The sequence below is a fragment of the Zalophus californianus genome, chromosome 7 (genome assembly GCF_009762305.2).
Source record: "Zalophus californianus isolate mZalCal1 chromosome 7, mZalCal1.pri.v2, whole genome shotgun sequence".
NCBI lineage: Eukaryota > Metazoa > Chordata > Mammalia > Carnivora > Otariidae > Zalophus > Zalophus californianus.
This window is the reverse complement of record NC_045601.1, coordinates 60,616,608-60,831,507: the sequence shown is the minus strand read 5'-3', so window position 1 is coordinate 60,831,507 and position 214,900 is coordinate 60,616,608. Positions and strand designations below refer to the sequence as shown.

Genomic DNA, 214,900 nt, shown 5'->3' with positions numbered 1-214,900 from the left:
TAAAAAGAATGACCAAAAATGGGGCACCTGGTTGGCTCAGTCAGTAGAGCCTGTGACTCTTGATCTAGGGGTTATGAGTTCAAGCCCCACGTTGGGTGTAGAGCCTACCAAAAAAAAAAAAAAATTGACCTAAATGAGGCAATTTAAATATCCCAGTTTTTGCCTTTCACAACTTTGGACAGCCTTCATGTTCACTTTTACAAATTACAGGCAAAAATATAGAATGACCATATTTTTCTTTTCCTGACATACTCTGCCAAGTAAAGACTATATTTCCCATGGCAGTATTTTAGTAGAGTAATTTTTAACCTTTTTGTGTGGTCATAAATACTTTTGAGACTCTGATTAGAGCTATGAGATGTTCTTAGCAAAAAAGTACATGCACACACACACTTTTATTTCTTTTAAGGTAAAAGAAAAAAGGTTCCATGCCCAAATGGAGTTCAAACTCATGACCCCAAGATCAAGAGTTGCATGCTCTACCAACTAAGCCAGCCAGGCACCTCCCCCCAATAATTTTGTTCCCTATTTCAAGGGGTTTTTGGAACCTCAGAAACCTGTCTGGAGACCTGAGATACTGCAGGGACTGTTTTAGGGTAAGGAAAATGAATGGAGATCTCACCTGATGTCTGTGAGTTCTATGTCCATTAGGTTCCGTCTGTCAACAAGAAACGAAAATTCAAGAGGTGTCTGGCTGGCTCAGTTGATAAGAGTGTGGGACTCTTGATCTCCGGGTCATGAGTTCAAGCCCCATGTGGAGTGGAGCTTTAAAAAATTAAGAGAAATTAAAGAGAAAAAAGAAAGAAAAATTCAAAATGAGCAAAATGGAAACATCTGGTGTCCATATTTACCTTGTAACTGTCCTACCCCCACCCCATTCTCAGCTCTGCCACATCATCTTGAGAACATATTGTTTTCTTTGGGTCCAACTGGTGCCTTTCAGCTCCTGAACAGTGGCTCATTTATAAGGGCTCATCCTTTTCTTGCTGGAATACAAGAGGTTTATTGAACTCACAATAAATTATTTTGCTTGATTTCCAGGCAAACCTTCAGCATCAGGACTTTTTATTTATTTATTTTTCTTGATACAGAGAAGGCTAGCATGCCATTTGCATCTCATGGGTAATAATCAACGAAGAATCTCCCTCCTAATAAAGTCACACTGTAAGTTAATAAAAGCAATTATGTGTTGGTTATACTAACACTTTCTTGCATTTGGTCTCATTTCCATCTTTATTTCTTTTTTTTTTAAAGATTTTATTTATTTGTTTGAGAGAGAGAGAATGGAAGAGACAGAGCATGAGAGGGGGGAGGGTCAGAGGGTAAAGCAGACTCCCTGCTGAGCAGGGAGCCCGATACGGGACTCGATCCCGGGACTCCAGGATCATGACCTGAGCCGAAGGCAGTTGCTTAACCAACTGAGCCACCCAGGCGCCCTTCCATTTTTATTTCTACATCAGTATTTTCTTAGGAGTCTTAGATTTTCAGGCCTATTTCTGTAAGCCTATAATGATAAAAATATGTTTTATGGAATTGCAGGGACCTCGCCAGTCCAAGTTTGAAAAATATTTCCAGGAAGCATAACTTGCCCCCATGCCTAGTTACCAAGCAGTCTCTTTAAATCTCTATTTGATGTCTCTCAATGCTGTGTGGTGCAGGTCAACCATATACAGAAGCCCTGGTGAGTGTCCTTAGTACACATCATAAAGACATCTCAAATAGTGTCCAACATTTTGACTTTTTTTCTTGACTGAGATATTTCTGATGTGTAGTATTTTAATACTTTTCCTCAATTTATCATTAATAGAATAGCAAAACCTATGACTATACTATAGAAAGTAAGGATATCATTTTATTCTGGGTCTTTAAAGCATTTTATCAAATTAGAATTAGTAGCATGTAGTTGGCTCAGCCATAGAAAAGTAATGACACTCTAAGAGAATGGAGGCAAATAGCCCAGACTGTAAGCCTTGTGAAGCTCTGTTGGGTTTAAATGCTTTGAAGACGTTCCCTTGCATTCGGACAATTCAGAGATGTGATAAGCCCATGTGTGTGGTCAGGTACTACTCTGACCCTGTGATGGCACAGACACCAGGTACAAGTATACGAGTAGCGAAGTGCACAGGCTCACGAATCAGACTGCCTGGGTTCAGATCCTGGTTGAGTCTTAATAGTTGTGTGACACTGAACACATGTAGCAGCCCTGTGGGAGTGGAGTGGATGGTCGTCCCTACCTCCCGGGGCTGCTGGGAAGTTTAAATGAGATAATGCATGCAGAGCCCTTCGCACAGGGTCTGGCGTTCCATAAAAGCAAAAGATTACTTTAAGTGGCCAATATTACTTATGAAATCTTTTTAAAAAACAGTATGAGACAGAATTTACATTAATTGAAGCAGAACTTCTTTTCTAGGCAAATTCAATATCACAATATCACTAACATTTTCTCTTTTTATTCTGAGCCTTTCAAACTTACAGAAAAATTGATGGAATAGTACACCCTTCACCAAAATTCACCAGTTAGTAATGTTACTACATATACTTTCTCTGTTTATACACAAGCACACATACACTCCCAAAAACCTAAATAAATATAGTTTTTCCCAAAGTCCTGAAAAGTATTTAATCTGTCTTTATCTAACTGTTCTCATTTTCCCCTTATCCTTTTCTAACAATATGGCCTGTTTTCATTTTTTTTTAAAGATTTTATTTATTTATTTATTTGAGAGAGAGAGAATGAGAGATAGCGAGCACGAGAGGGAAGAGGGTCAGAGGGAGAAGCAGACTCCCTGCTGAGCAGGGAGCCCGATGTGGGACTCGATCCCGGGACTCCAGGATCATGACCTGAGCCGAAGGCAGTCACTTAACCAACTGAGCCACCCAGGCGCCCTGGCCTGTTTTCATTTTTAAACAAACCTGTTGAATGTGAGTTGCAGATACCTTGTTTTTCAGTACCTACATTCCCAACTCTATGCAGTTTCTAAGAATAAGGACATTGTCTTTCATAAACTCAATGTTATCACATATAAGAAAGTTCATAATAATTCCACAAAGTTATCTCAGATCTAGTCTATGTTCAAATTTATGCAATTGTCTCAAAAATATTTTATAGCTGTTTTATTGTTGCTGTTCTATCCAGAATCCAATCTAAGTTCTTGCATTGCACTGATCTACATCACAGTTTGGGTCAGTTAACTTGTATATGTCTCACATTTTAGATTTGTCTGACTTTCCCCTTGTAGAAAGTTTCTTTTAGCTTGTTCCCCTTCCCCCCACAGTTCTGACTTCCTGCACCTAAAGTGGGCCACTCTTATAAGGACCCCTAAATCACTGCTTTCCTTTGTGTGGGATCTTCCATTCAAGAAATGTTTGTTTAGGTTCTTTATCCCCATCCACTAAATGGTAATATGGACTCTAGGTCTGGATTTTATGGTTAGGCAAACTATAATAAGTTAAGATTTGATTTCGCTGTGATAGAAAACCCAAACAGCAGTAGCTTAAGCAAGCGGATAGTCATTCATTCTCTCTCTCTCTTTCCCTCCTTCCCTCCCTCATTATATATCCCTGATACAGTAATGTACATATCAGGCTCCCCTGTCTTGTTGCTCCAGCTCCAAGTCGGAGCTGACTGTTGCAACTCCAGCTACCATTTTACCCCTTTCAGCCAGCAGGAGGGAGGAAAGGGAAGGAAAAGGGCACGCTCCCTATGACACTTCCTGGAAGGTACACATACCATTTCCACTCACATCTCATTGGCCATAATTAAGTTATATGGCCACATCTAGCTTCAAGGAAGGTCAAGAAATGTAGCTAAAATAAGAAGTTCTGTTGCTACAGAAAGGAAGAAGAGATTTAGGGGCCATCCACCAGCCTTGGCCAAGTCTATTAACAGGCAGGTGGTCAAGAGGGTCACTGAGAAGTCATTATCGGGGAACAACAACAACAACTAAAGGCTTTTCAGGCATTGGAAATGGCAGGGCTTACTGTTCAAAAAGATGACCCTACTCTTGGAAAAAGGGGAATTGATGGGACACCTGGGTGGCTCAGTTGGTTAAGCGTCTGCCTTGGGCTCAAGTCGTGATCTCGGGGTCCTGGGATCGAGCCCCAAGTCAGGCTTCCTGCTCAGCGGGAAGGCTGCTTCTCTCTCAGCCTGCAGCTCCCTTTGCTTGCTTTCACTCTCTCTCTGGCAAATAAATAAATAAAATCTTAAAAAAGAAAAAGGGGAATTGAGAATAAAGACAAGCAGCTTAAATACTTTACAGAACCTCAAGAAAAACTGAATTTATTTCTTTGGGTTTTTATGAAGGTAGCAGTCGCATAATGAAGTAAATGTAGGCAGCTTATCATTTTAAAATAACCTGTAATAACCTGTTGGATTATCCAAATTACTTGACTTTATTGAAATGTCACTGAAATATATTACCAGCATTTCATTCACTCATTTTCCCATTCAACAAACAAATACCAAGTGCCAGACACTGAGCTGGGTCAGGGGATATAACAGTGAGTGAAACAGAACAATGGTCCAGCCCACATAGTGTCTGCATGAGACAAATTGTAATCAACTATTCCCACAAATAAATATAAACCTGTAATTGTGATAAGTGATAAGGGAAATACGGTAAAAAGTTAAAAGCGGTATTTGCACTAGGCAAGGCAAAGAAACGTTCCTAGAGGAGGTGATGCCTGGGCTGAGGTCTGAAGGAGAAGTACAGGGAACTAAGTGGGGGGAGGGAGGATGCTGGCTAATAGGGGCTTTGAATGTTCTCCAGCGAAGGGGAAACTGTGCAAACTCCAAGAGCAGAACTTAACAAGACTTGAGACAAAGCATGCAAGGGTGCTATGGTTGGCTACCTTTCTTGTAAGGAGACAGGAAGTAAACAAACTATGCATGTATCTGTTTAATTGTTGAAAACGCACGTGCACACACATATGTGAGAAACCAGAAGAATAATGAGATCGGTTACCTACAGTGAGTAAGGAGGAATGGAGGGGAAAGAATAGGATGTAGGGGATACAGGAGTGGAAGGGATGCGGGGGAGTGACAGGGGTAGAAGTATAACTTTTTCTAGAGTTCTGACCTTCAGAACCGCGTTAGTGGTACATACCCCAAAAGGAAATAAATTTAAATCAGCCAGGGTGTTGGGGAGGGAGAACCCAAAAAGAAATACAAACAGTAACATATGAACCAACTGAATACAAATGAATTACAAATTACAAACTAATCACAATGAACAACACAACCAGATTGAGGCGGAGGAGGAAGAAAAGAACTAAGTCAATATAACTTTGGAACACAGTATTTTAACTATATATGCTAAGGGTAAATTAAATTTGTTTAGCAGTTGCGAAACTATGAGTATCCTAGGATTGAGCAAATAAGTAAAATAAAGCAAGCAGGAATGGTGGGATAAACCTGGTGCTGTTGGACTGCAATCAGAGGTATCAGTATGCATTCATCACACACATGCGGTGGGGAGAAACAAGTATAGATGTGTGCAGGCGTGTGCATTCATATACCTCCTAGCTCTGTCTGCGGAGAGGGCCTAGAAGCACTGACGCCCCAGCAGTGGAGGATACTCAGTGCTCAGATCTTGGTTTCTAAATACTATTCTCCAATAAAAGGAATTGGGGTTCCTTGAATTCCTGGGCTGGATCAAGACAAATACAAGTTGAGCCTGGAGTCCCCTGTGATGCCAGAAAGCAAGGAAGTGTCTGAAAAAGTATAGGGTTGTGAAAGGACATGGGAAGGGTTCCCAATGGCCAAATCTGGGACAACTTGAGTAATGAAAATGATAGCAGTGGGTTATAACCCATAGAAGATAATGTCCGCGGGGCACCTGGGTGGCTCAGTTGGTTAAGAGACTGCCTTCAGCTCAGGTCATGATCCCGGAGTCCCGGGATCGAGTCCCGCATCGGGCTCCCTGCTCAGCGGGGAGTCTGCTTCTCCCTCTGACCCTACCCCCTCTTGGGCTCTCTCTCTCTCTCACTCTCTCTCTCTCAAATAAATAAATAAAATCTTTGAAAAAAAAAAAAGATAATGTCCGCAAGTCCATTCTAATAAAAATAAATGATTAAATAAATGAGCAAATGGGGGAGAAGGGACAGTTCTTCCTTTCAGAATTCCCTTAATAGTGTAGAAACAAAGATGAGAATGACCGCTAGACAAACACCACAGTTATAACTGTTTCAAGCAATAACCATCAACGGATGATAAAACTAGTGGGCAAAAGTACCAACAACCCAGCACTTACCTATTCTCACAGTATCTTACTATAAGGTAGTTATTCATTATAAAGGAAAAAATACAGTAACTTACAGTGAAGAAATCTGGTAGACACTACCTTAGCCATGTGATCAAACTTAGTATCCACAGTAACAAGCCATATTGACATCCTGACAGGATGCACTGAGGAGGGCACAATACCACTTCTGTGGTGTTCTTGCCAAAAATGCATTTACCTGGATTTAAGGATGACGAAAAATAAGAAAAAAAAATACAAGTTGAGGTACATTTAAAACAAATGTCTAGTGCTCTGTCACTGTCAAATTCATGAATGACAAAGACAGAATGAGAAACTGTCTCAAATTAAAGGAGACTAAGACATGACAATTTAATGCAATGGGGGATCTTGTTTCCTGCTAAATAAGACACTAGTGGGACAATTAATAAACTTAAATAAGGTTTGTAGATTAGATAATAGCGGCGTATCAAAGCTAATTTTCTGGGGTTTATCATTGTATTATGGTTAAAGATAACATTTGGGGGGCGCCTGGGTGGCTCAGTCGTTGGGCATCCACCTTTGGCTCAGGTCATGATCTCAGGGTCCTGGGATCTGTCGGGCTCCCTGCTCCACGGGAAGCCTGCTTCTCCCTCTCCCACTCCCCCTGCTTGTGTTCCCTCTCTCTCTGCGTCTCTCTTTGTCAAATAAATAAATAAAATCTTTAAGATAAATAAATAAATAAATAAATAAATAAATAAATAAATAAATAAATAAAGTTAACATTGGGGAAGCTGAATGAAGGGTATATGGGAACCTTTTGGGTTACTTTTGGCGCTTTTTTTCTAAGTCTGAAATTATTTTATATTTTATTTTTAAATGTAAAGTTTAAAATAATGCAAAAGAACAATAATGAACTCTGCTGTTATTAAAATCCAGCATACTTGGGACGCCTGGGTGGCTCAGTCAGTTAAGTGCCCAACTCTTGACTTCTGCTCAGGTCATGATCTCAGGGCCCTGGGATCAAGTCCCCCTTCAATCTCTGCACTCAGCGCTGAGTCTACTTGTCCCTCTCCCTCTGCTCCTCACCCCGCTTGCGCTCTCTCTCTCTCTCTAAAATAAATAAATAAAAATCTTGAAAAAATAATCCAGCATACTTGTCAAAAATAAATGATGAGGCTTGAGAAGTAGGCAGGACTTGGTAGCCATGTTAAGGGATTTAGGTCTTTTACCTTCAGAGCAATGAGAAACCATTGAAGGGTTTTAAGAAGAGGTTGGGAGTGGGTCAGTTTATCAGTGAGGGCCCCAATGGGAAGCAGATGGCCCCCTTGAAATAAGATAATTTGAGGAAGATTTATTTACAGGAGACTATGAAAGTATGGGTATAGGGAACCATCCGCTTAAAGCCAACAGGTGGGTAGGTAGAGCAAGAAAGGGGAACTCAGGCTGACAAGGAGTGGTTAGTCGAAGAGGGTAAAGTCACGGAAATAGAGGAGAACGTTTAAAGGAGGGAGGTCATTAACAATGTCAAGGAGCGAGATAAGAACTGAAAAATGGTCTTTGGGTAGAGTCACGTGGTCAATCTGTGACTTCAGTGAGAATGGTCTCAATGAAACAATAATGGAGGGGGGCCAACCAGAGTGAGAGAATGACAAAATGGAGACAACCCTTTTGATATGTTTGGCTGTGGTGCTGAGGGGAAACAGAGGACACACATCATTCTGTCAGCTTTCCAATTATCCATTGTGAAATCAACTGAACAGCGGGAAGGCCTTTAACAAATTCTCCAAAGCAACACAACTACAAAGAACGGCTCTTTGTGGAGTCTTAAGCTTACCTACAAAATGACTCTGTTAACAAATCATAATCAAACAAAATGTTCAAACTTAGTACACAAATGGCGCCCCTGTTTTCCAAATCCAAACATGTTCATCAAAAAATAGAAAGTTTCCTTAAGATCACAAGTTGCAATGATATTGACATTTTCATTTGAGAGCACTCAGGCATGATTTAGGGGAAAGACAATGTGATAGCATTTCTAGTGCCTCAAGTATACATCTAGACATAAAATAAAATATTTTTTTTAAAGATTTTATTTATTTGACACAGAGAGAGAGAGCACAAGCAGGGGGAGTGGCAGGCAGAGGGAGAGGGAGAAGCAGGTTCCCCGATGAGCAGGGAGCCTGATACGGGGCTCGATCCCAGGACCCTGGGACCATGACCTGAGCCGAAGGCAGATACTCAACTGACTGAGCCACCCAGGCGCCCCATAGAATAAAAGATTTAAAGACAATTCTTTTGTGATGTTTTGTCTTCAGGAAAAATATAGAACACACAAATACAGCAATGTTTTATACGCCTGCATGGCACTTATTTTCCCCAGAACATAGCAACTTTGGGAACAATCAGCGCTTTTGTAACAACTGCAGTTGCTTTTTATTCTAGTCTCTTAACCAGGCTAGTTTCTAGAACCCTGCTTCCAGAAGGCTCCTGCAGGTTCCCAGGGGGTTTTGCATATATGTGCTGGGTGCTGGATCCCACTGTTCCTTGCAGAAGTTTTGGGAAAAGCTACACCCCTTGATCTCTGTTACCACCTGCCTTGCCACGTGACCCTTGCTACCATCATTCATGGCTACTTCTAAGTGCCGAAAGTTTTGCTCTCCTAGTGCTTGTAGTCCTTTGAGCCAACCTCTCAGATGGTCTAGCAGTTTTTCTAATTACAGCCTGACTGAGCAAGGTGGTCAAGGTCATTGCCCAGCTTCCCATGGTTGTTCCCCTCACCCCAAATTAAGATTGCCTGCAAATTCAACTTCTTGCTCTCTGAGCCTTGTTCTTTTTCATTCTAAGTCAGGTTTACAGTCTCTTTTGCTGGACCATTAGTCATAAAGTCTCTATCATTATTTCTTGCAGGGCATTCTCATGAACCCAGAGTTCCTGAGGGAAGGTTTGCAGGTGAAACTCCCTAATCTAGCCCTAATTGCTAGATTACTGCTTTTCAAAAGTTGGTAGTTCTCAGAATTAATACTTTTCCCCAGCTGGGCAATCCTCACTCTACAAATATACACTTAAAAAAATTTGTAGTGTCTTTTTGAACCTATTTCTCCTGAAATTTGGTTGAAATTGGCCTGAAAGATCAAATTAGATTATACAGAGAGGCACAAAATTTTCATCTTTTCATCCCATTGGAAGTCAAGAGAAACACAGAAGTAGTTATTACTGAATCGCCCTGAACTTCCAGCACTTAAGAATGTATTTTTAATAACTGAAAGTTAGTGTTTTTTCTCTAAAATAAACACACTTGTTTGGGGGACTGCTTTTTAATCAGTTCCATTACACTGGTCTTAGATTACTCTTTTATACCAACACTTTTTTTTTTTCCTAACAGAACGAGGAAGCTTTGTTTTGGTAATAAAACTACTAGAATTCGGACTAAGAATCTAACTTTTAAAGGGAGGCCAATGGAAGCTCCTAATTTTTAGCACCTTAATTACGCAATAGCAACTGAAGTTAAAATTCCTCTTTTAATTCTTTAAATTTCAGTTTCCTCCCCTATAATGCCGCTGAGAACAAGCAAATGATAAGCTAAGGTGGCTGGGAAGTGTTTGCCTGAGGAGCTAATTCTAACAGACACCGACAAAGGAATACAGGAAACATGAGTGTAAAAGTGAAAAATGATAGGAAGTTAAAAAGCTGACCTTCCATCTGGGTCACACACATTCAATCCATGTTTGTCACACTGGGTCAACGGTGTCTATGAATGTCTTTATATAGAGCATCTGGACTTTCAGAAAAAGCCAGGGACTCACATACTTCAAGAAGCATAAAAATACATTTCAAGTCAGTCCCTTCAATTATAAAAATGTTAGCCAAAGAAGAAAATTTCCATAACTGAATTTTTAATTGAGTTTTAAAAAATACTTTCTACTTAAAAAAAAAGTCACAATAAAACATTTATGGAACTATATAGAAGTATGTCCAACATCATCCGAACTTCTTGATTTTAATGTTTGAATCCAAACGCGGCATAGATTTAACAATCCATTTGCTTTCCAACATACTAAAATTTAAAGGAAAAAATACATTTTGTCTTCCCAAATATAAGTGGCATAAAACTATATTTGGTTTTCATAAGTCAGAAGCATAACTGCCTTTAGCTAAAACCCGATAAAGAACATAGATAATGCAGATTCCTTTAAATTAAAACACATTTCGGCATATACGTATGTGCATACATGCTGGATGAATATATATAATCTGTAAAGTGAAGTCAAATATGCATACCCTATTTATAAAACAAAGGCTGAGGAATTTAAATGCCTAGATTACACAATACCTTGCCAAAACTTTTTATCCACAGAATAATCCCTTGAAAGTGGCTATTAGATGAAACAATCAAAACTTTTATCCAAGGTTTTAGCCCTTTTTGTTGATTTTCTTTTCTTCGTGATCCACTCACAAATGACAAAGTGTAGGTTTTTGACATATGTAAACATCAGACTTTCAAGCCATATTATACATAGTCCTTAGAAACAATTCACTTCTTCAGCTCTTCCTGCACACCTGGGTTGGTGGAGTCTTTATGTCTGAGCTCTTCTCTTTCCCCCTTGAAAACAAACTCAGGCACTGGGTGTTCCTGTTCTGTGGACTTCACAGCATGAGCTGCATAGTTCAGGCTGGTAATTTCACTCCAATGCCAATAACCTGAGAAGGGGTTGTAGACCATTCCTGCCACAGTTTGAACTGACAGACCGTCTGAAAAAAACAATCAGAAAGAGTAGATTTAATATGTAATTACTTTCCAAATGCCAAGATTCTAATGCGACTCTATATTAAAAAAGGATTCCTGGGATGCCTGGGTGGCTCAGTCGGTTAATCGTCTGCCTTCGGCTCAGGTCATGATCCCAGGGTCCTGGGATCGAGCCCGGCATTGGGCTCCTTGCTCAGCGGGAAGCCTGCTTCTCCCTCTGCCTCTCCCTGCCTCGCCCCCTGCTTGTGTGCTCTCTCTCTCTGACATAATAATAAATAAAATCTTAAAAAAATAAAAAAGGATTCCTGACTCAATAGGAAAAAATACTGTGTACCAAGTACAGATCATGCTTTACTAGATATAGCACAGAACAGAAACTCTAAAGCAGACTGCTTGGGTTCAAATCCCAGGCTGGCACTTACTAGATGGTGACCAACATCAAGTCACTTAACCCTTCTGAATCTCAATGTTCTCACATGTACAGAACATATAGTCCTAGAGTTGTTAGAATTAGATGATATATGCATATAAAGTAGCACAATGTTCAGAATGGTAAGTATTTAATAAACATAAGCTTTTATTAGAAAATATCTGCCAACAAGTGAATGTTCCTATAAAGCATCTTAAAATAATTTTTCCTACTCTGTTTTCAACAATGTTACTTGCAGAAATCCTTAGAACTTCCTCCATTGCCTTGGACTGATACTATTCCAATATTCCAAATCAAGTTTACTGATATACTGTTATGTGAACAAAAAGCCTGAGACATACATGAGTTAAGTACTCAGCAGGAAGTACCAAACACCAACTAAATGTTATTACTTGATAGGAATTCACCATATAAATCAAGAGCTCGCAATGTATAAAGCAGGGCTAGGCACTGCAGGGAGAACAAAAAGGAGACAGTCTTGCCTCCACAGAGCTGACAGGCCAGATAGGGGCTTAAAAGAACCACAATATAAGGCATGGTATAAGTAGCATAAAATACATAAAAAGTGACAAGGAAGTTCAAGTGTACCTGAGTATGGAGGAATCAGAAAAAATAACATGTAAAATAAGCTGATACACGCAGGACCTCAACAGGACCAAGTGAGGATGTGTAAGTAATAGATATTTGTACCTTATCCTTAAACAAATAAGGACTAAGCAGCCAAAAAGTATTCATTGATCATCTGTGATTTGCTTGGCCCTGGGTTAGGTGCCACAGGTGAGACAGAATGGTATCTAATACCTAATCCTAACTTCAAGGAGTTTATGATCTAGTTGAGAGATGAAACCAACATCCAAAGAATAGTGGCCCATTTAATTAAGTGCCAGGTTGTGTGATTAATAATTATAGATACATTAAAAGTTCAGTAAGGCTGTGAAAAATGGAAACATTCTTAATACTTACTTGATTCCAGAATGCTCTCTAGCTTTTCAGGTGAAACAAACTTCTCCCATGTGTGAGTGCCTTTTGGTACAATACCTGCAATTTGCTCTGAAAAGGCAATTCCCAAGGCATAAGACAGCTGTGTTTTGTTGATTGTAGTAATGAATAAAGAACCACCAGGCTAAAAAAAATATATAGAAGTACCATTTTAGATGTCAGGAGTATCAGTTGGGTAAAGCTTGGCTTCCCCCGTCCTCCTCCTTCCTTCCAAATAATTTATGTGTAATTAAGATACATGAATATAAATAAAGTATAATTTACCAAAATGTTTTTTTTCTTTTGGGAAACCCATTATTAAAGGCAGTCTACTACAGATGTACTCACTGGATTTATGCAATAGTGCTTACAATTTTTAAAATCATACTACTGTGACATATACTTGCTTTTGCACATATCAGATACTTTATAATAAAAATATAGAAATGAGATGTAGCTACTCTTCCTTGTTACATGTCCACATTTACAGTCTGACATGTGTCAACACTGTTTTCTCTTTGGGTGCGGAGTCTGTCTAACTTGTTTTGTGCGGCATACAGCGCCACATCTTGTGTAGGTGAGTAAAGCCAATAAGTGTTCTCTGACAAAAACATTAATGGTTGAGGCTTGAGTGTTTTTTTATATTGTTTTGATTTCATTAGTATAAAGAATATGAAGAGATCAAGATAAGAACTTAGATGAATACAAACCATTTATGGGTCTAGTTAGTCTGCCATTTCTTTTTTTTCAAGATTTATTTATTTATTTGAGACAAAGCATGCATGTACGAGGGCTAGCACAAATGGGGGGAAGGGAGAGGGAGAGATTTTCCAGCAGACTCACCACTGAGTGCGGAGCCAGTCGTGGAGCTCAATCTCATGACCCTGAGATCATGACCCAAGCCGAAACCAAGAGTCGGACACTCAACCGACTGAGCCACCCAGGTACCCCTAGTCTACCATTTTTTAGTGGCTGTATTTATGGTGTTTCCTATATTTACTCCCACAAATGGCAAAGATTAATGTCACTTCCCTCTTCTACATATTCTCATCAGACTAATGGGGATAAAATGCCAAAGATTCATTCTAATAATTACCTGTGTGTGTGTGTGTGTGTGTGTGTGTGTGTGTGTGTGTGTGTGCGCGCAGGGAGAGAGAGAATATATCTCCAGTACCACCCCAAAACCAAAAAGAAAGATGAGATCCTGAAATACTGCAATGTGCCCTTAAATTAAAAACTGAAATGTAAAGTATTATTTCATGACACGTTGTAACTTTTCTAAAACTCTAGTATTCCAAAATATCTTATTAAGAATCACTTACATGTCAATTATATCTCAATAGAGCTGGGGGAAAAAATCACTTATGAATATCTAATCTATGTCCTACAGAATCTTACTCTAAGGAAACAGTGGTGAGCAATGGTTACTTTCTTAATAGGCTTTCCATTAATGCAAAAAGTAGTTTTAATTCCACAATGCCAGCATTCCTAATATGTGTGAAAGAACTTCCATTCATACATACTGACTGACACACACAAAGAGTAATAAGTAAATTTTGCTTGGAAATTAGAAGGTAAGCCTAATAAAACTCATTTAAGAGGAAACACCAAGAAACTGTTACAGAATGAAGGAGACTAAGGAGACATGGCTACTAAATGCAATGTAGAATCCAGGGTTGGATCCTGAACAGAAACATGACATTAGTGGAAACACTAATGAAATTTAACAAGGTCTGTAGTATAGTTAATAGTATAATGTCAATGTTAATTTCTCAGTTTTGAGAAATGTACAATGGGTTACATACAGAGCTAGGACTATGGTAAGGCAAGTGAGATGCCTAAGGAACAAAACTGAAGAAAGCACTCACTTTCTGGAGTGTGCAAATGCAGGGTTGGCACCTAAGCCTGAGTGCCTCCTTCACCCTGCCCTGGCATTCCCCTGTGGATCAACCTGCCCTGGAAAGTGCCCCTCTAAAGTAACTCCCGCCCTGCCAAACCCAGCAGGCAGCCTTGGTCAGAATCAGCATTCCCCCAAAGCAACGACTGCCCCACCACACCTAGTGGCAGCCCCAGGCAGGACCAGGGCCTCTCCAAAGCAACTCCTTCCCTGCGGGGAGGATGGGCAGCCCTACACACCAGCATGTGGGCAGCAATTACAGCTGAGCCACTCTGACAGCATGGCTGGGAAGCAGTCCTGTATACCAGTATTCTCACAGAAGTCACAGCTGGTCACTGCACATAGCTGCGCTGAGGCTCAGCCCTGCCTACCACTGCTTGCACAGAGTTACAGCCCAGTCACCACAGGTGGACACACACAGCCCAGAATGTCTGGTTCTGGTGACTGGGAGGATGGCACTCTAGGGCCCCACATGATGCCTTCTAACACAAGGCCGCTACTTTCAAGACCAGGGTAGATAGTTGACATACCTAATACATGGAAACAAACACAGAAAATGAGGAGATAGAGGAATATGTTTCAAATGAAAGAACAAGCTAAAATTTCAGCAAAAACAAACAAACAAACAAAATGGAGATAAGAAATCTACCTGATAAGGAGCTCAAAGTAATGGTACTAAAGATGCTCACCAGATTGGAGAAGAGTGGATGAACTCAGTGAGAGTTCAAATCAAGAAAGAGATAGAAAATATAAAGAAGAACCCATCAGAGATGAAGAATACAATAACTGAAATGAAAAATACACAAGGGAATCGACAGCAGATTAGAAGATGCAGAAGAATAGGTCAGCAATCTGGAAGACAGGGTAGTAGAAAGCACCTAAGTTGAACGGCAAAAAAAAAAAAGAAAAAAAGAAAAAGAAAAGGAAAGAGAATAAAAAACTGAGGATAGGTTAAGGGACCTCTGGGACATCCTCAAGTCTACTAGCATTTGCATTAGATCTCAGAAGGAGAGGAAGGAGAGAAGGGCAGAAAATTTATTGGAAAAAATAATAGCTGAAAACTTCTCTAACCTAAGGAAGGAAACAAACATCCGGGTTCAGGAGGCACAGGCGGCCCCAGACAAGATAAATCCAAGGAAATCCACACCAAGATACACAATAAAAAGTAAAAAAATTAAGGATAGAGAATCTTAAAAAGCATCAAAAGAAAAGCAAATAGTTACATGCAAGGGAAACCCCATAAGGCTATCAACTAATTTTTCAACAGAAACTTTGCAGGCCAGATAGGAGTGGCATGATATATTCAAAGAGCTGAAAAGAATAAACCTACAACCAAGAATACTCTACCTGGGAGGTTAACATTCAGAACTGAAGGACAGATAAAGAGTTTCCCAGACAAACAAAAGTTAAAAATTCATCCTCACCAAACTAGTCCTACAAGAAATGTTAAGGGGACTTCTTTAAGCAGAAAAGAAAAGGCCGTAACTGAAAGTGAGAAAATTACAAAAGGAAAAAAAATTTCACTGGTAAAAGAAAACATATAGTAGAGGTAGTAGATCAAACATTTATAAAAGCTAATATGAAAGTTAAAAGACAAAAGTAGTAAAATCAATTATATCCACAAAAATGAGTTAAGAGATACAAAAAAAAAAAATATGTGAAATATGGTGTCAAATACATAAAAACGTAGAGGGGGTAGTAGAAATGTAGTGCTTTTACAATATGTTTGAACTTAAGTGACCATCAGCTTAAAATAGAGGGCTATACAAGTAGGATATTATATGTGAACCTCATGGTAACCACAAACCAAAAACCTATCACAGACACACAAAAAATAAAGAGAAAGGAATCCAAGCATAACACCAACGAAAGTCATCAATCACAAGGAAAGAGAGAGAAGAAAAGAATAGAGAACTACAAAGACAACCAGAAAACAATTGACAAAATTCTATACCTATTAGTAATTACTTCAAATGTAAATGAACTAAATGTTCCAATCAAAAGACAGAGAGTGACTGAATGGATTAAAAAAAGAAAACAAAAACCCATCTATATGCTGCCTATAAGAGACTGGCTTCAGACCTAAAGACACATACAGGCTGAAAGTGAAGGGGTAGAAAAAGATAGTCCATGCAAATGGAAACAAAGAAAAAAAAAGCTTTAAATAAAAGACTTCAGAACAGCCTATAACAAGAGACAAAGAAGGATATTAATAATGATAAAGGAATCAACACAACAAGAAAATATAACAATTGTAAATTTACATGCAACGAACATGAAAGCACCTAAACACATAAAGCAAATATTAACAAACATAAATGGAGAAATTGCCAGTAATACAATAATAGTAGGGGACTTTAACACTCATCCCACTTATCTATCTATCAATAGATAGATCATCCAGACAGAAAATCAGTAAGGAAACAGTTGCTTTGATTGACACATTAGACCAAATAGACTTAACAGGGAGATATAGAACATTTATATAAAAACAGCAGAGTACACATTCTTTTCAAGTGCACATGGAATATACTCCAGGATGGATCTCGTTATGCCACGAAACAAGAATCAATAATTTTTTTTAAGATTCTATTTATTCATTTGAGAGAGAGAGAGAGAGCACACAAGTGCACAAGCAGGAGAGAGGAAGGGGCAGAGGGTGAGGGAGAAGTAGACTCCCTGCTGAGCAGGGAGCCCCACATGGGGCTTGATCCCAGGACCCCAAGATCACGACCTTAGCTGAAGGCAGACACTTAACCGACTAAGCCCCCCAGGTGCCCCCAGAATCAATAAATTTAAGAATATTGAAATAGGGGCGCCTGGGTGGCTCAGTCGTTAAGCATCTGCCTTCAGCTCAGGTCATGATCCCAGGGTCCTGGGATCGAGCCCCACATTGGGCTCCCTGCTCCGCAGGAAGTCTGCTTCACCCTCTCCCACTCCTTCTGCTTGTGTTCCCTCTCTCACTGTTTCTCTCTCTGTCAAATAAATAAATAAAATCTTAAAAAAAAAAAGAATATTGAAATTATATCAAACATCTTTTCTGACCACAACAGAATGAAACTAAAAATCAATTACCCACAAAAAAAAAAAAAAAAAACTGGAAAAAATACAAACACATGGAGGCTAAACAACATGCAACTAAACAACCAATGGGTTAACAAAGAAATCAGAGCAAATTAAAAAATACCTGGAGACATATGAAAATGGAAACACAGTGGTTCAAAATCTTTGGGATGCAGCAAAAGCAGTTCTAAGAGAGAAGTTTATGACAGTGGCTTACTCCAAAGAAACAAGAAAAATTTCCAATAAGACAACCTAACCATACACCTGAAGGAAACAGGAAAAGAATAAACAAAGCCCAAAGTTAGTAGAAGGAAGAATAAAGATTAGACCAGAAATAAATTAAATAGAGACTAAAAAACAATAGAAAAGATCAATGAAACTTACAGCTGGTTTTTTGAAAAGACAAACATTGATAAAACCTTTACCCAGACTCATCATGAAAAAAAGAGAGGGCCCAAATAAACGAAAGAGGAAAAGTTATAACCAGCACTATAGAAATGCTAAGGATTGTAAGAGACCACTATGAAAAATTAAATGCCAACAAATTGGACAACCTAGTAGAAATGAATACCCCAAAACACACAATCTTCTAAGATTGAATCAAGAATAGAAAACCTGAACGCTACCAATTACTAGTAACAATTGAATCAGTAATCAAAAAACTCCCAACAATGGACTCTGAAAAACAAACTGAGGTTCTAGAGGGGAGGGGGGTGGGGGGATGGGTTAGCCTGGTGATGGGTATTAAAGAGGGCACATTCTGTGTGGAGCACTGGGTGTTATGCACAAACAATGAATCATGGAACACTACATCAAAAGCTAATGATGTAATGTATGGTGAATAACATAACAATAAAAAAATTTTAAAAAAAAAGGTCACACTTTTTATAACTTGGGCTCTAGAGTCAGACTACTTATATTTGAATCTTGGCTCTGACACTTATTAAAACTGTGTGACCATGGCAATTTAAAAACAAAAAAAAACCCAAAAAACTCCCAACAAACAAAAGTCCTGGATCAGATGGCTTCAAAGGTGAATTCTACCAAATATTTAAAAAAGTTAAAATCTATCCTGTTCAAGCTATTCTAAAAGTAGAAGAGTAATAAATGCTTCCAAATTCCTTGAAAAAGGGCAGCATTACCTTGATACCAAAACCAGACAAAAACACTGCAAGAAAAGAAAATTACAGACCAATATCCCAATAACTAAATTCAACAATACTTTAAAAGGATCATTCACCAGGATCAAGTGGCATTTATTTCAGGGATGCAAGAAAAGTTCAGTATCCGCAAATGAACAAACGTGATACAAGACATTAATGAAATGAAGGACGAAAATCATATGACCATCTCAATAGATGCAGGAAAAGCATTTGACAAAATTCAACATCTGTTCATGATAAAAACTCTCAACAAAGTGGGTATAGAGGCAGCATACCTCAACAGGATAAAGGCCATATATGAAAACCCACACAGTTAACATCACACTCAATGGTGAAAAGCTGAAAGCTTTTCCTTTAAGATCAGGAACAAAATAAAGTCAGTAAAAGTGCAGGATACAAAATTAATATCCAGAAATCTGTTGCACTTCTATACACTAATAATGAACTAGCAGAAAGAGAAATTAAGAAAATTGCCATTTACAATCACAACAAGAAGAATTAAATACCTAGGAATAAAATTAACCAAGGAGGTGAAAGACCTAAACTCTGAAAACTACAAGACACTGATGAAAGAAATTGAAGACGACACAAATAAATGGAAAGATATACCATGCTTATAGATGGGAAGAATATTGTTAAAATGTCTACACTAACCAAAGCAACCTACAGAGTCAATGCAATCTCTATCAAATTGCAATAGTATTTGTTAAGAACTAGAAGAAATAATTCTAAAATTTGTATGGAACCCCAAAAGACCCCAAATCTTGAAAAAGAACCAATTTGGAAGCATCACAATCCAAGATTTCAAACTGTACTACAAACTATAGTAACTAAAACAGTATGGTACTGGCACAAAAACAGATCAATAGAACAGAATGGAGAACCAAAAATAAACCCACACTTACTTGGTCAATTAATCTACAACAAAGGAGGCAAGAATATACAATGGAAAATGGTGTTGGGAAAACTAGACAGCTACATGTAAAAGAATGAAACTGGACCACTTTTTTACACCATACATAAAAATAAACTCAAAAGGGATTAAAGACCTAAATCTAAGACCTAAAACCATAAAAATCCTAAAAGAAAACATAGGCAGCAATCCCTTGGGCATCAACCTTAGCAGTATTTCTCTGGATCTGTTTCCTCAGACAAGAGAAATGAAAGCAAAAATAAACAACTGTGACTACATCAAACCAGAAACCTTTTGCACAGCAAAGGAAACCATCAACAAAACCAAAAGACAACATACTAAATGGGAAAAAAATTTGTAAGGAGTTAATCTGCAAAATATATATAAAGAACTCCTACAACTTACCAACACCAAAAACAACAACAACAACCTGATTAAAAAATGGACAGAGGACCTGGTAGACATTTTCTGAAGAAGACATACAGATGACCACCAGACACATGAAAAAATGCTCAACATCACTAATCATCAGAGAAATGCAAATCAAAACTATAATGAGATATCACCTCACACCTGTCAGAATGGCTAGTATCAAAAAGATAAGAAATAACAAGTGTTGGCGAGGATGTGGAGGAAAAGGAACCTGTGTGCACTGTTGGTGAGAATGTTAATTGGTGCAGCCACTATAGAAAACAATATGGAGGTTCCCCCCAAAATTAAAATAGATATACCATAGAATCCAGTAATTCCACTTCTGGATATTTACCTGAAGAAAACAAACATTAAATTGAAAAGATATATGCACCTTGCGGGGGGCTGTAAAAATAAAAAATAGGTATATATATATATCTATATCTATATAGATATAGATATAGATATCTATGTTTACTGCATCATTATCTACAATAGCCAAGACATGGAAGCAACCTAGGTGTCCATCTATACATGAATAGATAAAGATATGGTGTGTGTGTGTGTATATATATATATACACATATATATATACAATGGAATATTAGCTATAAAAAAAGAATGAGATCTTGACATTTGCAACAGCATGGATGGACCTACGGGGTATTATGCTAAGTGAAATAAGTCAGACAGAAAAAGACAAATACCATATGATTTCACTTCCATGTGAAATTTAAAAAATAAAACAAATCAACAAACAAAAACTAGAAACATACTCATAAATACAGAGAACAAACTGGGATTGCCAGAAGAGAGGGGGGTAGGAGATGGGCAAAATAGGTAAAGGGGACTAAAAGGTATAAATTTCCAGTTATAGAACAAGTAAGTCATGAAGATGAAAAATACAGCATAGGGAATGTAGTCAGTAATATTGTAATAACTTTTTATGGTGACAGGTGGTAAGTACACTTACTGTGGTGAGCATTTTATAATTCTGTAATTGTCAAAACACTATGTTGTACACCTGAAACTCATATAATATTATATGTCAACTAGACCTCAATTAAAAAAAAAAAACACAAAAAAGGGGTGCCTGCACAGCACAGTCAATTAAGAGTCTGACTCTTGGTTTTGGCTCAGATTGTGAGCTCAGGGTTTTAAGATCGAGCCCCGTGTGGGGCTCCCTGCTCAGCGAGGAGTCTGCTTAAGACCTTCTCTCCCTCTCCCTCTACAGCCCCCCTCTAAAATAAATACATAAATCTTAAAAAAAACCAAAAACACAACAACACTAAAAAACAAAAAGGCCAAGTGACCTCTGACCTCTCTCAAATTCTGATCTCCTTTGGTCCAAGTTGGTCACAACAGTACCTGCTTACCTTCCTCATCTGGTTGTAGGGAAAATCAGTGAGATCATATATATGAAATATTCCTTTATAAGCTGAAAACTGTTATATATATCACAAAGTTACTTAAAAAATGCTACCTAAGTCAGTTTACACAAATTAATAATGGTTTTATTGTTTTTAAGTATCAATCCAAATCAATTTCTTAGTGACTGCCATTCAGTATCTATTAGGTATTTAATCCAGAGTATACCAAAGAGAAAAAAACCAATTTAAATCTATTGTTTGTAATTTGTGTTCAGCACCAACACTTTTCAAGACTCTTGGATATCAAGATACTGTATCTGGAAAACCCTGGTACTGAGTGCAAGCTGAGAAGCAGAAATAATCCCCAGCAGAGATGCTATCCCCTAATCCTAGCTTCCTGGTTTCAAGTATTACGAAACACTTATTGCTATGGATACCTACACACACTCAAAAGAAAAAAACAAGTAAACCGGGTAAGTCTTACTTTTAACACTTGACAGCAGCACTGTATAAATGTTTCTAGATCAATCACATGTTCTACAACTTCAGAAGCTACAACAGCATCAAATGTTTCTGCCGTCTCTTCCACAATCTCTTCCAGGGAACATGCTCTGTACTCTATCCTCTTATCTAGGACTGGATCAAATGATTTATGGTGCTGTGCTATCTTAATGTTCTCAGCCACAGGATCGATTCCAATAACCGAAGCTCCAAGCCGCCCTAGAGGCTAATAGGATAAAAAAAACTGTTATCCTCAAGAAGAATACATGTTAGCAATAAAGAGCTTATCAAAAAGGAAACAAGATTAATCATGAGAGGATAATTATTGGAGATCGTTTATGGGTACATGGAAGTTCATTATATCATTTTCTCTAGTTTGTACACATTTGACAATTACCATAATAAAAAGCTTAAGAGGGAACAATAATCACAACAATAAAAAACTTACAAAGAACTATTTGAGAGGGGAGTTCTATATTTTATAGGTACATTTACACACATGAGTATTAACATATTTAAAGTGCACGAAAGTTATTGTGTTGATAGAAGACTACAAAAGAGAGCTGCAGGGCATAAATATACTACAAGTTGAGGCAAATATTTTTTACAGAGGGTGAATGAGTATTCTTCCAAGCACTCTAAAGCACCTAAGAAGGGGAGGGCACCATGAGCAGGCAGTACTCTGTTAGGTTTTGATATTGAAGCAAAGAATGGCTTATCATTGCATTTTAAACCAGTGGAAATTTCTCAATCTCTTAGAAGAGACAACAAAATTTTCAGAGCTATTTGGAAGGCCAGTGTCCAATTCTGTGCAAAACAAACAAAAAAACAAAAAACACCACAAAAATCCTCTCTATAATTTTCTGAAATTTTTATATATTTTTTAAGAAAGTGAAAAGCATATATTAGTTTTGTGATGGTAAAAATATTAAGAATATTATTCATTTTTTTTAAATAAACAATACTACTTGTTAAAAGGATAAATGAGTCACAGGCCTACTTTTTTCAATTTTTTTCCCAGTTAAAAATGGCAGGAAAGTTGTAAACCACTTACTTCTGTTAATAATCCACCACCACAGCCAACATCAAGAATCTTGATCCCAGACAAAGGTTTTCCTGGCTGGTGCTGAGCAACTGTTTTTAAAAGATTGTCTCTTTTTTAAAAATCCAAAACATAAAAAAAAAAAAATTGTTAATTTTGTCAGTAAAATCTTAAACATGTACAATTTTCAAGGATATGTTAACCTCTCATTTTAAATGGATTATTGATATTTGGGGGTAAACAGACCTTTTATTTTCAGCATTAAAGACTTTTTTTAATAATCAAAAGCAGGAAGGAGGTTTCAAGTAAAGCTCTTGAAATAAACTAGTAATAATTACGCATTAACTATTACTTCACTAATAATCTAAAGAAAAACTTTAAAAACAATCTAGTTTGGGGCGCCTGGGTGGCTCAGTCGTTGAGCGTCTGCCTTCGGATCAGGTCATGATCCTGGGGTCCTGGGGTCCTGGGATCGAGCCCCGCATCGGGCTCCCTGCTCGGCAGAAGCCTGCTTCTCCCTCTCCCACTCCCCCTGCTTGTGTTCCCTCTCTCGCGGTGTCTTTCTCTGTCAAATAAATAAAATCTTTAAAAACAAAAAAACAATCTAGTTTAGATTCACCTAATTTTATTTGCTTGAGATAGCATGTCAAAGGAGGAATCTATTAGCTACATTGTCAGTACTTGCTAGACCCATTTCAAGTCAGCAACAAATAGGTTATTTTACAGGGCTTAGAAGAAGCATACGGGAGATCTATATTTTGAGATTTTGCCTAGATTCCTTTCTAAATGGATTCTCTTGATCTTCTAAGTTAGTGGTGTTTTCATGATCATGTAAATAGGCATCCAAATCAAGTTAACTTAATTCTAAGATAATCATAGTAACACTTTACCACATAAACAAACATAAGTACAAACACATACGCCCAGATATATAGACCTAACAGTATTGTAAACTACACTTTTAAATTGGACTGTATATGAATTTTAATTATATTTATATTAAAATATATGTTATATTGGGGCACTTGGGTGGCTCAGTCAGTTAAGCATCTGCCTTCAGCTCAGGTCATGATCCCGCGGTCCTAGAATTGAGCCCTGCGTCAAGGAGCCTGCTTCTCCCTCTTCCCCTCCCCCTTGCTCATGCTCTCTCTCTCTCTCTCTCAAATAAAAAAATAAAATCTTAAAAAAAAAAATAAGTAAAATAAATGTTATATATAATAAGGATAGCTTAGGGTATCTTTTTTTTTTTTTTAAGTAGGCTCCATGCCCATCATGGGGCTTGAATTTATGACCCTGAGATTAAGAGCTAGATGCTCTGGTGACTGAACCAGCCAGGTGCCCCTTTATCAAGACTGCCTAAAGGTCAAAGTCAGTACAAAATGACCTCGATGCCATAGTATCCTAGTTCCTTCTCATAAGGATTTAATTCTAAATAACCCGAAATTGTCCAAAAATGCTTCAAGTTAGTTAATAAAGGCAGCCTAGATTTTGGGTAATGTTATTTAAAAATTAATGGCTCAAACAATGGACATTGAAAAGGATCTAATTTCTTTTCTTTCTTTTTTTTTTTTTATCTTAAGGACACTTCACACCCAATGTGGGGCTTGAACTCATGATCCTGAGATTAAGAGTCACATGCTCTACTGACTGAGCCAGCCAGCTGCCCCAGAATCTCTCTAATTTCTAAAGCAAATTTAAAATGCAGCATTTTGAACTTAGGTATAAACCAAGAGAAAAATAAACTCAAAAGAAGATAAATTATTGAAAAGAGTTGCATTTTAAAAGACTTAGAGTTTCTGGAATGTTACCTAATAAATGGCACCCTCAGGTCATTCATCGAATGAAGAGCTGCATATACTCCTTGTTCATCCCACCACCTGTGAGCCAGGGCCAGGAATGTTTTTATCTCACTGCTGTCTACAGTGCTTTGAGAAGTACCGTACAGCCTTGGCCAAGGGTACCTACAAGGTCAAAATGAAAAGCCAGGCAAACACAGACATTTAAAAAAATATAACGTAGGATCTATTCATGTAGAAAGATATTCTAGTTTACAATTTCTTAGATTCTAAAATACATGTATGGCTCATTTTTGATGCTTTAAAACCAGGTTTTCTCATAATCACACTGCAAATATATATATTTGTAGATGGAACAGAGTTGATTTGTTTTCAAAGTAAATTACAACAGAAATGGAAAGTTACAAGACTTGGCCTTCTGGGTCATGTCTAATGGTAATGATGATAATAACATAATAATAGGAATAGTAGTAGTAGAAGTAGAAATAGTAATAGTAACCATTTATTGTGCACTTACTAAATGCGGGTCCTATTTAAGAACTCTATATACGTCATATGTCATCTTATTTAATTATTCTGGCAACTCTGTAAGGTAGGTCATATCATAATTCCTATTACACAGGTAAGAAAAGTGAGGTTTAGAGAGATTAAGTAAATGGTACAGCCAGGATTTGCACCCAAGTGCCCCATCTTCTCTTCATTTCTACTACTATCATCCTAGTCTAAGCTACCATCATCTCTTGGTTGAACTATTTATTGCCCTAGCCTTCTAATTAGTCCACCAGCTTCCTACCACATCTCCCTTCAATCTGTTCCCTACAATGCATCCAGAGTGTTCCAAAATATAAATATGATTGTGCTATTTTCCCACTTAAAATACTTCCACGGTTTCCCAGTGATATTAGGAAAACAACTCAAAATCCTTAGCATGGCCTACAATGCTCTGAATTATTTGGTTCCCAGTTTCTTCCCTTCCCAAATGCACTCTCTGCTACTCTCCTCATCCTCCCCATTCCAGCCCCACGGGCCTTCCTTCATTTCCTTGCACTGACCCCACATACCCCTTTCTCAGATACTTTGTACAGGTTGCTCCCTCTACCTGGACCATTCTTCTCACATTCCCTTCCCTCCTCTGCATACCTAATTAACTCCTTCAGATCTTAGTTTATTTTTTTTAATTTTTATTTTTTTTAAAGATTTTATTTATTTGACAGAGAGAGACACAGCGAGAGAGGGATCTCAAGCAGGGGGGAGTGGGAGAGGGAGAAGCAGGCTCCCTATATGGGGCTCGATCCCAGGACTCTGGGATCATGACCTGAGCCGAAGGCAGACGTTTAACGACTGAGCCACCCAGGCGCCCCAGATCTTAGTTTAAATGGAATGCCATCTAAGAAGTCTTTCCTGACTCTCAAAACTGGGTTATATTCTCCTATTTTAACTCCCACATAATTTTGTATTTTCTTCATGGAGCTATGTGACAATTTGATCATGTCTCCCCACTAAACATCATGAGGGCAAGGTATGGACTGTCTCATTTACCATTTTATTCCTAGTGAGTAGCACAGTTCCTAGAACACAGTTGGTACTTGGGAAACATATGTCAAATGAATAATCTAATAAAGAAGACCCAGAAAAGTATATAATTCACCTATTTTTTTTTTTAAATCAAATGGGATCAAACAGGGACCAAAGAAATCAGACACTATACCAAATTCCATGTCAAAGTATATGATAGGAAAATCCTCCAGAAGTTCTGGGGTAAAAAAGAATAAGGTTGTTACATTAGAATAGGTAATACTATTCAAATTTTTACTGTGTTTTTCTTAGCTACATAGAGTACATTCTACATTGATGACTTACTATCCTCTTAAGAGTTAAATATCATGCCTCTTTAATATTACCTTATGAACATTACTGTCTTTTTCTGTGCTTCATGCAAAGCCTCAATAATCAATGACTAACATACAACAGGTAACAGTAGGTGGTTGCTCAGTTGACTACCAATGATTTCACATACACCCAATTTTAAGGAGCTAGCTTATTTACAAGAAGTAGAGCATGCACTGGGGAAACAGAGTTCATACCTTAACTCTATGCAATATTTTTCACAAGGTTAGAAATTGGTTTATAAAATACAACTACAGAGAGATATTACTTTGATTCAATCTTACCACCTAGAATTGTATAGCTATCTACCTTATCATATTTATGTTGTACCCAAATCATTTATGACTTTAAGCACCGTATTAGTTGTGTCTTGTCACAAGTGAGGAAGTAAAAAGTATTTCTCCAGGTAATACAGTCCTACATTAAAAATAAAAGCTACCTTTGAATACAGATGAAGGGTATGCACTACATGTATACTGTATTACAACTTTTCTGTAGGTTTGAAACTTTCCAAATGTAAAAGTTGTTGGAAGAATAAGAATATTTAGATAAATAAAAGATACCTTAATCAAACCACATAAGCTATTTCATACTAACTAGCAGTGTTTATTAAACATAATCAATACTAAACTATTACGGTACATAATTATGTAAATATTTGCCACAGTAATGAATAAACTTACCTGTAAATTTTCATTCTATTCAAGCAGGTAAAAGTCATTTTGTAGGATTTGAACCACATGATTCTGTAGTCACTGAAAACCCATGGTTTACTTTGTGGAGTCCAACTGAACTGATTCTCTGAATAAATTGAAAACAAAATTATTAAGTAATCTCCATGCCCACCGTGGGGCTCAGATTCACGACCCCAAGATCAAAAGTCACATGCTTTAACCAACTGAGCCAGCCAGATGCCTCTGAAAATAAAAATTAAATGTCTAGAGAAAGCTCTGCACACTATAAATCCCTAATATGCATATAATTGAAAAAACTATTTTACATGGCAATCTCTTACTACAATTGATAAACAAAAGGGTTTTCCCTTACTTTTGGATTTTATTCTAAAATATAAAATAAATATCTTGGGGCACCTGGGTGGCTCAGTCGTTAAGCGTCTGCCTTCAGTTCAGGTCATGATCCCAGGGTCCTGGGATCGAGCCCCACATCGGGTTCCCTGCTCAGTGGGAAGCCTGCTTCTCCCTCTCCTGCTCGCCCTGCTTGTGTTCTCTCTCTCGCTGTGTCTCTCTCTGTCAAATAAATAAATAAAATCTTTAAAAAATAAAAATAAAAATAAAATAAAAATCTTGCATTCTGCCATTTAACTCTAATCAGAAATTTCTGAAATTTTAATTGGCAAAAATATGTATATGTAAAAGTTTTTCATACCATTAGTTTCTGCACCAATATTATGCTGCATAATTATAAAAATGATATTTAAAATAAAACTATATATATAAAATAAATATATATATTTATATATAAAAATACTGAGAGTATTTTGTCAAAACTAGTTCAAATTCTGTCACATGTTAGCTACATGAAATGGATTTATACATAGGCTCTAAACCCTATCCAAAAGAAAAATCTGTATGTATATGTGTGTGTATACATATCATCCTAAAAGAATCACTCGTCCAGTCTATATGTACAAACTTACATAGAGACCTGCTTTATGAACTAGTTACTCTGCTGCAGAACATTCAATTGTCCAATAAATATTTAAACAAAGTAGACCTTAGAGCAAAGAAAATTCCTAGGGACATTATAAGGTTCACCCAACTGATTTTTTGACACTGGTGAAAAGCAGTTCAATGAAGGAGAAATAGTCTTTTCAATAAATGGTGTTCAAACAATTGGATACCATAGACCAAAAAAGAAAACTTAAACCTAAGTCTCAAATCTTATATAAAAATAAACTTAGAATAGATCATTGATCTAAATGCAAAACCATAATACTTTTAGAAGAAACTATCACAGATCTTCATGACTTAGGGTTAGGCACAGAGTTCTACTTACACCTGACACCAAAAGCATAATCCAAAATAGAAAATATTGATTAAATTGGACTTAGAATTGAAAACTTTTGCCCTGCAAAAGACCCTGTTAAGAAAAAGAAAAGACAAATCACAGACAGGGAGGAAATATTTACAAAACACATACCCCACATAGGACTTCCATCTGGAATATATGAGAATATTCTTTAAACTCAATAGTAAAACCCAACTCCCATAAAACAAACAACAACAAACCAAGCAACCCAATTATACAATGGGTCTGGTTATTATAAAATGGGTATAGAAAGACATGAACAGACAATTCATCAAAGAGGATATACGGATGCAAATACGCACATGAAGAGATGTGAAATATCAATAACCATTAGGGGAATGCAAATGAAAGCCTCTACATACCTATCAAGTTGGCTAAAATATAACCATCCTGGTATAACCAAGGGAGCACTGGGATATAAAAGCAACTAGATCTCCTATACATTGCTAGTGGAAATGTAAAGTGATACAGACACTATGGGAAGTGGTTTAGCAGTTTCTATAAAAGTTAAACATACACGTCATACAAAACAATTGCATTCTTGGACACTTATCCCGGAGAAGTGAAAACACTTCCACAAAAAAACCTGTATATAAATGTCAATAGTAGCTTTATTCGTAATAGCCCAAAACCAGAAATACCAAAATATCCCATAATAGGTGAATGGCTTAAACAAACTGCAAAATATACTAAACAGAAATCAAAAGGAATGACCTTTGATACAAGAACTTGGATAGATTTCAAGGGTATTTATGCTGGGGGGGGACAATTTTGATAGGTACATGTTGTACGATTCCATTTATATAACATTCTTGCAATGGTAAAATTATAGTAATGGAGAACAAATCAATGATTACCAAGGGTTTAGGTCAGGGTAGGGTCTGACTACAAAGGAGTAGTACCAGGAAATTTCTTTGTGATTATAAACAGTTCCATATCCTGATTGTAGTAGTTATTACACAAATCTGTATGTGTGGTAACATGCATATGCATGCACACACACACCCACAAATGAGTGCACGTAAAGGTGGTAAAATCCAAATAAGGTCTGTGCTTTAGTAATAGTACCATACTAATGTCAATTTTCTGACTTTTACAATGTATTATGGTTAGGTAAGATATTATCACTGAAGAATAGGATGAAAAGCACATGGAAATTTCTGTACTGTTTTTGCAACTTCTCATAAATCTTAAATTATTTCAAAATAAAAAAATTAATTTTTAAAAATTAAAAAACACAAAAGGTTATACTACAAAGTACCTCTCCTACCTTGCTTTTTCTACCTATCAAGGTATTGTAGAGATTTTTGCATAACCAAGCATAAAGAACTTCCTTTCTTTCTTTTTAGAGCTGCACAGTAATTCATTATATGGCTCTCTCATAGTTTATTTAAGCAGTCTCCTATTATTGGACATTTATTTAGGTTATTCACAAGTTTTTGCTATTCCAAAAACATAAGATTGAATTCCATAGGTAATTTCATATATTTTAGAGAGTACTTGTAGGTGAAATCCCAAGAATTACTGTGTTAAATGGCAAGTGCATTTATAAATTTGTAATTCCCACTCATAGATTTTGAACCAGTTCCCAACCCCATGGGTAAAACCAGTTTCTAGTGTTGGCTTACCCACACCAATAATACATTGATAGTCACTCATGCAATGTATTATCAAAATTTTTTATCTTTGATAATCCAATAGGTGAACATGGTATCTCAGTGTTATCTGAGTTTATCATAAATGAGGCTAAGTGTCCTTTCTTAACTTAATGGTGCTATGGTCTGAATGTCTGTGTCCTCCCCAAATTTATTCATTGAAATCCTAACCCCTAAAGTGATGATATTAGAAGGTGGGGCCTTTGGGAGGTGATGAGGTCATGAAGACAGAGCCCTCATGATTGGTTTAGTGTCTTTATAAAAGACCCCAGAGAGCAAGTTTGCCTCTTCTACCATGTGAGGACACAGCAAGAAGGCTCCATCGATAAACCAGGAAATGGGCTTTTACCAGACACCGAATCTTGGACTTCCCAGTCTCCAGAACTATGAGAAATAAATTTCTGTTGTTTATAAACCACCAGTCTGTGGTATTTTGTTATAGTATTCAAATGGACTAAGACAAACAGTCATTTATATTTCATGGCTTGTCTTTTCACCGTCTCTGAATATTTTTCTCTTGAGCTTTTTGTTTTTTAAATTTTGTTTTGTTTTTTAGTAGGATCTTCACAGTCTGGCGCAAGGCCATTTCAACATTATCACACATACAAAAATACAGTTCGTGCTTCTAGGCCTTTGCTCATGTTACTCTCTCTTCCACGATTTCTATCTATACCACCTCTAAGACCTACTTCAAATACTACCTTCTTTATGACTTTAGGCAGATAAATGAAATATTAGAGAATTATGTAAACTGTGATACACAGATAAAAATATATGTTGTTACTATTATGAAACTGCACATCAGAGATTTTAACACAGTCCCTGCTCTGTACTCAGTGATGACCCCTACCTTCCCTTCTCCTCCCCTATTTCTGTAAAATTAGCCCCTCAGTTATCAGTATTGCCAGAATTCTCAAGAGCTTTAACAACCACCACACCACAACTGACAGAAACTGAGTTTGTATTAATAAATAGAATACTACCAGTTCCTTCTCTACTTTGAATGTGTGATCATTTTGGTATTTGAGATTTTAAAAAAATGGAGGAAAACTTCATTTAATTCATTCAGAGCCTGTAATGTGCCATGCCAACAGTGAACAAAACCTCTACTCTGCCAATACCTTAGTTCCAGCAATCATCATTTATTGTCTGGATTACTCTTAAGGTCTCCCTGAGCCTAGTCTTGCCTGCCACCATCTAACTTTCTACACAGCTGCCAAGTGTTCTTTCTTAAATACAAGTCTGATTATATTGCTCATTCAGTAATTTCCCACCGTCCTCAAGGTAAAGTCAATCTCAGGAGGTATACGTAGCCTTTCATAGACTTGTCATGGCCTAAAAAGTCTGTCTCATCCCTTGCCAGTCTCTGCCCTCACCTCCAGCCTTCCTTTTCAAGGAACACTTTGCACTTTCCCAGAAATCTCACAGATACTCAAGTTAGTCCTTTGGCCACTCCAACGACTTCCAAAATTGCCCAACTCCCTCAAGACAGCTTCCTAAATACCTTGTTCCCTGATCCCAAATATGTATTAGATGCTCCTTCTATACTCAGTCCCCAAATCTGAAAATATTTAATATTTATATTGTATTTTTTCTACATTTCTAATTATAAAAGGCATGTTTGCTGAAAAAATAAATTCTGAAAATATATCATAAAATGATGGATAACCACCTCCACCACATATAATCACTGCTAAAATTTCGATGTATCTCTATTCTCTCCATATAGCTCCATTTATGAATCTAAGATCATAATACACACTGATTTGTAACTTTCTTAACGCTATATCCGAATTTTTCCATGCAGACACATATTGATTTAAATCATTTTTATTGGCTGCACTATTTTTCATTGTATTAGAGCACCAACTTCTTAACTCTATTCATGGGCCTATGACTTTCCCGTTTGACCCATTATATCCTAATTTCAGTTCTAACATTTTTTAGAGACCTCTGAGGTATCGTTCATTTAAAAAATACCCAGTGCCTGCTGCGCCTGGGTGGCTCAGCTGGTTGGGTGTCCAACTCTTGATTTAGACTCCGGTCATGATCTCCAGATCTAGGAATCAAGCTCTGCCCCTCAATGGGCTCAGAGGGGAGTCGGCTTGAGATTCTCTCTCCCTCTGCGCTCCCGCCCTTAGAGGCTGGCCCTCACTCTCTAAAAATAAATAAATCTTAAAAGCAAACAAACTCCCAGTGCGTGGCACACAGTATTTGTTAAATGAGTTTCAAATAAAGGGTAAACTTAACTTTCTGGTTAATATTGGGAGTTAAATAATCAAACTGTCTTCTACAAGCATCAGGTTCAGTGCGTTATTTTCTTGATCTTATTTGCCAACAGAGTTTGTTGAATTAACCAAAAAAAAGCGGTATGCCTGTCTTAAATTCTTTCTGAAAAAAGGCAAGATATGTGCAAACACAAATACAACGCTATCAAGAACTATGAGACAGTAGCTGGTGTCTTTTCTCGCTGCTGCAAAGGAAGAAAGCACACGACCTTGAGACTCCAGCAGGCATAGAGTGGTCGCCGGCTCCCGAGTCCAGGGCTCAACCAAAAAAAGGCACAGGTCGCTGGATACATGGCGGCGGCCGGGAGGCTGTGCCCTCCTCGGCCAGGACCAGTAGTCCTGTTATTTTTCCCAGTCTCCGGGAAGGGGAGGGCGAGAACCCGGGTCCGGTGTTCAGCCGACAGCGAGGGACCGGACCGAAAGTAGTCAAGTCTTGCGATGACCCTGCGCGGAGCTCAGCGAGAGCCCGCCGCCCTCTCCCGCGCCTGCGCAGAACAGCGGCCCGCACGGTGGGTTTGTGAGGGACCTTCACCGTGCCGACCTGGTTAAGCGACACTCACCTGCCGAACTGGTTAAGCGAGCACCCTCAGCCTGTGTTCCCCAACACCTAGATCTAAGCACTCCTAAAAACCGATTCCCGGAGGAGTTCAGCTTGCGGCCTCGCCACATCGTGAAAGGATCCACGTCCTTTCCGGTCCCTCCAGCAAAAGATCCCCAACAGAAAGGTTCCGAGATCCACTCTCGCACTGTCTGGAACCAGTCTAACCATGGTTGGCATCAATGGGTGTTACATACGTGGGACTATAATTACTCTTCACGCTCAACTTCCGTCAAATTGCACATGCAACTATGCTTTCATAAGAGAACTTTAAGTCTCTATTGTGCCTATTTTTCTATGACCACCTCAAACCTCACGGCCAAAGTAGTCATGAATCCTGCTACTTCGTACTATGTAAACTAGCTTTTGTTCTTGTGTAGTTCTAATTATTTCATATTTAACAGAGGTCTCCCAAAGACATTTATACTCCTTTAAGCCACTGACCCTTATAATCCCAAATGCATGGAAGCACTTCTTTCCTAAAGGTAGGATTTTTTTTTTCCCCTTTCAAGGCACTCAAATGGCAGAGGGCTAAAAGTCTAAACTGAAAATTTAGTTTCTCTAAGTGACCTGGTAATATTCTGGACAGGGCATACATTATGTAGTAGGACTCAAGCTAGGCAAGCCACGTTGAAAACTAAAACGGTGATCAGTTAACACTTTACTTCTAAATGTACAGAAGCCTTTCCTTGAGTAAGAGCAAGGGTATATTTCCAAGATTAAAGGCAAAAAATCATTGTGCATTTTCAACAGGCAGGGTCAAATTGGTAAAAGGTTCTTTGAATTAGTTAAATTTAATGCTAATTGTATTTCGTTTATGGCTTCTTAGTAAAATATTGACCTCCTCCTAAGAGTGGCTTAAGATTTTTTTATATCCTCTTCAGAGTTCCTCTCTCAGGACACATGACCATCTCTCCAAATGAAGGCACAAAGCTCTGGCACAAAAGAACATTTAGCATGTGTTATATTTGTTGGAATGACAAATCCAAGAAAAAAGAGTCCAGGTATGATTAAACAGTTTTAAAAGCTTTATTTAAATGTACGTTCTTTGAAGGTACCCCTTCACTGGGCTTCAGTCTTCCCACTACCTTTTCAATTCAGTAACAAAAGCAATCAGTGATTTGCCTTAATACTGACACGAAACAAAAGCCTCTTTAATATCCACTAGTTTGGCCCAGATAAGGGAAACTAGCTCATTATACTCTTCTCTACAAACAACAATGGCTCTTCCAATGATGCTTAAACCCAGAGTTGTGTCGGTAAGACTAGCAGCTGTAATGTGGCTTATGGCCACTGTTGGGAGAAGACCATTCCTATGGTCTCACCCATGCGTTGTAAATCAGCATCTACAATTTACTATAAAACTAAAAAAATTTAGTATTGTGAAATTCAGTATTTATAAAAACTTTTCTCATTCAAATTAAGGGTAAAGGGCTCCCTTACTGCCAACAGTTTTATCCCTTTGAAATGATATAAAACTACTCAGGGTTTAACTGGTAAATTTTCATATTTACAGAATTCCACGTAAATTGGTAACTTAGGGTAATTTCAATTCATACTACCATAATCAGATTGTGGCAGATTTAATCTTTTGTGTATTTAGAGGAAAACTCTATAGATAATACCTGATAAACCTTTGTGGTATATAATGTAACTCATCACACAAGTTATGTTAAGGGCTAAAAAAGCCTATTTTCTTTAGAGTGTTAAACATCACAACCAAATTCTACTTAAAACTGAAAAACTTAAGGGCTGCAAGTATTCAAGACCTTAGAAATAACCGAATTCCCCCCTTCCACAGTTGAAGAAATTGAGGCTTATAGTGTTTATGTGATTTGCCCAAAATATATTAAGCAGCAGAGTGAGGATAATCCAAGGGATCTAGTATTTCCATTAAACCATGATTAGTACATTTTAGAAACTTCAATAAATGAAAATAGACTTTAATGTATATAAGAGAAGAAAAACTCCATTTAAATGTAAAGGTTTCCATAAGACAGTATTACAGAACTTGAACCTTATACAATTCCTATGTAAAAATTCCCACATAAAATAAAAAAATCTCACCTACTAATTAATTATACTTAGTGTGTTTCTTTGAAGAAACAGTAACTTAGAAACTAAAAAAAAAATGGACTATGTTTGGGAAGTTCACCTATTGTGTATTATATCATTAGAAACAGATGCTAAAAAAAGACATTTTACAATGGCAGAAAACATATACACTGAGATTCCACACCAGTCTTTATTTATATTTTGGGGCCTTCATGAAACAAATCTTATAATTACCTCTTCCAAATTACATTTTCTCTTAATGGTGTGGTTTACCCCCATTGCACAAAAACAAGTATGATTAACACACTAGAAATATTTTAAAAGAGAACCCCAACAGTTTTATTAACCAATTCAGACTAATGATTGTCTCAAAAATCGAATCTACTGATTTTCTGGTGATGTCATTTTAGAAGATTTCATAACCAAATTATGTATCTATTTAACTTATGTGTTAGCATTCACATCCCAAATCATGGAAGCCCTATTTTATAAAATCTTACCACTAAGGTAAACATACTTCATTACATGTCAGTGAAATGATGAATTCTCTAAATTACCCATAAAACCTAAAAAACCCAAATATCTAATTATAACATTGATGTATCTACTAATAATCACATATATCATGACTGTATTTTAAAAAATACAGATTTGAATGATAAGAAGCTTGCATATTATGGCAGAGTAAATAAAACTGTCAAATATTATTTTTGGCTCTAGTCATTTGTCTTGCCCAAAAATGTGCATATCATAGCCAACAGAACTTTTCTGTAGAATTTTATTTTGAAAATATTGTTTCACCTGAAGATTGATCTAAAAAACATTTTAAGATATGAAAATGTTATACAACTTATCTATTACAAATTAATCTGATAATTCTGTAATTAGGTACATTGTGTTAGCTCACCTACATAAAAAATATTGCACATTTTCATTTTGTCTCCACATGTGACTGATGTCTAAACTATATAGAATTCCAAACTAAAGTTATTCTGTGAATATCAACTTTATAAATATCAGAACTAAATGCACTGTAAAACAACCATTTTGGTAAACATGCATTTATTCACAGTTGATTTATTTCCTCTAGATAAATGCATAACTGCTCAAAATTATTTAAGAACCTATGTAGAGGTACAAGAGCACACTTAACAAATCTATTTCTACCTTCATTTTGAAGAAACACTGATCTTGGCAAAAATCTGGCTTATTTTAAAATGAACTATTGCTGGTAAGAAGGCATACTTTAAAACTTTCCCGTGACCTGCACCTGCTCTTTTCAAATTAAAATTTAAAAGTATTTGTTTTCAGAGATGTATCTGACTATTGTGGCATAAGTGAATAATCACATAAAAACAGACCCTGAAAGCAGCTGAGCATTTAAATGCCTGCAGAGCCTCATTTTACTTGTAAGTTATAACTGCCTTAAATAGCTAGACCACTCATCATAATTCTAAGAAAGTGACAAAACCAGACCATTTTAATGTCATGAAATTGACACAAACCTGCATAATATGGCACTCCTCCACTGAGCTGAGGTCATATTATACTTTAAAAATATAAATAAATATATTGAATTCTGAGTCTTATTTTTGTAATACCCCCAGTGTTTGAAATATGCTTCTAAAACAGAAGTGGATAACTGCAGAATATAGTTCCAGACTTGACTATTAGTGTCAAACACAATTACTCCTTATAAATGACTCTAATGGTGCACTGGCTTGATTGATTCCAGCAATTTCATTGTACAGAAGTAAACCATACTTTATATACAGAGAATATATTACTTGAAAATCCTCAAAATAGGAAGAAAAGTTTAGAAAGCTGTCAAATGTTTCCAAATGAAAAGTAAAGGTCTATTTTTGGCTCTTTTCCACACCCTTAAAGTTGGAATTTGACAAAAATCCATGGGTACAATTTACAAACTTTGACAAACTATTAAGTTAAAACCATTTTCTTTGGGGAAGATGAGAGGAAGTACCTTTAAAACCTGTTATACAAAATTCCAGCTGCCTTTTTATAAAAGTACGTTCCTTAGATTAAAATCATAAAATTAAGGTGCAAGAGGTTAACAAAAATGAACTGAAGAGCTTTATTGACATCACAGTACATTCAAGAATAATTTTAAGAACATTACAGCTGAAAGAGAATGGCATGTTTATAGTCTTATTAAGCACTATTTTTTGAAAAAAATGTAATACAAAGAAATCCTATTAAGTAACTTGGAGCAGCATTTGGAAAAAGTACACCTATTTACAGATTAAAAAAAAAAAAGATTCTGGTTTCACCTACACAGCCACAATGTGCCTCTATAATGAGACAAGCCCTTAAAACTCATGGAATTTTTTTAAACATCATGGCATTCTTGCCACATCATTCCTCAGCGTTTACGACGGGGAGGGGTTGTTGATCTGAAAAAAAAAAGGGAAAAGACAAATTTAAAAATAAAAATGTATTTTACACTAAAGAATCTGCAATTTTTAAATAAATATTATTATATAGGATTTCTAAAATTATTTAAGACTATGATCATTTATCAAGTACCAAACTGAGTTTATTAAAGAGAGAGAGAGAAAGGACACTTTCAACTTTGAATAAATTCAGTCAAATTTTTTTTAAAAATCAGACAAAATACTTTAAAAAGTATACTACCTTGATCGGGACTTAGACTTGTGTTTGCGGCTTGCCTTCTTACCAGACCTTTGAGATTTCTCCATGGATCGCGATCGACTATGTTTAGGCTTCTTAGCCTTCTTTTCTTTGCTACTTCCTGGAGATTCAGAACTGCTCCTTCCACTAGAATCAGAGCCTGAATGTTTTTTGCTATCTTTGGTAGTACTTTTCTTACTATCCTGTCTAGAATCATGTCTGATAATTTTAACAGATATAGAACCACTCCTAGAGAATGTTCTTTCACTTTCTCGTTTCCTTTTTAACCTATCATCCTGACTACTGAACTTAAAATCTTTTTCTTCCCTTTTTTGTTTCTCTTTTCTTTTATCCTGTTCACGTTCCCTTTCTTTGTCTTTCTTTTTCCTATCTTTATCTATACTTCGGCTCCTCTCCTTTTTTCTCTCTTGTTCTTTAGCCTCACCTTTATGCTTATGACTGCTCCCACTAAGATTTCCACGTTGATCATCAATTTTACGCCTATCTCGACTCCTACTGCGACTGGACCGATTGGTTCGCCTATCTCTTGAGCGACTTCTACTTCTACGTCTCTCTCGAGAAGGACTCCGATTTCTTCGTCTTTCTCTTTCAATGCTATTTCTATTAGATCTCCTCCTATCTCTAATCTTTACTCTAGCCCTATTGCTCTCTATTTTAATTCTGCGAGAGTAACTTCTACTTCTACTCCGTCTAGCTTTAATTGTTGGAGATCTACTCCTACTATGTCTTTTTTTCCTTTTAGGAGAAGAAGATCGAGAAGAACTACGACTACTACCTGAGCTAGAACTGTATGAAGAGCTAGAGACAGTACTACTAGTACTACTAGTTCTGCTGTTGCTACTGGAACTACCACTACTAGAACTTCCTGATCTACTCCTTCCTTGTTTCTCTTTTTCTTTATGCTCTTTTTTTGGTTCTAAAACTGACGTAGTTTCATTTGGAGTTCTTTTCTTTTCATTAACCACATCACCGTCTGCTTCTCTTGCTTCTAGTAGTGATAAACTATTTTGCTCTTTATGGATAAATTCATTCATCTCTTTTGTAACCCTTTCTGTTTGTTGCTTTTCTTCTGAAACAGAAAAAGACAAAAATACTATTAAAAGTCAAATGTATAAAGAAAAAAACTCCCAAACTACCAAATTTCAAGCTATTAGATGGTGTGACAGTAAAACAGCATTCTTCAACAGAAACAGGATACAAGCCATAGAAGCAATTCAAAATTGTCTAGTGACTACCTTAAAAAAAGAGATGAACTTAATTTCAATAGTTTGTTAGCCCAATATATCAAAAATATTATCATTTCAACATGTAATAAATTTAAAAGAATACTAAGATATTCTGCCTCATAAAATCTTTCAAATCTATTATGTATTTTATACATACTTACAGCATATTTCAATTTAGGGTTAGCTACATTTCAAATGCTCAATAGCTACATGTAGTTAGCCATGCTCCTAGACAATACAGCAACAGAGTACCAGAGTGTAAAGGTACATTTGAAGCAATCTGAAAAGATTTCCCTTTTGCCCCATAAGGCAACTTAAAGGTAAGTAAGTAATTTATAGGGAATTTTCAACTGCTAACTCTTAATAATTAATTCTTAAATATTCTTAATTATGCTAATTCTTAATAATTACCTTCCCAACTGTCCAAGTATGATTTTTCCAAAAACTTCAAAATACTCTTTCAGTCAGTATTCCTAATATTCCTAATATCATTAAAGAACTACAGTCATATACAGTATTTTGCATAAAAAAGCTTCTATTAAGTCCTCTTTTTATTTCCTTAAATATACTAGCTACACATTAAATATCCTAGCAACAAATTACTTTTCAATAGTTTTACAAATATATTTCTGCCATTTCAAAAGCCTTTTTTCATTTTGAGAACTTTAGAAAGAAATAAAAATACACTGTATCTTAATTTACAGCTAATGAAATTAATGTCAAAGTTTACCTTTGTAAACTACACATTTTGAATACTACAACTAATTTTGATAAAAACTACAAATAAGCCAGAACTCTTAGTCTCAGTTACATCACATATTATCTATATTCTAACCTTAATTCTATCCTTGATATTGTTAGGTTGGTTAAAAAAATAAAAAGAAACACAATCAAAACTAGACAAAAATTAAGGGAGTCTAAAAGTTATACCTTCCATCTGTTTATCATGTAACAGCTGCTGTTCTTTTTCTTTTCTCCAAAAAGCTTCCTGTTTTTGCCGGATTCGGTGCCGTAATTCCTCATCATCAGTGTCAGATGACTCAGAGCCTCTGTCACTCCTCTCATCTTCACTGTCTCCTGATCCATAACCACCCAGTCCACCTGTGTGCATAAAGCCCAGTCTATCATATGGAAAAGTTATTCTATACACTAAAAAATTTTTAAGGTCCGAGAAGAAAGCTAATTTATTTTTTAATTGCCTTTTCTTGGAAGAATATACTTATTCGGGGTGGGGAGGAGTATAAATTTCAATTCTTAAGGCGTTCATAAATCCCTCCTGGAAATTAAAAGAATCTCATTCTTTCTGGAGTATTTCATATATTTCTCACCACAAAGGAACCGTGATAATGATTTTGTTTTACTGTTCACCCTAACCAATAAAACCATTTAACAGGGCAATAACAAAGCCTCACTAAAGCACAGTCAATTCAACTACCAATGATCCTAAAAGTATTTCTAAAATTAATTCTTTCATTGTTCAAAGCTCAGAAATCCCAGGTAGAATGCAAAGTATTTTTTCCCTAGAAAAATTAGAATACTGTAATTCTCACTGATCAGAAATGGTATGGTGCTAAAACTACTCCCCACCCTGAAGTGACCTAAATAGTAATCATCACAAAATCACATGGGCATTTGGTTCTACCCATTTCTATTGGTCCCCACAAAGATTAATTTGATATGATGTGGAAAAGGCACGTTCAAGCTTTTATATACCTGAGAATATACCATGCAAAGAGCAAATTATGAACACATCACTACTATTATACTATGATACTATAAGATAAACTCTTTTCCTCTGTGTTAAAACTCGACTTAACTGTAACACAATCTAAATAAAGGTGCTTAAAAGCATTAGTGGATAGGTTCCTCCCTAAAGCATGTATGCAATAGTTTTGAAAGTGAGCTTAAATATTATCACAGCTAAATTATGAACTATTACAACTTGCCCCAATAAACTATGAATTAGTCACATTTATAATGATTTATAATAATCCCTCTGTGAATGCTTTAGTCAAAAAAATAGGCAAACCTTTTAGAGACTGATATAACCCTAAGACCTAGGTTTTATAAACTGAGTAGGAATAGTACAGTTTCAAAACAGAACATGTAGAGAGACAAGGTAAGTGTGAGTTTCCCTTTAAGGCCCTCTCACAAATAAGGAAAACACTTACCGAGTCCAGTAAGGGAAGCCAGTGCACTGGACTGTGCCAGCTGTTTTGCAGGAGCTTTGTATCACATCAACAACAGGAACAACATGTTAACACAAATAGCCACGATTTCATAGTCATGAGAGTCTATGGTATTGTTAAATCTACTACTATTGCTGCTTTTTGGGGAGAGAAGAAACATTAAAAACATAACATTCACTTTAAACCAGTATCATGTCTGGCCTTGAAATTATAATTCTGAAGTGAGCTGAAATTGGTTTATAATGATGAAAATGTTGAACAGTACATCAAGTATTTTATTTTTGAGGTATGGTCCATAATTTAATTTTGCTTTCAATATATTTTGTAAGTGTTACTAAAAATGGGGAGGATGGGTGAATTTCTTGCTTCTGTAAGAACTACAAGTGGTAAACTGTGAAAACTGAAGCTTCATAATTCAATTCATTAGTGAAACTAAACTGTATTAGAAGTTATATACCAATACCATGGTATCTATAAAAAAACAAAATCAGGTGAAATAAATTGAACATCAAGAATTTTTCCACTATACATTTTACAGAACAACAGCATAACTGCTAATTTGTGCTCAGGCAAGTTGGGTAAAAGAATAATATTTGTATAGTTTTAATATGGTGTCTACAAACCTAACCTTTCCTGGAGAGTTAAAACATGCAAGAAGAAAATATTCAAATATCTGCTAGAATTCAGCAAGGACAACCAAAAAAAGTCCAAAATAGCCACCAAAACCAAAATACTCCCAGAAAAACAAAACCAAGAACACCCACAATATACCTTTCGTTGCTTTCCGGTGTGCATCTTTGGCTACATAATAAATTTCTTCATCTGTGACATCTAGTAGAATTTCGGTCAGAAGCATTTTTGTCAGCAACATCTATGAAAGGATATTTTATGTGTTTATATATATTTATGTATATTATTTCTAATTTAATTATTATAGTTACTAATACAGTTTGATATTCTCAAAAAATTTAATGGGCAAAGCCATTTTATAAAACATTTTTAAAGAAGAGATATCAACCATTCCAAGAAACTGAGTATCTTGAAAATTATTCTAAAATACCAAAACTGGGGTGCCTGGGTGGCTCAGTTGGTTAAGTGTCTGACTCTTGATTTCAGCTCAGGTCATGATCTCAGGGTTGTGAGATCAGGCCCCATGTCAGGCTTCATGCTGGGCATGGATGAACCCTGCTTAAGATTCTCTCTCCCCCTCAACACCCCTTTCCCTCTCTAAAAATAAATAAAAATAAAAAATTTTTTAAAATCCTGTACATATGTGGTAAGAAATTTAACATTCTACCATTTGATACTCTTTCTCTTCTTCAGTCATCTCTGGTTCGCTTTGCTCTTCTTGAGGAACTGGAGATGGACTTCTGGTGACCTTTCCACTACTAGCAGCCTCAACATTTTCAGTGTCTTCATCTTCCTCATCACTATCCTAAACACAAGTAATAGTATGGGTAGCCCAAATTCAGGCTTATAATGTAAAATCATTATTTTACACACTCTATTTTAAAATAACAAAATTAAAAAGACTATGAAACAGATATATAAAAATGAAATTTCTCTCTAAATTACACTTTTGTACTACACACTTCATTTAGTAGTATAAAGTGTTACCTGAAAGGATATATAAGATTACAAGATAGCTTATGAGAATCAATTATTTTAATTACTTCTCAAATTTTTTTCCTTAGTCAATTTTGACTTTACTTTATAAATAACCAGAAATATGTCATGCTAAGACTGACTGAATTAATATCCATTATATATGATGGTCCTGAAATGAGTGGCTTGTAAAACTTTGGATAAGTGGCCCACATTTATATAATTCAGTGTAACTTTTTAAAACTATAAGGTATTTACCTAAAATCATACGACTTAAAATTAAAAATCTGAAGTCAGTTTGCAGATCTTAGCTGGCCCTGAAACTCAGTGAAATTTGCTTCTTTTTTGCTATGAAATGCACAGATAAGAAATGAGATGTACTTCAGATGGATGAAATGCCAGCAGTTTGTCTGTTTCTGACTGTAGGCTTTCAGTCCTACTAAGTAAAAGACAAGGTGATCATTGAAATACTAGTTTGGAAAGACTATTTGAATCAGGGGAAGACTATATGGAACAGAAGGCCAAAGGCATTTGGAAGGAGAGGGAAGATAATCTCCAAACAATTTTTTGACACTTAAACCTATTAAATCTGGAAATCCACTATTTCACCTAAAGAGTTAAAAATTACAAAAAAAAAAAGAACTTTAATAGTGGCAGTCCTTTGGTTCTTCTTTGTCTTCAACAAAAACACATCTTTGGCATGGTTCTTTTGTCAAAAGATAAAAGTAACTTACGGCATTTGTGAAATTTAAGCTAAACCAATGTCTGCTTAAATCTAGTTACCCTGCTGTCTCCCTTAGATTTATTTCTGAAGCACAAAATGGCCTTAGGAGGCCAACCTATTTCCAGAGTTGCATACTTGCCAGTGCTGTGGCTATCATGTCATCTGAGAGCACATTCCTGCTAAATAAAAAAAATCCTAACCCACTCAATGCCATCTAAATGAAACTTTAATAAAGATTTAACTTTGTTACTTTTAGTGCTGTCAAAAACTATGAAATTTATTACATCCTCTGGTATAAACACACATTTCAATGTTCAAAAAAGGCAGATTTACTTCTCTTTTGCCATTTTAACTTAGTTTTGTCTAATAATCCGCCACTAGGGAATCATTTGTACTGCAACAAGAAAATAGATTCGTTTCTCAAGGTAAGACCTATCTAGCATCCCAGAGAATAATTTCTCTCTGGAAAGAAATGTTTTATAAACTTACTGCCTCTTTTCTCCTTACTCTACCCTCAATAACTACATAAAAACATAATCCTCAAAATACTTACTAAAAGTAATCTCAAGAATATTATACTAATACTTTTCTATAGGCTAAATTATTTATTTCAATAATTTTCACATATAAATCACATGGACTTTCATGTTAAGTGATTCTAACACTTACAAATTTACTTCTCTGAGGTAAACGAGGGCCATCTCCTCCTTCAGCATCTTCTGTGGCCTTCTTTTCTTTTTTGGACAATTGTGAACGTTGTTGCTCCATTCTTTCTTTCTCCAACTTCTTCTGCTTTTCCCGTTCCATTTTTTCAAGACCTTCTCGAATCCAAGCTGGAAGAGTCCTGCGTTTTACTGCATCTGTTTCACATGAAAAGAAGTATTTCTAAGTTAAGTAAAAATCACAAATGCATGAGTTCCTTATTCTTGAATTTCTATAAACTTTTTATGTAAATTAAATAAAAGAATGCTGGTGCCACTTGAGTACTTATAACTATTATTCTCTAGTAAGACAGTGATAAAGCAACCCATTAACCATTATGCTTCTCTTTAAGATCATTTTTAATGACAGCAGTGAATACTGTGTTAGTGCTTATAATAAGCCAGGCACTATGAAAGCACATTAAACCATCATCTCGATTTAAAAAAAAAAAAAAAATCACTAATACTCTAATACTCAATCTCTTTTACAAATAAGAAAACTGAGGCTCGTAAAGATTAAGTGACATGCTCAAAATTAAAGAGACAGTAGCAGTGATGTGGGCTAATTCCAAGCCAAACTCTTACACTACACTGCTTCTTAAAATACAAAAACAGAACAGAGTCAAACCAAAGCACAAGTCTATTTTCACATTGAGAATTCATCTGAACAAGTATGGTTCCATAAGTTAAAAAAGTTAGAATCTTCTTAAAATGTCTACTTTGTAATAAAAAGTTAAGACTTGAACATTCTGGTCTATTAAGTGATCGATTTGGATTTCTAGATATAAAGTAGTGTAAGTTTGTAACTTGTCACTAGGCCTAAGTTAGTTATGTTAAAAATTTAAATCTTCTGCCAAAATATTTCTGGAAATTTGAAATAATAAAAGGAAAATGAATCTGACACTAGTGTATCAGATGAATGGAGAGTGGAAAGAGACCAGAGACAGAGAACAACTAAGAGGTTTTAAAAGGGGGAACTGTTCATAAACTGTCCTAATATATCAAATTGTCAACATTGAAAAAATACCAAGATGCTATGGCCATGACAAATTTACAATTCATCACAAAATCTGGAGTGTAAAGTAACAGTATCTTTTAAAGAAAATTATTCAGAACTTTTTATATTTTATACCAGTATCCTTTTTGTAACTTAATATGTTATATAATAACAAAAGAAATTTTTTGTTGATTTTTTTCTATTTCTGTTCAATAAACAGATTTAAAGGGTTATGACTATAAAATGATAGGGTTTTAAACTATCAATTCCTAACATATCAGAAGCGTGAGAACAATTTAAGAAAACAAGACATTCTTTTTACATGATCAAGAAATCATGCCAATTGTGGTTCACTAAACTTAAATAGCTACCAATTTGTGGAGGCTCCTGCTTCACAGGAAGTGCAATAGGTGATCTCTGCCGATCCCTGAATGATGATGGCCTTTCTCTTCGATTCTGGGGAGGTGCTGGAGGTCCTGGAGGTCCTGGTTGCCAATAAGGAGGATGAAATCCACCTTGCGGTGGACCAAAAGCAGCCCCATGCTGAAAGAGTATTGCAGTTTATTTTTCTTCACATTAATACAAAATACTCTCTGGGACACACGTGTGTTATGAACTGGGACAGTAGAAATCCATGTGTGCAGCAAATCCAAGAATTCCATGGTTCTAATATCCACCGATATCTCTGTAGCCCCAAGAACCTAGGCTTACTATTCTTAAGAAAGATAAAGATTTTCTGCCTATGTAAATGCAAAGAGCCATCTAAAATTCAGCTAGTACACTATTTCCAAGAAGTATAGGAAAGTATATATATATATATATATATATATATATATATATATATATATGACCTTTTTCATTCTGAATCCATTTATAAACTAGTCCTTCCACTACCAAGAAATTAAGTGTCAATTTTTCTGTAACTAGAAAATACAAGAAAAAATTTTTTAAATCAATTCTAAGTTATTTCTTAGGGGAACTTGTTTCTATAATCTTGCAAGAAATATCTATTTTAAACAAAATAAAAGTTATTGAATCATTAAATATTTTTTGCAATTTTGCTATTTTCAGAGGCTTTTCTAAGCCCACTACCAACAGAGCTCTCTGGCTTGTTAGCATAGGCATCCATCAAGATAATAGGGTGTAAAGAGAAGCTCCCTGCCACTACATTTCTTCAAAACCAAACCAAACAAAAACTGTCGTATCTGTATACCAAGTATGAGTATACCACACTTATCTGAATATGTATGAATAAAGCTTACTCTCAAGGTGAATACTGGTTACATTTATGTCCATTATTAATCTAATTAGTGAAATAATGTATGAGTTTTTTCAAAATTTTGAATTATGATCGCTCAGTTTATAAGGTAAACAATGCAATCAGTTATTTCAAAATGATACCTAGCACTGCAGTTTAAAGGTGGACCCTTGGCAGAGTAGTTAGAGAAAATAAAGTCCCACATAATGTTACTATTCCCCATAGAGTTCTATGTCCCTAGGAATGAATTAGATGCTACAAAGGAAATTATGTACAATTCCATTAACATGTCATGTCAGAATGGAAAAAAAAAAGACAGCACTAGAAGTCGTAATTCTACATAGCAGAAGGAACTGCATTTAGGAAGATACTCTGTTCTTCATGTATTTTATTCATGTCTTATCCATAATCTATTATTGACAAATAATGTATTCAACTACTGTGCATTTTCTAAACTTTATTCAACATTTAAATATACCATTTTGAAATTATTAGAAAACAAAACATCATATAGCTATTGCACTTACACATTTTTCATTTTTTCCAAACTTTTCCCTAACAATCCTTTATATCATTCTCCTAAGCAAATCAAAAACCAGAAAATAAGAATCTAATGATTTTAATACCCAAAAATTGATAACTTTTCTAAGACATAATATACCCTTATCTGTACAAGACTGAAAAGTGAAACACAGATCTTAGGTACTCTTGATGAGACACTTCCAAAGAATGGATTACGTGCACATCTACAATATTAAAGCAACAAAATATCTTTCACCTGATAGTCAAACTGGTTCACTGGCCCCACTGCAAAATTATCGGGTGGTCCACCAAAGTTGTGATTGTTCTGGTTAAATATATGCCTGTTGTCAGGGGCAAATTCCCCACTGTCCTGACTGTTGCTGTCTTCGGAAGGAGGAACAATGTCCATTGGGCCTGGTGTTGGTGGCATCCATGGCTGATCTGGAGGGGGGTGTGGGGGCTGCTGATGCATTCCCCATTCTATTTAGGATTTAGGCATAAAAACATTCAACAGGGGGTTATAACAAAATCAACACAAATTTTTAAGATCTCAAGAAAGATTTTTCAGCAAAGAAACAGATTTAAAAATTTATGACTTCTTGGTCAAATTCCTCTTGTATATCTTAAAAATAAGCAATTAATTAAACTAATAAATAATTCAAAAGAGCTAACTCCACTTTAATTCATATCCTAAACATATAGAAATGCCTGAAATTATTTTTTTTAATAAATGTAACAAAATCCAAAGCAATTTTTTGATTTTTTTCTATTTCTGTTCAATAACAACACCATAAAAAATAACACCTTGAGATTTTATATATAATATTTTTCTTCCATGAACACATTTATCCTCACAACATCCCTGTGAGGTAGGGAGAAATCAGGTATTATTTTTGCCAATTTAAGGAAGGGAAACTGAGGCACACAGAGGTAAATCACTTGCCCAGGTCACAAAGAAAGTCAGTAGAATAAAGTTGGGGAGTGGGAATGCCAGGGTGAGTCATTTATGAATTTGAACTTGGGAACCAAAACATTTTCAAACTTGGGGAAATTTGGTGTAGCTTCAAGAAAACTAGATATAAACTACCTCAGCGTATCAAAGATTAGAATATTCATTATTCTTTTAAAAGTGATGTTAGAGGATTACCTCCTGAATTTTCCACTCTTACATTGAGAAACAATAATAAGTATCAACAGGGAAAGGGAGATTAAAACTTCACCATCAGCATACTCAAATGTAAGATTCCTCTATAAATGTTTTGAAGTGACTATTAAAAATAATAACACAAGACATGGAAAACTGAACTAGCATCAAGAAATCTAAATCATACTGTGAAGTAAAAAAGCAAACAAACAAAAAAGTAAAACAGATAAAAACTTATGGAAGATCTTCACTATCTGAAAAAAAAGGGAAGAAAAAGATGGGTGGATGGTAGGGGCAGAGTATATTTGACAGACTAATTTGTCACATAGTGACACAGTATTTCTTTAATTAGAGACTAGACATGTTTTGCTCTGCCAGTGCTGCTTCTGAAAAGGCCAGAGGTTGCAACAGAGAGACATAGAATGCTCTCTTCCCTAGATGCCAAGTGAGGTTTCCAGTGTTCCCAGCCCCTGTCAGCCTAGGAATGAAGAACCAAGAAAAGAATCAAACTGAGTGCCACAATGCTAGCAGATTGAGTACAGAATAACTTTAACCACAAAATTAATGAAACTGCCTATTCTTTAAGGAGCATTAATTTCAAGAAGTCATAAAACTAAGCAAATTAAACAGTTTAATTTAATCCACATTTTATTTTAAAAATAGTCCTAAAATCTGGATAACATGAAACAACAAACCTGGTTGCCACATTCTGTTAAAGTTTGAATCCCCTTGAAAATTCCCATGATTGTTTGGACCAGATTCCATTGTAGACATATCTTGTCCATTTGGCATCATTCCTGGCGGTTGTTCTACCATACTTTGCTGCCCTGAAGCTTCTCTTTGGGCAATCCAAGCTTGAGCCAATGCAGCCCAGTCAATCTGGCCTAACACAATTTAACATAGCAGAATTTAGCATTCAGAATTTAAGAGCTAAAAGGAATAGTGCCTCTATGTAAAACAACCATCTCAGTTATTCCTTACTAGAGATTTTAAATATTACAGAATGTTATGGCTGAAAGGATGCTTAGAAAATAACCCATATCCAGGCTACAAAATAATTTAACAACTCTACAAAGTAAACACTCTTAACTGAGTTTCTAATATTAACTAATAAGAAATTTATCCCTTGTACCTTAGTTTAGTTAGTCTTTTAAAAGTCTTTTCTTTTTTTTAACTACTGTAAAAACAAACGATCAAACTCACTTCTTCAAACAGGTCCTACCCAGGCCTACACTGGCTCTTAAGACAGGAGAAATACAGTTATCTACCCCTGTTCCTCCTCACCATCACCCTTCTTTACTATGGCTCCCTTCTCTAGTCAAAATACATCTCCTTAGTCATTCTTTACTCAAAATGTATTGCCTTGCTATCTTAAAGGTCCTCTTTCCTTCTCCAATATCTATACATAACATTTTAAGATCTAATATTATAAATAAAGGAAACAAAGTGAAATAAGATGTTTTTTCACATCTCATGAAGATTAAACAGGTATTCTCATACATTTTGGTGGAAACATAAACTGGCATAACCCAGGTGGAGCTGAACTTAAGCAATGTGTATCTAAAACTTTTCAAATGTGCAACAGTGATGTAACACACCTAGTTCTGGATTTTTTTTCCTCAGCAAATAACTGGACAAGTAACAATGGAATGACATGTATACAAAATTATGGTAATTATTTCAAAAAGTAAAAAGCTACACCCAATCATCCAAAAGTGATTTATTAAATTACAGTATAGTCCTATAAGAGAATGCTATCTATGTATTAAAAAAAGAAACAATCAGATTAACCCAATAAAAGCAGGGCAGTGGAAAGGGTCATATCAATGAAACAAAATTGGCCATGAGTTTATAACTATTAAAGCTAAATAATAAATGGAGGCTCCCTATATTCTTTTCTACCTCCATACATGCTTGAAATATTCCATAATACAAAGACATTTTTAAATGATATATATAGCATACCATCAGTTGACCATGAGCTACATAGAATTGTAAGATTTGGAATTAACAACAGAAGTATGTTTTACTTAAGCAACACATTTAAGGAAGATTTTTCTCTTTCTTTAGGAAAATAAGAACTAAATCAGTTTTGAAAATGTAAAATATTCATAAAGCTTTCTACTCTTTGGGGAAGTCCTCCAAAGAGAAATCCATTCCCTAATATGTATCCTATAGCTGTATTATTTATGAGAAAAGATAAAATTTTGTTCATAAAATGCTCCAATAAATCAATCCCAATTCCATTTCCCTTAATCCCATTGCCTATCTCCCACTCATCTCTATCTCCCCTTCCCCAACTTCCAAATTCAATTTGTTTCCTTACTTGGATCCTGCTGGTGCTGGAATGACTGCATCCACTGTTGCTGGTTCAAGGGCCATTGCTGCCAAGGCTGTCCTCCTTGATCCCACATCCTGCCTTTTAAAATATATTTGATTTTCTACCTTTAACAAAATGAACAGTTAAAAAATGAGAATGAGAGTTCTTTAATTTTAAAAGCTCACATATCAAAAATTATTATAGGATGATACAGTTATGTGATCAGAACTCTAAAATTCTGGTCAATAGGCTGCCAGAGGCAACTGGAATTTTTAGATTGGCAAGAGTATAAAATTTCATGTTAATGGTGGTGTCAGAGCTTGAGAGCAAGCATAGCTCTAATCAATTTAGCTCAAAAAGATGGGGAAAAATATCTATTTTTTTCCAATACAGATCTCTGGAAATATAGTTATCTTAAAGATTATAAGGAAAAAAGTGATTTAGTCTCTCCCCAACAAAGACTCCCTACCAAACAACAGCTCCAGCTGAGGAAGGAAAACTCATCCTTATAAATAATTACAGCTAACAAATGCAGAAGTAGAATAGAATTAGAAAATCATATATTACCAAACCTAATGAAACAATTGATTCAGGAAATCTTAAAAGTTGATAGGAAATCAAATTCAAAGGTTGCTGAAATATCACCCCTACAAGACTATCAGGAGTTTCCTCCTGGATATAGTATGTCCCCAGAATCACTATGAATATTTTCACCAAAAATGTCTAACTGAATCCATTTGAGCTTTTGGATCTCACTTCCAGGATAAGGATAAAGAAATTACAACAAACAAAAGAATGACATAAACTGTATCAAAAGAAACAATCAGACAAATCCAGAAGGTGACACAGTCTACAAGACCAAGTTTCTTAACACGTAAATAGCATGGAAAACAAAGGGAGAGAGAATATACGTTAGTAACTACTCAATCTAGGTGACAGGTGTGGAGGAGGGGTTTCATCACACTAGTCTACTTTTCCCTAAATTACTTAGAAAACTTTCATAATAAAAAGTTTAAAATTCCTACAAGTCTAGCATATTTGTACTTTATCCAACACTGATATACAACCCTGTTCAAGAACCAATGACACACAGGGTAAGTAGGGTATGTTTTTTCATTTTTGTACCCTAAGGCTTAGCATAGAGCAGGCATTAAATAAATTTTTACTAAATGAATCTTTTTAGACTGACCCTTTCCTCTATTCTAAAAACAAGACAAAAGCAAGCCTCAGCATTGCAGGATCACAAAAAATAAAAAAGCCAGATTAATAAGGAAGTAAGAAATACCCACTCAAATAGGACAACTGGCTGTTAAATTCAGTCTTAAGAGTTTGCAGCTCTAGTCTTTGCATTCACAGAATGTTACAGAGTTCTATCAATGGCAGATCCTGACCTTTCAACTGAAGAACACTAAATTAGGAAAGATGCATTCCTTTGTTACCTTGACTTTCTTACAGTCAAGTGCACTTGACTTCTAGTTACACTAATACAGTCTATTATAATGGCATCATTGGAATATGGCAAAATAGAAACTAAGCAACACCACACATAAGACCAATGACTGGACTGGGTATCAGTTCCAAGCTACATATGCTGCTTCTTCTAATCTCTCTACAGATTTTCTTTCTTCTCTCCTTTTTCCCCTCTCCTCTTTTTCAATTATGCCTTTAAACGCTTTAAAAGCTAAATGACTTACTAGAACCCTTCACAACTTTAATTAAAAGGTAACAATTAACAAAAGAGGAACACCCAGAAGAGATACCAACTGCTATTTTGACTGACCTCAGAGGTTCACCTTCTGTTTAAAATTTAGGTTGATTCAGACTACAGCTTGGAAGCATAGCAGCAAGATTACTTATGCCCTGAGGGGGGGAAAGAAAAATAGTATATGTTTACTCTTAGATTATGAAGAGTTACTAGAATAAAAATAAATTCTAGAGATGCAACATCAAAGTGTGATCATCTCCAAATTAATCTGGAGCTTTTTCTTCCATTAACTTTACATTGAGAAACTATTTACCATTATAAAGTTAAGGGAAATTGGTACATCACAAATGAGAAAGCAAAACAACATTTTTTTCCTCTCAAAATATCTTTTTATCTACTGGAACAACTCATTAATACAAAATAATGTCAAACAATTTAGGTACTGTCATACATGCTGAGAAAAAATGAACAACAAACATTTGGAAAAAGACGATCTCATCCACCTGGTATTAACTTAAATGGCACAAAGAAGTAATTAAATGCTTTAATTTAGATTTTTCTATAAAATTCTAATTTTAAAAATTAACACCAGCAAGGTGAAAACAAAACGTCCCTCGAACGTTTGCATTTTATTCCCATTAGATCAACAGCTTTTTAAAAGTTGACAGAAAGACAAATGTACTCTTTTTATCTTCCAGCTTCTTGCACACAGCAGTCACTAAATACCAACTGAGAAAATGAACTGTCTCTGGCTCCTTCTATTTACTTTTAAAGGTTATCGATAAGGAAACTGTTGTATTTATGAGAACCAAAAAGCTGGTGTAAGCATGGTTTGCTGTGTTTTCCAAAGCTCTAACGGTATATCAGAACTCAATGTATGGATTTTTCTGTCATAGGTTATAAACTCATACAATGTAGACATTATAACTAGCTCTATACAGTGCCTCCTAGAATTGCAAAGAGATGTGCATTCAGTAAAACCAGGTTAATGATGACAATGAGGTGTACTGGGGCACCTGGGTGGCTCAGTCGTTAAGCGTCTGCCTTCGGCTCAGGTCATGATCCCAGGGTCCTGGGATTGAGCCCCGCATCGGGCTCCCTGCTCCGCAGGAAGCCTGCTTCTCCCTCTCCCACTACCCCTGCTTGTGTTCCCTCTCTCACTGTGTCTCTGTGTCAAATAAATAAATAAAATCTTTAAAAAAAAAAAAAAAGAAAGAAAATTATGTGTACTTACTACCTACCATAATTTCCAATACAGATTTATTTCTCTAAAAAAACCACTCCAAAGTTACTTTCACTTACTCATTTTTAATGGTTGTCATGAACAACTTTTTCAGTTCTCCTTTTTAGTTTCTGACCATCACCGGTAACCTGGACTTCAGAGCACAAGCTCTGGTTCATAATGCCTACCTAAACCATTCACTAGCTATATTAACACGGGCAAATTAACCACTCTCTAATTTTCCATTTTCTCATCTGTAAAACAGAGGACATAGTGTCTACTTAGAGTTCTTGTGAGGATTAAATGAGAAACACATGAAAACTCAGCAAAAGAGCCTTCAAAAAGTAGTGCTTAATATCACCACAAAGACTTTCTTAGTATCATTTTTGATAGCACTCCTCAAGTTTACAAATGGGCTGGCGGAGGGGGGGGGGAGCATGGGGTTGGTAATCAAGCCAAGCCATTTTTACTCAACTCTTTTTTCTTCTTTAAAAGCAATTTGAGACTTAATCAGATTTCATTTTATCTTTGGAAAAATATCTTCCTGTCCCTACCTTTCACAAGATCATAAATTGAAGCTTTTATTATTAAAAAAAAAAAGAAGAAACTTCAAGTTTTCCTATGCTCAACAAGTTTTTACTTGCATATTTTCAACAGATTGATTTGTATTACTTGTAGCCATTTTTGTTTGTTGAAACCAGTCACTTCTACTTTTACTATGTTTTCCAAGGCTTCTTACCCCAAGTTTTTATGGAAGCTACTATTCATTTACAGTGTTTAATACACTTAGGCTGAGAAAAATACGAGAAGAGATCTGAAATTGTGAGAAGCAGAATGGAATAAAAACATAGCAAAGCAGGTGACAGTAAAAGTCAAAGAAGTTAGGAGGTATTTAATAAAATGCTTCAATTAAGTCTGCAGTTGAGAAACCTGACTTGGCTACAGAGGATGAGTGCTGAATGAGGGAGTAGGTAAAATACCCAATAGTCTTTTGTAGAGACAATTTAGCGTTACCGTATTTTAGCAAAATTGTAAATGCACATCCCTCTGACCTAGCAATTCCACTTAAAGAACTTGAACCATAGAGGAGTATACTCAGTATACTCACCATGTTACCCAAAAACCTACAGCATGTTTATAACTGGGAACATCTGCTTTTAAGATCACTTTTAAGGCCGAGATAAAAGTGAACCATACAGTCAATTGTTATTCGGCCATTACAATGAGTTAGATGGACTTTTATATGCTGACATATACTGATAAATAAACTGCCTTAAGAAGTGAAAAAAACTGGGGTGCCTGGGTGGTTCAGTCATTAAGCATCTGCCTTCAGCTCAGATCATGATCCCAGGGTCCTGGGATCAAGCCCTGCATCAGGCTCCCTGCTTGGCGGGAAGTCTGCTTCTCTCTCTCCCACTCCCCCCCTTGTGTTCCCTCTCTTCCTGTGTCTCAGCAAATAAATAAAATCTTAAAAAAAAAAAATGTGTGATACATTATGAATAATGACCCCACTTTCCCACTTGAGGTTTTTTCTTATTAAGAATGCAATTTAGGGGCACCTGGGTGGCTCAGTCAGTTGGGCATCTGCTTTTGGCTCAGGCCATGGTCCCAGGACCCTGGGATCCAGCCCCTCACTGGGCTCCCTGCTCAGCGGGGAGCCTGCTTCTCCCTCTTCCTCTGCCTCTCCCCCTGCTTGTGCTCTCTGTGTGAAATAAATAAAACCTTTTAAAAAAATGCAATTTAGGGGTGCTTGGGTGGCTCAGTCAGTTAAGCATCTGCCCAGCGTCAGGCTCCCTGCTCATCGGAGAGCCTCCCTCTCCCTCTACTGCTCCCCCTGATTGTTCTCTAATAAATAAAATCTTAAAAAAAAAAAAAAAGAATGCAATTTAGGGGCGCCTTGATGGCGCAGTCACTTCTGACTTTTGGTTTCTGTTCAGGTTATGATCTCAGGGTTCTGGGATCAAGACCCATGTGAGGCTCCATGTTCAGTGCAGTCTACTTAAGATTCTCTCTCCATCTGCCCCTCCCTGCCCCCCCAATAAATAAATCTTAAAAAAAAAAAGAATGCAATTTAGTATAGAAAATTCCTAAAATTACAAAAAAAGTTTAAAAACTGGTAAGCTCTAGGAAGTGAAAACAGAGATCAGGAAATGTTAATTATTTTATATCTTTGTATTCTTTGAATGATTTTACCATGAGTATTTTTATTTTTTTAAAAGATCTTTTTGAGAGAGCGAGTGAGAGCAAGCAGGAGAGGAACAGAGGGAGCGGGACAAGCAGACTGTGTTGAGGGCAGAGCCTGATGTGGGGCTCAATCCCATATGCCTGAGACAATGACCCAGCCAAAACCAAGAGTTGGATGCTTAATTGAACCACCCAGATGCCCCATGAGTGTGTATTTTTATTTTTTTTTTAAGATTTTTATTTGTCAGAGAGAGAGCACACAAGCAGGCGGAGAGGCAGGCAAAGGGAGAAGCAGGATCCCCAGTGAGCAAGGAGCCCAATGTGGGACTCAATCCCAGGACCATGGGATTATAACCTGAGCCAAAGGCAGATGCTTAATTGACTGAGCCACCCAGGTGTCCCAAGTGTGTATTTTTAAAAATAAGTCTATAGGTCTTTAAAGAATCAAAGGAAGCTGATCAGCACACTGATACAGGCAATAAACATCACACAAGTAATATAACCATGAGACTTTGGACAAATTAGCTGACCTCTGTCTCATTTTCTTATGAAGGATTTGGAATAAATTTCTATAATCTAGTCCAAAAAGGGTATCTCTGGTCATGAGAATAAAATATAGAGTTATACTGAATTTTGTAAAGGGACAGATTTTAAGAAAAGACTTAGTATACTCAAATATTTAATATAAACTTTTATATGTTTCAGCATTTAGCACAATGCTTAAGGATTTCATCAATTATTTCTTGATTAAAGAACATGACTGATTATAAGTGATTTGATAGCAAGGATTTAGAAACCCCACACTTTCTTCATCTTCACCATATAATCCTCTTTACTCACTAATAAACATAACAACTGCAAAATCTGGAAAACAGGAATATGAAGGCACATACGGCAATAATAAAAAAAATTATCTTGTAATTTCAGTATTTTTCAATGAAATAACAGCCCTATATCCTAACAGCCTTGTAGCCTTAAAACTGACATTTAAACATTGGTTTAATAATGACTTGGAAAATACTGATAACTGTGAGTGATAAGTACACTAGGGTTCACTACACTCTACTTTTGCACTGTTTGAAAATTTCCATAATAAGTTAAAGATGATGCAGTATACAGTTATAGAGACTTACAATGAATTTTCATTTTTTTTCTTTCTCCAAGCAAGATCTTCTTTAGCGCAGAGTCTTAAAATTATTTGAATTCTCCATGGTGCTTTGCCCATATTAAGAAGTGAAATACTTTACTCTTCACTAAAATTTATTAACAAGTAAGTACACCAATATTCAATGAAGAAAGTAACACTTATTACTGCTATTCTGATTTTATAACATCAAAAATCAACTCCAATTTATTTGTCCTTCCTTTAGCCTTAATTTTAAAGATCTCAGGCTCAACTTCTCAAATTTGGAAAATTTGATTATAGATCAGCCAGGCTGGAAGCCTTTCCCTTCATGGGATTAAATTAACTGCTATTTCCTTGGAAACAACTGGGATTTAGGAAAAACTGAAAGACCAATAACCATGGATTGCATCAGATGATCCAAGTTATCACATATGGCTGGAAAAATCTAGTTTCTGACTATGACCAGTGTTATGGCTTGAACTGTGTCCCCTTAAAAAAGATATGTTTAAGTCCTAGCCACACTCCCATAAACTATGAATGTGACCTTATCTGGAAACGGGTCTCTGCAGATGTATTCATGATGTGAGGTCACACTGGATTAATGTAGGTCCTAATCCAGTGATTGGTGTCTTTATTAGAGACACAGACATACACAGGGAGAACACCATTATGACCACAGAAGCAGAGACTGGAGTGATGTGTCTACAGCCAGGGAAAACCAAGGACTGCCGGGACCCACCAGACGCTAGGAGGAGACAACGGGGCAAGGAATGATCTTCCTCTAAAACAGGGGTGGGGAGTTGGGAGTGGAGCAAGCATGGCCCTGCAGAAACCTTTATTTCAGACTTCTAGCCCAGAGAACTGTGAAAGAATAAATTTCTGTTTGTTTATTACCACTCAGTTTGTGGTAATTTGTTATAGTATCCCTAAGAAACTAACACAATGAGAAATGATCATCATTTATCTTACCATTTCTGAGATGACTCTGTATTAAAATATTGCTCTGGGGTTCTTTTTTTAAGATTTTATTTATTTGAGAGACAGAATGAGAGAGAGAGCGAGCAAGAGAGAGGGGAGGGTCAGAGGGAGAGGAGCCCAATGCGGACTCGATCCTGGAACTCCAACACCTGAGCCAAAGGCAGTTGCTTAACCAACTGAGCCACCCAGGCGCCCTGCTCTGGGGGTTCTTAAAATTACTTGTTTAAATGACAATCATTAATATTTGCAAAAGTCCTCTCATAGACTGAGAAAGATGAACGAGGATGAAAATGTAGTGTTTTGTTTTAAAGCATTTAGCATCAAAAAAAAAGGGGCACCTGGGTGGCTCAGTCGGTTAAACATCAACTCTTGATCTCAGCTTAGGTCATGATCACAGGGTTGTGAGATGGAGCCCTGCATCAGGGTCCACACTGGAGCCTACCTTTACTTCTTTAAAGCCTACCTAAGATTCTCTCCCTCTTCCTCTGCCCCTCCTCTCCTTGTGTGTGTGTGGGGGGGGGGGGGGGGGCATGCGCGCATGTGCACGCACTCTCCCTCTCTCTAAAAATAAATAAATAAAGCACTTAAGCATCAACTGCAAAATCAGAGATACAGAAACACATCTATGCTTTGATCCATATGGTGAAATGTTTGTCACATCACATACACAGTTTAAAAAACCACAAAATGCAACAAACTTCTTCTCCCCTGCCATTTCAACCCTACATACCAGCTGACTGACCTCAAAGTCAAAAGGAATTAATTTGTTCAATTCAGGTTAGGTGGAAATGGCCCCAGTAAAGGCTAACCTTATAATCATGTGAAATGTAGTAAAAAAGAAAAAAAAAAACAACTTTTGCTACTTGATGGGACATACATTTTAGTATATATTTAAATACTTTGCAGCTTGTAGATCAGAAGAGGCACTCAAAAAACATTGGAGAATTGGACAGTTTGGATATAGACACACAAAAAAGTGATAATTGAAAAATACATGTACAGAGAGCAAGCGAGCCTAAAGGAAACAACACCCCAGTGGCAGAAAGCACACATATCTTGGTTCTAATACCATTCTCCAATAAAAGGAATCAGAATCCTTAGAGAAATAACTGATTCTTCAGACTGAGATAAAAAAATATACAGAAAGTCTGGAGCATCTTATAGTGCCAAGAAGTGCTAAAAAAATTTTTTTTTAATTAAAAAATTAAAAGGATGGGGGCATTTCACTGTAGACAACTGAAAAAGCTCCCAATGTCCAGAGCTGGAACAATCTGAGCAACAAGATAAAGTTAACATTGGCTTATAACACAAATTATACATAAATATCTCATGTATCCATACTGATATAAATAAATGATTAAGTAAATTGGCAGGGACAGACAAATCTCCCATGCAGAGGAATTCCAAATAAATTATGTAGATACTCCACCCTAAAGGAGGGAGAACATAACTCTCTAATCCTCAAATGTAGACTGTGCAAAAGGACTTCCTTCCAATGAGTACAGTATGGAAAGGAGGAGGTGGATAGAAGGGAGTAATTTTTACAGTGGAGAAATTTGACAAACACTACTTTAAGCAGGTGATCAAGGTCAGTATCAATGTGATAAATCACATTCCTATTATATACCCTTGATAGGATATTCTGAAAAAGGCACTGCTTCTCTGCAATCTTCCTCTCCAAAACCCCTACTGCCAGTCTTACCATAAGAAAAACATCAAATTCCAGTAGGAGGGCACCCTACAATATACCTGACCAGTAATCCTCAAAACTGTCAAGGTCACTGTATTAAGTTTGCTAGGGCTGCCATAACAAAGGACCACACACTGGGTAGCTTAAAGAACAGAAATTTATTTCCTCATAGTTCTAGAGGCTAGAAGTCCAAGATTGAACTTGGACAGCAGGGTTGGTTTCATTTGAAGGCCTCACTCTTTGGCTTATAGATTGCTGTCTTCTACATCTTTACATGGTCTCCCCTCTGTGTCCTAATCTCTTCTAATAAGGACACCAGTCATTAGGGATTAGGGCCTACCATAATGACTTCATTTTACTTCTTTAAAGACCCTATCTCCACATATGGCTACTTCTGAGGTACTGACTTCAACATATGAATTTTGGAGGGACACAATTCAGCCTGTAACAGTCATCAAAAACTAAGAAAGCATGAAAACTGTCATAACCAAAAGAAAGCTAAGGACACATGACAACTTAACATCTATCCTAAATGGAATCCTGGGACAGAAAAAAACAGTAGGTTACAACTCAGATTATATGAATAAACTACAGACTTTAGTTAATAATAATGTGCCAATATTAGTCATTAATTGTAACAGATACAGCATACTGACCTATACTAATAATAAACTGTGTGTGTGTAAGGCGGGGATGTTTATATGGGAACTCTGTACCAACTGCTCAATTTTTCTGTAAATCAAAAACGGCTTTTAAAAATAAAGTCTATTAATAATTTTTTTAAAAAAATACAGTCTCATGAATATCTTCAAAGAACCAGTTTACTGTTACTATCCCTATAGCCCCACAATAGTCCTGCAAGTGACTCTTTAGTGCTTAAGTTTGTTTTCACTTTTGCTTAGCTGCACTCAAGTCACAAATTACAAGTTTATTTCGCTCTTCTATGAATTACCCATCAACAATCAAAATCTGTCGAATGCCCATGATGTTCAGATAACAATATTCACCACAAGATAACTGAAATGTTGGATAGACTCTTTCCCTCGTAAACCTTAACACATAATGTCCATCACTGGATAAAAACACAACAAAATTACAAACTAGGGAACCTAACTGTAGTTAACAGGACGCATTTGCCCTTGGCTGCGCCTGCGTAGTCGAACAACACAGCGCAAAAGGTCCAGGTCCGGCCCCCGCCTCCTCGGCCCCCTAGCACCCCCTCCCCATTAGGGGGTTCCCACTGCGCACGCGCAGTGCTTAACGGCCGGTCAGGAGCCCAACAATTAGTCCCTTCTCACCCGAGAGAACTCATAGTTAAGAGGAAGGGGTCGTGAGCATTCTCTTTAATAACAACATTTCCTTTTCACTGAGAGCACAGCTCTGACTCACCAAGTCGGGCGGACCCCGCCGCTTTAAGGAGATGAGGTTCCAGCGGTCGCGCCAAGCAGCGTACGCAGCCTACGTGTTTAAGTTATGCTAGCTTCGCCACAGAAACCAAGAAGGCTGTAATGGCCTGCGAAGTCCCCACGCGTAACTGTTCTCCACCACTTACCCAGTCTGGTTCCGGAACACCGTTGTCGCCACCGTTCCTGCAATACCTCTCCAAACCTTTCGATGCTTCTACTTCTTCACGAACAAGACAAGATGGCGCCTGATTGGTTGCACCCGGAAGTGAATAATAATAACATCCGCTTGTCATCTGAAGCCATATTGTCCCCTAGCCTGGTCTTTGAGCACGTGACTATACCCAGTTAACTTGTCTCGATGCCATTTTTGTTTTGGGCAAAGCCCTCGGCCCTTCGTAATCAACACCGTGCAAGTGTCTGAACATTCCTGTAGGATACCTTTTGACTCATGCTGAACCCGTTTTCATCTTTACAATAGCCAGAAAGCCAGGAGCTTAAGTGTTCAGTACAAAACGCCCTCAATTTTTTTTTTTTACTTTAGTAACGTGATCCTCCTTCAAGGGGAAGTATGTTCCCCGCCAGGAACGTTTTCGCTTCGGAAAAGGGGGGCTGAATTCGCGGCGCTACTTTCAGACTACGGAGAGGCGTCAGGGTCAAACTGAACCAACTCCGGCGGCCTGCTCGGTACGCCCAGAGCGGCATTTCTCTCGTCGGAACTTGTGGAGGACTCCAGGCTTCGGTCTTACAGAGCGTCGCTGACGGCTACGCCTCAGGGAGACCGGACGTTAGTGAAATGGCCAAGCTAGATGGTAGCGACTGCAGAGACCTTAACTGAACCCGCGGCGATTGCTCTTTGTTAACCTCAAAACATCGCGCCCCCTTCCGGCGATATTTGCTCAGCTCTACGTCACCCAGTTAGACCCGATATTTCGTTCTTTACCCGTGACCCTTACGGAAAAGTGGGGAAATCAGTTTCTGTCCTGTTACTCCTGCCTCTCGACTACAAGATGGCCTCCCGAAAGGGTTTATGCAGTGCAATTCCTCGAATAGAATACTTCGATTGCGTGGTGTTTTAATATGAACATTAAAATATCAAAAGTATCTATTTCCAGGCCAGGAGCTACAAGTTACAAGGAAAACAAAATTTTTACGAAGATACGGTATTTATTTCTCAACTAAATCTTGGAAGGTGGCTTTCTAGAGAGTAACATGAAACTTTTGCGTGACTGAAGAGTGAAACAAGTTATTTCACTGGGAATTGTGTAAAAAAAAAAGGCAAAATACAATAGAAATAAAGTTAAGTGCTTCTATTTATTTTTTATTTATATATATATTTTTAAAGATTTTATTTATTTGACAGAGAGACACAGCTAGGGAGGGAACACAAGCAGGGGGAGTGGGAGAGGGAGAGGCAGGTTCCCGGCTGAGCAGGGAGCCGGATGCGGGGCTCGATCCCAGGAGCGTGGGATCGTGACCTGAGCTGAAGGCAGACGCATAAGGACTGAGCCACCCAGGCGCCCCAAGTTAAGTGCTTCTAGATGGATAAAGAAGATAAATATAGATGTGAGAATATAGATGCCATTTGCATGAAATTCAGTCTTCCTTAATAAAACACTTGAAACCTTGATACTCCTGGATGAGCATTAGAAGAAAGTCCTCAATCCCTAAAGGTGTGCTGGTCCTCAAATCCAAGTGGCCTTTGAAATAAAATTTTATCTTGGGAGAAACGCTTACAAATTACACCTGGCAACACCATGATGTGAGTGCATGAATATTAACTACAGGATGCAAAATTTCCATTCTTTTAGACCTTTTCCCTAATTTCCACGTAGCACAAAAAGACACACAACAGTCCAATAGATTTTTAAAATCACTTGTGGAAAAAAAAAAATAGCACACATACCACAATTTATCAGTGGTTATCTCTGATTTTGGTCTGTGATTTTATTTTCCAGATTTTTTTGCACAGGGACTGATTTTCCAATTTGTTTCTCTGAGAAATTCTTTTTTTTTTTTTTTTAGATTTTGTTTATTTATTTGACAGAGAGACACAGCAAGAGAGGGAACACAAGCAGGGCGGGTGGGAGAAGGAGAAGCAGGCTTCCCGCTGAGCAGGGAGCCCGATGTGGGACTCGATCCCAGGATCCCGGGATCATGACCTGGGCTGAAGGCAGACGCTTAAGGACTGAGCCACCCAGGCGCCCCGAGAAATTTTTTTTTTTAAGATTATTTATTTGGGAGAGAGCGTGTGTGTGCATGAGGCGGGGAGGGGCAGAGAGAATCTCAAGCCGACTATCCACGGAGCAGAGCACGACTAGGGGCTGATCCCTGGACCCCAAAATCATGACCTGCGCCAGAGTCGGACACTTCACTGACTGAGCTACCCAGGTACCCCTTTGAGAAAAAGTGCTCTGTGAAATCTGAATCCCCTACTGAAACTTTCCATATGTTCCTGTCTCCTTTAATCATATTGTAATTGTTTGCAGTTTCCCTAGTAGAGTTGAAGCAATTTTCTGGTACTGTTTATCCTCGCCCCATCTCTGTTCTCCAACCAGTCAGCATACTGCTTATCATACAAGAATTTTTACATTTGTCAAGTGAGTGAATATTTTGAACAACCAATATAGGCTAATCATTTTGGAAACCCACTGCCAAATAGAGATATTAAATAACTCATGTTTTGTTCCTTGTGCCAACTTAAGACATTCTCAGTGGTCACTGATGGCCAAATCAAGAAATGTTTTAATTTTTTAAAATATTTTATTTATTTGGCAGAGAGAGAGCATAAGCAGGGGGAGCAGCAGAGGGAGAGGGAGAAACAGGCTCTCCTCTGAGCAGCGAGCTCCGTGCGGAACTTGATCCCAGGACTCTGGGATCATGACCTGAGCCGAAGGGCAGACGCTTAACTGACTGAGCCACCCAGGCGCCCCAGGAAATGAGTTTTATAGTCCCATTTCCCTTTCCCTGACCACTATCATCTAGGATTTCCCTGTAATGTTAGGATCTGAAGGAAACATCACACACATAGGTATTTCAACACCAAACTTTCTCAGAATGTTTTTGTATTAAAATGTCTGTTTGAACAGCGATCATGTATGTTATCTGCTACAGTCTGGTCATTCTGCACCTTGATCAGAAAGTGTTGAAGCAGCCACCATCTTGCCAGTGTCTGCAATCTGCTCTTTATGATTTAACAAATTAGCGGACTTTGTAAATTAAATTTTTATTAACTTTCCCTGTTTGCAGTGTTTGAAGTAGAAAATCCAAAGGGAGGGTATGTTCAAGTTAGTACTTTGCATTATTGTGGAATCAAGTTAGCCTCAAGGTTAAATGGAAAAAAAAAAGTTAAATGAGATGTGCACCATACAGAATCAGGAAGTATTCCTACCATTCAAGATGGGAATCTTTACAGTGTCAATTCCATACAACATCCATCTTAACATTTAAAAATAAAATTATTTAAAGCTGTGGTATATACACAATAGATTATTTAGATTTAAAAAGGAATGAAATTGATATATGCTGCCACATGGATGAACTCTGGAAAGATTATGCTAATGAAACAAGACAGCCCATGGGAGACTTATTCTGTTTTATTCTTACTCATCCTACCCATCCCTCTTTGCAATTAGGCAGGGCCATGTGACTTCTTCTGGCCAATGGGTTGTGAGTGACACATCCAAGGTGAATTTAATTGCTGATGCAAGACTAGTGCTCTCTTCCCTTGCTACAGTGGGGAGACCTGGTGTTAAAATGATAGAAGCACAATATAAAAGCCTGGATTACAAAATCATCAATTGGAAAATAGTTGGCTATGCAGATTGCCCAGATTCACGAGGGGACTTTGGGTGAGGGAGAAATAAACTTTTGTTGTGTTAAACCAATGGGATGTGGAGTTATTTGTTACTGCAGCAAAAACTAGGCTGTCCTAAAACATAATGTAATGCAAACATTTTGGGTATTTCTACTTTAGTGCAGCTTTAAAAAGGTATGAATATGGTTTGGGGGTGGTCCATGAACCTCTGAAATTACATACAAAAATCTGGGTTATATATTTTTCTGAGACTATATAACTGTCAAGATGTCCCTTCCCAAACTCTACATTGTCATTAGCAAGAGTGAAGAGAGAGCCCCAGAATTAAAACCCTCCTCTTCCCCCAACTCACAGCTTCGATAAATACTTATTAAATTATTGAAATGAAAGATGGTAACTTTCATCATAATCTCAAAGAACTTCATGACCCAAAAGCTTAAATCCAAACAGGTAGACAAAATATTTCCTAATAAATTATCCTGTCCAAATAATCCAAATATTTTGAGAAACATCTGAAAGGATGAAGATTCACCCTTGATAAGATACTGAAATTTGAGTGAAAGTGACCTATAATAAGATATTTTGTTCTGAAATAATGAACTTCTAAAATGAGAAGGATATTTTTAATATAGCTAGGTAAGCAAATACAGTGTTGATAAAATATTATCAATAATGTGCATTTCAAAAACTCCAGGACCAATTGTGAAACAAAGAAAAATTTAACATTTATTATGCATTTTTATACAGTAACATCAAAATTATGCTCAATAAGTTACATAGCTGTTTTCTAAAAACACTGCAAAAAAAGTAAAGATAAAACAGGAATGCTATATTACCAGCACTACTCAAAATTAAAAATATAGTCCTCTTTTAAACAGATTTAAATTGATTTCTCCATGAACCAAAACATTTTAAATATCTAAAAATCATCTTTCTTAATGCACTGGATAATATATAAAGGTTCAATTTTATTGCACATAACATATTTGATTTAGGCTTATTTGATCAGGTAACATGCAGACAAATTATGAATATGAATTTAGGAAAAGGCAGAATGTTATTTTGTACTACAAAAATTGGGTGAAAGTGATACATTTAACAGCTTAATCTTCAGAAAATTTTATTCAGCTATTGTATAAAATCACTAAAATCATCACACATACGAGCTAAGAGCTATCATATATAGTAAAATAGCTCTGTTGGAGCATTTAAAATAAGAAAACAGGAATCCACTACTCTTAGAATTGACACCAACTACCACTTGCCTTGCCACCCAAAAAGGTGGTTTTCACATCTGTTTTAAAACACTAAATAACAAAATCTTAAATACAGACATATATTTGGTTATGACAAAAATATTCCTATAATTGACACATAATCACAATTTTATCATTTTAAATAGGAAAAACCAGAGGAAACTGGGATTAGACACCCTGTAAACCAGTTTCTAAATAGCTAGTGAAACTTCTGTTCTACTTCTTAAACTCATTTGGCCAAGCGCTATGGTAGTTGTTTTGAGAATCTGTAAACATTTCTCACTTATTTATATAGTTTCCTGAGGTCATCTGAAACTATTGTTATTATAGCAGCTTCACAATTTAGTACCCCTGCAAATATGCTTTTCAAAATGTTAATAAAAACAAAAAATTAAGTGTAGGCCCATGTGTAACTTAACATACTTTCCCTATTACAAGTCTATCTTTAGGAAATTCTTAGGTATCAAAATCAAATTTATTCCATTACCAGCAGACCCTGAAAAATATTCATAAACTGTAGGCCATAAAAAAATAGATTTCAGACTTTGCTCTTTTACCATGAAATGAAAATAAAGTATCTCTTTGTATGTTACTTCTGGAATAATGTCTAAAACATATATAGGCCTCTCCATTTTAAAACATGTTAAAAGAGTGTCAGCACAGTGCCTGACCCGTAACAGGTGTTCAAAAAATATATACTTACTGAATAAATGTTAAGCATAAAAACTAGTGCAGTACTTGAGTACAGAGGTAATGTTCTAAAGCTACAATGTATCACTCAATGAAAAATCAGTCCTAACTGGCACTCAAAATAAAGCTCAAAAGGTCTCTTTGGTAAATACAGCACTGGCGCGTTTCCTGACATCCTTTAATGAAAAGAGGACTAGGCACTTCCCTTGATTCCTGCCCTCACCTATCTCACCATCTCTCACTTTAGCTGTGTGGGATAAAGCCAAGGGGCAACAGAAAAGAATGCTCTTGTTTCTTTCCTATCTTTTCTTCCTTTCCCTTTCTTTCCTTCTTTCTCTCACTCTTTTTCTTGTTTTTCTTGTTCATCTATCAATGAAACAAGAAGCAAGTGACCACTCAATGAAAAATATGCACCTCATAATGGTATCTTTTTTAGGAGAAAAATGAGGTGACTTAATATTTACATTTGGGGAAAGGACGGTAATTGCCATTACCAATATGGCTAACATGAATAAAGAGATTTAACTAATACTTTCCAAAAAAAAAATTCACTGCTCTGGTACTGAAAACTTCAATGTTAATGGATTACAAATAAACATAAAACACTGTTTAAACAGTTTAAACTACTTTTCATAGGACACAACCTGAGTTTGCAGATTAATTTATAAAGATATATTTCTCCATCATTTCACATTAAAATCAAGAAAACACTATTATTTCAAATTTCAATAACTTAAAAATAGAATTTGTGCAATGACATTTTTAAGCTCTGAGTTTTAAATATTATTACCATCTTTAACACTGATAATTACAATTCCTCTCATCCACAGATCAAAAGGCAGCACTGGTAAACTTGACAATGTCATACAACCTTAAATGTTAAGAAGGGTTAGAGGCTTGGTTAAATACTTCCACACAATATCTACAGGCCCTATTCTTATCCTTCCTTCCCAAGAGGAAAATGAACGGGAACTAGGCACTTAGCCCATAGCTGCTCGTAGTATCATGTGTTGGCACTAATGATTAGGATGCTTGAACCATGCACGTATGTGTTTTGATTCAGTAATGTCAGACCCAAGTACCCATTATTTTTTTAAATTTTAAGCCTAAGTAATAGTAATATTTTCATGCCAAGTTTTGACAGCTTAATAATTTGTATTCTGGAAGGGGGGCTGTAAACTACCATATTTTTGCTATTATTTATTTAAAATCTGAAATGCCAACTTTACACCTCATTAAAATACAAGCTAAACCCACTTGAACTTATTAATGATGCTTGTTGATGACAAAAAAAAGTGATCTCAAACCCCAAAACCACGATTAATGTTTACTGACCTACAGAACTAGAAAATTATATTTCCCTGTCTAGTATAATAAGAATATAATTCTCTGTCGCTTACAAATATAATTTGGTAATTTATATTAAAAGTATCCAATGGTCCCATATGGATTAACAACTTCTATTTACCAATTCTGCATTTTACAATTATCAATAATTATATTTTGACCCTGGCTGATTACATGCAAATTATCCTCAACGCCACCATGAATAGGCTGCAAATAATGTTAATGATATATTTCATTATTTTTCTAGTTCTCAAAACCTCAAAGCAATAAGCTAATCAATAAATTATTTGTAGAACCCTATTACTGAAGCTACAGTGGTATCTTTTTATATGGTTGAATCACACAAAACATGATGAGGTCACTGTGTAAGTATATGTTAAACCAATGTTTCTTACACAGTGGTATAGGTACACCACTGGACAGCCCTGAGATGATTTTAAGTGGAGTGCTACATGGATGAACAATTTTTCTCTAATAGTTATAGATTTATTTTAATGTTTATTAGAAATAATATAACTAGTACATAAAATGTGGAATATGCTCAAAACAAGGCTACGTTTAAAAATGTAAGGCTGAAAACTAAGGTTAAAAATAATTAAACAATGGCACAGGATTATGTATATATATATAAAATCAGAAAGGTGGTATGCAACTCACATTTGGTAAACCCTGTTTTAAGAAACAATTTCATTAGCCAGCATCATTTCTGAATGCTCATGGTAATAAGCCACATTATAAGGGGGGGTTTCCTCTACTGCTGCAAATTCTTTTTTTCTAGGACAAATATTCCTTAAAAACATGTGTTTACATTTATTTTAAGAATATAAATTTGAAAGCATTGAGTAAATTTAATTTACTTTAAAAGGATTCACCAAAATGGTAAAAATCTTCAGGGGCATTTGAGGGACATGCTATTCCTACAGAAGAGAAAAGATTACAAAGGCACATTACATATTATGGTTTTTGTTGCAGCAGTTAAACAAAAGCGATCTAAATCATCATTATCACTAATTATTAACAGACAATTATAATATTCTTTCATAGAAAAGAAGGTAAGCTTGTGCACTAAGTGCTCTTGATTCTGGAACCACCTGCACGTAAGTGTCACTAACATGGACCCACTGGCCTGTCGATTCACTGTCAGGTTCTTTCAAACCTAACAAGACAAAAAGAAGTATAATTTTACAATAAGTATGTTCTTAGTCTACATTATAAATAACAACACATTCATCACAAACTATATTTATCTAATGCTAGATCTTATTGGTGTGTTTCTTCTTGTGTTAAACATCTTCCGAAATCAACTAACTCTTTCAAAGCAATATTGGCATCACTTCACTTTAAATATCTAGTGAAATATTAGATAGACTTGTAAATATTTATTTGCTCAAGGAAAAGAATCATTTTCACTGAAATAGAAAGAAAAAAAACAAAGTCAGCTTGTTCATCCATAGGCAGAGTCTGCAAATATTCAACCCCAAATCTATTCTGAGGACCTGATAGGTCTTCAAAATCTTTTGGTGTTGTTAAGTAAAATGCCACTCCACCGCAATACACAATGACCTAGCACCCTGAAAAACAGTGTGTCACTTCACATCATCTAGAAGGGTACAGTCTTATGATATTTAAGGTTCTTTAAGATTATCTAAGTACTCTTAAAAGTACTTCTCACTTAACTTTAACAAAGTGAATCCACTTGCAGTATCCATGAAACAGCTTACCTCTTCCAGAAAAGGAAGAACACAGTCATTTGTTTTTAGGAATAACAAAAACTCAGGATGCCATACCAGGTACATATGTCTTTCCAGTGATATGCTCCAATAATTTCCTGGAGGGTGTTCTCACTTTCACATAAGCCGTGTAGTGACCTCCCCTCATTGAGCCACTATGTTCCACTACGCCATAGAGACCATAGAGAACTTTATCTCCCACATTTACATTCTTTTAGACAAAGAAAAAACTGGAATTAGTAATTAGTGAAATATTATAATAGCGAAAATTAAGTCAAATATATGTGTCCTGCTTAAACTAAGAAAAAATGCATTGTTAAAACAACACTGAAATGTGTTTCCACATGTATTAGACTGGCAAAATGCAAAAGCCTGACAACATTCTCTGTTGGCTGGGCTGTGGGGAAAAGAGTATTCACACACATTGCCTGTGGGAACACAAAGGGGTACAATCCTATGCAGAGGTATTTCATGTTATCTAGCTGAATTACACAGGTATTACTCTTGGATTTATCAATCCTATTTGTAGGATTCTATCTTACAAGTACATGAGCAAAATGTAAAAAGACATACTATTAGTTATTATTTTGGCTCTTAACTGCAGGAATATTTGTAATATCAAAAAACTGGAGACATGGAGATATAATGTACAGTACATGGGATATAGGTAATAATACTGTAACAACTTTGTATGGTGACAGCTGGTAGCTAGATATATCATGATCACTTTGTAAGGTATATAAATGTGGAATCACTATACTGTATACCTGAAAATAATATTGTATGTCAACTATACTTTGACTAACAAGAAAATGGAATAAACCCAAAAAAATCGGTCCCCATTAAATTGGGGACTGGTTGAATAAATTATGATGCATTGAGTGTTATGTTGCTTGAAAAACAGAGTGCAGACTATCTCAAAATACTGCTATGAAATAATCTCCAGGATATAATGTTAAGAGTAAGGCAGAAAAAAGGATACATATTGTAAGCTGTGATTATTTAAGAGTGAAGATGAATATATCCATATCTATCTGCTTATATTTTTAAAAATTACAGAAGAATAATTTTTTTTTATTTTTTTAAAGATTTTATTTATTTGACAGAGAGAGACACAGCAAGAGAGGGAACACAAGCAGGGGGAGTGGGAGAGGGAGAAGCAGGCAGGGAGCCCGATGCGGGGCTCGATCCCAGGACCCTGGGATCATGACCTGAGCCGAAGGCAGCCGCTTAACCGACTGAGCCACCCAGGCGCCCCAAGAATAAACAATTTTTAAATGGCTTATATATAAAGGGAGGAAAGAAATAAGTGGAATGGACATGGAGAAGAAAAGCTATACTTATTTGAATTTATCTTGTTTTATACATTTGATACATGTGATTTTGGAAGTATATAAATATTTTATGTGTTTAGTAAAATTTTGAACACTTAAATTTAAAAAGCAATCCCTAAAATGACAACATAAAAACTAAACAGGTGAATAATATATTCCAGTTGGCAGTATAATCATTCCACTAAGGACATGTCAGAAGAACCCAGAAGCCTGCTTGAAGTGGCTTTCAGTAGCCAACTATGGACCCATTTATATTCCATTCCAGTATGGAAAGTATTAAGTTCAATAAGCATATTCCATTAATATATTAGACCACGAATAAAAAGAAAAGTGTAGTAAGCTGAAACATATTTAATGTGTTTCAATCCATAAATTAATAATCACAAATTAATTGATCATAGTTCAAGGATGCCACTGAATTAACTCATTATTCTGAACTGGTTTAGAAGAGGAGTAGGTAAAGAATCAAACATTTATCTAGCCTTTTCTATAAAAACTGTATAATAAGATAACGAAATAGATAAAGGAATTTCTCTCTGTATAGAAGAGCTCCAGTTGGGGCGCCTGGGTGGCCCAGTTGGTAAAGCATCTGCCTTCGGCTCAGGTCATGATCCCGGGGTCCTGGGATTGGGCCCCGCATCGGGCTCCCTGCTCTGCAAGGAGCCTGCTTCTCCCTCTCCCTCTACCTGCCACTCCCCCTGCTTGTGCTCTCTGTCTCTCTCAAATAAAATCTTTAAAAAAAAAAAAAAAAAGGGAAGTGCTCCAGCTAATCAATGAAGAAGGAATGACAAATTTAAAATATCACCATTCTGTAATTCTTAGTGAACTTCTGGATCTAGCATTTGAGCATTACTGCTTGCTAATATCACAGAAAGAAAGATAAGTGGCATTATGTGCCACCTAATAAAAAAACAAAACAAAACACGCCCTTTAAGAGAGCCTTAGCAGGGGGAACAAAAGAGCATCAAACCTGTATCTGTTCAAGCCTCTTAAGAGCCAATTATCTATCCACAGGAAATAAAGATGACAGGGGACGAATCATCAAACTCTAAACAGAAACCACCAGAAAGATGAACTCAGTTTCTTAAAAAAATAAATTGCAAGGGAGAGAAAGGGAAAGGGATGGGAGAGAGGAACTATACATTAAAAGAGACTAAAAGACATTATCCAATCATAATGTGTAGCCTTTACTTGGATACTAATTCATTTTTAAAATTTCATTTGTGAGACAACTGGAAATATATACATTAGATGATATAAAGGAATTAGAGCCGAATTTTTTTTTTTAGTATGAAAGTGGTATTGTGGTTATGTTCTTAAAAGGGGGAAGTGATTGTTATCTTTTATAGACGCACAGAAAAATATTTATGAACGAAATAATGCTTGATATTTGCTTCAAAATAATACGGGAAGTAGTAGGTAAGCATGTGGATATGGCAGGACTGGCCCTGTACCTAAGGTTTTAGAGCTAGGTGATGTGTGCTATATAGGTTCATTGTACTGTTCTGTCTACTTTTGTGTATGTTGGAAATTCTCCATAAAAAGTACCTTTTAAAGATGTGTTTTTATAAATTTAATACAAAACTTGTTAAATTTCATTTTGTTTACCACATTATCAAATTCTATGAATACAGAGTGTTAATAATTGATAGACAGTGCTGGTATTCTACAGCAGATAAATTGGACTCACCAAATAGTAGCTTTTAAGGTATTTTTGTTTTGATTCATCAATGTATGGAAAGTATTAGTTCAATAAGCATTCCATTACACACCACAAAACCTAGGCTGCTAACCAATAACCATGAAGAGAAAAATATGTTACCCCATAACATGTGTGGTTCCCTCAAGGAAGACAAAGTCATTGAATTCACCTACACAGTTCTCACATATAAATACAAGCAATTATAAACCAGTCTTCTTCTATATCTATTAAAGTATTATCAATTTTACAGTATCCTACTCAGCTAACAAGTACACTATTTTCAGTAGTGTACATGAAATAGCATGAAAAACAATGCACTAGTATATTGACTCACAAAAGAGAATGAACTCCATGACTGCTAAAACTATTGTCGATTAAGCACATCATTCACAATGAACAGGAGAGGGCACAAAATCTGCTTACTTCTCTCCTCAACTATCTGTTTCTAGTAGCACTGACAAGCAGCATTGATCTTCCTGACCACCATGCTAATGGTTCACACAGCTCTTCAACAGTCCCTTATTCTGTCTCCCAAAGGACAAAAGTCATATTCGGTGTGTTAAATGTTCCACGTTACGGATTTAACTTCACCAACTATAAAATTCCCTTTCAGAGAAGCTGAATGAATGAATGAATGACCTAATACTTTTAAGCATATTATTTACAAGTCAATTAAACATCTTAATAACATACTATACCTTACAAGTAGCAGAACAGAATGGTCCTAAATCAAGTATAAGTGGAAAATCTACATGTCTGTTTACTTTTCGAAGACTCAAGCCAGCCTTAAAAAGACCAAAAAATAATTTTTAATGCAACAAACAATTCATCTAAGTCATTGTTAATAAAACCAAAAGAGGAATCCTAGAAGTTAGTTTTTTAATAGCTATAAAAACATGACTAACGAATAGTCCAAAACTGACATATAAGTTTGAGACTATTGATTAGTCTGTAAATATTTCCTTTTAAGGGCATGAATTCTTTCTGTAAGTTCCTAAATTGAGATGCAGTACCAAATATAAAATAACTGTGGTACATCATGAAATCAGCTTCTCAGATCTGACATGACCCTATCTTGCTCAGAGTAACTGCACATATACACCCTTCACTAGGCATTCTCATGTAATGAGACACAAGACATCTGCTTCTGCTGTGCACAGCCATTTCACTTCCACTGAGTTTCTACATTCTTGGCTATCACAAATCAAGAATTTAGGGGTGCCTGGGTGGCTCAGTCGTTGGGTGTCTGCCTTCAGCTCAGGTCATGATCCCAGGGTTCTGGGATCGAGCCCCCGCATCGGGCTTCCTGCTCAGCGGGAAGCCTGCTTCTCCCTCTCCCACTCCCCCTGCTTGTGTTCCCTCTCTTGCTGTCTCTCTGTAAAAAAGATAAATAAAATCTTAAAAAAAAAAAAAAAATCAAGAACTTAGTCTAATTTTTCTGTGGATATGGAGGGGGTGTATAGAGAAAAATCTCTTCCTGCCTACCTATGGCCCACCTGAAATGTTCCAGATATATAATCAAAACTCCTGATCTTTTCCTTGAGATTTCTTTCATGAGTTTTATACTTAGAAAATCTTCCCCCAGGCAACACCCTCGGGTCCCCTCCCTCCTTGGGAGTTTTGTACTATCACTTTGCTATCACTCAATAAACCCTGCTTTGCTGCCCACCAAAAAAAAAAAAAATCTTCCTCCCAGAGGTCAGGTTAATATTCATTTAAGTTTTCTTCTAGTCTTTTGAAGATTTGTTTCATACAGTTAAAATATTTATCTGAAAATAGTAATGATACATGGTATAGAGGGAAGCTTTATATTTTTTATTTCAGCTCTTTTTCCTAAATCCTTTATCAAATCTACCTTTATCTACCCTGTGGGGTGTCTGGCTCAGGTGGAGGAGCAAGTGACTCTTGATCTTGGGGTTTATCTTGCAGTCATGAGTTTGAGCCCACGGGATTACTTAAAAATAAATAAACTTAAAAACAAAATAATCCACCTCTTTCCCAACTGATTTGAGATTATTCCTTTATCATAACAAGAGCTTTAAATAAGACTCATGTTTTATTTATTGACAATCTTGACCATACTGTTTTAATTATACAGTTTTATTTTTAAACTGGTGTCAAAAAAACCACCCATTCTAACTTTTTCCAAAATGTTTTAGTATTTGACTTATTTACTCTTTCAGAGAAACTTTAAAATCATTACATCAAATGCAAAAACAAAAAAAAAAAAACCCACATAAAACAAAAAACCAGACAAGGCATTGGATTAAAACTAAGCATAGAGGAAAACCTGACACATTAAAAACATTTAGGTTCCCTCTCACTGTACAGTCCCTACCTTTGCATTTTGTAGCCCTTTTTGCATTTAGTCCAAGCCAACCATGCCCAGCCCACTTACCCCTATCACTGGGATCCTGAGAGCTCAGAAAGCTATGTGCACTTTGCTATTTCCCTGCTTCTAAGGATTCTTAATAAACTTTATTTTTCATTCTCTCTCTCCCATACAGGTGCATACACGCATACACACACACACACACACACACACACACACACACACACACACACACACACACCCCTTAGGTTCCTAAACTTTATTTTTCATTCTCTCTCTCCCATACAGGTGCATACACGCATACATACACACACACACACACACACACACACACACACACACACACACACACACACACACACACACCCCTTAGGTTCCTAAACTTTATTTTTCATTCTCTCTCTCCCATACAGGTGCATACACGCATACACACACACACACACACACACACACACACACACACACACACACACACACACACACACACACACACACACACACACACACCCCTTAGGTTCCTAAACTTTATTTTTCATTCTCTCTCTCCCATACAGGTGCATACACGCATACACACACACACACACACACACACACACACACACACACACACCCCTTAGGTTCCTAAACTTTATTTTTCATTCTCTCTCTCCCATACAGGTGCATACACGCATACACACACACACACACACACACACACACACACACACACACACACACACACACACACACACCCCTTAGGTTCCTACCACCTAAATCATCAAATACAGTATCATGAATTAAACCATTTTATTTAGAAAAGTCTTGTAAGCTATTATGGATGAAAAAAGCAGTAAATCCTTTATGACAAATTTTTAAATTAAACAAGTTACTGTCTAATCCTTTGACAGCATTTTACAAGATGTAGGTTTCTGCAAAACATATGACAAAATTACTACAGTGCTACTAAAGGGACTTTTACCTGATGGAATCTTTTAAGATGGAGAATTAGGATAGCTGGAACAGCAGAAATGAGCAATTGCTTCCTGGCATTAGTATAAACCCCTTCTGCTTTCTTTTCTGCATAAAATATAATAATTTTTTTGTAAAATTCCATTTTATACATTATATACCACATAACAGAGTTAACATTTATAAAGAAGCATCATACCATATTTTTGAAAATGTTAAAAAAGAAATTAGACTCTGGTGACAAGGGTGCCTCTATACTACTTTCCAAAACTCCACTGAAATGAAAGGGATTTTTTTAAAAAGCACACACTTACAAGGACAAAGAATAGGGGACATGAAACTTGCAACAAAATTTTGGGAGCTGAGAAGCAGATGGACTATAGCGACTTATGTCAATGCCCTCCAAAGACCACCAGAAACAGACCTGTAGTTGAAAAAAATGGGTCATTCCTCATTGTAGTGAAAGAGATCACCACAGGGCATTTCAGAAGGAAGTTGTTAGAAAATAGTTGGGATGGGATTTGAATATGGCCAACAGCATATTTAACTTGGATTAATGTAAGGTGGTATTTCTTCCTTCTCCCATCTAGACATTTCTTTAATTACTATTAAACATGTCTTTATTCTGTCTTTATTCTGATACTTTGATACCTAGGGCCTTGCTGTCATTATAGGGAAGACTTCAGCCACAACTAGCAAATTCCTAGATATAATAAACAATATAAGTGTGCCTCTCATATGCAAACCAACCAATCGAAAGCCCATACTCAACCACCTCCTTTATTGGGCTCTGATACACTAGGCCACTATCTACCTGCCCTCATCACACTACGGCCAGGTACTATACAACTAGAGATAGCCCCGATGCCCCAGAGCCTACTGAAATTATTCAAAACTAGTCAATCCTAAACTTGTTGATTCTAATTCCTTCCCTGGAAACTACAACAAAGGCTCTTGTCCATGTCTTCTCCTCACTCCTTCTGCCTCCTGATCAACCCTAGTCCTTCCCCATGTGGCCCTGCATGGCATGGCTTAGTGTCCTCCCTCCTCTTCAGAACTGTATGTAACAAACTATCTTTTCAGTGGCAACCATCTCCTGATCTATGGGCATCACCACAACTGAATAATTATAAAGCCTGCGTTTTGAAACAACTAGTCACTAAGAATCAGAGTATTCTCTCCATATCAAGGCTACAGATGTACTAGTGAAATTTCTTCTGGAAAGATTTCAGACAGCTAGTCCCCCGAAACAAGATTCTGTGGATTTGCATTTCTCAAGGCAGAGATGGGTACTTCCTGTTCAATTTACCTCATCAAAAATCGATTTAGAAGTCCAGTCACTGTCTTCAGTGCTGAGGTACAACGATGAAAAAGATACCTGCTTCCAAGCAGCTTAAGTGTAGGGACAAGGTTCTCAGTTTCCTCTATTTGGGATCTATAACTCACTAGTCATTGACTATCAAATACCCTGTGAATACTAAGAAAAACAAAAACCTAAATGTTTACCTGGGGAACCGGTTTCCTTTTGGTACCTCTGCTTCTTTTCAGCACAATTCTCACACAGAAGCTTGTTATTCCCCATTAGTAATTCCATAGATGTAAACTGGTAGAGACAGGACTGAAGTGAGCATTCTTTAGAACTAGTTACATAGCTCTGAGAAAGTGTCTGAAAAGCATTTTGGGGGTGAGGAGACAGCATATGCTTCTCCTCTGAAGAACATAAACTATTTGGAACACTTGGTGGCTTATTTTCTCTATCAAAATGTCTATCTCCAGTTACAGGGCTGCTCAGATGAAGTTCAGAAATAGCTTCAGCCACTCCCTTGTCACCAGTGCCAGGCTCCCTGGTGGGTGGGCCAGCTGCTGGCACCCGGGGAGAGGGGGCATGCGGGCGCACACAGCATCCACGGCTAGACCTCAACAACACAGCCTGCTCAAAAGCACTTTCGGATTCTGAAGCCTCGCCATCTGCATCAGCACTACTTTCAGAACGGCCGGCCTCTTTCTCACTGCCATCGGTGGGGCTTTCAGTCAGAGCCGACTCAGTATTTGTGATGCTTGCAAATGCTGAAGAATCCCCGTTCATCTCAAGGTGCTCATTTTTCTGGCATATAATGACTGCTCTATCTTCTCCAGATGACAATTTTCTTACACATTTTCTGCCATGAACTAGTTGATTCTGTGTTTTCAGAGAAAGAATCTTGTGACCTTACTGAAAATAAATGCAAGTCTTATTTACATGTTCCACAATTATTAAATAAATACTTTTCCTAGACCCTCTGAAATCCATTTCCTAAATCTACCTAAACTGCAATCAATAGAAAATAGAGTAACAAATCGTTCTAATGTAAAATTAATCTTTGTACAAGAAACTCACAATAGCGGTTACTTATCTGTGGAAAAAGAAGCAGGTCTTTGTAGAACAGAGCTGAGGGAGGCTTTTTAATTATAGACCTTTGTATATACTCTCTGGAGTCCTGCCACTTCAAGAGCATTATAACAGAAAAAGTTAACTCTGATAATATATCAGTTTGCCAAGTTAGTACAAATCATATCACATAATTGAATTTAGATCCTAAATTCAAGCACACCTTAGAAAGCAAAAACAAAAAAGGTATTTATGAGACAACTACAGAAATTTAAATAATGACTGGATGTTGGCACTATTAAAAAGTTATTAATATTTTCAGGTATGATGATGCACTGTGGTTATGTCTTTAAAATTAGTATTTATTTTTTATATCAGAATTATTTCAAAATAATATGAGATGGACAGGGGGAGAATGTGGGGTAGCTATAGATAAAATATGATTAGCCATGATCTGATACCTGTGAATGTGAGAAATAGGTACATGGGGGTTTATATACTACCTCTCTACTTTTTAATAAGAAAAGTTTCAAAAATATACAAAAGTTTTTTAAAACAGATGTCTCACAAATGCATATAATCTTACCTTATCTTTAGATGAAGACTGACTCTTGGTGGCTCTGGGTTCAGAAGTATTTTCTATAGTAACAGTCTCACTGTACTGATCATTATCTGTCGCCTGCAAACTTCTATATTTACTCATTCTTCCCAAAAGTACTGGTTTTGAAACCTATATGGATGCCATGTACATAACACAAAACTTCTTTAGGAAATAAATTCTGGATATCACCTACTTTTTTAAAATTTCTAACTCATTTGAAATTAGATAATTACCTTAACATTAATTCTCAAACTGTAAAAACATAATGGTTTGAAATCCCTGAGAGTAAGAACTATATCATAATTTATGCATATATACACAAACCCCAGTATCAAATAACTCTATGAACTCCATTATTGTAGATAAAAAATGATTTTCAGATAATGTGATAACATGCTCAACAAATGTCTAAGTATATGAATGAATAAATTCTCTTCACAAAAGACTCATTATTAAGTTTTTTTCTCCTTACCCTTTCTTCTATTATAGGAAGTGAAATATCAATAAAGGGATCGTTCACTGAGGAGATCTTAAAAAGAAAACATATTGAGAAATTCAGTTAGAATTCTAATATAGACAATGTAGTTTTGTAAAGTCTTAAAGAAATCAAACTTCCCAGGCAACTTAGAATTTCAAGTTTAAAAACAGCCCTGGAACAAACAGTGATTTTAATTGGGTAGAGCAGCACATATTGTTAATCAAAACAAAATATCCCAAAGCCTCAATACATGCAACCCAGTTGAATTTTATAATATTGCCAATACAACTAACTGATAATATTCAAAGTCACTTCTAAATAAACTGTGTTTAATAAAACTGATCAACTAAAGATATAAACATATTTTTAGTGAAATTGTGCCAAACATAAATCAAATAGAAATATTAAAAAAAAAAAAAAAGCCAGAGTGCTTGACTGTGTTTTGTAGCTTCTTAGGTGAGCTCTGTTTAAAAAGATTCTCTCTAGCTTGTGAGACAGAAATCAACTTCTATGTTGAAAATACTAGAAATTTAAGTAATATGATGTTGGCAAATGCCGTGCTTCCACACGACAGGCTAGAAGAAGTAACATATAATCCTGACTTTATAAGATGAGAGAGAAAAGAAAGGTACTCAATACTCTGGACGGGAAAATGGACATAAAGACTCTCCATTTTATGATTAAAATCTAACAGAAGTTTACACCTATCATACTCCCATACACTTTCAGGAATATTCTTTACCAAATAATTGAAAATCTATAAAAAGGTTTGTGTTTTAAGTTGTTAAAGTACAGATGGCATTCAAAATAAAAATTATCATTACAAAGACGAGTCTACTTTAAACAAAACTTCAACAAGTTATATAAATGTAAACTTTAAATAAAATGTGGTAGATCACCCTAAGTTATTAGAATCATATTTTAGGGCAATGCATAGTTATATGACATAGTTACTCCCTTCCCAGAAGTTTCTCTTTCATTTCAATCCAAACAAGTAGCTAACACATTCCAGCACATTAAAGTAGGCTAAAAGAACTTCACGGGTTTGTTGAGAGGAAAAAACACTTTAAAAATTATAAATTATGTTTTTCCTCTGGGAGTGAAGGATATATCTAATGACTTTTAAAATCTATTACGTCGTCATCTGTCACTAATAAAAATAAATGTTGATGATTATATGTGAAAGAAAACAAAAATGATATGATTGTAATCTATTCCATGTTGAAGTGAATTCCAAAGCACCTACATTTGCACATTCTTCACACATGACTGTGCTAGTTAATTCACCAATAAAGATCCGATCTATGAAGTTCATTTTCACACCTTCTCTTCCATATGCTGTAAAAATAATACTTTTTAATGCAAAAAATATGTCAACCATCAACCTAACAATGTAACATGCTTTTTCTCTGTTGATTCAAAGGAAATCTGAATAAGACAGATGTCCAGTACATTTAATACATTTTATTGTATGATGTTATAATGTCTTTCTCCTTTACAATTCTGTAGAGAAAATTTGATTATCAACTACAGTAGCCTCCAAGAAATAATGAACAGTTCTTAAACTTGAGGCAAAATAAGTAGACCAGTAACCACTGTTCATACCATACCTCAACTGCTCCCATTAAACCCTTTAAAGCCTCTGTGCCTAACATAGAGGTAGACAAAGGGATGAAAAAGGTTATGCTTTTAGGGCGACAGATGCCTGGACCATAACTATGGAAACAACAGAGTAGTAAAAGACAAGTAAACATAGCAGAATGTAAAGAATTAATTTGAGCAATTAGTAACATTACATACACATACACACACACACACACACACACACACACACACACGTACATACATGTGTGTATGTGTGCGTTCAGTATAAAATGGTAAAATTATTGTGTTTTGGAAATATTTATAAATCAAAGAAATTTATGCCTGTGATTTGCTTCAAAATAATCAGGAGTTAGGAGAACACAGATAAAACATAATACACCATGAGTTCAATGTAGTTTAAGAGGGGTGAGGAGTACACGAGGTTCTATCATACTATTCTCTCCATTTCAATAGATGTTTAAAACTTTCCACAGTAAATTATGACAAAAAATATATATTAACAAACCTCACTCCTCTTTCAAACTTCTATCCTTTTTGGATCTCTAACTTCAAATTTTATACAAACATTTAAAATCATTTCAAAACATTATTTGAAGTATTAAATGTCACAGCCAACTTATAGACATATCAATAAACATCTTTTACTACAATGATAACTATTTAGCAGTTATGTAAACTAAGATGTTTCATTAAGAAAATTGTACAAGGGATTGAAAATAGAAAAGATTACACAAAACTGGAAGGAAAGAAAAACTGGGCAGTTATTCTAAACATACACTAGATGGCACTATCTCAAAACAAACAAACAAACAAACCCCAAAGCATACCTGAGAATCCACATTTTAAAAAATCTTGAACCCTTCACATGAAACCAATGTAACACTGTGTGTCAATTATACTTTAATTAAAAAAAAAATCTTGAAGCCTTCATTGCATTAGAGTTTGGGCATGTACAATCACAATGTGTATATTTGTTTATGAATTATAAACATGTAGTATGTATATATAATACCACAAATAAATAGAAGTTAGAAAAGAAAATAAATAAAATGCAAATAATATTTTAAACATTTAAAAATGATGACTTTGTACCAGCATCAGCTAATATATGAAGACAAAATATAGTTAGGACAAGGTAAATCACTTACATCATAAGCTATAAGCCCACACTTAAATACTGATAATTATAAATAATCAGCTTTGATTAGATAATCACTGGTTTTGCTTCATACTTTGGCTGATGAAGAGTCGACACTAGAAGTAAAGTAAACATGTATGTTTGATTTAGTACTCTCTCCAATAACTGGTTTCCTTGTAGGAATCTTTGGAACACTTAAGCATTTGACTAGTTAAAATTGTATAATATCCATAAATCCACTTATCCAAGCATAGGTCAACTGCAAAATGACACAATATGATGAAACGGAACTCCCAGCGAGGCTGCTGCTTTCCACAGCTTTCAAGTCTCCCTTAGGATACTTCACATTAGGGTTATCAGTGTCAGTCTGTATATCTGATACTAGTTTTAGTTTTTAAAGTTCACATGGACGCATTCTAACATTTTCTTTCTATGACCCAGTAGGCTATCTTGGCAGCCACTGGAGTAAATACACTCTCCTTTTAAGGCCACTACTTTACAGAATTAGTTCACATAATGCTCACTACTTTTTCCCCTGAAAAGAAACATAATCTTCTTCTGGGAGAAAGTTTTAACAGTGAATGAATCAACATACCTTTGACTTTTTTTCTAGTATCATCATCAGCAGTTTTAGTAGTCGGGTTGTTAAATGCTTTTAGAATGCTAGCTTGTATTCTCTATAAAACAAATAAGAATTTTGTAAGAATCCATATTTGAATGTATTCTTATAGGTTTAGAGTAAGTTCTCCCTCTTTTCCCTCCTCTCCCACACTCTACCACTCTGTCCCTAAAATGATGTGTCATTTTAATCAGGACAAAAAGTAACACAGAGACCATGTGGAATTTCTTATCTATTGAAGAAAAAATCTTACTATGTAAGAAGCTATTAAACTGGTCACTATGATCTTCATCTAGATTATTTATATTCCTATATGAGTAAAGTCCAGGACATCAAATAATTTCTACAGCAAGAAGAATACCCCAAATCTTGATCAGTTATCCTTTTATTTGAATTCAGTTGTCAATAATGATTATTAGTATTAAAGTCTCTAGCAGCTCTAAGGAAATGACAAGATTTGTATGTTTCCATAGCTCTTTATGTTTCAGGAAAAATCCAATATCACAGAAAACTTTCAGAATGAAATAAAATCAGATTCCAAGAATAAAGACATTTGAGCTAACAAATTATCATCTTCTATACTAATTATGTCCCTCCTTAGTGGATGAATTTAATCTTCTCAAATTCACATTTTTACAGTGCATTGAGAGAAAAGCTTGTTAAAAAAAAAACATCTGGAGGATAATTAAGTAAAGTCTTAATCACAGGTTTTCATATGTGAGACCACTGTTTGACCTGGACTTGCTGAAAATGATACCTAATTCTGTTATTAAAAAAATATTAAAGAAAAATGAAACTCAAACTGCAGACTTGCCAGAGAATCATAAAAGTACTACATATCAGAATCCAGATACTTTCCACTGTTCAGAAAATTCACAGCCTTAAATATTTAAATCAATTGAAAAGAATAAAAACAAATTAAGCAGCCACGTCATAAATTTAGAAAAAGGATATCAAAGCTGAACGAAAGTAAATAACAAAACTCAACAAAAGAGTTAATGAAGATAAAAGTATATAAATTGAAGAGACTAATAAATGAATCAAAAGCTGATTTTTGGGTGGGGGATAAATAGACTTACTAGTCAATCTCAAAGTAAGGATGAAAAGCATTAACATCACACCTAAGTAAAAGGAAACCACTAACAAAATTAAGGATATTTTAAGTAATCATGAGAGACTACTTTGCTCCACTCTCATGTAATTACATTTGAAAATTCAGAAAAAATTAGATAATTTTCCAGGAAATGAGTTCCAGAAGAGAGTACCTTCCAGCTTTCATGGGGTAGGTGAGTGGGCAGAGAAGAATGGTGTTACACAGTACTCCGTACAAAAAGTTCCAAGCCCTAACAATTTCATAGAGGAATGCCACTAAACATATATTCCAGAACATAAAAAAGGGAAGTCTCCAAATTATTTTCATGAAGCATAATACTGATATCAAAGCTGACAGAGAATATATACAACACACACCAACATCACGTATGAAAAAAAATTCTAAATAAAATACAGAAGCACATTAAAATAATACAGTATCATCAGGACTTTTGTCCTAGTAATGCAGGGATATTAGGAAATCTATTCATACAAGCCATCATATTAACAGATATAAGAAGCAAAACATTATTTAAGATTAAATCCCTTGATTTATTACTATTATTTAGGACTGTATTAATGTTTTAGTCAATGCATTGGATAGAAAAATAAATCTCAGAGTATAAAAATTATAAAGGAGATAAAATTATTTGCAGATGATATGACTTTTTACTTGGAAAAGCCAAAAGAACAAACTGAAAAGAAAAACTACTATAAATAATAAAATAATTTAATATGGGTTATATAAATATAATGAAGTCAACAGCCTTCACACACACAAACAAAAACCAGTTAGAAGCAATGGAAGAAAATGCCCCATTTTTAGTAACAACTAAAAAGATAAAATAACGAATAAACTTAAGGAATGTGTAAGATCTAAATGAGGAAAACTTAAAAACACCACTGAAAGACACAAAAGAAAACTTGATCAAATGGAAAGACACACCATGTTCCTCAACAGGTCCTAAATAAACATTTCAATCTTGCCCCCTAAATTTATGCATTTAACATAATTCCAGTAAAAATAGCAATAGGTTTTTTTTTTTAATGTGAGAGATTGAAGGGGGAGATTAGTCCTAAACTAGATATGGAGAAATAAATAAGAATAGCAATGAAGAATCAGGGGTGGGGGGAATAGGAGGGTAGTGATAGATGACTGGTCCCACTAGATTTATTAAAATGCATTAAAAAATGGGCAGAGGACCTGAAGAGACATTTTTCCAAAGAAGCCATACAGATGGTAGATAGACACATAAAAAGATGTTCAATATCAGTAGTCATAAGGGAAATACAAATCAAACCTGCCACGGGATATTACCTCACACCAGTCAGAATGGCTAGTATCAAAAAGACAAGAAATAACAAGTGTTGGTGAGGATGTGGGGAAAAAGGAACCCTTGTGCACTGTTGGTGGGAACATAAGTTTAGTGCAGCCACTATAGAAAACAGTATGGAGATTCCTCAAAAAATTAAAAATAGAAATACCATATGATCCAGTAGTTCCACTAGTGGGTATTTTTTTAAAGATTTATTTATTTACTTACTTACTTATTTGAGAGAGAGAGAGAGAGAGAGAGAGAGAGCAAAAGAGAGTACAAGCAGAGAGGAGAGAGAGAAGCAGGCTCCCCACGAGCAGGGAGCCCCATGTGGGGCTCGATCCCAGGACCCTGGGATCATGACCTGAACCGAAGGCAGATGCTTAACTGACTGAGCCACCCAGGTGCCCCTCACTAGTGGGTATTTACCCAAAGAAAACAAAAACACTAATTTGAAAAAATATATGCACCCCTATGTTTATTGTAGTGTATTCACAATAGACAAGATATGGAAGCAACCACGTGCCCATCAATAGATGAATGAATAAAGAAAATGTTCTAATGGAACACACAATGCAATAATTAGTTGGCCATAAAAAGGAATGAGATCTTGCCATTTGCAAAAACATGAAGGGACCTGAAGGGTATTATGATAAGTGAAATAAGTCAGACAGAGAATGATAAATACCATAAGATCTCACTTATATATGGAATCTGGTACAGCACTCTGGAAAACAGTACGGAGGTGCCTCAAGAAGTTAAAAATAGGGCGCCTGGGTGGCTCAGTTGGTTAAGTGACTGCCTTCGGCTCAGGTCATGATCCTGGAGTGCCTGGATCGAGTCCCACATCAGGCTCCCTGCTCAGCAGGGAGTCTGCTTCTCCCTCTGACCCTCTTCCCTCTCGTGCTCTCTATCTCTCACTCTCTCAAATAAATAAATAAAATCTTAAAAAAAAAAAAAAAAAGAAGTTAAAAATAGAGCTACCCTATGACCCAGCAATTGCACTACTGGGTATTCACCCCAAAGACACAGACATAGTGAAAAGAAGGGGCACATGCACCCCAATGTTCATAGCAGCAATGTCCGCAATAGCCAAACTGTGGAAAGAGCCGAGATGCCCTTCAACAGACGAATGGATAAAGAAGATGTGGTCCATATATACAATGGAATATTACTCAGCCCTCAGAAAGGATGAATACCCAACTTTTACATCAACATGGATGGGACTGGAGGAGATTATGCTAAGTGAAATAAGTCAAGCAGAGAAAGTCAACTATCATATGGTTTCACTTATTTGTGGAACATAAGGAACAGCATGGAGGACCATAGGGACAGGGATGGAAATCTGAATGGGAAGAAATCAGAGAGGGCGGGGCGCCTGGGTGGCTCAGTCGTTAAGCGTCTGCCTTTGGCTCAGGTCATGATCCCGGGATCCTGGGATCGAGCCCCTCATCGGGCTCCCTGCTCAGCGGGAAGCCTGCTTCTCCCTCTCCCACTCCCCGCTGCTTGTGTTCCCTCTCTCTCTCTCTCTCTCTCTGTCAAAATAAATAAAATCTTTAAAAAAAAAGAAAAGAAATCAGAGAGGGAGACAAACCATGAGAGACTCCTGACCCCGGAAACAAACTGAGGGTTACGGAAAGGGAGGTGGGTGGGGGGATGGGGTAACGAGACGATGGGCATTAGGGTGGGCACGTGATGTGATGGGCACTGGGTGTTGTGCACAACTAATGAATCACTGACCACTACATCAAAAACTAGTGATGTACTATATGTTGGCTAATTGAATTTAAATTAAAAAAATTCAGTGCCTTCATCATATTAATTTAAATAAAAGATTTCACTCATATGTGGAATCTAAAAAACAAAATGAACAAACAAACAGACTCTTAAATTCAGAGAACAAACTGGTGGTTGCCAGAGGGGAGGGAGTGAGAGGAAGGGCAAAACAGGTGGAGGAGATCAAGAGGTACGAACCTCCAGTTATAAGATAAATAAGTCATGGGATGGAAAGTTCAGCACAGGGAATATGGTCAATAATATTGTAATCATGTTGTATGGTGACAGATGGTGACCACACTTATTAGGGTGAGCAATGAGTAATGTATACAACTTGCCAAATCAATGTTGGACACCTGAAACTAATATGTCAATTATACTTCAAAATATTAAAAAATGAGGAAAAAACAATAAAATGAATAAATAGACTGCAGCATAAAAAAAGAAAGAGGGAAAGAGAAATGCAGTTCTGGAATGTGCTCTCTAGACTCTTTGCCCTTGGAAAGGATAGAGTGGAGTAAGATGATAAAGACAATGATTCTAGATTTTTTTTTTAGTCCTTTTCAAAGGGAAGAAAGTGTATCAAGAAGCAGGTCCCACCAGCCATTAATGAAGAGATTTCATATGTAGAGAAAGTCCGTGACTGATGCATGAAAGGAAGAGAAAATATGCCAAAGTTTCCTTTGCAAGTTACTATTCCAAAAGATCCTCATCCCATCAAGTACATGACTCTGGACATAACAGAGCTTAAGGCAAAATAGGCAATATGGAGATCTAGACTTTCATAAAGAAAAAATGCATTAAAACCTTCATAATTTAAAGTACGATCCTAATAATCAAAAAGATAAGCAAACAGAATCAAGGGGAAGTTGAGAAATAAGCCCAAATACATATGAAAAATTAGTATAATTAGGGTGTTAACCAATTTAGTGGGAAAAGCATACTATACAGTGTGGATAACTGTAGGACAGTCAAATGGGAAAAAAGGAAATATTCTGGGAACAGGATAAACCTCAATAGATCAAGATTTAAATCTAAAAATGAATTATAAAGTACTAGGAGAAAACATGGGGAAATTCTTTTATAACCTAGGAGTGGGAACGCCTTTTTTACCCATGACTCAATATCCAGAAGGTTTTTAAAATGAAAAAGACTTAAATTCAAAACCAAAAAATTTTTAAACTTTTTACCTAAAAAAAAATATATCTGCCAAATTATAAGCAAAATCAAGACACAAATGACAAACTTGGAAATATATTCTCTCCCTAGTACACAAAAAGCTTTCAGAAATCAGCAAAGGATCAGAACTCAGCAGAAAAAGGGGCAAAAAATAAGAACAGAGGAAAAGATATTTAGCTTCATTCAAGGAGAAATGTATACTAAAACCGCCTGAGATGCATTTTTCTACCCAGCAGATTGGTAAAAATTAGAAAGTTTGACAAAACCGTCTTTTGGTGGGGCTGTGGGGAAAGAGACTCCCTTTACATGGCATGTAGCTAACAGAAGTGAAAATTATATGCCTATGGAGGATATCAAAATTACAAATGGATAGATCATTTGATCCAGCAATCTCATTTCTGTATGTATACAGATATACTAACACATATGCAAAGTAACACAAATACCTTATTCATCACAGCATTACTCATAAAAACAAAAACACTGGAAACACGCATATAAGGATCACTAAGACACTGGTTTGATATGTTCAGGTAAAAAAAAAAAAAGAGAGAGAGAGAGAGAAGCTTCCTATCTTCTGATATGGAAGAACTGTTACAATTAAGTGAAAAAAGACAAAACTGCAAAACTGCGGAAAATGTTCATATAGTATATGCCACCTTTTGAATAAAGAAAGGAGAAAAATACACACACAGCAGCACCAGCACCAGCACCACAGGAGAGCATAAACAAGAGAGACAACAGTTTACAGGCAACAGCCAGTGCGTGAGAGAGGCGAGAGAATTCCCAGAAGCAGTTAGAGGGTACTCCAAAACGACGCCCGTACACCCAATGTGGGAGGCAACCCACCCAAACTGAAGCAGTGAGACCAGGAGACAGACACACTGTCAACACTAAGATCCCCCGTGCTACTGTACCATGGTTGAAATCTGAGAACAGAATATATGGGGAATGAGCTGCTACTGTCCTTACTCTCTCCATGCTCTGCGGTGGATCAGCACAGTATACACATTACCTAACCCAAAGTTGTTCTGTTCTGACCTATTCCTGAGAGCAAAGAGGTGGGTCATGATGAACTCAGAAGCAGAAAATACAGAGCAGCCTTTAACGTCTTTGGATCAGAGAGCTAGCACCTGGTCTCTCCTCTAACTCTGTCAGTTGCTTTGACAAGCATGGCTCAGAACACATTCGTGATCTTGCCCACTGACTTCCCCCAGAAAGAACTCTTAGAAATTCTGGGACCCCAAAGCCAAACTATGTTCCAGAGATTCTCTCAGTCCCTCTTCTTTTGGGAGCCTTCATCCAATAATGGCAATAGGTTTGTGCTTGCTAACCAGTTATGCAAAACTAAACAATCTATTGTTTAAGCATACATAGATCACTCTCAAAACTATAAGACAATGAAATGATCACTGTAAAAGTAAAAAAAAAGTCATTTCCTCTGATGAGGAAGACATGTTTGAAAAGAAAGAACAGGTGGCTTCTATGGCACTAAAAACATTCTATTTTTTTTTAACTCTGTGTGTGATGGTGAGGAAGGTTTCTAGGTGGCTTCTATGGCACTAAAAACATTCTATTTTTTTTTAACTCTGGGTGTGATGGTGAGGAAGGTTTCTAGTGGTAACCGACTTTTCTTTATATTATGCTTTAAACTGTATATATATCTGCATACATTCTTCTGTGTGTAGGATACATTTCATGGTAAGTGTCTGATACCTTCCCCCAATAATTGTGAAACTGAGTTTCATTTATTAACCGGCCTAAGATCAGCACATTATATTTCCTAGAACTGCTCACTATTCTCTTCAAGTATATTTTGAAAGTTGATACAAGATTCAAAAACTTAAATATATACAAAGTAGGGTATAAAAGTAAACATACAGCAATCTGTGCCATGTCATACTATCTTGAAATATATGTGAAGAAAATCAAAATCATAAAATATGTCCCAAAAGCTATTAAATAGTGAAATAATCTCCAATTCAGACACAATAAATTTGAAAACTGATATAATTCAGATACTGTCCGAGCTAAAGTTGACTTTTATACCTTCAAAAAAGAATTTATTGAATGAAAATAAATTAAATGGTATGAATTCCATGCAGGAGAATGGACTTAAATAAAGATTCCAATAAATACCATATTCACCTGTAAATAGTTAGTATAACTGTAAAAAGCCTCTCCAGCTAGCAAAGATAAAGAACTCTAAACCAAGTTATAAGTCTATAAATTCATTTTACAATTTGAATATTTTACTAATTCAAACATGACTTTCAATATGATTTAACGAGTCTTGGCCATTTTCTGAAATGTAAACTATAATGTCAAACTCTTAAAAAAGAATAAAAACAATGGAGTTGTTTAAATTATTAACTTTTAAACTATTAGACATTTGCTTTTTTATTGTATCTTAGCCACAAATTTATATTCTCTAAACTGTTAAAGGAGTTAATTAATAGGTAATTCATCAAGTTGAATAAAATAAATGAGTTTAGGTCTATCTACAGCCTCTCATTGTTGAGAGTCATGCTTTGAACCATTTAAATTAAAAAAAAAAGACACACACACACACACACACACACACACACACACACACACACACTTTGGCCAGGAAGCTGCTAACAACTGCAGCACATTAATCAATTAGCAGTGTCAAGGTTCAACTATTTCAAATCTCCACCATAAACTTCTTTCAAAAATAAGAATACATAACACTCATGGCTTAAAAGTTAGCTGAGACAGTCTGCCTTTAAAATAGTCCTAACCAGTAATGTATCAGTGATATATCTTTGGAAATAAAAATGTAGTATTGTTAATTTGGTGAGAGCTCAAATTAAAAGCAAAATAGTGAAGAAGCACATACCTTGTAAGCTGAAAAGACTACCTGTAAAAGAAGTTCTTACAGTAAATTTGATTTTTTTTTGTCCATGAAAAATGTACAATTTTTGCACAAATGATCCCTTTAGCACTCTATTTGGCAAGAGCATGGTATAGCCCTCAACTTTACAGTCATAAGAAAAAAACTTCAATGAAACATTATGGAAGGGGGTCAGTAGTTTGTAATCATTACCACAAGATTCTGGTGGCAGACATAACGCGGGAGCCTTTCTTCAATCAAAACACACATGGCAGTGACAAACTACAACGGCAGCACGATTACCAGCTGTGGGGTTCCCAGGCCCGACAATGCAGCTCCTGCGCGGGGACTCACTGTAACTGACTGCACCACTGTCCTTGCTTACGAGACTGAATAAATCCACGGACTTGACATTTTAATTTTGCCACACTATCTAAAGCCCCCAAATAGGGGAAGATAAGAGCTTTCAATAAGCCATGTTTCCCCCTGTACTGCCTGAGTTTTTAAGATACTGTGAATCTTAATGCACCATTATGACAAAACAATAATTGTAATAAAGAATGCCATCAAGTAAAATAGGGGAAAAATGATAGAAACAGATTTTATAGTTTTATCTTAATATCGACAGAGAAAAACAATGTAGAGAGGTAATTTTTAATTCCATTTACAATGATACAGGACCATGCAGTAAACATATTCTTACAAATCATACTGGAAAAACAATCATTCTGGAAACTGACAGTCTGAATTAATCTTTAACTCCTATATCATCTGTAGGCTCAGAAGCATCAATACACATTTATCATTTAAGATACAAGTTTTGTTATATCTCTCCCCAGCTTGCTGCCTTGTAAATCCCTTCACTGATTTTTAAAAACAAATTACAGGTAAAACATAATGTAGTATTATCCTGTCAATTTATCAGTTCATTCAAATTATAACATATTCAAAATAATTGCAAATCCCCAAGAAACTAGGTAGTATAACTTATTTAAGAACCTGCTTTTTTCCAATTCAAATTCTCAACAAAAATTGCCCATTTAAAGTACAGAAAACTTATTCAACAAACATTCACCAAGCACCTACTATGTGCAAGGCACATGGGATACAGAGAGTCATTCCGTGAGATTACAATCTAAGAAAGGTGATAAAAACATAATTTAAATAGAAGATGATAGGGTTCATAATTGAAATATATAGAGTATATCCAGGAGGGAAAGATCCAGGAGGGAAAATGGTGGTAGAGTAGGAGGATCATAGGCTCCCTTTGTCTCATGAATACAACTAGATAATTACCAATCATCCTAAATACCCCAGAAATCAACCGGAAGACTGGCAGAACAAACCCCACAACTAAAGTTAGAGAAAAGGACACACTGAAGAAGGTAGGAAGCGCAGAGACCTGGTTTGGGAGAGAAACAGCTCATGGCCACTAAAGTGGTGAGGTAACTGTGGTTCTGGAGAAGGGTGAGAGACTAGTGCACAGGGGAGTACGAAGAGAAAATGAATCCCCACAGCAACTGGCTTGGAAAGCAAGAGGGCCCAAATTTTGTAAGTTCTGGCAACCAATGGGGCTTAAAACCTGGAATTTTAAAGGTCCAGAGGGCTTGGGTGGGATAGAACCCAGAGGTTACTGCACTGCTGTTGGAGAAAAGGCAGGCAAACAGCACATGGGCATACAGTGTGGAAACAGTGATCTGAAGAGCACCTGGGGCACACAGTAGGGAGGTTCTTTGCTCATCTTGGAGTGCATCCCAGAAAGACAGCATTCATGGAGAGACCCCTCCGGGAACAAAGGAACTGGTAGGCCCCATTTTCCTCCCCGCCCCCCATAGCATAAGCACAAAGCCACCTGCAGGAGCCACTCCCTACCTAACTTTCTTACACCAACATCCACCGCCCCCCCGCCCCCCCACAGAACTGCCCTTCTAAATTCACATTTGCCTTTGTCCCAGGGCGGTGGGTCCCCTCCCCCAGACCAGCCCAACACCCTGCCCACACCCCATCTCCCCACATGGGAATTTTGCAGGGCCTTAATTCTGGCAGCAGTGGCAACAGGTTTCAGCACAAACAAACCAGAGCACATCTAATTAAAACTTGCCACATTTGAGAGGCAAATGGCTTTCCAAATGGCTGGCTCAGTTGTAAGGACATGTGACTCTTCATCTTGGAGTTGTGAGTTTGAGCTCCACACTGGATGTAGAGATTACTTAAAACAAAACAAAACAAAACAAATCTTGCCACACTCAGACCAGGGACCAGACACTGCCCACAACAGACACAGAGCGTATCTGCAGATGACTGGCCTCAGAGAGAAAATGGCCAGGACACAACAGTAGATGGCACACAGCACACGCTGGTGACACTCCTTGAAGTGCCAGGCCCTAGGTAATGGGACATTATATGATAAGCACTACAGGACCTCCTCATAAGGCTGTTACCCTCAAGAACGGGAGGACATAGAGCTGACTTTTTTTTTTTTAAGATTTTATTTATTTATTTGACAGAGGGGGGCACAGCGAGAGAGGGAACACAAGAACACAAGAAGTAGGGGGAGTGGGAGAGGGAGAAGCAGGCTTCCTGCAGAGCAGGGAGCCTGATGCGGGGCTCGATCCCAGGACCCTGGGATCATGACCTGAGCCGAAGGCAGGCGCTTAACAACTGAGCCACCCAGGCGCTCCCAGAGCTGACCTTCTTAACACACAGAAACAGGCACAGGGACTTAGATAAAATGAGAAGACAGAAGTTTGTCCCAAATGAAACAACAGGACAAGGCCATAGCCAGAGATCTAAGTGAAACAAATCAGAGTAACATCCCTGATGGAGTATTTAAAGCAATGATCATAAAGACATTCATAGGACTTGAGTAAGGAGTAGAAGACACCAGTAAGACCGTTAACACAGAGATTAAAAAGAGCCAATCAGAGATGAAGAGAGCAATAAATGAGATTAGAAACACACCTGATGCAACAAACAGCAGGCTGGAAGAATCAGAGGAACGAATTAATGACCTAGAAGATAAAATAATGGAAACTAATCAAGCTGAACAAAAGAGAGAATTACACAACACAAGAACAGACTTCGGGAACTCTGATTCCATCTAACATAATAACATTCATATTATAGGATCCCAGAAGAAGAAGAGAGAGAAAAGGAGGCAGAATATTTATTTGAAGAAATAATAGCTGAAAACTTCCCTACTCTGGAGATGGAAACAAATATCCAGATTCAAGAGGCACAGAGAAGGCCCAAGAAAATAAACAAAAGCAGATCCACACCAAGACATATTGTAATTAAATGGGCAAAATATAGTGATAAAAAAATTTAAAAGGACAAAAAAAAAAAAAAAGACAGTTACATACAAGGGAAACCCCATAAGGCTATTAGGGGATTTTTCAGCAGACATTTTCCAAGACATGATCCATTCAAAGTGCTGAATGGGAAAAATCTGCAGCCAAGAACACTGTATCCAGCAAGGCTATCATTCAAAACAGGAGAGGAAAAAAAAAGTTTCCTAGACAAACAAAAAAATAAAGGAGTTTCTGACCACTAAACCAGCCCTGTAAGAAATATTAAAGGGAACTCTTTGAATGGAAAGGAGAGACCAAAAGTGACAGTATGAAGGTAAGAAACAAAAAAGCAGTAAAAATTAGTATTTCTGTAAAAAAAAAAAATCAGTCAAAGAGCTCAGAAAATAAAAAGATATAAAATATGATATCACATGCCTAAAACATGGGAAGGAGAGGAGTAATGAATGGGTTCAACTTAAATGACCATCAACTTCATATAGACTGCTACACGCAGAAGATGTTATATACAAACCTAACGGTAACCGTAAGTAAAAAAACCACTAAAAATATGCAAAAAATAAGGAGAAAGAAATCATATCACTAAATATATCACTAGAGAAATAGATCACTACCAAAAACCAGCAAACCACGAAAAACAGAAAGACAAGAAAGGATCAGAGAAAATCTTCAGAAACAACTACAAAACAATACAATAGCAATAAATACATATCAATAATTACTTTGAATGTAAACAGACTTAATCACTTCAAAAGACACAGAGTGACAGAATGGATTAAAAAAAAAAAAAACAAGACCCATCCAAATGCTATCTATAGGAGACTCATTTCAGATCTAAAGACACCTGCAGATTGAGGGTGAGGGATGGAGAAACATTTATCACCCATATGGATGTCAAAAGAAAGCCAGGGTAGCAATACTTATATCGGACAAAATAGAATCCAAAACAGAGACTAGAACAAAAGACAAAAAAGGACACTATATAATCATAAAGGGGACAACCCAACAAAAAGATATAATAATTGTAAATATTTATGCACCCACATGGGAGCACCCACATACATAAGAGTGCATAACAAACATAAAGGAACTAATCAATAATAATACAATAATGGTAGGGGACTTTAACACCCACACTTACATCAATGGACAGATTATCTAAACAAAAAAATCAACAAGGAAACAATGGCTTTGGATGACACACTGGACCAGATGGAATTAACAGATATATGCAGAACATTCCATCCTAAATCAGCTGAATAGACATTCTTTTCAAGCGCATATGGAACATTCTCCAGAACAGATCATATATTAGGCCACAAAACAAGCTGAAACAAACTCAAGATCAAAGTCATACCATGCATCTTTTCTGACCACAATTCTATGAAACTAGAAATTAACCACAAGAAAAATATGGAAAGACCACAAATACATGGAGGTCAAATAACATGCTACTAAACAATGAATGGGTCAACCAGTAAATAAAAGAAGAAATTAAAAAAATAGATAGAAACAAATAAAAATAAAATCACCACAGTCCAAAACTTTTGGGATACAGCAAAAGCAGTTCTAAGAGGGAAGTTTATAGCAGTATTTGCCTACCTCAAGAAGCCAAAAAAAATCTCAAATAAAAACCTAACCTTACACCTAAGGAGCTAGAAAAAAGAACAACAAATAAAACCTAAAACCAGCAGAAGGAAGTAAATAATAAAGATTGGAGCATATATAAATGATAGAGAAACTAAAAAAACAATATAACAGCTCAGTGAAACTGGAGCTGGTTCTCTGAAAAAAAAAAATCAATAAAATTGATAAACCTCTAGCCAGACTTATCAAGAAAAAAAGATAAGGGACTCAAATAAAATTACAAAGGAGAGAGGAGAAATAACATCACCACAAAAATACAAACAATTATAGAAGACTAGTATGTAAAACTATATGCCAACAAACTGGACAACCTAGAAAAATAAATCCCTAGAAACATAAAAACTACCAAAACTGAAACAGGAAGAAATAGAAAATTTGAACAGATAACCAGCAAAGAAATTGAATCAGTAATCAAAAGACTCCCAACAAACAAAAGTCCAGGACCAGATTGGTTCACAGGTGAACTGAACCAAACATTTCAAGAGTTAGTATCTATTCTTTCCAAACTAACCCCCAAAAAAATAGAAAAGGAAGGAAAATTTCCAAATTCATTCTATGAGGCCAGCATTACCCTGATACCAAAACCAGATAAAGACACCACAAAAAAAGAGAACTACAGGCCAATACCTCTGATGAACATAGAAGCAAAAATCCTCAACAAAATACTAGCAAACCAAATCAACAACACGTTAAAAAAAAAAAAAATTCATTGTGATCAAATGGGATTTATTCCTGGATTGCAAGGGTGGTTCAATATTTGCAAATCAAGCAACATGATACATCACGTCAATAAGCAAAGGATAAGAACCATATGATTATTTCAATAGAGGCAGAAAAAGCATCTGACAAAATACAACATCCAATCATGATAAAAACTCTCAACAAAGTAGGTTTAGAGGGGATATACCTCAGCATAATGAAGGCCATAATATGAAAAACCCACAGCTAATATCATCCTTAATGGGGGAAAAACAGAGCTTTTCCCCAAGGTCAGGAACAAGACAAGGATGTCCACTCTCACCATTTTTATTCAACTGAAGTTCTAGCCACAGTAATCAGACAACAAAAAGAAATAAAAGGCATCCAAATTGGTAAGGAAGTGGTCAAACATTCACTATTTGCAGCCGACATGATACTATATATAGAAAATCTGAAAGACCCCACCAAAAAACTCCTAGAACTGATAAATGAATTGAGTAAAGTCGCAGGACACAAATCAATATACAGAAATCTGTTGCATTTCTATACACCAATAATGAAGCAGAATAAAGAAAATAATCCCGGGGCGCCTGGGTGGCTCAGTCACTTAAGCGACCAACTCAATTTTGGTCATGAAATCAGGGTCCTAGGATCAAGCCCCGTGTCAGGATCACCGCTCAGCAGGGAGTCTGCTTCTCTCCTTCTCCCTCTTCCTCTGCCCTTCCCCCACCTCGCACGTGCATGTGCGAGCTCCCTCTCAAATAAATAAATCTTAAAAAAAAATCCCATTTATAATTGCATCAAAAATAAGATACTGAGGAATAAACCTAACCGAAAAGGTGAAAGACCTGTATTCTGAAAATTTTAACACACTGATGGAAGAAATTGAAGATGACACAAAGAAATGGAAAGACATTCCATCCTCATGGATTGGAAGAATAAATATTGTTAAAATGTCTATACTACCCAAAGCAATCTACAGAACCCTAACTCTCTCTTCACTGAAAGCTAGACTACTACAACATTACAATTGAAGATTTAAAAAAAAAAAAAAAAGAGGAAGGTCCACATTGCCTAGTAACATGGTAACAGCTACCACAAGCATATGAGTACTTCATTTTCATATGGTTGCTTTACCACATACTAACACAGATTAAGAAGTATACTTACTTTGAATGGAAAACTGGATTTCACCTATTATGACAATTGTGATTGACAGGGCCTGCCTGCAGTGCTAAGTTGAGAATGATTCTGAGGCTGAATCCAGACTCAGTAGAACTGTTATGAAGGATTAATAATGTCCACTATGAGTGAAAAAGGGAGAATGAGGGTATGTACTATGTACTTGACATCTTTAATATCTTGCATTTTCTCTGAAAAATTGTATGCCATTTGCAGGACTTCAATAAAAAAAGATCAATTTCACTCACTTAATATTAAAGTCAACTACCACCCAATCGATTAAGGGATAGGATTACAATGAACACTAGGGAAATCTATCCAGACCCTGAGCCATTCCTTCCTTTCTCAGAAACATTCCCTGATCCAGGAGGCTGGGATCCTCCTTCCCTTGTTACAAGTGACTGATCCCTGAGTGGATCCTAATCCAACACGGGGTAACAAAGTTTCTCTCTTGGGAATTCAGAATTAGAATTCACAAACAGCCAGTTTTGTTTTTATATATGCAGAACTGCAACATATGCAAAATATGGAGATCATGTGCTACCATTCAGAGAAGCACAGAAACAATTCAGTCTGTGGGGAGATGAATAAAGAAAATCTACAGAGCCAGAGAAACCAGGGAAATTAGGAGAGTATTCTCTGGATTCCTGAGAATCTTCCTGTCCCTAGATTCTTAGATTCTCTTTTCTTTAAGCTAGCTTGAGTTGATTTATTTATAGACAAAGGGTATTAACTAATAAAGGATAATAGGGTTGCAAAGGCTAGGAGAAAATATTCTTTTAGAAGAAGAGGCCAAAAAATATATAAAGGAATAAACAGAAAAAAAATCAAATTACTTCTTAACCTACATTAAAATGATGGTAGAAATTAATTCCTTCAGTTTTGTACCGTCTTCTTAAAGAGTATATGTGATAAACTTAACAAAACCTGACCTTTGTTTCTTCTGTCCTCACTGCATCCAGCAGATAATGCAGAAGCTCCTGACTGTCCTGTTGCTGGAAACTTTTAAATCGGGGGGCCCTATGATTTAAAAACAAAACAGGAAAGAAAGAAAGATAATTTCATCAACAATATATTACTACCATCTAAAATCATTTTTAAATAGCATATAGTCAAAGATTCAATTTAGTCCTACTAAGTTTTTCTACTAAGTTGAAATACCAGATATGGTCACTATTCCAATTAGGATGAGATCTTAAGTACACAGAGAATAATATGGCTATCATTTATCAAGCAACTACTACATGCAAGCACAGTACATATGTTAAGCTTTACATATGTCAAGTCCTAAAATCCTTAAACAAGCTTGGGATGCCCTATTTTCTCCAGCTTATATACAAGGGCTTAGAGGGATTATTTATAGAATTTGCAAGGTCACATAGCAAGCAAAAAAACAGTATTCAAACCCAAGCCACCTTGATCTATTATCTTCCTACCTTGAATAACCAAAAGAAAAACAAGAGGTTATTTATATTAAAATAAAGAACTAAAAACTGATATCTCTGTGAATGTATTTATTTTAAGGATTTAACAATTAGATTTCCTTGTATTAATTAAAGGATCAGGTGCTATTCATGGAGACTTCAACAGAGCAAATATTTAGTTGATTTCAGTAACCTTAAAAAGTAGTATTTTCTGCAATAAACTCCAATACCAACATGAAAATAAGTACTAAATTTAGATAGTGCTCTAAGACAAAGAAAGAATTTTGTCTAAGTAATATAAAAGAGTAAGAATATGTTATGGTAGTACAAGTTCACAATGGTCTCATTAAGATATGTGCAACATATCTCATTTGATATGCACAGCAGTGCTGTTAAGAAATTCATAATTAATATGAACTGTTTTTCACTTGAGAAAACTGAAGAACAAGCTAAGTGCCACTGACATAAATCCAGGTCTTTTGATTCTTAAGTCCACTATTTTAAGCATTATTTCTCATCTCATAATAAACATTCACCCCAGTAAGGCACTACTGTGAGTCCCTGGTGCTAAAAAGCTATCTGAAATAGCCTATAACAGGAGTGATAATTTCAGTTACTCACTCTTGTTAAGAAGTAGCAAAAGCAATAGGATGTTGAGAAGACTCTTGATTTACTCCCCTTGTGGGCTTCCCTTTCTGCATGTGGTAGATATTGTTCACCTTCTAGATCAGAGTTGAGGACAGAAACCAAGATGGACACAAATCCCAACCCTATTTGGGCTTCCATGGCTGGAATCCACATAAGGCTGAAATTGGATGACATGACACTTGTGCTGTAGGCATCAAGGAAGGCCAATGAAATGGAAGAAGACTGCAAGGGGGAAACCAGGGAATCCTTCAGAGATCCTCATCTGCCAGGTGGCAGGTAGGAGGACCAGTCTATGGCTTTCAAAGCAGATGCACAGGATGGAAATTGTTCCTGAACAAAGGAGAAACTTTCTCTACCATGTCCCTGCCTATAGCTCCATCTTAACTATGCACAAAGCAGTACCGCCTTCTAAACCACTCAAGAAAATTTAATAAACCTAGATTTTTTTCTTTCTTCTTCTACCTAGGACTGGGTAAAAAATTCTATGATGACTTACAGAATCTCTAATGGAGCCTATCTGATCTACAAATACCAAAGAGACCTTCAAACTTAAAGAGAAAAATCAACAAACATATGAAGAGATTCATGTATTCAAAATGAGGAGAACATGAAAGATACACAGGAAATGTACCTTAGTAAAAGTGTTACTGTGGGAAAGAGGAGAAAACTTAAAAATCTCAAGTTGTAAGAGGAAAACATATGCATACTCATAAAACAGGAATAGATTATCAAGAAAAAGAAATTCAGAACAAGAGAGAATTCGTGGAGATGTCTTGTGGATGAAGATGAATCAGTCTGTTGATAATCCAAAAACTCTCTCTACTCCAGGCATATTGACAAAATATAAAAAGAGAAAACAAGCAAAAAAATATATATATATGTCAAAACTTACCCAATGGTATACTTTAAATATGTACAGCTTACTGCATGCCAAATATACTTTACTAGAGCTATTCAGAATATACATTAATACAATTCTTGTATCAACAGATTAAAAAAAAAAACATATGATATTTCAACAGATGCAGAAAAAGCATTTAATAAAATGCAATACCTGTTCTTTTTTCTTAAAAAAAAACAACAACTAACATTTATTATCTCATGGTTTCTCTGGGCCAGGAATCAATGTCTCCCAATGGTAATAAATAATGTTTATTTAAATAACAAATATTTGTTGGGTGCCTGGGTGGCTCAGTCGGTTAAGCGTCTGCTCTCAGCTCAGGTCATGATCCCGGAGTTCTGGGATCCAGCCCTGAGGCGGGCTCCCTGCTCAGTGGGGAGTCTCCTTCTCCCTCTGCACCTCACTTCGCTCATGCTCTCTCTCTCTCAAAAATAAATAACAAATTTGTTTTTTTAAGAAAAAAATGAGAACTGGAGTTTACTGAATGTTTTTATTCTTGATGAAAACTCTCAGAAAAAACTAGGAATGGGAATTTCCTCAACCTGATAAAAGGCATCTATGAAAAACCTACAGCTGTTATCATACTTATGTGTTAAAGACTGAATGTTCTGCTCCTAATATCAAAAAGAAAGCAAAAATGCCTACTTTTTACCACTCCAACATTGTCCTGGAGGTCCTTGCCAGTTATATAAGATAAGAAAAATGTATAAAAGGATACAATTGAAAAGGAAGAAATAAAATGGTCTTTATTTACCAATGGCATTATTGTCTACATAGGAAATCCTGAAGAATCTATATAAAACTACTATAACCCTTGAGCAAGGGAACAAGAAACAAGATCAATATACAAAAATCAAGTATATTTCCTTATATTTGGAATGTACAACTGGATATTGAATTTTTTCTAAAGTACCAATTTACAATAAATAGTGTTTAAAAATATGAAATTCTTAAGGTAAATCTAACAAGATAGTGCAGGATTTGTAAGCTGAAAACCACAAAAAATTGATGGGAACAATCAAATACCTAAATAACTGAAAAGATATTTCATAATCATACACTGGAAGACTCAACCTTGTTAAGATGTCCTCTCCAAACTGATCTCCAAATGCAACCCCAATTAACAAACTGATTCTAAAATTCATATAAAAAAGCAAAGGACCTGGAGTAGCTAAAAAAAAAAAAAAAAAAAGTCTGAGCACTCACACTATCCAATTCTAAGACTTACTATGAAGGTACAGTAATGAGACAGTGCAGAACTGGGGTAAGGGTAGACATATAGATCAATGGAACAGAGTCCAAAAATAGACTCAACATATATGGCTTAAATCTTCACCAGATTTTTTTAAAATTACTTCTCTTAATATAAATCTCTTTTTAAAGTAAACATAATAAAGCAAATGCAATTTTTAAAATGTTTTCAAATAATGTTTGATCCAGTAGGTCTATTTATCCTACAGATGTACTTTCACAAGTGCGATACACACACACATGTTAAATCAAATAAGTCATACCCACATGTACTAATATGGAAAAATGTAAAAAATATATTAAGCAAAACAAGCAAGTTGCAAACAATTTTATATATGTCTGTGCCTGCATAATCACTTTTGAAAAAAATAAATAAGATACAAATAGTATTTTGAACTTTTATCATGAGCACCTATTATTTTAACAATTTTAAAAATTTTATAAATCTTTAATAAAACCAGGAGCACCTGGGTGGCCCAGTCGGTTAAGCATCTGCCTTAGCCTCAGGTCATGATCCCAGGGTCCTGGGATCAAACCCCACATCAGGCTCCCTGCTCTGCGGGGAGCCTGCTTCTCCCTCTCCTCCCCTTTCATGCGTGCGTGCTCTCTCTCTCTATCTCTGTCTCTCTCTCTCTAATAAATAAATAAAATCTTTTAAAAGAATCTTTATAAAACCAAAAAAAAAAAAGGATACAAAACAGTTATTTTTGGCAGAGCCAAAAACAAATTTCGAAAGCACATAGAATCCTAAAAACTTTTCAACTCTGTGAGGCACCAATGTCACAAAAATCTGAGGATTTTTTGTTCTTTGGGCTTTGAAAAAAAACAGCATTTGCCACCAAATGAAACATAATAAACCCTCTTTATTTTGTACTACATTCAAAATACCATGGCACATTTTGCTAAGTGAAATAAGCCAGTCACAGAAAAACAAATAGCATGATTCCACTTATATAAGGAATCTAAAATAGGCAAATTCATTGAATCAGAGAGAGTGCAATGGTGTCTACCAAGGGCTGGAGTGAAGGAGAAATGAAAAGTACAGGCATAATCAATGGGCATAAAGTTTCACTCAAGCAAGATGGACAAGCTGTAGAGATCTGCTATTCAGCATTGTACCTTAATCAACAATAATCTATTGTACACTTAATTTTTAAGAAGGCAGAACTCATGGTAAGTGTCCTTTCCACAACTAAAATTTTTTTAAAAAATTAACATTGGTATAGTTCTAGAAGATAAAATGTAATACCATGGCACAAATAACTATTAAATTAAAATGAAATTTTAAAGTCTGGAGATATAAAAAAATGCAAGTTCCCATTTAAAGAATTTTGTTTCTATATATTTTAGAAATTGTGGACTGGGACTAGCTCATGAGCTCCATGACAGGGTCTATTTTTAATATCTTATACATTGTGTACCCTTATATTCTAGCAAGTACCTGATGCAAATAAGCTCTCAGTTTTTTAGATGAAAGAATAAATGAAAGAATTAAAGTTAAGTCAGGTCCTTTGTGGTATGTATGTATTTCTGGGCACACAAGGATTTTGTTTTTGAACATACAGTACTATCTTGAGAAATTCACTTAAATTCTATTTGCCTCGAAGGTCATCTTTAAAACTAAGGAAGGCACCTGGCTGGCTCAGTTGGTAGAGCATGCAACTCTTAATCTTGGGGTCATGAGTTTGAGCCCCACATTGGGAGCAAAGTATACTTAAAAAATAATAAAAGTAAAAATAAGAAAACTAGATTTAGATGATCTATTAATAGCACCTTTTAATTCTATAATGTTCTTACTTTTTGTTATTACATCATGGGCTTCTGAATCAGGACAGACCTCTATTTGAATGCTGGCTTTGTCACTATAAAACTAGGTAAGCTACTCAACTTTTGTGAGTCTCAGTCTCCTTATTTATAAAATGGGGATAAACAAGCACTTCTTCAGAGTACTATGAGATATAACAAACAAAAGCACAGAGCTGCAACTAAATAAGTATTAGTTTTTTCTCTTGAGAGTCTAGACAATAATAGCAATATTATAGTAAGAGTGAAATTACTCATATTAAGTGATATATTAGAATTTTATAACTCAATTACTTATATCAAGAATTTAGATGCACCCACTTCTGACAAAGCTGATTAAAAAGAACTTTAGGAGAAAGTGGTCCTTTTTCAGTCTCCTTCATGCTGTGAAGAAACACCAACAAGGCTGAGGTCAATGGTCCAGGGCTTGAAAGTTCCACTGTTAGTGGGTCCTTTAAAAACATGATCAACTCTATGTCAGAAATATGCAAATTTAAAATTAAATATTATTAAAAATCTAAGTTATACTTTGCTTAAATGATGATAACTAAATTGCCTTAAGTGTATTAAGAAACTTTATTCCTACATATATAAGATGAATATTAAAAAATGGAAAATGGAATTAAATGCCTTACCTTGAAAAACACAGGTATTCTCGTAACCTTTTGCCCCTTACTTAGTAAAACTATTAGCTTAAGAATAAAATCACCAATCTCTAGTTGCTTATAACCGTCCCTTAATGTGCTCTCCTAGGGGCGCTTGGCTGGCTCAGTCAGTCCAGCATGCAATTCCATCTCGGGGTTGTGAGTTTGAGCTCCACGTTAGTTGTAGAGATTACTTAAAAAAATAAGTCTTAAAAAATGTGCTCTCCTAAAAGCAGAATTACTTATCTACTTGACATGTATACATCTTAATATATGATCACAAATTACATTTGTTAGCAAAACTCCACACCCTTCTTTTCCCCAAATATTTTACTAATAAAATAAGGAATGGGAGATTATTTCACAAAATTGATACACCATTCTCCTTCTTTACAAGGGAGAGACATAAAGCTTGACAAGAGCAGCTAAAATTGTGTGAAGGAGAAACCCACTTTATTCTAGAATTTTTCCCCCACCAAGTTTTGTTTTCTAAAATGTTATCTTCACCAGTAACCCTCCTCCTTATAAACAATGAATAAAAAGCAGATCCCAAATATAATCTTAGGACATTACAGAACGTTATTTTCTAAGACAACTATCAAATATGGTTGTCTCATTCATGTATTCATGAAATACATGTTACATATATATTTCATACCAACTATCCTTAAAAGTCTACCATCTGACTAAAACCACAGAAAGGACAGGCTATAATTTTGCATAGCTTCTGAATATCAAAACGGCTCTTTGCCATGTTGAAGACATGAACAGACATTTCTCCAAAGAAGACATACAGATGGCCAACAGACACATGAAAAGATGCTCAACATCACTCATCATCAGGGAAATGCAAATCAAAACTACAATGAGATATCACTTCACGTGTCAGAATAGCTAAAATAAAAAACATAAGAAACAACAAGTGTTGGTGAGGATGTGGAATAAAAGGAACCCTCCTGCACTGTTAGTGGAAATGCAAACTGGTGCAGCCACTGTGGAAGACAGTTTGAAGGCTCCTCAAAAAATTTAAAACAGAACTATAATATGATCCAGTAATCACTCTGCTGTGTATTTACTTAAAGAATACAAAAACACTAATTCAAAGGGATACATGCACCCCTATGTTTATTACAGCATTATTTACAATAGCCAAATTAGAGAAGCGCCCCAAGTGTCCATCAGTTGATGAATGGATAAAGAAGATGTGGTATACATATACAATGGAATATTATTCGGCCATAAAAAAGAATGAAATCTTACCATTTGCAACAACGTGGATGGACCTTGTAGGCATTATGCCAAGTGAAATAAGTCAAAGACAAATACCATATGATTTCACACGTGGAATTTAAAACAAAACAAAACAAAAAACCCAAAAACCAGCTCACAGATATAGAGAACAGGGGGTGAGGGGGTGGGTAAATTGGTGAATGAGGTCAAAACAAATTTCCAGACATTAAAAAAAAAAAAAAAAAAAAACACCTATGAAAAACCTATAGTTAACTTCATTCTTGATGTTAATGAAAGACTGAATATTTTTCTCCTACTCTGGGGATTTTAGGCAAGGATGTCTGCTCTCTCATCATTTCTATTCAGTATGTTACTAGAGGTTCAAGCCAGTACAATAAGGTAAGGAAAAGAAACAAAAGGCATATAGATTGCAAAGGACAAAGTAAAACTGGTGATTCAAAGAGTAATGATCTACACTGGTAGTCCTCCAGCTCAGGTCAACTCTATGTCCCAAAGACCGAAGATCTAAGATTGAAACTCTCCTCTTAGAAGAACACAAATCTAAAGTGATCAGCTATAATATCTAATTGCCATATAGTCCTCTCAAGATATAATTCCACATGTAAAGTACCTAACATTCAATCACATTTAATAGGAAATCTTTTCAAATGACTAAGCATTAACTCCAATTTAGTAGTTTTCACTACCTCACTACATTTTAGAAGAGGGCACTGGGCTCTGCTCTAAAAATTTTAAAGGGCTGAACAGGCAGTAAGTTTACAGGTTGCCTTTTCAACAAAGAAATACAACAATACTGTCTTTCAAAACTGTCTCCTTGGAAGAAAAACCTAAGATTACTACATTGGGCTAAGAATTTTTAGAACCCCCCCTTTCTTCTTTTCAAAAGCCATGAACTATACATACATACATCTCTTCCTCCAAAACACACACACACACACACACACACACACACACACACACACACACACACACACACAGATCAATTTCTAACTAAAAACGTTATTACTACTGTCAGGGCCCTTCAGCCAAAGACTACCAGGAATACACTGGTAGTTGAACAAGAAAGGTTTATTACTTGTTGCATTTAGGAAGAACACACACCATGGGAAACCACGGGGTATCTCAATCAGAAAGAACTGATACAGGATTTGGGCTTTGGCTGAGTAATCTGGGGGAGAGTCTAAGGAAGCAAAAGTCTGCTCTCAATTGAATGCTGTCAGAAAGTGGAGGCAATTCTTAGCCTGGGTATCCTGATAAATCTTATCTTTGAGTTAGGATAACCCAAATTCTAGTCTCTGGGAGATAAGAATGACGCTAAAGCTGTAACTAGTAAAGAGTAGCAGTCTCTCACTTTGGTCAAGAGAGGGTGCTTGAAATTTTTCTAAGTGGTAGACTAACTTTGTTTTTGTCTGAGTTCAGATAAAAGTATGAAGTGGCCTTGCTTTGTCTTATTTTTATCAGTCTCAGAGCAACCTGGCCTGAGGTTGGCATTCTGTGAGATTGTTTGAACAATATGGCCTAACTGTGGGTGCCAAGCCAGCTTCTGAATGTTAAGGGCTGCTCTTTTTCCTTATTTCTTTTCTCACTAGCTTAAAAACCTATTTTTTGACTAGGCTCCAAAAAATCTTTAGATGCTCACTATTAAAATTAAATCTACTTTTAAAGAACTAAAATGCTATATTAAAGCAAATGTTACCGGTCACTACAAAACAGGAGTCCTAGACATTTTGTTCAACTAAATACAAACCCCTTTTGTTTGAAAATTGCCTTAATATCTTTGTATTGTTTGACCCATGATATGTTTGAACCATAACAGATCTTGAAGGTATAATGTTAGAATTTTAAAATCGGATTATTTTCACAAAATGCTTTTGAATTATTTTTTTCAAAATATTTTTTCAAAACACCATCTCAGTTAACAGTGCTGAGAAATACAAAAGATCAATTTTGGCACCATCAGTGGCTCATCGAAAAAGAGCTATTATCCCAGTAGTCATTCTTCTTACCAGCCGAGTGTCTGGGGAAGGAAAAATCTTGAGTTTTGTCCCATTTTCTTTGTTCTCATTCATCAGTTCCATAAGAATGTAAGATTGTGCCAAGTTCTAAAAGAAAGCAAATATAAAGTCTTCTGATTCGGTTGTAATATCCTCTGATTCTATGGGAAAAATGGTCTCTTCAACTCTCAAATGTCATCTAGCGGAGCAAAAAAATTTTTTGAGTTTTAAAAAACTTGACTGAGCACATTTCACATTTAATAAACGTCAGTATTATGGACAGAACCATGGTAAAACACAGAGAAGTCCTTTTGGAAGCACTGTGCGAAAAGGTGGTATATATATGAATGTATGTACATAGCAAAGGCTACAGATAGCCTAAAACAAAAAGAAAACAGATCTTTCTAGGGGAATGTTTAGCAGTCAATTGCTAGTTTACAGGTGTGTCAATAAATATAAAGTTATTTTTTACATTTTACAAAGATTCCTGATGGCTCTTACCTGCATGACTGCATTAAAGAAGCAAGTATTTCCTAAATTTGAAATTCCTTTCACAGACGGTACACTGCTGCCTTTTCTTCCTTTCTTTTTTTCACCTGTTTCACATTTTTCCTCACAAAGTTTAAGGATTCTAGAAAATGCACCTAAGTTAGAGAAAACGTAACTGACATTAAGATGTAAAATCAAATATATATATATAATTTGAAATAAATACATTAATTAAGACTGTCCCCTGAATTGGTGTCCCTGAAGGGCAAGAATACAAACACAAATAAATGTCTCCAGTTTGTATCTTACTGCTACGTATTTATACCACGTATGGCACTGAGGGATAAATTCCAGATGAATTACATAGTTAAGTATAAAAGAATGAAGTAAAAAAACAAGAAGAAAACATCCAGATCTCAGTTCCTAAATACTATTCCCCGCTAAAAGAAATGAAGACTCCTTGAAGAAAATGCTGATTCTAAACCTAGGACAGCAAAGAAACAAAGCAAGCCTATATAACATTTTTATTGTGCCAGAAAATAAGGAAGTGCTCAAAAAAAGTGATGAGTAGGTCAAAATACACATGCACCATCTTGAATAGGTTCCCACTGGTCCACTCTGGGACAATCTGAATATCAAAACAAAGAAGGGTCGTAACAGTTTTCTATTCACTGAACAAAATGAGAATGGGTCAGAATCAATAACAGGTTTTTTAAATTGGAGGAAAAGGGAGAAACTCTTCCTTACAAGAAAATGCCAACTAATACACTGAAGAAATAATGGAACTGTAAAATCACCACATAATGGCAATTTTTTTGTATTGCTCTTGCAACTTTTCTGTAAGTTTGAAACTTCAAAATAAAAAGCTTAAAAAATTAGAACTACATTATAATATAAAAAATTATATTATACTATAAAAAGGAACTATATTATAATATAAAAAACTATATATATAATGAGTTTTGGGCTCACTGGTTTATATAATTAATGAAGATTTAAAAATTATATCAATTCATCATTTTTCAAAACAATCTGAAAATGAACAATTTCTAACATTTACAAACTGACATCATATTTATTCAACAGCACATTACTTTCTGAATCAAAATATAATTTGAGGGGCGCCTGGGTGGCTCAGTCCATTAAGCAGCCAACTCCTGATTTCAGCTCAGGTCATGATCTCAGGATCATGAGATCAAGCCCCACGATGGGCTCTGTGCTCAGTGTGAGTATGCTTGAGATTCTCTGCCTCTCCCTCTGCCCGTCCCCCCACTCATGTTTTCTCACTCTCTCAAATAAATAAAATCTATTAAAAATATATATATAATTTGAAGTTTGACAGGAAATTCCCAAGTTCTCAATTTATTGAGAATTTATTTTAACCAAAATATTCTTTCAAATTTCTTTCAACCCTCAGATTTTGTAGTTCTTTGCAATTATGTTTTATTCATCTAATACTGACATACTGCCTTGCATTGCTAATTAATTTTTAAATATTTGGCTGTCTCCCCAGTCAGACTGATGGAGATCAGAAAATGTCTTACTACTGCTCTTTCTTCTACAGGGGTGTAATGTTGGGGAGAACATATATAATAAAAATTCAATATAAATGAAAACATACCGGATTAAACAGCAGATTCAGTAGTACCTTAGCCCTCCATGCTTCTGATGTGTTCTTAAGAGTAAATAAGACATCCCCTCCCAACCTGCCCTTCTTCGCAACAACATTAAGGGAGATGAACAGGGCTGGAGGTAGCCCTGCTTTCAGGGACAGGAGCAGAGAGAAGACACCATAAAGAGAAACTGTAATCTCAAGTATGGGCAGACTGATGTCATACACATCTTGTTGGTTCAAATAAGGAGTGACTTGGCAACTGTGACTTTTGCCAAAGAAAAAGCATCAATCAAGGGGGGTTGACACATTTCCTTATAAGATTTTCATAAGGATTAAATGCAAAGCGACTATCTGCAAAGCACCTGGCAAGGTAAGCACCATGTAAGTGGGTGAAAACAGTCCATTGAGCCTCCCCAGAATTGTTATTTGTGCCAAAATCCATACCTTCACAAGTGATCCTTCATGCCCATTGTTTATCTGCCCTCACTTTTTTCTTCTCTTTAATCACTTCCTGTAACATCCTGGGTTTTTGCCCTCAAGCTTAGCTCTTATTTCTAATTGATTTTCGGAATTGCTAATATGAGTTTTGCCTTTTATATTGACTTTGTGGTTTTCATATCTTCTTGGCTTTTCTTTCCAACATGTGGCAACATCTTACCTCATTGAGAAAAATGAACTAGTGGTTTCTAAGGTTTTTTTTCATTAAGTAAATCTATTGCATGGAAAATATTTTTCTTTCAAGTCTTAGCAACTTTTATCCATGATGTAATATTTTCCCATAAACCCTATTGCCTGTTTTTTTTCCCCCTTTATTCCTGTTGGCTTATTCTTTTCTCTTTTTTTAAGACTTATTTGAGAGAGAGACAGACAGAGAGAGAACGCACACACAAGCAGGCGCAGGGGCAGACAAAGAGAGAATCCTCAAGCAGACTCCCTGCTGAGCATGGAGCCCAACATGGGGCTTGATTCCAGGGCCTGAGATCATGACCTAAGATGAAATCAAGAGTCAGATTGCTTAACTGACTGAGCCACCCAAGTGCCCCTGTTGGCTTATTCTTTAAACATTATTGGTTGTTACTGGATGTGTGTTGTCCAGATACTGAGGAGTTGTTTTTTACTCCCAACCCTAGAGTTCTGAGTTAACACAGAAAAGAATGAGCAAGATAGATCTCTTCTCCTGTCTTCCATATATTAAAACAAGTAATAAGAATTAAACCCCATACTAGAGCTTGGGGGCAAAGGCTGGTACAATCAATGGAAAGGTCACTCAAGGGCAGAGAACAGGCATGGAGAAAAGGAAAAGCAGGAAAAAGCAAGACAGTATTCAAACCTGCAAGTGGATGTAAAAGCAAATGAAATAAGCCAGTCAGTGGTCAAGAAGCATTTCACAAACAAGAGGAGGCCCCATATGGATCCTGGCTGGGTTTGCAAATGAGAGCAGTCCACCTCTTAATTATATCTGAGATTCCAACTAGAGCCTAGAATAGGCAGGTTCAGCTCTCATTGTTGCTGTTGCCACTAGATGGCTTCATAGTGACTTTTAAGAGATTGCAGACGCTAGAGTGATTAAATTCAAGCATTAGTCCATCTTTTTGGGTAAAGTTGTTACTCTGATTTTATATTTACAAAACTCAATCTCCAACAGGTTAAGTGATTTGCCCAAAGTCATAATGACAATCTGTTGATTATAAATCTATTGCCATTTTACCACCTAATTTCTCTTCAGTGATTTAAGTACAATAAGAAGAATTATAAAAGATAGGAAGGCAAGAGTCTTACATATCTAGGTATATGCAACCCTGATCAAATGACTCCTCAAAAGTATTTCCTTCAGTTAACATTGCCAGAATATTTTTTTGCTTATTAACATGAAAAAATGTTGGGGAAAATAAACTGCAGATTATACTAACCATACATACATACACACACACACACACACACACACACACATTTATAAAACATATTTTATATTATATATATATATTATATATAAATATACATATTGTGTATATAAAACATATTTTTCATATTTTTGTATTTTAATACATTTATCATTCACTTACAAAATATTTCCAGAAATAAATTACATTTTATTCTTACAAGAATAACATTTTTTAAAACTGTAACATGCAAATGATTATGTATCTGTGTACCACATTTACCCATCAGTTTTTCAAAACATCTGGGATAACATCCTAAAGTAAACAATGTTCATAAGGCCATCTGGACAAAACTGCGGGCAAAAAAAAAAAGCATAAACATATGGAAAAACAGATTTTACCCTTCCCTTAAGCAGTAAGGGATGACAAATGTTGAACCTAGATATATCCACGCTTCACTGTGCGATGCTTTTCAGCACCACCTGGCTCTCCATGCAGAGCCACCAAATATGGACAGCACTGCCAGAAAGAACATATCCACAGGGCAATGGCAATAAAAATAGTTTATTTCATGGTTAAATAGCCACTTCACACAAGTGGCAAGGGTCTGTTTATTGACTTTTACATGTAAGTCTGTGAGAACATAGTCACAATTAATTATGCTATTAGACTTAAATATTAAATAGATCAGATAATCTAACTAGAAAATAAAATGACATTTTCTAAGAACTATTTAAATGTGCTTAATTTTTTTAAAGATTTATTTGAGAGAAAGAGTGTGAGTACTGAGCAGCGGGGTGGGCAGAGGGAGAGGGAGAATCTCAATCAGACTCCCAGCTGAGCGCAGAGCAGGACACAGGGCTCGATCCCACGACCTTGAGATCATGACCTGAGCAGAAATCAAGAGTCGGACACTTAAATGACTGAGCCACCCAAGCACCCCTAAGCGTGTTTTGAGAAGTGCAAGTTTTTTGTTTTACTAAGTAGAATATTTGTAAAATGTAACAATTCAAATTCAATTGATTTATTAAATTTCCATTTTATCAGGTACTATATGAAATACTGTCTGTAAATGTTTATATTTAATTGCTTATGATTTATGAGTATAAAGATTGATATACAGTGAACAGCATAGAGATATTAAACCTCACATTCATAATAACATCTTAGCAAAACTTTTAGAAACTAAGTATACATGTACATTTGCTCACTAAGAAACTATCAGCTGAGAATTTAAGATTCTAGTTTAAAACAAGAGTATCTGGGGCTTCTGGGTGGCTCAGTCGTTAAGCATCTGACTCTGCCCCTCCCCCTCTCAAATAAATAGATCTTAAAAAAATAAAAAATAAAACAAGGGTATCTGAATCAGTTTCTCAATAATCTGACATACTAACAGGTGTGTGTGTCTTAATAAAGAGTAATGTATTATTAATGAGGAATGATTACTGATCATTTTGCTTAGAGATAACGCTTCTCAATCTGGCAGTGATTTTAGATCATATTCACTTTATGAACTCTTCCTTTATAAACACAGAACCAAATGCACTAAGGACTGAACTTCAAGATGTTTTGAAGGATGGTATAATTAGAAGGATAAGGCTGCTACAGCAATAACAAAAAAGACAAACTATATAAAATTGGATTACCAATTATTTATTTTGTTTTCAACTTTTACCTGATCCCATGAAATGCCCATAATTAGAAAGATTCATCAGATTTTCAGGGCTACAAGGTTATTATATCAAAAGGGATTTACCCTATCTCACCTTCCTTATCTCTTTATATTACCAACACCGTCATCAGATATTGTACTTTTGTAATAAAATAAACACAGACCCAGAAATCAAAGAACATTGAGAGAAAACTTCAGGCATTCCAGATAAAATTTTTAAAGCTCTTTTAGATCTCTGTCGTTTCCCTTTAAGCCTAGAATCTGAGTACTCAAAGAGTTGCTGGTTAACTAAATAGACCTGATAAGTTCTATACATACCTCAGGTCTTGCAAGACAGAAAACTGGGTGATCACGGCACCAGAAAAGAAAAAAAAAATTTTTTTCCAACAACTTGGCTAAGACCAAGACTATCTAAAAAGTAATCTTAAGTAGCTCAAATTTTCCTACCATAAAAATGATTGCAATACAAAGATCCTATGATCTTCTTTTTAAACCAAAATTTAAAATATCATATCAGACATATATTAAAAAGTATATACAAGAAATTGTAGGTGAGGGGCGCCTGGGTGGCTCAGTCATTAGGCGTCTGCCTTTGGCTCAGGTCATGATCCCAGGGTTCTGGGATCGAGCCCTGCGTCAGGCCCCCCGCTCAGTGGGAAGCCTGCTTCTCCCTCTCCCATTCCCCCTGCTTGTGTTCCTTCTCTCGCTGTGTTTCTCTCTGTCAAATAAATAAAATCTTAAAAAAAAAAAAGAAAGGAAAGAAAGAAATTGTAGGTGACTATCTTTATAATAGCAGAGTACAAAAGTTTTCAAAGCATGGCCCAAAAGACTAAAAAATCTTTACAGAAAAGATTGATGGATCTGGTAATGATGACATTAAAAACCTCATTATTGCCAAAAAATAAAACCCCTAAAAACTATAAACAAAGCTAAATATGGAAAAATAGGTATTCTTGTCAATTATACCCTGTGTATAATCTTTCTGGAAGGCAGCTTAACAACAGTAATCAAAATTTAAGGTGTGTTTCTAAACTGTCCAAAAATTCAAAAAAAGAATAATAACCTACAGAAATAAAGAGCAAGTCCAAAGAGATGCAGCTTTCATGGGAGAAAACTGAAAGCAGTGACTAGTAAATTTGTTGCCAAGCAATATTAAATGTCTACCTTTTCTTAAAGTTATAAATATTTGTAAATTACCTTGGTTAAACCAAAAGGGGAACACTGGTGATTCTTGAGTTTCCCATGGGCACAGGGAAAGTAAACTTATTTTGCAGTTTGCTTATTTAAAGAAAGAGTTTGAAAGAATTATTTTCTCTGATAATTGTCCCCACTGTAGAGATGACGATGAAATTAAGGCACACAGTTTTTAGTGACAGGAGATTCAAACCGAGGCCGTCTGGCTTCATACTCCACAAACTTAACCATTTTGATCTACTATCTGTCTGGATAACAATGGATTATAAGGTTAGTAAGTGTGATAACTTAAGACACTAATGAAATGTTAGTGGTGATATGAAAGAAAAGGCCACACTACTCTTTAGCAAAAGCTGGATGTAATCAATTGCTGGATGTCTTCGGTGTGAATTTACACCTTTATTAAAGTTTATAGCAGCTCTTCTCAAAGGGTTCCTGAAAAGAATTAAAGACCTAATGCCCTAGGCACTCACTGTATGCACTTAACTTCTCCCTATATATTTGCAAAGGTACTAGTTAGTGCCATTTTTGAGAGAACTGAGAAAATAGTCACTCAGATAATTTCCTGTGTTCTGTAGTTTCAATGGAGAACTCTGGATTTATATCCCTATGGGTAACAATAAATTGTTTTTTAAATGCCCAACATCTTTTTGTCTCTAACCCCTTTTACACATGGAAATAACTATTTTTAGTGCTTATTTTTGAAAATGCAAATAAATTTATTAGGTGTGTGACTGTCACTTTATAGCAAAACAAAATGTATTCCTTTTTTAAAAAGTTATAAAGTATTACTTTATATTCAAATTGTTGCTATAAGAGGGCACAATATTATTTGTCCTCAGATACATTATTTCAGATCCCAAACATGCCATTTACTTTTTTTTTTTATGATTTTATTTATTTATTTGACAGAGAGAGACATAGCAACAGAGGGAACACAAGCAGGGGGAGTGAGAGAGGGAGAAGCAGGTTTCCCACAGAGCAGGGAGCCCGATGCGGGGCTTGATCCCAGGACCCTGGGAGCATGACCTGAGCCGAAGGCGGATGCTTAACGACGGAGCCACCCAGGTGCCCCGCCATTTACTTTCTTATTTCAAAAAAAAGATACAGCAAACTTATTCCTAATAAAACCAAAAGAACCAACATACCTAGTGTCTTTTTACACCAAAAGCATAAGCCTAATGAATTTAACAGAATATATTTTATGCCCTCTTTAAGCTCTTTGAAAGTGGCATTCCACCAGTATTAAAAATTATGGGCCAAAATTATTCAGAAAACAATGTAGGACTGTCAATCATCCATCTAGTTCACAAAAAGTAAACCAATATTCAATGATTATTTCACCAGGAATACCTATATTCAGTAAGTATTTGTAGAATATTTACATGACATTTACAACACTATGACATATCTCATAAGCGTTCAGAAAACAGTGGCCCACTTTCTAATAATAAATATTTCTCGGTTTTCACAATAAAGTTTTCTTACTTTTTTTAAATCTTGTGTTATATGTGACCTTATTATACGGGGATTTTACTTGTTTTTAGTTTTCTGGTATGTGTTTGAGGGGAAGGTGTGGATTTTTTGTGTTTTTTTGTTTTGTTTTTTTGTTTTTTTGTAAGCAAATCCTAGCATCAGATGTGAAATCTACACAGCTGTAAGCATTCTTCTGGGAACCTGCACTGGGGTTTCCTCAACTGCCTAATGCAATTACTTAAGTCAGTCATGTAGCATTAATGTAATTTGCCCATTTCTACAGCTGAAAAGTTTAGTCTTTAAAGAGTAAAAAGAAAAAAACTTGCCTGCCCTGCAACTCCTGTACATTAGAACCAAATATTACCTTACCTGACTATTCTCCAAATTCCACTAACTCTTAGTTAACCATTAGCCTTAAAAAATCTTCAGTCATATAATAAATTGATACTGCCACATGAATGAGTAGGTATATATACAAAGGCATTTCTATCTATCGCCATGTTACAGTTAAGTGATCTTCCTAAAATACAAAACTGATTGTCTACTTCTCCACTTAAAATCCATTAGTGGTTCCTAACTGCCTACAGGATAAACTCTAAACTTACAAGGCCCTTCAATATCTATTCCTACTTACCTCTAGTCTCACCCTCTCACCACCCCCCAACATCACAAAACTTAACCTACAGCTCTATAAAATTCCCTGATCAAGCTCCTTCATCAATGAGCTATTTCCTCCACCTGAACATACTCCCCTTTCCTCTTTGCCTACCTAATTTCTACATATCCTTCAGCTCTTGGCTTAGCAGGCTCTTGCTCTAGGGGCACCTGTGTGGCTCAGTCTGTTAAGTGTCTGACTTCAGCTCAGGTCCTGGGATCAAGCCCCCGCTCAATGGGGAGTCTTCTTCTCCCTCTCCCTCTGCCCTTCCCCCTGCTCATGCACCCGCGAATACGCTCTCTCAAAAAAAAAAAAAAAAAGCAAGCTCTGGCTCTAAATAAAAATAGCCAGTCTACATTCGATACTACTCAAGTATCCTCATAGTCCCCTGCACTTGCACCATCACAGCACTACCTAAGCAATTATTAAGCAATTAATTGTGATTTGTCAATTATCCCTCGCTTGACCAGAAGATCGATAATGGCAGAAATAGAAATAGATCTGTTTCATTCACTACTGTATCTCCAATATCTAACACAGCATCTGGCACAAGGTAGAAGCTCAAGTACGTTAAAAGCTGAATGAATAAATAATTTTGAGATTAACATTCAAGGCTTTTTTGGTGAAAATGCAACGCTTTTCCTCATCACATGCTAGCTCAGTTCAATTCAGCAAGTATTTACTGCTTAGCCACATTGAGAATCAAAGAGACTATGAGCCAGGGTATAATCCTCAAGGAACGTGCAGTTTCATAAAAAGACATATACTGACTGGGTGATGAACATTAAGGAGGGCACCTGATGTAAGGAGTACTGGGTGTTATCTAAGACTGATGAATCACTGACTTCTACCTCTGAAACCAATAATACATTATATGTTAATTAATTGAATTTAAATTTAAAAAATATTTTTAAAAAGACACATATATTCAGGAAAACCAAACACCACAAAACCATGTGTTCTTAGATTCTAAGGTATGCTGCACACAAGTAGAAAAGATAAGGTAAAAGACTGGGAAAGTGTCCTTGAAATAGGATGTGCTTAGGGCAAATAAGGTTGAAGACAGAAAATACAGAAATGTGCTAGTTCAGCAGTTCTAAAAGTGGATCTGAAGACACCCTCCTCCTTTTCCCAGGTCCTTAGGGTCAAACGTATTTTCATAGTAAGCCTAGGATATTATTTGCTTTTTTTTTTACTTTCATTCTCAGTTATATAATGCATTTTCCAGAGACTATACACCAAGGTCCTTAGGGTCAAACGTATTTTCATAGTAAGCCTAGGATATTATTTGCTTTTTTTTTTACTTTCATTCTCAGTTATATAATGCATTTTCCAGAGACTATATACCATATCACAGATGAATACAGAAGTAGATAGAATACAATTATTGTTTTTATTAAGTTAGACACTAAAGAGATTTATAAAAATGTAAAACAATGCCACTTATTAAGTTTGTGTTGTTTTACAAAATTGTTATCTTTCCTAAAAACATTATGTGTGTTAACATGTCATGGAAATTATTGCTATTTTTCAGTGATTTAATATTGTAATTTTTTATTTTAATTTTTTTAAAGATTTTATTTATTTGAGAGAGTGAGAATGAGAGAGAGAGAGAGAGACCACACGAGAGGGGGGAGGGTCAGAGGGAGAAGCAGACTCCCTGCCGAGCAGGGAGCCCGATGCGGGACTCGATCCCGGAACTCCAGGATCATGACCTGAGCCGAGGGCAGTCGCCCAAGCAACTGAGCCACCCAGGTGCCCTTTATTTTAATTTCTAACATGATAAATATTGATAGATATAACCTACCTAAGCAAAATTCTTTACACATCCTCACTAATTTTTTTAAGAATCTAAAGGGCTACTGAGACCAAAAGCTGAGATTCACTGAGCTGGTGGTATTTACAAATGGATGGGGCACTGGCCAAGATTCTCTGTGCAGAGTAGCTAAATTAGATGTATTGGACATGAAAGCGCTCAGGCTCTGCATAACTTAACAACATGTGTAAGGTACAGGTACAGGCTTTTCTCAGCAGTTTTCTTAGAGCAAAATATAAAAAGAATCCTTTAAAACCATTCTTATCCTCCCACCTAAAACACAATATAGTTCCATATTCTTTTTGAATTGCCATATTCAGACATTTTTATATTTCTACAGCCTTCACAATTATCATTTGATAGCTGCATAATCATAATCCAGCATTCCTACAAACCTCAATAGCTACTTTCATACCTGATTTTTAACGTATTTTATAAAAATAAAGCCTCATGCAAGGAAGAATATTGCAGATTACTATCCCAAAAAAACTTACTTCTAGAATGCCAATGGATCTTATTTTAAGTCAAACTTGCCTGAGAGATGCTGTAGCTTGGAACACAAGGATAACGACATTTGGGCCTGGAACTTCTGCAACCCTTGAACCCAGAGCTATGTCTCTCCCCGCCTCTGATGGCGCGACACACACTCAGACTCCCTCAAGAAGCTGTTTCCCACTTACCCAGGTGCTACCCATGGTTCCAGAAACACACCTAAGGCTTACACCGGTGCTTCCCACGACCTGAAATCATTGCTTTTCCCATCTCTACCTATCCAAAATCCTCCCTTTAAGGGTCAGCTTGAAAGCCAACTCATTCACGATTCTTTCTCAGGTTCTTTTCAATCGACCATTATAACCTTTTTGAGTATCTATTTTTTTTTGAAAATTTTATTTATTTATTTGACAGAAAGAGACACAGTGAGAGCGGGAACACAAGCAGAGGGAGGGGGGAGGGAGAAGCAGGCCTCCCGCTGAGCAGGGAGCCCGATGTGGGGCTAGATCCCAGGACCCCGGGACCACGACCTGAGCCGAAGGCAGAAGCTTAACGACTGAGCCACCCAGGCGCCCCCCCTTTTTGAGTATCTAAAGGACTTTGAACATCACTCAGAATACAACTCTATTCTGCTTATCATTATTCTTTAGGATAGGAACTGTCTTACCAATCTCTACTCCCTGAAATACCACAGAAAAGAAGGAGGAACTGCTGAGGAAAATGAGGGTCAGATGAACTGTAACCTGCCCCAGGTCAAATAGCCAGTGATTGAAAGAGTCAAATTTGAATGCCCGACCCCACACCGTGACAAAGTCCATGGTCTTTCTACCATATCATTCCATGCTCCCTACCTTATATCCTTTATGATAGTAAGTTGAAGAAATCTGTAAAAATGGAATGAAACCAGACTGGCTTTATCCTTAACCTCAAGGAACCTCTAAGATGGAAAAAAAAAATCCAGATAAAATATTTCCTATAATTGTACTTTGGCCACCCCTGGCATCATACCCCTACATATGTTATCGTGGCCAAAAAAGCACATTAAATGTGCAGTTTTCAGGGGCGCCTAGGACTCAGTTGGTTAAGCGACTGCCTTCAGCTCAGGTCATGATCCCAGGGTCCTGGGATCGAGCCCCGAATCGGGCTATCTGCTCAGCGGGGAGCCTGCTTCTCCCTCGGACCCTCTCCCCTCTCCCCTCTCACGCTGTTTCTCACTCTCTCTTTCTCTCTCTCTCAAATAAACAAACTAATAAATAAATAAATCTTTTAAAAAAAGTGCAGTTTTCAGGAGGCAACATTAAGACCAACAGCTGTTCCTGAAGTGTTCAATGTCTATCATCACCGTATTTTTCTGGTTATTTGAGCAGAACTGGAGCTATGACTAGTATGCTTGGGACAGAGTAAGATTTCAATACGTTTGTTGAATAAATAAATGAGTGAAAAAAATTAATCATTTCTTCTGTCTGGAATCTGTGTTAACCTCCTCCAGTTCCTTTGCCAATTTGTTCACTATCATTGTCTCGAGCAATAGCTAACAGAAACACTTGTATATTGGGTTATAGAAAATATAGCTGATGACTAGTATATTTTAATGTAATTTTTCAGTTTCTGAATGCCACCTGCAGTTCAATTCTGCACCAAAGGCATTTCAAAATTATCATGTCCATTCACCCTTTCACCTAGTACCAAACCCCAAGGTGAGTATGGATTCTTCCCACTCTCCCTCACTCACTACATCTAATCCACCTACTTTCCACCAGTGCGTCTACTAGTCTCTCACCTGCCCTACCACAACAACGTCCTCTGACCTTCTTAATGATCTCCTCACCTCAACTCTTAACTCCAACCGTCCATACAGCAATTAGAATAATGTTATTTTAAAAAGATGAAATGACGTTACTCCCCTGCTTAAAACACTTTAATAGCTTCCATTACACTTCCAACAAAATAAAAATTCTTTACCATGGAATTCCTTACAGTATCCTTCATGAACTCCCAAACTCATTTTTTTTTCCCCCACTCACTTCCTCATTTCATTCTCTCTCCCAGCAAACCACACTCCAGCTATACTGGCCTTTTTTGATCACTGTGACCACTAGATTATTACCTATACCTGCAATCTCTTCTTTTCCTTTGCACTTATCAGAAGTTTACATATAAATTTTTTTTTTGTCTGTCTCTCCAACTCTACTGTATAGCCCAAGAGGGCAATATAAAACTGTTCTTTTGTTTTATCACTAATATTGAATAAAGTATAAAACCCAGCATGTGGTAGGCACTTAATATTTCTGCTTCCCTATATACTCTTCATTTAGATCAACATGTATTATATATATTGTTTGTATGTTAGACAACAACATACATAGTTAATGAAGTAAATAATATATAATACATTATTATTGAATCATAAAGGATTTGGCCGCCTGTTGTACCAGGTTCCTGAGAAGTAACCCCTAAATCCTGGGATTTCCAGAGAGTCAGGAGTGTCTTTCTTATTCTTGATGGGCCCCTAGACAGTTTATGCTAATAAGATTACTCAGGATGGCAGCTAGCCATGCCAGAAAGACCAGTGTGTGATTAGAGGGCTGAGGTACCGGAGACTGAGTTCAATCACGTGGCCAATGAGTCAAGCACTGGTGCCTATTCAATAAAATGCCAATTAAAAACTCTGGACACCACAGCTCCAGATAGCTTTCCTGGTTAACAATACTCTGTGTGTATGATAAACATCAACGTGCCAGGAAGGTGATGTATCCTGACCCCACAAGAAGAAGATACAGGAGTTTCATGTTTGGGACTTTTCTAGTCCTTGCCCAATGTGTCTATTCTTTTGGCTGGTCCTGATTTGTATCTTTTTTCTGTTATAGTAAAACTATAATTTTAACTATAGGACTTTCCTGAGTTCTCTGAGTCATTCTAGCAAATTACTGAACCTAAGAAGGGTAGTGGGAACTCCTAAATTTATAGCCAGTTTGTCAGAAATGTGGATGGGCTGAAAATGCGGGACCCTGAGGATGATGTCTGAAGTGAGGGCAATCTTGTGTAAGACTAAGCACGCCCTTAATCTGTAAGGTTAGCCTAACTCTGGGTGGTTAGTGTCAGAACTGCACTATGATTACGTAACAAAGAATAGATGCCACTTCATAAATACGTGTCAGGCACCATGCAAGCATTTTTACATACATTATTTCTAAATTTTTAGAACACATTATCTCTAAGCCTCACAATAACCCCACACATTGGAATGATCATCTTAATTTTTAAAGTAAGTAAACTAAGAAGTAAAAGACACACAGACAATAAGTAATTTGAGTGGGGCCTGAATTCAAACTCAGCACTGTTTGACTCAGAAGCCCATGATCTAGTCACTATCCTCTCTAGCTTCTCATATTAGTTATGTAAATACAACCCAAGATAACATCACAAGATTACTACCTAAGAATGCATGGCACTTGTGCAGAAAGGTCTCAGTAAAATCTAAGGTATTATTTATGAATTTACAAGCTCTCTATATGAAATATAAAATATCATACGTTAATACAAATTTCTTTGGCAACTGCTTAACTTACTTGTTTGTGTTTTAGAAACATGCTTCTGGAGAAAATCAACTGTTTGGGCCAAAACCCTCTTATTACACTGTGTTGATAATTTTTCATCACATTCATAACACCTGAAAAATACAAATATGTAAACAGATATTATGAAAACACCTTCAATAATATTGCACACCAGGTAATAAAGTAATAAAGTTGATATTTATCCAGTCTTGTCTTTAAATTGGGGTGGGGTGGGGTGGGGCAAAAAGTATACATGTAGAGTGAGGCATTAGATAAGTCTAGAGAAATAAGCAGGAGACAGTTCATACAGAGCCTTATCATTCAAATTAAAGTCCTGGTACTTTACCCTAAGTGTAATGGAAAGCCATGAGGAGTTTTTTAAGGAGGGGAGTGATGTGATCCAATCTATATTTAAAAACATTACTCGGACTAATGTCAGATAGAGGGAATCAGGAATAGAAGGTCAGGGTAGAAGCAGGAGATCTGGAGAAAAATGAACAGATTTATTTTACAGGAAATTCAGGTAGAAACAGAGAAGTATAAAAATAACTGCCATGGAAAGAGGGAAGTGGATGAGGGTAAGTCAGTGATTCTCAAACAGGAGCAATTTTGCAACAAAGAATTATCAACTCAAATGACAACAGTACTGAGACTGAGAAATTCTGGTCTAGAGGAAAGACTTGCTGCAAGTTGGGAATGTTTAAAGTTGGGTGATGGGTACGGAGGATTTCATTATACCATTTTATCCACTTTTGTTAAAGGATTAAAAATTAAGATAAGAAAGGAAAGAAAGTGTTAGGTTTCTGGCCTGAATACTTAAGTGATGGAGGTGCCACTTATAGAGATGGGGAAGACTGGGTAAGTGTTTTGTTTTATTTGGGACTTAGTTGGGAAGAGAGAGAGCTCCCAAAGAGATTTTCAAAGCACATTACGTTTTAGAAAATTAGCTTCCACTAAGTTTACTCATTAGTGCATATAGTATTAATAAAGATTTCTTCTATGTATTATCATTACCTGCTTCCTTTAACTTCATAAGATCCAATGGTCAAATAAAAACATATATTTGAACATATTGAAAAGTATAATGTGTTATACCAATACCACCTTACATATTCACAATCTTCTTATAATCAATAGGGGTCCTAAAATTAATGGCTATAAACTGTGTTTGGGTTCTTTTTCTAAATGGCACTGAAAATTCAGTCAAATATTTACTCATACTCAAAATACAAATATTACTCTATCACTTGCATACAGAAATACATAGATACATAGATAAATCTGTGAAGGAAACAAGTCACAGAAAACATTCCCAAAACATCTTTTCTAATAGACCATGATGGAATTCAAACAATGTAGAATTACCAGGTTTACACCATTATAAACCCTCAAAATTTACTGATGTAACTATTGCCAAAAATAATAAAAATTGCTCATTTGCAAAATATTGAAATGTCAAGAAATTTTTACTGATGCTGCAATTTAATTTTTACTTGCTATAGGGCGCCTGGGTGGCTCAGTTGGTTAAGCGACTGCCTTTGGCTCAGGTCATGATCCTGGAGTCCCGGGATTGAGTCCCACATCGGGCTCCCTGCTCAGCAGGGAGTCTGCTTCTCCCTCTGACCCTCTCCCCTCTCATGCTCTCTCTCTATCTCATTCTCTCTCTCAAATAAATAAATAAAATCTTTAAAAAAAAAATTTTTACTTGCTATAAAATGTATTGTAACTTTAAGAGTACAAAAAGAAAATGTGAATAAAAACCACACAATGGCAGTGAATTTGGAGAAGAGAGGACAGCTCAACATAAATTAATTCTACTTGTTTCCATTAGAAATAACCAAAAAACGGGCGTCTGGGTAGCTCAGATGGTTAAGCCTCTGCCTTCGGCTCAGGTCATGATCCCAGGGTCCTGGGATCGAGTCCCACATCTGGCTCCTTGCTCAGCCGAGAGTCTGCTTCTCCCTCTCCCTCTGAACCTCCCCCTGCTCATGCTCTCTCTGTATCTCTCTGTCTCAAATGAATAAATAAATAAATACATACACTTAAAAAAAATAACCAAAAAAAATTTAATTGAGCATCTACTTGTGGCAGGCACCGTTATAAATACATGCATTTTCTAGTTTAATTCCTCACAACAACCAAAACAGTATTATAATTTTTAAAAATAAATAGCTCTCTAGAAGTATAATACTTCCTTTTTACAGATGAGAAACTGGGACATAGGAGGGCTCACAAATCAGTAAGGTATTAAAAATACAGGGTAAATACCACATCTTTCAACAAACTTTTGAGTACTTTAAAAGCACTCACCTGAAAAAGTAAAAAGATAAACAAAAGCACTCATCTATATGTTAACTGTAAGTGCTAAATCAGTGCCTCTGGTCAAGCATAAGGATCAGTGTGGAACTTAACAATACAAAAGCCCTGATCTAACAGAGGACCAATGAATGGTACCTATGGATTTTTCAAATTCCACCTCTGTGATTCTGAAGAAAGTCAGAGATAAGAAACCACGGAGCTAATAAATATTATCTGTTGAAGCAGCATTAAATCCACTATCAAGCAACACTTTGTTAGCCATAATTTTATCAAATCTACCATATTCCTTTCTTTTTTAGGGTTTCCAAGTTTTTTTTCCAGTTCAAGTTGGCCTTTCTTTAACCCAAATTAGTAAAGTTTTCTACTGAAGTTGTTAAACTCGTTTTTTAAAGATTTTATTTTTTTGAGGGAGAAAGAATGAGTGCACACTCAAGTGTGGGGAGGGGGGCAGAGGGAGAGAGAAAAGCAGAGTCCTCAGGCAGCGGGGAGCCTGATGCAGGACTCAATCCCAGAACCCAGGACCCAGGACCCTGAGGTCATGACCTGAGCTGAAGGCAGATGCTTAAGTAACTGAGCCACTCAGGTGCCCCAGAAATTGTTAAACTTTTTAAGGTTTAGGAATTAGATGTGAAAAAGAAAATAGTCCCAACCTTTTAAGTTTCTGTAAATGCATGTGACCAGCTTGAAATTTCTTCCTTAGAAAGGAAAAAATTTTACAGACCCCCAAATATGACTTAAATTATTTTCATTATAATATAAATTTAACATTCTACAGACAAAATGATCAATAAATTGATCATCCTTATAGCTCTATATATCTATGAAAGCACAATTATACAATTAAGCGTAAACATAAAATTATAAAATCAATAAAGTTAAAACTAACAACACTATTATGCTAGGTAACTTTTTTTGGTTTTTGTGTTTTTTTTTCTTTGCTGAAATTACATCATGATTCACACCATAATTATGGTCCTAAAAGCTACAACAGAAGTTCTGACACAGACTCACTTGAAACGGGTCTATTCTACCAGGTGCCACTCAACTCTCCCTCCACCTTCCTCTATTACTGTGGTCCTCAAACTGTGGTCCCTAGACCAACAGCATTGGCAATACCTAGGAACTTGTTAGAAATGCAAATTCTTAGGCCCTACCCAAGAACTACTAAATCAGAATCTCTAGGCCGAGGCCCAGCGGTCTATTTTAACAAGCCTTCCTGGTGATTGTGACGGGCCCCATTGTTTGAGACCACTGCTCTATTCAGGCTACAGAGAAATATTTATTGGGCTGCCACACTATGGCATCAACTCCCTCTCCCTTAGCTCCAATGTATCATTTACATAGTAAGCTGTCTCTATGCTTTCCTCATTCTCCCCAATATTATTACTTGGGAACAACAAAAACACAAATGCAGCAAGACCTGACCCGTGCTACAAATTTAAATTATAAGATGATGATCTCTTCTATAAGTCAAAATATTGTTATATTAATTTTAGATCCCGGAAGTGAAAACACAAAGTTAAAATATTTTTGTCTTAAAGAAAACTTGAAAACCTCTGAAAATTCATTCAAGGAAAACTTGAAAGCTTTTGAAAATTTTAGAAAATTGTTGAAAAAAAATACATATATATTAAAAAAATTTTTTTGTTGTAAAACATATGGAAAGCTTTTTGATACAGTTTCCATTTATGCCACTGAAGCCGGTGTGCTATGCTCCTAAGAAACTAGGGAATCAAAAGACTTGTTTTAGTGCCTGGATGTTTACTTTGTAACCAGTGTCTTTATATGTAAAATGAGGGAACTGGACTTGGTTCCCAGCCAGGATTAAGTAGTAGAATCACCCCAGCAGTTTTGACAAACTGCATATGCCCAGGCTTACCCTTTCCCCTCCAGGGAATCACCAAACCATCTGACTGCTTGAAGTACCTTCCTTCTCTAGAACTCTGGAATTCTGTATTAGCAAGTTCATTATGAAAAATCAACTAGGAAGAATGTTTCTTTATCCTATTTAGAAAATGTTTAAAAAAAAAAGTAGAGGGATGACTAAATTTTTCCTTATTTAAATTTTATATTCATGGGTAATGTCACTTTTCTTTTTTTTTTTTTTTTAAAGATTTATTTATTTGAGAGAGTGAGAATGAGAGAGAGAGAGTACATGAGAGGGGGGAGGGTGACAGGGAGAAGCAGGCTCCCCGCCGAGCAGGGAGCCCGATGCGGGACTCGATCCCGGGACTCCGGGATCATGACCTGAGCCGAAGGCAGTCGCTTAACCAACTGAGCCACCCAGGCGCCCCGGTAATGTCACTTTTCTTAAAGTATTCCACAGGTTGTGTTCAGGCTAAAATGCATAAGGGGGTACAACATCTTTAAATATCTTACCTTGTACAGCTCAAAGAAAATGATATTTTTGTAGTGGACACAAGTGGTAATAAAATCTAACTTACCATATAATCCATGTGCTCAGACTAATTGTAACACAATGAGATTCTGTTCTCAAACTCTTGTAGTGCTTCAGTGAATGATGGCTTTCTGAGTTTCTACCACATCCCTAAAGATGAACAGAATGCTATTTGTACAATTTACATGTAAGTTTGTTTCAAATTAATCAAAACTTAAATCATACTCATATTAAAAAAGTTTTGGTTTTTAATTTCAAACAGGAGGGAAAAGTTTCAGAAAATAGTATAGATTCTCATTAAATTTAATTTCTTGCAAAGAGGCTAACTTGCTTTTTGTTATATAGTATTTGCCTAAAACAATCATGAGCTGAGTTCATTTCCCTATTATTTAAAAATGTATACACTCTCTGCCTTGCACACTGTGGAGCACCGAGCATCTTTGCAGACCAGTGCCCTCCTCCTATGCACACATTTTCTAAAATTGTCCATACCTCCACCCAAACCCACTGGCAACTAATGAGACTCAGACCAATCACAGTAATTTCCCTCACCAGGTAAGTAAAGAAATAAGATCCAGTTCTGGTCAATGCGACATGAGGGGCAGTCTCCTAGATGTTTCTGGGAAAAGTTTCATATATTTAAAAATTAAAACAAAAACAGGAAAGGGATGTCCTTTTTGCCCTCTTTCTGGCCTCTGGGGATGGCTGTATGATATATAATGCATGAAATATCTTCAGCCATAAAAAGCCATGAAATTGAGGGTGGACAAAAGAAAAATGGAAGAAAGCTCAGTTTTCAATGTTCTTTTCATTGAATTAACTAATCCTGATGTGGTCCTACTTACAAGCTATGTGAGATAATAAGGATTCCTCTTATTTTAGAAAAAGTGTAGACATCTTAAATGTTTTTCAAAAAATATTACAGATATTAATAGCTTCTAAGCTGTTAAAAATTGTTTAAAAAAAAAGAATCCTTTCATAGAGAGAAAAAAAATTAATCTAGTAAGTTGTAAAAAAACTTGGATCCATTTCTTAAGGAAATACAAATAGGTAAAGGCAGGTCCAGATGTGAGAACTACTGCAAGTAGGTTGGATTCCCTTTCAAAGTATTTCTAAACCACATGTGGTTACTTTCTGAATATAATATACCTTTTATTTTACCTTAACTAATGTTTCTAAGTTGAGCCTTGGAGACTTCTATCTAAACATGAATAAATTTATTTTAAATTCTAAACATTACCAACAGTCCAACTCACAATACGCATTTAAGAAAAATATTTAAGAGAAACTCACATATAAAAATCATGCTTCTCACCTGAAAACCACACTTGAGGCACAACCATATGTCAGAGGGAAGTACTGGCTGCCCATCACAGAATCTTCTTTCTTTTAAACAGTCTGAGCAAACTGACCACACATTCTCAGCTATTGCTTTCTTCACATGATTCACACTGATAGCATGACTTACATGCTGGCAAGTGAAACCTACTGAATAAGACAAAACAAAATGTGAACATTTTCTTTGCTAAGCCAAAGTGCTACCATCAGTAAGCCAAAGTCAATAGCATTAAAATACTGTAACTAAAAAGCAAAGAGATTTGGAAAACAAAACAACTCAAAAGGATACATACTGCATGGTTCCATTTATAAAGCATTCGTGAAATAACATAATTAGAGAGCTGGAGGACAGATTTGTGGCTGCCAGGGACTATGGATGGAGAACAGGGAGTGTGGCTATAAACAGGTAACCATTGGGGTGGTGATGGGACAGACGGGTATCTCAGTTGTGGTGGATATACAAAACTACACATGTAATAAAAGTGCACAGAGTTATACCCACTCACACAGACACCCACACATGAGGCCTTGCATATCTGGTGAAATCAGAATAAGCTCTAGGATTGTACTGATGTCATTTTCCTGGTTTTGATATTGTACTATAGAAATACAAGATGTGAAATCAGGAGAGGTTGGATGAAGAGTGAATGGGACCCCCTTGTGTATCTCTTTGAACCTTCCTATTCAAAATTAGTTCAAAAATAAAAAGTTTAATAAATAGATTATTTACTGAGCAGCTACTGTGTCAAGCATTTTGAATATATTTTCTTCTCATTAAGATACACACACAAAATCTTTCCAGAGAGCCTACCTCTGCTCTGATGCTATTTTCATCATTATTGAGAGAAAGGAGAAAGAGGAACAAACAATATGGCATAATTTACAGGAACAAGAATTCTCCTTAACGAATATTTCCAAATAACAAATGACGCTGCGTAGTCCTTAATTATCCTTTATAACAGAGTCCCACTGGGTATACTGTGTGGAGACAACTGGCCAAAATTGGCTAGTATGTTTTTATTCAGATAACTGTGTTCTTCTCCCAAGGACACAATGACACTTCCACTTCTGCCAAATACCTAACACTTCCACTTCTGCACCTCATCTATCTCAAACACCAAAACTACAACTATCCACCAAAATTAAACAGCAAAGGAAAGACTAAGTAACTTGAAGAGGGAAACAGGAGTATGGACATTTTGACTTTCTCCACTTCCCTTCCCAAATGCACAGCACTCCTTTTCACCTATTAGTTAACTAGAGAGAGGCTAAGCATTAGTTCCTTTTCATCCTGAAGCCTAAGTATGTGAGTCTTGACAAGTGACTTATTGTAAAATATAATTTCAATAAAAATAATGTGTAAATCTGGGGAAAGATTAGGACTTCTAATCTTACACCAAGAGCAAGGTATAAAAATAGACACAAAAGGAGTAATTCCAAAGCCCTATATTTGAAAAGCAAGGACACATGCCATTAAAGAAAGGGGTGTTCTGGGGAAGACTGATAGATGACCACATAGATACAGGACCTAGAAGTGGGTTACTAGATATCAATGCTTTGAGTTTTTATATTTTAAAATTCTAAGGGGAAAAATCATTCCATACACCTTCTATATCATCTCTGGGGTAGGATTTGGCCAGGGTATAACTTAGCTCTTCTCTGATTCTACAATTCAGACATATAAAACTGAAATTGTTAATGAATTCAGAGATAAGTGAATTCATGATAAAAAGGTCCCAGGAGTCTAAATTAACTCTACTAGCTTTTAAATGCCTCAACAATATATACTTTTTATAAGCAAATTTGAAAGTTTGATGTTTTCTTACAAGAGTTAACCAGTGTTTAAATAGTATTCACAGTCCTTGGTGGTGGGCTGTGCTAATAAGATTTCCTCAGTTTTCTGTAATTTGTTTGATCATACAATTGTCTAAATTTCATCTGCCAAATAAGTCCTCTAGGGATTCCTGAATAAAATATATAAATGTATTAAAGTCTATAGTTGTTTCACATTAACAAATCAAAACAATAATTAAAGTCTCCACATTTTTCACTTTAAATATTAAAAAACTTTACAAGGAGGTCTTCCAGTTTGCAAATGATGGTCTAAAATCTACACTTCCCCATTCTCCTCTCAGAAACTGTCCAATGTTAACAAGAATAGAAAACAAAAACACCAAGTTCATTTTCAGGAAAACCAAGAGACAACTGAAGCCCCAAGTCATAAATTCAGTGGAAGAGTCCCACCTCAACGCAGCAGGGATCAAATAGGGGTGCATACAGAAGGAAGCAGAGAGCATACTGCAGCTGTAGATCCCATAGAGAACCCCGCTTACTTTGCAGACACAGAATGAAACCTAAATCCCTGTGCTGCAACAACCCTGGCAGGAGCTACCCTATATCCAGTTTTGTTTTAAGAAGCAAAAGAAGGTGGAAGACTAAAATGGAATTAGAGAGTATTATGCTAAGCGAAATAAGTCAATCAGAGAAAGACATGTATCATATGATCTCACTGATATGAGGAATTCTTACTCAGGAAACAAACTGAGGGTTGCTGAGTGGTGGGGGGTGGGAGGGAGGGGGTGGCTGGGTGACAGACACTGGGGAGGGTATGTGCTATGGTGAGCGCTGTGAATTGTGTAAGACTGATGAATCACAGACCTGTGCCTCTGAAACAAATAATACATTATATGTTAAAAAAAAAAAAAAGATAGTAGGAAGGGAAAAATGAAGGGGGGGAAATCGGAGGGGGAGACGAACCATGAGAGACTATGGACTCTGAGAAACAAACTGAGGGTTCTGGAGGGGAGGGGGGTGGGGGGATGGGTTAGCCTGGGGATGGGTATTAAAGAGGGCACGTATTGAATAGAGCACTGGGTGTTATACACAAACAATGAATCATGGAACACTACATCAAATAAATAAATAAATAGAAAAAAATATATTGAAAAAAAAAGAAGCAAAAGAAGGCAATTTCTAATTCACTAAGTGAGAAACAAACAAGCCAAATTTGCCAGAAACAGTCTTGTCTCTAAGGCAGCGAGAAAAGATCCTTCGGGTTCTGAAAAAACACCAGGGCTGCCTAATCTTGTTGAGTGGAAAGAAGTAAAGGCTAACTGAGCTCACACTCAAAACTCCAGCTGGTCTTGACAGTGCTCTGGCCCTCCTTCTTACACAAATATTCTAAAACTAACTGATCCAAGAAAGGTAACCCTACATTAAAGAATGAGAAATCAAAGAAAAATCAAAGCCATAAATTCTATCCAATATAAGAAAAAGGAAAAACAAAAGGCACAGAAATCACTGCCATGAAATACAAATACAAAACGGAAGCAAATGCTCCAGCATGAGGTGGCAAAACAGTAGAAAGTGACTGGCAGAGCTCAGGAAAGAAATGGAGGAAAAAAATAAAAACCACAAAAAGGATGACAAAACTAAAAAGGGCATATGGTGAAAAAGACACTGCAGAAAACACTGTAAAAGATAAAAAGGAAAAGAGCAAGCAAAATGAAAAGGAAGTAGGAGTTGTAGACAATTTGAGAAAAAATAACTAGAAGACAGGCAAGGAAGAGCTAACAAAAGAATCATCAGAATCCCTGAAAAAAATAATTTCACAGAATAAAACAAATGTTTAAAGATATAATTCAGACTTCCTTCAATATAACAATCTAACTATCCTGAAACACTATCCAAGTTAAAAACACTCGAAAATGGAAATAAAAATTAAAAACTTTTTAAATGGAGAACTGAACTGGTGAGAAAGGAGGAAAATCCTCAGAAAAGCTGAAACAGAAGGCATGAAGTTCAAGAGAAAAGCCAGCCCGGGGCCAGCAGCTCCCCAGTCATCTTCCAGGCTTAAAGGCCTGGCTTTAACAGGTCATGAGAAATGGAAAACAACAAAAAGATGCCAATTCTAAGTTACTTTATAAACTAAACAAAATCTCAATAAAACATCAACAGGATGTTTTGGAACTAGACAAGCTAATTTTAAAGTTCATGCAGAAAATAGTAAAAATAAAGAGCAAAGGATTTATTGATTAAAAACATATATGGTTATTTTCCACAACACCACTCAGGACGCCAGATACCACAATTTACCAGCAATGTCGTCTGAAGAGTCTTCATCACGAGGTATAGCAGGTCTTTTACTCCTTTTGGCTTTCTCAGGCAAAGCTTGGGAAGGTTCTTTCACCCGCATCTGTTATTTACTGAAAAGGTTGGGGGTAGGGGGAAATGAATACACTTTAATCCTCAAAATTAAAATTTTAGGTATTCTACTTAATGTATATTAAAACAGAAATGACTTTGGGGCGCCTGAGTGCCTCAGTCGTTAAGTGTCTGCCTTCAGCTCAGGTCATGATCCCAGTGTCCTGGGATTGAGTCCCGCATCGGGCTCCCTGCTCAGCGGGAGACCTGCTTCTCCCTCTCCCACTCCCCCTGCTTGTGTTCCCTCTCTCGCTGTGTCTCTCTCTGTCAAATAAATAAATAAAATCTTTAAAAAAAAAAAGAAATGACTTCCATTTTAGTTGGGCCCCAGTACATCAAAAGAAGAAGAAAACATCAGGTGAAACCAAAGAAATCTTGGTTAAACCAATATACAAATGTACATTACATTTGACTTTTACCAACTACTCCCTAGATACATGATGTCCAGGTGGATGAAAAAACGAAAGGTTTGATCAAGGGAATAAGCGCTGCTTCCGGGTCATGTGCTCCCCTTGCCCTTTCTCCCGACCCACTAGCTAGGAAACAGTAGAAGCTGGAAAAGCCACAATGGACCAGGGATGGAAGCCATGTGCCCAGCACAGCAGAGCCAGCCTACCTGCACGGTATGACCTAGCACTGAACAACTAATAAAGAAAGAAATTGTTTTAAGCTACTGCATTTTTTCTGGGGTTTTTCTCCACTTTTTTATTACGAAAAAATGTAAACTTCCACAAAAGTTAAAAGAATAATATAATAAACACCCATATACTTACTACCTAGATTCCACATCTAGAACATTTTGCCCTATTTGTTTTATCTAAATATCAGTGTGTACAGACATATATACATGTATGTGAGTATATTTGTTTTTGCTGAACTATTTCAAAGTTGCAAAAAGCATGTATCTTTTTTAAGAATAATCACATCATTATCACATCTAAGAAAATTAACAATAATTCCCTATTCTGATATTCCATCATATTCTAGCCTCTTCAGCTGACCCAAAATTATCTTCCATACTGTTTTTTTAAAAATCAAGACTCAATCAAGGTTTGCACTTTGTATTGGTTACGTCATGCTAATTGTTAGCATCTTTTAATCCAGAAACTGTTCTTCCCATCTTATACTTTCCTAAGACCCTGGCTTTTTTTTTTTTTTTTTAAAGATTTTATTTATTTATTTGACAGAGAGAGAGATAGCGAGAGAAGGAACACAAGCAGGAGGAGAGGGAGAGGGTGAAGCAGGCCTCCCGCTGAGCAGGGAGCCCGATGTGGGGCTCGATCCCAGAACCCTGGGATCATGACCTGAGCCGAAGGCAGATGCTTAATGACTGAGCCACCCAGGCGCCCCAAGACACTGGCTTTTTAAAAAAGATCAGGACAGTACATTTGAGTCACCTTAAAGATCTTGTTAAAATGTGGATTTTGATTCAGCAAGTCTGGCACAGGACCTGAGGTTCTGCCTGTCTACCAAGCTCCCACTGGAAAGCCACTGCTGTGAGTCCATAGACCACGTGTTTTTTTTTGTTTTGTTTTGTTTTGTTTTTTAAGATTTAGATTTATTTATTTTAGAGAGAGAGTACACACAAGCAGGGGGAGAAGTAGAGGGAGAGGGAGAGAATCTCAAGCAGAATCCCGCAGAGTGTGGAGTCCAACAGGTGGCTCGATCTCAGGACTCTGAGATCATGACCCAAGACAAAACCAAGAGTTGGACACTCAACCAACTGAGCCACCCAGGTGCTCCCACAGACCACACTTTCAAGACCACATTGTATAATGTCCTACACTTAATTTGTCTCTTTCTTCAAGGTGTTACTTACCTCTGTCCTTTATATTTTTTAAAAACCCAAAGTTAATTGTTAAGATTTTAGATAAAAAATTAAGCTTACACTGAAATTTTCATGGCTATTTGTTTATTTGCTTTTATTGATCAAAGTGGAAATCTTTCAACTCAATAATAAATTCTGAATCTTGGGGCACCTAGGTGGCTCAGTTGATTAAGTGGCCGATTCTTGATTTTGGCTGAGGTCATGATCTCAGGGTCATGGGACCCAGCCCCATATTAGGCTCTACGCTCAGCAGGAAGTCTGTTTGAGATTCTCTCCCTCTTCCTCTGCCCCTCCCCGTGCTCATGTACATGCTTTCTCTCTCTAAAATAAATAAATCTTTAAAAATGAATAAATAAATAAATTCTAAATCTTGATTCAGTTATACTATATTCCACATATGGAAGCTTTTTAATTTACCATTTTATGAGCCATTTCTTTTAACTCCAGGGGTCATCACTCTTGAACAGAGCGTCAACAAATTATGGCCTTCAGGGTTAGAGATGCACGAGGCCTCTGAGTTCCTTGACCACTTCATTTGACTGCCTTTTCCCTCCAAACTTCCTCACCCACTTACCCTACAGTTCTACCTTGCAAAATCACTAATTCAAGTATTCTGTTCCCTAATCACAAATTCGAGTTCTTCCAGCTTTGCCTCTACAGCCACTCCTATTCACCTTTAGTGCCCAGGCTGGCAAGAGGCTGCCACCTCACCAAGTGCTTCCATGATCACTTATAGCAAGGCAGGGAGATGGGAAAGTAGCAAATGGAGTGCTGGTTCTTAAAGCTTCACTTGGAAATGATGTCTGTCACGTCTGCTCATATTTTACCAGCCCAAGCAAGTCATATGACACATTTAACCTCAAGTAGACATGGGGGTAAGGGAGTGGGATGTGGGGTGTGTACAAAAGAGTGCAACCTTCCCATGTACACTGAAAGAACAAAATATGTGTGCAGAGCCTTAACGACCACCACATCACCTCCCTAACAAAACCCCAAACCTAAATGAACCCAATTAACCACTTTCTGCATGTCTGTATCCAAAGAGGCTGGAGAAAATCTTGTAAGAAAGCAGACTGGGTCCACTAAATTCATAATCACAATCTCAACCTCAAATGGATCAAGACTTGCCATTACCTACTACACTTCCTGGAAAACGTACTTACCTACTACTCACACACACAGCCATGTGAAACCTTTCTCACTCTTCTAAACCTCTAACTCCTCCATCTCCCTACTTCCCAAAATAATATCTAGTCTTCTACTTTGCTGAGGGAAAAAAGATATAATCAGAAGGCAAATCTGATCTTTCCACCCCCAAAGTTAGACTTACCTCCAACTCTTTCAATTTGATGTCCTGAAAATACAGGCATAACTAAAAGAATCCAGGAAAAATGGCCCAAGAGAAACTGGCCATACCTTTTCCCAGCTTCACAGATAACCTCTTAATAAAAATAGACATCAACACATAGACAGTGCTTGCAGAATTAAAAACAAAACAAAAACAAAAACAAAAAACCCCAGGTATTTGACCTACAATCTATAAAAGGTCTGTAAAAGACAGAGACTCAAACTTAACTTGGCAATGTAGTCAATTTCCAGTGATTTTTCTGACACATGCACTATATCTAAACATAGAAATAATTTTGGACAGTAACCCACTATTTAGCAATTACTTATCTATACAGCTTTCTTTTTCTTTCCCTTTTTAAGCAAAAAGAGACAAAATCTAATTACTGGAGCTTCAAGTAGTTTCTATCACCAGTATTTTGTCTGGGGAGTTCCAAGACCACCCACATACTTGGAGATTCACTGGAAGGTCTCACAGGATTCAGCATGTAGTTGTACTCACGGCTAACTTGTATTACAGCAATGTAGTATGGACATACAACATGAGCATAATGGAAAAAGACAAAAGTGAAGTTTGCAGGAATCCATGAGCAGGCTTCCTTATGTTCTCTTCCGGCCAGACAGGGTCAAAGAGACTTTCCCCCAATAAGGAAAATCCAGCAATGTCTGTGCAATGTTTCTGCCCAGGGAAACTCACTGCAGACTCACAGGACCGGGTTTTTCCTGGAGGCTGGTAACTTCAGCATAAACCACAGTGTACAGCATAAACTATACTGTTTCCAGATGCCAAACAAGGTGTACCCTTGCAAGCAGAACTTTCTAAGGATAGCAGTCTCAGACTTGATATGTTAACTCTTTTCAGGACAAATAAGTTCTGGCCCTTTTTTTCATGTGGTTTCTCAAACAAAACTTTCCAGTTTTCAACTTCAGTATTACTCTAACATCTGTCTTTTCTCTGCTGTAGGATGTACAACTAAGTTGTTTATTAATGTTTGATTTTTTTAAAAACATGCCATACAAACAAAAGCCCATAGTCTCAAAAAAGAAAAAAAAATTTTTTTCCCTACCCTTGGACTCTTGGGCAATTATTTTCGGCGTAGGGAGAAGGACACACTCTCCTTTTAGTACCAGACTCAAAAAGATGAACAGCACTGACATACTTTTGCTGTGTGTGCATCACGCTCGGCTCTCAGCGCTTAAAAGATATTACCTCACATAATTCTCACAACCACCTTATGAGACAGGTTACTACTACTTCCCCCATTTTACACTTGAAACTGAGACATACAAAGGTTAAGTGACTTGCAGAGGTCCCGGAGCCAGTAAGTGGTGGATGGAGACTTGGACCCCGGCAGCCCTTCTCCAAGGCTCCTAATACTACCCTCCAGTCACTAACAATAGCAACCCAAGTTTCTCAAGAAAAAATGGGTAGTGAGAAGAGAGCGCGGGAGGGAGGCGGGAAGGGTGTCGGAGGGGGGGGGTTGGGGGGAGAGCGCCTGCTTCCAGATAAAGCGGAGACTCGGGTCCCTCCCTGCGGAACCCTCCCGCCGAAACAACCCCAGTTCCGCCGCCGGCGCCCAGTCTGGCCGCACTCACGCGGCCCCCGGTGACCCCCTGGACCCCCCGGGATCGGAAAGACGGGGGCGCGTAACAGGTCTCTCTCCAGCCCCGTCCTGCCACAAGGGGCTGGGGTAGAGGAAGCGAAGACCGAGACACTGCGGATACCCGGCACCGCAGTCCGGACTCACCACGCTGCGCCAAGAAGCCGCGTCTACAACTAGAAGAGACTGCGCCTGTGCGGCCGACCTCCCGGTCGGCAGAGGCAGGACCTCCTGTGCCCGCCCACAGCCGGGGTGGGGTTTGAGGCCGTCCCTATGGCGATGGCGCACCGGAGTGGGGCGTGGACAGGGCGGGGCCAGCTCGCGTCGCGCCTGCGTTCTGTAGGTCTGCAGAGCCCGGTAAGCCAGACTAATCTTAGAATAATGGGAGAAGACTCAAGGCTCTTGTCGGAATAGTGTCCTGGGGTACGCAACTCAGGTCTACCCGGAGTCGGGCTTAAGTCCCACTTGTCGGTGAGGGCCTGAAGGGATAGCTCCGACTTCCCTCTGTCCCATTCTTCTGTGCAGTAAAGTCACATCTGACATTTGTCATGTAATCTTGCATATTTTTCATTATGGGCTTACCTGTCCTCGCTTACTTACTAGACAGGAAATTTCTTGACCTATACCTCTTCGAAGCTCGATTATCCGTTAAAGTGGTCTGCACACTCATATGTTTAGTAAAAATGGTTTGAAAATATTTTAATGATATTGCAAACATCAACTCTCATTATGGGTAAGTCCTATAAGCTTTGTAATCTTTCACAACTCTTCAGCCAGGAGGCAGTGGCCTTATGATAGAACCTTGGATTAAGAGTCCAAGATACCAGAGATAAACCAAAAACTTGGATTTTCCAGTAAAATCTCTAATTCATTTCTTGTGAAATAGCATTATTTCTATGTGCAGAACTTGGCAAAGGAGGTCATTAAGTGTTTACATTGTATTTATGGAAACCATTCATTCACCAAATATAACTAAGTACGAATATGCCAGTTACTGTGCTAGATATAGGGATAAGTAATGTTTTGGAGTAGGCGAATTTTTTTCTTTACGGAAAAATTTTTTTTCCCTATTTCTTTCTTTAGGGGAAAAAAAATTCCCCAAATAAGAATAGGTCATACTGTGGTGTAATTGTTAAGTCAAAACTGTTTACATCACAAATCAAAAGTTTTCATTTATTTTAACATCAGATTTGAAACAGAACATGGAGGAAAAAAAGATATGCAAACCTGAACAAATCTAATTTCCATACTAAATAGCATTGCTGTAAATGGGATTTTTAAAAATGTATCATATACTGGACTAAAAAGACAGACTGAATTAGAACACAGAAATTTAAGAATTAGGGGCACCTGGGTGGCTCAGTAGGTTAAGCCTCTACCTTCCCCTCAGGTCAGGATCCCAGAGTCCTGGGATCAAGCCCTGCCTCAGGCTCTTTGCTCAGTGGGGAGTCTGCTTCTCCCTCTCCCTCTACCCCTCTCCCCATTTGTGCTCGCTCTCTCTCAAATAAATAAAATCTTTAAAAAAAAGAAATTTAGGAATTATGCAAACACCATAAAATTTTTCTTGGAAATGATAAAATTCCAAAACTATCTTGATTTCTAGCAGTCTACATCCTATTTTACAACTTTTTTTTTTCGCTTGACAGATTATCTTGGACATAACTCTAGCTTAGCCTCATTCTTTTGACTAGTTGCTTAAAACTGCAGTGAATGGTTGTATCATTTTTCCCCCAGTTTTCTGTTGATGTACCCTTTATCTTTGCCTACTTGTGCAAATATCATTAGTAGATAGCAATGGAAATCCTGAGTCAACAGATACTCATTTTAAGTTTTGATAGAAACTCTTTCAAAAAAAAAAAGCTGCATGGAAAACAGTACATTTCCTAATTTTTCATTTGATTTGTCAAATACATGGAGGCTTGATGTGGACTTAGAAAGAAATGGGGAAAGTCTCCTCCTTTCCAGTTGCCTTTCACTTGGCATTATGCCAAGAAATAAAATGAGTTGTTTGAGAATTAATGATTCATATCAACTCAGCATTAGTAGACCTTTCCCAGAAGAGTTAACTATTTTCTCCCTTTCATCCCACTTTAAGACTTCCTGAGTCTCTCTGAAAGAAGAACTTGGACAGTGGTCCAAGGAACAATAATCAAGACTCTCTTTTGACAAGACTTTGTGCTAATAAACCAAGTCTGGCACTGTGCTAGTTATGGGAGGAGCTATTCATCTTTTGAGATAAAAAATCCTGCAGAAAAATATTTCTCAAATACTTAGTCACGAACATTGGAAAAAGAATTGTTTCATAATTTGTGCTCTTGCAAAAGCATAAATCAAATTGAATGTGATTTATTGAGGCCAAGCACATTGTTTCATTGTTTCCATACCTGTGTTCATGCTACCTATGGTTTTGATGTATTCAGGACAGCTTGGGGATGCCATGGGGAGTACGTGAATTTACAACATATAATGACATTTTAATTCAAAGTAATCCACAAAATAGATCATATAGAAACTATAGCTAAAATTCCAAATATTTTGGAAAAACAGAATTGTAAGTGATGGCACTGGCATAGAAATTTGAAGTGGTGCTATTAATTATTAAATTACTGAAAACTAATGGCGCCTGGGTGGCTCAGTCGGTTAAGCATTTGCCTTCAGCTCAGGACATGATCCCAGGGTCCTGGGATCAAGCCCCACATCAGGCTCCCTGCTCAGCAGGGACCCTGCTTCCCCCTCTCCCTCTGCCTGCAGCTCCCCCTGCTTGTGCTCTCTGTCAAATAAATAAAATCTTTTAAAAAAATAGAATAAATTCTTGAAAACTGAATAATTTTAAACTGCTTAATTAAATTATTCCTTGGACACACACTTTAATAATACCATTTAGAAATTAATTTTTAGGGCGCCTGGGTGGCTCAGATGGTTAAGCGTCTGCCTTCGGCTCAGGTCATGATCCCAGGGTCCTGGGATCGAGTCCCACGTCGGGCTCCCTGCTCCTTGGGAGCCTGCTTCTCCATCTGCTTCTCTCTCTCTCTCTCTCTCTGCCTTTCATGAATAAATAAATAAAATCTTTTAAAAAATTAATTTTTAAATTTTCCATTATAAATTAATTTGCAGTTAAATATAGCTTTCATTATATTGGGGACCAAATTGAGAATACATTTAAAATAAGGAAATGAACCACAGTAATAATAAACTTTATGTGGTAAGCTGAATAACACAACCCGCCCGCAAAGGTGTTCTAATTCCTGGAACTGTAATCATGTTACATTAATTACATGGCAAAAGGACTTTGCAAATATGATTAAATGACGGATCTTGAGCGAGGGAAATTATCCTGGATCATCCAAGTAGCCCAAGTTATCACTAAGGTCTTTTTTTTTTTTTTAATCCCCACAGAACTACTGAAAACAGTAATTCATTTAAACAAAAGGATAGATAAATAACTTTTTTAAATCAACAATTGTGATGTCTAGTCTAAAGCACTTTTTTTTTTAAGATTTTTATTTGACAGAGAGACACAGTGAGAGAGGGAACACAGGCAGGGGGAGTGGGAGAAGCAGGCTTCCCACGGAGCAGGGAGCCCGATGTGGGATTTGATCCCAGGACCCTGGGATCATGACCTGAGCCGAAGGCAGACGCTTAACGACTGAGCCACCCAGGTACCCCTCACTAAGGTCTTTCTAAAAGGGAGGCAGAGAGTCAGAGGAAGAGCAAGGGATGTGACAACAGAAGCAGAAGTCAGAGTTAGAGATTTGAAGATGCTAAACTGCTGGCTTTGAAGATGGGCAAGGGGACCACTAGCCAAGGAATGCCAGCAGCTTCTGTAGATGAAAAAGGCAAAAAAAGAAATTCTGCCCTAGAGCCTTCAGAAGGAGTACAGGCTTGCTGACGCCTACAGAACTGTACATAATAAATTTATATTGCTCCAAGCCAGTAAATTTGTGGTAATTTGTTACAGTAGCAGTTGCAAACTAACACATTTTATAAAATAGTTGGGCCTAACTCTGACAAGCTATGGTCAGTTATAGTCAAATATCAAAGTTGTGGGGGAAAGATGACAGCATGAGATTATTTTAATACTGACATTAGTTGTACCAGCTACTGGAGTTAAGAGCAGTTCTTAGAAAAGCGTCTGTGTAGTTTGCTTTAAATTAACCTACAAGAATCCTGTTATAAAGTAAGTTGGAAAAATTTATTTACTTTAAATATTTAAATTTCGGCACCGGGGTGGCTCAGTCCGGTTAAGCGTCTGCCTTCCGCTCAGGTCGTGATCCCAGTGTCCTGGGATGGAGCAGCGCCTGGGGCTCCCTGCTCCATGGGGAGCCTGCTTCTTCCACTGCCCCTACTGCCGCCCCCCACCCCGCTCAATTTTTCCCCTCTCAAAAATAAACCAACAAAATCTTTTTTAAAAAAATCTTTAAATTTCATCTTTGGTATATTTTCTACTTTCCACTTTTAAGCTTTGTCTCTCCTTAAAAAATAATAATCCAAAACAAAAAGCAAGCTCAACTCGCAGTGTCTTTGTTCAAGATTTTATTTATTTATTTATTTGTTTGTTTGTTTGTTTGTTTGTTTTTGTTTGACAGAGAGAGCGAGCGCTCACAAGCAGGGGGGTAGGCAGGGAGAGGAAGAAGGAGAAGCAGGCTTCCCGCTGAGCCGGGAGCCCGGGATCCTGACCTGAACACGGTTCCCTCAGCTATCACTCCTTGTAGCACTCCCCGCTTCGGCCGGCGGCGGGCCGGGGGGCGCTCAAGAGCCCGGCGCGGGTGGCGGGGCGGCGGAGAACAAGAAGGAGGAGCCGGAGGAGGAAGTCAGCGGCCCGGTGGGCGCGAGTGGGCGATGGTGCTGCCGCTGCGGCTGTTCGGGTGTGCGCGCCGGGCGATCCTGGGGTCCGCGGAGGCTGCGCTCTGGGGTGAGCTCGGCGGTCCCTGGGGAAAGGGAGAGTGCCTAACCTCCGGCCCGGGGAAGGAATGGCATTGGTGGGGGTGCTCGCTTCTTGAGGCTTCCGGTTAAAAATCAGACTCATTACTCTTGGCACTTGGGAAGATAGCACCTACTTTCCTTCAGATTCTGGGCTACTTGGGTCTGGGGGTGCTCTTGGGGGACGCAGGGAGAGAGCCCAGCGTTGCTGCAGGGAGCTCGCGTGGGGAGGCTTTTATGGAGATACCGGTGCCTGACTGGGCCAGTGAAGTCAGTTGGCAACTCAGAGGAGCGAGCAAAACGGCCAGTGTCTGCCCGAGAGACTACGGATGAGCCCAGCTTTGCGAGTTACACCTGTGACCCACTAGGGAGCCGCGCTCAGAGCTTGATGGCAACAGTCACCTAGAATTATAACACGTTAGAGCTATTAAAGTACCACTGCTAATTTTACGGACGGCAAAACAAGCCAGAGAAACGAAGGTTAGTGGAGGCGTTGGGTGTATTACTCAAGAGCAGGCTTCCAGTCCCTTCTTTTTGCTTTACATGCTGCCTCTCCTTGAGCACAATTTTCATTTGTGGATGCAGCTGCAGAGACTGTGGCCTAACACTGTGTCCCCCGCGCTCCCTCCCAGTTATTCCACTTGAACTCTTGGTACATCCTCTGTCGTTTAAAATGCGCTTTTTCTATGCAAATGTGTTGTTTATTGAGCACCTAGAAATGCAGACCTCCTGCTGGGGATACAGCCTCTGCAGTTCCCGTCATCATTTTGGGGAGAGACAGACACAAGTAAACAGTCACCACACACAGCCCCGTGAGACTGCAATGGAAAAAGCAATTATTCTATGCGAGTTGGAGAAAGTGTTAGAGAAAAGGTGCTTTTCATTTAAAAAAATTTTTACTAGTGGGGTGCCTGGCTGGCTCAGTTGGTTGAGCATGCAACCCTTGATCTCAGAGTTGTAAGCTGGAGCCCCAGGTTGGGTGTAGAGATTACTTAAAATCTTAAAAAAAATTCTAGTGATACATTATTGTATTCCCATTATATTCAAACTGACAATAAAGAACAGCTTATGATCCCCTCTATACACCCGCCCATAGTCCACCCTCTTCTCTGAACGTGGTTTGGTACACATCCTTCTAAACACTTTTCTATGAGTATGCATAAATGTAGACATAAAAATACTACATATATAATATATAGGTGTTGCTGTTTTTTAATTTATGCCCCAGAATTCCTTTTTTTTTTTTGAGATTTTATTTACTTGACGGAATGGGAGAGAAAATGAGAGCTCAAGCAGGGGGAGCAGCGGAGGGAGAGAGAGAGAGAGGCAGGCTCCCCGCTGAGCGGGGAGCCGGATGTGGGGCTCGATCCCGGGACCCTGGGATCACGACCTGAGAGGAAGGCAGACGCTCAACGACTGAGCCACCCCGGCGCCCCTATGCCCCAGAATTCTTGTTCATGCAATCCCACTCCCCAGGAATAGTTTTCTATTTCCTTCCAGATGTTTTCCTGGACATTTATACAACGTAAGTATTGTATCTTATGTGTGTATAGATCTCAAAGGGGACTTTTTCATTTAGCAATATGGACCTCTCTCCAAGTCACTAAATGTAGGTCTGCCTCTTTCCTTGTAAATGCTGCATGGTATGCTTCATAATTCATTTAACCATTTCCTGTATGAACATTTAGGTTGCTTCCAGTTGCCAGGATGGGTTTCTAATCTTTCAACCAAGACTTTCCAAAGAGAATCCTGTCAATCCTTGTCTTCTTAATGACTTGAGGCTGCTAACGTGAGTGCTTGTTACTTAATCGGTGACACCCCCCCCCCCCCGTAACACTGAAAATGTCCTTTGTCTCCTACATTTCCACGAGGACAAAAACTTGCTGTCTACCTTCATTCTCTCAAGGTACCCCTCAAGTCTCACTCCGGGAGCTTCATTGTTGTCCGCGTCTTCCTTTTCGCCTCTGCTTAGACTTAGGCAGGCTTGAAGCGGGGTCCCAAAGCCGACCGACTAAGTCACGTACACTGCAGCTGAGTGCTGTACTCGCACACCTTTGTGGAGGCACAAAGTGCGTGAACTTTCATCTACTGCTTTCTGTCCTCTATCTTTCCGGAGTTCTGACCTCTCTAAGATCTAAGTAGCTTTCTGGGTAATACCCAGGGTGTGTAAAGGCCTTTACTTGATCCTGGTCCTACAAAGAACAACAGAAAACACGGAGGTGCTTTGTCAATATGAATCAGCTGCCAGCAACAGAAGATGCTTTAAATAGGAGGGCGGTTGGGGAAGGTGACAGCTCAGAGGACCCGGGGAGTCGCTGGGCTACTTAAGGGAATGTACTGTGATCGAGTAGTAATGGAGGTTGAGAAGACAAGTAGCTTTGAGAAGCTGAAAGCTAGTATAGGGTATTCCCCTTTCATATTAAACTTACCACTTCATGCAATAAATGCATTGCCTTATCTAAAATTTCCATTTTAACCTTTTATTCACTGGGATGGTGGTTCACTTGCTTTTCAAATTTTGCTGTGAGTGGTTCTCAAAAAGTCAAAATATTTATTAAAGTGATTACATTAGAAGTCATAAAATGTTCACACTAAAACCAAGTACCCACTTGAGAAGGAAGCACACCAAATGTTCTTCCTAATATTTTCTCTCTGGAGTGACAATCATTATTTCTGATATATTTTTTCTTGGTTGTGTGTTGTTTATATTGACCATTACATGGTCTCTAGAAATAATTTTCAATATTCAACAGATATTGATGTGGGGTTTCTAAGGTGTCAACATCCAAAAGAAGAGTATAGGTAAACCAGAGAATTTATTTTATAGCTGTGGCAAGAGTGATTTATTATGGTGATTGTTATTATTAAGCAAAAACTTTTATGTTTCAAATAGTTACATTTTTCACATCAAAACTTTATTTATTTGAAATTATAAAAAGAATACCAAACTGAATTGGTAGGAAGTAATGGTAGACTATTTCTAAGTGAAAAATTTTTTTAAAGATTTTTATTTATTTGAGAAAGAGAGAGAGCACAAACAGAGGGTGTGACAGATGGAGAGGGAGAAGCAGGCTCCCTGTTGAACAGGGAGCCTGATGCGGGGCTCGATCCCAGGACCCCGGGATCATGACCTGAGCTGAAGGCAGACGCTTAATTGACTGAGCCACCAAGGCGCCCCTCTAAGTGAAATTTAGCTTAGTTTTTCAAAGTACAACATATAGTACAAAACTATGCTATATTATAATATAGAAAAGAAGCTAAATTTATGAAAAAATAAATTTAGAACCCAAATCATGTATATGATTTCTATATATACTTTCTTCAAACATACAATTAATTAGATCACATTAGGCTAATCAAAATTAAATAATTCAAAGATAGGAGTGCCAGGCTGGCTCACTTGGAAGAACATGCATGCAACTCTTGATCTTGGGGTCATGGGTTCAAGCCCCATGTTGGGTGTAGATATTACATAAATAAATAAACTTTGAAAAAAATTTTCAAACAATAATTGAATCTAGAACTTAGAGATATATAAAAGTAATCCTAAATTACTTTTTTTTAAAGATTTTATTTATTCATTTGAGAGAGAGAGCATGAACAGGGGAGAGAGGCAGAGGGAGAAGCAGACTCCCTGCTGAGCTAGGAGCCCAACATGGGACTCAATCCCAGGACCCTGGGGATCAAGACCTGGGCTGAAGGCAGATGCCTAACCATCTGAGCCACCCAGGTGCCCCTAAAAGTAATCCTAAATTTCTTAAGCTTTCTGTTAAAAAAAAATGCTTATTCCTATAGGTTTCTCCTTACTAAAAAGACCTGACAATTGTAATAGAAAAACAAACTTCTAAACATATATACAGTATGAATCAGACCATTCTGAATTATACTAGATCTTCAATCTGCATTGTCTAATATGTGATTTTAAATATTTTTAGGTCATCATATTTATCTCACACTGAAATTTGGGTTGGTAGGTTGATTTTTGAGCTGTAGGCATTTGAAAAACAGCAAATGCAGAGAGAGGCTTTCTCTGAACTCCTCTTAACTACCTAAAGACAGATCCTCCAAAAGGAACTCAGTTTCATAAGTCCCCTCCCAGGAGTTTCATCAACCAGGGACGATTGACTCATCACAGGAAAGGAGACTGGAACTCAACACCACACCCCAACTTTATCACAAACTGTCATACCTCCCATCCAATCTTCTAAGAGCCCATTCATCTTTCCTAAAAGTCATTTACTCTCCCCTAAAAGGCCTACATTCCCTCTCCCCTTTCCCTATGAAGATGAGAATTCTTATTTTTTTAATTTAAAAAAATATATTTTTAATTTTTACCTTTTTTACCTTTATCCATTTCTCCTGCCCCGCCACTCTCTGCCTGTAGCAACCACCAATCTGTTCTCTGTATCTGTGAACTAGGGTTTGAGGGTTTGTTTGTTTTTGGTTCCACATATGAGATCACACGGTATTTGTCTTTCTCTGTCTTAGTGTAATGCCCTTGAGGTCCATGTCTCAAATGACAAGAGTTCATTCTTTTTTATGGCTGAAAATTCGTGTGTGTGTGTGTGTGTGTACCACAATTTCTTTATCCATTTACCCATCAATGGACACTTAGGTTGTTTCCATATCTTGCCTGTTATAAATAATGCTGCAGTGAACAGGAGGGTACATGTATCTTTTCAAAGTAGCATCTTCATTTTCTTCAGATAAATACCAGAAATGGAATTGCTGGATCATATGGTAGTTCTATTTTTAATTTTTTTAAGGAACCTCTTATAGTTTCCCACAGTGGCTGCATCAGTTTACCCACGCCACAATTTACCTCACGCCAACAGTGCGTGAGGGTTCCCTTTTCTCACATCCTCACCAACACTTGTTATTTCTTGTCTTTTTGATAATGGCCATTCTAACAGGAGTGAGGTGATATCTCATTCTGGTTTCAATCTGCATTTCCCTGACGATTAATGATGTTGAACATCTCTTCATGTGTCTGTTGGCCATCTTGATGTCTTCTTTGGAAAAATGTCTATTTAGATCTTCCACTCATTATGTTTTTGCATATCATATGTGGATCATATATATAATGTGATCTATTATTAATACTTTTCTGCATTTTTTCCTCACTTAGGTGTTCAAAAGCTCTCCATGGCAGTACATAGAACTCTTTTAACCACTGCATATATTCCATAGTATGGATTACCACAGTTTATTTAACCAGTCCCCTATAGATGGACATTTTGGTTTCCTTTTTTTGCTGTTATAAAAATTTCTTCAATAATTACCATTGTACATACCTCTTTGTTTATATATACAGGTAGTTTACTAGAATAGATACTTAGAAGTAGAACTGTTGGGTTAGTGACAAGTGGCATTTAACAGAGTCTTCAAGGAGAGTAAGAGTGTGCCAGATAGAGATGAGGAAGGAAGGTTTCCCTTCAGTGTGCATAAATCATGAAGGAAGACAAAAATATGTATTTAAAGATTGCACCAAATAGATTACTTAAACCTCACAGCAACTCAGAAAGGTTAAGTAATATTATTCCTGTTTTATAAATAAGAAACTAAGTCCCAGAGAGTTTAAGTAATCTGCCCAGGATTACAGAGCTAAGTGGACAAACAAGCCAGGATTTGAACCTGGTTTATCTGACTCTAAAATCCCTGCTCGTTCCACTGTAAAAATGTAGTCAGAGCACTTGTATACTTTTAATATAGCTGGAGGGTAGGGCTATTGAGGGAGAGGAGAAGTGGGGAAGAGGAGGTCTGGTAAAGTAGATTGAAGGACATGATAGAGCATACTAAGAAGTTCGGACTGTATCTTATTATGTAGGCTGTAGGTAATATGCAGGTGAGGCTAGATTTACCAGTGTGGAAACAGCAAAATTGGAGTTTATTCAAAAATGAGGCTCAAAAATGTGAAAATCATGTATAGCCTGTGTTACTCTTGAGAATCCCTCAAGAGAACCCCACATCATCTCAATAAATCCCAAACAGCCAGTTTTCCTTCAGTGTAGGAACTGAGTGTTGTTTCTGTGATCAAGCAATAGATGAAGTGGTTGATTTACCAGTAGAGGCCTTGCTGTACAAAAAAATACATTATAGCTTTAACTAAAGAATTAGTGTGGACTGGACCTCATACCATGAGAGGCTTGGGGGAGCTGAGACTCATTAAGGGAGTATTTGTGCTTTGGCTCAGAGTGGAAAGCTAGGAAATCTAGTCCTCACTGGTTATACACCTATTCTCTATCTCCCCCCCCCCCCCGCCCCGCCACACTCCCAACAGGAGTATAGAGAAAGTTAAATGTCAGTTTGACTCTAATATATAAGAAAAACATAACTATCTTTGATTCAATTACACAGGTTACATGTCAAGATGATGTTTGTTTCCCAGTGATGAAGTACCACCACAGTCTTGAGTTTAACAATTTTTTAAATTACCATAGTTTTCCAGTTCCTAACAATGAGGGATAGTACCAAGTGTGAACTCAGCCTGCTGACTTTGTATTCTGGGAATTCACAAAACAGCAAGTTGAGTGAGAAATAGTTTTATCCCAGGCATTTTAAGATCGAATCTTGTAGATAACATGGGCCAATTTTTCAAAATCTGAAGAGGATGGGAAAATCTGTATTTTTATTTTTTTAATGTATTTACTGTGATAAAATATATGTAACATAACATTTGCCATTTTAGCTATCTTTGAATGTACAGTCCGGTGGCATTAATTATATTCACAACATTGTGGGGTCATTACCACTGTATTTCCAAAAATTTTCATCACTCCAAACAGAAACTCAAATCCATTGAGTAATAACAGCCCTCCCTCCAACTTCTGGTAACCTCTAACCTACTTTCTATGAATTTACCTATTCTATATATTTCATATGAGTGGAATCATAAAATACTTGTCATTTTGTGTCTGGCTTACTTCACTGAACGTTTTTTCAATGTTGTAGTTTCATGCTGTAGTATGTATTAGAACTTCATTCCTTTTTATGGCAGAATAATATTCCATTATATGTATAAGCCACATTTTGTTTACCACTCATCTGTTGAATGAACACTTGGGTTGTTTCCACCTTTTGGCTATTGTGAGTAATTGTGAATAATGCTGCTATGAGCATTGGTGTCTGAATTTGAGTCCCTGTTTTCAAATTTTTTAGGTACATACCTTGGAGTAGAATTGCGGGGAAATCTGTATTTTTTTAACTATTGTATTTATCCATTTTTCCATCTTTTGCTATCAGTGAGAAAGACAAATGAAAATAGAACAGTATTTGGTTTTTATAAGAAAAGGTGGTTTTTCACAGCTCACTTTTGGCTTTTCTTAACTACTTAATAAATAGGACCGCGAAGCATTTCTTTTGGCCTATGCTCACTGCAGAAAATTTACTAAGACATGAAAGGATGAACCAAGAAAGTCTGGGAACCCCTGGTTTATACCTTGTGCTCTCCAACTAGTTTTTTAAATTTAGTACTATATTTTGGAGAACTTACACTAAATAATATGCCATTGTATGAATGTACCACTTATAACCATTCCCTTATGGATAGACTTCCAGCTTCTTGCCACTTTTCAGTATTACAGAGAATGCTGCCAATGCATATATATATATATATATATATATATATATATATATATATATATATATATATATACACTTATATACATTTGTATGTATTCATGCTAATACTGCTGTACTAAGATAGGTTCCTAAAAGTAAAATTGTGAGGTAAAAAAGATACACCTACATAAAATGTTATTCCTGCTAAATTTTCCTTTCAAAAGATTTTGTTACACACTCCCAACAATGTAAGAGTACCCATTTCCTCATACCCTCACCAATATTTATCAATCCTTTCAATTTTTACAAATCTGACAAAATTTGAAAAATTTTGTTTATATCTTGCATTTCCTTAATAAGTAGTGAGATAGGGCATCTTTTTACATTTTATGGACCATTGGTATTTTTCTCAGAGCAATTCCCTGTTCGTGTTTTGACCATTTTTCTTTGGTAATTTTGTCCTTTTCCTATTTGTATGAGCTCTATTAATACTAATGTTTTGTCATTTCTATGTTACAAATATTTTGTTCCTGCCTGCCACTTATCTTCTAATTATTCATTGTTCTTTTCCCATATATAAATTTAGCATTCTTATGAGGTCAAAACTTTATGACTTCTGATTTTGCCATGTTTAGGATGGTCTTCTTATCCCAAGATTTAAATTATCTGCTCATGTTTTCTATTGGTACTTCTAAGATATTAGTTTTTAGACTGAAATTTAAATTTATTTACATGTAAGGAACGAGACAGTAGCCTGCTTGAAGTTTCTTCCTGATGGCTAGCTAGTTGCCCTACATATTCATTGAACAAAATTTCCCCATTATTCTGAAATATAACTGTTACCAAATACTGAATTCTCATAGATGGTATATTGTGTGTCTGTTTCTGGACTTAGATCTTTAAACCTTTTCCTATGCTAGTTTATACTGTTTAAACCAATTTCACTTTATAAGATATTTAATATTTTAAACATTTGAAGCATTATTTACCTTACAGTGGTCATTTTGTTGTGAAATATGATTATTAAATTTTTAGAATTTTTATTTTATTTAAAAAATCTTTTGGGTTTTCTTTCATGCTTAAAAAACAATTTGGACCTGTAGAAAAGTTGCAGAAGTAAAATGGAGTTCCCTTTATTCTTACTCAACTTCCCCTAATGTAAGCATCTCACATGGTACAATTACTGAAATGAGGAAAGTAATACCGACATAATACTGTTAGCTAATCCACAGGCCTTATTTGAATTTCACCAGTTTTCCTACTGCGGTCTTTATAGTCCCAGAGCCAATCCAGGATTCTATGTTGTTATTACATTGTCATGGCTCCTCAGTCTGCTTTAATCTGTGACAGTTCCACAGTCTCTGTCTTTCATAACGTTGACACTTTTTTAAGAGTACTGATTATTTTGTAGATTGAGTTTGAGATTTTCCTCTGATTTGATTTAGGGTATGCATTTTGGCAAAAATACTAAGGAAGTGATGTGCTCTTCTTTGAGCATCATATCAGAGAGTACATTTCGTCAACATTTCTCATTACTAGGTGATCTTTTTTTTTTTTAGTGAAGTGATCTTTGAATAATTGGCTAAAGTGGTATCTTTCAGGTGTTTCCTTTTCTTATTTAGTAAGCATCTCCTGAGGAGTATCTCACGGGGAGATGCTACCCTATTTCTCATCAAAATTTCACCCACTAACTTTAGCATCTGTCAATGGCTCTTGCCAAAATAATTACTACTCGGATGTTAACCTAATGGTGATTTTCACTTTTCATCATTCATTCTACATTTATCAATTGAAATAATCCCTTCTCCCCACTTATTCAATTATATCCTTATATCAGTGTGGACCCATGGATCTATTTTACAGGTTATTACCCAGTACCATATTATGTTACCAATTATTTAAGTTTTTAAGTAATCTCTACACCCAACATAGGGCTTGAACTCACAACCCTGAGATCAAGAGCCCCATGCTCTTCTGACGGAGCCAGCCAGGTGCCTCACCAATTATTTAACAGATAGAAACAGTGCCTTTAAGTACTTACAAGTGTAGTTTCACATGTAAGTTTCCCACATCTAACATATGGCTCATTATCTTCGCTTGCGAGGGGAAATTAAAATTTTCTTAACATGTAACTTGGATTATGGTTAGACGTACAAATTATTTGCAGAATTCAGTTACCAAATGCTGAATGTGTATTTACAAGTTCCACCCAATTAAGGGCTTGGAGAGAGTAGAATATGGAGCTGGCACAAGGCCAGCCCTTAAGCATGTAGGGCAAGAGGGGAGGGGTACACCCCGTGGCTCTATCAGGCTGTGTACAAAATACATACACAGGTCAGTGAAGTCAAAAAATCAACTACAGCTAGCTGGCTGGAACCAGGGGGGAAATTCCTTTGACCTGCTTTCCAGATGTTAATAACAATGTTACTTTGAAGGTGCCTAAATTATTTTATTCTTTCCAGGTTTGAAGTCAATAAAAGGAAGCTGCCACAATTTTTGTACTGCTATTTTTAAAGATGTCACTTATAAGGAACTTAAGAACCTCTTGAATTCCAAAAAAATTATGTTAATTGATGTTAGAGAGACATGGGAAATTGTCGAGTATGGAAAAATTCCTGGGTCTGTCAATATACCATGTAAGTGACATGTGACTTGAATTGCTTCATGAAAGTATATATTCAGTATTTTACTGTATCTACAATTTAATTAAAATTCTTAACATTTTCTTTCAGTGGATGAGGTAGGTGAAGCTCTACAGATGAACCCAAAAGACTTCAAAGAGAAGTACAATGAAGTAAAACCATCCAAATCTGACAGTCTAGTGTTTTCTTGTTTAGCCGGAGTGAGAAGCAAGAAGGCTTTGGACATGGCCATATCTCTGGGCTTTAACAGGTGCATAGATGAATTATAAAAATGTATTCAAGAATGTGTATAGCAATGTTTCATATGTATTATGTTTACTGGTCGATTAAAATTTTTTTTTGTAATTACTGTGTTAGTAATAGCAGGTTAGAGACTAAGACACTATATTTTCATCCTACTCAAAAGTAACAGTCTTTTAAGTAGGTTTAAAGTCTAGAGTAGTTATTGCACCTCTAATCTCTAAAGTTCCTATCAACCTTGTGTTATAAAGCAGGAGGAAATGTTTACAGCACTAACTTTGCTATATGTTTTCAGTGCTCAACACTATGCTGGAGGATGGAAGGAATGGGTAACCTATGAATTTTCAGAGAAGAAACACGGAAATTGAATTCTGGAATACAAGTTGGCCCGTCCCTTGTGTACATGCAGCCTAGGATAGTGAAATGAACAAAAGAATAACAATCTAGCCCTGGCATCACTGGTTAATGGAAAGGGGATTTTGTGTAATTCAATTATTTGTTGGATCTTTTCCTTAACTGCAAGTTGAGAATACTACTCACCCTTGCCTATTTCCAAAGGCTATGGAGGATTGAAATAATGTATGTGACTTGCCATGGAAATATAAGGGTTGGGATTCTAGAAATTAATTTTTAAATAGTTTAGTATAGTACAATAGTATTCCCAAGCCCAGGTTACTTGTAGTTACCTGATCATAACATATGACCATTTGTGTTAGCCTAGCTTCTATTCATTAAAGAGTCTATGAGCTAGACAAATTATTTTTTTAATGATTAAAATACATTTCAGTTTGTAAATTTTCCCATTTTAGAAAATTCATAAAATATATTTTCTTGTAATGATATGCAGTACAGATATTTCTGATGGATATACCTTTCACCCATAATGAATATTTAGTGAATATTGAATAAAATAAAAACAGCTAGTAAGCATTTCTTGAACACTTTTATTTGGCTTAGATCCTACGCTACATATTCCAAATGCTAAAAAGAGACTAAAAAAAGATGCGATTCTTCCCTGAAGAGGTTTGATTTCTAGCAGCGGTATATAAATTTTTTAAATTTTTAAAAAAAACAGACTTTGGGGGTGCCTGGGTGGCTCAGTCGGTTAAGCGGCTGCCTTCGGCTCGGGTCATGATCCCGGGGTCCTGGGGTCGAGCCCCGCATCGGGCTCCCTGCTCAGTGGAGAGCCTGCTTCTCCCTCCCCCTCTGCCTGCCACTCTGCCTACTTGTGCTGTCTATCTCTCTGTCAAATAAATAAAATCTTTTTTAAAAAAAAAAGCAGACTTTGTCTTAAAACACCAAGAATCTGAGATCCAGAAAAGTAGGTGAAATATGAACAATGAAAATACATTAACACCATCCAAAGACTTACGGCCGTCTTGTAACCAGCATGGTAGTGATGGGATTTGCAACCTAAAAAATTAATATGATCTATAAAGATATAAATAACAAAGTACAAAGTGATTGCTCTGTAGAGGAAAGATTAACTGGAATAAGCAAGGAGGGAAATTCCTAGGGTGATGGAAATGCTTTAGATCGTGATTGAGATGTTGGTATATAGGTAATACATTTATCAAAACAACACTTGAAAACATATTTTCTGTAATTTTATCTCAATTAAAAATAAAGAAAATCGGGGAAAAAAGTTTAAATGTAAACGACTCTCATTAGCATGAGTATATGCCTTAGTGCACTACTGGTACATCTCTGTGCTTTCTTCCCTTTGTGCCTCTTCAGACCTAAGTGTTTCATCTCATTTCAGTAGTCATTCAGATCCTGTAAGGCCTAGGAAGTAACTATCAGGACTTGGTTTGTCCTAAATTGTATTATAAAGCCACTGGAGAATCTGGAGTAGGGAAGTGATGTGACCACCTTGAACTTCTATTTCTGATAATGTCCATCTAGTTTCTAGCAGAGCAAACTCCCTATAAGAACTAGAAAAGCTGGAAAGTAAACACACATGCACTCATGCATGCATGCAAGCTCCTCAATGTTGGGTCATCCTCTACAGCTTTCCTGCTCTCTGGATCGTAGCTCTTCATGTCCTTGCTTCTTTAGTAATTCCTTCATGCCTTTAAAGTGATCTTCTTTATGTATCTATATAAACAAATGTTACTAGTACAAACATACTAAGGTGGGATTTGAAGAGCCACAATCTCAGAAGGGAAGTTGTGGTTGAAGTACTGGGGGCCCACCAAGGAATGAGAACCTGGGTAAATACACCAGACATTTAGTTGGAACCCCTGGGAAACTATACCCTAGGAGTAAAGGTGAACCAGAAATTGACCAACCCTCATAAAATGTTAAGACCGGCTTTGAATCAACTAAATCCCTGAATGAATTAAGGTGATCTTCCTGAAAACGTAATGGCCTACCAGCAGTAAATCCTCTCTTAGAGAAAGATGTCATTATCTAGAGCAAGGGGTTGGCAACAATATTTTAGGTTTGTGGGCCATAAGGTCTCTGTTGCAACTGCTCCACTCTGCTACTGTAGCACAAAGCAACCATAGACAGTACATAAATGAAAGAGTGTGGCTGGATCCCAGCCGAACAACTACAGCGACTTAGGTTTGAATTTTATATTTCATGTGTTGCTACATATTCTTTTAATTATTTTTCAACCATTTAAAAATATGGCAAACCTTCTTAGCTCAAAGGCCAGGCAAAACTAGATGGCAAGTTAAGATTTGGCCCATGGGGCACAGTTTAGACCCCTGAGCCAGAGCCACAAACATTCCCTACAGTTCATCATATTCAATGTTCAGAATTCTATAAAATTTATTAGAAATAGCAGTAAATGATTCAACCTCATGATTGAAAAAGAAAAAAAACTAGAAAAAGAAGAAAAAAAAGACAATAGAAACAAATCTACAGATAATCTACACATTGGAATTTTCAGACAGACTTTAACTGATTTATATATTCAATAACTTAAATGACAAAAATTATTAAACTAATGAAAACTACAAAAAAGTATCAAATAGAGATACAATAACTGAAATTAAAAACCCAGTAGATGGTGGATGGGCTAAACAGACAGAGCTGATGAGTTTTAATAAAAATGAAAAACCCAAGGTATTCATTATGGGATAGGAACTTAGTATCTCCAACTTGGAGGAAATTAAACCAGGTTTTACAATTATAATACCTTGGATTCCTGGAACTTTTTTAAAGAAAACTTATAACAATGTATCCTGTTTACCCAAATATAACTGCACTTGTATATTTTTAAAGAAGCAAAGGGTTCATATGTTAGAATAATTTGTTTTCTATATTCAAATTTATAAAGACAAGCTTCGTCAGTTATTCTGAAATAAAAATTTAACAAATATATCTGAAGTTGCACCAAACTGTACACTAAAAGTCTTAAGAGTAAAATCATTACTAACTTCTATGGTATCGGATGCCTCAAAATATATATAGCATATGATTTAATACATCATTTAAAAAGTGGCTGTTTTATTTCAGTCATGGGAGAATACCAGTTTTACTCTGCTAATGCCACGGCAGATCAAAAGTTTTAGAAATGTAGAATAGCCAGATTACATTTTAAAATACTGTATGTACTGTTCATAGTTCTCCTAATGGGATAGAAGGAAGCTGTCCTAGAAAAAGTGGCAACAGTGGACATATCAGCTCAGAGTCCTGAATTAAAGTGTCTCAGGTTCCTTCATTTACATTCCCTCTTTCTTAGTTGCCTTATGATCCCAGCGAGGTCTCTTGCACTCTGCGATAATGCATCCTTTTGCTATCTAGTATGTATCTGCCGTGGAAATCCTGGATAGAGGCAGGATCAGTAGCTAACCTGTGAGAAATTGGTATTATTGACAAACGGAAAACTGAATGCTTCTCCCACCATTCAGTGATAAGTTATTTTTCAGTGTCTAAGGGCAGCGATTTATTAAAAGAAAAGTCACCTTTTCAGTGCCACAGGTGTCTGCAGGAGCAAGGATAGAAAGAAGAGAAACTTTTTTTTAAAAAAAAGATTTTATTTATTAGAGTGAGCAAAGCAGACTCTCCGCTGATCAGGGAGCCCGATGGGGGGGGGCTCGACCTCAGAGCCCTGAAATCATGACCTGGGCCGAAGGCAGATGCTTAACTGACTGAGCCACCCAGGCGCCCCCCAAAAAGGAGAGAAATTTTAATAAAAGTATTGTAATAGAATCTGGTTAAAGTGTATTCACATGGGGATAATAGTACCGTTTTGAAGATTACATCAGATAATGTATGCCAAATATTTAATACTATGCTGTTATTGTTACTCTGTGATCCATACAATATGGTACTTGTTTATAAGCAGCTGATATTTTGGGTTGCTGTTTGCATTCAATTAACATTAATAAAGAAGGGAGTTTCATGAAACTTCCAGCTAAACATCCGGGGGCAAGAATGGCAAGTGAGATACTTATTGCAGGTGGGAAGATAAAATGAAACTCTGAATAAGGAACAATGAAATACCTAGGCCCCTGATCTTGTCTCTAAGAACTCTGAACAGTCCAGCTCATACCACCACAGATAAAGCCAGAAGCTTCCTTTCTAGAAAAACTGACCCATTGGCAAAGAAAAAGCTTTAGAATAGAATATGATGTTGGGAGTGGGAGGAATAATAATGAAAACGTTTTGTTGTGTAATGAGGCCCACCACTGTAAAGTCCTACCCATGCACACAGACCTCCCAATTATCTCCCTGTGCCTCTCAAATATGAAGGATCTTGAGTCAATTAAAGATTCTAAGTTGAAAAATTATGACCAAACAGAAGAAAGGGACTTCAAGGAAAAAGTGTTAATGCAGGAAGCAAAATTTTAAAACGACCAAAAAAACCTAATTACTATCTGTGAATAACACAATGCATTCTCAAACAAGAACAAGGTGCTACTTAAAAAGCACCTTTTCTGAAGCAATTAGAGGATGTATCCCATTAAAACAAAGACAAAGAAAAGTAAGTGGATTCTCCATCTTAGTTACCTAAACAAAAAGATGAAGGACTCGGGGAAGAATGTCTCCTTGTGAGTGACTAAGGGAGTAAATGAATAATAAATGATTCTGGTGATAAATTAATAAAAGATACAAAGTAAACTGAGCAAATTACAACCAAGGCAATTACCCCTTTCAGAAAGACAGAAATATTCTCAAAGGGAATGTAACCACAGTACACTACAGAACACAACATTATCTATATATACTTAATATATATTGAGCATGAATTTAACAAAAATTATACAATTAAATTGGGAAGGCGATGGAATAGAAATCTTAGTATAGAATCGGGTTGGTGGGGAAGCAGAATAGAGGGAGGTGTGTGAGAAAGTGAAATCTTCATCTTCCAGAGTAAGAAGTTACTAGATAATTTTACTATTGAAAAAAGAATCAAAATATAAAACTGGAGGGTAAACAGAGGAGGCAGTAAGGTAAAGTCATTAAGAGCATGGGCTTTAAAGCCCAGCTGCCCAGATTTTAAGAATTAGGACCTAATCCAAGCTCTTGTCACTTACTTGACCTGTGACTGGGTAAGTTAACTTTCTGTTCCTGAGTTTCCTTCTCTCTACAATAATTGCTCTGAGAATTCAATGACTTCATAATGTAGAAAGCTGAGAAAATTCTTGTCACCTAAGTGCTCAATAAATGCTGTTATTATACGGTTGTTACTGGGAAATGTGCAAGTAACACAACAGCGAAGAAATAACTAAAAGTTGCTCTGGGGAGGAGGAATGAGCAGTAGGAAGAATGGGTCAGGGGTCTTAACATTTCCTTGTCTTACAGCAGCACAGTCCAACAATTATAATGCAAGCCATTTAGGTGATCGTTAATTGTCTTACATTTTAAAAAGAGGTGAAATTAACTTTAATAGTGTTTTATGTGGTCCTATCATCATTTAAAATGTGTAATCATGGGGCACCTGGGTGGCTCTGTCAAATAAAATCTTAAAAAAATAAAAAAATAAATGTGTAATCATTATAAACATTAGATATTTTACATTTTGTACTAAGTATTGAAATCTAACACGTATTTTTACATTTACAGCACATCTCAGTTCTGACTAGCCACATTTTCAGTGTTCAATAGCCACATGTAGCTAGTGGCTATCACACTGGACAGTGCAAGCCTACAGCCCGGTTTGATTTTTTAAAAACAATACACGTCATCAATGGCTGATAAATCACAGAAAGAGACAACCAGTTATGATATGCCCTGATGGAAGACACCTTATATAGTAGTCTACCTGCTCCAAAAAAAATTTTTTTTGAATCTGAACCTGATCAAGGCTTTAGATTCAATGACCAATTTATAGAAAATATAGAAAAAGGAACATGTTAAATGGCACTTCAAGGATACAATTAGCAAGATCCATATGGTGGGATACTCTTAGTAGATAATCAAGTCAAAAGGGGAAATTTAAAAAATAAGATGGAGGAGGAATCCATGAATTTAAAAAGATATAAAGATTTGTCAATTAATTGCAATAACTTATCCTTATTTAGATCTCACTAGATTTAACAACTTGTCATGATATTTATAACTGAAAATTTGGGCAATGAATATTTGATAGTACCTTATTTTGACTAATTCTTTAGGTATAAAACTTTTAGTTTTTTAAGAGCCATCATCTTTAGGAATACATACTGAAATAATTATAGATGAAATATGGTACCTTGGATTTGCTTCAAAATAATATGCATATTATATGGGAAGTGGATGTGAGTTTAGATGAAATGAAATTGGCCATAAACTGATCACTGTTGAAACTGGGTAATGACACACAGGGATTCGTTACACTAGTTTATTTACTCTTGTATCTTTTGTTTTAAATTTTCTATAACAAAAGGTTGGAAACATAATTTTCCAAAATAAAAATTTTAAAATAAACGAAAAATTAGGGTCAAGTCAATGACTGTGATATATAAACAGTCTGCTCTTCCAACCCAAACCCAATCTTAATTCTTTCAGACCTGAGGAGAGCTTTGTTCCTCATTTCTTATCTTGCCCTATAAGCCTACAAGACCTATATTTTTCATTGGTACTGACTTTACACATATTCTTCCTTTCCAACTTGTCTAATCCTCTCCATTAGGAAGCAGAACTCGGGACTGTGTTTATAAGCCATTTGAAATTACCCACTTGACAAACTATAGAAGACTTTAATACTGATCTAAAAGAAGAAGGACTCTCAGAAAACAGAAGACAGATTCAAAGAGATAAATTCAAGACACTAGTCAATATAGCTGGAGAACTTTACTTTTTATTCTTGCAGTTTTATACTAGGACGTCAACATTTAATTTAATAATCCATTGTTCACAATTTATTAAAAAACTGAATCCTTAAATTGTACATCAATATCCTATGACTCCAAATTTTATCACTCTCCTTCAAATCTGAAGAAAATGATTACTTTAAGTTCCACAGACAGCACAGTCCCACTGACATAACATTTAGTCCAAAGTCCTACACTCGTGAGAATTAAGAATAGCCAGTATCAAACTGGCCTGAAACCTGATTGTGTTCCTGGCTCAGGATACCTGTAGTAAATTTGTAAATCCACACTAAGACACAAAAATAAACTAGGGTGTGTATGTCATATAAAAAACTTCTCACAGTAAAAATTAACATTAAAATCTCACCAAATTTTATCCAATTAGCTTTCAAAATGCCTGATTAACTGTGAATCAAATACAAATAACATCATGTAGGATTTTTTTAAAGTTTGCCCAGCATTTCAAAATGGTTATGGAATTAATATAACTTTTAAAATGTCAAAGTACGCTATACATATTGCACTTTTCTGCTAGGCTGGGCTAGTATCTTCCATGGCAAGATACTAAAACTATTGAATAAAATACACTTTTAAATCAATAGGTACTTGATTAATTTCCCTGAAATTATCAACATCATTACCAAAATCTTCCAGGATTTTGTAAGATTTGATTCCTTAAATACAGTTTTAAAGTTTAACTTAAGGAGGGAAAAAACCCCTCATATATTTGACTTTTTATGTCCCTTTTTGGTCCTTCAATGACCAAAGAGAATTTTAAACAAATTATGCTTCATGTTTCCTGGCTTAATAAAAAGCTACAATTTCTATTATCCAAATTAAAAATTATACTAATCAAAAGCTATTAATTTTGAAATGTCTATGTAAGTCTGTCTGTAGGTTCCCTTAGAACCTTTCCATGCTTTTATAATCAAGAGATTTTAATCAATTATGTACTAGAATCAAATTAGGTAAGGAAAACTTATTTTGCAAAAATAAAATCACTTCCCAATATGCTTGACAGAAACAAGCTATTCATTTTCATTTGTGTTCCATTGAAGACATAACTGAAATCTGTCCAATGGTTTATTTCCCAACTGGTCCACTATGGAATTCTTCGGAATGTTTTAAGATTGGCTGTAGCTAGAGTTCTGACTTCCATTTGGACCCTGCTCTCCTTCACTGTTCAAGTGGGGAAGAAAGAGATTTTATACCAATTAAAAGACTCATTTTCAATACTCCAATAAGCCAACTAATTTTTAAAGTTAGTTACTCTGTGGTACAACTCTACAAAACAAAGGCATTCCTGATTGTAAGACACAGATGTGGAAAATTAAAATACTGAAGACTAACATTTGGTTTTATATTTTTATTCTTATGTAACTTGGTGCTCTCACACATAACAAGCATTCTGGAAGTTAGTGTTCATATACACTCAAAAAATTTAAATAAGGGTATGGGATTTCATTGTCATTACAGGTATCACTCAACATAGAGATTAGAGCTTCTGCACAAATTTCCTGTAAAATTAAATCTTACATATAAAATTTTATTCCTGCTAAATATGAAAATCAAGAAGTGTTCTTCCCAAAAAATTACTGTCCAAATGCATAATAAAATCACATGTAAATACAGCAAACTTTTATAAGTCAGAAAGAAAAATGGCAATTTCCTGGAAAATGCTGAATACTTAAAATAAAAATAACTAAAACTGAAAATACCAGTAACTGTGGCAATAGGATTATTGCCTTATCTTGTCCATCATCATCTTGCAGCTTCAGGCCCTGCCACTAGTGGAGAATCACTCAGGGAATTTCTGCAAAAAATGCATCCAAAGGTAGCTGTTTGAATGACTGCCTTAAACAGCTCCTTGTATAAGTCAAGTATTAATTTTTTCCAAACGGTAACATTAACTTACCAGACCTACAAATCTATCTTAATATTATATAATTTAATTATTTTTCTTGATCATTAAGATGGGTAGCATTTTTTTATTTTCCTTCTGACCTTTTTTCCTACTCTAAATGATCTGATATACAGTGAGAGCTGGGAACCACTGAACTAAATGAAAAGATTCTGTAAAAAACAACCAAAGAAAACCCTCTTAGCACAAGTGATTCACAGTTAGCAAAATTATGTTACTATGTGCCATGGATCTTCAGGTCGCTCAAAAGCTAAAATTATTTATCTTTACAATATCAGATCAATCACCTAAGTTTTTGAAAACTGCTACTGAAATTTATAAAAGAGGATAAAAGCCAGTAGTGTGTGTGTTGGGGGGAGGTCACACAGAGTCAAACTGACATGGGATACTATAGAATTCTTTATCCCTGAATTTCAGATGAACTAGCCTAATTCTGTTCTGTTTAAATTTATGTACAGTATATAGCCATATGTTGAGGGATACCTGTAAGAGACCTGCCATCGCATTAGGAAAAGTTAACAGATAATCAGATTAATGTTATTTTTTAAAATGAGACACTGTCAATCTACCAAGTCAGATTTTAAAATTATGTAAATCATGAAGTTTTGGAAGAAATTTCATGAAAACAATACAACACAATCTATGAAAAAATATGATAATGTATATGAAATATATAATTAAATGAAATCAATAATTAAAGTCTACAAAGTACCTGTTCGGAGGAGGTTTTGGTTTTGGCATCTTACTAAGAATAGTTGCCATCTCTTTTCTCTCATCAAAATTCTTCCACTGCTCATATAGTTTTAAAATAACCCTGATTATTTCCAAAATCTAGAAGTAAGTATTTGAAAAGTTCTCAGTGGCAATACCAAGCAACATTTAGTATATAAAGAACACACATCACACACATCCTCAGAAAACAGTGTAAAGATAGAGTCTCTGTCCTTAAGTATTCAGGTTATATTAGACAATCTTGATAAACTTGAAAGCAGTATTTTTACCACACTGCTCTGTAGGCTTCTCCTTCTACCCTCTCATCTTTTAACATGTATACTTTGTCTATCCTTATCCATCTCTGCAGTTGGTTTCCTTCTATCTGCTAATATCCTAAACCAAAACAGAACAGTGAGGTACTGGGAAGAGAGGTCTAAATCATGAAGGAGTAGGCCACTACAGAGTACACTCCTCTAATACCAACCGTTTCAAACAATTTAATGGGAGGTGGTGCATGAAAGACATTGTTTTGTTTCTCTGTTAACTACTCTACACATGAGTTAAGGTGTTCAAAACCTGGCAGCTATAAATCTGTCATATCCAGTTTTCAAATCAGCCCTCTTTCTCATCTGAGTAGACCTCACATTGGATCTAATACTATCAACACTTCAGCAGAAAAGGTAAAAAAAAAAAAAAAAAAAGGGCAAAAGCCTTTTGTCAGGAGACAGGCTGTGTTATGAAAGTTTATAGTAGTATTTAGTGGTCTCTAGGTGGCTTTTAAAATAATCCTGGAAATTAGATGCAGCTTTGCAACTCAGCAAACCAAAAGTTTACCATTCTGTTTAAGCCTAAACCCAAAAGAGAAATATAACCCAAATAGTCAACATCAACTCTTCTCGCCAAACATGTTTCTTAATATTTTTTTTTACCAAAAATCTTCTTAGCTTTGTGGACATCATAGGATTTTAGACTCATGTTAAGTAAACATCATATTAACTTTAAAATGTTCAAATTTATATTCTACTAAGGGAATTTTATTTTTTAATATATTTTTTAAATTTTAAAATTTTTGTTTGAGAGAGAAACAGAGTGCAAGTGGAGTAAGGGCAAGAGGGAGAGAGAGAATCTTAAGCAAGTTCCACACCCAGTGCAGAGCCCAACATGGGGCTCGATCTCACAACCCTGAGATCATGACGAGAGCCAAAATCAAGAGTCAGACGCTTAATCGACTGCCTTCGGCTCAGGTAGTGATCCTGGAGTCCCCAGATTGAGCCCCACATCAGGCTCCCTGCTCAGAGGGGAGTCTGCTTCTTCCTCTGACCCTCCCCTCTCATGTGCCCTCTCTCATCCTCTCTCTCAAATAAATAAAATCTTAAAAAAAAAAAAAAAAAGAATACCTTCTCCATATCCACAGAAAGCTCAGCAAACCACTGTCTGGCATCTTTCTGCTGTACAACACAGGCTACATGTAGACAAGCTGGAAAGAAAATGAGAGAAAAAGGGCCATGTTTAACCTCAAGTGTGAAATGTAGGGACTTAGAACTAAAGATAAGATTTTCACTTAAAATTTTCATGTGCATTTTCCAATATTCTTTTTAAAAATTATACAGATTCATCTAACAGTTACCAATAACCATCCCATCAACTTAATATAATACAGACACAAAAATTACTAGACTATCTTAAGGTTCTGGACATCTCCTGCTCCTCACTGTATACTAAGGATGGTACAGTTGCTCTGAGAGTCAGGGCATGTTAGGAAAAAATCCAATGAGGAAACTACATCAGGGAAATGATCCTCAACAGTGGCACAAAGGAGTGGTCAAAATTCACCCAGAAGTCAGTTTGACACACACACACACACACAGGCCAATAATATGCTAATAAATTTCAACAATTAATTATATTTTGATATTTCAATTAAAAGCAGTCTGTTGCCTTTAAGTTTTTAGCCCAAGATGAAGTCAGGTGAACACTGGGCACCCCAGTACCAAATTCAGTGTTATAATCAAATGGAGCTTAGAAAAAAAAAATAATGCACTATATACAGTATAATTACAGTTGCTCTCTGAACAACATTAGTCTCAGGGGCGCCAAACCCCTCTGCAGTTAAAAAAATCTGTGGGTAACTTCTGACTCCCCCAAAACTTAACTATTAATAACCTACTCTTGACTGGAAGCCTGACTGATAAATAATTGATTAACACAAATTTTGTGTATGTACTATATACTGTATTCTTAAAATAAGCTAGAGAAAAAATATTAAGACAAGCATAAGGAAGAGAAGATACATTTACAGTATTATAAAAAACCTGTATATAGGTAGACCTGCACAATTCAAATCCATGTTGCTCAAGGGTCAACTATATACACATTACACACAATATAAACTAACAAAGACAGTAAAAGAACCCAAAGACAACAATCTCCATCATAATTTTGCCTAATATAATTTCTACCAGCAGCTTGGCTACCTTGAGCCCACACCAGCTTCTTAAGAGTTATTTTCCCTGTTTTAGTTACCCAAGTGATTTTGTGAAGGATGACATTCTAGGCAAACAGTGACTCAAATGTGAACTGACATACTGGTTGACCCAAGTCAACTGAAGCTGTAAAGTAGGGTGTAGGCCCTGAAGGGACGAGAGGCGAAAGAACTGAAATTATAGTAACAGGTAATTAAAGTACAGTGGAAAATGTCATTAACAAGGCATACACACATTCTGCGTGGAGCACTGGGTGTTATGGACAAACAATGAATCATGGAACACTACATCAAGAACTAATGATGTAATGTATGGTGATTAACATAACAATAAAAAATTAAAAAGAAAAAAACAAGGCATACGCAGAGTAAATTAGAGGAGACATCCTAAACCTGGACTGAGGTGATGTAGGAAGTTTGGGGATGGGAAGGGTGTCACTAAAGAGGTGATATCTAAGACAAGTCTTAAAAAAAAAAGGTGAGAATGGGAGCAGAGAATGATATGCACAGGTTAAAAGAAGTTGTGTATTTTATCCAGAAATTGGGTGGTAAAAGAGTAGGGGGAAAATCAAGAGGACAGAATCATGAAACTCAACAGGAAAAAGAAAGGGAAAAGAAACTAATAAGTGCTTAATATATGGCAGGCATTACTGCTGTTCTGTAAGACATCTCATTTAATATCTGCAACAATTCTGTATGGAGTTAGTATCCCCAACATTTTACAATTAAGGAAACAAACTCAGAACGGTTAAATACTTTTCCCACAATTATAAAGAAAGCAAAGTTTAAACCTAGGACTATCTGATTCCAAAGCCTGTGTTCTAACCCATTACGCTACCTTCCACAGGTAAATAAAATGGTAGCTAACTTCTCCCTCCAGCAAGGCACTGACTACAGAGGCTCCTTTACCGAACCTCTGAGCACTTAACTGGGCTCAGGGAATAAAAAACAGGCCCAGTTATTCTATATAGTTTACAAGTAATATTAGCAGGCTTAATTCTGAACTTTTCCTCCTAAACAAAAACGTTCTATTCAAACACTGGTCAAAATTATTTTAAATGACTTAGAAAAAACAAAAAACGAAAACTTAACAAAAGAAGGGGGTGAGAGGGACAATAACTCTGACTTCTGAAAGTTGAATTTCATATTATTACAAATTCACATGCAAGGATTAGTCTATTACTTCATGAACCATAAGAATGTAAAGCATAATAGGGTGAAATTTCTTTTGGGATGACCTAAATAAGCTTATAACAATTCAACTAGTAAAGGCATACCATGCTTACATACCTAAAGCTATCATGAAAGGAGGATACAGTAGGCAAAGATCCGTTCTGTAGGTATCATTCACTATCCTCCTACAGAAATATAAGTCATATTATTACTGAAATCAGAACTACCTTGTATGATTGTACATTTCCCCCCAGAGAGGGTCAGATTTCCCATCTTTGTAAACATTTCTTTTGTATTACTGAAGCACAGATATAAAGGTGAAAACATCAAGGGAAAAAGATGGATACATGAAAATGACAATGAATAAGCATATTTTAATGGATAAAATTACAGCTAAATAGATTTTAAACTTAAAACCTTACAGTAAATTACAATAAGGATTTTTCCAATTTTTCAAATTAGAAAATCAGAAGAAACCAGAAATTATACAATTAATATGTATGTTGAATACCAATAAAAAGTACTCTATTTGAAAGATAATGTTTTGATTTTTATGTAAACTGTTTTTTTAAGAATCAAATTTTAATGGAAATATTAATCAAATAAAGATCCTTATCAATTTAGCATTTATAAATATAGTTAATTAAAATTCAACAAGCAGATATTTCACTCGACATACAATGTCTTGGGGCACTAGTTTAATTACTTTAAAAAATATTAAACTTCATATTCAGTTGTCAACCTTCCTAGCTAATAACATGTTACACTATGAATAACTTCTGTTCTAATTACCATGCAAGGGGAAGCAACATGTCTTCTTGGCCCATGTCCTGCACATACTGGAGCAAAGGTCTATAAGGATGATACACTATCAAGCAACAATCCTAGAAACAGTTTAAAAAATGTGTATGTATAAAAACAGATTTATTACAACACAAAAACTTATCACTACCCAACTGATTTGTAATTGTGTATTTCAAAATGTATTTCTCTAACTCATGCTTGCTTCCCTTTTATTCTCTTAAGCAAGCAGTATGGCAGCCCTAAACTCTACTATAATAGTGAAGGCAGTGCTCTCTCTGGAATATACCTTGGTAAATCGGTAGGCAGTCAGTCAGCATCCATTCCCTTAGAGACTCAAAGTGTCACATCTGCAACACACTGAAACCTCTTATTAGCCTATAAATCCGTAATTCCCAACTGGAGGAGCAGAATTCTGCCAAAGACATAATCTATCTTTAAATAACACCACACACATACACAAATTGTGCAAATAATTTACAGTGGCTTCATGTCCTGACTGGTTTGCTTGTAATCCTTTTATTATAGTTACTATAGAACAGAAAAATTTTCCCATCCTAAGTGGGACATACAAATTATTTTACAGGCTTCTCAGAGGATATAGGTGATGACGATGCTACTAGGTACTCTGATTTCACCATCATGTATCATTTGGATGGTTTTAAAATGCACCTCCCTATAAATCATCTCTTTAAAGAATTTCTGACTTCACTAAATTTGAAAGTTTTACTCTATTAATCACAAGGAAGTAATATACTTACCATTAGTTCTAAAAGATAGAATTCACATTCTAATATCTGTTTTAAAAAAAAGATTATAAATGTCAATGTGAAACAAATTAGATGAGTCTTAGTCTAACATAACAATTTATACATTATAGTAAGGTATCACAAGTTTTTACTAAAATTTTTTGAATCAAAATATACAGTAGTTTATCAGAATAAACATGTGCAATAAAAATTAATTTTTACTATTATACAAAACATGTAATTATGACTATAAAGGATTTTAATCCTTATAGAAAAGTCAGCCTCATATAATAATTCTTACTTTTTTAATTTAAAATATCCTGTGTAAACTTCAGATTTTCTAATACACTTTCACTCAACAAATGCAAAAATGCAATTATCTCCACTTATTGTGTTACTTTTATATTACAAATCAATAAAAGGAAAGAATACTGAAAATGAAACAAAAATATACAATTTATACAGGATGATGAAATCCCTCACAAGGTAGAAAAAGGACATGCCTATTAAAAATGTTAACAGAAACTCACATTCTAAATTAATGTAAAGTTTCAAATATGGTTTTCATACTGTTCCATTACAGTAGTTCCCAGCCCTAGCTACACACTAGTATCACCTGGGAGCTTTTAGAAAATACCAGTCCCTAGGCCTCAAGCCTAAAAATTCTGTTTTAGTTGGTCTGGAGAGGCCCCGAGATCACCATTATTAAAAAGTTCCCAAAGTGATTTAATGGGCACCCAGGGTTGATAACCATTGCTATTAAGTACTTTTTTTTTTTTTTAAAGGTAGAAGCAATTTAGACGAACCATGAGAGATGATGGACTCTGAAAAACAAACTGAGGGTTCTAGAGGGGAGGAGGGTAGGGGGATGGGTTAGCCTGGTGATGGGTATTGAGGAGGGCACGTTCTGCATGGAGCACTGGGTGTTATGAACAAACAATGAATCATGGAACACTGCACCAAAAACTAATGATGTAATATATGGTGATTAACATAACAATAAAAAATTTTAAAAAAAGGTAGAAGCAGTTTAGCTTTAATTTAGAATTAAAATTTATATTCTTGTATTCAGTATTTGAAAGTACCATTTCTAGGAAACTATTCAGTTTATTCTAACATAAAATGGAGCTAGTTTATATACAGCTTTGACAAGTAGTCTTATTTTATACAACATACTTACATGGTTCATCCTATAAGGAAATTCCTTTGGAAAGGCATATGAAAATCTAGTTTTTACTGCAGAAAACAAAAAAATGACTTAAACTAAGAAAATGGAAAAGTAAATTAAAGCAAAATTTCTTTAACACAGTGTAGAATATTAGAGGAAGGGCTAAATCACTTTTTTTTTTAAAGATTTTATTTATTTATTTGACAGAGAGAGACACAGCGAGAGAAGGAACACAAGCAGGGAAAGTGGGAGAGGGAGAAGCAGGCTTCCCGCCTAGCAGGGAGCCCGATGCGGGGCTCGATCCCAGGACCCTGGGACCATGACCTGAGCCGAAGGCAGATGCTTAAGGACTGAGCCACCCAGGCGCCCCAGGGTTAAATCACTTTTAGTAAGAGCTCTTAGAGATGCTTAGGGACCCAGATTTTTTTGTTTTCAGGCATGGGAAAGAACTAAGTGGCAGGAATTCCTAGGCCCCCATCTATATCACAATTAGAGAGCTTTAATTATATACTTAATGTATTAAAAAAGAGTTCTGCTGCTTAAAAAATCAAGGGGTTGGGGAAAAAAAAAATCACCTGGATTTTTTTCATCTCTAAAATCTTTCCAGCTCTAGAATGATATTGGTTTTATTTCTCAGTAATTTAGCTTAGAAGGAACACAAGTTGTGTATGTATTCAAATATATATGTATATATTTCTAAATATATATATGAAAATTGAAAAGATAATACAACCAAAGAATGTTAATAGTGGTCATCTGAGATTTAAGGATTTTTACTTATCTGTACTTTCTATAATAGGTACCTCTTTATCAAAAGATGTATTTTAATAAAAGCATAAATATATGTGCAAAGTTCTCTAAGACTTTTTCATACCACACACAAACACATACATACAGTTACTATTCTTCTTTGTCAGTAAGTACAAATGAAAAAACTGTTAACTATCAATCTTCTCTCTCTTCAAAATGATGAGTGTACACCTTTAAGTACTACTACTTGAGAAAATTGTATTCACGTCATTATGATGCAGTGTTTCATTAAATCAAGTGATGTTCTAGAGGATCTGTTCTGTGATCCCTTCCATTTGCATAAAGCCTAAGACCACACGGAGATTTAATTTTTTTTTTCATTTACTCTATGTACTTTATTTTCAAAAAGTTTTATTTTGTAAGCAGAGGAACCTAACAACTAATTTAGATAGATAATATCTGCCAAGATTTGAAACCTAAACCATTTAAAGTTGACATTAGGAAATTTATACTTAAGCTTTCCTTTTCTTTCTCCTTTATTTGAAAACATACTAATATTAAGGTTTCTGAGTTTTACAAATACTTGTGATGTGAACAAGATGTAAAGTGTACAAATAAAATAGGCACTTACGTAATGGTAACTAATCAACAAGGTAACATTATCTCTGTACATAAAACAAATATGCACCCCTAACTCTGAGACCTTGACACCTAACTTTCTCTGAGATTTACCTGATACTGTTAACCTCTCTCCTACTCCATGGTAAAATTGCTCTGCATTTTGATTTTCTATCTTTTAATCCTTTTCTAACTTGGGAGGAAAGTACTTCCCTCCTCTCTACTGATACCTCTATCACTTGTGTATTTTTCATCTGCTCAACTGACAGTTCATACTTCTTTTTGCACCCTTAACCATTCCTCCTCCAATAAATCTGTCCCATCACTTACTAAAATGCTCAAATTTCTCTTAAAAACAAAAACACATAACACCTCTACCAAATTATATTCCTCTGCTTTTAAAAGTAGACTATTTTTTAGAACATTTTTAAATTTGTAGAATGGAAAAGATAATAGAGTTCCCATATACTCCCTGCTATGGGCTGAATGTTTGTGTCCCCCCAAATTCATATGTTGAAGCCGCAACCCCTGTGTGATGGTATTTGGAGCCACCTCCAAATTTAGGGAGTTAGTTAGGTTTGAGGGGGGTCATGAGAGTGGGGTCCCCAGGACAGACCAGTGTTCTTATAAGAGGAAGAGCAACCTCTGCCACATGAGAGCACAATGAGAAGGCGGCTGTCTGCTTGCCAGGAAACAGATGGCCAATCATGGAACTGATCAAGGCAGACACTTTGTTTGATCTTGGACTTTCCAGCTTCCAGAACTGTGAGAAATAAATGCCTATTGTTTAAGCCACCCAGTCTATGGTATTTTGTTAGAGCAGCTGGAACAGACTAAAACAACCCCCCACCCATTTTCCCTTGTTATTAACATCTGGTATTAGTATGGTACATTGTTATAATTAAGGAACCAATATAAATACATTATTATTAACTAAAGTCCATAGTTTATTCAGATCTCCTTAGTTTTTTCCTAATGTCCTTTTTCTGTTCGAGGCTCTCATCCAGGAGACCACTTCACATTTACTTGTCATGTCTCCTTTAGATTCCACTTGGCTGTGACAGTTTTCCAGACTTTCCATGTTTTGATGACTTTGACAGTTTTTAAGAGTACTAAATTTTTTTTCAAGTATTAGTCTGTGGCTTGACCCTCTACTGGAATTTGTCTGATGTTTATTTAATGTTTAGACTGGGGTTGTGGGATTTTGGAAGGAAGGATGAGAGAAGTAAAGCACCATTTCATCATATCACATGAAAGGTACACACTACTAGTTATTTATCACTGTTGATAATCACCTGGCTGAGGTAGTGTTTGTTGGGTTTCTCTACTGTAAAATTATGTCCCCCTTCCCTTTTCATAATATACACATTAGAAGGAAATCACTATGCACAATGAATACTTAAGAAGGGGAAATTTATGCTTTCCCTATTTGAGAGTGTAGTTAGCTACATAAATTATATGAAATTCTTCTGTATTAGAGATTTGTTTCTTCTCTCCCATTTATTCAGTAATTTATATATATATCGGTATGGACTCAGGGATATTTTTTTATACTTTGGGTTATAATCCAATACTACTTTTTTGTTGTTGTTGCTGTTATACAAATTCTTCTAGCTTTGGCCATTGAGAGCTCTTTCAGTTGGGTTACATGTCCCTTTGACATATCCCCATTAAGGTAGGTGTTTTTTTTTTTTTTTTCAGCATTTCCTTACTTATTGGCACTATGCTCCAGGTCTATCTCGCATATTTCCTGTCCCAGTCACTTCTCCAAAGAGACCTAGTTCCTTATTATTGGAGAATGGTATTAGAAACAAAGATCTGGGCACTAGGAAAACTCACTGCTACTGCGATGTCATTGTTTGTAGACCCTCATTTTTAAGTAATCTCTACATCCAATGTGGGGATCGAACTTACAACCTTGAGATCAAGAGTCATATGCTCTCTGACTGAGCCAGCCAGGCACCCCAAGGTTCATCCATGTTGTAGCATATGAAAAACTTTAAAATCTGTCTACCTCAACTCACATTCTCCTCCAATTCACCTTACGTTATTCTGCCAGATTCACCTTCCTAACACACAATTCTAGCATCATCCTCATGTTGAGAAATAAAGCCTTCAAATGTACCACCATCATCAACAGAACAAACTACAGATTCTTCACTGAAGGCCCTCTAGGACTTTTTCCAGCTATTTCCTTACTGACCATTCACTGAATGTAATTCATTAGTCTCTCTATTTTTGACCAAACTGTTTGATGCTCCTAGACTATCTTTCCCCTACATTTCCCAGGCTCAAAGTCTATCTTTCTTTACCAAATTCAATTTAAGCCTTTCTGGATTCATCTAACAAATAACCTTTTACCACTCAAAACATTTACTGCATTCTCTAATTCTCTTATGCCACTTATTTCTTCTGTTGTATTATTTGTATATATATGTCTTATGTTCTTGTCCTTAAATTCCTTGTATTTATCTTTGTATCCACGACTGCATCCAATATGGTGTTTCCAGTGAGAACAATGCTGTTATTGATGATGATGAGCAGGCACTGAGGTTTACTGAGTATTATGGACTGAACCACGCTCTCTGCCCCGACCCTGCCAAATTCCAATGTTGAAGACCTAAACCCCAATGTGACTGATTTGGAGACAGGTAATTAAGAGGTACTTATGGTTAAATGTGGCCATAGGGTGGGGCACAAATTCTATAGGACTGGTGTCCCTAAAAGAGGAAGAAACACTAAGGGTACACACCCACAGAGAAAGGACCATGTGAGGACACAGCAAAAAGGTGGTCCTCTGAAAACCAGGAAGAGAAGCCTCAGGAGAAACTAATTTGTTGACACCTTAATCTTGGACTTCAGCTTCCAGACTGTAAGAAAATAATTTTGTTTAAACCACTTAGTCTCTATCACTTTTTATGGCAGGCCTAGCGAACTAAGACACTGACCAAGACACTGTTCTAAGAGCTTTACTGATATTAACTCATTTGATCCTCACAAAAACCCTTTGACATAAATATTATTAATCCTCATCTGCAAGATGAGAAACTGAGACACAGATTATATTTTGCCTGATCTGCCACACAGAAAGCAAGGGAGCTGAAATTTGAAACCTAAGCTGCATGAGCCTATATAATACACTATTAACATCTATGAAATAAACAAAAATATTCTACTATAACAATTTCCTCTTCATTGGTAACCAAATACTATTATGAATATATCTTTATGGCTTTGCATGAAAAATAAACCTTAGTAATAGGTATTTTACTTTTTTTTTTTGAGAGAGAGAGAGAGAACACACACATGTGAGCAGGGGGAGGGGCAGGAGGAGAGAAAGAGAGAATCTCAAGCAGGCTACACATTCAGCACAGAGCCCGATGCAGGGCTTGATCTCAGGACCCTGAGACCCTTCATCTCAGGACCCTGGGCTGAAATCAAGAGATGGATGTTTAACCGACTCAGTCACCCAGGTGCCCCAGTATTTTACATTTTTAAAAATATACACCTTCTAAAAAATTTGGAAAATAAAAAAATGACATAAGAAGAAAATAAGGCATCTAGAATCCACTACTAACAGATGAGCACTGCTAACATTCTGGTGGATTTCCTTCCAGTTGTTTTTGAATTTTTAATAATTCAATTTTCCAGACGGCAATCCAATACTTATCAATACGATATATCTGCTATATTAAATTCTATGGAAAAGCTGGTTCTACTCTGCTATTCTTAGAAGAGTAAAATATGGCATGGAAAAGACGGAATTAGGTTATTAAACTCTTCTCAGAAAAGGGAATGACCCAAAAATATGAAAATTAGTCTGGTTCACAAACCTAAAAACACAAAAACCTTCTGCCTCTTCTGTGCAAGATAAGTAAAAAAAAAAAAAAAAAAAAAAAAAATTCCGCATTATCTTTCATCTTTTGTTAGGTGCTGGCTTTGTGCTTAACCTATGAAGATGGAGCATAGCATAATGTTAATACCTTGTACACAATATTTTACAATCACTAGTCTACAGTGTTATTTCCTTTAATGTCATGACTCCAAGGCAGCTAAACCCCATCTTTTTGGAAAAAGAACTAAAGCCAAAAAGTAAAGGAATCTGCTCAAGGTTATATAGCTATTGCTCAGACAGAATTGAGGCTGACTACTGTAGTCAGCATTTTTTTTCCTGCACTGTTTTTCAATATGGAGGCAAAATACATAATTCCTATCAAATACATAAACTACAATTACTAAACAAAGTTTACCCACAAGAATGACCCAATGGCTAGTCATTATGAAGCAAAAAAAAAAATACAATAAAACTGGAAAATAAGTTTTTTCTTTACCCTTATTATTTAAGAGCCACTGAGTTGATGTTTTTGGACAATAGTTACTATTCATTTTTGATATTAAATGTAATGTCTTGGACATAATATTCTTAAGTGGTTTTCAAAATTTTTGTATTTTAACTTTATTTTTAGCCAAATACACTACCCATAAATGTGACCACAGGAGATTTAATAAACCCAACCAATATTTCACAGGTCTCATAAACTAAAAAACATTAAGGTCCTATAGAGCTTTTTTAAAGAATTACATCCTTAAAGCAGGATATACTTTTTGCACTTACATACAGAAGTAGCAGCAGAAATCAATCTTGTATTTGAGACTACTCCAAATTCCTAGAGAAATAAAGGTAGATGAGATCAGGTACATAGTAACCCAATGAACCTAAGGGTATCTGGGTCTATTCAAAGCAAAGCAATTCCTATGTCCCCCCATGTTTATAGTCTGGTTTTCATCTTCTACCTACTTGAAGCGTGAAGTATTTAAATCTCTAAACGTATTACTTTTCCTTAAAATGGCTGCAATAAGACAAATGTTTAAATAATTTTGTCATTTAACATCATCGAGAGATACCAAATTAGAAACCAAGCCCTAAAGCAACAGTGCCAGTTTTCTGCACCCCAATTAGTTTCCAAAAAGATTTTTTATATTCTACACTTAACTGCAATAAAAATATTAAGTATCCTTCCTATTCAACTGAACCTGGACTAATGAACAGGTATTTCATGCTATTTAGTAATAAAACAGTTGAATCTCTAAAGATAAACTTCAGTATCACCAAAAGAATTTAAAAGACCATAGAAACTATTATTCTATTTGGAAGAGGAAGACAAGAATGATAGAATGATATATTATAAAAACTTCCTTTTCTTTTTCTTTTTTTTTTTAAAGTAGGCTCTACCCATGCCCAGTGTGGAACCCAAGACGGGGCTTGAATTCACAACTCTGAGAGCAAGACCTGAGCTGAGATCAAGAGTCAGACACTTAACTGACTGAGCTACCCAGGTGCCCCATAAGACTTTTTTTTTTTTTAAATAATTTCAGCCTTACCATAAAGCAAGCTTTTTTTTCCCTTTTTTGAGAGAGAGCGAGCGAGCAAGAGGGGATGGGGGTGGGGGGCATGGCAGAGGGAGAGGGACAGAATCCTAAGCAGACTGTGTGATGAGCAGGAAACCCAATGCGGAGCTCCATCCCTCGACTTGGAGATCATGACCTGAGCCGAAATCAACAGTCGGACACTTAGCCAACTGAGCCACCCGGGTGCCCCAAGACTCTTAATGTCAGTTCCCATTTCCTCTTTGAATTTAATATGCCACCATTGTAAAAATAACTAAAATTTATGAGGTGATCCACCTTACATATTGTCTCATTTAATTTGATTAACCTCATAAGATTACTAAAACCTTCACTTCATTTTAAAACAGAAAAATCAAGAATCAGTTCCTTATTCAACAAAAGAAGTGAAACTAAACCTAGTCCTAATCTATATAAATACCTTCAACCTATATCCTTATTTTGGGGGGTGGGGAAGGTATGTATGTGTGTATATATGTTTATATTTAAACCTCAAACCATAGTAACTGAAACTAAAAAGTAAATGCCTCAGACATCTTAAAAGTCATTTCTATATAATTCCCACACAACTGGACAAAACACAGAAAGATCTGGTCACAGTTAACAATTAAAAACAATAACGCTATAACCAAATATAAAGGGATACATTTTTTTTTTCAGGAATAATTTTTTTTTTTTTAAGTATCCTCTCCACCCAATGTGGGGCTCGAACTCATGACCCTGAGATCAAGAGTCATACACTCTACCAACTAGAGCCAGCCAGGCATCCCAACCCAGGAATTCTTTATTCAAAATTCTCAGAGTGAAAACTTTCACTCAGTAAATCACGTAACAAAAGACATTTAACAAACAAAACAAATTAAAATCCCCAAATTCATCTTTAAGAGTAGAAATTTATAAAGATTTTATCTAGATTTTCCATACTGGTTGTGTTTCAGATACATCAAATTACATGGTAATATTTGGAAAAACCACCCCATAATATGGGTTTTTTATTTTTTATTTATTTTTAAAGATTTTTTATTTTTTAACAGAGAGAGAGACAGCGAGAGAGGGAACACAAGCAGGGAGCGTGGGAGAGGGAGAAGCAGGCTTCCCCCTGAGTAGGGAGCCTGATGTGGGACTCAATCCCAGGACCCTGGGATCATGACCTGAGCCGAAGGCAGACGCTTAATGACTGAGCCACCCAGGTGCCCCATAATATGGGCTTTTTATAAACACTTCCTTTTCCCACAAAAGAACTTAGTAATAACAGGGCTGGTTCTGTCCCTCTAAGCTACCACTTATAATCGGAAAACCACAAACCTCTAGAAAGTCTGTCTTAATATTATTTCTAATAGGGTCAACTCTCATTACTTTAGGTAATAATTAGGAAAGACGTCTTAAATAATCCTAAATAATGACTAAAACAAAACTAAATCAAAATTGACTACCAAAAGGAATATAAACCTATTGGGTTTAAATTACATTCAATTTTCAAGAATACAATTACGATTCTAAAGACATCTAAGAAACATAATACAAAGGGTTCAGAACTTTAAAGACTGCATATATGATCATGAACATTAGTCAATATCTCCTATTACTGTCTGGATTTTAGCTGCACTCTCTCAAAAATACTGAAAAGGAAAATGTGAGCAGAGATTTAGTCTCAGCTCCAAGTTCCCATCTCTCTTCTCTCCCTCACCTAGTTTCTCTACCCTAACAATTCCTCATCAGAATCTAACTGACTAGAGCCACACTCAATCCTTGCTTTCCCTATGGTTTGGCAGGCAGCCATTATCAGGAAGCAGGGAGGGAAGACAGTAGGGCATAGGATGCATATGGAGAAGGAGGGACACAAGAGGAGGTACTATAATTCAGGTTATAGTAGAGAAGCTGTGGCACTTATGGAATACTACTTAGTGCCAAGCAGTAAATGTCTTTGAGGACCTAGAACAAAGCAGTTAAAGGCATGGAATTAGTAGCCAGACTCCCAGGCTCTGCCACTTACCAGCTCTATGATCTCAAGCAAGTTTCTTAATCTCTATGTACCTCAGTTTCCTCCTTTATGAAATGAGGATATTACTACCATACACCCCATTGTTTGTTATGAGGATTATAAGTCATATTATGAGTCAGTTATAGTTGTAAAAGAACTTAGAATAGCACTTGGCATACAGTAAATGCTACATAAGTGTTTGTTAAATGAATGTATAAAGACATTTATATCTTTGATTTTTGTATGAATTTCATTATTTTGCATAAATCACCATCTGTCACTATTTTTATATAGGTAATATGAAAACTAGGGCAGATTAACCAATGTACATTGACTATACTTCAATGAAAAACAGAAAACTATTTCATACCTCTACTTTGGATGCCAAAAACACACATGTAGGAGCCATTAATACAGGATCTATACTTTTCAGAGAATACCTAAAATATGATAAAACAAAGTTAAATGTCATTCATATAGAAAACATTGGGGAAAAAACCAAGATAACTCTATGGCAAACACATGATTCATTTATACTAAGGTTCATCAACATTACATAAGAGTTTCAAATAGGTGTAACATAATCCCAAAATAAAAGTCCTACCTGGCATAGAATCTCTTGAAATAGACTGTAGCAGTGGCAATAACTTGTTGTCTTAATTTAAGATGTTCACCTAATGCCTGAATAACTAAAAGAAAAATAATAGTTTTAAATGTTCTTCTGGTATCTTTATAATATTGACATTGAAAATAACTTTCATGTGGTTAAATCATGACTGTATTAATTTTTAACAAAGAGAAAAACCTACATATGCTATAAAGCTCTACTTGGATCACACTGAGCTAGGACTAGGATTTGCAAATCTGTTAAAAAAAATATAGGTATGCATTAACAACAATAAAAATAGAAAGTGTCCCATAGCAAACACTATTCTTATATTAAGAAGGTTGAATGATAGGCATTTTCCTCTACCTTCTAAGTATTTTCAATGTTTTTTTTATTATCTTTAGAATAACTATAAAAAGAAAATATTAGACAGTAATCAAACTCACTACAACTTCCACTTTATAAAGTTTATTAAAAAGTCCATAATGAATTCTCCAAACAAGAGAGAGAGGTAGGTTTGCAGAAGAGTGAACTGAAGGTTAGAAAGATCATGTAACAAAGCTACCATGTGGGACAGCAAGGATCTTTTGCCTCTAAATCATCTAAGCAAAGTTGTAAGATAAGAATGATCAATAGGATGTCAGCCCAAAGAGTCCATTTATCTTCAAAATACTTGCTTTAGTCAATCTTAAACTGGGTTTAATAACACATTATAAAGGCTTAGGGAGATTAATGAACACTTTGAAACTGTCTTGAGTGTCTCTGCAATGTAAGATTCACAAAAGACTATTTAGATCACTTATAAAGATAAATGAATATAAGTTATAAAAAGAATACATGAATAAAAATATTAAGTAGGGACTAAAACAGCTTATCACAAATTACTATTCAAAAGTTTTAATTCAGAGGTAACCAACTGTACCATTTCAGTCAATTTTTTTAAAGTTTACCATTTGTAAAAAATATCTGTAATTTCCAATACTCTTCTTCTGAGAGAAACTTTAAGTCCTTCTGGCGTTCCTTCAACAGATCTTGTTTATCCAAAATCCATTGTAAACTAGAAGAATGAAAATGTTAAGACATGTTACAGAAAATCAACTAACAAAGTCACAAAAAATATACTAAGACTGAACAAGTTATGAACATTCCGAGAAATATAAAGTGCAAGAAGTAACCTTGGAAGATAGTATTTTTCACATTTCTTGAAACTGAGAATTATCTCACTAATGAATGTAAATATGCCCTGAAAAAAAATTCCACTCTAATTTTGTCTCTTTTTTGTTCTCTCTCTAATTTATTTTATTTCATTGGTTTTAAGACTCTGATATCAAGAAAGATCTTACAATCAGTGATGCCTTAAGCTTTTAATCTACAGCATGTTTATTTTTCCCTAGTGATACATAAAATAATAGTATAGTTATTTGGCATCAAATGATGATGCCTTAGATTTGAATTATCTTTTCTCAGTTGTTCATGAGTAACTGCAGTATTTAATTTCTCTACTTCACAAATTCCACTCATGTTAAAATCTGCTTCAGAATTTATTACACTAATAGCCTCCTCCACCCGCCTAGTCAAGTCTACTATTTTTAACCAGAGATATGAAACTGAAATGACCCAAAAAACTATTCTGCAACTTGCTTTTGTCACTCATTATGTTCTGGAAGTCTTTCTATGTCAACAAATTTGTTATTCAGCATACCTTTAAACTGCTTCACAGCATTATGGATGGATTGTTACTTAGTTAATTCCTATTAATAGGCATGTAGCTTATAATTTTTCACTATTAAAAATAATGCTTTAATGAATAGCTTTGTAATTCACCCTTGCGTATTTGGTTAATAATATATTTAAAATAATTTCCTAGAAAAAGAAGCGATTGGTTGGTTTTGCTGATAACTGTTTTACATTGTCAGTTTGTATTCCATTCGTCACACCAATTTCCATTCCTATTAACAGTACATGAGAGTGTTTTAAAATATTTAAACCCCCTATGGGTTACTGCCAATCTTTTAAATACTTTACAACTTAAAGGCAAAGTAGTATCTTACTGTTTTAGGGGTTTTGTTTTTTAGTTTACTTCTGAGGTTAAACATTTTCCCATGCCTTACTGGTCAAATACAGTTCTTCTTTTGAACACTAATTTTAATGACAATTTTTCTAATAGGATGGTCTTTTTCACAATTAAGAGATTCTTTTCAATAATTTGTGTACTATGGATAATAAATCATTTGTCAAATAAACTGCAAACATTTCCTGAGTTTAGATGATCTCTTAATATTTACTTATTTGTAACACAGAAATATGAATCACTTATTAAAACCAACCCATATTTTACTTTGATTTTATGCTGGTCACAAATGGGAAGGCCTTCCCTGACACAAAATGATTAAAAAAAAAAAATCACCTATATTTTCTAATACACTTAAGGCTTTTTTCTTTCAATTTTTCTTATTCCTATGCCACGTTATTTTAAAACATTAAGATTAAATTATTAAAATCTGGTATGGAAAATATCCCCCTTGCTGATTACTATTCTTTAGAAAAACTTCTCGATATTCTATTACAATTATTATTCTAAGACTTGAACTTTAGAAGTATTATGTCAAGTCCCAATTGCATTAAATTTAGAGATCAATACAGAGAGAAATGCTATCATTACAATGCTAGAATTCAAACTCCCTTTATTAAAATCTTTATGTTCTACTACAGAATTTAAAAAATTTTCTTCCTACAGGTCCTGCATATTTCTTTAGTTTATTCTTGTGTATTTCTTATTTTCCATTAGTACTTGTAATTATATTTTTCCATCATTCATTTAAAAGAAAGCTTTCCATTTTTACGTTTTGTAACTGGTCACTTTACTAAACCTTTATTATTTATAATAATTTTTCAATTAACTGAATTTTCGAGTTAATTTTATCTCTACAGGCTGACAATTTTGTCATTTTTAGTATCTCATTCTATTAACTGTATTGAGTAGCAATTCAGAACAGTGTTAAACAGGCACCCTTATTTTCCTAATATTTCACCAATATCTTATTCATGCTTTGAGGTGCTTACCATGTTAAGAAAGCATCCTATTTGTTTTAGTCAAAAATAGATGTTGAATTTTAATAGACGTCTTTTGATGCCTTCACTGTTTATTAACAGATTTCCTAATACTGACTATATTTCTACAATAAAATCACTACCATTTTTTATATTTCTAATGTAATGTTAGACTCTACTTGCTAATAATTTATGATGTTTGTATCAGTATTCAAAACAGACTGTTTTTAGTGCTACCTTTGCTAGATTTTATCAGTGTTCTTGCAGCTTCAAAGAGAGAACTGGAAAGCTTTCTTTCTGAGTGAACTGGAATTTCAGTAGCAGATCCTCTTGAAAATGGGAAAACATTTACCCATGAAATAATGTGGGCCAGAGCATTTTTTAAGGGGTAGCTCTTTGGTAACCTTCTTAATTTGTTTTGGCTTTCAAATTTATTACCATGGAGATAACCCAAAGGTACATCTGAATTTATTTACTTTTCTCATTCCTAATTTTGTATCTTTGTATCATCCCTCTTTTCTTTGATTCAATTAGCAGCAGTTTAGTCTATTTGGATTTTTCCTTCCAAAGAACCAGCTCTTATAATTTCTGACTATTTTTCCTTTTACTATGTTAATATCAGTGTCACCTTTATTAAGTCTTTTTTTTTACCCCCTCCCCGGATTTATTTCACTGTTTCCTGTTTAATATTTTCAGACTATTTTGACTTATTTTTATTTTTTTCTCAGTTATTCTGGATGTTAGTTTATAACTGTGGCTTTGGCTCCATCCCATAGGTATGGATATATATTGATCTCATCAGTTTATTTCCTTAATATTATGTAATTGTATTTTCAGTTTCCTCTTTGATACAATAAAATATCCAGAATTGATTTTGTACATTTTTGTTACCTCTTCATTAATTCATTCAGTCAGCCACCTAGTATTTAGAGCCCTTCTACTTTTACTGCAGTAAGGTCAAAGAATGTGTTGTGCTCTACTTCCACTTTCTAGAAAATGCTGTGATTCACTATGTTCTGGAATTATCATTAATTTCATCCTCACAGTCACTTAAAGTTCTTAAAAAGATAAATTTCACAAATATTTAAGTTTTTCCTCACAGCACATAGTATGGAAGATAAACCAAGAACACTTATACATAGCAAATCTCATAAAAATTAAGATTACATTGTTTGTAAAATTCACCATTATTTCATGTGCTAAGAAAAAAATTGCCATGCTCATTTCAGAAATGTTAAAATGTGCATCTTCAAGCCATGATAAAGAGTTCATGTCAATTTTCCTCTTTTACCAAAATCACCTAAAACGATGGTTTTTGTCATCTTTTTGTTGATTTGTTTTTCCAGAATTGATCGCCTTGTCTTTCTCACTTGCAACCTTTTGCAGATAAAGCACTTCATGATTCTCAAGAGATCTCAGTGGCCCCTTCCTCCAGGATTATTTGAATTGTGAGGGAAGGACACTTTCAAAAAAAGCACATTTAACATTGTAACAATTTTATACTTCAAAAGTGAAAAAACAAATATTATAGATCCTGCTCCCCCTTTGATAAATGTTATTATGCCAACAATAAGTGAAAGCATAATGAGAACATTTACCAAAAGGCAGGTAGGATCTTTTTTTTTTAAGTTGAAAAATGGTTCTAACTTCTGATAACCAACAGCCAGCTGTCAATTCTTTCACCTTCTCTCAAACTTTATTAAAATACTACCCCTTGTCCACTAAATTTTCTGTATTTTAATTTTGCCCAAGCAAATATTAGTGAGCAAAACAGGGCAAAATGAAAATATGATCAGAGGTAAGGCTTCTATAGAATTTCATCTCCACAGAATCACTTACAGCAAGAGGAAAGCCTGCTTTTCTGAAAATAGGTTTCCAAATCCATTGTTTTTCTTTTCTTACAAAGGACTAAAAACAGAATGAATAGGAATCCATCTTCTTCACAGAATCAAAATTTAAATTACAATTACTAATGCTCTCTTGGCATTAAGATATATTTACACTAAAACAGAATAGTATCAGGTTCTGTTCATCTTTCAACCGTACAGCGGAAAGTCTAGTCAAAGTTCAATTGGTTCCATCACCCACCTTTCGGCCTAAACGAATGTATTTAGGGGAAAATATTTTTAATATTACTCTAGTTCTTCCATGGTCACTAATAAAAATAAAAACTTACTCATGAAATAGGTTAAAGAAATCGGCAAAGTCACTGGAAAATACATACTTAAAATATAAGGCACAGACTAATGAAATGGATAAATTTTGAAAGCACCTGCCCTATTCCTAACCAACATACAACTCCATCTAGGCATCAGGTAATGGCAGGAAGCGGTTAGACAGAAGAAACAAGACTGACTCTGGACTCTCTCCTCGGAATAATATTAAATCCACTCAAGACAGAAGTTCAATGACAAAAGACTACAATGCCGACAACTGAAGAGAGCCCAAGCAAAAGCGAACCCCAACTGTCCTGAAGAACCGGCCTCACAGTCCGGAACTGTGCCACACTTCCCATACCTGCGCCCATCCCATCCCATCCATCCCATCCCATCCCATCCCCAACCCACCCCACCCCGCCTCCAGGCCTAGCTTATCCAGGAATCCGAAGTTAAACTCCTTCCTTCCTCGGAGACCGAACCTCCTTAGCCCCCGCCCTTCCCCGCTCACAGATCTTTCCCCCCGACCCCCGAAACGCTGCCAGGGGGCGGGGAGAGGGGAGTCGCCAGAGAAAAGTGCATCCCGCTTCCGGCCGCTGCCGCCCCCGGGAGACCCCGCGGCGCTTGGGACAGGGGCCGGGATCCAGGCCAAAGGGAGTCGCAGGCCCCGTCCTCACCGACTCCCAAGAACAAGCCAACGGCGAGAAGACGGAAGATCACTTACTAATGGGAGCTCTGCCAAAAGTTCCCTGCCATGGAACACAGCTTGCCCTGATAAAAAAGCACCAGCCGGCGGAGCGGCCCGCGGAGCGACCATAGACCCAGCCCGCCCGGTAACCGCGCTCCTGGATCTGATCTGCTCGGCTCCGCTCCGCGGCGGCTACGGTGAGAGGAAGAGGATGGCACTCTACTCTCCTTGACGCCGGCCGGCAACACTCTACAGTGTAAACCCGTTCCTGTGGATAAAAGTTCCGGCCCGCCCCGCGGTAGCAGACGGGGAGCAGACAGCCTGTGGGCGCACTGAGGGGGCGAGAACTAGGGCTCACAGAAGGCTCCCGGCGGTCGAGAGGCTCTCGCGAGAGTTTCTTACCGGTTCCGGCTTAGAGTTCGTGAGCTGTTTTCTGCGAGCTACGTCTATTCAGTGAGTGGGCAGGAAACCTACGCCGGTTTGGGATTTCGTTATTTCATTTTACAGACCGCCCCTATGGCACTTCGTTAAAGTGTAAGGTTTCGTGACTTCAGTTCTTTCTTCTGCTATTGAAAAGAGGTATAAAGCTTATTTTGTCCTCAAGGACCTACCAAAATTTGCCTGCACCAAGCCGAGTACGTTCTTAATGGAGTCTTTTTGGACTGGAATGCAAACTTTTAGAGCAGCAGTACTTTTCCGTGCCAGAGACTACCGGTTTTGCAGAACAGTGAAAAACATTTTTCCTTTATTACGTATGTATGTATGTGTATGTAGTCACATATAAGTGCCAAATAGAAAGATACAGCCAGAAATGTAATAATTTAATTTTACAAGGTGAAATCTGTATTTCCCATTATTATTGTGACGTTGCATTTATTGTAAAACTTATTATTCTAAATAATTGGATACATCTGAAAGCTGTTCATAGAAAACCAATGTTCTGAGCAGCTTACTACATTATTTTTCAGCTAAGTGAAATAAGTCAGAGAAAGAAAATAACATATGATTTCATTCATATGCACTTTAAGAAACAAAACAAATGGAGAAAAAAAAAAAAAGAGACCAAAAAACCAGATACTTCTAAGTATAGAGAACTGGTGGTTGCCAGAGAGGAGGTGAGTGAGGGGATGGGTTAAAAAGGTGAAGAGAATTAAGAGTACGCCTATCAGTGATCAGCACTGAGTAATGTATGGAATTGTTGAATCATTCTGTTGTACACCTGAAACTAATATAACACTGTGTGTTAATTATACTTGAATAAAAAAGGTAAAATTAGAGAAAAACTTTTTTTAAAGAAAGACATTATTTTTCACATTGTGGGTAGAGACTAATTAGGGTGTCGTGACATTGTGAGTCTGATAAGCATTTCCTGGAATGAGATAAAATATCAGCTATGTCAGAAACAGCAAGTATTATAATAGTATTATGTAAAAATTTTGATTCATACACATGCACATGCACTAGGTCCAGATGTGAAATGCATGGCAGTGACTTAACATAAAAATATTTTATATGTCACATGTCACTACCGTAAAGTCTGATGTGGATTAGATTGACCTCCTTGGTAGTTGTCCTCCAGATCTTCAAGGATCTAGCGTATTTTCATCATTCAACTATTGCATCTTGGTTCTTTGCTTCTAGGCTTGAAAATCATTCTAGAGAGAACACAGAGGACTCTCACTGCCTCTTAATCAGTGTTAAGAGACTTGAACCAGAAATAATACCATCACTTCCTCTCATGACCCATTGACCAGAATAGGCATATGACTAAATTAACTGCAAGGGAGGCCGAGAAATGTAGGGGAACATGTAGTATGTTTGATGAACACTTACGTCTGCTACACTGCAGATCACAGTCAAAAAATTTTGAAAAGTGGTGCCTTAAGAAACATCAGGCCATAGGCTACTTCACAGAGGTTCAGAATTTCAACTCAGAGGTTTTTGGCAGTTGGGTATCTTTCAAAAGATAAGGACACAGCAACAAATTAGTGTTGTTGAATGTTTTGTTCTATGTGTCCCATTACACTTTGTTTCTACCACTAGACTACCACTGTTTCATGTCTAATTTTGCATTCTTCCTCCAAAACTGAGCTCCTTCATCTTTGTATCTCTGTTAGTTCAAGGCATAACACATCGTAGGCACAGAAGATACTGGTATTTGAAACTGACAGATGAATGGAGGGCAAGGTGCTTAAAGAGAAAGAATGTAATGTTATGGACAGAGTTAGGTGGAAAAGTGAGTATTTAGAATGCAAAATAGAAATCAAACAAATGACTAAGACCTTGGAGATCAGGTCCCTTTCTTCTGTGAACTCAGGCAATTTACCAAACACGTTACATAGAAATGCTTTCTGTCCACAACCTGGTTTCTGCTTCCCAACCAGGACTCCACATTCCTAGAAGCTCTGGTGCTCCCAGTAGCTGTGCCAAGGAGGGAGCCTGAGCTCCATTAGTTTCAGGGCAAACCATCTCTGAGGGTACCTTGTAAATGTAGGTTGAATTGAACTGACTTGAACCAAAAGCTAACTTAATTTAAGGATATCTTTGATAGGATAGAGCAATTTACAAAAGCTCTTAAAATGCCTAGAAATCCCAGTTTATCTGGATGCAAAAGATGATGAGTCATGTAGGTTTGCTTAATTGTACTGATAGTTTTTAAAAAAACTTTTCTTTATAATTTTAGTATTGTTTCTCAGTCCTCACTACTCAGTCACCTACTTAATCACTTACTGGACTTAATCAGTCTTGTCCCTTCTAATTTTGTATTTACCTTGTACTTTTCAGATAGGAATATGATCAATAAATTCTTGATGCTAATATTGATTCTCCTGTGATTAAAATAAAAGCGTTTATCCTTCTTTGTACGATGCCTTCTCCAGAAGTCTTAATGCTATTCTCAGAAACTAGAGCCTAGAAATGTAGTGGTTTTATCAAGCTTACTTAGCTGGTTAGTGGCAAAACAGCAAGAATCTAGTTCCTCTGATTTCCAGTACAGTGAGCTTTTCATTATAAAACTATAATGACTAGGGCGCCTGGGTGGCTCAGTTGGTTAAGCAACTGCCTTCGGCTCAGGTCATGATCCTGGAGTCCTGGGATCGAGTCCTGCATCGGGCTCCCTGCTCAGCGGGGAGTCTGCTTCTCCCTCCAACCCTCCCCTCTCTCATGCTCTATCTCATTCTCTCTCTCAAATAAATAAATAAAATCTTAAAAAAAACTATCATGACTAAACTACTATAAACACAATATTCCAGGTTTGTAGTAGAAGTTTCTCTTCTTAAACACTATTATTGGAGACCATCTTCTCACTTAAAAAAAAATTGTCAGAGAGAGAGAGAGGCAGGCAGAGGGAGAAGCAGGCTCCCTGCTGAGCAGGGACCCCCCCCCCCCATGTGGGACTCGACCCAGGACCCTGGGATCATGGCCTGAGCCAAAGGCAGATGCTTAACCAACTGAGCCACCCAAGGTGTCCCCATCTTCTCACTTTAAATTACTGTAATTTGCTTTAGTACTAATAGTCTTTATTGTGGAAATATCTTTTCCTCTATTTAGTCATTCACTATGCGTCCCTTTATTTTAATTTCTGGATACATGTATTTGTGGAAGATGAGTAAACCTCTAACTTACGGTAAACATACTAGTTAAGAACTCAGTCTCTAAATTAGACTGATCAAGTTCAGGTAACAGCTCTGCAGCTTACTAGTTGTGTAACTGTCTTAGTCAGATCAGACTGCTGTAACAGAAGACCACACACTGGGTGGCCTAAACAACAGACATTTATTTCTCACAGTTCTGGAGGCTGGGAAGTCCAAGATCAAGGTGCCAGCAGATTTGATTCCTGGAGAGAACTGTCTTCCTGCTTTGCAGATGGGTGCCATCTCATTGAGTACTCACATGACAGAGAGAGAATAAGAATACTATCATCAGGGCCTCACCTTTATGATTTCATCTAAACCTAATTGTCTCCCAAAGGCCTCACCTCTAAATACCCCTGGGTATCAGAACTTCCACATATGAATTCCATTCAGTCTATACCAGTAAACTCGGTCAAACTACTTAATCACACTGAACCTCAGTGTCTTCATTTGTAAAATAGGGATAATTATAATTCCTAAGCCATAGAGTTCTGGAGACATTTAAATGAACCTTAAATTGGAATAGTGCCTAGTACATGGTTAAGAGCTCAATAACTCTTATGTTTTACTTTTTTTTACTTTTAGCTTTTTTACATTTAACACTTAAAAGGAGTTTAGATTCTACAATCTGGACTATAAAGAACTCTGTTTTCGGGGATAAGGAAAATAGTGCTACCTTGATACAAAGATGTACTCTGCCTCTTAATTCTAGTCCTTGACACTTTAATCCATCTGCACTTCACAGAGAACAATAATCAAGTAGGTTGATTTACAATGTGCCAGTTTATTTACACCATTAGGCATTTGTTCTGCCCTGTATACCTCTAGGTCTGGAATCCCCAAAGAGTTTAGGGAGTCCAGAATTAGCTTTCTGGTTTCAGGTAGTCTAGAATGGTCTTTGAGAGAACACAATGTATATCATGAAGAAACCTGAGAGCCAGAGCCTAGTATTCTTATTGTCTGAAGAGTCCCAGGACCAAAAAATGGCCCATTTTTAAGAAGATTCCCCAGAACAAAAAAAATCCAAATAATTGGTAAACACCTTCAGTCCGGTCAAGGTGATCCACCTGGGGAAGCATGTCAGGATTGTGATTGCAACTAAAAGTTAACACCAAGTAATTATGTTATTTTGCTAAAACAAGAAAGAAAGGAAAATTTATGGAATATATAAATGGAAGTCAGAAAGGTTAAATTGGCAGAGTGTATGAGTTTCCTATTGCTGCCATAACAAATTACTATAAATAGTGGCTTAAAACAACACAATTTTTTAATCTTATAATCCTAGAGCTCAAAAGTCCTAAATTGGTGGGTCTCACTGAGCTGAAATCAAGGCGTCAGCAGGGCTGTGTTCCTTTCTAAAAGCTCTAGAGGAGAATCTATTTTTCTTGCCTTTTCCAGCTTCTAGAGGCTGCCCACATTCCTTGGCTCATGGCCCCTTTCATTTTCAAAGCTAATAATGCCAATTAACTCTAACAAACCATCACTCTTACACTGACTCTTCTGCCTCTTTTCCATACTTAAACCTTGTGCTTATTACATTGGACCCACCTGAATAATCTAGAATAATCTATTTTAAATTCAAACAATTAGCAACCTTGATTCCATCTGCAATCTTAATTCCCTTTTGCCATTTAACCTAACATATTCACAGGTTCTGGGTATTAAGATTTGGACATCTTTGGATGGGGGTGGGTGTATTATTCTGAATTCTGCAGTAGCTTCAGTGGCTCTGGCTCACAGACTTAAGTATCTAGGCTCTTTAGCAGGTATGGTCTTAGAAGTGGATACATCTGAGTGTTGTAACTTGATAGCACTAACTCCAGCTAACTCCTATTGATCTAAATTGTGTACGTACCAAGCAATCTCCCAATAGTAATTTGGCTTTTCACATGGATTTGCCTTTATAAATATAAAGCTCTCAATAGCAAACAAAAATACCTGATCAATTTGGCAATTATTAGTGTCCATATAAATGAATAAATTTATATTGGGTTTTTAATATATGAATTTCTCTGGGATAAATTATTGTGTGTCCACACCGAAGAGATGATCTAGATATGGTAAGCTAGCAGTTCAGGCTTTCCGAGTCTGCAAGAATGAAAGATCCTCAAACCCTGAGGAAGTCCATCTGTCCCAAATGATTGAAATATGTCTTCAATATACTTTTTTCTTCAAATCCAAACTCAGAATGGATCTTACCATCTGGCTATGAACTGAATGGTCTCTTCTTCCATTACATCCTTTATCCCTGCAACACTGGCCAGTTCCATTCCTTCTTTTCATTCACTCTTATTTCAATCTATATATTTTAATTAGACTCTTCTGGTTGCTAAAGTTACTCCAGAAACTTACAGTTCACTATAAAGAAACATGATTGACACTAGAACTGTACCTAGAAAACTGTCCAGAATTGAGGCTTATTTCTCTGTGTGTTTTCTGTTTTCTTGTTCCCAACTGGCCCATACAGTCTCCCCACTCTGTCTGCTTCATCATCTCTGCTCAATGTAACTTTGGTCTGTATGCTCTTCAGCTTTTATCTACATCATAAACTTTCCACTTCAGTTCTACTTTACTTCATTTTCTACTTATTGCTTCTATTTGCTTGTTTGTCTACATAGATAAAGGTCACACACACAAAGTATTGTCTAGAGGTAGCCTTGATTAGAATGACCATGATTGGCTTAGAGTGGTGATCCTTAACCATGACTGTACCTTAGAATTGCTTAGGTTGCTTCTTTTTTTTTCTTAAAGATTTTATTTATTTGAGAGAGAAAGAATGAGACAGAGAGAGCATGAGAGGGGGGAGGGTCAGAGGGAGAAGCAGACTCCCCACCGAGCAGGGAGTCTGATGCGGGACTCGATCCCAGGACTCCAGGATCATGACCTGAGCTGAAGGCAGTCGCTTAACCAACTGAGCCACCCAGGTGCCCCAAGAATTGCTTAGGTCGCTTCTAAAATATTCCATTTCTCAAACTCTAACCCCAGGCCAAATGTCTTATGTAGAACAAATATATCTATACAGTATTTATATCCTTGTGCGCTTATTTATATTTGATCAAGAATAAAAATGTGGGAGCATATGTATCAAGGCATTAAAATAATAATGGAATTAATGGGAGAGAGAACAGGGCCACTGCTAGGGTGTGGGGCTTTGGGCAAAAAATTTTGTGGGGTCTCTTTCTCTATAAACATTCTGATTAAAAAATGTACTCCACCGGAACCTGTAAGGCTGAAAACAAAAAGAACTGTACATAAACACTGTACTCTGGTTTGTAAATTTCTTTCTCACAGGAGTATAGATTAATAATTCTGAACTTGTTTTACATGCTTGCTGAGGTTGAACACACAAGTAAATGGATAGTACATAATGGGAGCCAGGTTTCTCACTGTCAGAGAAGGAAATTATGAATCATTGAGGGAAGAGAATGAACTCTATGGTAATGGATTAGAATGAGAGATTACAGAATCAGCTCTGCTCATGTATATATACAGATAGGTATGGAATATGGTATATATAAGTTTGTATACATGCAGTAGTATTCATATGCATGTATATAACATATATATATTTTAGTTTCATCGGCTGAGAGGAGTTAAAAACACTGATACCCAATTGTAATGAGCATACTCACACCCAAATCTTGGTTTGTAAATACGACCCTCCAATAAAAGGAACCCAGGATCCTTGGATAAATGGCTAATTCTAAGACTGAGCAGAGAAAATACAAGGTGGTCCTGACTCATAATGAGGGAGAAAAGAAGTGCTCCAAAAACAAAAGATTGGGACTATGTCAGAAGAACACAGGAGTCAACCTGAAAGAGACCCCAATAGCCTAAGCTAAAACAATGTGAGCCACAAAAACAAAATAATGTAGTATTATAACCCACATAACAAAATACATGCATTTGAATCCATACTGATATATAATTGAATAAATAAATGGATGAAAAGAGATAAAACTTTTCTACTGAAGAATTCCAAACAATATATGTTAATATTGCCCCCACCATAAGATGGAACTTATCCCTCTCCCCTTGAGTATGAGCAGAACTTAGTGGCCTGCTTCCAAAGAATGGATTACGGAAAGAGAAAAATAGTAACTTTATAGCGGAGATACCCTGCAAACACTACTTTAACTTTAAATGATAAAAATTAACAAAGCAGTGACATGTCGTGTTGATAGTATATATTCCTGACATAATGTTATGAGAAGAGCACTTTACCTCTGTGGTCCTCCTTCCAAAGGCCCATTACCCCCATAAATAGTTATGAGAAAAAGCAACAGACCCAAATTGAGAGACATTCTGCGGAATACTTGACTAGTATTCTTCAAGTTGTCAAGGTCTTCAAAAACAGGGAAAGACTGATAAACTGTCACTGACCAGAGAGAACTAGGGAGACTCTATGACTAAATGTAATGTGGTATCCTGGGTGGGATCCTGGAACAGAAAAAGAGTATTAGTGGGAAAAATTTGAATAAAGTGTAGAATTTAGTTAATAGTAATGTACCAATATTAACCTCTTAATTTTGACAAATGTGCCCTAGTTATATGAGATGCTAATATTAGTGAGAGAGAACTAGGTAAAGATATACAGAAATTTTCTGTACTATCTTTGCAATTTTTCTGTAAATTTATTCTAAAAAGGTTTATTATAAAAATTATATATATTCAATTACAGGGCCCTGAGGCATAGACTAGAGCAGTATCTTACTTGACTGAATCTAAGGGCAGTGCTGGTTACTGTTTGCCTTGCATGTGGTTGGTTGAGGCATGGGCATGTGACAATCCTGGCCAAGGCAACAGAGGAAAATCCACTGAGAGCTTCTGGGCAAGGTCTTCACTGGTCTTAAACTGTAGCATTTGGAGGGGAAAAAAAAATCAGTCCCTTTTCTGCTGCTGCTGATTATTGTATCTATGTCAGCGGTTCTTAACTGGGGATTATTTTGACTGTCATGGAACATTTGGGATTGTCTGAAGACATTTTTGCTTGTCACGGCTGTGGGGAGGGCACTGTAGGCATCTATTGGGTGGGGGCCGGGGATGTTGCTAAACGTTCTACGATGCACAGGACATCCCCCCACATCAGTGAATTATCCAGCCCCAGTAGTGCCAAGGTTGAGAAACATTATCATATTTTTCTTTTCTTCTTTTCTCTCTTTCTGATGTGATAGGAGAGAGATCAAGGAATATAGCACATAATGAAAGGCTTCAAATGGTCTTATGGGACTATTTAACTAGAGGTGATTAGTGGCAACACTGGAGGCAAGAGGATCAAGTACCCATGGTCAGTAAGGGAATTGCCTTGGATAAACTAACTTAAAAGTTGAATTTGAGGGATGCCTGGGTGGCTCAGTCAGTTAAGCATCTGCCTTCAGCTCAGGTCATGATCCCAGGGTCCTGGGGTCAAGTCCCTCACCGGGCTCCCTGCTCAGTGGAGAGTCTGCCTCTCCCTCTGCCCCTTACCTTGCTCATGCTCTCTCTCTCACTCTCTGACAAATAAATAAAATCTTAAAAAAAAAAGTTTAATTTGAAAGCCATAGTTCCGTCAAACTATAATCGAAAATACTTGACTTTGGTGAGTTATTGCTCTGATGCTCTCTCTCCTTACAAATGATAAATATAATAATGATTAGAAACACTTTTATTATGAGTTCTCTTTTAAATTCACATTACTGATTACAGAAATCCTTATTTAGTTGCTGGGGGATCAATTCTTGACCTTCTTTCTATGTGAAATCGAATTCAGCCACCTGAAACATTATCATAGTTAACAATAGTTACATGTACATATTTTATTTAGTCCTATTAACAAGCCTGTTAAGTAGATATTGTGCTCTTTTTATAGATGGCAAAACTTGGACTGGAAGGTTAAGTGAGGAGCCAGGTCTACATATATAATATGGCAGAGCCAAGATGAAAACCAGTGTGTGTGCCCAGAGTGTGTATGACTTCTGTGTCATATTAATACTGCCAAGAAGGAACAAACCAGCTATGTGTCAGCATTGAACATATTAAGGACCAGTAAATATCACACTCCCAAAGGCCCTCGCACTGTATGAGGCACTTAATTACTAGCAACCCCTCAATAAATATGTATTGATTTACATTTTTTTAAAAATGTACTTGGTGAAATATAAATATATTGTTTAGGAATGGCACGCAGAGCACTGAGCTAAACATCAGGCCAAGTCGGGAACAAGGGTTCTTCTATGAATTAATCACAGAGCCTTGGACAGATGACTTAATTTATCTGAGACAGAATAACTGATACTTGCTGGGCCTACTTCCCAATGTTGGGACCATATACAGAGAAGTTCTTTGGAAAATGTGATTTGTTGAATAACTGAAAGGCTTTACAGTCTCAAATTCTGAGTTCAAAGAAGCCCATTAGATAGGGAACCACTCCTTTGGAAAAACCAGCTCAACCCTACTACACAGTCTTGAGGGGATGGTGTAAACCTACCTCAATATCCCACCACAAGTCTGGCTGATGACTTCATTCTTTCATTTCTATGAACCTGTTTTTTCTGACTTTTTCACTTGATTCCATCACCCCTCCCTCCAAACTAATCAACTGCTTTTCCAAAGTCATTTGCTGGAGCTGAAGAGAAGAAAGTATGTTGCCCAGAGGTTAGACTCTCAGGGCCATTCTGTCCAAAGAACACAGAAATTTCTGTCCCTTTTTCTTACCGCAGGCTGTATTAATCATATTTCTTATTTTCTCTATATTATCATGTTTTGACATCTTAAAAAATCCTTCTGACTGGAGAGAGACTGCCCTTATCAGGGCTAGCCAATTTGTAGAGATTGCAAAGGGTCCAGCTCACGGCATGTCTTTGATATGCAAACTAACCAATCCAGAGCCAGACCTCCTTTATTTGGTCCTTATACCCCAGGAGGCAATATTCCTCTGCATCCATCATCCCATGGCCAAGTGCCAGGCAACTAGGGACCACCCATATAGCCCCAAACCCAAGGAAATTATTAACAGTTTAAGTCAATCTTAAACTGTTCACCCTGCCCTGTCTTACCTTTCCCACAGGAACCCAAATAAAGATTCTCGCCTAAACATACTGCTTGCTCCTGCCTTTACTTCCTGACCAAAACCTGGTGCTCCTCCTGTGGCCTTGTGTGGTGAGCTGCTTGCCTCTTGTTTCCAGGGGAACTGTGAGTAACATTAATTTTCTTTCAATGGCATTGACCTCTCTGTGTCATTACTTAGTCACCTTTACAATAAGATCTAGGCACAGAACACAGACCCAGCAGATCTTTTCAAAGCCAGAGGCTAAAGTAGCTTAAAAGAAAGTGGAGAAACTAGTGTTTTTTCTTTTCTTTCTTTTTTAAAAAAAGATGTATTTATTTGAGAGAGAGACAGAGACAGGGATAGCGAGCAGAGAGAGAGGGATATGGGACTGGATCCCAGAATCCCGGGATCATGACTTGAGCTGAAGGCAGATGTTTAACCAACTGAGCCACCCAAGCGCCCTGGAGTAACAAATATCATCAAGACTTCCACTTCAGGGTGAGGTGGTCGGAGTGAGGATGTACTTATTTTGTGATTCTAATTCCTTTAATTATCAGTCCTTGATCAATGTTAAAACATTCATATGACTTAAACTTAGTTTCTTTCTAAGAAGGAACATGGGACATAGTGTTAACCCCACTATTCTTTTTGTTTTTAATCCTTGAACTGAACTCCTTTCTCCTCATTCCCTTTCTTATTTATTTCCTTATTCCCTTATTTATTGTCCCTTATTTATTCCTTTATTCCCTTATTTATTGCCTTTGTCTTAATGTCATGAGAGTAGACTGGCAGATTACATTTAGACCTTAAAGACAGACCTCTCTCCCTAGTATATATAATATCATGACCATTTCAGTCCATTCAGAATTTTATAACAAACTTCCATATACTGGGGTGGCTTAATAACAGTAAACATTTATTTCTCACAGTTTTGGAGGCTGGGAAGTCCAAGATCATGACACATATGGACAGCCGTCTGGTGAGACCCTACTTCCTGGTTCACAGAGGGCAGCTTGTCTTTTCCTTGTGTCCTCACATGGCAGAAGCGGAAGGGATCCCTTTGGGGTCTCTGATAAGAGCACTAATCCCATTCATTAGGCCATTCTCATGACCTAAGCACCTCCTTAAGGCCCCACCTCCTAATACCATCACACTGGACATTAGGTTTCAAAATACTAATTTTGGGAGGACACAAACATTCAGGCCAGAGCATTTAATACATAAGAAAGGTAATTTGCCCACAGAATGCAGAGCTGATCACTGCAGGAGATCCCTCCCGTCATCCTTTACCTTATTCCCTTCTCCCTGGAAACACAAGAAAGAGGGAGGGTGGTTCTAGTTCTATCTCCCTAACCCTATTTTCCTTTCCTGTCCTTTTTGAGGTGACCTATGGAAAGGCCCAGAGGTGCCATCTTCTTTTCTACAGCTGTTCTTGATACCTGATTCTTCATTCATTCAACTAACTGTAACTATAAGCGTGCTGAGGCCAGATGCCTGGTCCGCGTGGTTCAAGTCCGTATTGGTGCCTGGCACATAACGAGCACGCAACAAACACTTGTTAAATGAGTGAACCATGATTTTACTGAGCGTTTCTGTGTGCCGCTTACAGCTCTGAGAGCTGAGAATAGGGAAGTAATGGCTACACTGCGCTTCCTCTGGAGGCTGACACTAGGAACAAAAACAGACGCGAAGTACTCTGCCTAACGGAGCGAACTCCCTCCCGGCTGAAACTAGAGCAGGGCGGCGCTGGGTGGCGTGCGCGTCTGCCGGGTCTCTGTTGGTCCGGTTCATGCTCTTCCGGCTCCCGCAGCGCGGACCGATCTGCAGCGCCAGTAGCGGGCTGGGGAGAGGCTTAAACGCCAGATGATTCCTCCCGACGGACTCGCCTGCGGCGTTCCGCTCTCGCTTCCAGACGCCTCCCGGTGCTCCAGGGTTCGGCGGCACACACCTGTCGACTGCCTCGGCCCAGCTGCGGCTCAGTCCCGCAGGACTCCAGGGAGCGATGCCCTTACCCCGCCTCCTCCAGGCTGCGGACCAGAACAGCAGCGGGGCCTCAAAGGAAAAATCCCGCCAACAAAAACAAAAACAGCAAAACCCCCCCAAAGTTTTTCCTCGCGACCTCACCCACTTCGCTGTGTGGATGAGGCGTGGTGGTCTCGGGTTTGAAGGGCGAGGAAGTGCCTAAAGCGCAGCCTAGAGGGCAGCTGGCGTACTGCGCAGCCCTGGGATGCTTTCCGCGGGTACCCGCGCAGGGTGCTGGAGCGTCCTCCGGGAGGTGCTTTCACTTGGGTCGGGAGTGGCGAACGCAGGCTGTGGTGCTTCCTCTCCAAGCCTCAGGTTTTAGCTGGAGCCAGAGAAACCGGCCTTGCCCAGGGGCCAGTCTCACGGACGGAATTCCAAAGAGAACTTAAAGTTCTTTTATCTTACGCCCCGAATAGCTGCGAGAGGCGGCGGTTGCGGCGTGGGTGCAGCCAGGGGAAGCAGCAGCAGCGGGCGCCGCAAGCCGGGCGTGTGTGTTTCCTCTCTGGGCCAGCTTTTGCCAACCTGCCCGGCCTCGGAAGCCCAGGGAACATACTATCTTTTACTTAAGAGCTCTGAAGCCCTATTACATACTCTGCCTGACATCTCCAAACACTGCCAACGCTCACATTGTTGAGTGGCGAATTCGGGGGTGGGGGTGGGATTAGCAAAGGAAAAATTAGGACCGCAAAGGAAAAATTAATTTCTCACTAGGTTTATTGCATCTGTACCCTCCTGTCACTTTTGTCTTACTTAAGGATAATGTTAAACTTCACCAGATATTTCAACTGACCATTTCAACTTTTCCACCTACAAAAGTTTCCTGATGAAAAAAGTCTTCCGTCTCGATAGGCATACTTTCTTGTTTGTGTTTCATAATATACAGAATTATATTGCCCATCATGGACACAGGAAACCAATCACTACCTTTTACAGTCACAATCATTGGTTTTCTGTATTTATCCTTAGGATTTAATACTTAAATTGGCTGCAAGTTTATTCAGCTGTGGTTTTAACCCTTTGACTAAGGGGAATTATTTTACACATTCAAACCTTTTTCTTTTTAAAAAGAAGTAAATAATTATGATGAAAATAGTCTTTGGAGTCTTCCTGGTCTGCTCCAGGAACTGACTGACGTGCACCAAATCCTTGACCTTGGTCTAATTTCTACCAAACATCAAAACCTGGGTCTATTCCAAATGTGAGCCTGGGACCGTGAAAGTGAACTGGACAATCTTTTCCTGCAGGTGATCCTGTCTTTCTTTGCAATGGTCACAAGCTCCTCAGACCTTTTGAAAACTGTCTACAGTTACCTTGCAGTGCTCCTGAAAACGTGGGGGAAGATCATATGTGAAGGGCCTGGAAGGGCCTAGAATGAGGCTTGTCAAGCATGGGCACAGCTGCTCCATAATAAGCGCCCATTACGTGTTCATGGAAAGCATGAAAGATGCATGAATTAATACAGGGTGCTCACCCTGAGAGGTCTGTTACTCAAACTTTAATAACAGACGACTATGAGTTCCTGCTTCTCTTTTATTTTTATTGATGTCTTTATCACTAAAACGCTTCCTGCCTTGGGAATTTGACGCCAGCCTGGTACAGTCGTGGGGGCACCTGCCTCCCTCTGATTTCGGCACCCTGGCATCCCTGGTAGTAGTGCCAGGCAGAGGACCGACAGGGTCCACAGAGGAGCCGTCCAGCGGCGCCTGCGTCCTCCCAGCAGCTTCTGGAACCCGCCCCGAGGCGCGTGGGTGCATTCGTTTCAGTGAGGGCTTCTGTGACCGTGCGTGGCTATCCATGAGTAGCGTAGTCCCAAGGTCACCGCGACGCAAGCCGACCACTAAGAAGGTATTGGAGCGGCCTGAAATGTACAGAGGGAAGAGGCAAAGGTCTTGCGCGGAGATCTGGGGCTACCCTTTCCTCTCCGCCTCCTTAGGAAAACAGCCTGAGTGCCTGAGGGGTCCAACCCCGGAAGGAGGGGAGAGAGATCCCGGCCCCCGTCGGTTCCAAGCCCCGAAGGAGGCCTGGGCGTTCCTTCGCCCCGCGCGTGGGGCGTAGGCGCAGAGGCGAGGCCCCGCGCTGAGGCCGGCTGTCCCATGGAGCCTCTTTGGTCGCCGCAGCGGGCTTCCCGGTGCTGGGTGTGGTGCCGTCCCAGTTAGCCCAGGGATTGGGACGTCCCTCTTAGGCGGCAGGGGAGGGTCTCGGCCAGTCACGCAAAGATCCCCAGCGTTCCTCTCAGTGCCTAGGCTTGCTCAGCATTCTGGGCGTTTCTGCCGACGTCCGAGGTCGCACAATTTTGCGAGGGCCTGGAGAAGCCAATGGGGGAACTGATGGAGTCACACTTCATTCCTTTCTCACTTCTGTGTTTGTCAGAGGGAGCTTTGCTTGGAATTTGCTGCACCAGATAGTCACTTTGATGGAAGGAAGTATAATCTTATGCCCTGAGCAATTGTTTTTGTAGATGACCCCATTAAATCATTGGAAAACTCGGCTAAATGCATTGCTCCAGAAAGAGGAATCTTTTTGAGATCCCAGAATTCATTATAACATTTGCTATTTCTAGAATGTAGAATAGTTCGTTGGAATTTATTTTCCAAAAAGGAGGTAGAGTTCTAATGCTATTATTACAAATTTTCAAACAGTTTTTAAAAGGCCAAGCAATGCTGAAAAGTAAATTAGTTCTAAGTACAAGAGGGAAAATACTAGTTACAAAAATTAGTGAAAACAGCTATTGAAAACTCGTTCCTCTTTTTAATTATCTTCCAGCAATTGTCTTCCTATTTCAATCCCCAGTTTTGCAAGAGGAAAAAGCAAAGCAAAATACCCACATCTTATACTTAGATTACAGATACTGTTGTCAAATTATTCAAATGAACTCCCAAAGTTTCTTTTTTCTTTGATGTGGACATCTAACTACTTAGGCTTAAAAAGGTGGGCCGAATCTTTCTTTAGGACAGGACTTCCCAATTGTTAAAGCACTGGTTCCTTTCAATTTGTGTATGCAAGCTAAACCTTCCTTGATCTTCTCAGATGGAACAATTCTACCAAACAGTGTAGAAAGTATTGCCTAATTTGGAGTGTGTTTTGGAAAGAATAAGTTTGCTGAGAGCAAAAGGTCTTCTTTTCTCCTCCAACTAATACCATTTTTATACAAGTATCTTGTTTTAAAATGAATATTTCAGCTTACCAGATTTCCATATCCTTAGTCTTAGATTTATTTGGTAATATGAAAAAGGGACAGATTCTTAATTTTAACTTTCTCCCATGTTTATCACCTTGGGTGCCTAGAATGAAATGCCATAGGTTAGGACTTGGAAGAAATTACAACCATCCTTACTTCACCAATTCTTTCCAACTTAGAAGGGCATATAACTTTCTTCCTGAGATCAAACAATATTTACTTTCCTTTTCCATGTGTTATCCCCCAGCCTTCCATCCTAATAACAGGAAGGCTTGAGAATTAGTTCTCCATTATATAGACAGTATGAAAACAAGTAAGAGTGGTTTTCATGGTCAACACACACTTTGAATTTACTTTATTGTCCCTGTAAATATTGTGTGGAGTCTAGTTAATTCTCCACTGTCATCATCTTTATAATATAAAATAATCAAAATTAGAACTTGGTCAGTAATGCTATCCACCATTTACACAATATCAATAATTTTTAAAATTGCTTTATTGGCTATCTGGGAGCTTTAGCCTTGACTGCATAGCTATGGTTCCTTAAAATGGAATAAATTTCAATAAAGTATAGCCTGTGTCTTTAGTATTCTCATTATTATAAAATGTAAAAAAAGTAAAAACTTTTTACACCTCTTTAAATATTTCAGTTGCCTTTAAGATTTAATTTTTTATTTGAGAGAGAGAGAGGGAGCACGAGCTGGAAGGGCAGAGGGAGAGGGAGAGAGAATCTCAAGAAGACTCCATGTTGAGTGTGGAGCCGGAGGTGGGGGGGTGCTCCACTTAGGGCTCCATGCAGGGCTCTATCTCACGACCCTGAGATCAGGACCCTGAGCCAAAACCAAGAGTTGGGCACTTAGCTGACTGCACCACCCAGGGACCCCCTCAGTTGCCTTTAAATTGTTTTGTCCTTAAACATACCAAAAATTTTGAGAGCTTACCCATAGGCTATGTCTACAGAGGGCTACTGTTGGAAATAATAACTTGCCCTGAATTTATGCCTGTTTTTTGATGACTTTAAAGTGACTTTGTGGGATTGCCCCCATTTTTTGGAATAATTTATTTGTTATAATGAGAGAGGAAGTATCTCTCCTTTATTGGACCATAAAATGTTAAGGCCAAGGAAGCTTAAATATTACTAGACTAGAGGAGTAAAGAGGAGACCTGAAATAAGAACCTTTATCTCTCAAGTGTTCACCTGTTCCAGTATCAGTAAGTATCAAGTTAAGATGTCTTGTGGAATTTATTTTAATTGAGCAACTTACAAGAGTCATATTTATTTCATTTGACTTATATCTTACACATTGAAGCCTCCTGATATTCCTTTTGTTCTGAGATACTTGGCTTCATGAGATGCAATACAAATGAGTTTTCAGAGTTGTCTAGTAACTAGGTTATGGTGGTGTTTGGTAGGGCTGTGTTAAAAGGTGGGAGTTCAGTCAGGCTTGGGAGGAAAAAATGGTTGCCCAGAGGAGGTGATCAATTCAAATTAGACTATAAACTATCTTGATTTTAGACCCCAGAATCAAAACTCTTTAGATGAATGCCCCTAAAAGCTCATTTAGATCCTGCTCACTCAAATTGACTGGGGCCCCACTGCTGCTCACATGAGAACTGGTGGCCATGCTGAGGGTGACAATTGCAGGTCAGCCTTCCTGCCTGCAGTCATATTCATATATATTATATATAGACAATGGAATACTACTCGGCCATCAAAAAAGAAGTCTTTTATCATTTGCAACGATGTGGATGGAAGTAGAGGGTATTATGCTAAGCGAAATAAGTCAATCAGAGAAAGACAATTATCATAAGATCTCACTGATATGTGGAATTTAAGAAACAAAATAGAGGATCATAGGGGAAGGGAGGGAAAAATAAAGTAAGATGAAACCAGAGAGGGAGACAAACCAAAAGAGACTCTTAACTATAGGAAATAAACTGAGGGTTGCTAGAGGGGGGGTGGGGTAACTGGGTGTTGGGCATTAAGGAGGATGTGTGATGTAATGAGCACTGGGTGTTACATGCAACTAATGAATCACTGAACTCTACCTCTGAAACTAATAATACACTATATGTTAATTACTTGAATTTAAATAAAATAAAATATTTTTTAAAATGGAGAGGGTTGGATAGATGGCTGTTAAGGACTTTTCAGTTTTGTGATTTGATGAGAGATGAGGATGGATAGGACTAGGGACTGAATTGTTTAGCCTGTCTCCCAATATGCCAGATGTTTTCAGGGCTATGTTGCTATCAACCATACTGATTTAACTCTCAATTAACTCAGCAATTGTCTCTTCCTCTCTGAGCCATCAATATTTTCCTCTTGTGTGAATCATTACCATCATCAGACAAGTCTGCTGTAATATCAACCAACCTTTGAAAACTCTTTGATCTCATATCCCTCTAAAGTTACCACCCTATATTATCTGGTTTCCTTTATAGCAAAACTCATTTAAAAGGTAGTCACTGTCCCTACTTCCTCTTTTTCCATTCTCTTTTGAATCCCACTTATCAGATTTTCATTCCCATTAGTCCAATGGAAACTTCTGCCAACATCAACATTGACTACCATGTTACCACCTCTAATGATCAGCTCTTGAATCCTCCTGTTACTTGACTTTTCAGCAGCATTTGACAGAGATTGTCATTCCTTGTTTTTCCCCTAGAAACCTCACTTCCAGGACACTACTTCTTTAGTTCTCCTTCTACTTTACTGGTTGTTCCTTCTGTCCTCTCTGCTGGTTCCTCCTCACCCCACTGACTTCTAAAAGTTGAATTGCCTCATGGCTCAGTCCTTGGATTTTTCATCTCTATCTGCACTCATTCCTTTAACAATCCCATCCATTATCATGACTTTGAGTACTTTATACTGATGACTCCCAGTTTATAGCTCCAGCCTGACAGCTCCTCTAGTCTAAATTTACATATTCCAAATTCCTACTTAATTTCTTCTTCACTTGAATGTCTAATGGACAGTTCAAATTTAACATGAACTCTTCTGTTCTTCCCCAAATTTGCTGCTCCATCAGTGCTTTTCATCTTAGCAAATGAGAAATCCATACTAACAATTTGTTCATTCCAAAAACCTAGACATCGTCTTTGATTCTTCTTTCTTTCATACTCCAACTCAATGCATCAGGAAATATTGGAGGCTCTGCCTTAGAAACATCTCCAGAAGTTTACCTCTTCTCATCAACACCACCACCCTGATCCAAACCACCATCATCTCTCTCCTGGATATTGCTACAGCAATATCCTAATTAGTCTTTGCTTCTACTTTGTCCCTTTTAGCTTATTGTCAATATTGTAGCCAGTGTGATCCTTTTAAATTAAAGTTCTAGTGTGTTATACGCATGTTCAAAAACTCTGTAATGATTTCCCATATTACTGAAGTAAAATCCACAGCTCGTAACATGACTCAGAAGACCCTACGTGAATAGGCCCAATTATTTTCTCTCTAATCTCATCTACCACTCTTCCTCTCACATGATCTTTTCTAGTCATATTGGCCTTCTTGCTATACCTGGAATTTACTAGGCATGCTTTTACCTCAGGGCCTTTACACCTCCCCCAGCTATCTTATATGGCCTTCTCCTTCACATCCTTTGAGTCTCAAATGTCCTCTTATCAGCGAAACCTTTCCTAGCCATCCCATATAAAATAGCATCTACCTCCGCTCCATCAGTATTTTACCATTTACCCTGCTTTTATCTTTTTTTTATACCATTTATCATTTCAGATGTTTATTTATCTAAAGGAAGAACTGTTCTAAGGTTGGTTATTTAAAGGACAAGTCTCTGGCCTCCTTTGTTGGTTTCTATCCTCGGGTTTGTTCCCTCATGATTGATTATTGCTATTCTAAGAATCTCATCTTCACACAACATTCAAAGAAAGAAATAGTGGGAACGCTTTCCTTTTGGACACCTCTTTTTAAGATCAAGCTAAGCCTTTCCCACTATCTCCAGAAAACTTGCCCTCATGTCTGTTTGGTCAATATCATCTCACATGCCCATTCCTAAAGCAATCACAAACAAGAGGAAAAGAACTGCTGGGCGCCTGGGTGGCTCAGTTGGTTAAGTGGCTGCCTTCAGCTCAGGTCATGATCCTGGAGTCCCGGAATCGAGTCCCACATTGGGTTCCCTGCTCAGCAGGGGGTCTGCTTCTCCCTCTGACCTTCTTCCCTCTCGTGCTCTCTGTCTCTCATTCTCTCTCCCTCTCTCAAATAAATAAATAAAATCTTTAAAAAAATAAAAAAATAAAAAAAAGAACTGCTATGATTGAGGTAAACTAATCAAGATTCACTTCTTGAGATTTAGAGGGTTTTAGCATTCCCTAAAGCACTTAACCAATAAAATATAGGTTCTATTAGCAAGAAAGAAGTGGGGACAATGACTGTTGGATGGACATTTTAATAGTGTTTTCCACACTTGTGATGAATTAAAACTCCCATTTTGTCCGCTATCTTTTGTCTAAATAGATTGCTCTCACATTTCTAGGCAGCTGCTCATTTGAATCAAGGCAGTTCCTCCCATTTATATCTATTGTATTTAATCGTATTCATTCATAGGAAGTAGTACCTATTATCTGTTGCCAAATAGTGAACCACTTTGAAACTTAGAGGCATAGAACTATTTATTTGCTCAATATTCTGCAACTTGTTCTGGGCTTACCCGGATGGATCTTTGCTGGTATCACCTAGGCTCATTCAAGTGGTTGTAATCCTTTGGTAGGCAGCAGGGGGCTGGGCCTTTCTCTCTCTCCGTGTGAGTTTTTGTGTTTATGGAGATGAGATCAGGCTTCTTCACATGGTAATCAATAGTGTATCAAAAAGGGCATGCCCCAAAGTGCATATACTTATCAAGTTTCTGTTAGTGTCACATGTGCTGATGTCTCATTGAGCAGAGCAAGTCACATGGCTAAGTCCAGAGTCTATGTGAGAGGATGCTACACGTGAACATGGATACCAGGAGGCTTGATCTGAGGGGGATGATTATGTAACAGTTTACGACAGGAGAAAACTATTGAAAAGAAAAGAAAAGTTACTGGAAGAATTGTGAAATTCAAAGAGCCATTCTTTTTGGAATGCTGTATAACTTCTCTAAGATGTGACGGAGTGAGACACAAAAATGAGAATACCAAGTCAGCAGGGTAAAACTTTTACTTTGCACAATTTAATATATATTTAAAAAATTAATAAGTTAATTATGTAAAAATGAATTCAAGTATGAATGAAGGTAATAGAACCAGGTACAGGATGAAAATGAAGCATCTTTGAGGCACCTGGGTGGCTCAGTTGGTTAAGCATCTGCCTTTGGTTCAGGTCACGATCCCAGGGTCTTGGGATGGAGCCCAGCATCGGGCTCCCTGCTCAGTGGGGAGCCTGCCTCTCCGTGTCCTCCTGCCTCTCCCCCACAACTTGTGTTCTCACTCACTCTGCTCTCTCTCTCAAATAAATAAATAAATAAGTAATCTTAAAAAAGAAGAAAAAAAGTTAAAAAAAGCAGCTTTCTAAGTACCTTTCTTTTTTTTTTTTAAGACTTATTTATTTATTTGAGAGAAAGAGACAGCAGAAGTGGGAGGGGCAGAGGGAGAGGGAGAGAGAGAATCTCAAGCAGACTCTTCACTGAGCACACAGCTGGATTTAGGGCTCGATTCCAGGACTCTGAGATCATGACCTGAGCCGAAACCAAGAGTCAGACACTTAACCGACTGTGCCACCCAGGTGCCCCAGTATTTTTCTTTCTTTCTTTAATTAATTTTTATTTTTACAAAATATTTTGTTTATTTATTTGAGGAGGGGCTCGTGTGTGTGTGTGTGTGTGTGTGCGTGTGTGCGTGTGTGTGTGTGTGTGTGTGTGAACCTGTGAGTGGTGGGGAGAGGCAGAGGGAATCTCAAGCAGAATCTCAAGTAGACTCCCTGCTGAGCATGAGTCCAATGCTGGGATCCATCTCAGAACCCTGAGATCATGACCTGAGCTGAAACCATGAGTCAGATTCTTAACTGACTGAGCCGTCCAGGTGCCCCCTAAATATTTTTCTTGTACAAAGCAATGAAGCTTTGTCTTGATTATTTGTCTATTGGTCTTATTTTACCCAACATCATTGGGTTGTAAAAACAAAAGCCAAGTTGTTATTTTAAAAGAACCAGAAATTTGTCTTCAGCCTGTCAACTTAATTACTTGGCTGCATATCCTAAAAACACATGTCCTTCCTGCTCTGGGGTAAGAATGAAATAAGTAGCTATTCTTATTCTGATAGCTATTCTTCTGTTACACCACTCTTTTTGTGGCTACTAGGCACTGAAATGTCTGTTAAGTCATCAAAAGAGAGAAAATATCTTGCTGAATTATATTTTTCCTTCTGAAGTCTTGAATCCAGATGCTGTCCCAGCAGAATCCATTTCTCCTCATGCTTGCAATCATACTAATCCACACATCATTCCATCTTTCTCTGTTGTTCAATTGTAAAGAATTCTAACAGCCTCTCACTTTTCCTCCCTTCTCTTCCTTTTCCTTTCTTCTGTCCCTCTATCACCTCCTTCTCTCCCCCCAGTTCTTTTTTATTATTCTTTTCTCTCAAATCAACTCAACTCTTCACATGACTTAAAATTAAGCAGCTGAAATTAAATAAAGTCTTCTGTTGTCATCACCAGTGTTAAAATTAAAGACCATATTGTTATGGCCTTTGGTTTGATCTTGGAAACCAGTGGAGTACCTCCTTCATGTTCAGTGATGGGAACCTGCTTTTTCTTCCTGCATTTTTAATTTAAAAAAATTTTTTTTCTTCAAGTTTTTTTTTATTCATTTGAGACACAGAGATACAGAGAGAGAGAGAGAGACAGAGAGAGAGAGAGAGAGCATGAGCAGGGAGAGAGGCAGAGGGAGAAGCAGGCTCCCTGCTGAGCCAGGAGCCTGATGTGGGGCTCCATCCCAGGACCCTGGGATCATGACCTGAGCCGAAGGCAGACGCTTAACCATCTGAGCCACCCAGGTGCCCCTCTTCCTGCATTTTTTAAAAAAGATTTATTTATTTATCTATTTGAGAGAGAGAGAGTGCGAGAGAGAGCACGAACAGTGGGGAGGGGGTAGAGGGAGAAGCATGCTCCCGGCTGAGCAGGGACCCTGGGTGTGGGACTTCACTCCACTGGATCCCTGGGATCATGACCTGAGCCGAAGGCAGATACTTCACCGGCTGAGCCACCCAGGTGCTCTTTCTTCCTGCACTTAACACAGTTTTGCATTTGTTACTTTTTCCTGAGAAGAATAAAATATGTCACATAGCTGTTTAATATTAGGAATGACTAAGTTAATCAGTTATAAAAAATAAGAAACTGAAGAAGATAGATGCTATGCAAATAGTAGAATGTCTTTTATTAAGAGCTACACTACTAAAATACATTTAAACTTTGGGTCAACTGATAATGTCTACAGTTTAGACCACAGACCACAAATCCATGAATGCACAACAGTGTTGTACTGGATTCAAAGGATGTCTTTATTTAAAAAAATTAAATAGCAGTTTTCAGGAGACTGGTTCCTATTTTAGTAATAGCTTATAATTTTGTTTTAATTCTCCAGGTGTTTTAGATAAAATAAAACCAGTGTTACCTCAATTTCAAGGTTTTATTTATTTATAAACCTCCCAAACATAAAAACTAACAAGTTACAAGGAAATCTAAAAGTCAATTTATTGATAACACACAAACAAGGTCAAAGCCCAAAAGGAAACAAACCAACATGTTCCATTTTTTAGCAGTACCACTTAGGAATTGCTTTTAGCTGCGACTAATAAGACTCTCTCCCTTCCTCCTCATTCTCTCTACATACTCAAAGAAATGGCCCAAAGACACCAGGTTTATTTTCACCTAAAAGAAGTCCAGACATAGGTAATCCAGGGTTGGTGTGGTGATTCCATTAAGTCATCTGGTGTCTTACCTCCTTGTATCTTTCTGTTTGTGTATCCCAAGCACGTGGTTTCCATATACAGGAAGCGTTTCATGGACCAAGATGGCTTCTGTAGCACCAGCCATGGTGTCTGCATTCAGACATGAGAAAAAGCAAAAGGGGGCTAAGTTGTCTCCTTCGCCTCAGAAAACATTCTGTTTATATCACATTAACCAGAACTTACCCAACCACATCTAGTTACAAAGAGTCTGGAACACACAGTCTTTGTTCCAGACAGTAATGTAACCAGCTGTAATGTAATGTAATCAGGGTTCTGTTAGAAGAAGAGGAGAATGGGGCGCCTGGGTGGCTCAGTTGGTTAAGTGTCTCCCTTCAGCTCAGGTCGTGATTCCAGAGTCCTGGCATCAAGTTCTGAGTCAGGCTCCTTACTCAGCGGGGAACCTGCTTCTTCCTCTCCTGCTCCCCCTGCTTGTGCTCTCTCTCTCTCTCTCTCTCTCTGTGTTAAATAAATACATAAAAATCTTAAAAAAAAAAAAAAAGAAGATGGGAGAACCAATACATGGGAAGCAAACAGAAGACTTCACTACAGTGACTAAGTGTGGAGAAATTATATCATGCTTTTTTTTTTGGCCACGACAATCTATGAAGACCCAACTATAACTGCCTTGTACCTTCAACCACTGACTACCTACCTTGTGGCTTCATCCTTCCCCTGTTTGTAAGTTAGAGGCTCCCTATCTCATGTTTCTTTTTGCATCTAGGGCATAGCAAAGTGGCTTATTCTCTAAGTCAGATGCTACTATCCAGGACTTTGATTTGGAATTAAGTAATGTAAAAAAAGCAAATACTTGTGTGGAATCCATTTTTATGAGAGTAAAAGCAGAGATATCAAGTTCCCTGAGGCAGTGGTGGCAGAGGTCCCTGCTCAGAGGTGGCAATGCAATTTATGGGGTCTGTGTCCTGTGCAGTGGCTATCTCCAGTTGGAGCCATCTGTGGTCTAATTTTGGCAGTCTTTCTGCCATTTGCTTAGAATCAGAACCACCTAATATCTTTTTCTGATTCAACCTTTAAAAGACGGTTTCTGATGTTTGTACCTGGATTAGTTTGCTAGGGTGTCATAACAAAGTACCGTAAACTGGGTGGCTTATGCAACAAAATGTATTGTCTCACAGTTCTGGAGGTCAAAGTCAATGTGTTGGCAGAGTTTATTTCTTCTGAACAACCTTGGATCTAAGGAAGGATCCATTCTAGGACTCTCTTTGGCTTGTAGATGGCCATCCCCACGTTCATATGTTCTCCCTACATTCATATCTATGTCTAAATTTCCCCTTTGTGTAAGAACACGAGTCATATTGGGTTAGGGCCCATCCTAATGACCTTATTTTAACTTGATTATCACTATGGTAGGGAAGTCTCTATCTCCAAATAAGGTCACATTCTGAGGTACTGGGTGTTAGGATTTCAACATATGAATTGGGGGAGGGAATTCATAACACATAAGAATTCCCAATGATCCACACATGTCTTGGGACATCAAATTAGGGGCACTGTATCCCCTCTGTAGTAATACAGAGGACTCACTCCCTCCCCACTGCCTTCCATCCTTCCTATTGGTTTCAAAAACAGAAATGCAAGACTGCAAAGGTCAAGGGTAAGTGTAGAATAACTTCACTGATTTTTTTAAAGGAAGGTATTTATATAAATAAAATGAATTTAGTCCATGTATAAATTGACTTAAGCACAGATCACATTTGGTGGACTCTGTTCCAGTTAAGAAGAGGAGAAGGAGTTTTATTCAATGCCACAGGATTAACATTTTTGATCTTAACAGCTTTGGACACTGTGCCTGTGGGTTCCTTAGGTCTGGTGGGGCACCCCTGTAGCTTTGAGAATTCCAGATGGCCTTTTAGGTTGAAGACTCTACAACTTAGCACATTCTCTCTGGCTCATCTCCGCTACAGCTTCCTAAAAGATCACAGAACTGAAGGATCTATTTTTCCTCCACAGATTTCAGTGGAATATCGACAATGTATACACACTCACCACCTGCTCCAGATCTCTTCTTGCCTACTGGATTTTTAAAAAATATTATTTTTAAATAATATTTTATTTTGGAAAATTTCTAACACATACGAAAGTAGAGAGGAGAGTATAATGAACCCCCTTGTACCTGTCACTTAAATTAAACAAATCTCAATTTCGTTTCATCTATATCCAGTGGCTCTCAACTGGGGATGATTTTACTCACATTGGGCTCCCTGCTCAGCAGGAGGCCTGCTTCTCCCTCTCCCACTCCCCCTGCTTGTGCTCCCTCTCTTGCTGTGTCTCTCTCTGTCAAATAAAAAAATAAAATCTTTTAAAAAAATAAAAATAAATAAAAGGATGCTTGAGCACTAGTCAGTCATTAGGGAAATGCAAATTAAAACTACAGTGAGGTACCACTTCACCCCTAACAGGCTGGTATAATTTAAAAAGACAGATAATAAAACATATTAGGGGATATGGAGAAACTAGAACACCCATGCACTGCTGGTGGGACTGTAAAATTGGAAACAGTTTGCTAGTTATTTAAAAAATTAAACGTAGAGATATGACCAAGCAATTCCACTCATGGGTATATATCCAAAAGAACTAACACATATACATACAAAATACAAAATAACTAAGGCATATACATAGAAAAGTTTATATGCAAATGTTCATATTGGCATTATACATAATAGCAAAGAAGTAGAAACAATCCAAAGGCCTATCAACTGATGAGTGGATAAGTAAAATGTGAAATATCTATGCAGTGGAATATTATTCAATGATGAAAAGGAACAACATACTGATACATGCATGAACCTTGGAAAATTATGCTAAGAATCCAGTCACAAAAGACCACATATTATGTGGTTCCGTTTGTACGAAATGTGCAAAATAAGCAAAACTTGGGGCGCCTGGGTGGCTCAGTTGGTTAAGCATCAGACTCTTGATTTAGGCTCAGGTCATGATCTCAGGGTTGTGAGATCGAGCCCTGTACTAGCTCCACACTGGCTGTGTCACCTGCTTGATTCTCTCTCACCCTCTCCCTCTGCCCCCACCTCGAAAAAAAAAAAAAAAGCAAATCTTTGCAGACAGAAAATACACTCGTGTTTGCCTAAAACCGGGAAGTTTGGGAACAAATGGGGAATGATAGCTAATGAGTGTGGGCTTTCTTTTGGGGAGAGGGATGAAAATGTTCTAGATTAGATTGTGGTGATGGTTGTACAACCCTGTGAATATACTTAAATTGAATTGTATATTTTATCTATCTGTCTATCACCTATTTATTTAAAGTAGCTGAGATCAAGAGTTGATGCTTAACCAACTGAGCCACCCAGGCACCCCTGTACATTTTAAATGAGTAAATTGTATGGTATATGAATTATATTTCAATGAAGTTGTTTAACAAGGAAAAATAGTTTGTATGTGCATAAAAGTTCGTTTGTAATCTTACCTAATTTTATGTTGTGATTATGTACATATATGAAAAGCCATCTGAATGTGAATCCCTACTATAAAATAAGGACATATAAAATCCAAACATACTTTCAGGAAACTAAAATGTATCAGCATTTGGTCATGGACATGAATGACATGAACATGAATAACACAAGTGATGGTATTGCATTTTAAATCAGAGAAATATATAATTAATGGTGACATTAGGTGAATACACAGGATACTACTAGTGAACTTAACTAATTGTTATTCAGAGATGCTGGTTATGAACCTGAATTTGGTTTTAGTTGGGACTTAGCTGGGTATTTTTATTGTTTCCTATTGTTATCATAATAACCATATAATGAACTTCCTTCGCTCACAGGTTGTCTTAGGGGCCATAATAATACCTGCCAGGACAGCTTCCTCCCATGATGCACCACTTTCCAAAGAGTTGAAAACTGGTCATGGATTTAAGGAAAATTCTGTGCCTCCTAAACACAGATTTAAAATTCTTTCTTCATGAGGTGGAACAGCTTGAAGAGGAAGGAGGTTTTCAGGAATTTGAGGAATTGAAAGAGAAAAAATGTTTGGCTCATCACTGTGCCTTTGTCATATGATCATCTTCTCTGCTCAGAATCCCCTTTGTAGAGTTGGAGAACCTATCTTCCCAGCAGGGCTGGGGGGGGCGGGGCCCTGGATTGGGTGGTGTCAACAGGTGTCTCTAGAGATCCTGGGTTTGAGTGCCTAACTCTGAGTAGAGATTTATTATAAAAACTACTGGCTATTATCCTTTCTACAAATCCACACATCACCTTCCTTTTCTTCTTTCCCTCTTTTTCCTTTGCCCCATGCATAGTTTTTGAAAAGAATTTAAATCTCAAAAGTAACTTTTAATTGGAAATACATTCTTATGGTACCAAATCCAAAATGACACCAAAAAGGATACAGTGAGAAGTCTCCCTCCTGTCCTAAAGGTTAGACACCCAGAGTCTCCCACCCCTCCAGGGAACCAATGTTTCCAGGTGGATTTAAACAAATCAAGAAACAAACAAGGACATCTAGATAATTTTAGAAATATCTGCTCTCTCCCTCACCATTCTTTTGTTCAGTGTTCTTCTGTCGTTTCTGGCTCCTCTGCTCTCAGGGGCCAAGAGGTGGTCACCACTCTGCTTAGGCAACTGTCTCAGCCTTAGCTCCAGGCTGATTTTTAGCTTCTATATAAGGCCTTGTCACCTTCATCTGGGAAAGCCAGCAGCCACTTCAGAGTGAACATTTACAAGAGACTATGTATCTACATACACAGTCTGAATTTATACAAATACTTATCATTCGGCTTGTTTTTTAACGGGCGGAGCGTGTGTATATTTTGCACACACTTCCACACATCAGGAAATATTTTCATTGACTGATTTGAGTGTGACGTTCTCTTTAACAGACAAAAAAACCCCATACTTTTGTTTCTTTTGACTTTTCTTTTCCTAATTCAAATACCAAATTGTTCTTGTTATTGCCCCAAGAGATGGTATGTTCTCTGGGGGTGGGGATGGGAGGCAGAGATAAAAAGAAAGAAAGCCAAGCTCTTCAAGGGGAAGCAGAAAAAAAAGGAAGGGGGGGGGGGAGAAAAACCGTCTGGGAATCTCAAGAACATCTTTATTTCGCCTTTTAACACTCCGCCTTTCTGATTAAAGAGTTCAGACCCGCTCCCCCGCCCGCCTTCAATTATCCCCCAGCATCTTTTCTCAGAAGCTGTCACCACCACTTGCTGAACGGCAGCCCCATCGTGAGCCATTAGCCCGGTTCTGTTCCGTTTCGCTTTTCTTTCCTCAGTTTCTCCCTGCAAGCTTTATAAATCTCCCTTGGAGGAGGAGTGTCCAAGCGGGTGGAAGTCTGAACACAATGCAACCTGAGAATTTCTGTCACTCTCTGCATATGCTCCTAAGTGCTTTAATCCCAATTAGGGGCGGCTGACACACGGTCCTATTCATTCCCATCAGCTCTTGAATACATTTGCCTAGAAATGAACTTCACAAATAGAGGCGCTCCTAAATGTGCCCAACAGCAAGGAAAATCGAATTGAGTGCGGGCTCATTCGGCAGCGGCCGGCAGAGGAGCGTTGAATGTGGAGGTGCCCCGAGACATTGCAATTCAGCAACACGCTCGCTGACTTTTCTTTGCACCATGTCAACCGAAAGAACCAAGAAATAAGTTGGGGAACTCCGGTTAAAAGGCAACTTGAGAGGCACTCTGAATACTTTTATTGAGCCGCTTCCAATGAAGGACTTAAAAAACAACAAAAAAGGCACCACAAAACCCACCAGCGGCGTCCGGGCTGCGTCTTGGCCGTGCGTTTGGAGCCTACCGGCCGCCTCGCACCCACCGGCCTCGCAATTAAGGGGAAAATGGCCCCGTCGCCTGCGTGTCATCTGGTGGCGTTCCCAGAGCCCGTCGCTGCCGCCCTATTCAGACCCGGCCTTAATGTCCCACCCGCGCCTCGGGGGCCGCGCAGCTGGTCCGCGCTGACCCTCTGGCCCGGCCGGGGCAGACACCCTCGGGGGCCGCGGCCCCGGTCACCTCAGGCCCCAACTCCGCGGAGTCTCCGGGGCCCTATCTGCCCCGCGTCCTCGCCATTGGTCCCTGACGCCGCGCAGCTCCCTCCATCCTGGGATTCGAGACTGCGAGCCGGCCAGGGTTGGGGGGGGGGGTGGTAGGGGGCGGTGATTCTCCTAACGCCCGGGTCCTCAAGGCAGTGGGCCTCAGGATGCAGCCAGCTTGGTCCCCCTGGGGACCCGAAGCCCAAGAGCTTTGCGCCCCGGTCACCCCCAGCTCTGCAGAAGGATGTTCGGAAAGGAGCCGCTAAACTCAGCACTGAGCTCCCGTAGGGCCTCTTTTCTAGGCGGAGCCCAGCCGGGTCACACGTGCTCGGCGCCGGCAACATTTCCAGCCCTGCTCTCGGAAGCTACGCGGCGTCCCCGTCCCCCCGCCCACCCCCGGCCAACGCAGCCGGGTCTGGAAGCAACGCAGTGGGGAGAGCTAGCTCTCTGCAGCCTGCCCCTCCAGCTCGCTGCCGCTTTCAGCATCCGCGCCTCATTAGGGGCAACCTGTTACGGGGCGGGAGTGGTGCCCGCGCAGTGCTGCGGCGGGCAGCGAGCAGGGCCGCCCCCAAACCCGCCTAGCCCCGCACCTCGGTACAGAGGGGATTTCGCTTGAACGGGGCCTCTGGACGCCCATTTTAAGTCCATAAAAAAG

At 37.1% G+C, this 214,900-nt stretch overlaps 5 protein-coding genes and 2 long non-coding RNA genes across 26 annotated transcripts; 2 read left to right on the top strand and 5 right to left on the bottom strand.

The window, feature by feature from the left end:
* Window positions 1-8,372: 8,372 nt before the first annotated feature.
* On the bottom strand, window positions 8,373-33,095 carry COQ3 (coenzyme Q3, methyltransferase). Of its 2 annotated transcripts, none has more exons than XM_027603217.2 (7): window positions 32,969-33,095; window positions 27,100-27,217; window positions 24,542-24,694; window positions 22,746-22,845; window positions 21,675-21,917; window positions 12,359-12,518; window positions 8,373-10,970 (listed from the first exon to the last, which is right to left on the bottom strand). In XM_027603217.2, the coding sequence occupies exons 1-7, from the start codon at window positions 33,075-33,077 to the stop codon at window positions 10,753-10,755; spliced, it is 1,101 nt and encodes a 366-aa protein (XP_027459018.1). In that variant the 5' UTR covers window positions 33,078-33,095; the 3' UTR covers window positions 8,373-10,752. The 2 variants fall into 2 exon arrangements, with proteins under 2 accessions (XP_027459018.1, XP_027459019.1); XM_027603218.2 differs by lacking the exon at window positions 32,969-33,095 and adding an exon at window positions 32,618-32,854.
* Window positions 33,096-37,129: 4,034 nt separating this feature from the next.
* Window positions 37,130-60,986, bottom strand: PNISR (PNN interacting serine and arginine rich protein). Of its 9 annotated transcripts, none has more exons than XM_027601183.1 (13): window positions 60,875-60,980; window positions 52,198-52,277; window positions 50,424-50,542; window positions 48,793-48,981; window positions 47,210-47,433; window positions 45,545-45,716; window positions 44,145-44,335; window positions 42,444-42,581; window positions 41,918-42,017; window positions 41,129-41,182; window positions 39,888-40,058; window positions 37,714-38,800; window positions 37,130-37,472 (listed from the first exon to the last, which is right to left on the bottom strand). In XM_027601183.1, exons 3-13 carry the CDS (start codon window positions 50,509-50,511, stop codon window positions 37,442-37,444), a joined length of 2,445 nt encoding a protein of 814 aa, XP_027456984.1. In that variant the 5' UTR covers window positions 50,512-50,542; window positions 52,198-52,277; window positions 60,875-60,980; the 3' UTR covers window positions 37,130-37,441. The 9 variants fall into 9 exon arrangements, with proteins under 9 accessions (XP_027456984.1, XP_027456987.1, XP_027456986.1 ...); XM_027601186.1 differs by having other exon boundaries at window positions 50,424-50,538; XM_027601185.1 differs by having other exon boundaries at window positions 60,712-60,958.
* A 6,325-nt stretch (window positions 60,987-67,311) lies between these two features.
* On the bottom strand, window positions 67,312-137,845 carry USP45 (ubiquitin specific peptidase 45). 9 transcript variants are annotated; one of them, XM_027603106.2, is made up of 18 exons: window positions 137,690-137,845; window positions 132,659-132,768; window positions 128,541-128,710; window positions 127,272-127,375; window positions 122,521-122,621; window positions 108,164-108,306; window positions 107,675-107,770; window positions 104,095-104,225; window positions 98,679-98,766; window positions 82,667-82,748; window positions 80,575-80,666; window positions 79,323-79,379; window positions 78,836-78,979; window positions 77,388-78,060; window positions 75,892-75,989; window positions 73,300-73,386; window positions 69,623-69,776; window positions 67,312-68,991 (listed from the first exon to the last, which is right to left on the bottom strand). In XM_027603106.2, exons 2-18 carry the CDS (start codon window positions 132,756-132,758, stop codon window positions 68,861-68,863), a joined length of 2,451 nt encoding a protein of 816 aa, XP_027458907.2. In that variant the 5' UTR covers window positions 132,759-132,768; window positions 137,690-137,845; the 3' UTR covers window positions 67,312-68,860. The 9 variants fall into 9 exon arrangements, 8 of the variants coding, with proteins under 8 accessions (XP_027458907.2, XP_027458905.2, XP_027458911.2 ...); XM_027603104.2 differs by having other exon boundaries at window positions 128,541-128,713; window positions 137,690-137,843; XR_003521586.2 differs by having other exon boundaries at window positions 68,896-68,991; window positions 69,557-69,776; window positions 128,541-128,713; window positions 137,690-137,844.
* A 4,467-nt stretch (window positions 137,846-142,312) lies between these two features.
* On the top strand, window positions 142,313-154,072 carry TSTD3 (thiosulfate sulfurtransferase like domain containing 3). The gene is made up of 4 exons (XM_027604011.1): window positions 142,313-142,454; window positions 152,485-152,658; window positions 152,755-152,914; window positions 153,200-154,072. The coding sequence occupies exons 1-4, from the start codon at window positions 142,382-142,384 to the stop codon at window positions 153,270-153,272; spliced, it is 480 nt and encodes a 159-aa protein (XP_027459812.1). The 5' UTR covers window positions 142,313-142,381; the 3' UTR covers window positions 153,273-154,072.
* Window positions 154,073-160,121: 6,049 nt separating this feature from the next.
* On the bottom strand, window positions 160,122-184,747 carry CCNC (cyclin C). Of its 3 annotated transcripts, XM_027601789.1 has the most exons (13): window positions 184,456-184,583; window positions 182,876-183,037; window positions 179,475-179,581; window positions 178,522-178,606; window positions 178,288-178,357; window positions 175,146-175,197; window positions 169,175-169,230; window positions 168,007-168,042; window positions 167,237-167,328; window positions 166,562-166,629; window positions 164,187-164,266; window positions 162,788-162,906; window positions 160,122-161,333 (listed from the first exon to the last, which is right to left on the bottom strand). In XM_027601789.1, exons 5-13 carry the CDS (start codon window positions 178,324-178,326, stop codon window positions 161,279-161,281), a joined length of 597 nt encoding a protein of 198 aa, XP_027457590.1. In that variant the 5' UTR covers window positions 178,327-178,357; window positions 178,522-178,606; window positions 179,475-179,581; window positions 182,876-183,037; window positions 184,456-184,583; the 3' UTR covers window positions 160,122-161,278. The 3 variants fall into 3 exon arrangements, with proteins under 3 accessions (XP_027457590.1, XP_027457588.1, XP_027457589.1); XM_027601787.1 differs by lacking the exon at window positions 182,876-183,037 and having other exon boundaries at window positions 184,456-184,747; XM_027601788.1 differs by lacking the exons at window positions 160,122-161,333; window positions 182,876-183,037 and adding an exon at window positions 161,357-161,967 and having other exon boundaries at window positions 184,456-184,747.
* Window positions 184,748-184,882: 135 nt separating this feature from the next.
* Window positions 184,883-200,841, top strand: LOC113926633. Its single transcript, XR_003521376.1, has 4 exons — window positions 184,883-184,998; window positions 195,097-195,221; window positions 196,008-196,057; window positions 196,461-200,841. It is a non-coding gene; the product is annotated as an uncharacterized LOC113926633 (long non-coding RNA).
* On the bottom strand, window positions 193,708-195,199 carry LOC113926634. Its single transcript, XR_003521377.1, has 3 exons — window positions 195,086-195,199; window positions 194,518-194,655; window positions 193,708-193,804 (listed from the first exon to the last, which is right to left on the bottom strand). It is a non-coding gene; the product is annotated as an uncharacterized LOC113926634 (long non-coding RNA).
* Window positions 200,842-214,900: the final 14,059 nt, after the last annotated feature.

Excerpts from the sequence above, each read along its gene's own strand:
- COQ3 (XM_027603217.2), bottom strand. The coding sequence starts at position 33,077 with ATGTGGCGAGGCCGCAAGCTGAACTCCTCCGGGAATCGGTTTTTAGGA. Across the intron at positions 24,695-27,099 it reads AATAGAATGAAAATTTACAG|GTACCCTTGGCCAAGGCTGT; the intron begins GTAAGTTTATTC and ends TTGACCTTGTAG. Across the intron at positions 22,846-24,541 it reads CTGAGGGTGCCATTTATTAG|AGACAATCTTTTAAAAACAG; the intron begins GTAACATTCCAG and ends TTTTTAAAAAAG.
- PNISR (XM_027601182.1), bottom strand. The coding sequence starts at position 50,511 with ATGTGGGATCAAGGAGGACAGCCTTGGCAGCAATGGCCCTTGAACCAG. Across the intron at positions 38,801-39,887 it reads ACATGATAAACAGATGGAAG|AAGAAAAGCAACAAACAGAA; the intron begins GTATAACTTTTA and ends TTTCTGTTTCAG. Across the intron at positions 37,473-37,713 it reads AAGTCTAAGTCCCGATCAAG|ATCAACAACCCCTCCCCGTC; the intron begins GTAGTATACTTT and ends TTTTTTTTTCAG.
- USP45 (XM_027603104.2), bottom strand. The coding sequence starts at position 132,758 with ATGCGGGTGAAAGAACCTTCCCAAGCTTTGCCTGAGAAAGCCAAAAGG. Across the intron at positions 107,771-108,163 it reads TCTTTAATGCAGTCATGCAG|AACTTGGCACAATCTTACAT; the intron begins GTAAGAGCCATC and ends GCTTTCTTTTAG. Across the intron at positions 73,387-75,891 it reads ATCTTAAAAGATTCCATCAG|GCTGGCTTGAGTCTTCGAAA; the intron begins GTAAAAGTCCCT and ends GGTCTTTTTAAG.
- TSTD3 (XM_027604011.1), top strand. The coding sequence starts at position 142,382 with ATGGTGCTGCCGCTGCGGCTGTTCGGGTGTGCGCGCCGGGCGATCCTG. Across the intron at positions 142,455-152,484 it reads CGCGGAGGCTGCGCTCTGGG|GTTTGAAGTCAATAAAAGGA; the intron begins GTGAGCTCGGCG and ends TATTCTTTCCAG. Across the intron at positions 152,915-153,199 it reads ATATCTCTGGGCTTTAACAG|TGCTCAACACTATGCTGGAG; the intron begins GTGCATAGATGA and ends ATATGTTTTCAG.
- CCNC (XM_027601787.1), bottom strand. The coding sequence starts at position 184,487 with ATGGCAGGGAACTTTTGGCAGAGCTCCCATTA. Across the intron at positions 178,358-178,521 it reads TTCAAGAGATTCTATGCCAG|GTATTCTCTGAAAAGTATAG; the intron begins GTAGGACTTTTA and ends ATCATATTTTAG. Across the intron at positions 175,198-178,287 it reads TTTTGGCATCCAAAGTAGAG|GAATTTGGAGTAGTCTCAAA; the intron begins GTATGAAATAGT and ends TTATTTCTCTAG.